The following is a 288,358-nucleotide window of genomic DNA, read 5'->3' on the forward strand; positions in this document are numbered from 1 at the left end:
CCCATGCCAAATCGAGCTTTTTGTGTCACCCAACGACCCTAGGTTTTTGTTCCTCTTTCCATTTACCTTCTTTTCTCTTGAAAACAGGTGCTTAGAAAGGTAAATACAATTCCATCTGAGGCCACACTAGGCTTTTTTACAACTGTATGGGTAATTCCTTACCTGTATTAAAACAAATTCAGAATACTTTGCCATTTGTACCTGTACTGTGTTGGCTTTGTCCTTGCTGTGAGGAACTTGCTCATGGGTCTGAACTTTCACAGGCACAGAAAGGAAGCTCCTTGGAGATGAACAAAGATGAGGTGCAGTCTGTTGGACATGTGGTAGTAGGGCCATAGTAGACCACAAAGGAAATAAGTTGACTTCGAAGACACAAATTGGTGTTTATTTCCCCTCTAGGGGACACAGTTTTGTCCTTATTAACGTATGATTTAGTATCCCTTCACATTGAGGTCATTTGATGGCGTTCTGTTTTTCCACACAGACACGTCGCAATAACATCTCTGTTGAATCCACAGAAAATAAATATATCAGAATATCAGGTGTCCGTGCCCAGGCGCTGGCAGGGGGCTGCAGGTGGCCTCTGTGGGGAGAGGACAGAGCCGGACACAGCCGGTCCCAGCCGGTCCCGGCCGGCTCCAGCGGCCCCACCGCAGGGCACAGCTGAGCCCCTCAGCCAAGCCGGGGCGCCGGGGGGAAAACAGGTTTCCGAAAGGGCCACGGGCGGCACAGGCAGAGGAGGAGGAAGCCCAGGAGGGAGCAGCAGCAGAGGGAGCCCGAGGCCGGAGGAGGAGGAGGGCAGGAGGGGCTGCAGGCCCGGGGCAGGGATCCCCGGCAGCCCTGGAGAGAGCCCGCGGGAGCAGAGACCCGCCCTGCAGCCCGGGGAGGGCCCCAGGCCGCAGCAGGGGGATATTTCCTGCGGGAGCTGCGGCCGTGGGGAGCCCCGGCGGGAGCAGGTTGTCCCTGAAGGGCTGCAGCCCGGGGAAGGGCCCGCGCTGGAGCAGGGAGACGGGGGAGGAGGGAGGAGCGGCCGAGAGGGGCCTCTCCCTCAGGGGGAGAGGAGTCGGGAATGGAGGGTGAAGGTGGGCCTGGGGGAAAGAAGGTGGAAGAATGGTGCTTTTTTAATGTTTGTCTTTGTTTCTCACTGTCAGAATCGATTTTAATTGTCAATAAATGAAATTAATTTCCCCAAGTCAAGTCTGTTTTTCCCATGACAGTAACTGGTAAGTGATCTCCCTGTCTTTATCTCGACCCATGAGCTTTTTCATTCTATTTTCTCACCCTGACCTGTTGAGGAGGGGGAGTGAGCGAGCAGCTGGGTGGGAGTTTGGCCCTTAGCCAAGGCAAACCCACCACAAAGAAAAGCAGGAATGACCATATTATCTGGTTCTTATAAGGCTTCTCAGAGTGATTTTTAAAGGATCTCAGTGTCCCTTGTGTTTTACCTGTTTTGCACCTGTTTTGGGATCAATTGATGTGCCCATTTCACCCTGCCGGAGGGTTTATCATGCTCATGTTGCATTTCTCCATTTTCAGACGGCTGAGAGAAGTGTCTTGGCTCTCCTTGATGGCCCTGAAGGGACTGGAAGCGCGAAGTTTGTGGTCTGCATTTTTGCATGCTTGTGAGAGCCCACTCTGAGCTAGAGGTCATACAACATGGATACATGTACCCAAGTTAGTAAGTCCTTCTGAGAGCCCTTGAGGTATATTAGTTCAGGCTTTGAGACACACTGTACAGCTGCATATCTCTGCCTATACACTCAGCCAGCAGAGACTGGCTATTTTTGTTTTCTCTGCCTGCCTAAATCCACAAGATACATTCTGAGTGACCCTGCACTGAGGTTTGCCAGGAAAAATCATGGCTTGAAGAATAGCAGATTTTTTTATTTATTTCAGCATTTAGAAGAAAGCAGCTTCCCAAAACATCTAGGCATGATCTGCATAGCACTAAATGTTATGTGTGTGAGATACTGCAGTCTGTATTTGCATTTATGCTGAGAGAGCAGTGCTGCACAAGGAGGTGTGTTTGTAAATAGTACTGAGAGATGCCTCTGAATTACAGCAGTCTGCTAGGTTCCTGGTGGTGCGAAGAGACATGCTAAGGATGTGCAAAAGAGTTAAGCATGATTGCTTCACCCCAGGTGTGATTCAGAGCTTTCTGTGAGGCTATGACTGACTTCTAAAAAACGCATTCGCTCAAGCTGTCCCAAGATACGAGGTGAATTGTCTCAAACGTTTATGGGGTGGCCGCTTCTGGCAGCATGAGGGAGATAAACCCTCTAATGTTCATAAATGTGCATGTCATTTCTGCTGTGCATGTGACTTCTGCCTCCATATCAGAGACCACCAGTGGCTGGGAGTGATAGAAATCTCCTCTCTTTCTCCCAAATGCAAGAACTCAGTGGATGAGGTTATAGGAAGGGGGACACATAATTTTTCATCAGTGTTTGCCGGGGTGGAGGAAATGCAGGACCAGGCCGGAGGGAGGAAATATGCAGTGAAATGGGTGCCAAGCAAGTGAATCTCATTTTTAATGTGTAAGCTTTTAGCTGTGGGTGTCGGTCACTGTAACTCAGGTATGCTTTCAGTACCAGTATACGTAGAAGGGTGTGAAGGATTTTTCTGGTTTCGTCTGCACTAGAGCTCACTCTATGTATAGTCCTAGTGCCATGAGCTACTTCCCATCAGCTGCTGGAAGCATGTAAGCAATAGACCTTCAAACTCAAAGTCTGAATGTGATTTTTCTTTTCATGAAGTTTCTTGCTTTGGTTCTCAAGGAATACTTAAGAGAAAATAAAATGCTATGCAATTATGACCGTTGGTGTAGATATTTAAAGTTAAAATAACCACAATTGCTTATGGAATGCAAAAACAAAGAGTAAGTATTACTAGAAGAAAATTTTTATTTCAGTGGCTGAATGTTGAGCGATAAACTTGATGGTTTGTTTCTAGTCTGCCCTCTAGTGTTCAGGACGCCTTATCTTCTGGTGCATTCTCATGTCCAAGGACTTGTTTGAGTGCAGGAAATGAACAAGGGAAGTGCAGAAAAAAATGAAAATGGAATAACTGTTGAAATAATAGAAGAAACTTTCTAATGTCCCTCACAGTATGAATTTAAAAGATTCAGTTTATTTCATTGATCTGTCATATTAGAGAAACAGGAGAAAAAAATATGTTGCAGAACTGATCAACAACTTCAATCTCATGTCAGATTTCTTAGTCTTTTAAAAGATTAAGCTGACAAAATCTTTGTATGTATGTGGAATTGTGGAAAGATTGATATGTTCAGAGATTATTTTCCTTGTGATTGAAACAGATTTGTTGAACTTTCCTAGAAATACCTTTTGGGTAATTCAAAATGTAAATTCATGGTAATTTAGAACTTGAGAAATATAAATATGAGAATATTTTAGTAAACAACTTTGTTTTGAAATTGAGCTGATGCTTTAGAACCAGCATTGTATTAGTCATCTTCTCAAAATATTTTTGGAATTTCAAATTCAATAGGAGAAGAGGCATAAAAAAAGTATTAACTCGTTCTAGAAACATAGAATCATAGAATCATAGAATCATAGAATCATACAGGTTGGAAAAGACCTCTAAGATCATCGTGTCCAACCGTCAACCCAACACCACCATGCCCACTACACCATGTCCCTAAGGGCCTCATCTACACGTCTTTTAAATACGTCCAGGGATGGTGACTCCACCACTTCCCTGGGCAGCCTGTTCCAAGGCCTAACCACTCTTTCAGTAAAGAAATTTTTCCTAATGTCCAATCTAAACCTCCCTTGGCGCAACTTGAAGCCATTTCCTCTTGTCCTATCGCTAGTTACTTGGGAGAAGAGACCAACACCCACCTCGCTACAACCTCCTTTCAGGTAGTTGTAGAGCGCGATGAGGTCTCCCCTCAGCCTCCTCTTCTCCAGGCTAAACAACCCCAGTTCCCTCAGCCGCTCCTCATAAGACTTGTGCTCCAGGCCCTTCACCAGCTTCGTTGCCCTCCTCTGGACGCGCTCCAGCACCTCCATGTCTTTCTTGTAGTGAGGGGCCCAAAACTGAACACAGTATTCGAGGTGCAGCCTCACCAGTGCCCAGTACAGGGGCACGATCACCTCCCTATTCCTGCTGGCCACACTATTTCTGATACAGGCCAGGATGCCGTTGGCCTTCTTGGCCACCTGGGCACACTGCCGGCTCATGTTCAGCCGGCTGTCAACCAGTACCCCCAGGTCCTTTTCCTCTGGGCAGCTTTCCAGCCACTCTTTCCCAAGCCTGTAGCGTTGCCTGGGGTTGTTGTGGCCGAAGTGCAGGACCCGGCACTTGGCCTTGTTGAATCTCATACAGTTGGCCTCAGCCCATCGATCCAGCCTGTCCAGGTCCCTCTGCAGAGCCTTCCTACCCTCGAGCAGATCAACACTCCCGCCCAACTTGGTGTCGTCTGCAAACTTACTGAGGGAGCACTCGATCCCCTCGTCCAGATCATTGATGAAGATATTGAACAGGACCGGCCCCAGTACTGAGCCCTGGGGAACACCGCTCGTGACCGGCCGCCAACTGGATTTAACTCCGTTGACCACAACTCTCTGGGCTCGGCCGTCCAGCCAGTTTTTTACCCAGCGAAGAGTGCACCTGTCTAGGCCGTGAGCCGCCAGCTTCTCTAGGAGAATGCTGTGGGAGACAGTGTCAAAGGCTTTACTGAAGTCCAAGTAGACCACATCCACTGCCTTTCCCTCATCCACTAGGCGGGTCACCTGGTCATAGAAGGAGATCAGGTTGGTCAAGCAGGACCTGCCTTCCATGAACCCGTGCTGGCTGGGCCTGATCCCCTGGTTGTCCCGGACATGACTCGTGAGCGCCCTCAAAACCAACCGCTCCATGATCTTCCCCGGCACCGAGGTCAGGCTGACCGGCCTGTAGTTCCCCGGATCCTCCTTCCGGCCCTTCTTGTAGATGGGAGTCACATTGGCGAGCCTCCAGTCGTCCGGGACCTCCCCAGTTAACCAGGACTGCTGGTAAATGATGGAGAGTGGCTCGGCAAGCTCCTCCGCCAGCTCCCTCAGAACCCTCGGGTGGATCCCATCCGGCCCCATAGACTTGTGAACGTCCAGGTGGCATAGCAGGTCATGAACTTCATCCTCTTGAATTATGGGGGGTTTATCCTGCTCGTCGTCCCTGTCTTCCAGCTCAGGGGGCTGAGTACCCTGAGGATAACCATTCTGACTACTAAAGACTGAGGCAAAGAAGGCGTTGAGTACCTCAGCCTTTTCCTCGTCCTCGGTGGCAACGTTCCCCCCCGCATCACATGGACTGATACTGTATTTGTACTAAAAGTGCTCTAAAACTATGCGTAACTAGCTTAGTTTTGTAAGACCCAAATTTGTGTTTGTGCTGTATGTACAAAAGCGCACACAAACACGTATATCTTGTCAATACATGATTACGGACTAAATCAGATTGTGTATGTATACTTACATATGTAATGTCTGTGTGCATTTGTATAAATTTATATATATCTACGGAGTGTATCTGTGGATATATGTATAAATGTGTATGTATGCATATTCAAGTGTGATTCTAGATCGTTAAAACATAAGGAACTAGAAAACTGGGACTTCTGCATTGTTTTTGTACATACTGGAGGATCTGGAACTAGGTGCTCAGCCACGTACTTCAGACCACCTGGCTGAGTTTCCCACTATGGTACTTATATAGTATTTAAGACATTTGACTCTTAGCCCCCCCTGGAAGCAGGGATGTGCAACAGTCCTCGTGCTGTCCCAGGGGAGACCCTTAGGAGGCTACAGTGCCCGATCCCTCTCGCCTGCGTGCTGGCCCACGTTCGCTGAACAGGCAGAGAAATCAGCTTTGGTAGCCACTGGGCCTGGTCTCCAGGCAAATTTCCTGGAAATTGGGAGCCGGCTCAGGCCTCTAGAGGTATTCAGTCTTCTGGCTTCCTAAGACAAAGTAGCCCAAAATGTGAAAGCTTGAGTCAGATATTTTTCTTAGCTACCGCTCAGGGTAGGCTGGAGATAAGCTCAAACGGGTGTCCATTGCCTGGCTTTCTGGAGATCCAGGTCTCTCTAGAGGAGAGAGCTCTCCCACCTAAACAGACTGAATTACCCAGCGGGATTTTCCTTCCCCAGGGCTGCAGCAAAGAGCCTGAAGCAGGATAGCCAAAGCACACAGTCCTGTTGCTCACGGCTAGGATTGGCAGTGTGTCCCATTTCAGTCTCTTTACGCCCTGTGCATAATCACTTCCAACTGCCTGTTGGGTGACACATCGTTATTCTGCACCCACCCTGACCCTGTTTGTTCCTTATGTCACAGTTGTAGCTCAGCAGAGGATTTATTAAAGTTCACCCTGAAGTGAATAATTAATGACGCTGTTTGGTGCCAGAACAGAGCAGAACAAAAATGGTCCCACTTTTTTCTCTGTTTCGAACAAAAATACAGGTGTGAGATATCTGGCCACATTAAAAAGTCTGCTTTTGCCTGGAAGGGAAAGGTATAGCTAGCTTCTGAGGACTGGGAGCCTGTGGAGCTCACAGCAAGATAACCAGGGTTGGAATAAGCTCTCTCAAGGTTTTTGCCACCTTACATCCAGTTTCATGCAACATGCAATATGTTGTCATTTCTGTTAGGAGGTAGTGCTTGTCATGGGTTTGTGCTGTGGCCATTCAAGCGTAAGGATCCTATTTTGCCCTGTTAAAACCCAAACACTATGTGCTGGTTTGGGCTGTTTGTGTAGATTGCAGAGGATGATGTTAACACCTAATTTAAGCATAGAGGGGATGTTGCCATCCTTTGTCCCATGCGGCAGGGCAAACAAGGGCATGTTCTGTGATGGGAACTGGACAGAACAATAGATAAGGGTTCGTCGCTTCTCAACAGGCAGGCTATAAGAAAAGCCTTTACTGCTTTTCACCTTGATCTATCCCTCCTTTCTCTTTCATATCTCTTTCATATCTGGGTGTTGGCAGGGAACTGGGTCATGTGGGCTTTCAGGGCAGAGGGAAATATTTACTTTTCCCTTTGTGTTGAAGAGATTGAGTCTCTCTCTTGCCCCATTTAATTTCAGAGCTGGGTAATGAAACCAATGCTATTGCTGTGTTTGTGACTAGAGAAGAAACGAAAATAAAACCAATGTGATGTAATGCTCTGATAAATTCAGTGATTATCTTTAGCATTCTTTAGTTTTCCTTTTTATTGGTTTGACATCTACCTGCTGTGCCAATCTGTTAGCCAGAATGTCGTCACTGAGAAGTACGCATGCATATAATTTCTGAGTGCAAGGCAGAGTGAGTGCAAGGCAGGCCACTAAGGGAAGATTTGGAAAACTGGGAAAGTGACTTCTGTAGTGAGCCAAGTCATACGTATCATAGCATAATTCAGGAGGTCTTTAGCTCAGCTCCCTGCTCAAAGCAGAGTTAGCTGTGGGGTCAGTTAAGATTGCTCAGGGCTTTATTCAGTTCAGTCCTGACAACTTCCAAGGATGGAGACCACACAACCTCTCTGGCCAACATGTTCCACTGTTTGACATGGTGGGGTGGCTGCTGACCCCTCAAAAGTCCCTCCAAAGCCATCCCTTATCCAGGCTGAACAAGCCCTGGTCTCTCACCCTCTCCTCGCTGGGCAAGTGGTTCAGATCCTACTATCCCAGTGGCTGTCTGCTGAACTGGCTCCAGTTTATCCATGTTCTTCTTGTACTGGGTGGATCACAACTGAAAGTGGTATTTAGGTGGTCTGAAGAGCACTGAGGAAGGGAGGGATAATCCCTTCCCTTGATCTACAGGCTGTGGCCCTGTTGTTACAGCCCAAGAGGCTGTTGGTCTCTGCTGCCAAGGCTCACGTTCAGCTCACTGTCCACCAGGAACCTCTGAGCCTTTTCTGCAGTCCATCAGCCACAGCCTCTGTTGTTTCCAGTGTTTCTTCCTTCCCAATCTCCTACACTGAATCAGCGATTCCAAGGATACAGCAGTGTTTGTAAGAGCCATGTTTTGCAGTTCTCATTGATTGCTGGATCTATATATAACAATATTCTTGGTGTTATGCCATGATGTTGCCATGGGCAGAGTAGTGCCAGGTGCCTCACGCTCCCACCTACACTGTGGTATGTGCACATAGAGTTTCCTACTTGCATTTATGTGGCAGGGAAGACCATAAAATATACTCTGATGATGGAGCTGTGCCCAGGGCTTTGGCTCTGATCAAGGCTCTGTGTTGTTAGTGCAGGTGGGGATTTTTCCTGCTGGGGTGGAATGGGACAGGGGGAACAAAAACATGTTTTTTCCCCACTCAGATCTGGGAAGCAGAGAAGGAAAGGGAAAGTGCCGTTCCTTCTGTCACATGTATGTCCAGCCTTTGCAGTTGTCCCCTGGAATCTGACCACGCTAAAATATATAAGGGGTACTGCAGCTGTTCCTCAAAAATAACCGGGGCAATCTGCAGGAAAAATCCTCAACAATTTTCTTTCTTCTTCCTTTAGAGCTGGATAATGTCTTAATCAGTATCTTCTGTAATAGCATGAAGAAGGATATTGTGCTTTGATTGAATGCTGAACAGAAGTGGGGGCTTCAGCTTACTGGGAAACCAAATCCCTCCCTGTTCATGTCAAGCCTCCAGCTGAGAAATTAGTAAACACAAAGGCCCAAGTTCTTCCATCTCTAGTCATTCAAATATCTTTAGGTATCAATATCCAGGCTGTATGGTCTCAGTGTTAAAGATGTGCCTACGTGGCTGGGACATGCAATGAGAGGGTGCTATGTTGTCATCATCGCAGATTAGCTCTATCTCCACATCTACTCAGTCTTTATCATCCCCATTGAGATAAACCATTTGGTGGCATGTATTATCACTGACTCTTGTCATATGCTCAATAGAAGCATACTGACAAATGAAGAGGAGGAAATACCTATGAATTGTGTACCTGTGGAGTTGAAGATAAATCCTATGCTATGGCAAATCCTTGAAGCCCTCCAGTTGCTCTCTGCACCTGTGGTTTACCTCTTGCTTTAGACTTGTAGTAGTTCTCATTCTCTCTTCAATAAATAATAAGCTATAAGAACAGCAGATGTCCACACAGATATTAAGACACGGTTCTGTGATTTCTTATGCAAGATGAGATCTTTCACCTTTCTTTGAACTACCACAGACCAAAGAGCATCATATAGCTTCCATAGCCCCCTTTATGAAAACGCTTAATGTTTATCTTATCTTAAAGCTACAACACGTGTGTGTCATAACCACTGTTTGGCCTTGCATGCAAAGAGAGAAGATTTTTCTTGGCATTAGCTCTACAAAGCAGGTAGTTTTAGTTTCTTCCGATTAATTTTTTCAGCCACCCAGGAGACAGGTGAGAACTAGTCCTTTGGCACTATGTAGCCATGGTCTATGGGATTTCAGAGGTTGGTAAAACTGAGATTCATACACCATGCTCTGAATGGCAAGCAATTTTGTGCCTCCAATCCTCAAATTACATAGGCAAGATCAAAAATTGTTAGGCACTTCAAGAAGTCTGGGTGCACTGAACTCCCACCTTTCTACATGAAATGTATTTTTTCTCTCCACCCAAAACATACCAGTATTTTCTTTGATTTTCCAGTTCATTCCTTCCCTGAAAATAACTAAGAAAATGAAAGCAGACATCAAAGGAAAAGCTCCCCTGAAATGAGCCAGCGGCTCATCTCTGATCAGAGAAGGTTCCTGGAATCTTGTCCCCAACATCTGATTATCCCTTAGGCTGTGTGGTACGTGCACTTGCTATAATGCACGGCAATTACACAATAGCTGTATTGCTATGGCTGTGGCAGGGTAACGATGGGATGGACACTTGTCTGAGTTCGTTCAGGGACAGTAAAAGCAGAAATGAAATTTAATTTAACACCAGAAATGCTCTGTTATTTTTATTTTTTAGAGTGAGATCTCATGATATTCTAGCCACTTACAGAAAGAAAGAAGGAAGTCATAGTCTCTCAACCATTAATGCTTGTGAATGGGTTACTTTGATCTGTGCTTCTAGCCTGCTCTACTGACTTGCCAGACCACAGGAACTCAGCTTTGTGTTATATATCATCTTTGTGGCCTTTTGGTTATAGGTTCATTGCTCCTCACTACCATCCCCTAGATTGCTTTATTGTAGCTGTTGCAAACTTGCTAACTTGGCTTGCTTTGCTGAAGGAGGATCTGAAGCTTCATGCCTACTAGTAACTCAAGAGAGAAGAATGAACACAAGGTAGTGAGAGAGGGAATCAATGGGTATGTATCTCTACTTGCAATAGATTCACTTAAGCAAGGTACTGCTGCATTTATACCCCATCCAACAGCTGTGCAAGTCTTTCCAAAGCAGTCTGCGATGTAGACATGCCTTAAAAGTTGCTACACTGAGCTCCTTCCACCTCATGATGCTATGAATGACCCATTTGCTGAAAATCATTTTGAATATGAGGTAAGGAAATGTCCATTAGCAACTTCTATCATTAACAGGGGTGGTTGGGACACTGAAAAATATCCTATTCTGTTTTTGCTGCAATGGAGTCTATAGAGCTGTGGTACAAAGGTGGGACTCATCAGTCTGGATAATGACATCTTAAATTGCTTTGCCCAGACTTGTCAGAACTGTTTAGAGTTTGACTTTTCCCTGATCTTACTCCTTCATACCATTGCACTTCCACCTTGAGCCAAGGAAAAGAAGAATGTCTCTAGCAGTTTCCGTCTTACCACTGTGTAAATGGGCTTTGGAGTGTTGTTGACCTAGAAAGCAATATGGTTGTTGGAAGTTATAGGTCTGCGCTTAAAGCATCTTAAACCAGCTCAGATCTCAAATATTAACTTCCACCACTGTTGAAAGTGCTGGTTTGCCACTTGCTTGGGTTTTGTACAACAGATTGCCATCCAGTGGCTGAATAACATGTTGCATGCAAGCATATCTTTGAGTAAGCTGTTTGCTACCCTGTCCATTTTCTACCTGTAATGGAAATTTCCTCAAGCACATTTAGATTATCTGTACCATGGTTTACCTAGACACAAATGAGGATGATGTTTCTCCTCTACTTGCAAGGCTGCAATGTGAAGCTTTTTGGAAGTAACGTTACACAAGCGTTTGGTTCTTTTTTTAAAAAAAAAAAATTTATATGCAAACTCCACTTGGTAGCAAGGTACTACTAGTACTGCCTGCCAACTGGTATTTTGCATTATAAAGATGCATATAAAAAAGAAGCTGAAAACCATTAGGGAAGAGTCTTAAACAAACAAGCCCATCTGGCTGTTTAGTGAATTAATATGTATTTTAGGCGGGAGTGATACCGATGAGTGTTGTTAAGGTTGTCCAGCATTTCTTATAGTAATACTCTAGCTTTTATTGCTTATAATTTTGCTGTATCTTAATTGCTTGGGCTGAAACTCTTTATGCAGGGGCATCTGCCTTGCACTGAATTAATTTCAGAAAACTGCAGCCAAAATAGTTTAGCTGTTTCCATAAAAGTGTTTAGGAGAAATAATCCGTTTTGCCCACATTAGAAATGGGTCGTATACTTTTCTTTGGAAGACTTGCACTGATGTGCTTGGGAGCAGATACTCCAAAGAGAAAAGAGAAGAAGATACAATTTTTCTGTTGTGTCCATCACTCAGAACTTCTATCTTAAGACAGCCCATAAACATTTGAATAAACACAGTTTTCTGGTGTTCAGCAGCAACTAGACATAAACAGTTATGTTCCCCTGACATGCTGACTGCACTGGATGTTTTCCAGTCTGCGTCAAACAAGAATTTCTCTGCAACTTGCCTTGCTATTTCTGGGATGCTGTAGGTTAGACCGGATCCAAGGTGGGACACCAGGTGGGAGGTGGGATACCCGAGGTGGCAGGAAGGCTCCCTGCACTGTGCCCAAGCTAAATAGGGGAGGAAGTTGCCCTTGTGATTTAGAGAACAAAATTGGCAGAGGGACGTCTAGGAGGTAACAAGAGACCTAGGAAGAGACCAAGTGATTTGGGTTTAGGATATTGTAGGTTGACTGGGATGGATGTGTGTGAGGTGTGACTATACATGTATGGCAATATGTGTGTGTGGAGCCATTGGTAAGATAGGAAACATACCTCCAAATCAAACTACTGCATTTCACAGAGGACTCTAGAAAGATGTGCTTAAGTAGATATCCAATATTGATCACTCTTTAAAGATGTCCAGAATGTGTTTATCCCTCATTCCTATAGTTCACTGTCAGTAGATGTGTTATTTTCCAGAACTTTGTTCTATGGTACACAAAGACACTTCAGAAATTGTTTTTGAATACCTAATACTGCTGTAGTTCCTTCAAGTCCTATCAGATGTTTGTATCATGTTAAGCATTTGAAATGTGCTTAGTTTATTTACTCTGGGTTTTCTATCTAGTATGCAATCTTCCAGAGCCGTGAATGAGAAGACTGTACCCTGAGATTTCCAACTGCCTTCTGGATAAGGGAAACACTGATGGGCAAATGTAGCTTTTTCTTATTTAAAGCAAGGCTGTTTACTTGGCAGGTTAGCTGTAACAAGTAAGATGCTGAACTACAAATTAAATGGCAGAATGAAACAAAATATTAAATGGATAGCAGCTGAATGAGGACGCTGGCTTGAGGATGGGGTAAGTGTAAGGACTTGTAAGGAGAAGTATAAGTTTATGCCCTTGAAGCTTTTCTTGGATACAACTATTAAAGCAAGCCAAGTCTTTGTGATCCTTGTATATATTATACTATGTGTTTTTTGTGTGAAATACATACTTAGTAAAATGATAAATTATACTTTATACTGCGAGGCATTATTCTTTTTCTAGTGCTGTAGTCTTTACCTTTAATTCTTCTGTATGATACATAAAAATGCTGCATGATTTTAAATGCTGCATGATTTTAAAAATGCTGCATTATTTTAAAAACACCTTTATACCATGGTACTCCCCAAGAATCTGTTATATTTATTAGAATCATAGAATGGTTTCGGTTGGAAGGGACCTTTACAGATCATCTAGTTCAACACCTCTGCCATGGTCAGGGACATCTTTCACTAGATCAAGTTCTCCAAAGCCCCATCCAACCTGACTTTGAACACTTCCAATTATGGGGCATGAATGATGGAGCTCTGACTGTCACCAGCTACATCAAAATAAATATAGATATATTTTAGTTAACCATTCTGGACATATTTTATCAAATAGCTACATGAAAGGCATCTTCTGATCCCCTCTCCTGTTTTTCTCCTTCTTCCTTTGCTTAACTGCTCCTTCGTTGCATAGCGTGAAACTGGATTATGTGAGACTGTGTTGCCTTTTGCATCAGAGGGTGTTTCAAATCCTGCTACAGCAATATGGTGCAATGCTTCCTAAATGGGTCTTGGCCATCTGAATGCTCCTAGAGAGTATAGAGGATCCAGAAGAAATCAAAGCCCCAAGACTGAAAGTGCTGCCTGTTTCTGTGGGCCAGACACTTTCTCTTTGGATCTTACCTTTTCTTGAAATTATAAAGACTGAGTAGAAAGAAACAGTCCTTGGAAACTCTGCGTTGCAACCAAGGGGTAAATTCAGCTTCTCAGCTAATCACAAAAGAAGCTTAACTTTCTCTGTCCATTAACTACAGAGCTGTCGCGTCTCCTGCTGCTAGCCTGAAGCACACATTTGGCCCTACCTTCTGCTCCCCAGCCGTGGTGTTGACTTGTTACACATCCGCAGTGTGCTGTCACAGGGTTTTCGTGCTGCAGGCTGTGTCCCAGAGCTTGAAGAAAGCTGTTGCAGCCAGGATGTGGTCTCTGCCTCGCAACCACTCATTGGGTGCTCCAGGTGGAAGCTTAGTTTTGTGGTCTTTCCCTGCCCCATGAAACAGCTTGCCTGAGACATACTCCCTTCCTTGTCCTGTATGTGTGTTTAACTCATACGCTCGTGCCTCATCATACAAGGTTTTATGTGCTGACAAGGGGAAGTTTGCAGTTCTGAGCCTATTTCAATTAATTTAAGACTTTTTTTTTTTATCCTGCTCTTAGTAGAATTGGTAGACTATTACACTACAGCTCAAGTAGTGTAGAGTAGCAGACTGGAAAGGAGACTACAGTCTGCAGAAATTATTCCCCGCCCAACATGGGCCCTGCAGGATAAACTGCTTCACTGAACATCTATTAGGTATCCTGCTACCTAATGGGAATATCTGCTCCAGGTTATTATTAAATAACCTAAAGACGCTACACAAAGAATCAAGAATATGACATCTGCTGCCTATGCGGGGCTCTGGGACACCAAATATGTCTAAGGATGTCTGTGCTATTGAGATTTCAGCCAGTCTGGGAACATTCAGCAGCTAAACAGTCACACAGGTATCTTCATTGCTGAAACCTCAGGCTCCTGTGCAGTTAAGGTGGCAGCTAAGAAGGGATTTCCAGAAGATACGTTTTGGCTTTAATCTTTGTTGACAGTCATCAGAGCTCAGATGTCTGATTTGGTGGGATAGTTCTTCCAAACAAGAGTTAGGGATGGGATTTGCCTTTATCTCAGGGTGTTGTAGATAAGTTTAGCTAAGTTAGTCAGCCTTGGTGTCTTCCTAACAACAGGCGAGAGAAAAGGAGACACAAGGGCAAATTTAACTGATTTGTTTTAGAAGTCTGGGTTAGGCTGAGTTGATTTACCTCTCTTCAGTATTTAAAGCAAGAAAATAAACTAGACATGACTAAGGTGCATAAACATGGTGTCTAGTACCATCTGAGATGTCCTAAAGGACATCCTAAGCAGGGCTGGAAGATATGACATAGGTTCTACCCTTAAAAATGAAAGCTATGACTGAAAATGCAGCCTTTCCTCTAGGCTCTGTCAAATATGGCTGTGACATGTCCTTTCTTTATAGAATCATATCTACTTATGAAATCAACATGCTTTACATATTGTAACATGACTTATTTCCCTAGTGAACTGGTGCAAGTCATTGATCCCACTACGCAGGACCTCCTTGCATGACTAAGATCAAATGAAATTTTTTTGCCTTTTTTTTTATTTGGTTGGTTTTTTTAATTTTGTTAGAGCTTTATATCCACTTTGTACTCCCTTGGCACAGTTGAAGATGTACACTCTGCGGGGTCCAGACAGTGAGGTATAAGAGCCATTGGTTTTAGTGGGCTCTGCATGTCCTTCGGGATGGATTTTTCCTCAGTGTTGCAGACTAGTGTCAACAAGAGAATTAAGGTGGGCAGATCCTCAGTGGTGTAACACAGCCATGCTGAGCCAAAGCACCTGAAGCCAAAGGGGCCAACTATCTTCTGCTATTCTTGTGTGTGTTGTTGAAATCAGAGACGCAGCTCTCAAAAAATAGTCCTAATAAGCAAAGTTGGAAAATATAAGCTTGCAAGCTGATTACACGTACCTCAGCAGATACATTTTGCAGTATGCTTCCTGATTTAGTAGAAATAAGATCTGTTTGTGGTTTCAGTGATCTATTCAGAATAACCATGGGTTTTGCTCTCAGCTAGTTAGTTATGGAGTGGGTGATTGAGATTTGCTCACAATCATCACTGCAATGAGATCTCTCCCTGCACCCAGAATTACAGCAGGGAATCCCCTGGGCCATACGTGCACCAAATATTATTTTTTAGCTCTGGAGAAAAGGTTCAGAGTACTGTCTATTTTACACGCATGACATTTTTAAAGATTAAAATAGATAACATGTTTCTTGTTTCTTTTTTGAGTGGTAGAAAGGCCCTTTGAGTCAACTGTTCTGTATAGTCTCTGAATGGACATCAGAATTGTTGCCTAAAAGGATATTGCTTAAAAAATCTATAGAGGGAGTGGTTTATGTGATGACTAGTTTTATAAAATACATGGAAGCTGGGAAATGGGAAGCTATTCCAAGGAAGTCTGACAACGTATGCTGGCTGGCACATTTTGCTCCTCAGTTGGGTGGTTCCAGGTTCTCCCATAGTAATGAGATATAGAAAATGCCTTCATATGAACCACATTATGACTCTTCAAATGAACATGGTGTGGAGATACTGTCTTCTAGAATATCTTGAGAAGAGGTGCCACCAGCCCATCTCCTACAGCTATTTCTCCAGGTCTGATACTTCAATAGGAAACACCATGCAGTGCATCTTCTTGGTGCCTCAAGCTCATAGATTCATATTGTCTGCAGTATCCAGGCTGCAAGCAGAGCTCTGGCAGTAGGAAGCAAATCTCTTTAGAAAGTTTCCACCAGTGATTTTTCTTTCTCAGTAAGTTTTACACAGGGTTTCACAATGTCCTGCAAACAGCGCCGGCTCTTGAAAGAACTGTCATGGCTTATGAGCGTTACGCAGCTTTGCACTGACATTTTTGGATGGAAGTGACATTTGATTGTTGTGACCTTGCTGTGTTTTGTGATGTTCCAGTGCAAAATGAGAGCCTCATGACATGCGTATTTGGTAGATAAATGGCAACTGAATGCCTTGATTTCACATGTCTCTCTCAGTTAGGACTCTGCCTTTTGATCATGAGGCAGTCCATCCACCTGAGGTCTTTTTCCTTTCTTATTTTCAGATCCCTAAAGAAAGGCAAAGTTCAGCTTGTTTGCTTCATGCAATTAGGCATGAAAATATTAGTGTCCTGGGCTGTGTAAGAGTGTTCCTTTCAGAAAGGTTTTTTCTCACTGTTTCATTGGTAAGAGGCAGTTCTCTTTCTCACAAGGAACTCACTTGTAAGGGGATTTTTCTATGCAAAAAACACCTTTACACAAGAAGACCGTAAAATCCCACTTTTAAGTCCTGTTTTAAAGAAAGACTTTTGACCTGCAATTTGAAAAAGTTTAAAATTGCATCAGAACAGGAACTTTGAAAATGATTCCCCTCCTCAGCTTTGCTGCTTTGTTCACTTCCTTATAAAAATGCAAGGCACCCCTGAAAAATGAAACTCTGGTCTCCTAGAAGCTGGTGTTTGACCTTTGCAGAGCAATGAGCTCTTCACCCAGAAGTGTAGAATGCAAACATTTCGGATGCATCGCTCCATCTGTTTTCCCGGAGCCCCAACGCTGCGCCAGTGACCTCCATCCTCCCACCGTCGCTGTCCCTCTGGAAGGGCTCTGGGGTGAAATACCCGTGCCTGTACATCGAGGGCCGTTTGGCCGTGTCGGGTGCCGCGGAGATCTGGGTGCTGGGGCAGCTGTTGCGCTGAGCGGTGCCGCTGCCGCCACTGAGTTGGGTAACCATAGCAACAGCATCACCGCCAGCATCCTCCTCCTCCTCACTCGGCTCTCCTCCTCCTCGGCATCATCAGGAGCAGCAGCAGCAGCAGCAGCAGCCCTGGCAGGAGCCAGAGCCCGGCAGCCGAGGCTGCAGCCAGCTGCCTGCCATCCCCTACCTGCACCAGCACCCAGCCACAGCGCCGGCACCAGCCCCGCTGCTTCCCACCGTGGGGAAAAATAGGGGAGAGGGAGCTGAGGGAGGTGCACTGCAGAGGGATCCCAGACAACCCAGGTAAGAGCTGCGGGGCTGCTCGCAAACTCCCCGTGATCGATGTGGTGTGTGCCTGGTGTGTGTTTGCGTGCAAGTGTTTGTTGCTAGTTTTCCGGCTCGCTCCTTCCAACGGCAGTGTGATGACAATTCAAGGCAAGCATGTTTTCCGGCTCATGTTTCCCATCTCTGCCATGCTGTCCCTTGCCCTTTACTCCACCCAGATACATAACGAATGATAAATAATATTTTAAAAGGTTTGTAGAAAATGGGGTGATTAGAGAACCCAATGTGATCAGAGTGTTCAACGGCTGTGCTTCCAAAATAAAAGTGGACAGCAGCAGCAGAGCAAAGGTTGACATGGTAATTAATAACCCTTAAAAAAAAAAAAGTCATGCGACAACGCACTTCTGTCTCTGCCCACTCCGCAAATAAATCCCTCTCATCATATTCAGCAGAGAGCTGTAAACCAGAGAGGTGTATGAATAGCCAAGACAAGAAACCTCACTGTAGTCCACAACTGGCACATTTACCTTAAGTGCTTTAAAGCTAGACTAAATCATTGCAATAACAATACAATCATACCTGTAAATATATGTGTATATATGTATTTGTAAAAATACTGCTCTTAAACCTTTACACCTTCTAAGAAGAAAAAAAAAAATCTTCTTAAAGATGTGTGTGTGATGGCCAGGCAGTAAGAGATGCTTACTTCATCTGTGTGTCAGAAAACATGTACTGGGTACATTTAAAAAGGTAGGAAGGATAGCTCTAATCCAAAGGCATATGGGGACAGTCCTTGTCATTTTAAAAACAAGAGATCCAAAGCCGTGGAGTGTCCTTGTGCAGGCAAATATATGTGGATGAGTATATACATGTCTGAGGAGCATGAAGGGGGAGAGAATAAGAAGTAAGTTTAAGCCAAGCGGTAAGTGTTTGCTATGTAATGACTGCAGAGAGCTCTTTCCACTTCCACGTAACTATTTTTATTTATTTATTTATTTATTTTGTCAGCGGTAAGGAGAAAGAGAGCTGCTGCTGCTGTCTCTGTCTCCTTCTCTAAACCCCTGTTCTCCCTGTCTGGTGTCCTGATCTTCCCCTGTCCTCCCCAAATCATCCTTGTCTGTGTGGCTGGAAATGCCGCTGGCTTTAATAATGATAAGCATTTTAATAGAAGGCTTTTGAGCCCATCCCATGATATGATACAGTTATAATTCTGCTTCCTAATTATACCGTGGGGACAGTCCGGGTATGACCCAATACCAAGTAATATAGTAAAGGCTAAGAGGCACCTGTCTTTCGTGTTAAACCTGATTTGAAAATCACAGGGCTTTTTGGACCCAATCCTGTGTTTTGCTACTTGTCTGCAGATCCTCCTAAAATCAGCAGGAACGGGAAAATAATTTGAGATTATAAGTATAGAACAGAAGGCAGAATTGGGCCCACCTTTTATGTCTGATTATAAACATCCTCCTCCTGCAAGCTGCAGGAGAACAAGGAATTCGGGTAGGCAGGACCTCACGCCCAGTTCTTATGCAGAGTGTTGTAAAAATTACCTGGGAATTATGTTCCATCCCAAGGGATCTTGATAGGATGAGGGATAGAAAAAGAAAACACAGGCAAGTATTTGGAATCAGTCTTTGATTTGCAAAATAATTTCCTTAGGAACCTGACCTTATCATCACAACAGGTCTTCTCTTTGGATACTTACGTTAACTAAACTGAGGCACGGTAGGGTTACAGTCCTCGGGACACTAGACTAGCCTGGCCACATTACACAGTGTATTTCTGCATAAGATTTGGTGATTACTTCAACTCTAGAGAATATTTAAATAAATTTTGCAACTTCTCCTTTGTAATAACAGAGAGGGAATAAAAGAGCCCGTAAAAAAGCCTGTAAAAAGAGCACAAACCTGATCATGCTTCTGACACTGAGATATCAGTAGCAGAATCAAAATCCTCTTTATACGTGTTGCAGAGATGTAAAGTGCATAGTCAGGGGGTACCTCAGTGAGGCATGGAGCAGTGATCCTCTCATCAGCTCAAGCAAATGACTGAAGGTCAAAGAGCTTCGGGGATTACACATTAACACCTTGCAAATATTCTTATGTGGTCTTACTTTGCTGCTAGCTGTGGGCAGATGATTACAGGGAAACCAGAGCTCATACATGGACTTTTGATTACTACGGGGCTGCAAAACTTCTCTTAGAAATGCCTCTGGGAAAGGCAGGAAGGGTTGATGTTTTCATGAGCACTGCTTTGCCATAAAAACCCTCTGTGGAGGGCTGTTTGTTTAGGGAAAGTCAGGGCACTGAGTCTGGTATCAGTGTAAACAGCAAAGATGTTCCCCACCTCAGATAACTGATTTTTAATGCTCAGTGCCCCCCCACCCCTGCACGTCTTTCCCTTGCTTAAACTGGAAAGCTTAGGAGAGATTTTTTTCATTTTGCCTTATGGCTTTTTCTATTGCATTTTAATTGTTTAGTAATGGAAGGGAACACAGTCTTTCTCTTGTTTTGTGCATGGCTGTTAAGACTTGGTCTCTTGATGCTCACTTAGTGTTGTTCACTAGCACTGTTCTAGGGAAAAAAGCTATTTTTGTATCTAATGATATTACTAAGCATCTTTTAAAATCCTGACCCTTATTTTCATTAGTCACCCACTGTGTCTCTTGGAGCTCCGAACAAAAGAAGACTTATACAATAGTTGCTGTTCAAAAGTCAGCGTTTGCCAACAGGTTGAAGCAGGGATTTCTGAAATGCTGCAGCCAAGGCTATTTTTTTTTTTTTTAAATAAGGAAGCTGCCGTTTTCCAGATCCTACTCTCTAGTAACCTGAGGCAAGAGACTATTTGGTGATGAATGTTGTACTTTGCATTTAGCTTAACAATGCTATTCATTTTATTTTGAGGCTATGTTTAAACTGCAGTTTATTACTCCATTCAATAATCACACTCTGTGATTTTCCCTGTTGCAATATTGTAATTTTTTTCCTTTACACCACATGGTGATTGGCTAGATTTGCTGATTAATGAGGCAGACAGGTAACCATGGAAAATATAAGTTTTCCCAGTGAGTAAGGGGAAGGTGAGATCGGAGCTTGGACATTCTGTATCTGTTTGGTTCCCTTAAAATTAGCAGGAGTTGTGACCCATCCATACCTGATAAGGAAACATTTTTTTGCCAATATTCATCTTCTTGAGGGGTCTTGGCAGGTTGTCCTCAAGTCTAAATCATACCCATGCTCATGTAATATGGACCTTTATGTCCACCTGGTAGATACCCTCACTAGCACTTGGAAAGGTTGTAACTGCTTTCTAGTCTTTTGGCTTAGGTAGTGGAAGCCCTTGGTCTCTTTGTTCGGCATCTCCTGGGGTCCATCAGCTTCCTTGCTCATGGGTTAAAACCTTCCCCCCCAGTTTGGTGAGACAGACTGTGAGTCTGTGCTTCCCAGCAGCGCAGCTACGAGGCATTGAAAAGAGTGTCCAAGAGCATGAATAGTGCAGGTGTCTCACCTGGTGTGTATTTCTTCTGATCTTCCCTGTACCCAGTTCCCTTCCTTGCACGCTGGCAATGCCTGACACGCTGCAAAGAAACCAGGGCCTGCGATGTAGCACGACCTTTGCTAACACTGCTCCAGGAGGTAATGGGCTGAAACTATCCGGAGCGATTGTGGCTGCTGGGCTGATCAGAGTCCTTCTTCAGAAGGTCAACACCATGACACCTGATCTCAACTTGTCGGGCGAGTGAGTCAGAAGTTGACTTCTTCCAAATCTTCCAAATCCAAGAAGATATGATTTTATTCTCTCTCTAATCCTATTATTAGTGCCTGCAACATTAAGAACTCTGTTATTCAGCAGGTTTACTTCTTTCCTGTTTCACTGCAGCAGACAGAGCAGCCCAACAAAGTGTAAAAGGGAGAATTTCTTTCTTTTCTACACATGCTGCTGACACCCATGTGTTGTCCCAGATCGAAAGAGAATCCTTTGGAGGAGTTGGGGGGGTGCTTCCTCTGGTCCTCCTACAAACCTGCCAAAAATCTGATGGCGTTTCTGCTTCTCTCTTGGGTTCAGACACGCCTTGGTGTGGTTTCTTTGTGTCTGGAACCGCACACCTCAGATGTGGCTATGTTTCAGTACTGAAATAACCCATTTTTATGGCTGGGTCAGGTAAAGAGTGATTTTGGTCCTGCTGGTGTCCACAGAGAAATCTAAGTTCATCTTCAGGGGACACAGAGGCATCCACAAAGTTTACTTCTCTTACAGCATGTAAGGCACTGTAGGTAGATGCAATATCCTGACATGTCCTTGATACCTGTTGTGTTTTCTCATCCTTAGGATCATGGGTGTAAGACAGCCTAAGCAGTAGTTTGACCTTTTGCTGATACATATATTTACCAAATTCTTGCTCATGTACTTTGTGATCTGTATCTAGTAGATATATTTATCTACATTTGTTCTTCATTGTTCTTAGCTATGTGGTGTTGTCATGGATAGGTCAGATCTTACGCATCTTACTGGATTTTAAAGGAGGAATTGCAGATATTACTCTTTATACCACAGACCTGTACTGATAATGCATAGCAGTGGTGCTACAATAAGTTGGTGTCTGTCTCTCTGGCATGGAAATTTCAAATTCTGACCTCCTGGTAACAGCGTGGCTTTTAAGGATTCACAGCATGCAGCACAATGACAAGTGGGATTTCCTTAATGTAACTTGGCTTGGTAGGGACTACTACTGTTATTAGGATCCTGATGCCACCATTTAGCAGTCTGGGGAGCAGCAGGTTCTTTCTTTGTCCAGCTAGTTGGGCAAACAAATATATTCTGTTATATTACTATCCAGATCTGCACGACTGGGAAGGAATCTGGCTCTGCCAGCATCTTCTAATGTGTAATTTTAGTTCCTAACATGCTGCTAACATTGCATTTATTTCTGAGGCTAGAAAGCATTACTTTTTTATGGCCCAAAAGAACATGAGTATTACTTGGAGGATGTGGCTTAAGTGAAATGTTGTTTGTATCTCTGTCAATTTGTCAGCCCATACTGCCAAAACCACTGTGGCAGTAGGGAAAGCAATCCTATTTTCTGAGAATGATTTCATAAAAAACAGAGCAAAAGGACCGGTATTTCCCTCCACTGAGCCCTCTACAAGTGGAGTGTTTCAGTATGAAAATTTCCATCCCTATTATATTATCTCCTTCTCCTTTCCACTCATAGCCTCTTGTTCTTCTCAGTGGCTGTGACTTGACCTTACTGTGGGCAGATGATGCTTGTAGATGGTGTAACCTCATCGTCTAGCTAAATAGGCCTGTAGATTATGAGTGTCAGTTTTGAAGATGTCTGCATGAAACAACTGCTGAAATGATTTTGTTTGCCTAAAAAAGTCTCCCATTTGTTTTAGAGCTGATGGGGAAACATGGGACAACACACAATTATCGAAGATCATGTCCCTTTGTATACCATTTTTCTGGATTTGTATGATCTAACAAAATTCAAGTTCTTACTGGTATTTTGGCTTCTGCAGGGGATTGAGACTCTGAGCTACAGGTTTTGAGCCTAAGATGCAGGTTTGCTAGCTGCTGATACCTGTAGCAACTGCTTACCCTCTGTGTGATTGAGTACCTGAGTTCAGGAGGTACAGGCTGACATCTGCACAGCTCTTCTGTGCTATCAGGACCCAACTATCCCACGTCTTAAGACATGAGGATCTCTGTGGGACGAGGCAGATGGATTTCATTAGAGCTGAACAGCGTCTGCTGCTGCAAGTGACTCTTCTTACAGGTGCTTACAGAGTACGCTACACTGCATAAGTCTCTTGTACACCATGCAGCAGCACAGCCCTATTTATTTTCTTTGACTGCCTATCTTGGTTTAAAATCTCAGCTGAAAACATCTCTTTTCTGTCCTTGTCTCCTCATTGTTTTCTCTCTGTTTCCCTCTCCTTTTGCAGCTGTGTTTAAGCTGAGCTGTGTGAGGGTACAGTTTGCCAGGGTAGATGTTACAGAAAATAAAGTTGCATTGTGTTATGTTCTAGAGTGCTTTGCTCTACAGCCACCCAGCCCTTTCACTGCTGGAGGCTATAGGATGCTTGCCACTGACCTCAGAAACAGCAGGATTCATCCCCATGCACAAAAGTCTTTTCAGAAGGAAAGATAATGCACAAGGCTGTGAAGAGATTGTTGTTAGAGAAAGGCGTGGAAGCTTGAAACCCGACGGTCGAAAAGCTTTTGTTGGCTGCCGTGGATGGATCGAAGTCATGCTGCTGTTTTAGCCTCGGACATCGCAACCACCAGAACGTTCCTTGTCTTTGTGTGAGGAGCCGAGCAGCAAAGTCGTGGGCATTGAGAGGCACAAGGTAGGGACAAAGTAGAGAGACGCCATTTCAGCAAGGCTACTTTTTTTTGCAAGAAGTCAACATCTGCAGATCGGCCCAAAATGGAGAGGAACAATAATTCCAGAAGGTTATGCTGAAAGCCCTTAGATATGTTCTGTCTTTTATGGTGGGAAAGGGAATAGATTTGGGATTGCATCAATTCTTTTGTCTGCAGAGGGAAGAAAGATTGTTGGGGAAAAAAAACCCAACAAACTAGTGAGGAATGATCAGCAGACTCTTGCTAATTTTTAGCAGCGCTGTAAATTAGGCCTTGTTTTCTTTAAGTGACTTGTGTTGGTAGTGGGTGACATCAGTGCTTTAGAATTGTGGAATCGTTTAGGTTGGAAAAGACCTTTAACATCATCAAGTCCAACCGTTAAACTTGCCGTGCTGAGAAGCTCGTTGGTTTAGCGTAGCTAATAATAACACCCTAATCGAGAAACAGAAGGTGGGATAACTCAGCATCAGAAATTGGAATGCAGAAATAGTCGCTGCCAGTTGAACTAAAAATACACAACAGCATAACCCTTTTGCCTACAGCAGCACATGCCGAGCACGCGCTGGGCTCTGGCGGCGGGGGGAATGGCTTTCCTTTGTTTTCGGCAGCTGCTAGATCAGCAGTGCTCTGTGGTGATCCGCGTGTGTGACCGCCAGACTCCACCTCAGATGTGCAAGGCCCCTCGTAGCAACTTAATTAGTATCCCTGGCAAGTTAATAATTCTCCAGAGCCATAAACAGACTATATAGAGTGAAAAAGACTACGTAGAATGCCTTGGGAAGCCAGTTTATCCTAGGGTAGGACTATGTGATCATGGTAGCACCCGACGAGGTGGGAGTGACCTGCAGCAGGGACAGGGATGTAACCATGGCTACTCTGTTCCTCTGCTCCGTGCTCCTGCTTGGGGATAAACAGCAGATGTCAAGATCCCTGCTGAATTACGGGCCTTGGGGTTATCGCTGCGCAAGGGTTGTTTGTGCTCAAAGAGATTTATCCATTTTTCTCTACAGCCTCCCAGGGCATACCCAACCTCTCAACTCGGGCTTTACAAGAGTGAAATTTGATTTAGCATGTACATGTTTTTTTCTGCTATGAACTTTGAAGTCTCCATGACAATAAGCTAAGAGTGGCCCAGCTATAGTGGTGATGGGGGACCCTGAAATAGGTTAACTAGATTAAATGAGGACACATCTAATGCCAGAATCAGCAGTGCAACATGGAGTATCTGCTGCATTGTCAGATGGTAGATCAAAGATGAGGAACACATTGTAGATGAAGAAAGGTGCTCAATGAAAAGAAGGAGTTAACTGTCTGGGTTGGGCACAAGTGATGAGACATTGTCTCTGGATAAAGGACACAAACACAACATAGTGCTGAAAGAGTGAAGACAAGAAGCACGGGCTGAATGCTCTTCTTTGAAATTCCTGCATTATGTGTAATAAAACCCTGGCTGTTGTGGAAATCCTTCATTGGTTTGAATACAGAGACAACTGTGGCCGGGATATGAGTGGGCAAGGATGTGACTGTAGCTACTTTGGTCACCACACCTGCAGGCAGGAGAAATACAGGTGGCTGCATCAGCACTCCTGCCTTGCTTTCCCCCCTCAAAGTCAGGTGTCTGCTTACTGTACAAGCACTGGAACTTCCCTCAGAGTAGAAAATGGCAGTATATGTGTAAAGAAATGTAGCTAAAAGAACCGTTTTTAAAAAATTCAACCTAGAGGTAAGCCCTTTCCTCAATGCACCTGAGCTTTTCTTCTGCCTATTTTCCTTCTGTGCTATATTACAACCAGTAAATCCGAGGACATCAGTCTCCCTTGTGTCTCATCTGAGACTCTTTGGAGTCACGGGGATCATCTGTAGGCAAGCCAGGCAAAGCACTGGCCTGAATTATTTCTCTTGCGATAGGTGCCTCTTGTGCAGACTTCTCTGCGCTGAGGTTACTTTAGATAAAGGGAGAGCTAGGAATGAGAAGCTTGCTTGCCTGTCCTTCTTAGCCAGTCTTAGCTTCTTTCTGGGACTGCTCTTCTACTTACTCTTTGATGAAGTGAATAGCAAAAAGCCATTTTTGTTCACATGATAGGTTCATCGGATAATTCAGGTTGGAAGGGACCTCTGTTCCAATCACCTTCTCAAATCAGGGTCACCTGTGGGGTCAGACCAGCTTTCTCAGGGTTTTATCCAGTCCAGCTTTTTACCCATCTATAATGAAAAGTGGTTGGCCTGTAAAAGCTTTTGAATTGTCAGGACTAGGGTCAGCAGGAGCTTTCAGAGAGAGATTGTTTTGAGAGAGAGGAGATCTGACAGCACGTGCAAAGAGCATTTCCATGAGGACTTCTGACCGTGGAGGTACCCAGAGGAACCTGGCAGAGACTCCGAGAGGAGAGCAGCATGCAGAGCATGACAGAGGTGAAGATGAACTTATCAAAAGCAAGCTTGGGCTGTCAAGGGCAGGTTTATTCCCAGGAATAAATGGCTTCCTCTAGGGACTTGTGGAATATGCGTTGCCGGGGGGAAAGTGCTGATGTTTGTAGCGAAATGGGTCTGGCTTGCCCTGCTTCTGTACGTGGCAGATGACTGTCCTGGGAGATAATGCCTCAGGTCAGTGATTTAATTATGTCTGGTTTGGAGACCTTTTACCATACCTGAGATAACTCAAGGCTTAAAGGGTGGCTTCTGAAAGAATCATCTGTTCAGCAGCAATAATCACCAATTACTAAGAAAAGATCACCTTACTTAGTCATTTCTCTCTTATCCCATCTTCCCACCAAAAGCTCAGTTTATAGAAGCTTTGTTTTCAGGACCAGTACCACTGATAATCAGCAACCTCTCATGATAAGAACATTTAAAAAAGAGTTTGAGGACCAATTATATAAATGTTTCCTCTTTTGTAAAACAGCTTGGGACTCGTAAACATACTGGGTCCACATCTCTCTGAATAATTCATCATGATGAATTATTTAGTTGTGTAACCTGTGGTCTACGTAAGGAAATGCTTTTCTTAATGTGAAGGAAATGCAGATATTTTAGATGATTTTGAAAGAAGTAGCTGCCATTTCATTATTTTGCTTCAATCTGTGTTGCAATTGATTTTTGTCAGGAGTGTGTTCTTCAGGAATGGCTGATACCAGGTTTGTAGCATGTCAAGGTGACTTCCTCAGCAGTGAAAATCACAAAACCTTTCAGCAGGATAAGGCTTATCAGAAGTCGAGGAGTCCACTTCCATTGTAGATGTGCAAGGGCAGATTTTAGAATCATTGTTGATTTTCCAGATGAAACTGGGGATGACTGCTTCAATCTATGGGAGAGGAGTAAAGGTGAATGCTGTTACTGATGGAGTCTTTTGTACAACGCTTTCATTTTTGAGCCTTTTTTGTGAGATTAGCTTGAATTTTGATCTCTTTTTTTTATATTTGGATAATTCTCTTGCATTTTCTTTTCTCTCCCCTTCCTTTTCCTCCCTCAACATAGATGATTTTGAAGACAGCATGAATGAAACAAAATGTTGGCATGGTCTAGCTGGATTTCCTGACAAGATAAACATTAAGTTAAATGTGAGACATATGCCTTAGTGTGTGACTGTAATTTTATAGGTTCTTTTATATGTTATGGTTGGCAACAGAATCCCTGTAGCCTATTCTGGCTAGGAAGAACAGTATCTCTTAGTCTCAAGACAGACACACAATCTAAAATCGGTATATACCACTAGCTATACAGTGTGAGTGGTGGAGTGAATCTTGGTCATGAGTAGTTTCCATTCCGATACATTTTATAAACGGAGATGGTCATTCAGCCATGGTGCATTTGTGATAGGGATGATGGTCTCATTATCAGCAGTCCTCTTTTCTGCCTTCATCCCACCTTTGGTGTTAAACTGTCTGGAGGCAATGCAGCTCCGTTTACTCCCACTGTGGAGTACAGACTTGCATTGGGTGAGAATATTTCCTCTGATGGTTGCACGGGTAAAAAATTGGAGGGATATTGGCTCCAGCTCATCATGTGAGACGTTAGTTTTTGCAGCCAGACCACTGGAGAGAGGGCCCCTCAATTTTGGGGACCAGTCACACAATCTGGGAGCTCTTTGAACTGCAATGAAGTCTGCTCATCACCCCTCACCTTTTTATGCAAGGATCTTCATGCAGAAATGCTGTTGCTAGTTCATGGGAAGATGCAGGTCTGTGAGCGTTTGCCTTTTGTATGAGGTCCTGGTCATGGGTGGAATTTAATTTGCTTTACGTTAGTGATCTGCAGTGGAGTCAACTTCATCCAAAGTAGCCACCAGCTTTCTTTTTGTGGACAGGGCAGAAAAACAGATATTTCTAAGGCACTACAGGGACAACTTTTTTAAAATGCCTGCTTTAGGATAGAAAGATCATGCTCAAACTTTGTCTCTACTGTCTAAAGGGGAACCTGGACAAATAGTTGAGGAAGAGCCATTTACAATGTAGATGTCTGTCATTCTACCAAGTGTATCCAATCTTATTTACTATCACAATATGGAACAGAGCACGGACATCCTGAGCCTTATCCCTCTTCTCCAGGCACCGTTGTCACTTGTTTGTAGGTTTCCCGAGATGTGTGGCATAGTGATCTTTTTTGCATGAGGGATCATATTCAGGCCTCCCGCCTTTGTCGTTCAGGTTTCCAGTCTGTTCTGGTATTTGGCATGGCAAGACCACCTTTCCTCTGATCTGCCATCATGTTCCTCTGTATAATGTCCCGCTTTGGACTCCTGGCTGGTTGCTGCACTACCACAGTGGGAGAATGGTGAAGCAGCCCCTATCATTGCTTTACGTTACATATTACATGAAGGATTTTAATCATCAGGGAATAAATGGCATATTTGGCAAAAATGTAGCATGTTTGGAAAGTGCATTTGAGCTTCAAGGATGCAAAACCCATGAGCCAGCTTGGATAACAGAGGCACTATAACAACCTTAGCCTGGTGCCCAGCTGCACCAGGACATCACTGGGATCCACACGTGTTTGGTAGGGAGCTTTACCCCAGCAGAGCCGCATCCTTCCCTTGCCCCTGAGAGAGCTTGTTCAGAGATAGCTTAAGCACACCTCTGCAGTGGTTCAGATATGCAGTACCCTTTGTTTGGAGGAGTAATTTAGTGCTTTGTGTGGGTGCATTTATGGGAACACACAGCTTCTCTTAAAGGAATATGCATGTTTCTGGTATTAGCAGATGTTATGGCTGCACATTAAGAGAGAAAAAAAAAAAAACCCAAACATTTTGGTGGAGGAAATTTCCATTATTCACCGGCAGTTCTTTGCAGACAACACTTTTAGTTGTGAATATCTTATTTGTACCTTGATAGCTTTTTCTGTGTGGGGAGAGAAGAGGAGTTGGAAGTTGATTCCCAAAGGGATGAAGTATGTCTGGTAGTAAGCAAATCAACAACCTTGTGAAAAGAATTGCACCTTAAGGCCTTGTTCCTACAACTGCTATTAGAGCGACAATAAGTCATGCTGAGGTTTGGCCCTTGTTGCCTTCGTCAAGACTCCCACCTGGACTTTGCCTTTTGTTACTCTGGAGCCGAAACTTCTAATGTGGTTGTAGATTTTTCCTGGCTCGTTCACAGCAGGTTGAAGTCAAGGAGAGCAGCAGTATGATGCCAGATGAATACCTAAAGCCTGAGGTGTGTAGAATTGAAAAAAAAAAATTGAAAAATCCAGACAGTAAACTAAGCCCCAGACCCATGCCTGTGTTCCCCCACCCCGCGCATAGACCTGTCAACCTGGATGATGTATGTAAGATACAGTCAACGTGCCTCTGTCTCCAGCTCCCCCGGTGCAGAGTGCCACGCTTTGCACAGCGGTGGCTCTCACGGCAGCCGCTCTCGGGCTGGTGGATGTGCTCTGCCGGTCCACCCTGCGGTGCCCTCACCGACTGTGGCTGGTGGTGCAGGAAGGAGGCTGAGATGCTTTGCTGCTGCAGCCGCTGACGTGAGCGGCTGTAGCTGCTGGCGAAAGTTGTGTCCCAGACATGGCTGACAATTTGTTGAGAAGACAACTTAAATGCTTGTTTTCTTCTCTCTCCACCATTGTGCAATGGAGTACATGAACTTGAACAACTGCTGTTCTCTTGACTTCTGTGGTTGCTTCGGTAGGATTTGCAGGTCAGGCGGGTGGGTTCTCACCATGAACATAAACTATTCATTTAAAAATTTTGTCTCTTCCAGTCTGGAGCAATGGAATTGCTGAGAGAGAATGGAAACTTCTTCCTTTTAATTTTAGGAACAACATTTATCTTGTTTTGTTTATGAATCTTTGTCAAGTCTCAGCAAATTTGTAAGCCCCAAATCAGTGTTGAGTACATCCTTTTTTTCCAGATCATTGATTTAATGATCAACAAAGTAATAAAGATAGTAGAAAATGCAGAATATTACGCTTAGCCGAGACTTGTGGAAACTTAACAAAGCTGTATGAAGGAAAATTAAATTCTGTGTTGATGAATACAAAGTAATGTACAATGGAAAGAAGTAACTTGAATGATTCATTGACCTTGCTGGGTTCTAAATAAATTCTCACCACTTGAGGGGAGATCCTCCAGAAAACCTTTCTACGTGTGTGGTTATCTCAGTAAATAAAATCCTCTGTGAGTAAATAGAATATTTGGTGCGTAAGAACTGAGATGAGGATTATTTCTGAATATAAGAATTAGTAATTTTTTTTTTCCCCGCAGTGAAATATTGGTGAATTAAAAAATGTTTTCACTGAAGTTAACATCAACCTGTGGGAATTATTGATCTTCTAAAATTTGTTTTGGGAAAAAGCTGGAAATTAAGTGTTCCATAATCCTATTGTTTTGTTTTGAAATGACTTTTTTAATTTCAAATTGCAATTGTTTTAGACAAAAAAAAGCTATTTAGATTGAAAAAAACCCCAAAACCTCAAAATGAAATGTGCTGATTCACTGAAACACAGTGTTGCAGAGCCATCAAAATATTCTTATTTCTGTGAAAAAATGCTATTTTGTGGGAAATACAGGGTTTTCATTTTGAGTCTGAACACAAATACTCACCTACTTACAGTCAGAGAATTGCTTGCTATAGGTCCCATGGGTGTGCTCTCCAAAATATTACAATGTCTTACCAGAAGCATGGCATATCCTAAAATAGCGAATTTTAATCTGGTCATTGTCTCCTGTGGAGTCCACATCATAAGTAGGAGGCTTCAGAAGCAGGTGACCAGAATTACTAGTGATAGGAAGACTTTTCTATGCTTTGGATTTGAGTAGGATGAATAGGTTATTTCAGCTGTGAATGTAGAAAATCCCTTAGCTGACGGGCCAGGTACTGATGTTGTCAGCTCCTATGAAGTTAATGGAAAAACTTCCCCTTGCATGAGGAAGGGTTTCCACCCCTGGTTTTGATATCAGCAGGGTAGCTTATACGGCAGGCTAGGTGCGGTAGTGCTCTGCAGAACTATCTGATGATACTGAGAATAATAAAAGGTGAAACAATTTACATTTGTCTCTTTTATTTTCCAAAATGTAAGAGAAAGATAGCATTCTGTGAAAGTGAAAGGCAATACATTGAATGTAGATTAAAAAATGTTTTTAAGCCATGAAGTTTGCAAAAAAAACAAACTAAGAAAAAAACAGAGGCCAAGGCTTTGGAGAATTTAAAGAAAGAAAATGGAGGAGAGGGCAAAAACTACTGCTCATTTTTACAGCCAATGAAAACATTTGCGGTTACAGGTTGAGTTTAAAATATCCCAGGTGTTGACACCAAGGCTGAAAAAAATGGAAAGATTCCCATCAGGTTCATTTTTGCATCAAGCAATATCTGAGGGAAATTATGCCAAAACCTGCCCACTGGGAAATACACTTTATAACTTTTCATTATCATAGAATCATAGAATAGCCCAGATTGGAAGAGACCTCAGAATATCATTCGGTCCAACCTTTCGTGGGAAAGGGAGACAAGATGAAATCATCTAGCAGCCTGTCTAATCGCATCTTGAAAACCTCCATAGATGGGGACTCAACCATGTCCCTGAGGAGGTTATTCCAGTGACTGATTGTTCTCACAGTAAAAAATTTCTTCTTATACAGAGATGAAACCTCTCCCAGTGCAAATTGTACCTATTGCCTCTTGTCTTCTCCATGTGAAGAGAAAGCCTTTTGTCTTTCTCCTTGTGAAGAGAAAGCCCCCATCCTCTTTGTAGCTGCCCTTTAAGTACTGGAATATTGTGATAAGGTCTCCCTTGAGCCTGCTCTTCTCAAGGGAGATGTGACCTTCAGTCAGAAGAGACCTCCTGCAGTCTTTCCTCATAGGGCAGGTTCTCCAGCCCTGCTTTGATCATCTTTGTAGCCCTCCTTTGGACCCTCTCCAGTCTCTCCATGTCTTTCTTGAATTGTGGGGACCAGAACTGGACACAGTACTCCAAATGTGGCCGGACAAATGCTGAGTAGTGGGATGATCACATCTCTGTCTCTGCTAGTAATACCCCTATGCATGCAGCCCAGGATCCAATTTACCTTTGTTGCTGCAGCGGCGCACTGCTGACTCACGTTGAGCCGGTTGTCCACCCGGACCCCCAGGTCCCTTTAGGAAGGCTGCTCCCCAGCCACACAGAGCCCAGCCTGTACTGGGCTCTTTGGCTATGTCATCCCAGGTGCAGGGCTTTGCACTTCTCTTTGTTAAACTTCACGCAGTTGTTGCTTGCCCGCTGTTCCAGCCTGTCCAGGTCTCTCTGTAAGATGGCTCTCCCTCCTGATGTGTCCAACTCACCACCCAGTTTGGTGTCATCAACAAACTTGGTGAGGGTGTTTTCAATCCCATCATCCAGGTCATTTATGGAGATGTTAAGCAGCGTGGGGCCCCGTATCGATCCCTGGCAGACCCCACTGTGACAGGTTGCCAGCCAGAGTAAAAACCATTGATCACCACCCTCTGAGTGCGGCCTGTTAGCCAATTTCCTACTGATCTCTCAGACCACCCATCCAGTCTGTATCTTGCCAGTTTGTCTCATAGATACATTTGTCTAGTTTGTCATTACAGAATTATTTTTACTTTTCATTGAAACCTCTGTCATTGGTCTTGCTATTGCATATCTGTGTGCCAGATTTGTCTTCAGAACTCTGAACTCCATTTCTTGGTTCATAAACCCCTATCCATACGTAGAGATGTTTGTAGTTTTTTTTTTTTCAGTGCTGAAATTATTAGGTCATAGTGCACATAACACTAGACTTTAGTACACAGAATGCTATCTGTATTTTGCTTTGCTTTTTAAATGTCACAGTGCCTTCCTTGCTAAAAGCACTCAGAAAGCTTGGTTTGGTGCTGCATACTGTGTTATGCAAGATTTTTTTTTAAAAAAAACCAAACCTGTTAATTAACTTTCTCAGCACTTTTTTTTTTTCTGTAAAAAAAGAATTCCATTTGTTCAATATGTAGAAAATAAGAATAGTGAACTCTATACTGAAAATGGAGGGGAGGAAATAAATAAAGGCACTGCAGAATGCCAAGGCTCAGTATATACACAGAGAAATAAGATGCTCATGACAACAGAAAACAAAACTGAAAACGGTTTTTTCTTTTCCACCTGCATTGTCCTATAATAAATTGATTATTAGCAATTTTTTCTTCAGGGCTCAAAGGAGACCCATCTGCTTTACCACAGTAGATTAAAACATTCAGTGTCTTTCTCAAGAAAAATCCCCATTGTACCATAGTAGGATTTAATATTTGCTATTATCGTGTAGCTGTGATTGTAAAAGGCAGTTGTTAAAAACCGCAGTGTTCATGATGGTACGTTTAAAAGAGGAAGGCTAAAGTAGCAAAGCTCCAGTAGGCATTTTCTTTCCTGTTTTTCCTCCCAGCTTAGAAACACCCCTTCACAGTTTGGCCCCTCTCTTTCCCCTCTTTGCCAGCATCTTCTATGACCTCCCCTAGGTCACACGTAGGATGGAGGCAGAGTTATGTAAAATAGCTCTCAATATAATGAAGTTCATATAATGCTTGGTCCCGCTCTTATCTCCATGTCCCCATACGGCAGATTGCCACAGAAACAAGGGAAATAGTCTCATAGCCGCTTCCCTGCAATTGTGTTGTGCCGTTACTGTTTCATGCTAATTTGCCCAGGCATAATTCCCTGAGTGGAACAGGTCCTGACTTTAGCAGTGCTTCAGCATGCAGTAGGGTTGGCCTGTTCATCTCCAGTTTCATGGACACGTCCTGACCATTGCCTCCTGCTCATTTGCCCTCGGCTCCTCTCTCCTTGTCTCTGCTGTCCCTGCACAGGAACCTGCCACATTTCTGTTTCATCTCAGTGTTAAGCCCAGCAAACCACCATGCTGACTGCTAGGGCATGGCTCCCAGGTATTTGCTTTCCCTTTTGTCCTTCTCCCCGTTAGCCAAGACAGAGAGCTGTGCTGACCTGTCTCCTCTGGTTTTGGAGGGTAGCTCCTTCCTTTCCTCCCTTCCTCACCCTCAAAATTAGATCTCTTTCTTCTCTCCTTTTGTCCAGTTTGGGAAGGATGGTCCTGAGGTGGGTCTATCCTTGTGCTTCTTTGTCTCATAAGAGATGCTCAACTCCTTCCCTCCTTTGGCTTGGTGTCTGTGTCTCTGGGAAGCAGAACATGAGTTCTGCATCCTGGAAGCTTGTTCAGCTCTGAGGATTGAGCAGGTCCCTGAAAGCAACTGAAGTGATGCAGAAATAAATATCATATTTTTATTGATATCTGTAGTCCCTTCATCTTAGGTGGGCTTGAGATTGCTGTATTTTCTGGTAAAAGAAGCTGGATCATCCATGTTCTTCCTTTCATTCCCTGGCTTCCCTCTCCATACCTTCATTCCCTTTCCTTCCAACCTATAACAAATCTCTGTTCTGAAAAATCTCATCATCTTTCCATAGGAAGGGGGCTTGCTTTCCCATCTCTCTCTCTTCTCCTATAGAGTTCTGACCATCCAGACCCGCTGTACTGGGGAGGGGACCAGTTTTCCCGGGTAGGACCATGTTCTTGTCTCCGCTGCCATCTGTCTTCCGGAAGGACCCCATCCTCTTCTAGCCCAGGGAAAGAAGAGAAAGAAAATGGCAATCTTTAAAATTGTTCCTCTCTAAATGGTCGCAACTAATTACGAAGACTACAGCTACCGTGAGATCAGCTAATAAACTCCTTGAACGGGTCTCTGAAGTCTGTATCAGAAGTGGATGAGTCACAGCGGCACCAGCTGATTGCAAATACGTGGGTGGGAGGGGAATAGGCCCTGTACTTCGTACCGGCAAGGTATGAATAAAGAGCTATCAGCAGGCCTGGGAAATGAGCAGGGGTGAATTTGGACTGACAGCTCTGCAGCAGGGAGATGGAGGCAACTGAGTGCTTGTCAAAGAAGTAAAGCCCGAGCTTTTAAGTCAAATCACACCTTGAAAGCAACCTGTCCAAACGATGGAAGTGGGAGATCAGCAGAGGATAAGTCAGGCTGTGAGGCGACACAGTTTAGTGCATGTAGGGTTTAGTCTCTGTGCCCTGGCCTGACAACTTGTGTGTTGCTCCTTGAACACCAACATTTGGAATAGGAATGCATTGTGATTTGAGTCAAATCAGAAAACACGTTCAAGTTTCAGTGTTTAAGATCAATGTGATGAAACTATCTGCATCCTTGGCCTGTAACAGTCAGAGACCCCAGATGCACAAGTCGGTTCTGAACCTGGGTCTGAGCCTAAGATTTGGTGAGATTATGTCAGAGGGTCCTCGCTTGCCCCCAAGATCTTGCAGAGGCTAGGGTGTGTTGTATTTGATTTGCAGCAAAACCCTGCAGCTTTTTTTGAGTGAGGAAAACCCAGAACGAAGGAAACGGGCAAAATGATTTTGTACACCCCCCTGCAGCAAAACACCCTGCCTTTCCACGTATCGCTGCTCCGCCTAACTGCTGTCTGTGTTACAGCGCTAGATCAGAAAAGGTTTGCCAGCCCTTGAAGCTAACCCTTGGCTTGTAGTTGCTTTCCGAGACTCAGGGGGAAGTACCATCTGTGTGGACAACATCTTCTGCAAGTGCTGCCCCACTGGTGGATGAAGCTTCTTGTGGGGCATAAAAGCATGCATCAGTTTGCCGTGTTGCACTGAAAATGGCCGTTTGTGTGATTTGTATTTTTGAAAGATAAGTGCAGCCAAAAGGATTTACAGGATTAGCCTTTACAGATGGTAATATTCAAGAGTGATGGGGAGGGTGGGGCACAGGGCTCAGAAGATACAGGTCTTAAGCTTTGTCACTGAATGTAGTTTTAAGCAAGTCAGTTCTGCTTATCTTGGAAAACTCACCCGGCCTAGACCAGGTACGGTGTTTTCTGCTCTCTCTGAGGAGATAATGCAGGAGATAACCCATTTGGGCACATCTTGCTTGGGTTTTTGAGATGTCATCTGGACTTCTGAGGTGTGCTTATTGGCTTGCTGCTTTCAGCATGTCATAGGATAGACGAAGTGGGATACAGTCTTGCAGGTGGATAGACAGTGGTGGATGGAGAGTCATGAGTTGAGTTTAGCATGGGGCCAACAATGCATATCATATTGGGAAAATAAGAAACTATGGAAAACTCATGTCTGGAGCATGAAGACACTATGAGAATGTGATCTCCTTGCAGTATGAAAAACCAACCCACACTGGCCGATCTAGTTCAAAAAACAACATTCTAGGGCAGGTTAAAAAAATTCAGCCAGACACATCATCAATAACTGATTATTTGCAGCTAAAATTAGACCTGGAATTGGCATTTTGTATCTTAATTAAAACAAAGCTATCTTTATCAATAAACTATGACAACTTTGAGCAGACATTTCCTAGTGAATGTTAATCCCTCAGTCTCTTTTGATTAGTAGATGGGATTACATTAAAATCGATCCTCCTCCCGAGGTCCATTTGTGCGCTCTCTCTCAGTATTGAATTACATAGCTGGCCTCGTGCCAGGCACAGGTTCCCCATCGGGACAATGAAATCACAGCTGCAGTGATGCTCATTTGTGTTTTACAGTATGCCATTTATTTATTACAAAAGGCTCGGGAGACTTAACGCCTTGGTGAGATGTTATCTTAGGCTTCAGATCTCTGTCAAACCTTATTACTCTCTTTTCAGTTCAGTTTGCACATAACTGGCTTTTGAAAATAGGAGGTGAAAGGGTAAGGAAGAAAAACAATGTCATATTTTAAATCTAGCCCTAGTGAAATTCTTCAGTTGTACAGGCTGATCTGAGGGAATTGTTGAGTTTCAGCCTGGGACAAAAGGTCACTGGAGGAGCTCAGAGAAACAGGTATCCGTTTGGAAGCATGTGGATCTTGTAAAAGATGGGCCCCTCTGGCTCATAATTAATCTTTGGACAGCCAGCCCCTGAAAGAAGCTGTCCCTAAATTGTGCTGACCTGTTGTAATTGTTCTCTGAGGGTCCCCGTGAAGCTGGTGGGAGTCAATGACATGGTCCTTCCTGAATTCAGGAGCAGAGAAGAACTCCAGGGCCTTTGTTTTCTGTTTCAATGTTGTTTCTTAGAAATTGAGAGTAATTAAAGCTATGAACAATTCTTCCTAGGGAAATTGAAAAAATGTCATAAAAAGTAACAGAGAAGAGCTGTTGACAGTCTGGAAAGTGTAAGAGCTGGACAGCTTTCCATTTAACTCCCTCCCACCTTTTCCATCTGTAGCTCTTGTCATCAGTCAGCAAGCCAGCCAGGAGACGGTGATAGCGGAATGGTGTGCATTCCCTTAAGGTTAGAGATTACATCTTTCTTTTCCTCTCTGATATCCTTTAATAGTCAGCTTTTATAAAGTGTGCTGTGTTCCTCGACTTGTGCAGTTGTGATCTGGACGCTATCTTCCAACACCTGACCGGTTCACTTGGAGTTATATGAGCATCTGGTGCGAGTGTGAACTCATCTCTTAACTGAGCCGCTAAGCATAATTCTGAGCCTGCCAAGGCTCAAATGTGAAGTGGAAACATGTATATAATTTAGGCAGGAAATATAAAACATTATGAGATTCCTTACACTGTTGTAAACAATGTTCTGTATCACTTTGCTTATGTGATTTGGCATTTCAAACAGAATTAATGCTCTGTGGTAGCAGTAAGAAGGACGCCAGCTTGAGTGGAATGGAAGTAACGTGGGATGCGAGTGACTGATGTTCCTTGAAATGAGGAATATAAGAGACTCAGGATAGCAGACTAATTATGTAGCTTGTTTATTTTTCAATGGAGGTCTCATTACTACGATTGGTGTCAAATGGAGAAGAGGAATCCGTTATTCACTGTCTTGGAACTGTTTATTTTTAGATCTGCAGGTTTGTCTTTGAATACCTAGAGATGTGGTGGTAAGAGTTTCAGAGGAAGAAAGATGGATGCGATCCCTTGTTACGTTTTGTAGCACTGAATCTCTGGTGAAGAGAACACCTTGAATCCGTGTTCGATTTCATGTATTTATTTATTTATCGTGGTTGCGAAACCCAGGGTTCAGGGTAGATAGTTTATGATCTTTGATTGTGCTTCAGCCAGTATGTCACCTGCAACCCCCCCCAAGTTGTCCAAATACATTAACTGCTACACACCATTGTGTGTTTCTCAAAACTATACAAAAATTTGGGAGATGGGGTGTAGGTGCTAAATGTTTATTTTTTTACTGTGATCGTTCCACTCAGGAAAAAGCAGCCTTAATTAGACTGGGTAAGACACAGAAATGCTAACAAGCTTTACCAAGTGAGGTTGATGATGATAATTCTGTCTTGGAACGACAACACGGACATGAACATATGCAGCTTTAAAACATCTACTGTCTTTGTAGTGCGCTGAGGCAAGAAACTTCCAGTGCAAAACTGAAAAAGAAACAGAGGATACCTTCAGTAGTATGAGACTGATTAAAAAAACCCCTGCTGATTAGTTTCTATACTTCAGATGTCTTCGTGAAGCTGTGGGGAACCTGCATAATCCAGTTTCTTCTGTTTTATTTGGGCATCTGCAACGTAAAAAAAGGCTTCTTCATGCTGCTGTTTTCCTGCAGAATCAGGGCCTTTGCACTCTGTGTCTCCAAAGACATTGTGGTGTAGGTTTGAGTTGTGTTTTCTTGAGATGCTGCCTCATCTGACTCTGTTCAGGGTAGTCCATTTTATCACACAATAGCTGACCAAAAACTGAGGAATGGTGAATTTTCCTTTGTATTTCAGAGTGTTACTTCAGTCTCACGTGACCGAATCTCTTTATGCAAAAGATTGTTTTGTTTCATTTCATTTTCCTAGATGGCTTTCTCCCAACACAAAGAAAGCTCGTGCCAAGCAAACCAGTTCTATTTTTTGCCTACCTAACTGCACGCAAGCTGGAAGTTGCTTCTTACTGCAGTGAGCTCCCTACTGTTCTAATGAGCCTTGGAGAGTCTTGGGTTTCCACGTACCCAAGCTCTGTGGCTGGGCTCCACATGCTTGTATTACCAGAAGTGACTGTTTACCCATAATGCTTCAAATGCTGTTTTTCAGCTCAATGATTTATTTTGGTGATCAGGGAGAGGCCGCAGGTCTTTTTGACTACCACAAAATCGGCCGGTCTCTTCTCCCAAGTAGCAAGTGATAGGATGAGAGGAAACAGCCTCAAGTTGCTCCAGGGGAGGTTTAGATTGGGTATTAGGAAAAATTTCTTCACTGAAAGGGTTGTCAAGTGTTGGAACAGGCTGCCCAGGGAAGTGGTTGAGTCACCATCCCTGGAGGTATTTAAAAGACTTGCATAAGGACATGGTTTAGTGGTGGATTTGGCAGTGCTAGGTTAGTGGTTGGACTTGATGATCTTAAAGTTCTTTTCCAAGCTAAATGATTCTATCACTCTATGATTCTGTATTTTTGAAAGCAAACTGAGCTGTTGCTTAAACTTGTTTAATTTTACTAGAAATGTGAGGAAACGTGTTTTGGGAGCGATCAATCCAATGGTGTCAACTCAGTATTTGACAGACAACATGAAGAAATATCACAAAACAAAGCAGAGTGATTTGGAGCATATTGTGGGTAGAAAAGTCTAATCTCCTGAAGATTTGCTTGCTTGGATTTAGGCACGGCTTTGCACTATTAACCTGCTCTTTCTCTACCCTGAGTGTTGTGCCTCCAAAATCAGGTTAGACTGCAAGTGGAATCGAGCTGCTATGCATCCAGGTTGACCTCAGTATCAAGTTTTGTCTGGAAAAGCAGATTTTGTTTTCTTAGATATGGCAAACAAGTTTCCTGTACAAATCCTCCATATACAAACGTGAGACCAGTTTTTGCACACTGTACTGGAAGAGCACATATAAGGCAAGTCATATTGCCCTTAACTGGGTATTTTTTCATTAGTGGAAGGATGATTTTTTTTGATTTCTTGTCTAGAGAGACAACATTTTAGCTGTCTCCCTAGTTTTAGAAAACAAATTTCTTTGGGATTTCTCAACCCAGTAGACCACAGTAGATAATTCCCTTATGCCTTTTTTACAGTGTCTGAGCTACAGTAATGCTGCTCTTCCTCCATCGGTGATGCAAATCGTTAACGACTCTGTGGTGAGCCAGGCTGATCCCTGCCCAAGTCACTCCTTGCTGCAGGTCACTGTCTTCTGGTGATCGATGCAGAACGAGGTGGCAGCGCTTTGTGGCCAATTAATTGTCAAAGTGGCTCTAATGATATTGGTTAATACGAGACAAAGTAAAGAGTTCAGAGCCTGCTTTGAAGCAAAAATTAAGTCTGATTTGCAATATGGGTATATTCACTGCCACCTATGAGCACGATGAAACTTTACAGAGTTTCCACTAGTTTGGGTATTTTAAGCTATTGAAACTGATCCCCAGGCATGGAAGCAGAGAAGCTTTTTCTTCATACCTGCCTTCCCCCTGCAATAATGCTAAAGCACCTGAGGTGGACACAGCCAATGATTCCAGTCAGTCATTGTGTGCAGATAAGGTGGCTTCTTGAGAAATAAATCTTCTTACCTAGAATGACCTTCTGGTGCCTAAACGAGAAAATTATCACCATGAAAGTTAGTTTCTCAAGATAGGGACCCTCTGAAGTCAGGGCAAGGTGTTTATTGGCTTGAATAAGACCAGCATTTCACCTGCTATTTTTTCAGAATTAAGCCTTCTCAAGCTTACTGCTGTGCAATCAATAACTGCTGCAAGAACAGTATCCACAGATGGAGGGTGAATAGCTCTGTAGCAATTTCAGATATGAAATTTTGTTTTTCAGTTTATCTGCATCTAGCAATTTCTTAATTATAGTACCCAGCACTTACAGCTATTTACCTCTTCAAAGCACTGCACAATTATTAACAAATTAATTGCTGCTTCATTGCCCTATGAAATATCCTAATAGTTATCTGATTATCTGGTCCTCCAGTAAATAAGAATAACCACACTGGTTATAAGATTAGGTCACGTATGGTAGAAAATTCAAAGAGTTTTTTGTCAAGTGGGGACACTGAGACCACCCATTATGAATACTAGTACTGTAAAGTTTATTCAGTGCTGCAGGATAATTCCAGTATTGTGGCAGATGACTTGGGGAGAACAGGAAGAGCGAAGGGAAGTTTGTCCAGTCATGGGAGCAAAGAAGATTCTTCTATTCATATGGGAATCCACTGTGGTGGGAGTGTGGCTTAACAGGCAGAGGACTATCATCTTTGCAAGGTCCTCCTGAGAAATGGGAGTGGAAATGCTCTGGATGAAAGGAATAATGTCTGAAGTGCTGCAATTAGAGAGACTACAAGCGGACAGAAAATTTGACTTTTTCAGAAAGGGGAGCTTCCATTTCATTGATATTCTTTCTTTGCCTTCTATAAATTTAAGTATTTCCTTCTAAGAAAATATGATCTAATGTGAGGATTAATTAGACTGTTAACCACATTTATCTCCTTTACACAAGAGATCATTCCCTGATGAGGGGGGAAAAGGGATGTTTTATAATGAGTAATGAAAATATGGCAATTTAGGGAATTAACATAGTGTAGTGGCTGACGCAAATGTTTTTCTATTTATAAGACTAAATATGTTCGGCTGTCAGAGCCTCGAGAGCTAAATGCTGGGAATGATGGACCCCTAGTGCCAAGGCTGTACAAACAGTCAAGGGGAAGAGTTGCTTGCTCAAGGCAAAGAAGAGATCTAAATGACATGGGAATTATTCAGTGCCTAATAAAGCTCCAATTTCTGTGTCCCCTTTGCAAAGTCTACAAGTTTTAAAATGCAGATGCGCCTATTTAATTGTATTTGTCATATTTAGGCATCTTTAGGGCTTCCCCTGATGAATTTGCTTAGAGTTTTTTGGGATTGAGGTATTTGTTTAGCCTTTGTGAGTGATAATGGCAGGATATTTAGACAATTGGCATGAAAAAGCAGCTTCTCCATCTACAGGTTCCTTATGCTTCCTTCCTGTGTTGTCTAATGGGTGCATGCTGATTTGGGTTAATAAAATGGGGGGATTAGAAATCACCACTTGCCTTGTGAAGGATGCAACCATACACTTCTTGAAAGAAATAGACTTCCTTTATGTCCGTTTGACCTCCGAGGCACTAGGAGAAAGCAATACATTCCTGTCTGAAAATTGCCCTCCCTTGTTTTTGGACTGTCGCCAATATGTTGTGTGAATCACAACTTTGAATTACAAAGGTTCCTAAGGCAAGCGGGCTTGGATGGTGCCCTGTCAATTTGATGCTGCGCACACAATTGCATTCCTCCTGGTGATACAGTCCTGCGGTGTGATACTTAAAGACTTCAGCTTCATTTGAGTTTCCTCCGTAGCTTATTTGTGCTCATCTCAGGATCACATTTCAACATTTTTGGACCCTCAAAGAAATTGAAGATCCAAAGTTGGCAAAGGAACAAGGGATGAGACCTCTTCCCTGACAGAAAAGTACATGCAAGTTATGGATGGTGGAGACTAGCAAATACCTGCTTAGTTTTCATCGCTTTTGAGAACTTTTGAGGCTTTGAGCAACCTGATCTAGTGGAAGGTATCCCTGCCCATGGCAGGAGGGGTGGAACTAGATGATCTTTAAGGTCCCTTCCAATGCAAACCGTTCTATGATTCTATGATTCTATGATGGGTTCTCTGTGTGAGACTATAAGTCCTCCTGTAAAGGACTCTTTCTCTCCTAGCCCTTTTTCTTTTGTTCATTGCCCTCATTTCTTGATGGATTTGTTCCCCTTCTTTGGAATGTTTGTGTTGTTTTTATTTTAAAAACGGGTTATGCATCTGTTTATCCAATAGCATATCTCTTCTCTAGCTTTTAGCTGGAGTTTTTTGTTAGAGAGACTAAGTCAATGATTTGGCTACTAGATGCTCTTGCCAGAATCATAGAATCATAGAATCATTAAGGTTGGAAAAGACCTCTAAGATCATCGAGTCCAACCATCAACTCAACACCACCATGCCCACTAAACCATGTCCCTAAGCGCCTCATCTACACGTCTTTTAAATACTTCCAGGGATGGTGACTCCACCACTTCTCTGGGCAGCCTGTTCCAAGGCCTGACCACTCTTTCAGTAAAGAAATTTCTCCTAATGTCCAACCTAAACCTCCCTTGGCGCAACTTGAGGCCATTTCCTCTCGTCCTATCGCTTGTTACTTGGGAGAAGAGACCAACCCCTACCTCGCTACAACCTCCTTTCAGGTAGTTGTAGAGCGCGATGAGGTCTCCCCTCAGCCTCCTCTTCTCCAGACTAAACAACCCCAGTTCCCTCAGCCGCTCCTCATAAGACTTGTGCTCCAGGCCCTTCACCAGCTTCGTTGCCCTTCTCTGGACACGCTCCAGCACCTCCATGTCCTTCTTGTCGTGAGGGGCCCAGAACTGAACACAGGATTCGAGGTGCGGCCTCACCAGTGCCGAGTACAGGGGCAGCTTTGTTCCTTGCCATTACAATACGACTGACAACATGGTGCCTGGTTTTTGTTTTGTTTTGTTTTTTTTTTTTTTTAATTTAAAGGAATGAATCTTCCTAGCTGACAAAACCCTCTAGCAAAAAGGATGGTTAACCTGTGAACAGTGTTTATGCATAAGAAATTATCTCATTCTGAAGATGTAATTAAGATTCTGCTTCATGGGGTTAGGAATAAAGTCCTCAAGTTTTTAGTTTATTCTAGCACTTTAAAATTTAGCACTTAGAACCTTCTTTTAAAAGACTAAATGTTGACTAAATGGTTCAGTACATCCTCTTTATATAACCCTTTTGCTGGGCTGGATTCCAGTTTGTCTTGATTTCATATGTTTTATATCTCCTCAAGAGATTAGTTCTATGTTAATTACCATATTAGGGTCAGCTAAGTTAACAAATATGATTTGTGATTTATGTAACTTTAAAAGCACTTTACCTGCTAACTTTTTTGATGTGATGTTTGAATACATTCAGGGAAGAAGTTAATAATAATAATAATAATAAAAAAAGCCAAATATTTTCACATACGAATATAAAGATCCAGGCTTTAATATGGCTTTGTGTTCTGTTGGACTTTGTGTGAGGGGGACTACCAATACCAATGGGAAGGAAATATTAAGTCTTTACTGCGGCTCAGTGACTAGTACTGGAATACTTTATTCTCATTTCAGATAGGTTACTGGAAAAATGAAGGGTTTTAAAAAGAGTTTCAAAACTATTAAACTTCTTGGAAATAATGAGAGACTTGGAAACAGTCTATTCAGCTGACTGGCTGCAATTCTGATTTTCCTATTTTAGAGTGCACTGGAAAAGCTCTAGGCTCCACCAATTCTGTTGACTGCAGTGGGGAGAGTACCTAGGTGCACATGTAGTCACCTACATTTGTATGTCCGAATACGGAGCCAAATCCCATACGAAGAGGTTCTTTAAATATTCTCCATCATTGCATAGTAGTATGTGCTTGATAGTCAGCTCTTGCTCTTTGTCTCAATGCTGTTATTGAGTGTGTCTTTCACGTTCACTTTCAACACGATTTTGTGGGTATTCCATGTAATCTTAATACCATGGTGTGACCAATAGTCATATCATGACTACTTTGTCCCACATCTCCGTGTGCCATTGTGTTGCTGTTTTTCAGCAGTGCTGGCAATCTATAGTACCTATGGTTTACATCATTTAACCCAAAGCCCAGTAACATTCCTGTGACTCTCTGTCTACCAAAGACTCCTTGACCTGTGACACTCAGATGTTACAAAGAAAGCAAGCTCCTGAAGTCCTCGTATGACTTGGATGTGCCCCACTGGAGAACCATAGCTTTCCTGAGACAGGGACTCTGTTTTAATATAGATCCTACTCTGTTACATGTAAAGATCACTACAAACTCAGCACTGCGTGTGCGTGTTCAGATTTTTTTTTTGAGAGGCTGATGCATTTTTATAGCTGAAAGAACTTAATGGGAATTGAGATTGTGACCCTTCTTTGAAACTACTGCTGCTCAAACTCACTGTGTATTGTTACCAGAGGCACCGACCCTGGGGGAACCTGCCTTCTTCATAAGGCACTCTCAGTTCCCTATCTTTCAAAAAATCTAGTTCTGCTCTTGGTTGCTTCCTACCAGAGTTAGTCAGGTTGTATGGATATAAACCAGTGCAGAATTAATCCATTCTTGATGAAAATTTACCACATTTAACCTTTACAATGATCTTCCACTGTTTTGTTTAGAATCTTTTTCTGTAAAATTCCTGGCTGTTTGGCTGTGCTGTCAGACAGAAGCCATTTCAAAACTACAATTGTAGGAGAGGATAGCATGAAGATCCCCATGTAGATCTGTCTCTGAAGTGATAAACTGCTCCCCAAAGCAGTCATGCTGTGTGCAATGTTTTGTATATATTTCACCAAGGCTTAAAAAAGAGATGATACTTGATTAAATCATTAAAGATTTGGAAAGTCTTCCATTGTCTGCCTGTAATCAGTGCTATGCAAAAGAGTTTCAAAAGTATTCAAGGAGAGATTTCAGGTCTAGAAAAAGAAAATCATGAGACTGCAGTAGGGATAAATGCGGGTTGATAGTCACTGTCCAAGTCCTTCAGCCAGATTTCCACTTTGACAATTCCAAAGCTGTCTTCTTAAATATGAGCTAAAGAAAACATTTATGGCATGAAGTAGGAATGGTTGGTGGGCATTTCTGGAAAGCAGTTCAATACCAGCAAGCTGCTGGAGCACAAATTGCCGGGTGTGTTGGAGGAAGAAGAAAGTGTTTGGAACAGCACGAGAAAACCACTATCTGAAGTACTTTCCTGGGATGTGTAGCTCTCATGCCTGAGCATTTCACTGTAGTCTTTGAGCCAAGAGACTGCTATTTATTCTGTGGGTTTGGGGGTTTTTGTTTGTTTGTTTTGCTTTTGTTTTTTTCCATAAAGGGAGTAGAAACATAAAGAAACTAAATGACTCATCCAAAGTCAAGCTATAAAATGTGTCACAACACAGAAACAAATGCAGGTTTCTTGTATCACAAGGTTGCACAGTGTTCGTTGAATCATTCTTCCACCTTGAGGTAAGAGCAGGGTGCCAGGTTATTTTGATTAAACAAATATCTGTGCAAGAGTGGGACTGTGAAGTGAAGTTTTGGAAAGGATACAGGGACCACAGCAAGCAAAGATTTGAAGAGCTGATCATGTTTGCTGTAGATCCAGCCAAGAAACAAACGCCGGAGAGATCCAAGAGCTAACTAGATCAGGTAATTTTATCAAATGTTTAGTGAACAAACACTCACTAATGTTCGGTGAATAAAAATGATGCTGTCGTGGTTTAACCCCAGCCAGCAAAAATAAACGCCACGCAGCCGCTCGATCACCCCCCCCCCCCGGTGGGATGGGGGAGAGAATCGGGAGGGCACAAGTAGGAAAGCTCCCGGGTTGAGATAAAAACAGTTTAATAATTGAAATAAAACTAAGTAGAACAGTAATAATAACAATGAGAACAACAACAATAACAGAATACAGATGCTTATAGTGACTGTCTCTTAACCAGTTACACTGGCTGAAGTGACTATGACGACAACACAGGCAAAAAACTAATAGACAAAGGAGAATTCTTTTAGAGTTTGTACGAGTTTTAAGCCTTTATGTAGTTTCCTTTGGTTGTAAATTTGGCTATTTAATTCCTTCTGAGTTCTTAGCAACATCCAAGAGTGCCAGCAGTTACCCCTGGTTATATATGAAAATCCACTCTATACTGGCAGGCGATGGACAGATATTAATTTCATTTCTTTTCAGCTGAGTTATGAAATGTGATATTTCTGTACATAAACCTTAGAAAGTCCAAATTATACAGAATAATGAAACATGTCTCTTCAGAGACATCAGGCAACCAACCCCATGCATATATATATTACCTTCTGTCCGAGAGTAGCTGAAACATTTTAGTCTTCAATAGCATCAGACAACTACACGACACCTTGGAGATCATCTAATGATGATTAAAAATGTAGTTTGTTAGACAGCTCTTCTGATCTGTTTGAACCCTGTGGAATAAAAGCTCTTATGTGTGTAAGAGAGGAATTTTTCAGAGGAAAACCACAAAGTGACCTTCCAGAAGCAGCAAAGAGCTGACATAAACCTCACTGTTCTGTCTGTAAGAAATATTTTCTTTTAATGTTCATTCTCTAATTCAGATAGCGACATGAATGCCTATTAACAGCAACCAAACTGAAAAATTAAAAAAAAGTCAAAAGCCAGAACATTCGTCTGTGATTCTGGAACAGTAAACAGAATTGTTGTCAGATTTCTGCTGGTTTTGAGCAATTCTTGTAAGAGAAAGGCAGTGAATTCAGTTCTGACTAGGCTTGTTGCAGAATCCCAGGCTTTAGTAGAGATGTACTTTGATTTTTGACTGGTTTTGCTTCTGTAACTTGTTTCAACATTGTTCATCTTTGTCAGGATCATTAAACTTGAGGGTGCCCTTTTTGGTTTTGGATTTGAGCCAGCAATTTAAGAGGGTGCTCCCTCAGCGGCAAGTACTAAAGCTCGGTGAAGTGAGAGATGAGACAACAGCAGAGTGACTGGCTGCAATCTGAAGCATTTTCAGCACAAATGACAAAAAAACACACTTAAAACTGCAGGGTCTGCTTCTCAGTGTTGACATGTACTTGGCATGTTTGTACAAGTCTTCATTCACCATCCCTCTATGCTTCGAATAAGCACTCGGGATATTTTCAGACACCGTAGCAGAGGATGTGCTCAGATATGGAACAAACCCTACTATTACCAGGCCTGATGTGGGGATTCCTAGCCATGCTCACAAACAAGAGGAATATGGTCTTCTAGACATTTAGATTTTCCCATTAGGTATTATCATCCAAGCAACAAGCATGGAAATGATATAAAGAATTGTCCTGCATTACATTATATCACTCAACGAGTGTGTATAATTTTGTGCATGTGTCTTTGTGTATGCATGCACATGTGTTGGTAGGCATATGTCTTCTTTCAATCTATAATAAACGTATTTTGAATAAGCATCAGTCTCAGCCATGGGGTTTTTTGTCTTCCAGTGTCTGTGGTCTGTTGACTAAGGAAATCCTTCAATAGTCATATATCCTTATATCTTGCTTGCAATCTTTAAATACCCAGCTATTGCCTCTCCCTCCTGAGGACTAAAAAAGAAAATACTGTTTCTAATTAAAATGTTTAGCCACCTTTTTGTAGTGACAAAGCATTCTGGGCTGTTGACAGGCACAGAGGAATGAAGACAGACTTCACAAAGTACAGCATGTAGATACCTCCTGTGTGCACTTCTTGCTGCACTAAAGTGTAATAATCCACTCACTCCACTCAGCTGGAATTTTATACGTTTCAAAATATAAGAACTTCATATATTTTAGTGTGAAAATCCCTGGGAAGGAGGGACAGAAGCTGTTTCCTTGCTTTCAGCTGTTGACTGGGTATAGCAAGATTAAGAATTTAATTATGAATTTACCTAAAACTGAATTACATTGGGTACTTCAAATTCAAGACAACTCCCTGGTATTTCAGGTCTCATCTTTGCTGGTTAAATGTCTAGGCATATATCACCATATTTGTATGCCAGGTTGACACAGTACCTAATGTCTGGGCTAAACCTGAGCTTTCTTTACTGAGGTCTTGATTGAAGCACCCGTAGTGGATTATTGGGTTTGAGGTTGCTAGATCAGATGCGGTCTATGGCTGAATATTGATCTCTTGCATCCAAAATAATGCACTGGAAAGGAAGAATTCACCTTTTTTTTTTTTTTTGTCCTTTCTGACTCATCAAACCAAGAGGCAGCATTTTCTCAGGGTGGAGGGAGGATTTTAGCATGGGGAAAGAGGGAAACCACAACTGTTTTCTCATCCTGTAAAGAATCCCGTTCACCCAGGTTGTGCCATATGTATGCAGACCAGCAGAATACAGCTCCTAAGGTCAGTTTTCATGTGTACTAGGGTTGAAGGAGGATGATATCTTTCCTATCTTGTTTCCTGCAGCTCAGCCTGGGCCAATATTCACATTTCCTATAGTCAAGCTGTCATGGCTTGTTGGTCTTGGGATTTTGAAGTGGATGACTAGCAATTTTTCTGTCATTTAAAAAATCACGTTCATATGTAAGGGGAAGGTTGAAAGGACTTGAATCTGTTCTGCTAAAATCTCCAGTTTTGGCATGGTATCTTTATTGTGTGATATCAGTTTGTCTAGGCTGGATGTGCAGCCTTCTACCTCTCTTGTCTTGGCACCGTCCTTGCACTCTGAAGTCGTACATCCTCCTGAGAATATTTCTACCATGGTGGTAAGAAAAGTATAAAACTGCTCTGAATTGAAAGTGAAGAAGGGAGGAAAAATAAATTTCTTAAAGTTTGATCATGTCATGTATGTTTTTTACATACCTTTTTAGTATTTTGTGTTTATATTCAGTGAAGTGGTTGCTTATTTCAATCTTTCATGCAGCAACAGGAAAAAATGAAATAGGACTTAAAAATTGGAATGCTTTTATTGCAAACCCTCCAAAATTAACAGCATTTTCCCAGGCATGGTGTTCACCATGGATATATTTTCTTTTTCTCTTTCTTTTTTTTTAAGTTCTTTTTTGTTTCCTATTGAACCAAATGTCTGGCTGTTAAATTTTCAGATGACAATTGGAAAATAAAGAAACAATAATAGCAGCAGACCCAACACCTCAGAACAAGGAAACAAAAAGATGCTCCTGTAATCCTGTTTGCAGTCATTTTCTTGTAATAGAAGATTTTGAGACTTTGTATATTCCTAGCTTCATATCCTAATTTGACTTGCATAGCTCCTATTTGAGCTCAGTGGTAATATTATTCAATAGGTGGCAGATTATAGATCTAAGTTCACGGATGGGAGAATCATCCATACTTTGTGTATTTTCAGTTTTTCCTTTATCCTTCTCCACTTTTAATAAAAGAAAGAAATTTCTCTTTGTCCTTTTTCTTTGCTGAAAAAATCCCTATTTTTAAAGAAAAGTTGCCCAACTAGGGTGCAATGTATGTAATTTACTAAGCAGAAAGTTTTTATATCATAGATCATGACTATATTAAAAGAGAAGCTTTCACATATCAGTGAGCCACATGATGTTCATGTTGTGCAAGAAAAGACAAGTTCAACACTTTGCAGTCTACAGCTCTTAGCACTTTAATATCCAGTGATTACTCTTGATAGGACAGCACCAGTACACTTAAAAATCCTGGTGGAAGGTTATTGTCCCCTGACCACGTCACAGTTGCCTTCAACTCAGGTAAATGAATAAATGCTTTATTGTACAAAACTGAAGTTTCAGAGTGTTCTCCTTAAAGCACAAAAGTATCAAAATGCATTGCTGAACAACTTTTGCAGTTGGGGATACATACGAGAAGTAAATTTACATGATGCAATTTTGAAAATTTGTCATGTGGAAAATTCCAACACAGTAGTTGGAATGGAAATTTATGCACCATACTTGTTCATCTGAACACATAGTAGTCTTGTGTATGTTAGAGTTTATGTGATCACACATTTGTTAGGCAGGTAGTTACGTACCTGTTATAATGAACATGAGTGGTTGTGTTCTGTTATGGAAATCATCTTTTATTTCCTAAATGAGGCTAATGGTTATATATTGACTGCACTAAAACAGCTCATTGGTGGATGTGTTTAGAACAAATGCCAGTTGAACTGACTAAATGAATTTGAATTACTAATGGGAGATTTTTACAATAAAAGAAAATAGATTCTATTGTTCCCTCAATTCAGACTATGAAGCTAGACAAAAATCCATTGAAACGTTAATCTCTACCATGACTGCTGCTGGCTAACAGTTGTGTTGATGTCCTCTTAGCAACAGTGAATAGCTCCTAAAACGACGATATTGGTATTTCAATCTCTTCCTTGCACAAAAATTATACAGAGCGATGGAAGTGAATTCTGAATTGGTGGGTTGTTTCAAAAAAAGGATGTGCACAATATAATTTGTTTAATGACTATTTGAAAAAGCAGATGTGCAGATAGCGTATTGAGCTAAAAGAGGTGTTGAAAGGGTTAGGCATTTGCTTGCTTGGCACATGCATACTTCAGTAATAGAAGACTTTCAGGCAGGCTCTATACAGGTGGTTTTCAGTAATTATTAGTTACTTAGATTATTAGTGACTTGCTGATGTTAAAGTACCAGTGTGCTTCATTTTAATGTACTTTGTGGTACATAGGGGCTGATTTCCAGACTAGCTGGGCTTCCACAAATTGCAGTTAATGGGAGCTGCAGGTGTTCAGAAGCTCTTTAAAAGAGAGGTGAGCAAACAGACTTCAGAAAAACTCCGATTTGCCTGCAGTGCTGTTGCAGCTGCAGCCCCCCGCGCCTCCCCTCACATTTAGAGTTAAGTAACATCAAAGCTCAAGTGCCATCCATGCGATTTTAGGAATTTTAAATCCTCTATTCGGGTGGTTTGATCACTAGAGAAGACTACCCGAAGCAGAAATTAATCTCCCATTTCTCAGGAGAGACGTTTGCCAGTGTTGCAGAGGGTTTTCAGTTTTAGAATGGGTCTTTCTTGATTTATTTAAATTGTCCTATTTTGTGTTTAAAAAAATAAACTTTAATGACAGTGCGGTTGGAGCCAATGTCTCTTGCACCCTCTCCAAATTCTTTAGCTGCCACTTGAAGACAAATTTTCTCTGACTAATCAAATTTTTGATTATTTCTACACATTGGAATACATCCACTGGGCAAAAGCTGGGATGAACCATCCTAGAATTTCCCCCTAATTACAGGACTGTGAGGACAGCGAGTACCAGGCTCCCTGTTCTGGTTTGCGAAGATGGAGGATATAAAGGCCAGCACCCTGCCTCTCATGAGTGACCTAGCCACTGGGATGAGGAGTGACACTGATCTCATTTTCTTCTCTCCTCCTTTTTATAAAATAAGGCTCTTGCTTTTAATAAAACTGTCCTGGGAAAGAGAAAAAAGTTTAACCTAGTATTCTTTTAAATACTGATTTATGTTTTATACTTATTCATATATGCATTTATTGTAGGGAAGGATAGGGTGACATTTTCATTTAGGTTGATCTTTATATTACCCAGCCAGTAAACTTATATCCTCTTCCAGTCTTCTCTTTCATCCTCCTTTAGGAGCTTTCTCCCTGTTCAGATATTTCACAACACAAGCATTGAGGGAACCCAGGAAAAAAGTGTCAATCTTTCTGTTGCAAACGCCAGCCTATGGATGTTAGCAGTGGAGAAAACTGTAAATTTACAATTCACACATTTACTCTTGTTTTAATTTCAGAACATGTGCAGTAGCTAATGCTGTCCAGATTTAAAACAAAGTTCTGCTGGGTAAGGAGATGATAGCTACTAGTCAGTATTTTCAGGTTTCACCTTCTCTCGATATTCTTTAAATTAGGCTCAGAATGTAAATACAGTGATTTAATACTATAGACAAGCTTTTCAGATAGGGCTGACCCTGTCTGACTATTTATTTCTTCACGTATTGCTGCAGTGTATGAGCACAGGTATGCATTAAAGTTTGCAACCCTGACTGTCTTTTTTTCTAGTCTGCCTCATACCGATGTCGTCAGGTCTTTCAGTCTCATTTCTTCCACTCCTACTCTTACACCTAACGTTGTAATGTGGTTGACATGGGCAATATGAAGCAAGGAATGAGAGGGGTACCACGGCTCTGGTGTCCTCCAGTCTATCACTGAGCCCTTTGTATCTTGAGCCCTGGACCTCCCAGGCTGAAGACCCCTGTGCTTGTTCTACCACCAGCCTACAGTGCTGCAGCTCATCTCCATCCTGGGCTCCTCTCCTCTTTTCCCTCTGATCTCCACACGTGCACTGCTTCAGTTACCCTTCTGCACCCAGGCCTGCAGGATTGAGAAGCACAGAGAGATTTGGGTGGGTCGGTACAAGCTGTGAGGCTCGCAGTTGTGAGGAACTCTGCGTAGGTGTTTGCCAGGGGCTTGCTATGAAAGCTCAGAGAGCTGCAAAGCTTCCACCTACTTCCCTCTTGAGATAGTACCTACAGCCCATCTTGTTCGTCTGATTGTTCTCAGGTTGTAATCTCAACGTTGCAGGGTCCTGGGGTATGAGGAAAGGACATCAAGGAGGTGGACCCGATAGCCTTTGCATAACACTTGAAAATTTTTTTCTTACAGTTATGACTCCTGAGTTATGTGTTGAATTTTTGCTCTGAAATATTCTTGCTCCTGAAGAAAGGGCCACAATAGCTCTGTTGATAACTTTCTCTACAGTTGATGAGTTTCTGTACAGTTGATGACATTTCTCTACATATGCCAGCAAATATGGCACTTCGTGGTACCCTTTCCCCTTTTATCCTTTCTGTTGTAACAACACAGATATATAGTCTTAAACGCCCTGATTTAGCTATGCCTCTTGGGAGGGGATCATCCTTATGCCGTAGATTTATAGTCAGTTTAAACAGGCATCATGATTAGATTAAACTGTCTGTCAGCATGGCACGGCTGCAAAGGACTGCAAACCTTGATCATACAATTAAAGACTAATTTGGGTTGCAAGGGACTTCTGGAGGTGATCTGGTCCAACCCCTGCCCAAAGCAGGGATGCCTTTGAAGGCACACCAGGTTGTACTGGGCCATGTCCTGTTGAGTTTTAAATATCTCCAGGGATGGAGATTCCACCATCTCTCTGGGCAAGTTCCCAGTGTGCAACCACTCGCAGAGTGAAAAATATTTCCCTTACCTTTGCTCATAATTTCCTTTGCTGCAACTTATGCCCGTTGTCATCTAAGCTAAATACTTTGGCTAATGTAATCAACTCTGTCTCGTATATAAGGTGATCCTTGGTTATTTATGCAGATTTCTCAGTGGACAGAAAATTATGTTGTAGAGAAGTTCTTTATTGCAGAAAAAGAGGACAGAACTTTGATGTCAAGGATTTAACCTGCCTTTTGTGTAAATCCTGGGTGCTCTGAGTGACACCTCTGTTAGGCTAAAATTGTACCGGACCCATAGCTTCCAGCAGCACATGCAGGTCCTTGGCTTTGCCCACATCAATCAGAATAACACAGAGGTTAGCAGCATGAAGAATGACTTCAACTGTTGAATGCTCAGTCCTACCAGACCCACTTCATTCCTCATCTGTGAACCAGAAAAGCCCAATAAACTAGCTTGAGGATGTTGATGTTAAAATAGCATATGAACAGAAATACTTAGAGAAGCAGAGAGGGAAATAAGTGAGGTATGACTCTGCAGAGCTGAGTAAGAAGATGAGAAGTCTTTCCTGCAAATGGTCAAGATGGGAGTTCTTTAATAGGTAAAAGTGAAGAAGTGACTGGTTTTGAGGTGTCGCTAGAAATCTCATACATTGCATTGCAGGTTTGGCCCTTCGTATGTGTAATTGAGCAAAGCTCTATTGACTTCCCTCCACCTCCACTGCTTCAGGCTAGATGAGCATTTTTTCCTTAGTTTATTTTCATTTTTATTTAGTGCCCATGGCACAAGTGATATCACAGTTACTGTGCAGGGAATAGAATGTGCTGAACAAATATCACAGATCAAGCTGGAGGAAGAAATTGTGATGAAATATTTTCCTATCAGAAAATGCTGCTTTTCTCAAAAAAAAGGTAGTAATTTTTCAAGAAGCTGTTGATTGTGATGAAATTTTGTTTCGAGGGGGAAAAATAAACAACAGAACTGAAACACACTGAAACACATCAGCAATGCCAAAATTATCTGTTTCAAAAAAAATGGGTATGAGGTGTTTCTTTTCACTCCAAAACAACAACAATAAAAGATATTCTGTACTTCTCAAAAAAGAAGAAAAAGAAGAAAAAGGAAAACCAAAACCTCTTCCAAGATTGTTCCAGTGAAAGTCCGCCATAGGAAACTTCAAAAATTAGCATTGATTCTGATTCAAAATCCAACCTTCATCTCTGAAGAATGACCTAATATTGCTTTGTTTGGATCTAGTCTGTGAAAAACGTGGTCAGAGGGACTGCTCAGGGTCCCCATTCAGCCATGTGCTTGCATCTGTTACTTTTTCTGCTTACATCTCTAAATATACAGAGAAATTTGGGCGGATTGACCAAATGGGTCTCCTTTCCTGGAGATTTACTCCATGCTTTGTAATTTCATTGAAGGTCCTCCAAAATAATTTATCATTTATATACATAGAATCATAGACTGATTTAAAATGACTTCTATAAGTCACCTAGACAAAACCCCTGCTTAAAGCAAAGTCACCTTCAAAGTTAGGTCAGATTGCTTAGGGCCTTGTCCAGATGAACGTTGATTATCTCCACGGCTGGAGATCCCACAGCCTCTCTGGGTACCTGTTCAAATGTTTGATCGAAGTATATACATATATGTATATAAACATTTCTGTTATTTGTCAACTTGCTTTTTAACTTCAGAATTAAATAATTTTGTGTTTTTCATTATTTTCCTTTAAAACTTTGAAAACTATTTTGTTTTCCTGTTTTGTCTTTGTGTAACAGAAGATGAACATGTCTGTATCCAGTTACATCTGAGATCTGGAATTTCAAGAAAAGAGCCAAATATTTGGAAATAAATCACATTTTCACCATTTCCTCTTTTTTGTCTTTGTCCTCTCCCTTCTCTTAATCCAGGGCGTGGAATTTATCACTGAAAGAATTAAGTCTTTTGCAGAAAATGTCTCCAAGTTAAACGTGTAAATAAAATAAATGGAAAAAACCAGATCACTAATTCTTTCAGGTTGGAGAGTTATTACAAAGTAAGACAGGTTAATATTTCCCTTTAAGTTTTGGAGTTTGGCTGAATGATAAAACAAGCAGAACTTTGCTGAAAACTGTTGAATCCTTCCTATTCATAAGAAGGGTCTTGGCATCTCATTGCAGGTTCTTAACAACTTCCGTAAATATTTAAAGCGTACTGTTTAAAAATTAATACAACAGCCATCCCTGGCGAAATGAAATAATTGAGCCTTTAGGCACCACCATCATAATACAGCTAATTAGAATAATATCAGAGAAATGCAGACCAAAGAATAAACTTCTAATACTGGCTCCATAGGACATTATAATCCATTGGTCTATTTGGGTCCTTTGATCTTTCCTCAGCTGCTAAAAGTACCCAAGCACCAAAGGAGACACTGAAAACAACAGGACTGACATTTTACACTGCAATCATCTTCCGCGTATTTTGCTTCCCCTTTCATGAGTATTATCTGCCTGTTGGAAATTTCAGGTTCTTTTTTATTGGCTTGGGAATTTCACTTTCTTATACAATTTCCCTTTCTTATACAAAAGATAAAACCTCTCCAGATGTGGAGGGTGCAACAGCTGTGGGTGCTGCCCGGATGGGTGCCACAGGTGTCACTTAGTGTCACTGGGAGATGACTCGGGACAGATTTGCCTCTCTGCGAGGAGGGCAGGTTGTGCCTCACCATGGAGATGGCACATATACCTGGTGATCACAAATACCTGGTGATTGGAGTGAGTTGCAATGAATAGGACATTAGGAGAAATTTCTTTACTGAAAGAGTGGTCAGGCCTTGGAACAGGCTGCCCAGGGAAGTGGTGGAGTCCCCATCCCTGGAAGTATTTAAAAGGCGTGTAGATGAGGCGCTTAGGGACATGGTTTAGTGGACATGGTGTGTTGGGTTGACCGTTGGACATGATGATCTTAGAGGTCTTTTCCAACCTGTATGATTCTATGATTCTATGAATGAGGTACCCAACCTCACTGAGGCTGGATCTGTCCTCTGACGGCAGTATTTTCCCCATCGTTCTCAAGTGAGCATCAGGATCTCTTTCCATCTCTTCTCCAAAATGCCCTCAGTGCTGTAGTACGTATTTTGCATTGCTGGCTGGGGAATTGCATGCCCTGGTGCCCCGCAGGGAGGAGAAGAACCTTGTCCTGCTCCACCACAGCAGTGCTCCCCGTGGCCCTGTGCCTCCAAGCAATTAATTCATCGCAGCAGAGAGAGCTCAAACTGGCGGCAGTGTCAGCCTGCATTAACTAAAGGGAAGACGCATAGCGAGTTGCTGCAAGAGTTTTGTTTATCCTTTTGGCCATAAAAATCCCACTGCTGTGGACGCTTACAATCCACTGCAATACTGGATTTTTCCCCCTTCAATTCTGATTGCAAAGCCCTGATATCTAAGATCACCTTGCCCAAGCAAGAACTCGCTTGCAGTAAATAAACAATACTTTGTTTCAGCAGTCCAAGTGACTTGACCCATGATGATTTCTTCTGGCTGCCCTATGGTGTTTTGTGGAGATGTGGGTCTCTGCTTTCCCTGTAGCTGGGAAAGGGTGAGGAGAGACCCCATCAGCAGAAAGGACCCTCTGCTTCCCTAAGCCTGTTGAAGCAGGATTTCTGCTTAAATTAAGCATCTTTTCTTGTGTAAGATGGGTGCAGTTCTCTGGAAAGCTGTCTTTGCCACCCCCTGAACTTCCAGTCTCATCTCTTGGCTTTTTTCTACCGTGGTAACATTCCTGCTGTACAGTCTGTTAAATGTAGGCTGCGTAGCTGGAAGATAACTGAACGTTTGTTATAGCAAATGAGGCAATAAACGTCTGAGGTTATGATGGGCAGAAAAGTCAAGGTATTTATCGAATTGCCATGGGAAATAGCTTTGCCAAGCGTTAAGTAATAAACTTTCAATTATCATTTTTATACTCCTGCTGCAGAATGCTTCTCAGATCAGATTTGCTTTTGTTGGTTCAAATAAGGTGAGAGGTGAAGTTGTTTTGCTCTGTGAGCAGAGAGGAGACGCATGTCCGTGTGTGTGCTTATGTACTCACGGCTGTGCCTCTACAGGTCTCTGTTACTCTCTTTTTTTCCCCTTTTTTGGTTGTTGTTCTTTTTCTTTTTTTGCCTGGGGACTTTACCCTACCCTGGATTAACTGACTACATGCTGCTATTGAGGATTTTAGGATAATCCACTAAATAGCTCTTAGGAAGGTACTTACCTTTAGATTTGAAACGATGATTATACTTTGTTATTGTTGTTATCACTGTAGTATCATCCTCTGCCTGATCTGAACTTCCCAGCTGTATATTGACTTCTCTGTCATCTTCCTTGTGGTGTAAGAGAGGAGGATTTTCCCTTCCGCTGACACCTGGTTTGACATGCTAACCACCAAAACACAAGCTGTATTTAACATTCAGCTTGTCCTTGATTTCAGTGAAAGTCAAGTCAAGCCCAGATGAACTTTTCTGTAGAAGCAGAATTTCTGTGTCAGTTGGTGAGGAAAAATACCCAAGAAAGAAAATCCTCAAAACCTCAATAGTTAAACGAAATGAAGGCTCTAAAGTAGTTGCTTAGAGCACAAAGAGATATTGGAAAGAGTGAAAAATTCTGGCAAGCAGCTCACTACTGAGCAAAGAAAAAGCAAATCACAGGTAGGAAATAGTAGGAAATTAGCAGTGAAGAAGCTCAGAAATTTGTTACGCCATTGCATTGTATGCCGTCACCAGTGAGTATGCACTTTAAATACAGTTTAAATTTCTGTCTTTGTTTCTAAAAATGTAGCGAGTGGGGCAGGAGTCATCACAAACATGGAATAGTTTCTATAATGAAAGAGGCAAATAGACTGGTGTATTCAGCTTGGGGAGGAACTGCCTGGGAGCCAGGGCGTTACTGCAGAGGGCTGGAAGGCTCTGTAAGGAGGAGGATGGCTCCTTGCTTTTTTCTGCCTCTCTTGGTCTCTAAAAATATGTTGCAGGCCTAGAGGGACCTTTAGTTAGATCGTTTATGAATGTGCTTATGGCATTCTCTGTTCAGCACTTTTCTCCTGATCTGCTCTTAGCAAATATTTCACTGCCTACACCTAGTTATAGAATAAGGATGATAATACAAGTTTACTTCCCAGGGGAATATGGAGATGAAACACTGCTGAAGTTCCCATATGATGGGTTTTGTAGAACCACTAAGTTTTGCCACTGATATATTTTCCTATTAGGAATAGTAATGGAATACAGTGTTTTATACCAGAGTCTTTATGCATAATTGTTCATAAGTTTGCTCAGAAGAGGCCACACGTGGTCAGACGCTACTGACATATCCAGAATCCTTTTAGCCAAGCTCCAAAATTTTTTGAAGCGCAGAAACAAATTTTTCTCCTCTTCAGAGTTTATACTCTTCCCATCTTATTTTTATACAGCGCTGTTGTAATTTTTAAGACTTGCTATATCTGGAATCAGCTCCAGCACCTGGCTGCTTAGCCAGCAGTTCACAAGCTAGCCTTGTAAAAGCAGACTCTTTGAAAACCTGCCTGTTAAAAAGCAGGCTTCCTCACAAGCTTTCTAGCGTACCGAATTCCCACTGAAATCCAATACATTCTTTTATACCTGCGAAATAGCTGGTGATTTCAGAGGGAGTCTGTGATGTGCTGGTTCTGTAGAATTACAACCCTAGCAGCTGTAGCATCACTAAAAGGCTTATTCGGGGTTCTGAGCAACCTGATCTAGTTGACCACATCCCTGCTCATTGCAGGGGGATTGGACTAGATGACGTTTAAAGGTCCCTTCCAACCCAAACTATTCTATGATTCTATGATTCCAGAGAAAGACCGTAAATGAGGTGTTCAAAGACCTAAAGTTCCAGCTGTAGCTTGCTAACTGTGCCTGCTGCCAAAAATGATACTCCCCAGGAAAGTCCTACTCTCTCCACATTCATGGGTTTTCTTTTAAAATACTCAAATTCTAGAAAGCGTGAAAATAAAGGGCACCAGTAAGGATTTTTGTTGGCTTCTAAAGTGCTAGAGTTTCAGATGATGAGGTCCCTGACAGATGAATGACTATAGTTAGATCTCTGAAGGTTAAGGAGACTGTCATACTCATGTCTCCTCTGTCCCTCTGTGGGAAGTTTTTGCCCACCAGCCAAGGAGAGTAAGGATGGGAGGTATCTGAGGTTCACTTCAGAGTTCAGCTTATTAGATGAAATATTGATGAAAGAGGTCTCCTGCTAAAGAAGCATGTTGGAAACTCACAGCACACATATCTTCTGCAGCCTGTGCTCCAGCAGACAAACTTCTGGTGGAAGGCTGAGAGTGACAGACAGGGACTGCTTAGAGCATCAAGACGAAAATTGTCAAAGCCAGGAATTTAAATGTAGGAGTTGCCAGGCAAGGCGTAAGGTGGGGACATACAGTAGTGAATGAGTGTTGACTATGTTTAAGCCATGTATCTCCACTCTGATCCTTAGGGTGTTTCCTTCAGTCTCCACATCCTCTCCCTTTACAGCCTTTGCAACCAGCGTTTTGGGTTTGGGGTGACAGCACTCCTAGACACTGTATTTAGGGTGCAGTTTGCTCTTTACCATATGCTTTAAGCATGTCCAGAAGATGCTTTCTAGACTGGGCCACTCAAGGGACCTCATCAAAAAGATGCATGTTTTGAAGCTGCCCTGTCCCATTCAGCTGGGAAACGGGAACAAAGCTGCTCAGCCCAGCCAAAGTTGTCAGTCGAGCCTTATACAGAATTGCAGGTACCAGGAGAGCTCTGTCGGTAAAAACTCAGATAAGGCACTGGATGGGGTGGAAGGGCAGTGAAAATACTGGTTCCTGACCTTAATTTTAGCATGGTAGGGCTATTTTGTGCTTCTGGATTTTAAATGTTTGAGAAATTTGGACATTTTGTTATGCCTAAAAAATCCATAAAAAACAAATTGGAATTTAGTTTTTGTGCAGAGGATTCTACGGGCACAGCAATTTGGATAGAAGGGAAGATGAATCAAGTTGATTTTTCTTCAAAAGGGCTTGCTTCAGATTTAAAGCAGTGTTTTGTCAAGTTCCAAGGGTTAATTACATATTGTTACTCTGTCTCTACAGAGCTTATTAAAATGGGTCTCCCGTCTCAGCCTGGTGCTCTTAGAACACTAATTACATTCGTATCAGAGAAATACAAACCAAAAGGAAGAAAATGCAAGTTTTACAAGTTCTTCTCCAAAACAGAGTCCTGCTTTTTTTTTCGTCTATATGTCTAATGATGGATGCATAAAATATTTCAAAAACAAGTGGTTAATTTTAGAACTGTTTTGATCTTTTTCTTAATGCTGCTGTAAGGATTTGACCAAGGAAAGTGCATTGTTTGTTTCGGAGCACAATTTCAAATTTGCATTGAGCTGAAAGGATCAATAATAAATTCCAGCTTAAACTGTGAATCTTATGATGCTTTTCTAAATGAAATCCAGCGTTCTGTCAGGGATATTTTTATCCCTCTGACACAGAAATCATGTTTTTCAGAAGTCTCGGTTGCAGAAATAATGGCTTATTATACCAGAACAGAAAAGGACAAGATATTTTAAATATATAGTGGGAAATATCCTCCTGTAGTATAAGTAGGCAAAAAAACCTCTTGATCTCAGTCAAACTATACTGATATTCACTGGCTGAGCACCTGACTATGATGAGAAATATTCCAGATATCTTGTTGTTCAGATTCTATGCTGTTTGATAATTAATATTCTTTGTACAGTATCAGCCCACAAACCCATTCAGCTTGACAGATTCGTGAGAACACTTTCTGTAATTTTCAGAGTCGTTTGTATCTCCTGATCTTAATAGTGACATGTAGTCATACACAAAAAAAATTGAAAATAGCCATTTTACTGCTTTGGATGGGAGTGGGACCTTTTCTGAAGAAAGTTTTATTGATGGGCAAATTTGGAATGTTTCATAAATAAGATTTTAAGTTATTTTTTACTTCTACAGACAGAGACATTTTTTTCTGGCTTAACTTGTGCATGAAATAAGATTATGTGCAATGAGTAGATCTCAGCAGAATTGCATCTTATGGCTTAGTATACCCTTACTTTGACCACGCAAGTAGAAACAGGCTTCGTTCACTACTCTGAAAAACAAACCAAAAAAAAGCAATTCCCACACAAGTTATTGCAAACTGTTCTATCTAAAGGAGAGACATCTGGAAAGAGGGATAAATGTCAAAGTCTACATTGTGCCAGAAAGGTGTACAATGTTAAATGTGTTATTTAGCCTGCAAAGATTTTACTTCTACGATATTGAAGCTGGTTTTGAATTTAACAGATATGGTATCAAAGTTAACTTGATGTTTCAGATGTTCAAATTTGTGTGAGGATCTAGATCACTATCATAATAGTCTTTTGTGCTTTCTAGTGCACACAGTGATAAAATTGATATTGATAAAATCTTAACAGTGACCTCAGATGCAACTTTGGAGTAAGAAGACGGAAATAGTGTTTTCTATTTTCTCTCTTTTCTGATATCCCCAAATAGGTGTTTCACACTCATAGACAGAGTACAAAGCTGCTCTGTTGACACCAGCGTGACCAGAATTTTACCCAATGTTGTTACTCTTATTGCAATCAGTATATTCCAGGAATCACTGGGCTATTACTCAGTGTGTGATGTTGTCTTTGCTGCCAAGATTTGATCTCAGAAGACACACAGATGGCATGTTTCTGCATATAAACACAAAGTAAAAAGTGCTGGAGCAACCTAAAACGTGCTCGTCCTGCGACAGAGTTAGGTCCTGCAAACAGGACTCAGTGACTCAGCCAACACCGACTCTTCTTTGCAGGATCAGGGTGAGATTCTAGACTGGGTGAAAATGTATACCCTGGCCCACAATTGATTTTATTACCTGGCAGCCTGTGTGTTGCTCAGCTGCTATAGAGCATGAAACACACACTCAGGAAACGCTCTGCCATCTTCTGTCTCTGCTATCAGGACGTTATGGAAACACGACTGCGTTTTCCTTATGACAGAAGTTGTAAATAGCTTGGGTCGCCTGTCTTCATCTGCTTCATAGTGATATTTATTCAAATGCAGAAGAACAGAACGTTTCACAACTTGCTATTTATGGCCTGATGAAATCTTGTGCCTGCCATAGTCATGTGTTCTGTCTGTTTTCCTCATTTTCAGCACTGTGTGAGAATTACATTTCATGGATGTCTAGCTGCTAATAGGAGGATGAAATCAGAAATCCATGATGAATGTTTGCTCAATACAAGTTCAAGATTATGACTAAAACTCCAAAGATCTTGCTGAGACTTTGCCCCTTGATATCACACCTTTTTTTTTCAGATTTTAAGTTTTTTTTTTTAAGAAAGGGATATTGTGAGGTACTGAAAACTGATGTTGATGATGATAACATGGGTTGGAGAAAATAAGCCTTTATATTTTCTTGCCCAGAATGACAGGTCATCACTCCTGGGGAAGAAGTAGCTTGCTGCTTTGTTACTTTGTTCTAACAATAATTCACATTTCTTTAACCCAGAGGAGCACCAAAGTGCTCTCCAGCATACATATATTTCATTTCCTTCTATGAGCTGAAGAAAGCAGCTATTTTATAGCATCAAAACTGGAAATTGGTTTGAAGCAGACAATATGGCAGTGGAAAATTTATTAGCCAGAAAATATAATTCCCTATATTGGGAATTAGGTGAAGGGCAATGGAATTTCTACCTGTGGGTGGACAGGACTTAGTTTCATAGTGCAACTCTTCTTGCATCAAGGGTCTTTTTTGCTGTTATTTAATCTTACATTTCCTTTCCATGGAGTCATTAGAAATTAGTAAAATATAAAGAAGATAAACAAACAAAATGTCATTTAAAATTGCTGAGAGTGATTAGTTTGATGTTCATACACAAAGTCCCTACATCAAAGTTTTGGATCCAGTTTTGAATCTTGTGATTTATTTTTCTGCTTCAATGTTGTGGTTTAACCTGGCAGGCAGCTAAATACCACGCAGCCGCTCGCTCACTCCCCTCCCCCCCCCCAGTGGGACTGGGAGAGAATCGGAAGGGTAAGAGTGAGAAAAACTCGTGGGTTGAGATAAAGACAGTTTAATAGAACAGAAAAGGGAAAATAATAATAATAATGATAGAATATACAAAATGAGTGATGCACAATGCAATTGCTCACCACCCACTGACGAATAACTAAGTAGTGATCGCCACTTCCTGGAACACACCTACCATTCATATACTGAGCGTGGTCAAAGTTGAACTTAGATGCCTTCTAATAGTTTTTTGTCTAATATGTATAAAATTGAAAATTCTGTTTCTTTTAAGGGGATTGTTTTGTGTTGTGTTTTGGAGAGCAGTGAAATCTAGCAATTTAAAATTTAGAGTTTCAAATGCATCTTAGGTGTCTAAAGATACGTGTAGATGTCTAGTGGTATTTCTGAGAGGCAGATACCTAGTTCTCGATCAATACCCACTTTTCCAAAAGTGGGATTTCTCATCTGTCTTTAAGAAGTCTACATGAGAGATAAGCACTGAAATTTCCCTGCTAATCTGTGGATAGAAAGGGTGTGACTCATTTCAGTGTAAAACGGATGTAGAAAAATGGGTCAAAGGAATCTCTTTCTAAAGGTGCCTACTATTTTTCTCTTTGCTAGACAAGCAGCCCATATGTAGAGATAGACAATGTATATACCTAAAATAGGTGAGAGGAATTTCAGTTTGAGAATGGGATGCATTCCTACATTGAGACACCTACATTTACTTGTTAATGCACACATCGTATGTAGAGATCCAAGTGTTTAAGCTTCCATTACAGCCAAAAGGGATGCAGTCACTAGAGGCTGAAAGAGTTCAGCTGGGTGACTGTTTCAGGCTAAGTTCAATCACTCTCTAGGCTTTATTTGTTTGTAGACTTTAGAGGAAAGATTCAGTTGCCTAACCATAAGTGTGCAATGCCGTTTGAGAGGCTTTAGGATGCCTCACCTGGTATTTAGCTGCTGCTTCAAAAGGAAACAGGACTCCCCTACATCGTGGGTAAACTGCCAGTTACGAATAGATGTCTTATTTTATACCTTAGGGAGTATAAAATGGCACTAGATCGCTATGTTTAGGCATTGGAATTTCTCCCTAGGTGTCTAATTGCTATTGAAAATAAAGCTTTAATAATTTCGTATCTAGTGTCATAGGTGAAAATAGTAGCGGTTTGACATTCTGGCTACGCATTTGAGTCTGCAAGATGTCCAAAATTGCCCTTTTCCCAAAGTATCTTACATAGATGTAAACATTCGCAGGGGTCAAAATGAGAGGCAAAAATGCCATTGCTTCTAACAAGGCAATAAAAAGACCTTGGAGGCGTCTGTTCATTGCATCTTGTTGATTTTCAGATCAAATCTGAAATGTTTGCTTGCACAACAAGATAGTGTCTAAAATTCAGAGTGAGGTGCAAACATGAAGCTAATTTCAGCACTGCAGGTCCATCGTCACTTCTGTTGTAAGTTCTGGAAATTAAATTATGTTACTGACAAAAGCCATACAGATTTTTTAAATCGGCTAGACCCTCTACAGCAGAGGTAAAATGAGGTCACAAGAAAACCAAGAAATTTGCTGGGTTTTGTTCACGTTTTGTTAAGCCGCCCATAGCACTGACTGCACTGTATGTTCTCCTGATGTTCTACATATTGATTGAATTTCCAATACAAAAATCAAAAACAATAGGGGTTAAGCATTTGAGTGCAGGACACCAGGAATGATTAATCTGTTACCAAGGATTAGGCTATGGAAAACCTGCAGGAACAGACAGACATTTGCGCTAAATATGCCTGCTCTGAACAGTAAGGTTTACATGACGCGAACTTTTATTTAGATGTTGATGTACCTATTTTTGCTTATAGCTTTATGGTTAACTACATTCTCTTGACTTCAATTTCACACACACCTCACTTTCTTGTTTGAAGACTGAGGAAAAGCCTTCTGCTTGTTTTAATCTAGATGCTTGATCTGTGCCTGACAGTCATGTCACATCTTGCTCTAGAAGCTGCTAGTGCCTCTTCTAAGCTGAGTCTTCATTCTTAAGAGACCTTGAATGTTCCCTGTGAGGTAGGTAAATACAAGGAGCTCACAAATTTAGCAGGGTCAGGATTTGGAGGCTAGTCCTCTATAGCGAATTCAGTTACTTAGGAAATGTTGTCAGTAATTTTCGAGATGACACTTTATTTCAAACTATTGCGAGGCAAATGATTTGATAAGTTCTATTGTGCCAGAGGAAATCTCAATAGTGTTGTCTTTCAGGTTGGCATAAAACTAAAAAATTGGTCTGCGTCTCATCCTTATTTGCTAAAGATTCCTGCTCTGAATAAGAAGTGTTTAATCCAAAATGCTGTCCCAGTTTCTGCTTGGGTAATGAAATTTCTTCTGCTTGTAGATAACCTCTCTGCTTCTGATTAGATGTTTTATTCTTACTGAATTCCTGCCCTGGAGTAGCTGAAGTTGTTTTGTTTTGGTTTTTAGCTCAGCAGCTTGGCGTGTGATTGTGCAATTGCAGTGTTTTATAGGATATTTGTGGTGATACATATTTTCATCAAGATATTCTTGTTCCTGGAATTGCATTGTATTAGTGAAATGGGGCAAAACAATCGAAATGACACCTTTGCTGGCTGCAAATTGGTCACAGGGAGTACATGGTGTTGGGTGCATCGCTTCATTTTCCTGAGATTATATTCATATACAATATGAAAAGGTCTAGCAGGAAAGATTTTAATTTTTTTCAGGCAGAGTTACACCTTTCCATGTATTTTTTTCTGAAACTTTATAAAAATATCCAGACGGACCAATGGATACCAAGTAGAAGCTTCATACAGTGTATTTTTATTGGATGCATATCTAATGTTCTAAAGACACGAGAAAGAGCGGTAGTAAACTTTCTGTCCTTACCAAAATGACAAAGCAGGACTTCACAGTGGGAAAGCCATGTTGCTGGGAGAATTCCTCCATAATTTCCAAATTTGCAATATTTTGCCTTGTTTTCACAAAGTCTCCAGTTTTCTCTACGTGATGGGGTTTCTCATATAAATGACCATATGAAACTTCTTCTACCAACTACATTCTTTCCCTAACTTTCTTCTGTGACTTGCTAAAGATGGGATACTGAGTGGGGAGGAACCAAGTATAGTTTTGCTATGTATGTTTCTGTATTGCCTTCATTCTCCAATGACTGCTATTGAAACTGCTGCCCATAATTTTTATATTTTGCAATAGCGTTGATGTTGAAATGAAAAGATTATAAATCCTTTGTAATTCCTCTCTGCCTCAGCTTTTGGAGTGATCATGAGGTTAAAACCTTTCTTCTTCCAGCTTCCAGCTTTGCTATTGGCATTTTCTGACAGGATTGTCCTGTGCATAGTCTTGTCTGTGAAAGAGACGAGTTAGGAGAGAGCTTAGACACTTACCTAGAACAAGAAAATATTGAAGAAGCCTTCAACACTTTGCTCATAAGGCACTCAGTTGTGACAGAAGGAAGAAGTTTGTACATAACAGGCCTTTCCATTGTACAGATGATCCGTTCCCACAAAAGCCCAAATGACCATTTGAATCCAAAATCAAATTCCTTCCATTATTTCATTATTAACCCCACTGGAAACCATGACGGAGGACAGTGCTCATAAGATTTCAGGACCTGGCCTGTGCTTACAATGGCAGAATAACAGCTCTGGTATCTGGGAGGAGACAGCCAGGAGAGCAGTCGTACTCCATTAGAAAGCAGCGTGGCCTCAGAAGCCCCATTTGGAAGGAGAAAGTTTCTCCGCTGCCCACGCCTCAGCAGGCGATTCTCTCCTGCGTGTAGAGCTGTTAGCAACACAGTTCTGTCTGGTTTTGGCAAGAAGCATCTCCTGCTGCCATCTGCTTAGACCTTACGAACTGAGGGCTATGTTTAAATAGTGGTCTCTATAACTTCAGGGTATGGGTAGCCTGCTTGCCTTAAACCAGCCTGTTTGGGCCCGGGTGCCCGTGTAAGTTGTGGCAGTCTGTAGGTCATTACAGTGTGGTTTAACTTGGCAGGCAGCCAAATACCGCGCAGCCGCTTGCTCACTCCGTCCCCCTCTCCCCGCAGCGGGACGGGGAGAGAATCGGAAGGGTAAGAGTGAGAAAAACTCGTGGGTTGAGATAAAGACAGTTTAATAGAACAGAAAAGGGAAAATAATAATGATAATGATAGGATATACAAAATGAGTGATGCACAATGCAATTGCTCACCACCCGCGCTGACCGATAACCAAGTAGCGATCGGTACTTCCTGGATCACGCCTACCATTCATATACTGAGCATGACGTCACATGGTATGGAATACCCCGTTGGCCAGCTGGGCCAGCTGTCCTGGCTGTGCTCCCTCCTCCCAGTCTAGCTTGGTAGCAGAGGGTAGTTGTCCTTGACAAGGTACTTAGCAACAACTGAAAACATCCGTGTGTTATCAACATTCTTCTCATACTGAATCCAAAACACAGCACTAGGAAGAAATTTAACTCTATTCCAGCCGAAACCAGGACATACAGGCTGCAAAGTGACTGCAGAAAGAGGGTGTTTTCCTGCTGTGCATACCATGCTGCTATCACCAGACTGTTATCTGCATCAGAAATGTGCAGTTTATTGCTGGTTTATGTACATCTGCAGCATGCTACGGACATCGAGTCTGCTCACACTTGATCAGTGCTAGGAAAGCAGAACTTCAAGGGACATGGAGGTGGCGTGGCAGGATGGTGGTACTGGTGCCTCAGCAGCTGCCTTTCTAGAAAGCTCCCTGTCTGTGTTGCCCGAGTTTGCTTGGCTGGAAGTATTTGGGCACAAGCAAAGAGGATTTCAGGGAAACAGCCTCGAGTTGGATATCTTTATCTTGTTAGCGTATCTCCTTCCTCTTCAGGCACTGTTTGCTTTGCAACTGAAGTAAGCGTGTTAAGGACAACACCAAAGCCAACACTTAGATGCTTTGGAGAATCAGTAATTCACACCATCTGATGGGTTACCAGTGCCCCCAGCTCTCCAAAGGAAACTCCAGCTCCCTGTCCAACTGAACCTCAAGAGCTCAACATCCATCCTGCAAACCCTTACTCATTTGAGAAGGGTCATTAGCTCCATGAGAAGACCAAGCAGCATGCTTGCAGCATGACGGGTTTGTCAGGCAAAGCTTGAGGGAGAGCTGTTCTGAGGCTGGAATAAGAGCCAAGGCCTCCAGGAAAAATCACAGCCCTTCTGTGAGGCAAACTTTGTAGCTGTGCAAAGCCGTCCTTCTGGTGACGTTTACCAAGATGCTGGCCTGAATTTGAGAGAGAAATGTTTTTCCTGTTGTTTTGACAGACTTTGCTAGCCACGTTTTATTCAGCTGCTGTACCTCAGGCCCTGTTGTGTTGGCTCCATGTCTAGCAGTGGCTCACTTGGCCCTTTCTTTTTTTGTCACAGATCAAGCAATGCCATGACAAATAAGTCAGCCTTTTCCTCTGTTTGTAAACCACTTAATTTAGCTCTTGCTCTACAGCAAAACCTGGTGCAGTTATTTATATCAACACGGCCCCAAAGACTTACAACAAGTCAACATTCTGATTATGGCTCTGCATATTTTATTGCTTATATTTAAATCATGCTGCTCTAAACCGGCACCTGTTCCTCCGTTACTGCATTCCAGTTTAATAGTTACTGCCTGTCTGAAGAGCCATCATGATGGATAATGGTCTACAGATTTTTCACTTTCTATAGTAGCCAATGCCCCTTGGAATAAACATTTATTTCAAAGTTTGTGTGCAACTTGTTAAATATTTTGCAGCTGGAGATGGCTATAAAAAATTATTTTTTAATTTTTTTTTTTTGTGACCCTGAAAGTAAAACATCATGCTGTATTAACTTCTGTATTGCAAATATTCCCTCTTCCAGTAGTACCAAGATCGTAGTTCTGCTGATGCTGTTCTAACGGTCCCTCTCTGTCAAGTTCTCTCCCCAACATCCTTGTCTTCTTCCTGCACTGTCCCATGTGAGTATTTTTGGTGATAATAATCCAACCCACAACTGCTTGTCAAGCTTCCGATGCTTTAAGCTCTTGCCTTGCTCAGTGAGAGTAGGACTGTTTGCTGTGCTGTTCTCTTTTGGCCCAGCACTGCAAACACTCAACAATAGCTCCTTACCAGGGTCAGAAGCTCCACTGATTCCACATGAAACCTTAACGCAGCTGCTGACAATGTTTACTTTGTTAGCAATTTCAGAGAATTTTATTAAATAAAAAGGGTGTGTTAAGAGCCTTTAACTTGCTCAAAACTTGGATCAAGCGATGAAGACATCAGAGAACCTGACTTGCTAAGTATGCACATATTTTCTTGAACCAGCAGAGTTCTCTCTTTTTTCCTGGGATCCCTTATCTCCCTTATAACACATCTTCTGAAATCTGAAAAAGTGAAGAGACTCTTCTAAAAAGTCCAGATTCATTCCGAGAACTTGTCTGTCCTGAGCACTGCAAGAGGCAGAAGTGGTTTTGTAGATCAGTGTCTGATCGTAACATGATGCATGTGCATTAAGTAAGGAGAGAATGGAGACTCTGTGGCCAACCTTATCTTTGGCATTTCCTGTCTTCTGAGTGCTGAACACCTTTCAACGCAGTGATACTCTGAATGTTGATTCCAGCTGGATGTCTACATCTGTATCATAAAAGGCAAAATGTTGTAGGGCAAAAAAAGGCAAAATGTGGTATCATTACATTTTGAGGATTTGCTTGTTTTTTTTTCCTTTATCCTTTTTAAACGTATAAGGCAATAATATCTATACAGACACACACATTCTGCCTCTCTCACCCTTTTCATGTGTGATTCTGCAGACACATTCAAAATCCTGTTTATATGTGCAATTTTGCTATAAATTACATTCATAACTAGATGTGGACTTGGCTCATCTGGCTACACCCGAGCAAGTTACCTTCAGCTCCCTTGGTAGTCAGCATAGAATTAGGTGTCAATGGCCACATGAATCTTGATGAGTGTATTTGCTATATCTCAATTGACTATAGTGTGACTCTAAAAACCTTATACATACGAAGGCATTTCTAGTTAGTGAGATGAATCTCATGGGCAAGTGTCTGTGCTTTAAATTTTTTACAAACAAGGATAATCAGTGCAATTAATGTAAACCATGTGCTTACTAAGAATGTCCTCACAACGTCTGAAGGAGACTATAACTTGTCCAAGTGAAACTCTGTAATGAATTTGATCAGGCAAAATGCAAAATAAGCATTTAAAATCTGACAAGGACAGCTGAGTTTACAGCGGGGTTAGACAGTGCCACGAAATTTTTCATGACCAGAAATGGAAATGCAGTCAGAACAAAGCCAAAAAAACCATATAATCCATTAGCCTTTCACTGTCTTAGCTGTCATTAGTTAGTAGCATCATGGTGACGTTCAAGTCCCTCTGTTATGTACTTGGATTCTTTGGCGATGTCTCTATTGACATGATAGTTTGTGCTCAGAAGAAGTTAGCTCCCTTACTCATGCATCAGGCAGCCACACGGCTCTTACAAGAGGATGCATCTCATCCACCTTCTTACATTCCCCTTCCAGCCCTACAGCACCTGATTCTGGAATCTTTCCAAGGAGGATATTGGTCAACTGGCTGTCATGTCCAGATGTGGCCTATTCAGAAGAGAGACAGAATTGACCTTTAGATGTTGCTAAAGATTTGAATGAGGTCAAACATCCTGAAATTCCCAAGGACTTAGTATAGACCTATGTCCATGCGGATTGGAGATCAGTCATGTATGAACTTGAGTAGAACTTTAAAAAAAAAAAAACATTGCGAGGCTCTTTTATGAGTACAGGAAAATAATATATGGTCCGTGTCCTAAAGAGCTCTAATTTCCTGTATGAAACCAACAAAAGAGCCCAGACTGAGAAGAATATAGCTCTTTTATTGGTGAGGGGAGCACAGTCAAATGTGACAACAATGGATAATTCTGTCTGAGTGTCTTAAATAGGCTTCAAATAACTTGCTGCTTTTTGATCCATTTTGTGTTTCTAGGACTGACAATAGGAATATCAGAAAAAAAGATTCAGGTGAACAGTGGGAATAAGACACAAAAACTGCTGAAGATTGAAGATGGTAATGTTCTTAGGAGTCTGGAGTTTTAGCTCTCAGTTGTGGATAAAGCTTTAAAACCTCTTTTTCTTTTGAAAGTCATAAAGAAGAAATACAAGTTGGGGAAGGAAGAGGTAGGGAAGGTGTGAAGAAGAGAGGATTATGGAGCAGTGGGAAGCTAGTCCAGGTGAAAGTTTCTATTACCTCCTTTTTCCTTCTGTTTTGCTCTCCCTTCTTTTCTGTCTGAATTTTCCCTGCTGTTTCGTTCTGTGCACAATACCAACAGCAGGTTATTATTAACTGGTGTAAGCAGATAGTGATTTGTGCTGAGCTGAACTCAGAACTGGTGTCCTGACAGGCACGTGCTAACAGAGGACAAATCGAGGTTGTTCTTCATTCTGTTTTTCGAGTGATCTGACCTAAATTTGCACAGCTGTGTTCACATTTAATCCTGCCTAATAGCTCAAAGGCTTTATATCTCGTAAGAGCAGCCTGCTGGCACCTGACATTTATTCTGGCCCTCGTTCAGTTTCTGCCGTACAAATCCTGTGGCACGACCTGGTATTTTTGGTTTTTTCCCTAGTAGATTTATTCCTCCATCTAAATACCCTTGAAATGACCGGTCTATGAAAGGTATAATCTAGACATTGGTTTTCAGCCTTCTTGGATTTGGTGACCTATTCAAATTCTCCAATGTGGATTGGTCCCACAAACCGAGTATAAGAGGAATTGAAGTTGTTGACTTGTTTTCCTAAGTGACTTTCTTTGGATCCGTTAGGTACACTCTGTTTCCACCCATGACTACCTGGACCATATATTTGAAGCTATTGATCTAGAGTGAAGGTTCTCAACTGTGAGGTGCAAGTGGTTTTACTCGTAACACTAATTTTGTTGATGGACTTTGAATGGATATCTACCACTATCAACTAGATACCGCTGGTATACTTTGTGAATTCCAGCTGTGCTGGCAAAAGACAAAGTACAGTGGAGTTTGTCAGAGCAAAAAAAAATTACATAAAATAAACCAGCTCCTTTCTTATTTGCTCCACTCTGAATACTCTTTGGGTTATGAGTAATTCTTTAAAGAATCATTTATTATTTGTCTTCTGTGTCTCTAACTCATAACATTTTGGTGGTAGCAATCAACGAACCTTGGGAAAAGTGATTCATGGTGTTGCGCTCTTTATGAACATACGTCTAATGCATCTGACAAAATTGTGGATATTGATTTTCCCAAGAATATTAAACAGCTAACTTTTTTTTTTTTTTAATATTGGAAGATTATTTTCAGGGCTTGCATCCAAACTGAGTTAGCTCTTTAGAGTATAAAAAACAAATCAGTCTTTAACATTTTGAACTAGGCTAAATGCTTGTGCAGTGGAAAAAACCCATGTTTAATAGGTATGATTGAATAAGACTATGTGCCTTGCATTTGTTTTTACCTGTATCACAAGTCTTTATTTTGGCTTACATATTGAAGAAAAAAATCAAAGGATTACAACAGACTGGAAACCTAAAAATCTTAGCAAAATAGTTGCAAGGGATTATTGCTATCTTGTGCTGTGATACTATGGCATTCTGTAAACTAAGAATGATTAAGAAGAATAACATGATTTCTGAAGAAGACTTGAGACTGAAATCTTAAATGGTAATATATATTAAAACAAACACAAGAATCACAAACAAGCAGCGACCCAAAAGTTGTGGATTTTGTACGTGCATTTAGGAAACAAACTAACAAGCCTTCTGGCAGAGTTCTAAATTGTGTATGTGCATTATCTATGCAAATTTTATTGCATATATTCTGTGCTTTCAACATCATTACATACTGTTGACTGAGGCCAAATATTGAGTGAGATGGTATCTGTTTTCCACGGAGTGTAGATATTTTGATTTATCAATCTGTTCAAGTTCTTGTACTTGAATAGGGGAAACTGGATACTAGGCAGAGCTTTTTTGTTACTGTTAAAGCTGTGGCAAAAGGCGAGTCTTGAGGGATCACATACTTCACTGGCTTTCCATGACTCAGGGTAAATGCTCTAGCTTGTTGACTGTGCTATAATAAGATGAAAGTCTAATTCAACAAATCAAAGGGACATAAACCCATGCTTGAATCACTTTGCTGAAATAAAACCATAATCTTTGGTGGTTTCCCCAGAGTTGACACACATGTCTCAGGAAAAAAGGAAGTTTTATAATAATTCAAGTAAAAAGTTTACATTCCACAGTTCTTTAGCCTCAGTAGTTCTGGGGAAACAAACAAAACTGTTTTAGGAAAAGAAGAGGTATTCTAAATAAAATTAAATGCCACCTCTACCCTAGAATATTCTAAAAATATATTACTTATGGGAGATCCAGGTTCTAGGCCCTGTTATGTCAGTGATTGCTACCAAGAAGGGATAAAATATAAAATATTGTAAGTTCTTATTTAATAGTTTTGCTAATCAAGCCTTGTCATTTCTTTGTATCTTTAGTATTGTATTTAGATTGGCTCCTTTTAAAAGTGTAAAGGAGATATCTCGCCATCACCCAAAATCTTAGAAGAGAATTACTGTCTTGATTTATTTTAACAAAATGAGGTGTTAACTTTTGAAATCATTGTTTTGTTGAGGACCTCACCTCTCCCATTTTACTGATGTGCTGGCAGAAAAAAAAAAGACAGGTTCTGTAAACTGGAGGACAGTTAATGACAATGTTGTAGTGAAAGGACTTAGGGACATTTGTGACTGCTTTGACTCAAGCAATTGATGTACGGTCAGAAAAGGCTATTGAGGTGCAGTCACTGGGATCCAGTTCAGCTGCAGGAAAGCGAACGTTGGAGTAATTTAATTAATAAAGAAAAGCAACAACAAAAAAAAGAGACTTTGTCTAATGAGTGTGCAGCTTCTCCTAATGCTTTAGTCTCAGAGCATATTTGTGTGTTTATCGTCCTCCTTCTACTGCGTTCCTCTGTTCCTTACTTAGAATTTTACAGTAGGTGAAGGTATTTGTGGAGTGCAGAATAAAGTTATCTCACTGTGACTTTATTCTACATGCTTAACCAAGGAATTATTAATAAATAAATAAATAAACAAATAAAAATGCCCAGCTAGGAACAAACACCAGATTCTGAAGAAATTCACAATAAAATAAAAGATGCTTTAAAAGCAGTAAGGACAGTGGTGCTATCCTGTAGATACTATATGCTGTGTTTCCTGAGAGGCAGCTTTATTCTCTTAAATGAATGTTTCTAGGTTTATGAGTCATTGCCCTTCATCACATGGTGTTTTGTTCTTTTGTCCTTGTTTTTTTTTCGTTTTTTTTTTCTTTTTCTTTTTTTTTTTTTTTCTGGCTTCTGTGATGGAGATGGACATAAATAATTGTCTGGTTGATTTTTCACTCAGATGTAATTACACAAATGCTAGAAAGTTCAGGGACTGTCAGAGTATGCAGGGTCCTGTCCTTATTTCCACCCTGCTCTGTCCCCATCTCACCTTCCCCTAATCCCTTTGGCTGAGTTGATGCTGATTGCTATCTCAGCAGGCAATTGTTCTTAGCTTCAAGGTGTTTAACAGTTGTGTGTGTGTGGTAAGTAACCAACTAATCACCTGCTGTCAGAGGGCTTGGTCAGTTGACTGTATCTCTAAAACGCCATTAGCACAAATACTGTGAGTCAAAAAGATGGCAGAGAGCAATGGAGAATAAAGATGCAGTTTGGCCTGTATCATATGTTGAACAATCTCCAATCCAGAAGGTACCTCCACTGAGAAAAATGGAGATGTGGGGAGTAAAATCAATACTTCCTTTAAAAATGCAAGTGAGACAGTCTTCAATCTTGAAACATAGATTTTCATAGGGCTTTATTTGTATAAAGCATTCTGATTTTCAGCTAGTGTCTCCTTGGTACAAGTAAAATGACAATTGAAATTGACTGTCTCTTGCTAGGACACCAACTCTGGTTGGAAGGACAAACTGTCAAAGTGGTGACCTGACTTGTAATGTCGGTGCCTGTAGGACAGCACAGCACAACCAGTGATGATGGCAGCACCTTCCGAAGCAATCCAGTGCTTTGGAAGTAATGAGAATGATCATGGGCACTGCTTTTGCGGCAGCATATGACCAAAACACATCCCATGTTGCTTTAGTAGCTTCCCATGGATATTTACTAGTGTTGTCTTCTGGAAAATGCAAAGGGTTTGACTTAAAACCAGCCATTTTAGATAAAACAATGTACTAAAGCCTTCCCAATAATTGCCTTTATATTTTTCTTTAAACTGCTTATTAGATAAATTGATGATACTTCAGTACTGGCAACATTCCCTACTGTGTTTACAGTGCTGATGTAATGGCATTCTTCACTTCAGTATTATTTTTACTGACTATTCCTCTATTTATAACCCAAGGTTGTCCCACATAGTGGTCAGTGAGTAAGGGGTGGTCAGAGGTCCTTCACAAGCCCTGGATTTTGAAGGGCTGTGATCAGGTTCCTTTAAGGAGGCACCTGGTTTTCACAGCAGTGAAAACTTAGTACATCATTTTAAGCAGTTGTGTTTTCTTGATCCAGGGGTGCCTGCAGCTGTTTTGTCAAATTTCATAGCTTCTTTCATAGAAGCATGATGCCCATGTCTCTGAGCAATTTTTCTTTGAACCTTGCTAAGTGCCATGATGGTAAGGTGCACCAGATGCCCCTTTTAGTACTTGTCAGGTGTTCCCTGAAGTGCCAGGCCCTGCTGCTGGGGGCTCGGTCCCTCTAGCACAGACGTAGATTTATGTGCTCTGAACATACTCTGGTATGCCGGTGGGATGGATGGAAGTCCAGCCTGGTGTAGTAGCTATTTACTCTTTCATTCTGGCGATCAGTGAGGGAAATAAAGTTACAGAAACAGTTTGGTTTTTTTTTTTTTTAGCAGGACAATTCTTCTATATTTGTTTTGAAAAGGTACAAAGCACGCAAAATAAAATGTAAATACTGTAAACAGCTGTGTGTGTATTTCCATGTATTTAATTTTTCATTCACCCTAGCTAACCTTAGCTTCACATCGTTCTTTCTGTCTTTGACAATTTTGGTGCTGGTCTGAACTGGCTGGCCATCCATTCACACCTTCCTCTTTAAACTGGTGTCTTCAAAAGCATGGAGTTTCCTTTGATCCTGAGCTTTTGGTCTAGGGAAATATGCCTCAGCACAGCAGGCAGATTTATCCAGAGGCAATTCTTCAAATTAGCACTCTCCTCAAGGCTAAATACATTGTCAGAGTATCGCTTTGTGGTACTGTGTGGTTTTCTCTTGGTTTTCCACACACAGTCTGCTTTGCTTTGATGCTGTACACTCAGAAAAGACTATCACACACATAACCAGCTAGGTATGTGATATACGTGCCTTATAAACAGGATAGAACTCCTTAGGCTGTGTAGAAAGGCAAAAGGAGAAAGGGTTAGTCTCATTCCTGTTGAAATAGGGAGGAAAGGAAAAAAAAAAGAATAGTACTTTGTCAAGTAATAGCATTTGAGTTTTACCTTTACTGCTCCTAAATCATGGCCTGACACAAGCTAATGTAGAGTTCCTTACCTTGGAGGTATAGCAGATGGGTAGCTTAGCAATTCTTTTCTTTCTCACAGTTATAGACATATATTACATATATTGCTTACGTCTTATGTCCCATTCTTGTAATTCGAAAGTCAACATCTGCAATGTTTGTTTTTGAGGAGGGTGAATGAAAAATCAACAACCTTTTAACTCTGGAATGAGCTCTATTTGAAAAATGGTAGTGCTTGGAGGTAGCCAGAAAGAAAACATAGTTTAAAATAATTGGTGTAATAAGCCAGTCAGTTGGAAAATTACTAATCGGGAATGAGCATTAAGACTTATCAGAAAGCTACAGCCTAATGCTTATCTGAGGACTTCATGTATCAAACTCCTCTTCATTCTTGCTTCATGGGAGGAAATGGTCAAATCTTTGGGTGCCATGGAATTTACTGGTAAACGCATACGGAGAAATTCTCCACTTCGCAGTTTGAGCTGGATGTCCCCTTAAAGCCCTGTATGTCTCAGATAGGGGAATTATTAACAGCCCTAACATGGGTCTTCCTCAGAAATTGTACTTGGCTGCTGTGAAACCAAAATGATCGTTATGAACGTGTTAATTAAACAAACCTGATCTCTATCTTCTCAGTGATGCTATAGACAATTTCCAAAGAGCTTGCAGATTGCCAGAAGTAGACTTGCAGGGAGAAAAGGAGTAAAGGCAACAGCAAATAGCAAATAAATAGCAAATTCAAAATCTGTCCAAAAGCTGTAAAAGCCCTTGGCTTGCCTCTGCTGCAATTAATGTTAAGGGTTTACACTGGTGTATTAAATAGCGCTGCTTCGGAAACTTACTTTCGCAAAGCTTCCTTGAGTAAGGTATGACCTCCTGAGGTCCCTTCCAACTTGAATTATTCAATAAACGTATGAGACATTATATGTAAATGGCTGTAATGCTTCAAAATCTTGATCTAGCTGTTGTGGCCTATTAGTGCTTTGTTTGTCAGCATTTTCCTGAGAAGAATCTCTTTCATTCATTAATCTTTAAATTATTCATATTCCCTCAGCAGCTTCCCTTCCGGGACTTTAGTTAAGTCATAGGAGGGGTCAAAAGCAAAAGAATTCTGAATTCTGCTCTCATCTGTCTAGGGTTTGTGTCTTTTTGGCCTGTGCTTTTAAGGAAATGAGCTGTGTTGATCCTGGATATCTGCCATTTGGTAAAACAGGAAGAAAAAAATCAATTTCCCATACAAGGGTAGCAAGAGAGTTAATTAAAATTTGCTTTGAGATTCTTGCACATAATATGTTATTTACATTTTGCTCCTTATCTTTTCCATAATATTATCATTCTGTCCTCAGGCTTAATTAGACTTTTTACCTCTCTTAATTACTGCTTTGATCTGACTTTTAGCGAGTCTTCCTGAAGATGGAGCCCAAAGATATTATTGGAAAGATTCCAGTTGATTTCAGTCGATTTCAAGCTTTGCATGAACCCCAAGATGCTGAATAAAACGTAGTAATCCATTCATGGATTTGTTAAGCAAAATACTTTCAATGTTTATAATGCCTGTATATATGTGTTGTTTAGGTGATGACCTGAAAAAATCATGTCTGAGGTCCAGGGAACGGTCGAGTTTTCTGTGGAGCTACACAAATTCCATAATGTGGACCTCTTCCAGAGAGGGTGAGTTCATGTTTCCGTTAATACGCAGCTGATTACAGAGCAGTAATTTACAGAAAAGAGTTAAGCTCCAAAACAGGTTCTTTTCTTCCAACTGCAGTTATCTCTCATGCAATCTCTGGGGCAGGGAAGGATGTCATTGGGCTTTCATTGCTGTCAAGGAAGATCAATGTACGTTACTTTCACTGTAAAGTCAGACTGACTGACTTGTTTTTGTAATACAATACTTGTTTTTGTAATGCTCCAAATTATTTTAAGCATCTGTTCAGATATAAGCACAATAGCTGCTTTAAATGCTTCTGGACTGGTGTTCAGCCTCTGTGCTAAATGATAGCTGCATTGAACTATAATAAAAACATGTTCATTTTAGGGTCATAAATCTAATGACTATATTCTTTTAATGAAATTTAGCTTAATCCCACCATTTCAGAAGGGAACATGAATACTCATGTTTGTCTAAAGTTCTGGTTCTGGTGGCCACATTGTTTCTTCACATCCCTGTAAGATACAACAACATGCACAACTACTGGTTTGCTGAAACTTTTGCCCCGATTCTTTTGCACCTCTCTTCCTAACAGCTTTTATAACAACGCTGTGAAATGGAGAACCCTAACCAAGTGTGAGTTGTTACTCTGTTTGCATATTGGACCCCACAGGTGTTTTTCAGTGAGAAGATAAGATACTGAAACACTTTTTGAGGAGACCAGAAGACCCGGATGGGTCAAAAGAATGTCCTTCATGGACAACAGTGGGTCTAGTTGAATATTATTTTCTTTCATCTATGAAGATTGACGTGTACAGCACACTAGATTTTCTCTTTTGCGCCTTAGTGTGACAGAGGGGTGGTTCACAGCTGATTTGTCCATCCTGAGCACCATTTTGGGCAAGAAAACTACGGAATTGTTTCAGGTATTGGGATGGATTAGGTAGAGCTGTTTCCATCTATATACAGGCTTTTTGTTATTTGTTTTTACTGTGATGAACTATGTGGAAAAGATGCTGTGAACTTGAATGAAGGAAACACGGCTCTATTTTGTTTTAACGGCTGACATCTGTCATTTTGTTCATGTCTCCAAGCGAATATCCACCAACTTTATGTTAGAAAACATTCTGACTATACAAAGTACTTGTGTTAAACAGAAAAAATAAATCCTCTGTGCTTGAGGTATTTGGTTTATCTGAGTTATAAAAGAAGTCTCCTGTGTATTCCAGTCCTTATGACCTTAGAAGACAGTCCTAGCTATAGATTTTTTCTTGGCTTCTGGTGATCAGTGTAACGTCTTTGATCTTCCTCACTTTTGAAAATCCACACCCATCTGTGGGTTCAGTGGTTTTTTTGGACTTAGACAGTAGGTTGTTCAGAGGTTAGCCAGGAACCTTCCCACTTCTCACGTTACTGTGTGACGAGCTGCCTGTTTTTTGGCATATTCGTCTGCTTTTGCATTCAACAATTTCTGTAAAATGTTTTCTTTGGCTTTGTCAGTCAGATGAAATCTCTGGTGTGGGGGTAAACCAGCACTACCACAGATAATATATTCTGCTGTCACACTAATGAGTTCCTAATTATGCTTGCTTTTTTCCCCACTGGTGCTTACCTTGCTTTACTGATTAATATTCCAAACACATGGAATACTGCATTAATTTGTTTACAGTAATTTTTATTTTTATGTATCCTGCATAGTATTACATTTGCTTTCCTTCCATAGTTTTAACCTTTGCATTTCCAACAAAATCCTTTATTGTGTCTCATATTTGCTGCTTGGTATCCTCTGCCTGGCTTTATCTACTCAGCAGCCCCTATCACCGTACCATGAAAGTATGAAGAAAAGGAGTAGATGAGCTTGCCAAATTTCATTTTAATGCGGGTACACTTTTTATTTTTTCCCCTATTGCCATTGTTGATATTCACTATAGACATCTGGGATATCTTGGATTGACATACGGTCTGCCCAGAGGAGAGGATGGTAGAAGTAATAATGACGGGAATTTTCTATTTAACTAGTGTTTTCGTCTTTGAGTACCTTGTAAACTAAGTCAATATCATTCTGTCCTGATGAAGGCCAGAAAGGTGATTTAGGAAAGGTTGTCCAACAGGATAGCAGTGGAGCTGAAATGAATCTTAATTTCTGTGGGAACCCAACGTGCTATGTTTTTTAACAACAAAAGCAAGAACAAAAATGAAGAGTATTAATAATAATTTATGTTGCCTACTTTTCCTTTTAATAGTTTGATACAAAACCAAAATAAAAAAAAGGTAATAAAAAAACTGATTATGTATCTCCACAAATGCATAGCAGTCCTGCTACTATATGCCTAATTGACATAAGGTTGAAATTCCTGGGTTGGAACAGTGTAACTGTGCAGAAGTAAGGACAGTATTTTCCAAAAACACTTAGTCTTGGCTAACTGTCCTTCTAAAGACAGTACCTTTAGGGAGAGTGTGGCTGGGCCAACAGTGAGCCCCTTGGAAAAGAGCACTCCATGCAAATAAACGAATCAGTAAATCAACAAGGTTTGGCAAGAGAATCCTGGGAGAATCAGCCCTCCTGGAGCCGTTAGGTCATGGTTAATAATCAAACCTGATTAAGGACATGATCTGCTGGCCGTAAGCCACAGAGTCAAAGTGCTTTAAAATGCCAGGCCTTCAGTAATGGTCGTCTTCTATTTTTTATTGCACTGGAAGCTATTTTGAATTCTGTATGCACACACAGCCGCTTGCCACCTCTCCTTCCCCACAATCCTTAATCTATCTGAATTACACCCTGTGATATTTGAATCATGTTTCTTAATCTGTATGAATGGTTAACATTGAAAAGAGACTCTGATATAAAATTAATCAGGGTTTTTTTGGTAAATATTTGTTATGGTTATATGTTTCTGGCACATGTAATAGGAACAGTTATCAGTAAATTATGTGTTGCAGGTAGTTTACTTTGGTCAGTTAGTGTTAAATTTATCTTCTTCTGAAGCACAAACATAACAGTGTCAGTATTTATAGACATTAAAGGTTAAATGCTGTAGGTGCTGCTGTAGGGGAAGAAAGAACCTTTTCTTTGGTCAAGCCAAAGGATTTTCAATGCTGTTTGACACCAAAGTTCTAAATGTAATGCAATTTCTGGAAGAAAAAACATTTTTAAGTTTTCCATCCTTAATTCTCTCCATCATGTCCTGCTTAATAACTGGTGACAGATATTTTCGGTAGTGAAATTAGCTAACTGATTCTGATTTTCCTTAATAGAGTAGGAAATAAAATTATCCCTGACTGCCAGAGATCAATTAATTGATTTGGTTCTGTCAGAAGCAATCCTTCTGCACCTTTTTTTCTTAAAGCTTTTCAAAATCTATTTGACAGAGAAAAAAAAATAAGCCCACAACTACTGTGTTCACAGGGTAAGTAACTTTTGGAGTCTGTGAGGGAATAGAGGGCACAAAGAAGGTGAAACACTGACTTAATAATGCTGGGATTCTGGCAATGATGTATTATAACACAAGAATCAAGGTAAGTCATTAGTTACCAATCACAGGACTGAATCAACTGCTTATCAGTCTTTTCACTCCTCAAATTCCAGGCTGCAATTTGTAAGTGTCTAACACTTACACTGGTGGTTTGTGTGTGTAAAGGGTAGTGGTGATTAAAAATGAGTGGAAAAATGAAGTCCAGCTGCTTCTAAAATGAATACAACCTTGCCCTGGGGAAAAGATCTGTGGTCCCAGAGCTTCCAAAACCCTACAAGTATCAGATCAAGTATCAGTAGCATTCAGAGCTGTTGAAAACATGATATTCTGCCTTAACAGACAAAGCCTTTATGTGGCAAAACATCCTTGCTGCCTACCAGATGGACAACAGCGTTTCAGTGTACTTAGTCATGAAATCACCCACTTCAGAAACACAGTGCAGCAGCTCCTTTCCTCAGCAAACTGGGGTTCGGCAATCAATCAATGCCTTTCTTGTCAGGATGGATACCTGGAAAATACACATCGTATTCAGAGGTTCAGACCTTATTTCCCAGAGTCTTTGAGGTACAGTGTCAGGATATGCAAAAAAAAAAAAATCATTTAAAAGTCTAGGACAAAGGCAAATATTGTTACTTTGTTCATAACAATATGCATTTCTTCAAACTTCTCACCTCTAATGAAATACAAATCACTTTTGTCATTTTGAAAATACTTACCTAGTTCATTTATGATGCAAGGATTCTCTTTAATATAAATGAAGTAAAAAAGAAAAAAAAAAAAAAAAAGAAAAAGAAGAGAGCTAATGTTGAAGTGATGCATTTCTGGAATAATGAGTGCCGTCCCTTGAAACAGATGTATTGACAGAACTGACTTTTTTCTTGACATGAAGACATATTATTTCTGTGACTCTTGAACAGACCTTCACTTTAAGGCAGCAACAGGTACCTTCAAAAAAAAAAAGAAAAAGAAGCTCAGGAGTAATAAGGCAATGATTGTCTACATGGTCATGCTGTGATAGTTGAGAACCTGCTGCGCTGAACCGACAGGATTGAAACTAGTGTAGCTCAAACCCGTACTCATGAAAGTAGCTGACGTGCTGGGGCTCAGTAATCATAGAATCATAGAATCTTAGAACCATTAAGGTTGGAAAAGACCTCTAAGATCATCGAGTCCAACCGTCAATCCAACACCACCATGCCCACTACACCATGTCCCTAAGTGCCTCATCTACACGTCTTTTAAATACTTCCAGGGATGGTGACTCAACCACTTCCCTGGGCAGCCTGTTCCAAGGCCTGACCACTCTTTCAGTAAAGAAATTTCTCCTAATGTCCAACCTAAACCTCCCTTGGCACAACTTGAGGCCATTTCGTCTAGTCCTATCGCTAGTTACTTGGGAGAAGAGACCAACACCCACCTCGCTACAACCTCCTTTCAGGTAGTTGTAGAGCGCGATGAAGTCTCCCCTCAGCCTCCTCTTCTCCAGACTAAACAACCCCAGTTCCCTCAGCCGCTCCTCATAAGGCTTGTGCTCCAGACCCTTCACCAGCTTCGTTGCCCTTCTCTGGACACGCTCCAGCACCTCAATGTCCTTCTTGTAGTGAGGGGCCCAAAACTGAACACATCAATGTCCCAAAGTGTAGCAAATGTCCAACTTCAGGCGAATCAGGAACGATGAGTTATTTTGATGACAGTTGGTGAAGACAATTCTCTCATTTGGTTAGTTAGTATGGCCATCCTTAATATTCAGGCACCCTGTGTCTAATGAAGAGAGGTGGGATCTCCAGTGCCAGTGGTAGGGGGAAAAGATTGAAACTAGATAGCATCAAGCCTAAGATACGAGACTGTTCTGCAGGTTAAGAGCAGCATCTCAACAAACTCTGTTGACTGATGATCAAAATAGTCAGTGGAAAGTAGGATACTCTTGTTCTGGAAATTATCTCCCCCCTTCAAATAAGTGATACTCTGACTTATCTTACCATAAATACATCGGGTAACTGTTCTGTGTCACTTCTTTACTTACAGAGAACTGAGCTAAAGGCCAACTTCAACTCATTGTATTGGGTTTGTGTGGCAAGGTTTTGGTAGCAGGGGGGCTACAGGGGTGGCTTCTGTGAGAAGCTGTTAGAAGCTTCCTCCATGTCCGATACAGCCAATGCCAGCCGGCTCCAAGATGGACCCACTGCTGGCCAAGCTGAGCCTATCAGCGACGGTGGTAGCGTCTCTGGGATAACATATTTAAGAAGAGGGAAGAAAACTGCTGCGCAACAGCAGCCGGAGAGAGGAGTGAGAACATGTGAGAGAAACAGCCCTGCAGGCACCAAGGTCAGTGAAGAAGGAGGGGAGGAGGTGCTCCAGGCACTGGAGCAGAGATTCCCCTGCAGCCCGTGGTGAAGACCATGGTGAGGCAGGCTGTCCCCCTGCAGCCCGTGGAGGTTAATGGTGGAGCAGATACCCACCTGCAGCCCATGCAGGTCCTCATGCTGGAGCAGATGGATGCCCTCAAAGGAAGCTGTGACCCTGTGGAAAGCCTGTGCTGGAGCAGGCTCCTGGGAGGACCTGTGGACCTGTGGAGAGAAGAGTCCAGGCTGGAGCAGGTTTGCTGGCAGGACTTGTGACCCCATGGGGGACCCACGCTGGAGCAGTCTGTTCCTGAAGGACTGCACCCCATGGAAGGGACCCACGCTGGAGCAGTTTGTGAAGAACTGTAGCCTGTGGAAAGGACTCACATTGGAGAAGTTCACGGAGGACTGTCTCCCATGGGAGGGACCCACGCTGGAGCAGGGGAAGAGTGTGAGGAGTCCTCCCCCTGAGGAGGAAGGAGCAGCAGAGATAACGTGTGGTGAACAAACCACAACCCCCATTCCGCGTCCCCCTGCACTGCTCAAGGGGAGGAGGTAGAGAAAATCAGGAGTAAAGTTAAGCCCGGGAAGAAGGGAGGGGTGGGGGGAAGGTGTTTTAAGATTTGGTTTGTATTTTCTCATTATCTTACTCTGATTTTGATTGGTAATAAATTAAACTAATTTCCCCAAGTCAAGTCTGTTTTGCCCGTGACAGTATCTGGTGAATGATCTCTCCCTGTCCTTATCTCGACCTACGAGACTTTAATTATATTTTGTCTCCCCTGTCCAGCGGAGGAGGGGGAGTGATAGAGCAGCTTTGGTGGGCACCTGGCATCCACCCATGGCCAGCCCACCACACTCATTTAATAGGTTGGCTAACGAAGGCAAAATCACAGAATTAGTACAATCTAGATTCAGAAATAAGGGGCATGGACAGATAGTACTCAGGACCCTGAGATGATGTTTCACATGCTAGATGTGGCAGAGAACCTTAGTGTGACCTCTCCGAAATGCAGCCAGTGTACAGTGACGAAAACTGTGCCTTGCCCGCTAGAGCTCCTTCTGTGACCTACTGTGGTCAGTTCCCTTTGTGTCTTTTCAGCCATTTTTGTGTAATAATTGCTGATTGTACAATTAACCAGATGGTGTAAAATGAAGTGACAACATTATGCAGAGAATATGCATATCCATCTGTTGCATATGTGTGTGTCACACTACAACGGTTCAGTGAGTAGCAGAGAAAGGAGAGGTGAACCTAAGCAAGACACAGCTTGCAGTTAGACGACAGCTTCGTGTAGAGTATGGCTCACTATCCTTTGATGGAAGGTATATATATATCTCCATAACTGGTCTGTCTGGCCCGCAGCTTGGGACTGTCCCTAGGCAGCTTGCTGATAATAACCATAACAGGTATGACTGATATTCCTGCTATTTCTGTTTGCATAGGAGATACACTCTCCTAATGTGTCTCCTAATGGCTCTCCTAATGCCAATTATTCTGAGCTGCAGAAATGTCATCGTGAGGGACATGAGGGAATTGCTACAAAACACTGCACGTTATCTCCTCAGCCCCACGGGATGTGAGCATATTGGACACCAGATCATATAGGAAGTTGGTGTAGAAAGCAGAGGATAACTTACTTTCTGTTTTCAGAGTGCTTTGCAGCTTGTGACCAGAATCTAGACAAGGGTTCTTAAGCTCAGGATTGAACATGGTGATCAGCAATTGTTTTTTTTTTTTTTTAGCAAATTAGAACTTTGTTTCAGAAATGGAAAATGCATCTGCATGAAGGATCACCCCTTCTCTAGGACCTGGCTGGAGCAGTGCGGTGAACTCCTACGGGACAGGGGATCATCTCCAAGGGTCAGGCATCTTAGAACTGATCTGGCATTTTGGACAAGAGCACGCAATAGTGTGTTTGTGTGTGCAAAGAGTATAGAGTTAAAATAGAAAACACTCTACTGCTCAAGTTTCTACCCAAGGGGAGAGAATAAAAGGAAAATTCTATGACAGACATTGGTCTTTGTGGAAGCACTTCTGAGGGTTGCTCAGATATTAGTCATGAGTATCATCTAAGAATCTCATACTGAATGGGATTAAAAAAAAAAAGAAAAAAGCTTGTCAGCTAGTGTGTTATGTACATGATTGTAACTAAAGAAGGCTATAAAATTTTGGATGTTTAAGCAAAGGCAGTACCATAGCAGAATGGACACTTTGTAGTGATCTTGTCAGCAATGGGTTGTAAGAGCCAAATAAAATAATACAAATGTCTACATCTCAGAAAATACAGGGGTTTCGCTGTTCTTCCGGCCTCAGTTTTCAAAACTGCTAAATACTCAGGAAATCAATTAAAACCATGTCACAACTTATGTTAATCAGGCTTCTATAGCCTTCTTCAAAACCACTGAAATTAATGGGCTTGTTGGATTGTGTCATCTCTGATTTAGAGGCTGGCAAGCAATGCACCTCTGTAACTCATGCCTCCAAAGAAGCTTCTTTGTGATACTCAATATTAAGCAAGGACATTTCTAGTAAGTTTTCTGTGCCAGAGTTTGTAGCTGAGCCTTTGGCAATGTCTACGCTTTTGATGCAGATCCTACCCCTTACTTTTAAAGCTGTGTTTCCTGGAGTCAGGCAGTTAGACAAGAAATTCTTGTACTATTTAAAATTAACCTTTTAATGCTCACGATTGCTATGAAAACCATCGAAAGTTGTATCCCAGAGCTTCAAAAAATAATTTCATGTTTATTAGTCTTAAAAAATATTTTTAAAATATTAACTCCAGGTTCCATTCACTTGTTAAACAATCCCCTGTTGGTAATCAGTGCTGGAAGAATGGAAAAGTAGTGTGTTCCTTGCAAGCCTTTTTAAAAAAAAAAATCAAAAGGAAAAAAACCAAACTTGGCTAACTGTTGTATTTAGTTGACCAAAAAATAAACCTTCGTTCCCTTAACATCTGGATACTCTCTCCTCTAAGGAAAGCAAATATCACCCCAATCCAAGTGACATTTACATTGCTGCTTTGATGACTTTCTGAGTGAATTATGTCAGAAAGCAGTTTCAATTTCACCTAACATGATTTACATTTATACAGAGCTACACTTCAAAGGTTGACTGTAGCTCCTAATTCATAGAGTTACAGATGGACCCGTGTCTAATGCTGGGAATCACTCAGTTCTCTGTGTATGTATATGTGTAGGGGAAGGGAGTCTAAGCCCTCAGGCTTGTGAAAGGATATATGTGTATGTGCTGCAACATTTTATTACTTAAGAACATGTCAAGTGACACATTTTTAAAGCACTGAACTTACCTAGAACAAGCCAGAAACATGACACCAGCATAGACTGTGTCAGTGCAATTATTCTAAACAAGAGAGGGTGCCAGAAATTACTGAATGAGCAGCTCTGGTAATAAAATAACTACGAGATCCTTCAAAAAACCACTGTATTCCTTGTGTGTAATTTTTAGGGAATGGGAAATTACTCTACAAGTTTTCATGTGAGGGCGATTGTGGTGCTTTGCAGCTCTTTTGGCTCTTTTCCCCTCTAAAGCACTTTGCAAACAGCAACTAATTGAGGCAGATGAAGTTATCTGTGTTCAGAATGTGTTATCACGTTGTTACACACTGTGCATATCCCTAGAGGAAGCATGGCATAATTGCCAGCAGCAAATTCTGTCTTTAAATATAGGACAAGCTGTTGAGAGAACAGCTAGACATGGTCCCTTCTTTCAGTTCTTGGTTGCAAGGGAAAAAAAAAATCCTATGAGGATAGTCAAGCTCTGGAATTTGCTGTCCAGAGAGGCTGGGGAATCTCCATCCTTAAAAGTTTTCAAGACCTGACTGGACATGGCCCTGAGCGATTCGGTCCAAATTCAATAATTGGTCCTGCTTTGAGCAGGCATTGAGCTGGAGACCGCGCAAGTTCCCTTCCAGCCTGAACAATTCCCTGACTCTAGGATGAGTGTGACCATAGCCTTCCCCGGCATTGAAACAACCCTGTGCAGATTCCTTCTGCGTCGCTCGGTTTCAACCTGTGCAATAGACACTATGTTTTAGTGATTTATCGTCAGCACCATGGTCTCCAGTAATTTGTCCAGCTGTTTAGCTTACAGCACAAAATAGGTTTATTTGATTAACATTAAAAAGTTATTTTAGCTGAGAGATGCAGTTTACAAATAAAATTAAATTCTACTTCTCATCTATATGCAATGCTCCACACCTTAAGTCTTGATGTTATTGTGTCGTTTCTCAACAAATGCATCACATCCTGAAGGAGCCCAATTTTTGATGCTGCACTTAATGCCACCTGATTCTAAGAATGTATGGGGTTTGTGTCATCAATTCTCCATGATATCATTAAACACAAATACTCAAAGGGTAAACCAGTTAGACCCAAGTGCATCAATGAAGATCACAGCTGTCTCTAGAAGACCCACGCATGAAAAGCAACAACTTATTGTATACAGTCTATTGGTTCAAGTAGAAATTCACCTCAAAGACATGGTTTTAGCCCATTAAATGAAAAACTTTGCATTGCTGAACTTAAAACTTAATTAACTTTCTCAACGGTGATCAAAGCCACTCTCTGATACTCCAGAGGATAATTCTTTAAATTTAAGATCTCTGCTTGTAGAAATATTTTATGAATTGGATTCATAAAAATGGGCAAAGCACTGCCCAATTACACACCAAGAGCTTTGAAGAAAATCTTATGATGGTCAATTTTTAATGTTATAGATGGTAGAATGAGCTGTCTTCCAGGTTAATGACTGATGAGCATTAAAAGCTGGCTAAATCCCAAAAGTTTCATTTTAGTTTCTTCTTCTCTTTTTAACTGTATTTTTTACCCAAGATTTTAATCTAACATCATACCTTGCGTTTTATTTCCTAAGAAAGTGGATCCCATCTGTTTGCATGACATTCCTCTTGGCTAGCACTGTCTGTATAATATATTTTAATGTTTGTCTTCCAGGAGCAAGCAGAATGCCTTCTCTGTCTGTATCCTTACCTCTTGACTTCTGAATTTTCCTGGTGTGTACAAAGCTTTCCACCTGTGTAGCCAGACTATCTATACTAAACTGTGTTCTGCTTAAGTATCACCACCTTTTATCTGTGGATCAGAAGTCACTTTACAACCTTTACTTATCCTTCAAAATGTCTTTCTTAAGTCCTAGTTGTTTATGTTCTACAGATGGGAAAAAGCTGAGACAACTGTAACAAGACTAGGATCAGAAAGAAAGCTAGGAAGTGAATGTATTGATTCACTAGATTATACTTAAACTTTTTTTTCCCTGATACCTATGACTAAACAGAGGCCAATTTCCTGAATGTTGTGCAATGTGTACTTTTAAATAATTTAATGACTAGTTATCATTCTAGTGTTCATGACCAAGAAAAATCAGCTGCCATCCCATGTGTGAAAGGTGACTGAAGTAAAGTGAGCACACTCTTTCCCGACATATGACTCAGACGGTTCTTGTTGTGCTACATGGGCACCAAATGGGAGGAGAACAAGTGGTGAATCTGGCCCATATGGGTTGAGAAGTGATAAGATGACATTTGGAGTTCTCATAAGCTCTCAAATTAATATCACATTTCTGGGCTCTCCAACATGTGTTTGTTTTAAACAACCATGTTATCCAGAATTGTCCCTCTGATATTGCACATGCCTAGTTTCAATTCTGTATTAATGATTGCTGGGAACTGTTTGTGAAAAATTTCACATTGCCATGCAAACTAGGGTTGAAAAAAAAACCCCACAGCAGTAATTTATCTCACTGTTATGTCTCTAACTTAGTGCCCCATGCCCATCGTTTTAAGAGAGGAAGCACTGCCTAGTGGCTAGGAGATGTGGTTCAGCTCTGTTTCCCTGCTTCCCTATTTGAAGAAATTCTGTCTCTTGGCAATACTGTCCACACACTTCTGCACAGTTTTGTAAGATGCATTTTAATGTAACTGTTCCAAACCCAAATGATCTATGACTGTTATTATTTGTTGGAGTGAGTAATGGGTTCGGGAAATTTCTTGAGGTGGGCTTGAACAGCCTTTTAGCTCATCAGCTATTATCTATAAACATGGGAGTAGTAATAATATCTCAGAAGATTGCTCTTAACAAGGTACAATCACAAATGCTCAGATACTGTGATAATAGAAAACATCATTGTACATGGGAAAAGTTTGTTCCAGAGTGTCTCTGACTTTTATTTTCCAGATATTTTTGTATTCAGCTTAAAACATTCCAAACTCTAATTTTCAGAATGGAAAACTATACACCGTCTCAGGATCAGATCCTTTTAAGATGGCTTACGTTGGCAACTCAAAATCATTACTCTTTTTTGACACTTCATCCTTCAGAGTTGCCTTGAGATAATAACTGTTTGAGTAACTGGATAGTTTAATTCTATGGATGCAATCAAACTATACCGTGTGTACGCTGCAGACAAGGTGCACTTGAGATGCAATGGAAAAAACAACTGGCCTTTGTCCTTGCTTTAATGGAGTTCAGTATATTGTGTTTCTGGATGGGAAGATCTTTTTTAGCACTTTAATTACTTAATGTGCTTGATGCAGCAAAAGTACATTAACAAATGCAGATCAATTTCTCCCATCAATCCATGTCTACTTTGTTACTTCAGAACATTCATTCATTTGTGGGGATAACATCTGCCAAGAAAAGGTATTACAAATAAAATGCAACTGAAAAATGAACTGTTCTTCAGTAATCTGTTGTTCCCATTTGGTTATGCATGATAAATCTTTATAATGATGTCCTACAATAAATGAGAAGTCAGTTTATAATGTGACTGTTTGGAGTGATGTCTGCAACCAGCCAACACCAAAAATGCTGAGGAAGCTGTGGATTTTTAATTTATTTTGTGATTTTCTCGCTGACCAGTTTAACATATTCTCTTTGGTTCTCACACGTCCTACTCACAAGATAAACTTTGTGAAGCAGTGGAGAGAAATAAATTGATGTAATAGACGTACTAGAGCTTAAGGAAAGTGACTGGGTGTGAAGATTCTCAGATAAGAGCAGCCCTGGCTTGTTCAACCAACTGGAAAAAGAAAGAAGGATAAATCCCGTAACAGAAAACATACTGGACTCAAGTTCTTACTTTTGGCAGGATTCTCTGCTAGCCAAACTAGCAAGGTACAAAATACACTGAATTCAGGCACTGAAAGTCCTAGTAAAGCTTAGTAAGAGTAGGGAAATGGTTAAAGGGAGGCAGTGAGCCTTTTATTCTCTAAGGTAGGTGGCCTATTTAGTTGTTTGGAGTGGGGAAGAATAAACAAATTAGGATTACTTCATCAATGTCTATCCATTGTCTTGTGGTGTTCCTGATATGAAGAGAATATTCATAAGATTAGGTTGTTGCCAGAATCATTATCTAGATGAAACTAGCATTTATTCCACTATAATGAAATACCAAGTCTACAGATTGAGCCATCATCTGAGATTCTTTTTAGACTTGCCTGTGATAGAAGGTTTGAGGAGTCCTGGCTCCCTTTGGAGGATCTCATATGTTTGATCATACGGTTGATTCGGTCTGTCATTAGTATCTTAAATGCTGGCATGAAGATCCAGATCCACAGAAAGGCTTGAGTCTGATGGTGTTTAGTGTTATCAGACCAAATGTTTAGGTGTTTTCCTTTCCAGACTGGAATTCACAAGTCCAGTTTGGATATGTTTATAGTGAATGGACGGAACAAGTTAGGTGAGTTGTTGTATTCTGAAATAGGATGAAGGGCTAGAGAAATAATAACGTGTAGCTCCATCACATGAATTCACTTATGTCAGTGGAGTCCTCAGTTTTCATTCTTGCTTCTGCTAATGCCTAATATACAATGCTGATTTGAGATCCAATTAAAATTTTTATTCGATGAAAACAGGAACAGCCTCAGCAGGAATGAAAACAATACCATATGGATAAGCACAGAAAAGATAAAAGTTGCAGATGATCTCAGACATGGAAGGGAACTGAACCTAGATATTGTTTGACTTAGGTTACAGAAAAACTGCGGAAAAGTGTAGCAGCACTCTCTCTGAAAGGAGTCTGCACAGACCTTGACTCAGCAGATGTGATACTGAACTTCAGCAAAGTGTTCAATAATCTCCCACAGCCTCCGCCTAGACAAACTGGCAAGATACAGACTGGATGGGTGGTCTGAGAGATCAGTAGGAAATTGGCTTAACAGGTCTACTCAGAGGGTGGTGATCAATGGTTTTTACTCTGGCTGGCAGCCTGTCACAAGTGGGGTCTGCCAGGGAACAATACGGGGCCCCACGCTGTTCAACATCTCAATGACCTCAGTGATGGGACTGAAAACACGCTCACCAAGTTTGCTAATGACACCAAACTGGGTGGTGAGTTGGACACATCAGGAGGGATGTGCCGCTGCAGCAACAAAGGTAAATTGGATCCTGGGCTGCATGCATAGGGGTATTACTAGCAGAGACAGAGATGTGATCATCCCACTACTCAGCATTTGTCCGGCCACATTTGGAGTACTGTGTCCAGTTCTGGTCCCCACAATTCAAGAAAGACATGGACAGACTGGAGAGGGTCCAAAGGAGGGCCATGAAGGCGATCAAAGCAGGGCTGGAGAACCTGCCCTATGAGGAAAGACTGAAGGAGTTAGGTCTTTTCTCCCTTGAGAAGAGTAGGCTCAGGGGAGACCTCATCACAATATTCTAGTACTTAAAGGGTGGCTACAAAGAGGACAGAGGCTCTCTCTTCATGAGGAGTCACATGGAGAAGGCAAAGAGCAATGGGTACAATTTACACCAGAAGAGGTTTCATCCCTGTCTAAGAAAGAAAGTTTTTACAGTGAGAACAATCATTCCCTGGAGTGAGAGTCCTCATCGCTGGAGGTGTTCAAGATGCGATTGGACGGGCTGTTAGATAATTTCGTCTAGGTTCCCTTTCCCATGAAAGACTGAAGCGCCTGATGTTTTGAGGTCCCTTCCATTCTAGGCTATTCTATGATTCTATGACTCTATGAAGAGTATTTGATTTGTGGATCCTGACGGAAGATAAGTGTGGGTTTCACTTCTAGCTGTTTCAGAAATAAGTCATCCTCATACAAAGAGTAGATTTGCAACCAACTTGGAGACTGGTGTAAGGGTAAGTGGCTACAAACTCTTAGTATTTCCAGGATTTGGTGGCAGCTCAGGTGGACACATCGTTTGTCTCTAATGCTGTGTTGTTCAGTACTGCTCTGGTTCTATTTTGTCTTCTGTGAAAAATTTCTCCTGGGAGAAAATTTCTGAAACACAAGGTTTTGTGAATTCTTACATGATTAATATTAATATTTTTACGATTAGCTCAAAAATGAGCTTTAGCAGAGGGGACAGATTCATGACGCAGTTGGGATTGAAAAATCTTTTCACGTCTCTGTACAGATTTTCTGTAAAGGAGAGAGGACTCATATTGACAAAAACATTGTGAAGAGGTTGCGATGCCGTTGTTAGTGCTGAATCCATTCCGCAGAAAATGGAATTTCCATCTCCAGAGCTGTCAGACTTGTGCCAGCACCGAGTGTACTTTTAGAAGAGACTATTCATCCTTCTTGGAAGCGGGGAAAAGCCCCTTCAGTGATGCCAACAGTTCAGTGAGAAAAATAGGTAAATTTGGGTAAGATCCCACATTTAGCAATTAGTTTTATTCATGTGGAGTGAGTGGGTGGAAATAGAGATGACCCGTTTCCTGAGAAAGAGTAGGAAAGAAAATCTCATGCAAAAAGTAAAAATGCGAACATAAGGAGAACAGGAGGAGGAGGAGGAGGAGGAGGAGGATTTCCTTGGGGTGTGCTGATCTGGTCACCCCCAGTCCTGGTGTGGGAGAAATGCACCTGTGTGTGAAAGTCTGGTGTTTATTCATCTGCTCATTGAAATGGTCAGTTTCTCGATTTATCTCTTGAAACAGTGTTTGTGGGAAAAGGAAAGCTGAAGAGTTGCTGTTATCCAGTACATCAGGTGTCCGTGCCCAGGCGCTGGCGGGGGCTGCAGGGGCCTCTGCGGGGAGAGGCCGGGCTGCCCCGTGCCGGACACAGCCGGTCCCAGCCGGTCCCGGCCGGCTCCAGCGGCCCCACCGCAGGGCACAGCTGAGCCCCTCAGCCAAGCCGGGGCGCCGGGGGGAAAACAGGTTTCCGAAAGGGCCACGGGCGGCACAGGCAGAGGAGGAGGAAGCCCAGGAGGGAGCGGCAGCAGAGGGAGCCCGAGGCCGGAGGAGGAGGAGGGCAGGAGGGGCTGCAGGCCCGGGGCAGGGATCCCCGGCAGCCCTGGAGAGAGCCCGCGGGAGCAGAGACCCGCCCTGCAGCCCGGGGAGGGCCCCAGGCCGCAGCAGGGGGATATTTCCTGCGGGAGCTGCGGCCGTGGGGAGCCCCGGCGGGAGCAGGTTGTCCCTGAAGGGCTGCAGCCCGGGAAGGGCCCGCGCTGGAGCAGGGAGACGGGGGAGGAGGGAGGAGCGGCCGAGAGGGGCTGGGGGGGACCGACCGCAACCCCCATCCCCACCGCCTGCGCCCCTCGGGGGGAGAGGGGTCGGGAGTGGAGGGGTGAAGGTGGGACTGGGGGAGAGTTGGGGGGAAGGGAGACAACGTTCTTCTTTCCTGCTCCTCCTTTCACTCGGGCCCAAGTCAAAGGCCCAGGAAAAGGTTGAGGAGGAGGTGGTGTTTTAATGTTTGTCTTTGTTTCTTACTACTCAAATCTATTTTAATTGGCAAAAAATTAACTTCATTTTCCCCAATTTGAGTATGTTTTGCCCATGATGATAATTGGTAAGTGATCCCTCTGTCTTTATCTCGACCCATGAGCTTTTTCATCCTACTTTCTTCCCCTGTCCTGTTGATGAGGTGGAGCCAGTGAGCAGCTGAGTGGGAGTTTGGTCCTTAGCCATGGTTAACCCACTACTGATACACAACGTTTCCAATTACAAAAATATTTTTCTTTACATACAAGGGCATAATATTTCATTTTACAACCAAAGAGTTTGCCACTATGCCACAAGAATCAGATACAAACAGGGACATTTTGATCTCAACAGCAGCTGGAAGTAAACTGACTCAGAAAAGAATACAAGGTGGATTAGCATAAAGCTCTTCTTAATTATTTTAAATGTACTATTAAATTAAAAAATGGAAAATCATTCCTATTCTGTTGCATTCTGAAGTGATCAAAAAAAAAGGCATAAAACTCAAATGTAAACTTTGAAACTAAATTGCAAGCTTATTTCAAAACATTTCATTTGTGTGATGTTTCCTGAGAACTTACACACATCTACAAACGCCAATCCAGACACTTTCTCAATTAAATGCTATTTCAAGAAGCCTTTCTGACCTAGTTCTACCACAGGCTCCTGGCAGGGTATAGAAGAACCCCAGAAAAAAGGAGTGAGTGTGTGTGGCACAGGAGCTACCAGTAGGCAGAAGGTGCTTGTTCACAGCAGCTATCACCATTCCCACCATCACCATTTCCTTCCCACCTTTTTGGCAGTAGAAGGAACACCTCGGACAGCCCAAGGAACCTTCCTCTCACTTTGGAAGCCATTGGAGGTGGCGTGAGGAAGGCTCTCCTCAGCTTTCAATGCTGTGTCTTACACAAACATTGAACAAGGTAACAAGTCTGTCTGGCGGCTTCCTCTGCGATGCCCATGGCATCCACAGCCATTTATCACATCAAGTTTCTGTGATTCTCGCCCCAGATTTATCCTCAGGTTCTTTAACTTTTGATGAAGGTAGGTCTAAAATCAATAGGGAAAGAGGAGGGCAATCCATACCCTCCTTGCAGTACAGTAAATAATGTAGCCCTTGTCTCTAGCTAGAAGGCATAGTGAGTCTACTGAAAGCAAACTTCTCGCCTCCGAGGAGGCTGTAGCATGCAGACACAAGGAAGCGTGACAAAGGGCGTTGTGCATTCAATAAGAGGAAATTGTTGAATTCTAAATATAGGGCAGCCCTCTTTTTTGATTTTACATTCTGACAGAAAATTCTGTTTTAACAACAAATGCTGTCCAGTTCTGAAGATCTGAGAGGTATTTGGTGTGATTCATTCTCACCCAAACAAACAGTGTGCAAGGGTTCTCAGCATCTTCTGGAGGTGCTCAGCATGTCCTGGGATCAAACACAGGCAGATATGTTTTGAGTCCAAGGTTTAGAGCTGGAAGCTTTCAATAGCCGAGTGCTCTGGGTACAATGTGGAGAAGATATAAACAACTTTTGGCAAATGAGCATTAGTATTAACAAGAGAGCTCCCATATTTCAGTGCATTACTGAATGAGAGCCTACACTTGGCACTTGATGCCTTTGAGTCAAGGCTTTCATTTGGATCCAGGTAAGCCACAACCTTGATCATTTTTATACTTCTAGCTTCTTGTAGCTTTTCATCAGATCACCTCTTCTCTGCAGAAACTTGCAACCCTACAGGCCATAAAAGCTCCAACCCTTGCATCCCTGCAGCTCTCTGACAATTACACCAACCAGCACTCTTTACATCTCTTTTTATGCTCGCCTCAGGGGCTCTTGCCCTTTTATGCTCACCAAGGTAGCAATGCTGCCTTTTATTTGGTCCCATATCCATACTCTTAAAGCAATTTGCCCTTTACTTCCCTTTCAGACAGCACAGTAAAGTAGGGGTGAAGAGGAGTAGGCAGTAGAATAGTGAAGAGCAGAGTGAAATAAAAGAAACATGCTTTATTGTTGGAAAAGAGAAACAGGGAAGGGAAAGGGCAGAAAAATTAGGACCCTAATAAGGAAACGAGCACTTATATCCTTGTCTCAAAGGCAACAAGAAACCTTGAAAACATGGCTTAATTTAGTCTCACAGTCAAGTAGTAACCTTTTTCAATCTGCTCTCACGTTATACAGCTAGAGATCGAGAGAATTGGTGCTGTTCTAACTAAAGCATCTGAAAAATCTTACGCTGTGATAATCTCAGAGAGTTAAGTTACACTTAACTGTTCTGGGTGCAAACAAGAGACACTCTATAGCAATCATTTAATAGATATAAAAGGAGCTGAATATTCCTGAAGGCCATTCTTTTCCTTTCTTAATTCAAACCTTTATATTACATCTTTTTTACTAGACTAAGACAAATATGGTGTCTCATGAGAGTTCTAAAGTGTTCCTGTAATGTTTATAGACTGAAATGGATAAACAGGTTTGGACAAGTGGTTATTTACACTAAATTTTATTAAGTTTTGGATCCCACTCCTGGAAACAGGAGACAACAGGATATGATAGCCAGGAAATGGCTTCTCAGAGGCCGCTGCTTTAAAAAGTATACAAATCTTTTCATGTTCTGATTCTTAAAACTCCTCAGAAGATTGAAAGCCAAAGTGACCATGAAACAGAGATACAAACTGATTGGGGACAAAATGGGTATGTCTAACCCAGCAGACCAAGGAGAGATTTTTACTTCATTCACAGCCTGGCAATAGTCTAATCCCAAATGAATACAAAACCCGAGTATCTTCCAGCCAGTGCCCCTGAACTAGTTTCCAAAAGAAGGAAGTTTGGGGACATGAGCAAAGTGGAGATGCAGTGCAATCTGACACACAGTGAATCATGATCCCAGGACAAGTTAGGCCACTTAGCCCATCTAGCTGATCCCTAAATTCCGCTGTCACTAAATTGGTCAGTTCAAATACCTGGAAGTCCCATGCAAGATGAACACTTCTTATGATGGAAGAAAGTCATGCAGATAGGTCAAGTTGCATGGTCTCAGCATAAGACTTGTTTTGTTCCATGCCTATGCCTGTATCTCTGGCACTTTCAGGATGGTCTCCCGGTCCATAATCCCACCCAGCCATTGCACTGGTACTGATCTGCCGTCATTGAGCTCAATTTCAGCCATTGCGGGCTGGCTGGCAGAACAAGGAAAGGAGATTACCATACTGCAGTTGGAAAGTGCCTCCCACCAAGGCCTGACATTTACAGGAGCCCAAAGGGAATTTTCACTCACTTCTCTCCATGGCAATTTGGTGTTACAGTCCCTGCTTCGCATCACTGACCCAACATATCAAGTCTCCACTCTGCTCAGGTGCATCAGCAGGTGGATTCTCATGAATCAGCGTTCAAGAAGGTTGAAGCATCTGGCACTAGCCCACAGCGGACTTCCCAAGGGCAATGCAGAGCTGCATAAAACTGAGCTCAGTGATGGCAGATTGGTACCAGAGCAAAGAGAAATTCAAAACATCCACCCATCCTAAATTCTGAGAACTCAGCATTTCTATCTGGGTCCAGATAGACCATCTTAAGATAGAAATTCTTAGGATACCTGTCAGAAAACAAAAAATTATCTCAGAAGTGCAAAGACACTGTTTCAGTGGTTTCTGCTGAAATTAAGCATTATTTGTTCTTGTTGCATTTTTGGGGGGGAAGTATATTCTTCTCATTCAAATATTTAATTTCTCTGAAATATTTTCTTTTGCACCAGCTTAACATAGGCTACATTTCTCTCATGCATTACCTTGGGAGTTGTAGGTTATAAATGCATTACTTTTTGTGGCCTAGACTGCCCGGACAAGTTCTTTTTTTGAAAAACAGTCTAAACTAGCAGAACCCACATACACTATTTGATTTAGAAAAACTTAGACTCACATAGTGTCTCTACTATGCCTCCATAAGAGGAAAATTATTACTTTTGTAATTTATTCAAAATGAATTTTAAATTTCCAGTTTCTTTGAAAACAGTCCCTAAGGGAATAGAGGGAGGAAAATAAAGGTTTTCAAAAAAAAAAAAAAAAAAAAGTTCTTCAGAAGCTACATTTTCCTTGAGAAGAAACAATGGAAAACTTTGAGCCATTTCCTAAGATGTGTCAGGTGGGTTTGAGAGAGGAATTTCATCCTGTTCTTTTTTGGAGCCTGGTTCCTAGAACTCATTACAACTCGATTTTCTCCTGTTAAAGAGAATGGGGTTGCAATGGTTCAGTTCTCAAAATGAGGTTCTTAATTCAGAGAGACAGCCTTATTTATGAGGGTAACTCCTATGAGATGTAAACACAGATTAAGACATGACTCTGTCATACATGGTACAAATAAAGAAATAAACCACAAAAAAAGGCAGCCTTCCCTATTCTGAAAGACTGAAGATCTCAGTACAGAATCAGAAACAAACAATAGCTAGGAAATGTGGACACTTTTCAGTGTTTCACGAGTTGAACATGGAGCAAAAACTGCACAGTTTTTGTACAAACAGATCATTAGTTTGACAAGTTTCACATATCCTGTACAACACCATAAGACAATAAAAAGAAAGTGATAGGCCACAAAACAATAAAAGAAATAATGCAATCCCTGGGCTCCTCTTAAAAACACTTTCTAGGACTGGAAGTGGAATTTTTAGCAATGGAGAAATTAGAGTTTCAGTGTCAGGCAGGAAAGGACCATTTGAGCTTGCCCTCTCAAATGAAAAAATAGGATGCAGAACATGAAGAACAACTGCATAGTAATCAGGACTTGGCTAAGCAATTATTGGAGGCTGTGTATCTAAACAAGCAAATTCCAGTCCTTGAAAACCAGCTTGAAAACCAGTGGCAATTGATGGATAAGTAAGCTATAGAAAGGAAAAATTAATGGGATGCAAAAAATTAAGGAACTGGAAGAACAGTTAAAACTTACAGAAACATCAAAGACTTCTGGAATGCTCAGAGAATATGAGGTAGAATTTTTGCAAGCAGAAATAAAATAGAAGATGGATGATTACAATAAGTTTTTATTAGAAAAAGAGCAAAACCATCAAGAACTTACATCTTGTGACATAGAAATAGAGAAACTGGTGGCACAGATACAAGAACTGGAAAACAGAGGTACTGAAGCCATAAAGACTGTAAACTAGTTGTAACAACAACTACAAAAAATGAAGAAAGTGGAAACAGAATTAAAACAAAATGAAGAAGAATTACAACAGCAACAGTACAATAACCTGATTCAGATGTCTGCTCTACAGTTTAAATTAGATGATACAAGGCATGGCATACCTACGGAAGGCAGTTCTGATCAAGTGCTAAAGAAACAGTTAGAGGCAGAACAGGAAGCACTTGTGACAAAAGAGAGAGAGATTGCAGCCTTATTAGACCAACTAGAGGAATATAAAGATAATTTGATTAGTAAAAAATACAAGATAGCACAGCTGACCTTGCAGTTAGAGATGCACGAAACTTCCAGAGATCCATGGGACTTCCAGCATCACTCACCTTCAGTCAGAGAACGCCCACCTAAAGGTGGGTTTGGGAATTGTGGGTTGAGCTGGGCCAGCTGCCAGATCCCACCCAGCTGCTCTCTCACTCCCCCGCAACGGGATAGGGGGAGAAAATAGAATGAAAAAGCTCTTGGGTCAAGATAAAGACAGGGAGATCACTTACCATCACAGGCAAACCAGACTTGATTTGGAGAAAATTAATTTATTGATATTTAAAAGTTGAGTAGGATGCTGAGAAACAAACCTAAAACACTTTCCCGCATCAACTCCTTTTTCTGAGGCTCAGCCACCCACACTCCTTCACTCCTGACTCCTCTCCCCGCCTTTTCCCCAATCTCAACCTCACTCCTTCATTCCCAGCTCCTCTACCTCCTTGCCCCTGCCGAGGGGCGCAGGGGATGGGGGTTGCGGTCGGTCCCCCCCAGCCCCTCTCGGCCGCTCCTCCCCCGTCTCCCTGCTCCAGCGCGGGCCCTTCCCCGGGCTGCAGCCCTTCAGGGACAACCTGCTCCCGCCGGGGCTCCCCACGGCCGCAGCTCCCGCAGGAAATATCCCCCTGCTGCGGCCTGGGGCCCTCCCCGGGCTGCAGGGCGGGTCTCTGCTCCCGCGGGCTCTCTCCAGGGCTGCCGGGGATCCCTGCCCCGGGCCTGCAGCCCCTCCTGCCCTCCTCCTCCTCCGGCCTCGGGCTCCCTCTGCCGCTGCTCCCTCCTGGGCTTCCTCCTCCTCTGCCTGTGCCGCCCGTGGCCCTTTCGGAAACCTGTTTTCCCCCCGGCGCCCCGGCTTGGCTGAGGGGCTCAGCTGTGCCCTGCGGCGGGGCCGCTGGAGCCGGCCGGGACCGGCTGGGACCGGCTGTGTCCGGCACGGGGCAGCCCGGCCTCTCCTCACAGAGGCCCCTGCAGCCCCCTGCCAGCGCCTGGGCATGGACACGCAGTACATTATGAAAGGTTCTAAATGGATTGTATAAGTGATCAATGTATGTTTTATAGGCATTGTTCTGTACTGACACTTGTTTTCCCAGACATCATCCACAGCTGCTATGAGCACTGTACTGTCACAGTTTGGAGGGTGATCACGAAGGGAAACCTTGCCGATAAACTGCTGCTGTGGAGGTGTTTGAACCACTGACACTGGCTGTTCGTTAGCATAAAGGGATCAAACGGTTTGTCTGAAAGATTTTGTTGTCATGTTGTAGGGCTTCCTCATGTGCATGGGCATTGCACGCTGTACTTCCTTATATAGCAATGTAATAATTTTTCTGATATGCAGCATCGTCTAATTTATCTGTCTGTCTTCAGTAGGTGTAAAATCATCACCTTTTCCCATGCACTCCTGTCTTTGAATACCCAAAGAGCCCACCAAAATATTTATATTCAAAACAGGCAGTAAAGGAACAGGGAATGGACCCATACAGCACACTGCTGTTTGACTCGTGCACTTTATAGATCTGTGAAATACTATTGACTCTGTCAGATATGTAACCGAAAGCGTTATCGCCACAAACAAGGAAACTCCTCCGTTATTTGATGCAAAGTTACAGAATCTTTCATGGCTACACCTCTGATTTGTCTCATTGAAGGGAAAAGAAAGAAACAGAGTGCTCTGCGTTGCCTCCTTTACCCATGCTTTCTCCCTATACCTTCAAGACAGGTATTGCTTTTCACATTTTCCTTTCTCAGCATAAAGCTAACTGGATGGGAGGCTTTTTTTTTACGTTTCAGCTCCCAATGTCTGTATAGGAAAAAGTAGTTTGTTTGGCTGATTATGGTTACTGTGTTTTCCTGGGAATCCGCCCAGATGATCAGAGATGTTTCCTCTGTCCTGCATAAACTTCTGGAATATGTAGGAAGTAGTTCTAGATGGTAACACACTTGCGAATCCTCTTCTGGGGATCATCAGCGCAGGACAAAAAGGTCTGTTCACGTTTCCAGAGAGGGAATGCGCTTTTTCCAGCTGAAACCCCTGAGTTCAAACTTTCCATATGGCCAATGAAGTTCCGTCTTGCAGAGATTTGAGGTCTCTTCTCATGCTGTTTTCATGAAGAAATCTGTCTTTTTCCTTGCCTGTAAGGCTTTTCCTCATTGACTTCCAAAATAGTGTGCTGTCTTGGCTTCCCAGCAGGACTAATTCGACAGAGAAGTTTTGTTGACAGGGGCTGCTGGAGGGCAACTCCAACACTGGTCTGAGGAGCAAGAGAAACTCCAGGCTGACTGATCAGGCTCAAGCATACAGCTGGTTTCTTTATAGTATGTATTAGCTTATGGGTTGTTTATTAAAATGTACCATAACTTGGGATGAAATTTTAAGCCTTGGAGCTGGTCAGGTATAATTCAAATCAGGTGGAAGCTATGCAGTTTTGAACTTGTCTGGCTCCTACGGCAGCATTACAGAGCCAATCTTTTTGATTTCCATGCTGCAGGAATGATCAGGGAGGAGCAGTCTGGTCTGTCATGGCTCCTAGTGGGAGTGGTCTGGTTTGGTAGTGTGATGCATCGATATTACCCAACAAATTGCCTCTCTCAAGCTAGTCATCTCTTCTTAACCTAGGCTCTACAATGCCATTACCAGTCAATGGCAGGGGAAGACAAGTAGGCAGCGGCTTGTAGGGCTCGATGAGAGCTGAGAAGCTCTGGCATTGATTTGAGAGGAGGAAGCAAGGGGAGGATGGAGTCCAAAGTGTCATAACAGGGCTGGTACCAGCCTGCTCCATTGACATGTCTCTCTGTTTTTAATGTAAATCCTTTGAGGTTAGGTGGTATGGTTAGATCACTAGAGATGGCACAAGGAGTTATCTGAAGCAGAAACCTTTTATTCTCCTAAAAGTAAATATTTTCTCTGTGTATTTAGGTGCAATGTAATAATTAAAAAAGACAGGAAAAAAACCCAACCCTCTGCACTCTGCTTGATCATTAAGTGAGCACTTAACATCTGAGAGTGATCTTGGTGCTCCTGAGAGGAGGTCTGACTACTGCAGTGCCGAGAGGCTGAAAGGTGAGAGTAGGAGGCAAGGGGAGGTAGTGTCACCCAACACATCTGTTAGTGGAGTCAGGCTCCCAAGGGAGGCTTTAATGTCAGTGCCCTAAGTGAGTCAGTACGAGTAATCAGGGACTATTGTGCCTGGACACAGGAAAACAAAGTTAATATTAAAATTATCTATTTAATTTTAAAGATGACTAATTCACAAATGGCCAGTGAAGCTGGTGATGGCAAATTCATTGCTACTAGGGTGACCCACGCAGGCTGTCTTGCAGGAGAGAAGGGACTTGGACTGGTATGCACTCCTTGTGTAAATGACATTGGTCCCTGGTTTCGGCTGGGATAGGGTTAAATTTCTTCCTAGTGCTGTGTTTTGGATTTAGTATGAGAAGAATGTTGATAACACACTGATGTTTTCAGTTGTTGCTAAGTACCCTGTCAAGGACAGCTTCCATGCTACCAAGCAGAGGCCGGGAGGGAGCACAGCCAGGACAGCTGGCCCAGCTGGCCAACAGGGTATTCCATACTATGTGACGTCATGCTCAGTATATGCATGGTAGGTGTGTTCCAGGAAGTAGCGATCACTATTTGGTTATCGGTCAGCGCGGGTGGTGAGCAATTGCATTGTGCATCACTTATTTTGTATATTCTATCATTATCATCATCATCATCATTATTATTATTATCATTATTTTCCCTTCTCTGTTCTATTAAACTGTCTTTATCTCAACCCACGAGTTTTTCTCACTCTTACCCTTCCAATTCTCTCCCTGTCCCACCGGGTGTGGGGGGAGTCAGTGAGCAGTTGCATTGTGCTTGGCTGCCTGTCAGGTTAAACCACGACAGCCCTTTTTGGCGTCCAACGTGGGGCTCGAAGGGTTGAGATAACGATAGATCTGACCAAAGCGTGTTAAGGCAAAATTGTTATAAGCGTTCATTATATTGATTGGTCACAATGTTGATTTATTGGCTCTCAAAGTTGTGGGGCTGGCTTTCAATGTTGGGTTATGTAATAAGAAGGATCCATGTCCTATAAATCTTTAGGAAATTTACCGAACTTCCCCTAAAAGTAAATTGGCTTTTTCATTCCTCCTTGTGTTGGGAGGTTGTTTCACAGTCTTGCTCCTTTGCCAGCTACAACCTCTTATTTCTAAATTGCATTTATTCATGGGCAGTTTATATGTGGTTTTTCTTGTGGCAATGTTGTACTTTCTTGTACCTCACTCTTTTTCTTCCTTCCTGATGTTTTTCCTCCCAGTGTATTTATAGAATGAGAGGGGATCTGATTGCTCCATGTTTTGCTGAGTTAAGTGTGCCAAGTTCCTTTAGATCTTTTCGTAAAATCAGCTTGCTGTTTCCTGATCTTCCCTTCACAGTGCCTGTTCTCCATTAACTGGTGATTTTCCATGGTCTCCCTGCTTTTCTGAAGTCTGAATAAGCTTTTATGCGCTGCTCTTGTTTTAAAAAAAAGAAAAAAACACAAACCAGCTGTTTATTTAAAGAGAGGTACTACCTAGCGTAGTTCTAATGAGATATACTTAGTCTAATTGTAATAAAACAGGAATTGTATTGCAATTTCTCATTTATTTCCTAATTACTCTTTCCTTCAAAATCTACTCTAAAGTCTTATGTATTTCTGGGGCCACACTCAGGGCCTGTAGTGCTGTCCATGTCAGCCCCTTTGCAAAATGACTGTTTAGCTTCTGCTCATCATCAGCCGTTATGTACCTTTATCGATTTCTTGGATTTGTTGTAAACCTGTATTACTGAGTGTCCAGTTCACATGTCACTTCTGCCAAGGTTCTCCAGCATGCTGACATCTTTGATTTTGGCATCTTGGCTGTGATCTTTTTCAAGGCTTTATACTCCTTCCCTTTAGCCTTCCTATCTGTGCTCTTCATAAAAAAGGTAAGCAGGAGGGCAAAATAGCTTGTTATTTTTGGAGGCAATTTCTCATTTATCATTACTGTCAGCTCCATATCACTATCAGGCAGTCCTTTCCTGCACATATGTGGTGGAGGACTTCCTGTAACTATTTTGGTGGCTTTTGCAATGTCTACCTCCACCTGATTTTCCAGTTTTAGGTGTAGATTTTGACCTCCAGGTCCTATTTTTTGTAGTTTTTCTGTTCATGCCTCTTATCATTTTGGAGAGGTTCACTCAGCTGGGCAGAGATAAAGCCCTTGTCTGTAGGATTTCTTCCCAAGCCTGACATGCAGATAGTAGTTACTTACACAAAGAAGGAGAAGTCATGTCTGTGCAATTGCCTCCACCCAGATAGCAGCCCACCCTCAAGGCTTTGCTGCCGCAGTGTCCACACAGCAAATGTTCCACTGTCCTGGTTTCGTCTGGGATAGAGTTAAATTTCTTCCTAGTGCTGTGTTTTGGATTTAGTATGAGAAGAATGTTGATAACACGCTGATGTTTTCAGTTGTTGCTAAGTACCCTGCTAGTCAAGGACATTCAGCTTAAGAAAAAAAAAACCAAAACAAAACAAGCATTGGGAGGGAGCACAGCCAGGACAGCTAGCCCAGCTAGCCAACCGGGGTATTCCATACCATGTGATGTCATGCTCAGTATATGAATGGTAGGCATGTTCCAGTAGCAGTCGCTACTTCGTTCTCGGTCAGTGCGGGTAGTGAGCAATTGCATTGTGCATCACTCATTTTGTATATTCTATCATTATTATTATTATTTTCCCTTCCTTTTCTGTTCTCTTAAACTTGTCTTTATCTCAACCCACGAGTTTTTCTCACTCTTACCTTTCCGATTCTCTCCCCGTCCCACTGTGGGGGTGGGGGGAGTGAGCGAGCGGCTGTGTGGTATTTGGCTGCCTGCCAGGTTAAACCATGACATCCACTCAGGTGAGAACAGGTCATGCAGACTCTAGAAGAACTCAGGCCACTAAACTGATCCCTCTTTTGCTTGGGTGGGTTGGAAGAGGCTGGTGAGGATGACCAGCCTATGAGGCCACTTCCTGATGAGAGTATTTACAGCCAGCTGGAGATGGTTTGCTTCATTCTGAGGAAAACCAGAAATACTGTATGGTCAGCTGTACCTGTTGCTTCTCAGCATGATTTATGCCATTTCTAGTTCAGACAGTACATCACTGTAACAGAATGAGTGGTGTTAGCATCTCAAAACCATTCTCCATCTACCGTCCTGTTAGCAGGGACTGAGCACAGTATTCGGTCATACAACAGTGTGGAATTTTGTAAAGGTACTGTCAAAAAGAGTGTTTTATTTGTTATTTGTGCTCACATTAACACGGTTCTGTTTTACATCTTGGTCTCACTATTACTTGTACTGGCACAACCAAGAGGTGTGTAGGGCAGTGAGGTTGGGAAATGGAGATATTTATCTATGTTTGCTGTTGAAGAAAATGTATGGGACTCTGCGTCTTGCGGTAGCCTGTATTTTGATCAGGAAAACCCTCCTCACAATGTACAGACTATTGTGAAGTAACATCCAACTTCACAGTGTGGGAGCAAGAACCTTCATTTTTATGTTTTTGCTTAGGCATAAAATCACTGTTTCACAATTCCTCTCTGCCTGCAGAGCCTCAGAGGAAGCTCTGAGGAGGAATGGATAATATTTGCCTGTCTTATGATTTAAGTACTGATATGTGGCTTAAAAATAGAAAAAAATAAGTAATGGGTTTTATTCAGTTTCCTGTAGGTAGGTTATTTATTTTAACTCAACAACAAAAGGTCTGGTGAAACTCAAATGAGGATGTCTTTAGCTTTTTCTGGCCACCCAAGGTGAAGTTGTTCTTTGCTCATATTCTGCTTGTGATATTTATAACCTCCTTTGGAGCTGTTATTAACATTTTGCCTGAAACTTTCATTGAAAAATGACTTGTTCTCAAAGATTTTCAGGAAACTATTCAATTTTAAAAGGAATAAACAGATAAATCATGAGCATTTGTATTTCTATCTAGTTTTTAATATAATTTTTGTGTTCGAGCCTTTAACACTTTCACTGCCCTGTGTGTTAATTTCCATGAATGTCACTGGGGTGTTGGGGGACTTTGATCTGAGGTCTTCTACATCACTGTCTGTTGTGGTTTAACCTGGCAGGCAGCCAAATACCACGCAGCCGCTCACTCGCTCTCCCCCCTCCCCAGTGGGACGGGGAAAGAATCAGAAGGGTAAGAGTGAGAAACACTCGTGGGTTGAGATAAAGACAGTTTAATAGAACAGAAAAGGAGGGGAAAATAATAATAATAGTGGTAGAATATACAAAATGAGTGATGCACAATGCAATTGCTCACCACCCGCGCTGACTGATAACCAAGTAGCGATCGGTACTTCCTGGAACACGCCTACCATTCATATACTGAGCATGACGTCACATGGTATGGAATACCCCATTAGCCAGCTGGGCCAGCTGTCCTGGCTGTGCTCCCTCCCATCTTGTGCACCTGGCAGAGTATGGGAGCTGTCCCTGACTAGGGGGCTACTTAGCAACAACTGAAAACATCAGTGTGTTATCAACATTCTTCTTGTACTAAATCCAAAACACAGCGCTAGGAAGAAATCTAACTCTATCCCAGCCGAAACCAGGACACTGTCCTTCTCTGCCATTAATCTAATTGACCAACAGTGTCACTACCTTGATGTGCAAGGCATTGCAATCTTGAAAAAACAAGATATTCAGAAGCCTCTTGTATCTTCTGGGCATAAGACCATTCTTTAAAGTCTTTCTTTAGGAAGAATGTATCTAACTCCATGATGGTTTATACCGGAATTGCCTTATGCCATTGCATTATCAAGGCCAGACCTTTTGGCATCAGGTGCCAAACAATCTGCAATAAATCTTTTATTAGTAACTAATTAGTGTCATTCTTTTTATTAAGAATGAAAACATGTTTGGTTGCCTGTAAAATATGAGTGGCATTTTAGGCTGCATTCCTTAGTATTGCAGACCTTACTAGTCTCCAGATTCTCTTTACGTCTGGACCTTTAACCTTAGAGTTTAACCTTAATCTGAGAGTCCCTTAGGTTTCTATGACTTTTCTATGCAGTTTTTGCTTTGAGCAGTTAAACTTGGGTACGCAGGAAGATGTCTATTTATGACTTCTAGAATATCTCTGACATTCAAATGAATTTGCCAAAATTAAGGGGATGAACAGGGAAAGGTTAAAATAAGACAAAGACCTAGCTTCTTTATGTCATTACACCTAGTCCATTCTGCAAAGGAAATAATAAAGGGTGGGAATAACCTTGTTATGAAGTCACCAGTATTGAGGTATCTTCGTGTGTTTTTAATATCCAATGCTGTATTGTAATCAGCAGTTCTAGTCTGGATGATAAGTGAAGCCAAGTTGTGCCCAGCATCCCTTTTAGGAGCCAAATGTCTCTAAGTCTATTGAGACTTTTGACTACATGGTCATTGAAACTGGCACGTTAGGCACCTACGTATAGTCTCCCCAGCTTTAGGTGACTTAATCTGGAGCACCAGCCAAGCCACTGGAAATCAGTTTCCTGATGAAAATATTTATAGCTGCTTGAGATGCTTCTGAACATGAGACACCTGATGAGGGAAGGCAGACATTATCATAGTGAAGCAGTAGGTAGCCAGTTGGATATTTCCTGAGGGAACTGCAGCCTGTGGAAGGGCCCACATTGGAACAGAGAACGTGTGAGGAGGATGGAGCGGCAGAGAGAGGCTGTTATGGTCTGACTGTAACTCCCGTCCCCATCCCCCTGAGCTGCCTGGGAGGAAAGGAGTCAGAAAGAGTGAAGCTGAGCCTGGGAAGAAGGCAGTGGGGTGGGGGAAGGTGTTGTTTTTATGTTTGGTTTTGTTTCTTACTACCCAATAATAAATAATAAATGAAGTTAATTTTCCCCAAGTTGAGTCTGTTTTGCCTGTGACAGTAACTGGTAAGTGATCTCCCTGTCTTTATCTCATCCTACTTTTCGTCCTATTTTCTCCTGATGTCCTGTTGATGAGGGGGAGTGAGAGAGCACCTGGGTGGGAATTTGGCCCTTAGCCAAGGATAACCCACGGCAATCTTAAGCAGCAAAAATCTAAAAGAGGTAGCCAGACAGTTATAGGATGTTATTCTTAGGAATAAGTCTGGTGGAATGGACATGTAGTAAGACATTAATATCTGCATACTGAGGAGTGTCCCATTAAACTACTGTGGCAATCCTCCTTTAATACCATGTTGCTGTTATTTGGAAATTATTAGATTGTATAGGTAGTCCAAATAGGGTATTTTTGTCAGTTAAAAAATTGTATTGCGTGTAATTGTAATGAAAATACAAAGGGTCTGTTGTGGTTTAACGTGGCAGGCAGCTAAACACCACATAGCCATTCGCTCACTCCCCCCAAAGTGGGATGGGGGAGAGAATCGGATAAAATTGAGATAAAAACAATTTAATAGGACAGAAAAGGAAGAGAAAATAATAATAACGATAAAAGAATATACAAAAAAAGTGATGCACAATGCAATTGCTCACCACCCGCTGACCGATGCCAAGCCAGTTTCCGAGCAGTGGCTGTGACTCCCTGGCCAGCCCCCCCCCCCATTTTTTTGTTCAGCATGACATCATATGGTATGGAATATCCCTTTGGACAGTTTGGGTCAGCTGTCCTGGCTGTGTCCCCTCCCAGCTTCTTGTGCACCCCCAGCCTCCTCGCTGGCAGGGCAGTATGAGAAGCTGAAAAGTCCGTGACTTAGTGTAAGCACTGCTCAGCAACAACTAAAACATCAGTGTGTTATCAATGTTATTCTCATCCTAAATCCAAAACACAGCACTATACCAGCTACTAGGAAGAAAATTAACTCTATCCAAAACTAACTCTAGCCAAAACCAGGATAGGGTCTTAAGGTATAATTCTTGCACATGCTCTGGAAGAAGTCAGGAGCAATAGCATTAATTAAAAACTCCTACCACAGTGCAAGCACAGCATAAGGGAGAGAAAGATCAGGCAGTTTATATTTGGTTGCTGTTATTTTTAACTAGGTACTGTGTGTATTTAGAATCTGAGCTTCTTTTATTTTCTTTTCTGGAAACAAAAATGTAAATGGGGAGTTTTCATGCCCAAGTTCTTGTCTAAAACAGATACCTAAAAATGTCAAAGGTGCAGGAATTATATCCAGGTTGGCAAGGATCTGCCAGTTGGATTAGGTGGGGTAATGTGAGCTTTCAGCTCTGAAGGACCATGACACAATTGCCTCTGAAGTGTTTTTTTTTTCCTCCCCATCAAACCCCTTTCTTCAGCTTTTAACCTAGCAGAGACAGATCTGGTTTATCCACTATTACACCCCTAGCAAAGATTTTATTGGTAAGTGTAACCTGAATGAGCTGTTGTTTGTGCAATTCACACAAAACTAGGTGTTTTAACAGTTCATTTCCACATATGGTTATACTCTTCTGAGGAAATAATTCTGCTAAGTGTCATAACATCTTTAGGTGCTGGGTAGACCTTTACAGTTATAATTTAACCTTTATTTTTGTATTTAGAGGCTTAGACATAAATCAGGCCGAAAATATCTGCAAGCACTTGTGAGATATGAGGATTTATATACAAATAGACTGAACAAAAGGTGGGAGGGAAAATGCAGAGAAAGGGGGTTTGGCAGCAATATGATGTTACAGCAGGTCAGTGGGAGGTATCCTGAGCTACAATGCCGTGGTTAGGTACTGTACTGTACACTGCCGCTTATTCCTCATTCATGAAAGTGGTGATGAGGGAAGACTGGGATAAATTTTTTTCTCTGTTTAGATTGATCTCATATTGCAAACTTTCTGAAGTAACCTGCACCATGTGTAACTTAAGCCGGTGAAATTGCCTGTGTTTTCTTTTTCTGTCTTCATTTAACATAGTGATCACCTATGGGATTGCTAATAACTAGAATACAGCTGGTTTAGATATGATTAATGCTGACATCTTCATGATATGGTGGCCTCAATAGGGAACAGCAGAATGATAATCACTATGTATAAACTGAATTTTCCTAGATGTGAGATTAGTTCATTTGTTGTCTTTCCACAGAAGTTTCCTCTTTCTTTGTTTTGTATGAATTTTTTGTCACTCCTTGTCTGATCTCACTGCCTTTTATCATAGATATTTCTCTACATCTCTCTTCCCTACAAGAAGCCAAGAGCTTTTCACAATCTTTCCTCATTAGTCACACATCAGGCCATTATGTCCACTCTGCCTGCTGCAAAATAGGAGGGGCCTGATTAAAATCAGTATAAACCCACTTTAGTTAAAACTAAAAAGCAGAAGAAAAGACTCGGTGTTTCTGTGCATGCCTGTCCTCTTGAGCACTTCAGTTTGAAAGCGGATGCCCAGGATGTGTTCTCTCAGAATTTTAGGTTGGATCAAGTGGTCACCTATCTAACAGCATGCCATTTTTAATTCTTCCTCCCCAGGTATTACCAGATAAGAGCTGGACTGAAGATCCCATCCAGGATTCCCCACAGGCTGTTTGCTACGATTGCAGGACAGACAGGTAAGCAGGTCCCAGAAAGATGTGACATGACTGGAGGTGGGGCAGCACGGAGGGGGAGAGTGTGTGTGGGGAACGGGTGAGCCTGGATTTGGATCCAAACCTGGATTTCCCTAATGATCAGTGGCTCTTCAGCTCTCTCTTCTGGTATGGGTTTGGGCTGAGCTGGGCTTGAGTTTTGGTGCTTCTGGCTGCCAGAAAAGCAGAGGAGATTCTCACCATCTTATCTGCAAGCAGTCTCTCTTATATGTGGCTTTCCTTGCTGACAATGGAAAGAGTTTGTTTACTATTCTAAGTGATTTCTGGATGAAAATTGTTTCAGTGTGTAGTGGGTTGACCCTGCCTGGACACCAGGTGCCCACCAAAGCTGCTCTATCACTCCCTCTCCTCCGCTGGACAGGCGAGAGAAAATATAACGAAAGTCTTGTGGGTCGAGATAAGGACAGGGAGAGATCATTCACCAATTACTGTCATGGGCAAAACAGACTTGACTTGGGGAAATTGATTTAATTTATTACCAATCAAATCACAGTAGAGTACTGTGAAATAAAATCAAATCTTAAAACGCCTTCCCCCCACCCTTCCCTTCTTACCAGGCTTAACTTCACTCCCAATTTCTCTAAGTCCTTCCCCTGAGTGGCACAGGGGGACGGGGAATGGGAGTTGTGGTCAGTTCATCACACATTGTCTCTGCCGCTCCTTCCTCCTCACACTCTTCCCCTGCTCCAGCGTGGAGTCCCTCCCATGGGAGACAGTCCTCCACAAACTTCTCCAGCATGGGTCCTTTCCATGGGGTGTAGACCCTCAGGAACAGACTGCTCCAGTGTGGGTCTGCCACAGAGTGACAGGTCCTGCCAGGAACCTGCTCCAGCACGGGCTTCCCACGGGGCCACAGCCTCTTTCAGGGCACATCCACCTGCTCTGGCGTGGGGTCCTCCACGAGCTGCAGGTGGATATCTGCTCCACCATGCACCTCCATGGGCTGCAGGGGCACAACCTCCATCACCATGGTCTTCACCATGGGCTGCAGGGGAATCTCTGCTCTGGTGCCTGGAGCACCTCCTCCCCTCCTTCTTCACTGACGTTGGTGTCTACAGAGTTGTTTTTCTCACATATTCTCACTCCTCTCCCTGGCTGCTGTTCTACATCAGTTTTTCCCCCGTCTTAAATACGTTATCACAGAGGTGCTACCACCATATCCAGAATCCCTTGGAGTTCCTTTGACCTCTGGAAATGTTCTCAAATTACAGTACTTTCTGTCATAAGCAGTCTTGAACTAATGAAATACTCTCAGTATGAAGATAGCTAGGATTTTACTTTCTAGGGGCAAAAACCCCTCAACAACAAACAACAAAAAACCCAAACTACTCCTATTCTGCATTGAACCAGGGATGGCTATATAATTTAAGGAAGAAACTCAACTATTTTCTATATTTACTTTCTATTCAGGTTAGTTTTTTCTTGTGCCTGATACATTTTCAGTATCCCATCTTCTTTCACCTCTGCTGGAAACAATTCATGTAGAAGCATGGGCAGGAGAGAGGCGAGGCAGGCAGTGTGGTTACAGGATTAGCAGCTGACTTTCATAGTGCTAATGCAATCGAGACTGGAGTCTAATAGCTTTATAGTGCTAACATCAAGACAGGGGGTATTTAAGCTGTTAAGGCTTTAAACAGTTTTTCCTTGGCTATCTTCACAAGTACTTCCTAATTGATTTCATAGGCCTGCAAGAGAGCATCGTTTAATGGGACTGAACTTAAAGGCAAACAGGCCATAATGGTCTTTTTGTTCTCATGTCACTGATCTCTCTCAGTATGAGGATAGCTGGGTTAAGACTAATTAAATTGCTGTGCATGTTCCAATAAGACACCCCTATTAAAGTAGTATTACAATAAAAGAAGGGTGTTATAAAATAGTGAATAAACTCCTACCTCGCCAACAAGAATGAATATCAAAATAGGTGGGATTCATGAGTCTGGTTTGAAGGAAATATTTTGAATCTTTTCCTTATCAGGTTCATAGGATCTATGAGAACTGAGAATATGTTTTGAAAACAATTATGTAAATTTATAAAGTAAAATCTGTGAATATATGCAGTAATAAAATATATAAAATATATAAATATATAGAATAAATAAGAGGTAGTACTTATCTTCCAGTACATGTGGCCTTTTATTTTTATTAAATTTTGCAGGATTTACAGTAAAACCATGAGAACTAACAGCATTAGTGATGTTTGCTTCCCACTAGATGTTTTCAACAACAGAGGCCAAAAAAAAAGTAGTTTTCAACAATTCAGCAGAGGGGAAGCTGAAGCTTGTATCAGGCATTCCCTTGGTGGTTGCCAGCCAAATCTGAACAACAGGGACTCCATCCGTGGCGCAGGACCAACAAGTTGTACAGGAAGCCTTGATGACCTACTACATAGTCCACGTTGGCCGCATCCTGTCTACATTGTGGGAATAGAATGGGCTGTGTGCCCCAGTCGAAGCAAAGGGGAGCTGTGCTGGAGTTCAGTAGCCCCTGTGGTTTGGTCACTTAGGTCATCAAGGCTGCTCATTAGCTTGTATTGAGTCAGGCTGTATGAACATAAATATGCCATGTAGCATATATACGTATGCACATATATATATTTTTATAAAATTATATACATTTCATTCATACTCCTAAGCATTTTTAGCAAGGTGGGTTTCCTTAAAGACAAGAGAAGACTGGTGGCTGGTGACTTTTTCAGCAATGAAAAGGAGAGAGGGAACAAGGCTTGTTGTGCGCAGTCTTTAGTTGCTCTCATGCAGGTTTTCAACCCCCATGAAATTTAGCTTCCTGTCTTTGAATAGATCTCATGACTGATGCAGCCTGCTTTTGGCTTATAAAGAACAAATTATGCTCTCTGCTTGTTTTTGTGCAGCTCATAACAGCACATACTTCATTGGCCTCAGCATCAGTTCTGCAGGGCTGAGCTAATGCAGACATATCTTAAAGCTAAACTCCTTTCTAAGTGGATTTATGGGGCTTTTGCCTCTGGTGCTCTTCAGCATCACGGCTTGTTAAAGTTACCGTGTGATGGTGTCCACCTGCAGCATGCAGTGGGCTGAATCTGCCTGACTCAAGCACGAACAGCTAAAGGAATGGGGAAAGTGAATATGCCATCTCACAGTAGCACATTTGTGTAATTAGCTCCTTGGCTGAGTTGTTTTATGATGCACTATGTGTCTTCCGTAAGTTTTTAGGCTACTGTATAAATTTAAGGACAAGGATTCATAGAAGTTATGAATACACAGTCATTCAGTGATTTCCAGGCTATAGATACAAAATGAAAGACTGCAGGAACTTATCTTAAAAATGTATCTTTAAAACATTTTTATTTTAAAGTTTACCCATAAGCACACAAGATCATTGGTAAAACACTGGGAGATAAAACACTGGTCAGAAACAGTTAGGATTAGCTGTTTTATCTTGATTTTCTGCATCACCTGAAAGAGCGGATAATGGTAGAGACCAGGAGAACAGTATAGGTGAGGATTACTTAAGGAAGATGGTATGCATGGGGTAAATCTTAGCAGCATTATTACCTACGAAGAATACGAGAGTGAATTACATTGTTGAAGATGCCAGCTAAGCCAAATCTCAGGAAAAGTACAAATTTTAATTTCCTCTGCAGTGTTTTGCAGTAGTCTGCACACCACCTGGATGCATTACTCTTTTGAGAGAGAATTATTCTTTATTAGCGAAAGTTGCAGTCAGGTTTTTTTTATAAGTTCTGTTTTAGACTCACTATGCCTCATTCTCATGTACTGCAATCATGTATAGCTGCTTCCCAATCAGCTTGCCTAGCTGTTTACCTTACAGACCAAGGAAATGCTTTTGGTGGGTGAACATTAAGAAAAAAATTATTTTGCATGGCATATAACTAAAGAAATTACTTAGAACTTTGATTTGTGTCCAGATTTCCTTTGTTTCTCCCATCTAGAAGTACTACATTACCAATTTTCAAAACTTTTCAAACAGACAAATATTTTTGAAAACTTGGCCTGAAAATCTAATTGCAAGGAATATGAAGTATTTAAGAAAAATTATTACCTGCCAGGCTAATCTTTGTTAAATTTTTAGCAGTGTTCCACCTAATTTTAGTCAGTTAAATCGGGTTATTGTCTAAGAGTGCAGAAAGCCAAAGACAGCCAAGGAATATGGTTCTTTCTTCATCTCTCTCATGTAAGACAGGGGAGATAAGATGCAATATTTGTTCCAGACAAGTCAAGAAAAAGTAGCTGTGACTGCCATTACACATTAACTCTCTTGACTGGTGATGTAGAGGTGTTTCATGTACACACAGTTTGATGCTTTCCCATAAAACGGAATATCTGACATTAGGTGACAAGAAAAAATTAGCATGATTTAAATTGTGATGTGCAAAAAGGAGAGTAGGAGAGAGTATCAGAAAATGAAGAACATTGCTGAAACCTGTGTCTGCATTGTGCTATACAAGATCATGATCGCCCACACTGAATGCCTTTTCCTATAAATTAAATGTTGATCTGTGACTACCTCGCACCTAAGACCTAATTTGAAGGGATATTTATGTTTCTGATATGCTCCTTAATGAACTGTTTGTGCCTGTCTTTAATAAACAATTAGTGATCCTAATCTCTTTATTAGTATTAGGATATCTCGAAGAAGCTCCTGGTGAAGGAATTCTACTTTGATTATTAAAGAAAAACCTTTTCTTGTAAATGGCTTCTTAATGCAGTCAAAACAAGAATTTGCAGTTAGTTGCTCATTAGAGCAAGAAGAAACAGCACCATGACTTGTGGAACAGTATGAAATTGCAGTCATTAGTTTAAATAACTTTTTGAAAGGTAATTTCTGCCTCCATTAAGTGAAGATAAGCTTACTGCTTTTGAAGCATGAGAAGAGGGGGGAGAGACTCATGCTTTAGCAAACACATGGTTTTGTCTTCAAAGCTTATTAAAGTAATCTGAAAATAAATATGTATTTTATATATAAACTAAAGCATACCTGACAAATACAAATTATATCTAGAGGGGATCTTATTGTGAGAGAAGTTATTTTGGGGATGAGTTGTCTTAGAAAACCTCATTAGCTCTGAAATCTTAAGAGATGGTCAGACATTTTAAGAATTGTTAATCCACATTCTAGACAGAACTAATTCCGTGATATTCCAAGAGAAAAGAAAGAAGCAGAGAAAAAAGATGAAAAAGAGTAAACCGAAGATATCTCTGACTGACGTGCTACTTCTGTGTTCATGTCTTGATCCTCTTCCAGTCAAGGCCTTTCATAAATGGCTCAAAGGATGGAAGCTGAAAAGATGTATTTGTGGCTGGGAGATTTTCCATTGCAGACCCTGAACTATGCAGGACACCTCCTTTCCCCTCTCCAGAAGCTGGGGCAGATCACACAGATGGTAGTGGAGTTGGCCACAGTCTTGGAGATGCTGAATGGCATCCCAACCCAAAATTGAGACCTGGTCAGTGGAGAAGGCCAGAACTAGGAAGGGCCTGTAAGCACCAACACATACCACAAGTTTCTTTCCCTTGGTAGTAAGTCTGAGACACAAAACTTCATCGTCAGTGGCCACGTGAAGGTCTGGCAGAAGCAGAATCCACTTGTTCAGATGCAGAGAGCCAATACAGTATTTCTGCTGCTAGAGGCCAAGAATGAACTTCAGTTCTGTGGTTAAATAGGCCGTACAGCTTTTTCCTTCCTACCACTCCAGGGTGAATTGGACCTTCACAGAGCTCTCCTCTCTTCCAGGTTTACTTACATGTCTCCGATTTCCCCACGCAGTGATCCTTGCTGCCTTCAGTCTAATGTAAGGTTCAATCTTGTAAGTCCTTTAAAATCCATCACTGCCCTAAACATTGAATAGTCATTTACACTAATTCAGTAGGTAAATTGCATATAGACACCTGTTTCCTCCTGTTCTACACTGATGAAAAACTATGAGGTGTCCTATTGTGATGTCCTGTACTTTACTCAGGGAATTTTCTCATCTGAATTAATATTTGGAATAAATACATGGAGTGTCAGCTACACAGTTAGGTGACACAACAAATGAATATTTGCTCACCTAAGTTTCCGAAGCACAGAATTATTTTCAGATGTGAATTCTCTATCTTACAGAACAGGCAATGAGTTTAGAAACAGAAACAAACATTACGAAAAGCATAGATTCTGTTTGTTTTAACAAAACATTAAGTGTTTAAGAAAGCAAAGACAAAACTTCCTGCTGATCCTAAGTGGGTCAGCTATTCTATCTTCTCACATTTCAGCATGTCTGAGAAACGAACCTTGGTTTATAGAGCAATACAGCGATAAGAGGCTGCATTTATGTAAGGATCTTTCATACAAAGAAATTAATAGGACATCTTGCTTTTTATCGTCACTGAATCTATGTATGGGTAGAGAGGTAGTTTTATGCAATTCTTTCCATGAGGCTAATTCAAAATGTCAGAAGGCAAGGTTAAGATAAAGGATTCATCTCAGAAATGTGCAGCTTTAATTAAAAGTCATGCTGAGGGAGAAAACATTCTGAACTTTTTGGTCAAGCAATTTAAAAAAAATAGAATCACAGAATCATAAAATGGTTTGGGTTGGAAGAGACCTTAAGGATCATCTAGTTCCAACCCCCCTGCCATGGGCAGGGACACCTTCCACTGGATCAGGTTGCTCAAAGCCCCATCCAACCTGGCCTTGAAGACTTCCAGGGATGGGGCATCCACAACTTCTCTCGGAAACCTGTTTCAGTGCCTCACCACCCTCATAGTGAAGAATTTCTTCCTTATATCTAATCTTAATCTACCTTCTCTCAGTTTAAAGCCATTACCCCTTGTCCTATTACTACATGCCCTTGTAAGAAGTCCCTCCTCCAGCTTTCTTGTAGGCCCCCTTCAGGTACTGGAAGGCTGCTACAAGGTCTCCCTCGAGCCTTCTCTTCTCCAGGCTGAACAACCCCAACTCTCCCAACCTGTCTTCATAGGGTTGAAGATCCATCCCTCTGATAGTCTTCATGGCCCTCCTCTGGACTCGCTCCCGCAGGTTCATGTCCTTCTTATGTTGGCGGCCCCAGAGCTGAACGCAGCACTCCAGGGGTCTCACCAGAGAGGAGTAGAGGGGGAGAATCACCTCCTGCTAGTCATGCTTCTTTTGATGCAGCCCAGGATACGGTTGGCTTTCTGGACTGCAAGCACACATTGTTGACTCATGTTCAGCTTCTCATCAGCCAACACCCAGAAGTCCTTCTCCTCAGGGCTGCTCTCAATCCATTGTCTGTCCTTGGGATTGCCCTGACCCAGGTACAGGACCTTGCACTTGGCCTTGTTGAACTTCTTGAGGTTCACACAGGCCCACCTCTCAAGCCTGTCGAGGTCCCTCTGGATGGCATCCCTTCCTTCCAGTGTGTCAATCACACCACACAGCTTGGCAAACTTGCTGAGGGTGCACTCAATTCCACTGTCCATGTTGCCGACAAAGATGTTAAACAGCGCCAGTCCCAATACTGACCCCTGAGGAACGCCACTCATCACTGGTCCACTTGGACATTGAGCTATTGACCGCAACTCTTTGAGTGTGACCGTCCAGCCAATTCCTTATCCACCGAGTGGTCCATCCTTCAAATCCATGTCTCTCCAATTTAGAGACAAGGATGTCATGCGGGACAGTGTCAAATACTTTGCACAAGTCCAGGTAGATGAAGTCAGTTGCTCTTCCTTTACCCACCAACACTGTAACCCCATCATAGAAGGCCACCAAATTTGTCAGGCACGATTTGCCCTTAGTGAAGCCATGCTGGCTGTCACCAATCACCTCATTATTTTCCGTGTGCCTTAGCATAGTTTCCAGGAGGAACTGCTCTATGATCTTGGCGGGCACAGAGGTGAGACTGACTGGCCTGTAGTTCCCCGGGTCTTCCTTTTTTCGCTTTTTAAAAATGGGGCTTATGTTTCCCCTTCTCCAGTCAGTGGGAACTTCACCAGACTGCCACGACTTCTCAAATATGGTGGATAGTGGCTTAACAACTTCATCCGCCAGTTCCCTCAGGACCTGCGGATGGAACACCTCAGGTCCCACGGACGGAACTCCTCAGGTCTCACGGACTTGTGCACCTTCAGGTTCCTTAGATGGTCTCGAACCTGATCTTCTCCTACAGTGGGCAGCTCTTCATTCTCCCAGTCCATGCCTTTGTCTTCTGCGGCTTGGGCGGTGAGGCTTCAGCACTTGCCGGTGAAGACAGAGGCAAAAAAGTCATTGAGTACCTCCGCCTTCTCCATATCCCAGGTAAACAGGTCTCCCGTTTCCTTCCAGAGAGGGCCCTGGTCTTCCTTTTAGCCCCAATGTACCTATAGAAGCTTTTCTTGTTGCCCTTGACGTCCCTGGCCAGATTTAATTCTCTCAGGCCTTTAGCTTTCCTAACCTGATCCCTGGCTGCTTGGACAATTTCTCTGTATTCCTCCCGGGCTACCTGTCCTTGCTTCCACCCTCTGTAGGCTTCCTTTTTGGGTTTGAGCGTGTCCAGGGGCTCCTTGTTCATCCATGCAGACCTCCTGGAATTTTTGCCTGACTTCCTCTTTGTTGGGATGCATCACTCCTGAGCTTGGAGGAGGTGATCCTTGAATATTAACCAGCCTTCTTGGGCCCTTCTTCCTCCCAGGGCTTTGTCCCATGGCACTCTACCAAGGAGATCCCTGAAGAGGCCAAAGTCTGCTGTCCTGAAGTCCAGGGTAGTGGTCCTTTAGAAATTATTTATCCTAAATATAACATCTACATTTATTCCAAATATAAATATGCTAAACATAATATTTCAAAACTAAAACAAGTCCCTTCAAACATTTAAATAGGAAAATGATGATGCATTGAAAGAGTTTGTGCCTGAAAAATGTCTTTGCACTTTCAAAGTAGGCTTATTTTAGCTCAATTGTAAAAATGGAGGGTCTGCACGAGTATTCCTCTGCTAAAGAATGTGTATTTTCAAGCTTCATCAATTAAGTTTTCAAGTCTTCTAAAAAGCAGATATGCAACTCAGTGCATGCAGATAAATGTGGCAGGTTCAACGCTGGTTTGTTGCCTTTAGAGCCTAAAGTTTCAGAAGTCTGGTTATTTGTATTGCTTCAGTCTTTTTTTTTTCTTTTTTTATTTTTTCTTCAGCCTGAAACACTACAGTTTCAGCAGAAAGGTACTTTTGAAACTGGGATGTCAAAATGGGCTAACTAAATAACCTATCACTGCTTAAAATCTGCAATAAAATCTAGTATTTCTTGTTCACTGAGTGCCAAAAAGGCAAAGTTGCATTAAAAAATGGATAGCTTGCGACAAATTATGAAAATCTTGACAATCAACTGTTACAAATTAGTGTATAACAATTTATATAGATCACAGGAGAAAACCCCACAAGATGTAACCAGAATTCTATGCAGAAGACAACCCTGTTTTACGAACAAAGCTCCTTCAAGTCTGTCATCAGAGCCAAAACCAGAATGAGTTTGCCTTAGCAGTTCGTGGAAGCTGTAAATCCCTGTAAGCTCCAAATTCCTGAAAGGATGGTACAACAGAGTTAGTGCTAAGAGTGAATAACAGTTATATTGTCTTTCTACAGATATAACAGATAAAACCGAAAGTTTGTTCCGCATCTCTTGAATTCAGTGTGAACTTGGGGCAGTATCATGTGTAACTGACAGCTGTAATAACCTTGTATTCCCTCTAGGAAAGATATATCAGAGACAATACAACATACTGAATAGAGGTATATAAAAATACTAAAAAATTCTGCAGAAGATGCAACTATGCTGGATTTATGTTATCTAAGAGATAGGCAGACATCACAACTGAATGTTTTCATAGAATCATAGAATCAGTTAGGTTGGAAAAGACCCTTAATATCATCAGTCCAACCGTAAACTTAACACTACCACCACTAAACCATGTCCCTAAGCACCACATCTACACGTCTTTTAAATACTTCCAGGGATGGTGACTCAACCACTTCCCTGGGCAGCCTGTTCCAGTGCTTGAGAACCCTTTCGGTGAAGAAATTTTTCCTACTACCCAATCTAAACCTCCCTTGGCGCAACTTGAGGCCATTTCCTCTTGTCCTATCGCTTGTTACTTGGAAGAAGGGACCAACACCCACCTCGCTACAACCTCCTTCCAGGTAGTTGTAGAGCTCAGTGAGGTCTCCCCTCAGCCTCCTCTTCTCCAGACTAAACAACCCCAGTTCCCTCAGCTGCTCCTCATAAGACTTGTGCTCCAGGCCCTTCACCAGCTTCGTTGCCCTTCTCTGGACACGCTCCAGCACCTCCATGTCCTTCTTGTAGTGAGGGGCCCAAAACTGAACACAGGATTCGAGGTGCGGCCTCACCAGTGCCGAGTACAGGGGCACGATCACCTCCCTGCTCCTGCTGGCCACACTATTTCTGATACAGGCCAGGATGCCGTTGGCCTTCTTGGCCACCTGAGCACACTGCCGGCTCATGTTCAGCCGGCTGTCAGTCAGCACCCCCAGGTCCTTTTCCTCTGGGCAGCTTTCCAGCCACTCTTCCCCAAGCCTGTAGCGTTGCCTGGGGTTGTTGTGGCCGAAGTGCAGGACCTGGCACTTGGCCTTGTTGAACCTCATACAGTTGGCCTCAGCCCATCGATCCAGACTGTCCAAATCCCTCTGTAGGGCCTTCCTACCCTCGAGCAGATCAACATTCCCGCCCAACTTGGTGTCATCTGCTGTTTTCAAACTGTTTTCTACAGTTTTTAGATAGTTCAACTCCTAAAAGAAAGGGTATAGGCACCTTTGTTGAAGGCTATGAATCACCAATTAAGGGAAAATCTTCTGTGCATCCAAAATGCAGAACTGAGTGAGGGATTGTATGAAGGAGCATGCAGTATGGCTGCATGCCTGTAGCCATGTGTTAGAGGGGTTCCCCGGTAAGGAGCTCGTTTAGCATGATTACATTCTTGGTCACCTCAGCCTCTTCATAAGTTTTTCCTTCAGATTTAGCAGGTAATTCTGGGTTGAACATTTTGCTACCGAACCAAGGTGATAAATATGAAGTCTCACCAGTCATCTGAGCTGAAAGACTTTGGGGTCTAAATTAGTAGGAACTAAATTACTACAATTTCAGGAAGGTGCAACTGTATTTTTGTGTGGGGACCACAAGTATTTCTTAGCCTTTCTTTAAGTAAAAATACTTACGGATGGTGGAATATGTCCCAGTGTTCTGCTTGGCAAATCATTACAGATGTGCCACAGAGAGTATGGCTTCTTGAGAGTATAGGTTGTCAGGATGTCCTAGTGACTATGGGACATACAAGATCATAAAAAATAAGGATTTAAATATCCTAAGAGCTACAAATCACAGTTGCTATGTAAGAAGTAGATATTTGTTAGTTAAATCATATGTATATACTCTTAACAATTACAGGTAATAGTGGTCCTTCCCTGGGGAGGCTATTTTACCTGATTTATATATAAGCTTTCAAACAAACCTTATTTTGCCAAGTTTTCTGTCCTAGCAGGAAATAGTTGTCTTGTAATGATGCGTTAGGCTGTATTCTAAGGGCAGGCAATAAATCATGTGTAACCTGAGTGTCGTGGTTTAAAGGAGTGTTGTGGTTTAACCCCAGCCAGCAACTCAGCCCCACCCAGCTGCTCGCTCACTCCTCCCCCTCAGTGGGATGGGGGAGAGAATCAGAAGGGTAAAAGTGAGAAAACTCGTGGGTTGAGATAAAGTCAGTTTAACAGGTAAAGCAAAAGCCACACACACAAGCAAAGCAAAACAAGGAATTCATTCACCACTTCCCATCGGCAGGCAGGTGTTCAGCCATCTCCAGGAAAGCAGGGCTTCATCACGTCTAACAGTTACTTGGGAAGACAAGCGCCATCACCCTGAATGTCCCCCTCCTTCCTTCTTCTTCCCCCAGCTTTATATGCTGAGCATGACGTCATATGGTATGGAATATCCCTTTGGTCAGTTGGGGTCAGCTGTCCCAGCTGTGTCCCCTCCCAACTCCTTGTGCACCCCCAGCCTCCTCGCTGTGGGGTGGGGTGAGGAGTGGAAAAGGCCTTGACTGTGTGTAAGCACTGCTCAGCAATAATGAAAACATCCCTGTGTTATCAACACTGTTTTTATCACAAATCCAAAACATATCCCCATACTTAACCCAGCCAAAACAACCAGCACACTGAGTTACGGCTGTGAGGTGGAAGAAGCCCTGGGAACCTGTGACTAAAGGTAAAAATCATCCTATCTAACTGCTGATATCTATGCTGCAAGTGTCTCCACCTAAGCTAATCAGCCAGTCTCCCTTTATAGTCAGAGGAGAGAAACAGGTAATTTGAGGGAGTAATTTAACATATCTATTTTAAGATGGGTTAAATCACACCTATTTATGTCCATTTACTGTAAAAGAAGTTGCAGGAACTTCTGCAGAGAGAGACATTTCCATCGTGTTTGTAAAAGACCTGGCACAAAAAGGCTGTGATTGCAGTTTATGCCTTCACGTATGTATGGATATTAGGCAAGTAATAATGAAAAGTAGGAAAGGTGACACAGTCAACAGAGAGAGCAAATGGTACCCTTGTCTTTCCCAGCAAATAATCAAAGATGATAGCTTGATTCAGAATTTTGCATAATGTTTCTGAATGGTTTCTCAGGGTAAAAAATAAGAGCAAGGAGAAAACTCCAGTGTGAGAACAACTTTCTTATTCTTTTATTTGGACTTCATTCTGCCACTAACAGAAAAATGAGCTATATGATGTAAAAAATTAATTCACATTTTCTTTCCAGAATGGCACGGTGATTCATTAATTGAAAATGAAATTGTGGAAGTGGTGTAGTTTGTTTATTTATATTTTGTAAGAGCAAAACTATGATTATACTTTCACCATAAATTTCAGAGCTGAACAAAGAATATACTGGGAAATAGAAGGCAGGCTTGAATTTTGATGAACCAGGAATTGAATTTGAGGTTCAGCAAAGAATTCTGTGCTATTAACAGTTCTCTAGGACATTACTCTGTGGTCAGTAGCTCTGAAGCTTAACATCACGTGTTAGATGTGACCATAAATTAGAAAAATGAGAGAATTTTCTGTGCATTCAAGTGTACATGTGGGCCTTTCGGAAGTATTTGCTTAATTTACTATTCCAGCCAAGGAATGCTGGTTGGTTTAATTTCCCGTCGATAACACTGGCAGGGACTGCTCTGAAAAATCTTGTAGCCTACAGATTAAAACGGGGAACATAGACAGCAGGACAAACTGTGTGTCCTTGTGTCTGTCTTATCTGTAAAATTATGGTACTGCTTCAAAGATGCAAAAATATATATAACTTAACAACTTTCCAAATACGTAAGATAAACAACAGGAATCTAAATAGCTAGAGAGATATACTCTCTAGCAGGTGTTTCAAAATCTTCCATCAGCAGAAAAGCTATGTCCCAGGTTGGATAGTGATGTCACAATGAGAGGGAAAAGTTCTGGGGGATTTGTTCATGGATTCTTTTATGTCCAGAAAGTACCATTTTTGTAGCTAGTCTGATACCCTCTGAACCTAAGCCATAGCACTTTAGCCAGTGTTTTGTGCACAAAGCACAGCTCTGTTGTTTGAATTGTGACATATCTTTGTAGAAGGATATTCAATGTTAATTTTTAAGAGAGGGGTGTTTTTGGGGGCATTGTTTTGGGGTTTGGTTTTTTGTTGTTTTTTTCCCCATTTCCACTTGAGAGAAAGGATTGGCCTGCTTTCTATGAATAACTTTTTATAGTAGAAAGAAGTGGAACACCCATTGCCTTTCTAGCAGCTGTAATCAGAGAGATTTGACGTCTTCCTGTAGTTTTAGTTAGTCTTCATCTTCTTTGTGTTTTTCTTATTGCTGAAAGAAGCTAAAAAAATCAGATACAATCTGTTGGATAGGGCTTTGAGCAACATAATCTAGTGAAAGACGTCCTTGCCCATGGCAGGGTGGCTGGACCTAGGCAAACTTCAGAGGTCCCTTCCAACCCAAACCATCCTATGATTCTCTGATTTTAAGTGTGAATTGTCACGACCAGCATGAACAAAGAGTATGGGTTTGAATCAGCAATTTCAATTTTCTTTTTACAGTTGCCTTATATACCCATTAATTGTGAGAAGAAACGAGTAAATAAATTGGTCCATTTAGGCATAAGCACTTTTGCTGGACTGAGATTGCCCTTTAAGTGCTTACATTTCATTTTGCTGTTTAAATTGCACAGACGGAATGTGTGTAATGGTATAAAACCGTGCCTAGAGTCAAGTTGCTTTCTCACTGATGATGTGTGTGCTGCCCTTAAAGAAAGGTCTCATTGTGTAGGTGCTCTCATGTCTTTCAGTCTCTCATCCGTAGCAGGACCTTTGAGACGTGCTGTAGGCACCCCGGCTGTGCCTAGCAACCTACTACAGCAATGCTGATGGTGCACTGATCAGTCCCGGCATTGGACTATATGCCCCAGTGGGAAACCCCAGTTTTGCTTTAGAATTTGCTTGCCAGCATCCGTTTGCATGGAGAGTGAATCTGGTTTGAATGGCAGCCTTGAACCATTTGCTGCCTCCAAGGCCTGATCTTGCTCTCTCTCTGACAAAAAAACACTGGAGGGGGAGTCACTGGGAAGTCAAGAGAACTACAGCAAACTGGACAAGAAGGCAGAGGTCTGAGGAGAATGAAACCTCAGGTTTGTATAACATACTGAAGAATAGGAGAACCATTCAAACCACCTTCTTCCTTGTTTAGACTTGCATTCCCTGCTGGTGTGACACCACAGAGACTGCAGGTAGTGCTGGAACTCAACACTTCCTTTCCTACAGATTTCTGCATGCAGAAGTAAAGTTGTGTGTAAGTTTATACATTTACTTAAATACCCTTTTTGTCTTGCATTTCATGCAAAACTGTCACACCTTTGCCGAAGATTAAAAGCAATGTGTATCCTGAACAGGGAACAATTTGCATTGTCTTTGCACCTGCATGAATGATTAGAAAGCACTTGAAGCAGGATAACAAACCAAATGGCTCAAACAGGTGCAAGCTATGTGGGAAAAAAAAACACACTTTGTTTTGTGTTTTCTTCTTTTCTATATCTAGGGCCATGTAAATTTAAGTCCTCTTTCATGTTCCACGAACAAACAACTTCCTCCACACTACATGGGGCCTCTGAGTATGGCCTGATCTGTCAGAAGCAGACACTTTCTCCGGTGGCTGCTGTAAAATTCTGTGTAGTGAAATGCTGGGTTTTGACTTGATGCTTAAAACCAATCCTGTTGGCTTAAATAGATCCTGCTCATTTATTAGATGAGCACTTAGATAAAGGTTTGGTACATTGGGGATGAATGTTAGGAAACCTCCTGATTTCACCTTGATTTTAAATTATATAACTGGTGGCATAAAAATATATGGTGTAATAGCATGCATTCTATAGAAACTAAGAAAGTTCAAAATGACAGACTTGGCTTTTACAGACAGGTGATAAAAGCTCACCTTCTACAGCAGATACTGTGTAACTTAGTCTTCCCCTTGCATATGTGTGTGGGAAGTCATAATGCATATTAAAAATTTGCTACCACAACACCCTCCACTAGTAAGATCATAAACTCCCTGAAATTGCAGCGTCCATTTAAATGTGCCTCTGAGGACTGCGTGTAAAGTGGGTAGATCAGGAGAGTAGTCGACTTACTACATCTTTCTGTGTCAGAGCGGAAAGTGATAAAGTCAGTCTCCAGCCACTATGGGCCATAATTTTTCACTCTAGCATTGCAGACTATAACTTTGAGAGACCTGTTTCAGAAGAGTATTTTATAAATGTTGTGAATGATGTTTGAGGAACGAAAGAAAATGTATTATGAAAAAAAAGCATATAACTGAGGGATGGTACTCTACCTTCTGTTTTTTCTTCTTAAATAAATGATGTTGCACATTACCTAATAAGCATCAGACTTTAGTATCAAAAGCTGATCTTTAAACAAAGACAAAAAACCACAACAGAAGTAAATTAGAAAAAAGTCGAGGAAATAAACAAGTATCCCTTAAGAGTAAGAATAAAGCTTTCTTACTATGTTAGAAGAAACAGTCAAGAAATTGTGTTACTCATATTTAGTTCAGAGAAACTTATTTCAGCATTTGTTGCTTTTACAAAAGAAACTCAATTGAAAGTATAGTGTAGAGAAGATCCTTGTGTGACTGACATTTCACCTGGTTAAACAGATCAAGAACACAAAAATGAAACTATGGCACATACGGATATGTTCCAGACTCGCTAGAGATAAGCCTGGGGGCGGCACGCCAATGTTTGAGGGACAGCATGCTAGCGAGGTCTCCTCCGGTCTGCTGTCTCAGTGGAAGTAGGGGATGGAGATCCATGCGGCAGCAAAGATGCAAAGGTTATGGATGTGTTAGAAACCACAGAAGTGCCTGAGAATCATGTAGGAATTAGGGTTTCTCCCCAAAAAAAGGTGGTGGGATCAATAGCCCAACTGAAGTGCATCTACCCAATGCACACAGCATGGGCAACAAACAGGAGGAGCTGGAGGCCACTGTGCAGCAGGAAAACTATGATAGAGATGCCATCACAGAAACATGGAGGGATGACTGGCACAACTGGGGTGCTGCAATGGATGGCTATAAACTCTTCAGAAGGGATAGGCAAGGAAGGAGAGGTGGTGGGGTAGCCCTGTATGTTAGGGAGTGTTTTGATTGTCTAGAGCTTAATGATGGTGACGATAGGGTTGAGTGTTTGTGGGTAAGAACCAGGGGGAAGGCCAACAAGGCAGATATCATGGTGGGAGTCTGTTATAGACCACCCAACCAGGATGAAGAGGTAGACGAAATATTCTATACGCAGCTGGGAGAAGTCTCACAGTTGCTAGCCCTTGTTCTCCTGGAGGACTTCAACTTTCCAGATGTCTGCTGGAAATACAATACAGCAGAGAGGAAACAGTCTGGGAGGTTCCTGGAGTGTGTGGAAAATAACTTCCTGACACAGTTGGTGAGTGAGCCAACTAGGGAAGGCGCCCCGCTGGACCTGTTGTTTGTGAACAGAGACTTGTGGGTGATTGTCCTGATTTTGGTTGGGATAGAGTTAACTTTCTTCCTAGTAGCTGGTATAGTGCTGTGTTTTGGATTTAGGATGAGAATAATGTTGATAACACAGTGATGTTTTAGTTGTTCCTAAGCAGTGTTTATGCTAGTCAAGGACTTTTCAGCTTCCCATGCTCTGCCAGGTGTGCAAGAAGCTGGGAGGGAGCATAGCCAGGACAGCTGACCCAAACTGGCCAAAGGGGTATTCCATACCATGTGACATCATGCTCAGTAAATAAACTGGGGGGAGGTGGCCCAGGGGCAGAGATCGCTACTTGGGGACTGGCTGGGCGTCGGTTGACGGGCGGTGAGCGGTTGCATCACTTTTTTTTTCCTCTGAGTTTTGTTTCTCTCTCTCTCTCTTGTTGTTTTCCTCTTCATTACAATTTCTTCTTCTTCTTCTTCTTCTTCTTCCTCCTCCTCCTCCTCCTACTACTACTACTATTATACAGCTGTGTGGTGCTTAGTTGCTGGCTGGGGTTAAACCACGACAGTGATGTGATGGTTGGAGGCTGTCTTGGACACAGCAATCACAAAATGATAGTGTTTTTGATTTTCAAGAAGTAAGGAGGGGGGTCAGCAGAACTGCGACCTTGGACTTCTGGAGGGCAGACTTTGGCCTGCTCAGGACACTGGTTGACAGAGTCCCTTGGGAAACAGTCCTAAAGGGCAAAGGAGTCCGGGAAGGCTGGATGTTCTTCAAGAAGGAAAAATCTGAAAGGCGCAGGAGCAGGCTGTCCCCATATGCTGGAAGCCGAGCCGGCGGGGAAGAAGGCTGGCCTGGCTGAACAGAAAGGTTTGGCTGGAGCTCAGGGAAAAAAGTAGAGTTTAGGACCTTTGGAAGAAGGGGCAGGCAACTCAGGAGGACTACAAGGATGTCGTGAGATTATGCGGGAGAAAATTAGAAGGGCCAAAGCCCTTAGCAAATGTGACGCCCATCTACAAGAAGGGCCGGAAGGAGGATCCAGGGAACTACAGGCCGGTCAGCCTGACCTCGGTGCCGGGGAAGGTTATGGAGCAGATCATCTTGAGTGCCATCACACGGCATGTGCAGCACAACCACGGGATCAGGCCCAGTCAGCATGGGTTTATGAAAGGCAGGTCCTGCTTGACCAACCTGATCTCCTTCTATGACCAGGTGACCCGCCTCCTGGATGAGGGAAAGGCTGTGGATGTGGTCTACCTGGACTTCAGTAAAGCCTTTGACACTGTCTCCCACAGCATTCTCCTAGAGAAGCTGGCGGCTCACAGCCTAGACAGGTGCACTCTTCGCTGGGTAACAAACTGGCTGGACGGCCGAGCCCAGAGACTTGTGGTCAACGGAGTTAAATGCAGTTGGCGGCCGGTCACGAGCGGTGTTCCCCAGGGCTCAGTTTTGGGGCCAGTCTTGTTTAAGATCTTTATCAATGATCTGGATGAGGGGATCGAGTGCTCCCTCAGTAAGTTTGCAGACGACACCAAGCTGAGCGGGAGTGTTGATCTGCTCGAGGGTAGGAAGGCTCTGCAGAGGGACCTGGACAGGCTGGATCGATGGGCCAAGGCCAACTGCATGAGGTTCAACAAGGCCAAGTACCGGGTCCTGCACTTCGGCCACAACAACCCCAGGCAACGCTACAGGCTTGGGGAAGAGTGGCTGGAAAGCTGCCCAGAGGAAAAGGACCTGGGGGTGCTGATTGACAGCCGGCTGAACACAAGCCGGCAGTGTGCTCAGGTGGCCAAGAAGGCCAACGACATCCTGGCCTGTATCAGAAATAGTGTGGCCAGCAGGACCAGGGAGGTGATCGTGCCCCTGTACTCGGCACTGGTGAGGCTGCACCTCGAATCCTGTGTTCAGTTTTGGGCCCCTCACTACAAGAAGGACATGGAGGTGCTGGAGCATGTCCAGAGGAGGGCAACGAAGCTGGTGAAGGGCCTGGAGCACAAGTCTTATGAGGAGCGGCTGAGGGAACTGGGACTGTTTAGTCTGGAGAAGAGGAGGCTGAGGGGAGACCTCATCGCGCTCTACAACTACCTGAAAGGAGGTTGTAGCGAGGTGGGTGTTGGTCTCTTCTCCCAAGTAACAAGCGATAGGACGAGAGGAAGTGGCCTCAAGTTGCTTCAGGGAGGTTTAGATTGGACATTAGGAAAAATATTTTCACCGAAAGGGTTGTCAAGCCTTGGAACAGGCTGCCCAGGGAAGTGGTTGAGTCACCATCCTTGGAGGTATTTAAAAGACGTGTAGATGTGGTGCTTAGGGACATGGTTTAGTGGACTTGGCAGTGCTAGGTTAACAGTTGGACTTGATGATCTTAGAGGTCTTTTCCAATTTAAGTAATTCTATGATTCTATGGTAGTAACCAATATATATGTCCAATATGCCATGTACAATGCACTCACTCAAGCCAGTGAAAACTGGAAGAAAAACCTCAGGACAGAGCTTAATAGAAATAAAAAACCCTGAGTTTTTGTAGCACTGAGCTATGTTGAAGTTATAAATGTGCCTGTGTGGCATATGATAGCTAGAGGATTTGAGGACTCAGGAGGATTTACTAGTCCTTAATTCCTGTGATTGCTGGTCTCTTTTTCCCAGCTCTGATCTTGAGCAATCACTCTTCCTCTGTTTTAGTTTCCCCATATGTGTAATGGGGTTAATTGTATCTGTATCATAAGGGTATTGTGAAACTTAATTACTTAATATGAAGAGCTTTGATATTCTTGGATATGTGACAGTGTAGGAGAGCAGAGAATTATTTACAGTCTTGAAACTTTTTATGGTTGGTTCATATTTTATAGAGTAATACAGTGAATCCAAAGAGGGAAATGTTTGACCTGCTATTTCTACCACGCACTGCGTAATGAGTTGCAATAATAACAGTAATCTGGGAGTCTATTAATGTAATTAAAACCACTGACTTTTCTTCTAGGTGGGAGGTTTTTGAGTATGGCTTATGTCCTAAATGGACGTATGCTGCAACATCATCATAGCTGCTGTACCACATCCAAAATTAGGACAATAATTCTGCTCATGAAAAAATTTCTCCCCCACCTCTACACGTTAACTTGCCAGAAATAACATGCATTTGGAAAATCTGCAGCAGTGGACCAGCTTCTACTTTTCACAATCTGAATACAGCCAGTGGCTCTATAGTGTCTTTGGTCCCATAGTTCTTCACCACGAGAAACAAGGGTTAGTCTGGTGGAAGGTGTTGGCCCTAAGCACTCCAGCGTAGGTGGCATTGTAAGGGAGTGGAGGGGCATCTAGGACCTGTTCTTTTATTGTGTGCAAAGAAAAATAGAAAACTAATTCTTTTATATGAATTCACCTGAACTCCAACATGGGAGACTCCTCTCAGAGTCTCTGGTGCCGTGTTGTGCATGATGGACACCTCTGGATCCAGGTCCAAGAGGTGAGTCACATGCTGAGCACACAGCTGAAAGCAGAGGTTCCTTGGAGCTCAGGCTGCCACCCCATCGCAGGAGACTGCACTACTTTAATTGGTCCATGACCGTCTGTGCCCATCAAAGCTGAAGGGACACTGTGGATGCACAATTTGTTGGGAATATGAAACAGAGACCAGCTGAGATGAGTGTGCAGTTAAGGGCTATCCAGAGGGAAGGAGACTGAAGCTCAAACAGCAAAAATCACTTCCCCCACCAGCTTAGCTACATCCCTTCTGCACAGTGCCTGGGTAGCATAATATATGCAGCCAAATACTACCTCAGTGGAAATTTTCTCTTTAACACCTTCTTCACCTTAGGGCTGCTCTTAGGCAGATGACATCCTCCTGTTTGCTGGGCAATGTTCTTTCACTTTCTGGGAAACTTAACTTGATGCCTGTCATGTATATGGAGGAAGATGCGTATTTATGTCTTCAGAAGCAACTGAGCAAACCAATTAAAAATGTGGGGAAAAAGAACTGTTTCATTTTAAACAGCTCAAATACATTGATTAACGATTTTTGGTATTTGCTCATTAACAGCTACTAGGTCTTGCCACGTCTGTGTAGCGCTTTCCGTCTGCACATCACAGCATGCCTATTACTGTGAGTTAACTCAGCTTTAAGGCCAAGTTCTTGTGAGGTAAACAAGAGCTTATGTCTGTACTGTGAAGCACAAAACCATATTGAAGATCTTCAGCCTAGCTTTGACCTGGTCCATTCTGTGGCCTAATACACCACCTTCTCTAAACCGACTTACCTCCTGAGAGCAGTGTACTTGGACTGAATGCTTCTTCATCAGCGCATTGTTCATGATTCATCCTGCCTCTTGCTCTGATAGAAGTTTGCTGGCTGGTATCTCAGGTGTATTTGCACCATGCTCTGTTGTGCAGTTCTTGGTAGCATGCCAAGTTTTTTCCTGCAATTTTCACCCCAAAAAAAACACCCAAAGCCCTGCACAGATGTAGGCCAAAAATTTTGTGTTTTGTCTCCAGGAACTGGAAAACAGTATAACTGCAGGTTCAAGTTTTATCCATGGAGATAACAGAAAATACTGAGTGAGGTTTTTTAATGCAACTCTCCCTGAACCTCCACTCTTTCCACTGAATAGTATGAGGTTTTCCAACAGTAATGGTGCTTTGGTGAAGGTGAAGGCCTCATGCAAGTCCAGCCTACTGTTGTGCTGAGAGTACTTCCAGTCATGGTGACTAATATCATCTAATAATTTCCTGGATTTGTTTGTTTATGTCTATCCATCTGTTATCTCTCATCTTACACTTCACCTAGAAACTGTTTACAAAAGTGAATATCACTTTGCTTTGGATTTGAGTTTTGCATATACGTCTACAGTTTCTACCATACCCCTGATTGATAGGGTTGAATTGTCTCTTGCATCTCAGTCTGCTGGTCTTGGCATTGGACTTCAACTCACAATCTCAGAAGGAGGAAAGGGAGTTTCTCACATGATCTTAGCAATAATTGCAGACTTGGATAGTCTTAGAGTCAAATTGAGTAGCCTGAGATTACAGTGCAAGTTTCCTTCATAAGTAACGCTGGAAGGACTTCATTCCGCGTGTCTGAAGGATGAATTTTAGGTTACAGTGATTTTCTTCTATTTCTAATCAGGTCTTGATTTCTCTCCACTGATCATAAAAAAAAATCAACTTAAATTAGTTGCCTGCCTTTTCTGTGACTAAAATGAGACATGACAGATCCCACACTAAAAATTTTATTCAAGGCTATTGGGTGCAACTGAGTGGTAGCACTGGTATGACATGGATCTGGGGAGCCTCATCAGCAGGCTCTGTTCTAAGAAGTATGTGGAAGTTAGGATTTCATTTTTACCATGTGACCTACTCAGAAATAAAGTTTAATTCCCTCCCTTTTAAATAGTGGGAAGTAGTGTAATAACTCCATTCGACCACTAATAAAGTAGGTATTATATTTGCGGGAGACGAAAAATCTCTTGTACAAATAACACAGTAAGAATCTCTGTATTACTAGACATAATAATATTTGATTGAAAATACACTCACCAGAGCTCAGAGTCTCAAGATTTAGATTAGAAGAGACTACAAAGGACCTCTGACAGGATCCAAGGAATTACCATGTGCTTTCATACTAGTGTTGCACACAGGAAGCAAAAGCAGAGTTTTAGACTTTGATAATGAATTTCTCTTGTTTGTGGATTACAATAGGAAGGCTGGGGTTTTTTTGGTTGAATTGGGTTTTTGGTTTTAATAAACCAAATTAAACTTCAAATCATTGCCTCTTTTGATTTCCAGTAATAGAAGTTTGTACAATATCAGGAAGAGAGGAAGAGAACAGGGAGTCTAGGCTGTCGCTGAACTGTGAGATCTGACTTCAATTTCCTACCCTCCAACAGGCTTTCTCTCCAGTGTTAGGCAAGACACTTAGATTCAGATCTTCAAAGTCCCTCAAAGGCCTAATTTACATTGGCTTATATTGAATACTCCTGAGGAGACAGGCCCAGGTCATGCTCTGCCTCAGGTTCCCACCTGCAAAAGGGGCGTGAACAAAATCTACAATCAGCATTGTGAGGGATAAAGAAGAAGGTGAAGAACTCACACTGTGAGGATGTGGTGAAGGCCATAAAAATGTTCACGTGATGGATTGCCTCTAAGCCATTCAAACAATGTTGAAGGCTTTCATGTCATATCAAATAGATTTAATCTAGAATGTTGCTCACTGTTTACATTGCACAGTGCCTGGTTTTGGCACCAGTTAGCCACAACAGGAAATTGAGTGACTACACACAATGAAGTAAACTATTTGAACAATATTATCTGGAGGTGTCCTTTTGGGATAAAGAGGAAAGCCCATTTTAAAAAGTCCTTTTTTAAAAATTATTTTTATTTTTTAGTTTGGGTAGCCAGCTCTTTCCCCAGACTGAAATGAAAGTTATTTAATGTTTTTCATCTTTTTAATTGTGAGCCGAGAGGAACCAATGGAAGTTATCGGGAACTTCACTTTCATTTACATAATTGCTATGTGGAATGGGAAATTAGCTTATGCAAGGAAGGAATCTGAGGCTCATTAGAGACGAGCATCTTCAGAGGAGAGAGTGCTTCCTGACATAGTGTTCAGTTGCAAGATGGGGGTGGTCTTAGGGGATACATTTCACATTAGCCAGCCAATTAATGAAAACACAAGTGAATTGAACTGAATTTAGTGCTTGCCTGTGTCTGTAAGGTTGCTTGCCTGGTGATTGTGAACAAAAGCCCGATGACTACACTCATACAGCAAAACAAGATGGTAAATACAAACTCAGGGAAGTATGGGAAGAGGAACTTTTATTTCATACAGTGCACTACTACGTGCTTCATAGTCTGAGTTGTGATGTAGGATATAAAAATGGATAAAAAGGATAAAAACCCCTCCTTGTTCTTTAAGCCTTTAGGTCTATCAGCAGCCTGGGGAAAAGGGGGAATGCAGACATCTGAGGTAGCCAGCCTATTCCTGCACAGAAGTTTGTTTGCATTCACTTATACTTCTTGATTCAAGTGGCTGATCCATTACTAGGGGAAGAGGAATCAGTGTGTTGGTGGTGCTTTTGTACAAACAAGAAATTATCAAATTCCATCCTATTTCCCTAAAAGAATTCAAGAAGGAGCAATGTCTCCATGGGGATTAGTCATAGGGCTCACATACTTTATAGTCCACTGAAAAGCCTATTCTCCTCTGACCCAAACCTCACATTGAAGGGACCTGATCTTGATATCACTCCCATCTCTGCAAATATAGTTCAACATAGGCCAAGGGGACCTCAGCAGTATCCTTGATTTAAAAGATCAGAAGGTGGAGTTAAACAAATAAAAAGCTAAAGGATATGTAATAGATGTGACTGGATGAGTTGATCAGTGTCTCCTCTTTTTCACCAGATGATCAGGACCTCCTCGTTGTTGCAAGTTCTGTGACAATCTGAGTACAAGGTAGATCTTAGTATACAACCGTTGCTGAAAGGGAACAGCATGAAGGGAAAAGCCACCCTCAGCTTGGACAAAATGAACCTTACGAAACATCTTAGTAGATTGTAGCAGAAAAGAAAAAAAAAACAAACACTCCAGTAGGGATTACTCTTTAAAGCCTGCAGGCTTGAGTTGAAAACCATCTCTTTTTCATATATTTTGAGACAGTTCCCAGAAATGACCCAATCATAAATGATTTGACAATGTTCTCAAGCAGGAAAAGCACAGCTGCACTGAAGAAAGAGCTGCTGTTCCAACACGAGCTCTCTTCAGAGGTGCTGACCCAGCTTTAGATTAAATTTTGCTTGAAACTGGTGCACTTATATTTCTTTTCCTGACAGCATATTTTCTCAAAAAGACATCGAAGTCCATATTAAAAGTATGAAGGAAAACTGGTTGAATTTGAGTAATTTCAGCTAGAGAAATGTAGAAATCAAGAAAATGGCAACAAGATATTAAAGAAACATCTACCAGGTGTGGATGTTAGTGTGCTTTAAATTATTCATTTGGTTGTAGAAATTAAGATTCAGTCAGCTGCTCAGCCCTAGTTCTGGCTGATTTAGACACAGTTTCTGCAGGATTCAATCCTGCAAAAAACCTTCTTGCCTTTATCCTCTGTAGAACTTCAGTTGCAACTAAGAAAAAGCAGAGAAAATGTTATTCTTTTTCAAATTAAAACAGAGCCTGATTGGTTTATTTTGGTGCTAGTTTACTGAACTGACCACTTTTCCAAAAGTCCTGAGCTTCTAACAACCGTCCTGGCTCCAGAAAGGTCTGCTGGCTGCATGATGCTTCAGAGAACCGAAATACTTTGCCTTTGCCCAGATTTGAGTATAGAAGAGTATTGGGTGAGGATGTGTGTATGAATGATCCAGCTTTAGGAATATGGAGCCAGGATTTTAATCCAGTCACATGTAATTTATTTAGTACCACAGACCAAGTGTCTGATAAAGCTGGAACAGGAGTTTCTAGTTTCAAGTTCAGTGCTGAGGTCATTGGAATAGGATTAGCATTTGCGCCATGGTTTTATTTTTTTCTTCTCAACTCTGTATTTTTTATAATAAATAAGGGAGGAGCACAAACTCTTCACAAAACACTGGTTAAACACATATCTGGCTGTGCATGTCTTCTATTTCAAGCTTATTTTGTTAAGAGGTTTCACAATAACTCCCACTGTCCCCTTCCAAAGATAAGATTATTCCAGCTCTGACCATTGTTAAAAGGTTGGCTCACAAATTGGTAGAGAGGCAATGTGATGGAAATTCTTGAAGAGCTATCTGCAAACAGTTGCATCTGCTGTTTTTGATTGACATGTTAAGCCTCTGCTGCTGTTTACTTACTCAAGGCTAGCTGTCCAGATAGAAGTGTGATTTAAAATATAAAGTAGACATGTGGTAGGCAGTGCAAGGGGAAAGCATCTGGCTTCGGTGCACAGAAGAAAATAAGAGTAGTAACACAGGAAGAGCAATGTGATAGAAAACTACTGAATATCAATTGTAGTTTCTAAAATGTCTGTCCAGAAAGTTTATAATAGCTAAATATTAACTACTGCATGGAAATGATTGTCATGCTGTACAGATAAACTCTGCAGTTCTGAATGTCTCTAGTTGCGAAGGTCCTTCAACTCATGACTTCTTGTCTGCACCTCTCCTATAAGTAACGTAAATTCTAAGTCTGACCTCTGAATTCAACCTTTCAGACAGAAAGGAAACAAAAGAGTATCCAAGATGCTGAAATACCACAAACTTAAGCATCATCAAGGGAAATTTTTTTCAAGACAATGAGCCTCTGAAACTTGCTGACACCAAATACTGTTGAATTCTGTAACAGTGAACAAAGATGCCTAAGAATATCCAGATACCTCAATAAGGATGTAAAAAGTAAAGTGAACTGATGGGCTGCATATGGATCCCTCAAGAAATTCATCTGCTTGTGGAACACTAAGGAAGCAACTAGATGTCCAGTACAATATTTCACATCTTTCCCCAGAAACCAGGGAAGGTTGAACAGCTCATGCAGTAAGGTGTTTGTTATACAATAGCGATGATTTAGTCCTGAGAAAACCTATAATCTTCCTTCCTTCCTTTCCTCTTTTTTTTTTCTTTTTTGTTCTTTTTATAATTTATGAAGATTTTCTACCATTTCTACTAAAGGTTCTTGCTAAGCCTATTTTGGATGCTTTCCAATTTCCCCACAGTTTTTCATTCTTTTTGCCTGTGTGAAAAGTTCCCATCAAGTCTTTAAATTCCCTCTATTAATTTTAAATAAGAACAAGCTAACTCTTAGCCTTTTCCCCATGATTCATATCCACGGACTCTTATATGATTTCCCATAGCTCTCATTTTCAAAGACAGCCATCCTTACAAGGACATGGGCATGTGGAAAAGCGTTATGCAAAATGCACTGTAATTTTTTTCTCCTTAATATCTGTAGAACAATCTTAACCTAAATTACTATTCCCTAGGTAATGGAAAACAACATCTCTTTGGTTTCCAGCATTTGTAAAAGTATTGAAAAGAGAAGGGACTTTGTTTCTACTAGTTTTGAGTCTTCTTACCCTACTTTTCTGAGTACCCTAGTGCAATATTTGCTAGTTGGGATCTCCAGTATTTGTTGTTCTCTCAAACTTTCCTACCACTGAAATCCAGAGGAACAATGCTTTTACGTGTTCTTTCTCTTCATTCAAATGTAGCAGCAGAAATGATGGGTTGTTTCCAGTTATGTCACTTGAATATATACTATTCATTTTATTATTCTTTGGGAAAGAGTTTAAAAGCTAGGAAGGGAGCTGTAAACAGCTGCAACACAGGCCTGATCTGTCATCTTCTGCGAACTTTATAAGAAGTTATAATGCATCCAGGAAATGACCCCATAGACTCCAATTCAAATCTTGCAAATCACGTGTCCTGAATATTGTCAGCTTACGTCAGGGAGGTGTATTTCTCTCCATGGACTGCACTTGGGACCGTTACTTCCAAAATTATTAGGAATGTTGATGGATAAGTTTAGAGGACGAAGAAAAAGAGTCAAGATTTTATTAAATCTTTAGAAAAACTGTATGATTGTCATTAGGTAAAAAATATCTAGGGAAATATCTGCACAATTTATCTATTGTGGAATCCATTAAAGTCTTGCATCCCAAGATCAGCAGTATTTCTCAGCCAAGTTAGATATAACAGCTGAGAGCAGTATGGTAAGTATTGTAATAACACTCAGAGCTCAAAATGGCAGCCACAGACTGGTTAAATAAGAGACAAAGCAAAGCGAGAAGTTAATATGTGGGAAACTGAGGCACAGAGATGCCTCATGATTTGCCTAATATCTCTCAAGAAGACAGAGATAGCACGGGAATCCAGATCTCTCGAGTGCTGTCTAAATAGCATTAGTGTAGCCACATACCCCAACAACGTGATGTCCAATACAACGGCAGTGCGTATGTCTGTCTGGTCGTGAATACAGGATGTTCTTCACACTAGATGTGAGTTCATTCCCAGCTTTGCCATTGATTATCTTGACAATCCACCATAACTTTGTGCAAGTTTACTCTTTATAGTGTGGTGGTAAGACTTTTTTGACACTTTTATTTGTCCTGGAGAGGTAAAGGCATTTAAAATTTTGAGTATAGGGGAGTTTATAAGAGATTTTTTGGCCCATTTCAATTTCAAAGTCTTAGATGGGTTTTGTTGAAGTTAGGTAGGATTAGATTCAGGACCCTTTGTCTTATATTGCTTAGTCCATTTAAGAGCTTACTGTAGGACCATGATATGTATGCAAAGTTTATGCCAAATACAAAGACAGATCCTTTTCTTGAATGACCCTTAACTCAGACTGAAGGCGATGAATAGCCTTACCAGAAAACAGCCCAAAGAAAGAGAACAGCTAATGATACTCTTGGCACATCACAGACAGAGAGAACATTAATGCAGTTTAATGAAATCCCAGACAGAAAGCCAAATGGCTTGTGCCTGACATGCATTGACCAAGTATGATTGGTCTCTTGCTGATTTATGTGCATGTGTGATCCAGATGAAGCTACAGGATTTCAACGGAGATAATATGCATAATTAAAAAGCAAAAAAAAAATTACCGATGCAATGGCAGAGGTTGATGGAATCTAATTGAAGAAGCAAATTAATATTAAAAAATAATTCTATTACATTTTTGTGCTGAGCTGTATAGACAGTCACTAATCAGACAAGAGCTGGCTGACCTAGGAAAGGAGCAATCTCTCGTCTCAGCTGGACGGGAAGTTTTAAAATATCTGCTCAAAGGAATGTTTAAAAGATGCAAAACATACAGAAGAACATTTTGGGTTTCAATTAAGCTTATGGCTTATATGGAAACAGTTCCTATTACAGATTAGCAATATAGTTTGCTTATTTGGAAGCTACTTTGTAATTATATTGGTCTAATTTTTAACAGAAACTGTTTTTCAGCAAATGGAACTGCAATTTATTTTTGTGTGCACGTGTGTTAGTATTTAGGTGGAATTTTTATTCCTTTAGCCTCTTAATAAGCAGACAAAATTGTCTTTGTACAGTTTTGCTTGAGTATCTAAGTGCCACCTGTCTGCTTCAAGGGTTGTGATGACACTTGTGTTGAAAATATGAGGCCTTGACACAACTTACTTGTGGTCTGATTCTGCCAATCTCCATCACATTGACTGCCTTTCTGGAGGCTGGTTTGTATTTTTTTTTGCCTTGAGAAACCAGTGCTGTACATGTGAAATCCCTCTAGAACAAAGATTGTATAGTAATTTGTGGAAAGAATTGGGGTCAGAAGAGGAACATCTGATTTATAGCTCATTATCTTGCCCTGGGAACTCAGTGAATTCTTCCATCCCTTTTATGGGCAGGTAAGGAGGTATACGTGTTTCTACCCTTTCTCCCACTGTATACAAATACCAAATCTAGTGGTCAGAATCAGACCACCTGGGCACTAGGATCAGGTCTCGCCTGAATGAACAAGGGCTCTGATCGGATCCATTTGAACGTAGAGGAAGAACATGATGTGGAGGGATCACCTTGCGAATGTGGATATGACAAACCCACCTTGAACATCACGCTAGAAATTGAACCTGCAGCCTGTAGAATGAAGGACCCTCAGTTGCAGCAGCTGCAGCTGAGGAATCAGGTCTCTTGTGTCTAACTTAACTCTGAAGATTGATCATAGAAGGGATATGAAGGACCTCCTTCTAGTGACTAGTGTTGTACACAAAGAGGAAAAAAACTGTAGGACCTTGAAGCTTTTTTTGTGTGTTTATTTTTGTGATCCAGACTGGGGTTTAGAAACCTGTATTTAAATGCCTAGATAACCTGCCTGGCTTTTCAGAAACACTAGCCAGCAGTGGTGGCTTCTTCCAGTGGGAGTCTGAGGTCCTTCACTCTGAATCCTCAGGCTTTTTATTTTACAGTGGGATCTTAGAGACTCTCTCTTACATCTGACAAATTAGATTTATTGTCAGATTTTTTTGTTAGACTGTCACAAAATGTTTTACATATTTAATTCACAGTAATTTACCCTCTCAGTAAAGTGCAACTGGCAATAATGCTGAAGATAAAAGTTTGGTAAATGTATGACCTCCATCCATCACCTTCTTGAACACAGCAGGCATTGTGATAGTACATTAGGAGAACATCTAGTTCCCAATCCATACGATTGAACAGAGGAATTGAAAGTGTTACAGCCCCGTCTGGGAAATCTTTAATTTCTAGCTTGACTTGCAGTCTGATTTTAGCTCCAGACTTTTCTGATTCACTGAGGGAATAACAGGTGGGTCCTAATGTTATATCCATGCTTGAAGTGTTTGTAAAGTACATATATTCACATTTTTTATATGTATTTCAGCTCTTACATATCTGGATCTTTAAACATTTGTAGTGTTCCAGCTGTCAAAACATCATGTGAGCAGTGGTGAAAAAAGTGGAAGGAAATCTTCCCGTTAGTAGGCAGAGGAAAAGACGAGCTGAAATGAAATCCTGGAAATGTCCTTTTTCTTCTATGTGCAACACTCATTTACACAAAGACATTGTGTAATAATGGGAAACAACTACCTATTTGATGGCTGGAATGAATAAACTTAAAACATACTATTTCCATTTTCTTTTTTTTTTTTTTTTTTTTAAATCATAATTTCTGCCAGAACAGTTCTAAACTTCCTGGAAGGTCAGCATGACAGTCTGAAATTGCCACAGTCTTGTGATGCTGAAAGAGCTATTTCGCATTTGGGGTTTTTAAAAGGCACTTCAACTCTTCATTTGACATATTTAGGACTGGATTAATTTTTATCCTTCAGTCCTTTCACATTACACAGCAATGCAGAGTGACATTGACACTGGAGGCAGTTATAAAACATTTGCCTGAATGGTGTAAATTGACATTTATATAAATGGACATTTATACAAATGCCCATTGGACATGAAAGTGAAATCTTGTCTTTTTTGAGCTCATTAGGAGATTTATTGTTCTCTAAATGGACTGGAATCTCTCTTCCAAAATTTAATTTTAGTATCGGATCCTTCTTTGCTCCAGTTCTTCAGTGCTAAAAGCCAGATAATATTGTGACAGGGTTGTTTCTTTTCTCTCTTTCACTCAGTACAACAGCACAGGGACAGTAAAGGAAAACCCAAAACACTAAGAGCTCTGCTACAGTACATGTCAGTGGATATTTATCAGACACAGTCACTTTCTGTCCCAAAGTCACCCCTTCTAATGTACTTGGCGGGAGCTGTACTTTGGCTCTTATTATTTCTCCAGCTTGTTATTAATTTCTCCCATATGTTAACACAGACACTTGTGCATCAACTGTAACTACTGTGTACCCAAGTCCAGAAAACCAGAGAAAGGCAACCATTTCAGTGTCTGGTTTGGGGGGAATTTTTATAAAAAAGAACTGAAATTTCCAGCTGAAGTTTGCAACAGTTACCACTATTTGATTAGTTGCGGTGGAGACCTATAATTAGCTCTTCTTTAAGACGGCATACGGCTCCAACAGATGGTAAAGGAAAAAAAGCAAGTTAGATAAACAGGGCTATTTGCACAAGATTTTCCGGTCTCCTTTGGTCATATTTTGCAGTACGGTGCTTAGGTTCTAGCAAGATGGCATACTGTTCCTTCGAGGAATGCCCACATATCTTAATTTTCTCTAAAATATAGCAAAATTAGTATAGCCTGCAAGTGTTTAAGAATTTTGTGAATAATAGAAGAAACTAGATGACAAGGAAACTTAGAAATTAGGAAATACATACCTATTTTATAGGGACTCTGAACAAGAACTAACTGTCCTTGTGAGGCTAGCGGGAATTTCAGATGCTGAAGACCAAGAGACAGGACAGCCCAAAGTGTGTGTCTGGGTGGGTGAGGGAGGTAGCCATCCACTAGATAGCTTTGGGTTATGTTTATGACGGTTCCAACCAGGACGATGTGTGCTGTAGAGATCACTCAGATTACAGGTAGGTGGGCTACAGCTAGTCCAGACTGAGATTTTAAAGGCAATGCTATCTATACTCCTTTATTATCGCCCTCCCTGTTCAACTGTGTTAATAGACTATGTGATTGCTTCCAATTCACTTCAGGGCAAGGACATCTAGCTCAGTTTAAACTGCCTTCTGCTGTGATTTACCAACAGTTGACTTTCCACTGAAGCAGATTAGGAAAGATCACATGAACCGCTGACACAGCATGTCTGCGTGGGTAGTAACATAAGGTTTGTGGGTAGGAAGGTTTCAAAATGCTCACAGCTCTTTCTCAAGTAAGTCCGTTCCAATGTCCTTCATCTGTCTGTGCACGAGTGACCTGGGAGAATGAACCCATCTGCGTTTAAAGGTATCATATGTCTCTGAGATTTTCTTATGTGGGAACCCAAGTATAGAGACTATGATATGTTTCTTGTGTCTCTGAATTAATCTGAAATACAAATTTTTAAGTGTGCACTGTTATTCATAAAGAAATATTTACAGTAAATCTCTGTTTACAACTGCAGCATCTTGATTTCCCCACGTTATGGAAGAGCGTCTCTTTCATTAAAGCAAAACTTAGCAGAACCCTGCTTTCCCATTTGTCTGAACAGCAGCATAATAATACTGCTTTTCTCAGACAGCAAGAGAGATTCAAGTAGTTGCCAGCAATTGAGTAATTATCTTGTTTCCAGTGCTACAGTTGTAAAGGCATCAAAGAGGCTAGATCTGAAGTTAGATCTGTTTCCCATATGGATTTTTTCCTGACCGTATAATCACTCCCTCTTCATTTTAGACCTCTCGCACAATGCTCAATAAACCGTAGAGAGATAATTCTGGAGAAAGCAGGATGTAAACCTGAAGTCATATTTCTAAAAGACCTTCCCTGGAGTTGTAATTTTATATTTAGAATAAAAAAAAGATATGACTGACTTTGTTCTCTGCCTTGCGTGGGGTGTAGGAAGTGATGTAATCTCTCCAGCAGCAGAGTGTCAGGACTGAGTCGTCATATTTCCTCCTTCCTTATTTTGAAAAAGCAGTAATTAATCTTACTTCTCTGGGCTGCAGAATAGAGGACAGAGTCAGGGTAAATCCCATCTCTGCTCTTTCTTTGTCAAACCCAGAAGTTGAAGTATACTAAAAGCAGAGGTAACGGGGGTATAAGTATGATGTTTTCCCCTGTAATTCTCAGCAAAGCTGTAGTCAAGTCCTACAAGTTTAACAGAAAAGTTGTATAGGAGAAAATTTGCCGTGAAGGAGGTTTTAATGTGTTTCCTCTGGAGAAAGGTCTTATGCTCCTTGTGGTGTAGGGAAATCTAACATTATTTAAAGTTATTCTTAGCAAAGTAGTCAATTTTAAGATAAACCAAGGACCTAATTCCAAGGCTTTCTTCATGCTTCCGGTACCTCTTGGAAGCAGAGTTAAAAAATAATGCAAAGTGGTGTAATGATGATCACGCTCACTGTGCGTGGTCTCTGTAGTACTACAACTGAGAACCTCTTCCTTTCTAACTGTTGTTTTTTCTTTAGAAAATCTCTAAAACATACTGCCTTTCACTCAAGGCTTTGAAGGTACCCTCCTGTCATAGGAACGTTACCTCATGCGAGAGTTCTGAGTTAGGGGCTGTGCAATTAGGCATTAACATGTTTTAAACCCCTGAAAAAATAAATACGAACAAAACTCCAGCATTTCTCAAAGGTCAGATTATACCAATACTCTTGGGCAAATCTGGGTCTCAGACCAAGATGCCTACCATCCTTGGAAAGGTTTGTTGGTTAACATTTATTCCAGTATTCTTTGGCAGTTATAGACATCAGGAGGAAGCACAATCGAAAATGTAATTATGGGAAGAACCTAGCTGTCGAGATTGGAGCATGCTAATCACTTACACGCCAAACAGATCGCAGAGGGCATAAAAACCGGCCAATCCTATTGCTTTGCAAACAGCAAGAGTTCATATGACTTAGGTGGCTCTGGGGAAATCATTCATCATCAAGTCTCAGCTACACCAAGGCATAGCCATTTCAAAGTCTCTCCTTGGCAGAAATCAGAGGTTGAGATATGCACGTGTCATTGTCAGTTGATTCTGCCAAGGTGAGTTCGTTATTTGTTTGCTCCGTGGAAATGTTATTGACATAGAACAACTATGAAACTTCTCAAACCATTTTTATAGAGGTTAAAAAAAGAAGTGAGTAAAGGATGTTTCAAAGAAAGGAGATGTAAAGGGAAGAAGGGAGATAATTTAGGCATGGTGAAAACAGAGGAAGGATGCTATAAAAGCTCAGAGCTGAAAAATGAAGAAAGTGGGATATCTGGGGAGAACAATTAGGATAATTTGCCAGTGGAGTTTGGGAGAAGGAATGCTAATCTATCAGGTGTGTGTATTAGGATCTTAGAAAGGTCGGGGGAACAGTTCTGACCTGCAAAATATTATCAACATCTTTGATTACTTTTCCCTAGAAATGTCTTCCTCTCCTCACATGAACAGAAGTGGTGTGAGGGTGCTGCCGAGGGAAATAACACAAATGAAAACATTTGAAAATCAGGAAAACTGAGGTCCCTGTCACAGCTTTGCACCAGCCGAGGGATGCTGCCAGTCTGGCCAGGCAATACTTTCGGTTGATGTACCTGTGAGTCCTTCAAGAAGGGCAAGATATTCTGGCATATCACACCCCTTCAAAACACAATAGAGTAGCACATTAGTCAACTAACGTTGATTTCATTATCAACTTTATCAAATTATACCTACTACTAAGAGCAAACCGATGGTTAAGTGAGTTTGACCAGATGTCACATGTCTCTGTAGGGGACTATGGTTTCTGGTGGTGTCCTTCAGGTTCCAGTGTTTTTTCTTGAAGATGTTAAACCAGATTTTCTTATCTGTTGCTTACTTTTTTCTAGTTTCCTACCCCAACTCTCATTATATGCTCTGAGGTATTATGCAAAACTATTCTATTCTATTCTATTCTATTCTATTCTATTCTATTCTATTCTATTCTATTCTATTCTATATTTTCCTATTCTATTCTATTCCATTCTTCAGAGGCTTTTGCACATCTGCCACAGACACCCCCCACCCCCCAACCTAGCTCCTTCCTACTGGCAGTGGTCGTCAGAAAGATATAGTTTCTATTCTCACTAAATTAGGCTGAAAGTAAGTAACAAATTTGTTTACAGGTCACCTATCCATCAGTTCCTTCCTTGTAAGATTATCTGGACAGACGTTTTCAGGGGCCTCCAGGATAGCAAAGCCTTGTTCTGATTCTTTAAAGAGATGAATAATTTCCGTATGATGTGCTGCAATAACATGTAGAAATCTCCATCTATAGAAACTTACAGATGGGAAGATTAGGTAGACTAGAATGTACCTGGGGGAGCTTGGTAAATTGGATATGGAGACAGTGGGAAAGCAGGACATGATATACTGACTGGTCTATACAGGTAACCTATGCTATGTGTATGAAAGCGTGCACAACTGCAAAGAGCCTTTTTCCCTCCCTTTTTATAAAATGCCATTACTCAATAGTCTGTAAAAGGATTGTTAGGGGTGGTGGTGAGATGGCAGTATATTTTCTCTGGAAAGAATAGAAAGAGAGAGATGCATCAACAGGCTTTTCTCATTCTTTTAAATGAATGGTTGTGGAGCACAACTGTCCTGTTCATGCTTGCGATGGTTCTTACAGCCCTGAGAGCTCTGTCACTTTCCAGATAATTTGAAGACCTATTCAACCCAAAGAAGATAAGCAGTAAATGGAATAGCCACTTAGGAAAAGGGCACAGGAAAATAGGATTCCTTCTAGCTTAAGGGACACTGCAAGTGTCACAAATAAATCTCCTAACACAGAAATTTACTTAGCAAAAGCTCATTACCACAAAATTAGACTTTCCTTGATGAGTTCACCAAAGCTCAAGCCTTTGAAACTGTAGAATAAAGAGCTAAATGCAGGTCAATACAGTCTTAGCTCCAGCTCTCACCAGGGAGTGAGAGCTCCCAGCAGTTTCCACACGCTCTGTCTGTCTTCCTTGGGCCGCATGTGCCTGCGGAGCAGTGCAGGCATAGCTCAGAGCTGTTTGCGTAACCGAGGTTATGCTAGAAAGAGATTTGGGAAAGCCTATCGTTTCAGGCTTCTCTCTCACACCATCCAGTGCTTTGTGCCAAAGGACAGAGGTGCTTGTGTGAACAGGGGTACATCTGCCACGTCTCCTGCCAGCAACCCTCTCTGAACTATGTCAGCCGTGGCAAAAGCCAACCTTATCGCCACTGCCTGCTAGCAGAAAAGTCTGCGGGTTTAGAGAGACATGAGTGTCAGCAGGTATCCCAGGAACAAGGGGAAGTTTGTAAAAGTTACCGGGATGATGATGTTTTCATGGAGCAGACTAAGGAAGAGTATGTTTGGTGCAGGTACCATTTCTTGTTAGTGAAAGAAGCTCAAGTACAGTCATACAGCCTGGTCTGTGGCTGTACCGTGAAGCACAGAACATATCAGTGAGTGCTACTGCCTGAAGGGCAATATCTATGGAGATGTTGTCGTTCCCCTTTGCTTTGAGAGGCAGGATGCCTGCATTGCTGCTAGCATTACTAAGACATCTTCATGCTGCCAAGCGCTCCTCTGAGAAAACTCCTGCCGCAGCCGTATGCCATACTTTAGGAGAGAAAGAAGCAGGCTGTGGCCATTGAAATAGGCAGGGAGATGATGTGGCACTCATCTGCTGTAGTTCTCTGCCAGACCTCTGCAAAGGTAGATCTCTCTGCTTAAAACTGAGCAATTTTTGGCCCTGTAGTATCGTATTCCCTCACACTGATTTGAGACAACTCTAAGCATTGTTGTATGTCTTTGACTTCGACCTTTCCAGCAAGAGAAATGACTCTTTATGCCACCTTGCAAATCTAGCCTCTAAAGCAATTACACACTAGGAGTGGTCTGCGCAGGAGTGTGTTTGAAAAGAAAATGACATTAAACTTTCCGTCCTAGAAGAGTACCGGTATATCAATATCCAAATCAAATAACACAAAGCTTCCTTTGTCTGCCAGCTAGGAATAAGAATGCATTATACCTCTAATATAATTTTTGCAGTGTCTCTAATATGATGAGGTTTAAATTAAAATAAATATGACCGCATGCTTTTGAAGAGCTAATCAGGCTGAAACATTCTAACCTAACTGGTGTAGCACAAGGAAATGAATGTGTATTTACCTAGGCTGCCTGGACTTATGCATAACTATTGTGCAGGATATGTGATGGGAAGACAATAGCAGGGTGAAACACTTAAGCTGTTCCTGGGTGTGCTTGGTAAAAGTCAGTAATAGGAAAATGATTTGAATGTACTCTGGATGACAGCACTATGCTCCTGCTAATTAATTAGCTCAAGTCTTGTTGGTGTTATTGGTATTTAATCAACTCTTCCCCATGCCCCATATGATTTTTTTTTTTTTTCTTTTGAGAAGGTACTTCTTTGTCTGCACTATTCCAGTTCCAGCAGACCGGAACCACAAAAACTAATCATTATAATGACAAAACTCCATTCACTTGTCTACCGGGGCCTTTAGTACTTTTTTTTTTTAAAGTTCTTTCTCTTCTTTTATTTTTTGCCCCCACCTGACCAAACTTTACCACAGGAAATCTTTAGTCCTCCGTCAGTCTTGAATCACTCTCTTCTGATTGCAAATTATGTATGATTCTTGCACTGAAAAGCAAAGCAGTAGCTTTAGCACAGCAGAATAGACCTGTTCTGATCTGAAACTCTTGACAAACCAGCAGTCCCTAAGACTTTCTGAGCTGGACTTTTATCTTACCACAGCTCATGGACTCAAAACAATTCTGCAAAGGCCCAAATTCCTAGAAGTACCTTCTGAAAAACTATTCTTTGTAAAAAGCATGTGCCTGCTGGCTTCCTGATGATGATCACAGATCTTTGAAGGACTGATACTGGTACACCTTTTTTAAGCACGCCTTGTCAGGAGAGTTCCAAAATACCACTTGCTAAAGGACTATATTTCAAAAGCTCAGATTCTTACAGCACTGAATGCTGGAAAGGGACAAAACTAGCTCTGAATAAATTTTGCAAGAAGTTGTTTCTCAGGGGCTATGAGAACAGAATTAGCAGGGGATTCTGATTAACAGCCAAGATACAACTTGAAAGTACCTAACTCTGGTGCCCAGTTGTTCATTAAATAGTCACACAGTCGTGGCAGGCTCCTCTGGAAGGAATTCACTGTAGTAAATGTTGTTGCCTCCAATGTGGGTTTGTACAGCTAAGCAAGTCACACTGTTTTCCTGTTAGTGGAAGAAGAATTACTCAGTAAGCAGTGGATTTCAAGCAAAACTTTGCCGCAATCTAAAGCATGCACTTTTTATTTTTGTCAGATGAATGATGTCTTAAATTCCATAGGCTCCATTGTAACTAAAAAAAAATACATACACTGGAGGCACCTAAAAGTTAGGAAGGACAAATCCCACCTGAGTTTATATGAAGTTCATTTGTGATGATTGATACATCAGCACACAGATGAAGCTATTGACTGTCTGAATTCAATGTGCAGAAGCTTAGAGTTTTGGTTCTTGAGTTCCTCAGATTAATCCCAATTGTATGGGCCAAATTGGCAGCTCTCACATGGATCAAGGGCCTGAAGGATTACACAGAACTTTTGGCATCTTGCAAAAATGGTTACTTTTTTCTTTTTCTGTATTTTAACTTAAGATGCCTCTGCACTTCCAGGCTCTACGTTTGAGATCTGCTATTGGCTATTGTCCCCCCTCCTAGGTAGTAACTTCTGGGAGCACCAGAGATGACAAGAAAACTCCCTGTTCTCAAAGATGCCCATTGCAGGTAAAAGGTGAAATTTCACAGGTGAACACCCACAGTCCTTATGGTGCTGGGTAGCAAACCTCCCCAGAAGACATTTGATGCTTTACCTTTCATTAGAAATAAAGTTAATAGGGTAAGTGCTGTCACGGGGTCAACTGTTGTCATTTTGAAATCCGCCCTGCCTACAGTTTAATATTTATTTTCTTTAAATACCATGTTTGGGAACCTGCAACCCACAATAACAATCTGCTTCATTACCATTAATTCTTGAGAATGCAAGTGTTTAATTACAAGTACTAATACAACTGGCCTAGATAACATAAGAGAAAAAATAATCTTCCTGCAGAAATCACACCAGGAGTCTGTCTGTGTTTTGTGCAGGTGATTCCAGCCTTTGCTCAGCCTGCGTTCATGAAAACAACGTTTACAGCAGAATATTTCAGATTTTGTACAGAAACGAAGAGATCATTCTTAATGAATCAATGAACTTCAGAGTGCACCTGCTTCTGGATGGCGAAAGGGTGAGTTGTCTTGGGTTGCACATAAAAACCAGGAGAACTGGGATTCCTCTTACCTAACTTTAGGTGTCCACTGCACAGATCTCTCCATTTGAGAAGTTGTCATGGAGTCCCTGTGCTGTCACAGGTCTCATCAATCTAGCTGGTGGAGGTAAAGGCATGATTTATCTGACTAAGTACCAGCATGTGCATTAGAAGGAGATCAGTTGTCCTGTACCCATCATTACATATGCTGACAAGGGTGCCTGGGGTGATTTCTTTATTTGTAAATGCCAACACTATAAACATCTGCATTAAGTCAGATAGACGCTCTGCACTGTGCCTGTTGTGAAGAGTAGTCTACACCTTGACTTTCCAGTGGAATAAGATGTTGACATATACTGGTAAATCAGTGTATCAGTAACTCAAGTATATCAACCATAATTTGTCATTTTTGCACTAGATCACTTATTCTACGTATCTGTGTAGATCAGTCTCAACTGAGAAGACTGGGAATCTTCTGCATCTTGCTAGGACCAGCTTCTACTCCTACCATCCATTACTGCCATCTTCTCCTCCTCCTCTCTCCTTGTGACTGGTTTTTGCTACAGCAATGACAATACTGTGACCAAGATATACCCAGTGCCTTTCCACCACTCAGAGGTCTCCTCACCCTCCTCCTTAGTGCTCCTGATTGCAGGAGTGCATGGCAGAGTTGCTGGAGGTTACCCTCCCTACAGTCCATGTACAACCTCTTTGCATTCCGTCATGTGCAGCTAGAATGGGTTCATACTGAGATCCTTCTCCCCATTTGGCATCCACTCCCCACCCACACAAGGGAAGTATATGATCTGAACCACCCACCTTGTAGGGCACCTTTGGCTTCCTCTTACTGACGTGAAACTAATGTCTTCCAGTGATAACTCCCATTCCCAGGAGCTACAAGAAAGGAGCAATCCTACAGTACAGGGAGTACTGTTTTACTGGACTCTTAAACAGAAAGGGGAGAAAGTGTCATAGTAGAATGGCACTCAGGCCTGGCCCAATGTGTCATCGCTGTGCTTTGCCAGCACAAGGACTGATAAAAAATATATGGCATTGGTACTTGCTCTCATTGATAATGAGAGACACATGACATCAGCTGTTCTTGCAGAATCAGCGTGCAATCAAAATTAGTTATGCGGCCAGCCTGAATCAAATGCTGTATGTCGAACTTCGGCCAGAGATTCTCACCTCTCCTTCTTTTATAACTTCGTATTTGAGCATGAAGAGATTTAAAATTTCTGTTTTGTCTGATTTCAACACATATATACATGGGTCATATATAGATCTAAAATTAAAAGAAATTAAAAGAAATTAAAAGAGCTGGAAAACCTAATTTAAGCTCATTTCATATGCTTCCCTTTCCCTCACACTTTTTCCTTGGTGTTTTGGTTTGGTTTGTTGTTTGGGTTTTGTTTTTTTTTTTTAACATAGTCTCATCAATTTATTCCTCCCTAGAATTGTTGTTTTGTGCTTATATGAAAAATTACTAAATGCAAGTTTATCAATATTCGTTAGGAAAATGTTCCAACATGCTTAATTGAATATTAATTTTATCCTTCCTCAGCGGAACATCTCTGATTAAAAGTCCCTCCCCTCAAATCATAGCAGTTTCCGCTGTGTTGAGCAGGGATGTTTTCTGATTATTTTTGCATTAATATTCAGGAAAGTTGTGCACCTCACAAAATGAAAAAAAAAAAATCCCACAAGATTCCTCACAGCTAAACCTCATTCTGACTCTTGATGTGCTGTGTGCATCACACTTGTCTTTTCATAGGAGGTCCCTTGGGAAAAGGACGGCTGCCGAATTCTGTATTTACAGAATGGGTTTGCACAGAGAAAACTTCATTATCTCTGTGTGATGAAGTTGCTCTGGGTTTTCAGGAGTGTAGAATAAGAGGATAAACAGGTCTGTTGGTCCCAGATGAGTTGCTGAAGAGACCCTAAAGAGTCAAATGCAAAAAATAAAGATCTGTAAAACTTTTTGCGTGTTGAGCAAATTAGCACAATTCACTTCTGCTTAATGCTTCCAGGCCTCTTTTTTCTGCTTTGATGTCTTGCCCTCCACAACCTTACAAATTCAAATAAATATGAGAGAAACCAAAGTGTGCCACCTCACTAGGCACCATGCTCAGAAGAAACCTACTATATACATAGCTATTGTTCAGGGAAGGTTTTGCATCCCTGTCATGTAATCTCATATGTTGGATGCGATCCTTGCAATGTGGCGATGTCAAAACACCTAGAGATTTGTAAAGTGTTTTAAATACTATCTCTGTTCATAACTTCTTAACTTATTTAACACACAACAGATGCAAATCCTTTTTTGTGCCAATTGTGTGCCATGGTGAGGTTTTTTGGTTGAGGGTGAAGGATCTGTTCACTGCTTTTTCTGCAAATGGAAGTTATGATAAATAGACAAGGAAGTTAGACTGGGTAATGGAAGTGCTGAGTTCGTATGCTCCATGTAGTTTCTGCTGTCAGAGCTGGAATTATCAAATATTATATCAAGCGAGCAGTATGCTTTCTCCTCATGGTGCTAGGGTAGTTTTGTTGATGAGATAGGTTGCTGAGATAGGCTCAGTACAAAAAAACCCCAAACAACAAAACCCAATGTGCATGTCCAGATTAGATTATTTGCTACTGTTTCGGGTTTTTTTCTTTTTTTCCCCTCCTCTTGCATAACCCTAGATAAGCTTAAATATGGAAATACATCTTTTTTGTCTGGCATTAAATGGAAGAAACCTCAATTATCCACCTAAAAGTGGCACTGAGCATACCTTTCACCATATAAATGGTGCTTTAAAACTCTCTGGTTTATTAGATGCCTTTTTCTATATTATCCCAGAATGCAGCATTCTTTGAATTCATAGGAAACAATATTGCAGGGCTGAGGCAGTCTTTAGTGTTACAAAGAAGTCTAATTTATTTTCATAAGCGTTTGCTTTCATTCTAATTAAAGAAGGAGCTTTGCCTCTTTCATCAAGCAGTAAAACAGGTAACTTGTCTGTCTCTTTGCTTGCTGGCTCCATTCAGGGACAATTTAGTAGCAGAGAGAGGACAAAGTGAGGCACACTGGGATATCACAATATATTAGATTTTGTACTTTCTGGAGAAATTTAAATGAGATTGCACATCCAGATCATTCAGTCTGACATTCTGGCTAAATGGTTAAATATTATGGAAGTACCTCACAAGAATGCTGGAAACTTCACTTGTAACTATTATTGCAGCTCTTAAAAGCTAAACCAAAGATGTAAATGTAAACTTGAAAAATTAGAATTCAGAACTGAAATGATGCACTTGATTCCAGGGCAGTTCAACAGAAATTGGAGTACTTTGCTTTGTATATACTTTTCATTGGATAAATACTTTCAGTTTTTAAATACAAATGCTTTCTATTGTACAGATTCCAAATAGTGTTCAATAAAATGAGTTTCCCTATCAGTGCGGTCCTTTGGCAAGAGACGCAAAGGTTAGAAAACAGCCTGAACTCTGGACAGCACCTTCTGGAAAATTTTGTGTGCCCACAGACGAATGTGGGGTCTTTTCGCACAAGCTACGAGGCCCAAGGTGGGAGCACTAGGGGAAATGTAGGCACACTCCAGCAACGGAGAACAGGATACTGAATTTGCAGACTTTATTTTCCACAAGACACAAGATGATGTTACAAGAAAATGCAGAGTAATATTAAACCGATGCAAACAATGAAGAATTAATCAAATCAGAAATGAAAAAATTAATTTTAGTCTTGCTTGATTTTAGGAGAGAAAAAAGAATGAAATGCATGTACTATTTCAAAGAAAGTTTTCAAAATTTCTGTTCAGAACTCTTTCTACTTATTTGATTTTTGACTAGAGACAAGATCAGCATGTAAAATGCAATAATATTTCCCAGAGGTCAGACGTTCTGAATTTCCTTTACTTTTATTTGGGTGTAAGGAATATTACAGAACAGAATAATATTCCTTGTTCAGTACGAATGTATTTCCACAAACACAGATCTTTATTTTTTCTTTCATGAGCTGTGATTTTAATCATTAATACAGCTGAAAGGTCAAAGAACTTTGTAAAAACCACTGGAAGACACTTCACAGAGTATCTGGGAGAACACTGCTTGGCTTAGCTAGTCAAACACTAATTATATTCCAGAGAAATTTTTCAGGCTAATTTCTTAAGTATGTTGGTGTGAAATTTTAAAGCTTTTCTTCAGGGGAAAAAAAAAATAATAAAAAAATCTGATAGTCTGTCAAACTTTTGGAAAATTATACAGTCTGTAAATGATAACTGTGGAAAACACCATAATAGTCCCAGTAGTGCTAAAAGAAGCAGACAGTATTTCTTTTAAGGACAATATTATTTCATACAGGAGATTGAGGAATGATAGAAATTTCAGTGCCTCTTCTGTATGAGCTATGGAAAGGCCATTTCATTTTTTCCCATGTAAAGGATCTTATGTACCTGTGGTTCTAATAAGTGAAAAAAAGTAAAACACAGGAAAGTCCAGCAGGTATCAAAGCTGTACAGTAACTTGTGTCATGTAATCAGTGTATGTAATTCTGTTGTGTCTCAACCTATGCATAAGCCTTCTAATGAAATTTTCTCATGAAGAGTCAGGTGATTTTTGAACAACTGTCCAATTTTCACTTGTCTGAATATTTACACCTCCAATACACAAAGGAAAACACGTAAACTCCGTACTGAGAACTGTGAGTTGATTTTCTGTGAGTTTTTGCACTACTCTGAACAGTCTGATTTCAATACAGTTTTGGGATTAAAAATATCCTATACTTGCACCTTAATGCATGACCCCATGCAGTGATGAATATCTCTACGTCTCTCAGACATCTGCTCATTGCCTCAAGGTGTTTTGAGCTAGTGTCACTACCTATTGAACTTGTTTTAAACACAGACTCAGATTTCAGTGACAGTTGCAGGTGCTCAGCAGTATTAGGCACAGATCCAAAATTTCATCCCTTCTGTTGGAGGATGAGGGTTTTTTGTCTGAAGCACTATACTTGAGTTGAATTCCTACTTTAAATTCAGACTGTAGCTTCAATAATGATTATTTCCTTTGCAACTGCCAGCAACTGTGATTTTTAGTGACAACAACTCATTAAAAAAGAAAAAGTCTTTTTCTGAAAGACATACTTCCAGGTGTTTTGAGACAAAAACAAAAGAGAAAGCACATTTTCAGTAAACAGAAGCTGGAATTTTCTTCTCACATCTCTGTGCCTGTGGTCATGTTAGAAGAAATACCATATTGCTTCAGAAAGGTTTAAATTTTACATCTTTGATCATTTTGTCAAAGTACAATTGATCCTTGACTCTCAATTTTCTTGCTTCAACAAAAAAAGGCACACTGCAGATGGAGTTTCACCTTTGGAAAACCTAGCTAAACATGTTTCATGTTACATATTTTATGAATCCTACCTGTCAGAGCAGGCTGGATACCCCCGACATTGCCTTCAGTGCCTTGGTATAGTCTGTTGTTAAGAAGGTGCTAATCAGCTGGAGAAAGTAGAATTCATCTTGTCTAACTTAAGCCATCTAAAATTCAAGTGTATCTAGACCAATATATTTCTCTCGGCTCTATCTATTGTCAATGGAAAGAGACAGGCACAAACAGAAATCAATTGTCCTTTTCAGATGTTTACCTCAGGATGGGTCAGCTCACTGTATGCATCTGCTTGTTGCTTTCCACTCACAAAAGACAGAACCTAGATGTCTCATCTCACCTTTTTGTGGCAAAAATTGGGTAAAAAGAAGTTGTATTTATAATACCCTATCCCCAGCGAACAAGTCTACTTTTCCAGCTGCATTCCTGTGCATCTCCTATTGTACTCTGGTAAACAATAAAGGATGCTTACACTCACAGAAAAAGACTATTTTGGTGATAAAATGAGGGATTTTTTGTTCATATTTCCATTTAGAAATAAAAACTTTTTTTATTCTACTAAACCTACGTTGCTGGGGAAGAAAAGACATTCCAAAAGAGTGAAGGAAAAAGTGCTGGGCAGCTTAGTCCTTCTTCCATTCTAATTTATTTATTTCCATTGATTATAGTTGCTTTAAATGTGCCAAGCTGGGATGTGTTATCCAATGTAGTCCTTTGCAGGTGAAGGTAACGAACTGACAGCTTCCTTCATGTACTGTTTCAGAAAATCCAATTAAAGTATTTTATTGACAATAAAAGAAGGGTAATCTTGCTGGTGGGACCTGTTAGATGAAGGTACCAGTGAGCCGGCTTATGATCACACATGATATCTTCAGTGTACTTGGCAAGCTGAATCCTACCATGTATAAATATGCTCAGTACCCTGCAACAAAATGAACAGTTAAACTTCCATTATTTGAAGCTTTAAAAACAACAAAAGCCTTTGAATTTTGCAGAGAAAATGGTCTAGGTGAGAATCGATGACAAATTTCCTCCATGAATCCGTCAAGGGCCAGAAAGAGTGACTGGGAGACAGGAAAGCCTCAGTTTGTTGAGAAACAAACTAAAAGGCTAATGATGAGAGATCAGAAATTGTCAGAATTATTTGAGCCATTTCTGATTGTTTTAAGCTGTAAATTTTGAACCTTGCATTAGTTACAGGCAGGTAATCAGAAGGATTCATGGGTATTTCTCAACCAAGAAAACCTGGTCCTTGTTCTCATTCAGCTGACAAGATAACCCAAACGAATACTTGCTCAATGAGGGAGCTCGGCTTCAGAAATACTCCGCTGACTCTCGGTGTGCAAAGAACAAGCATCCAGCAAATGCAGTGCTCTACGCACTCTGGTTACTCTTGTCTGGAGTGGTTTTTTTGACATGACAGGACATCTGGGAGAAAGTAACAGCTCTGACTGCTCTGGTTCTGTCTGACTTCTTCAGCAATTGCCTCGACTTGCTGTCGCATTTGCTCCTTTTGGCCATTGTGGCAGGGTGCTGCTATCGCTGCGTGTTTTTGCCTTTGCTTTTATCAGACAAACCCATCCACCTTTGGCTCCGATGTTGTAGGTGCCAATTTATAAAGATAACCTTGCCTTTCTCTTTTTGTAGGTGGAAGATGCATTGAGTGAGGCAGATTTTCAGCTCAAGTTGGACCTGCACTTTACAGATAGCGAACAACAGTAAGTGCTGTTTTAAAGCTCAATTGGTAATGCAGGCGTTTGTTCAATTGGGAAATTACTTTCATGAAGTGAGAGTCCTTTGGAAAAAGGGATAGCTTTGATAAGTCTTTCCTTTGCCTCAGTGTTGAAGTCTTTCTGTTTCTCCTTTCTGTATTTGAAGAGTGTATCTCATACTCCTCTTTAAAGGAACAACATTTTTTCTCCTTTAAGTGTGAGGTTTTCAAAGGTGTTAAGTGTTGCTCTGTCTCTGCGGCTGTTAAATTCAAAGAGAATATCATCACTGACCTCCATGTGAACAGGGGCTGTGGTTCAGGAATGCATTTATCTCAGGAGACAACAAAGTATTTTCTGGCTGAAGATGAGTGTATGAACATGCAAAGCGCTTTTCTTGTATAAGAACCAAAGCTGTCTCTATATTTTAGGAGAAAAGTCTTCCCATTGACTTTGATCTCTTCCCACTGCAATTGATTCCATAATCTTAGGTGAAGTGGGAGTAGCATCCCTTCCTGAGCCATAGCAGAAAGTGTGATCCCAGACGTTATTCAGCCTCTCTGAATCACAGAAAAGGCTTCCAATGACTTCAGCAGCATTTATGGGGGGGGGTGGGAGGGGGTGCAGAGAAATCATCTGAGCTGTGTTTCAAGCTAAGACTGTCCCCATGTGATTTTATTCATATCCGTAGGGCACCTAAACAAATTTCAAGAACAAGTTTCCTTTGTCTTCAAGATACAAAAAGTGAAAACTTGTTCTCTCAGGCAGGTGGGACGGGACCATCAGTCATCAGCTGTGATGCTGATGGGTCTAGAAAAGAGAAAAAACAAACATTAAGTGGCAGCCAAGAATAAAAAGAACTGAAGCTTTCAAGTTATGAAATTGTGCTCTAACACATGCATTTAATTCCTGTTATCATCTGAATGATTAATCCTATTTACTATAAACAAAAGCGGTGATTTTCATAAAAGGATATTCTGCAAATCTCATTGAAACACTTCTTGGGTCTAACTATGCACCACACTCAACCATCTCATCATAGGTTTTCTTACCTCTGGGAAACAATTGACTTCAGAAGGGTCTTTAATGCTGTAAAACAATTCTTCTTTAGAAGTGAGTTTCACTTGCCTTGGGAGGATGTGGTTAGGCATGCTCCAGGTTTACATCTCAATCTCCTGCCCTATAGGTGACTCAGATGTCATGTGGTTGACTGCACACAAGAAAAGTTATTCTGGAATAGTTATAATCAAACTTTAATTTAAACTCTTGGGGTTTTTTTACTGAAAAAAGGAAAAACCAGTCCAACTTGTATTGTTTCTCTGCAGTTACTTCACCTACTCTTTTTCTTTTGGCCTCTTGCAAAGAGTGTTTTCGGAAGATCAGCTATCTGGAAAGGTACTCTGAATATTTTCAGCTCTCTCTGACACAAGACTGCTTCTAACTCTCACAGATTGCCCGAATCGATTGTTCTTACACTGAAAATCACAAGTAGTGAGCTGTCCTGGCTATGAACACTCAAATAAGCTGAGCAGTTTGCTAAACGCCTTTCCTTCTGCTACTTAGTTCTTGATGTCCCCAGAACTAGTGCATAGGTGGACATCAAGGACAATCACCAGGGGAAACCAGAATTGCATCACATCTATTTTTCTTTTATACAGTATATTTATATATCTCTCTACATCTGTTATTTATTATTTATTTTTATATGTATATGTATATTTATATTATATTTATATTTATACTAGGCACAAGTACAACACAAGATACTCATCAGTTATGTAAACCCTTATGAAGCTGGGAAGTGATAAAAATTCACCTCAAGCCGTCTCCCAGTCTGCTACCTGTAGCATGTTACAGGCTGTGACAACTCAAGTTTTCACTAATCCTTGTAAACCTCTTTCTCTTCCAGGCTGAGAGATGTTCCAGCGATCCCCATGATCAGCAGCCGTACACTGTGTCTTCACTTCCACCCCCGGAGAGGTCTGCACCATCATGTTCCTGTCATGTTTGACTATTTCCACCTGTCAGTGATATCCGTCACGGTGCATGCGTCACTGGTAGCATTACACCAGCCTCTGATCAGGTAAAGGACACAGAAATGTCTGTGGAAAGGCAGAGGAGATTCCTCTTCTGAGTTCATTTGCTTATTGCATAGGAGAAGCAGAGAGGAAAATTTCATTTCAAGTTTTTTGGTCCTGGGCTAGGATTCTGGAGATTGGGATTTAGAGCCAGCCTCTGACACAGGCTCCTTCCCTTGATAAGACACTAGGGGTTTGATCAAAAACTAGCAAAACCTTTGGGAAAGGGTTCAGAAATTTTGATTCGTCTTGATCTCTCTATTCCCCGTCTATAACACAAGGAAAGTGAAAATTCTCTTCTCCTTGGCTGTTTTTCCTTTTTAGTCTAAAAGCAACTAAGAGCATTTATATTCCTCCCCCGCCCCGTCTTTTTGTAGAGCATTCAGGACAGTTGAACTCATCTGTGGCCTCTGTGCATTAGCATAATCCATAACACAGCTAGAAGGAGGTATGCATGAGGCAGTACTGGATAAGGCTCTGTGGAATTTTTCCTTTGCAGCATCATCTGCTGATTTAACCATGCAGCAGTATAATACAAGCTGCCATGGGGTCTAGGTGTGATTTATGTTATCTGATTCGTAATGACAAGAAAATAATTCAGAACAACTTCAAATAAAATGGGGCTGGAGGTCAATATCCTCTAATATTTAGAGCAGGCGAGGGGAAGCAAAGGTCTTTCTGGCAATTTACTTTGTGTCCAATCTTGACATCACGGGAGATAAAGAGTGCTGAGAGGGAGAGAACTCCTTTCGTCCTGAAGCAAAATGCAGTGTTCAGCATTGTTCAGCTTCCCTTACTCCAGCAAGGCCTTGCCATTTACCAAATGACCAGGAGACTCCTAAGTTTGTCAAATATTGTGCAAAGAGCACAGTGTCAGAAAGAAAAAATGAACCTGTAGACTCTTTTTTTTCTCAGGTTTCGTGTTTTGACTTAATACATCTTTGATTCAGTTCTCCATTTGTATAATGGCATCAGTTGTACATGCTTCCATAGAATGAATTAAGATTGTAAGAGGTTGAGTTGTGACAGTGATGCGGGTCGTATTAGTAGATCAGACTGACATATCTGTCTTTTCTTCTGCTGCTGAGATACAGGTAACTGCTGTATCTCTCATCTGCTATGTGTTGACTTTTTAAATAGCGAATTAGATTGTAACAGACTCTTCTAACCAGATAATTTTGCTTAGATAATTTGCCCATTGTTCTACTATATAAAAGGATGAAAGAACAATAGTTATCAGACTTAATGACTGTTTTCAGTGCTTTGTTATCCTCTAATGAATGGGGCTGCAGAGACTTGTTACTGTTATTAGGCATAAATCGCATGATGAGCAACTGTTCCATAGTCATATTATTATAGCTTTTAAAATATGATTTCGTGGACATTTATGAGGTATACTGCATTTTTACTTAATGCAGTGGAATGAAGATTTTTGACAACACAATATAGAGTCTCATTTGCTTAAGCCAGTAAAATAATTTTAAAATGTGATACTGAAGATTTATCTTCTTCTTGATAAATATTCCAAACCTGAAGAGTTTTTATATCACGCGTTCTCTAAATATAAATCAGGGTGAAGACACTAGTGTAAAAGAAATGCCAGTTCCAAGAATTCTGAAACAAAACCAGCCAACTAAAACTTATTTGCTTTTCTCCCAGCTCAGAGCTTTCCTCCTCTAAGGAAAGAGAAGAAAGAGCTTTTCCTGCTCTTTCCTCCCACTTATCATTGGAGTTTACTTGGAACATATCAAAAAAGGTTTAATTGCAAAATCAGATCTTTATTCTTGTAACACAATAGAACCCGAATGACTGGAAAGTCTTTTTCGTCACATTATAGAAAAAATAAACACAAGATAGTTACATTGTCTGGGAAAAATATCTATGCAGTATTTCACTGTGGTTTAGTTTGCTGCCTTAAACTGTCCCATCATACTACGTACTTTACATGTATATACACATTACTTCTACACATACATATACACTTAAATTTAAAACAATAACAGTTCTAGACCTGCCTTGAAAATAAAGATCTGTATGTAAAATTGAAATTCACTGCTGTCCTGAAGTTGTCCTGGAAAACAACTTTGCCTGAAGCACAGCTATCTGCTCACATATGCCCTGTGGACTCAGCTTTTCATTATTTTGTTAGCTCTGTTGGCAAAATAGATACTCTTCCCCAAAGTCCTTCCCTGTTGCCTGTATTTAAACAGTAAAAACAATAGAGAAACCAGCAAGACCGATTCAGGCCTTTCCCTGCAGGGTAATGTACACCCACAAATAGCTCCTGTTGGGTAAACATTGCCAGGGTGCCCCCGTTACCTCCTGTTTTTTGACAAGTGAACATTTTGATACTGATGTTTGTCCTGGTTAATAATTCTTATACAATAAATATTACATTAGGTTTGATACTTTGAAGCCCTTGCCTCTTACCAAACTGAGAATGAGTGAAGTTTCTGGGATGCTTGCAGGATTCTGGATGGAAATTTTGTGACCTGAAACACTGCTCCCCTCACCTACACCTTCCCCTACAACCAAACCTTTCTGCCAGGCACAGCAGGACATTGTCACACCGCTGCTTGCAAAGCAGAGGGCTGGAGCCGTGCCGCCGCGGACCCCAAGACCCTCACCCTCCTGCCGTGACAGCAGGTCGGCGGTGCCTGCACCGAACGCTTTGGGCAGCTGCAGGTCACAGAGCAGTGTTTTCAGACTTTTGGGATGTGGGAGAAACAGAGGAGAATCTAGAGCAGGAGCTGGCTGGCACGTCTCTCCTAACATCACCGAAATGACAGTTCTCTTTGGAAAGTAAAGGGCTTGCCTCTGGCAACCTCATTTTGCCCAGGATGACTGAACAGAAAAAGTGAACAATGTCCAGGCTTGAGAGTGCTCCCCTGCTGAATGCACCGGCCTCCACAAACTGCTTAAATACCTTTTTTATTCTCTTGCCTAAGCTCCAGAGGCTAAATGTGAGTAGAGAGTTGCAGGAGGAAGGCGAGGAGGAGTTAGGGCTTTTGCACTCCAGTTTTCTGTTTTGTCTTTTATGTAAATTAGTTTGGTTTCTGGCCTGAGGCATTGACTTCTCCTTTAGCTCCCTGTCACTGGCTTTGCTACTGGTCCAGTCTGTAAGTGGAAGCAGCAGTTATTAGCCCAGTATCAGCTGTTAGAAAAGGCGCTTTGCTCCAGCACAGTTCAGACTTCAAGAAATATTTCTACTTTTCCCAAAAGGACACATCCGTCTCTCTGGCGTACAGGTCTACTTAGTCTCAGGCATGCTGCAAGCTCAGTGCCTTTCTTATATCGGACTCATTTAGGAAACAAACAGCAAGAAACATGGTTACGCGCTTCATTAATTCCATAGACCTCTGCACCACTGCTTCCCAAGAGGAGTTAGCATATGCTACTGTTTATAAATAAAAATACAACTCGTAAATAATCTCTGAAAGAAGTACCCGCATACATAGTTTCACACACACACACAGTTTCCCACACCGAATACATCTCCCTGTATGTTGTATTTCCTGTTAAGTAACGTGGACAATAGGATCTGGTTGGCACGTCTTCTACTGAAGGCTTATCCAGTGACTTCAGATGATTTATGCTTTCTTCCCCTGAAAGCTTTCTGGAAATGTAAGAGCTGTGTTTCAGCACCAGACTGCTACTATCTGTACAGACTGGTCTCCCCAAAGCCATGCTTTGTCTGAGGGCTGTGTGGAATCCAGCTCGCTCGATGGCCACAGCATCTGTGGTCTTTCTTACTCTGGCTCTTGGGCTTCAGCTGAAAACATTTTCAATCTGAATGAAAAAAAAAAAAAAAAATCCAAGGAAAAAAAAAAGCAACACTTGAAATTGCTGCAAATAAGCAAGATCCTTCATCACAGGCAGCTGGCAAACCTGTTTTCTCTTGTTTGCACAAGAAAGGGGTTTAATTTCCTCAGGTTTCTGGATTCTCTTCAACTTTCTATTCTATTCCCCACTTTCATACATACTTTCAGGATTTTACTTGTTAATATTGAATTCTTAATTGCCCACATCCAAATCAATGTATGAGAAACAAGAAATCTCGGTGGCATCTGAGATGGGGAGATAATATAATACACGTTTTGCAGGTGGAGAAACCAAGACACAGATACTGCATTTTTCAGTGCCTTGAGCTTGCTCTGCTTTGGGAAGAGGAAACAGAATCAAAGGGACACAGGGTATTTAAAGGTTTCAGCCCTGACGTAGTTCTGCTCTGCTCCACTGCACTGAGGAATCAGGCCAACCCTGACCGTCCTTGAGCAATTTTATCTTGCCTAAATCCTTTTATTCCCAGGCACCCTCCTGTTCCTCAAAAGCACGATTGGTATATCTATATGTGATATGCCCACTGTACTACCCTGTACACCTTGAATCTGGGTGTGGACTATGCAGGTCAATTTTTCTACAATTGTAAGTGTAGCTGGCACCTACTTATGGGCAGCTTACATCTGAAACTGCTACAGATGTAATCCTGGGTAGCAAAGTTCATGACTTATTTTTCCCGCTCCATCTCATTTGCAAATACATTAATCTGTAGAAAGAAAATGGGATATTTATGAAGTAAATGTCTAGGGGAGCACAACTGTAAATACCCACGTATTATTCTCAAAAACAAATAACAGATCATCCATGTATCCTATGGCCACATGCCAGCAGTAATTTGCCAAAAGCTATATTAATGTTTTGAGTTAAAACAGTGAGGGAAATCAGTGTTGTGCATTGCATCTTTCCTGATCTGTGGGAGTTAGAAGGAAGTTCCTGGTGAAATGCAAATGGTGCTTCAGTGGAGGATGTGGGGGTTTGATTCTGAAATGTGTTATTTCTATGGGACTTACTTGTATTTTTCATTTTTGAAGTCAGTAATATTTTATGCATAAGGGACCAAGGGAAAAAGAAGTGATTTCTCCACAGGATCTGGTCTAAATGGAATGCAAGTTCATTTCCTGAATTTCCACTCCTTCAGTCACAAGATTATAATTTCTTGTCATTAGAAATGTGAAGACTGGGGGGGGGGGTTATGTGTTTGTTTTTTTACAGTTTGACCATTTCATATAATGCAAGATAGTTTTTTCCCAAGCAAGATTCAGAAGATTGCAATCTGTTAGGTTTTTTACCCCATTCTACTAAAATCTACAATTTCTGAAGAAATTAAATTTTGCTTACCAAAAAAAAAAGGGTCTTCATTTTGAAAAAAGTGAATGAAAAAATAAAAAAAGGTTATTTCATTTTGGGGAAGTTTAATCTCAAAGGGAATATTATATTTTATTAAACTGACCTAAAACATTTATTCTGAATTACTTCAATAACATATCCAAATTAACATTTATCAAGCCCAATCCATTTTGTATGCTAAGGAATTGCCATCTGGTTTATATGTTAAAGAATTGTCCACAGAAGAAAAAAAACAGGGAATGATTATTTAATATTTTGTGCCGTACAAAAACTAAAAGGTGCCACATTCAATTCTCCAGCAGCAGGTTCAAAACAAACAGAAAGCACAGCATATATTACAACATGCAATTCGTTCCAAAACATGTTACAGAGGCCAAAAGTATAAATCAAAAAAGCATGGACACAAATTCATGGAAGATAACCGTGACTGCTGGAAATAATTGCCTGAATATAACCTCTGAGTCAGAAAGTTCTTAAAATTTGATAGCTGGTATGTTGCAGGCTATACCATAGGGAAAAACTGGGCTTTTCAAGGCAGCTTACTATAGTATGTGTCCATAGATGGTTGCCATAAGAACTCCTCTGAAGGATAAAGACATCTCGTAGATAATGTCGTCAAAAGAACAGCTCAAAAAAAAAAAAGTCAAAAATAAATTGTTTCTTTCACTGAAAGTATTAATGATTCTGCACACATGTTCATTCTCTCTCACACGCACGCATTACCTCTTTTGACCTCTTTTATCCTGACTCCAAATAAAAGCTAACATTAACATACAGGGTGAGGATCTAAATGTTGATACTAAATCAATGCTATTAAAACGTAGTCCGAATGGACACATAAATAACCAAGGTTCAAGATTCATACAAACGATCATGGTTGCAGGAATAATAGGAAAAAATAAATACAGAAAATGAAATTTCATGTAGCAAATTAACCTGTTATTGATAATAAAAATTGTCTTCAAGTATTATGTGCTTCCAAAAGCATTAAAGGAACCTCAACAGTTTGTAAGACTTCCAGTTAAATTTCCCTCAACAGACAGATGACATTTTGGCAGGTTTCCCAAAAAAGGTTTTTGTTTTACAGTGCTATGTTAAATCAATTTCCATAAAACCAACAGATTAAAATCCCTTCTCGGCTGTAAAATCAAAAGATAAATAAATAAAAAAGGCATTAAAAAGTGCTTTTCTCTCCCTTAAAACCTTTGAAAGCTTTGCTAATATTCAAATGAGGAGTTTTTCTTGTGCAGAGGACATTTGTTTAAGCTTCTCTGATACCACAGCAATCATTTTTTATTTCTGCTTCTTGAGCCTTTCCAGCAGACCAGGGCAGACAACATCATCCAATAACAGCTGAAATTATTCAGAGCAGTGTTTATCTCTTGGCTGTTTGTAATTGCTTTAGTTTATTTATTTATTTTTATCTTAAATGCTGCATGTAGGGAACGCATGGAAAGACTTCATGCTGCTTAGAAGCAGCCAGCTGGAAATTTCTTGGGTCACGTAAATTAATACATACATACGCAAGGCCAGGTACCTGCTAAGGTCTTCCACACCATCCTCCCCGTCACGGGATGTCCTTTTTGTATATGAATGCTAGGGGATATATAACAAACAGCAGTTTTGACTTAGAGGTGAGGCAGGGATTTGTGATTAACCTTCTGAAACTGGCCTAATTCCTGATTTTGCTCGAGATTCTTTTTCTGATATTGCTCACATCACTGAGTTTCCCCACACATCAGAACCTCACCTGTTATTTGGGTAATAACAAGTGTGGCTGCACCTCTCTTTTGTCTTGTATCCTTAGCATAAGCATCCTTTCTTTTGTTGTGTGTTTCTCTACAAGTCAGGACTCTTGTCTGTCCTTAAAAACTGAATCAGATGTAGATATCCATGAATTATAGCTGAGCCGAGCTGATGTGGCCACATGATAGACATCTTCATAGAGGAATAACCTCAGATTGGAAAGTTTTGGCAGAACGAATGGCACTGCCCTGTGGCTTTTAGTTCTGCATAATGACACATTATGGTTTTAAAATGTTTTTTGTGCTCCCCATCTTAGAAGCTTTTGTTCTTCCAAGGAGACCAGGTCTCCTGGGTATGATGTAATTTGGGATGCCTGGATGGGCATCAGGTGCTTGCGGATGGTGATCCCAGTCTGAAAGCTGTAGCACAAACTCGGTGGCATTACTTCTGCCCTGAGTATGAACAGCAAATGTGTTTTTCTTTTTTCTCTGCAGTTCATTATTTCAATTCCACCTTTACCTACATGCTTTTTGAGAACACTTATGGTTGCTTGCATCACCATTTAGCTTCAGTAATTTGGCTCATGGTATTTGCCACAAGTATCCTGATTTCTCTCTTGAAATCTTGATGTAGTTTATGTACGGCACATGTTATGACAGGGACCTAACAGTGGGGTTTATCTCACCTGACTTCCGTTGTTTATGAGGCAGTCATCCTAGCCTTTTTTTATAGTCCACAATAAGAAAAAAGCACTTTGAGGGTGAAATTCATCTGACCTATTTGATATCACTGCTTCAGAAAGAGATGACTCATACCCTGGAAATGCCAATTCCTCTCCAGCGACTATAAAGGCAGCTTACGTCATTAACTGGGATGTAGACATTTGCTCAGATTAATCCAGAATAAGAGCCCTAGCTATGCATCAGGACTCTGGTGGGCTCGATGCTGAGTAAACTCCAAACAAGATGTTCCACTCTTAATGGGTTCATGCTATAAGATAGGAGACATACAGATACAGTCAGAAGGGAACACTGTAACCATAATAGCAGAGAGCTAATGACCTCAGAACTAAACCAACTTCAATTCTATCAGGCTTTTGAGGAAGGATTTGGATAACAGCAAATTCCTGTTGCACATGGATATGGGAGAACTCGTCCCAAACGAATGGACTGCCCCCAGCAAAAGGAAATGCACGTTTTGGGCTGAAGTCTTGTCATTTTGATGCTGGAAGCTTATGTCATGGGACAGTGAGAAGTGGGAACTAAACTTACAATCTGTAATAAAAGGTTGAGATGAGCTATAAAGGATATTGATAGTAAAGAGAGATCATGCACAGTTCAAAGAGGAAGGGAGATATGGTTAAAGCTAGAGAGAAAGATGTTGAATTAATCAAGATGCAAGCTGATGAGAAGCTGGGTAAGAGTATTATCTATGTGGAGAGATGTAAAGGTTGTATTGTTGAGATGTTATGCTGGAAAAAGATCTGTAAGAGAGCAGAGAAGGGACTGAGTGAAAGATAACACTCAAGCCACTGGACTGAACGCCAAGAAAGCAAGCTCCAGTCACATCATTTGAGCTAGTGCGTACTGGACAATGTTCATTTTGAAAGGAAAACGTGGACTTACAGTGTCAGCTTGAAATAAATAAAAGCAAAAACCAACAAGAACAACAAAACCAAAACTGCAAACATATTCTAAGGAGGGAAATAGCACTGGGACAACAATGGCTCTTCTCTAACAATACTGCTCTGATTATTTTTCTTTTCAATTTTTCTTTTAGTTTTGCTCGTCCAGGGAAAGGTTCGTGGCTTGGTAAAGGCAACCTGGAGGCGGGACCCGACCAGTCCAGTATGTCATTAGAAAATCTAGTGTTTGGAGCTGGCTACTGCAAACCCACTTCTTCAGAGGTAAGGAGGATGAACAATGATGACTGACTTCTGTTTGGTCACACAGAGTGTCCACATTAGCTGTGAAGAACATGCCCTGGTTTATATCGCTAGCAGAGGGATTTTGTTGGAAGAGGAATCCTTCAAACATTTTTGCAGGAATCACCTGGCACTTGGATACACAGTTCCTGGATGTTCAGCCCCCACCTATATGAACCATTTCACAGAAGTTCAAGATGTATGGATATACCCCTGATTGCCAATGACACCTTTAAGGCAAGATTCACCTGACCAGGTGTCTGCTGTAAGGTGAAATTAATTATTCAGTGAAAGATCCTTGCTTTCATGTCTTCTGTTCAACAGCCAGAGGACTTGAGTCATTATTAAGGATGTTGTGAAGGAAGGGTTTGTGTCCGGAGTACTGAGTATTGTGTATGTTGGTGACGGGGTGTTACGCACATTGCCTTACTCAAGGCAGGTCCACAGTTAGTGTATGCCTTTGATCTTATTACTTACCACAGATGAAGAGGAGATCTTGTTGTGCAATTTTTAGTACAAAGCTTTTTGTTTGGAAAATAATGATTAATTGGGTTTTTTTTGTTTTTTGGTTTTTTTTTAAGTGCTAGCTTTGAAGTGTTTTTTATCAGAAATATTTCCTCAGATCTAGAAACTCAACCCAGAATATTGGAATCATTAACTTGTTAGGAAACCCTGATTCAAGTGTTCTGATTAACATGCTGCCCTCAGCTTCCCTCAACCTTTCCTGTCGAAGCTGTTCTGTTCTGTATAAATATTAAAAATATGCTAGCCTAGAGCGGGTGGTGCAGAAGAACTACCAGGGAATTAACTCAGACTGAGAGAATGTTTGGCCTGAGGCTACTATCCGAATCATTGGGTCATTGTATGCTTTTGGCAAACAAACTGACCTCAACCTCTGCCTCTCTGGTAGACAGTCACATCATATAAATTTAAATAACTGATTCAAATGTTTGTCTTTGTTTGCACATCACACAAGAGAGAGGATTCTTTGGAGAGTCATTCCTACTTTTCATTATTCTCTGGACAAAACTGTATTGTAAGAAGATAGGAAAGGCTATGGAAAGGCTAACTCTCCACTCCCATTTTTCCTTTTACTCTCCATGGAAAAATCTTAGTTTGCTGTTGTCCTGGTTTTGGCTGGGATAGAATTAATTTTCTTCCTAGTAGCTGGTACAGTGCTGTGTTTTGGATTTAGTACCAGAGGAATGTTGATAACACACTGATGTTTTAGTTGTTGCTAAGTAGTGTTTAGGCTAGTCAAGGACTTTTCAGCTTCCCATGCTCAGCCAGGTGCACAAGAAGGTGGGAGGGAGCATAGCCAGGACAGCTGACCCAACTGGCCAATGGGGTATTCCATACCATATGACGTCATGCTCAGTATATAAACTGAGAGAGGGGGCTGGGGAGCCGCGATCGCTGTTTGGGGACTGACTGGGCATTGGTCAGCTGGTGGTGAGCAATTGCATCATGCATCACTTGCTTTGTATTGTTGTTACTATTATTATTATTATTGTGCATCACTTGCTTTGTACATCATCATCATGATTATGATTATGATTATGATGATGATGATTATTATTATTGTTACTACTACTACCACTACTACCACTACTACCACTACTGCCACTACTACTACTATTTTACTTTATTTTATTTCAATTATTAAACTGTCTTTATTTCAGCCCATAAGTTTTCTCACTTTAACCCTCCCGATTCTCTTCCTCATCCCACCGGAGGGGGAGAGTGAGTGAGCGGCTGTGTGGTGTTTAGTTGCTGGCTAGGGTTAAACCATGACAACTGTGATTAGGAAACCTTATTTCCTTCCCAAATATTTTCCTTAGCTGCAAACTCTGTTTTCTCCCTATCTCTGTTGACTAATCTTCTTTGAATATAGGCTTTCTTTTTTGCTTTTTTTTTTTTTTTTTAAATGACAGCATAATTATTATCCTAGCAGGTGACCTATTAAACACCAAAATGAAAGCACTCTATCATGAACTGGCTTTAACGCTCCGCTACACTGCAGATCATCTGAACGTCACAAACCAAATAATAATAAATATAATGCTGCACACTGCACCTCCACATGGTCAGATGTGCATTTGCTTAGCTTCAGAAACCTCCATAAGTCATGACATCTGTTCTTGATCTGAGCATTTTAATTTAATAGACTGTGATGGCCTTTTGCGTATGCTATCCATGATGTATGATAATGACCAAAAACTATTTTTCTTGGTTTAACGTAAAAAATAAAAAGTCAGAGCTAGAAAAAAACCTGCCGTGGGGGTAAACCTAACTCCAAGTGAGGGACTTGTGACTGACTGCTGGCTTATGTGGGAGTTTATATCAAGACATAAAGGATTGAAGGAAGAGGAGTAATATTATTTCTTACAGTGCTGCAATGCTTTGCACTGGGTCAAGTCTACTTCCCTTTACAAATTTGTAAATTCCATTGCAGGTTGTTTGAATGTGTTTGTTAAATGTAATTTCAACTGGACTACAGACATGTGCAGGTTTGGGGAATTTTGCAATCAGTGTCAGTGGGCATGAGAATGGATCCTACCCTTTTCATTAGATGAAAACTGCAGATCTCTTTACTCAATTTATATATATATTTTTGGTTGGACCTTGCCTGCTGCATGTCCAAAGTAGTAACTGTTGGATACCTTAACTCAATATATACCACACTTTATTTTTTTATTTGTAAGCTACTCTGATTTGATGCAACTGGTTAAACCTAGGCTAGAACAATTAACATATCTCGTCTTCTATGGCAGACAAAGCTTCACTGGGCAGCAGGACATGGGAAAATGAATTTTAAAGAGACTTTGCTTAGTTCCTTTTTATGTCTTAAAATGCTGTGAAACAGTTAATGTTGGTCTATGCTGGTTTTTGTTTTGTTTTGTGTTGTTTTCATCTCTGCAAATCTGAGTTTGGATCCTTCTACTTTTTATGTACATTTCTGTGATTTCCTTGATCTGAGAAGTCTCCAGGCTTAAGCTCTTAAGATGCATCTCCTGGGCAAGTGTCTTCTGTCTGATGTCTTTTCCAGGGAACTGAATCTGATTATTCAGTTCTCTGTAAGACTGCAAACAATTGAGACTTTCCTTATTTGAGGTTTACCTATTGTGAGTAAAGCAAAAAGAGCTTTTTCCCTGTCCCGGGTTGCAGCCAGGTTATTTTTCCAGAATGCCTCCATTTCAGTGGAAGCTTGTAATGGGTAGGAACTCTAAATCATTCCTACTGCATCCCCTTCCTCAAGTCTAGGAGCTGCATGGCTTAAAACGCCAGGAAATCAGTGGTTCACTGTGTCTGAGGCACTTACTAACTCCACAGTTTATTCATTTTCATAGGTTTGACATAAGTTCTACAAAGTCATGAAGCAGACTTGCTCACAAAAGTAAACTTTGCCCTCACTAGTGTCATTGTACTCAGTAGATGGATTAATGGCATGGTGTATTTGGTTTATGTGGCAAGGTTTTGGTAGTGGAGGAGGATGGGAGCAGGGGTGGTTTCTGTGAGAAGACACCAGAAGCTGCCCCCATGTTAGACAGAGCCAGTTCCAGACAGCTCCAAGATGGACCCACTGCTGGCCAAAGCTGAGCCCATCAGCGACGCTGGTAGCACCTCTGTGATAACATATTTAAGAAAGGGTAAAAACCGCTGTGCAGCAGCTGTGAGAAAGAAGAGTGAGAAAATGTGAGAGAAACAACTATGCAGGCATCGAGGTCGGTGAAGAAGGAAGAGAAGAGGTGCTCCACATGCCAGAGCAGAGATTTCCCTTCAGCCCATGGTGAAGACCATGGTGACGCAGGTTGTCCCACTGCAGCCCGTGGAGGACCCCACACTGGAGCAGGTGGCTGTGCCCTGAAGGAAGGTGTTTTTAGATTTGTTCTTATTTCTTATTCTACTCTGTTTAATTCATAATAAATTAAATTAATTTCCTCAAGTAACATCTGTTTTGGCCGTGACGGTAATTGGTAAGTGATCTCCTTGTCCTTATCTTGACCCATGAGATTTTTGTTGTATTTTTCTCCCTCTATCCTATTGAGGAAGGGGAGTGATAGAGCAGCTTTGTGGGCACCTGGCAGCCAGCCAAGGTCAACCCACCACACATGGTTCAGACAAGATTTGAACACATAGCTTCAGTAGAGCAGTGACTGGATTTACAATAGTGCTAAGTCCTTAGGAAAGCCAGAACTGTGCTGAAATCTGATATTAATACTACTAAGTCATGTTTTCCAGATACCTCTTGAAAACAAAGTAGAGGATTCTTATCTTGACATATCATCTCTAGATCATACATCCCATTTTACCTCTTTCTTCCTCATAAAACATGGGTGCATCAAAGAGCTAATTTTCTTTTTAGGCCCATAGATTGACTGTGGAAGTTCTCATCTAGTTTATGTAGTTGATTTGCTTTTTCCTTACTGAAAATGCAGGTGACTGCCTTCATTTCTAAAGAAAGTCCGTATCAATCATCAGCTCCTCTTGCCACTTCCTGAGCTAATCTTCTGTGTTTGGGCTGCTGAGGTGCCACTGCTTAATGATAGATCCTGAAGGCTCCTCGTATGCACTTCTGACTTCTCAGTGAGGAGACTAATTAATGTCAGTGGCTTTGGACTGTACATGTGCATTTTCTCTAGCTCTCCCCAAGCGACTTCTGAACACCACTGGCAATTTCCTCATCTCCTGGCTTAGCAGAGTAGTTATAATAATTAATCCTATTTAAGCCTTGGTGGGTTTTTTTAAAGTCTTCCACTCTCTTCCCAGTCATCTACCCAGCAAACAGGGATCTTCCCTTTCTCCATTCCTCCTTCCCTCCCTCTCTAATATTTTCTCTCTATCTATCTATACTACACTTTTCCTTTCAAGCAAAATTAAGACAACAAAGATATTTCTTATTGAAATAAGAAATTTTTGTTGTCAGATAAATATGAAGAAAGATGCTTTTGTGGTCAAAAAACTGGTAAAGAACAATCTACTGAATAAGAAAATGTGCTAGTATTTAACTACTATTAATCATTCAACTACTAAAATTCCTCAATCCCTTCTTCAGTACCTTCTCAAGCTCTCTTCAGCCCATAACCTATACTCACAGGGAATATATATCACAGTAGATTAACAATACGTTCAAAATAGGATCATATCTCCTGCAGGCTTGGGAGATCTAGTGGGATGAAATAGACTCATGAGCTCTGTGTGACTGGCTTCCCTCAGGGGCATCTGAATTCCCCTCTGGGTCTGCTAAATTGCTTTTCTCTGTGAGGAAGTTCAAGGAGTTGTTTTGGATGTTACAAGGTCTGTATCTGAACATCACACTGACTCATGCTTTCAGGTGATCTCAGCAGCCATAAGAGGTGGACACTGAAAAATATCTACGAATCCTACATCTACAATAAAATAAAAAGAAAATGCTCCTTGCAGAACTGAAAATTGCATGGTCACTTACACTTCAGGTGCTCTATATCTTACGCTGTACCATACACCTCTTCTGTATCCACTGTTGTCAGGTTGTTTTAATGTCTTTGTAATATTGTGCATCACATGCCTGCTGTGTTATAATCAAGTTGAGTCAATGACATACTGGGGGTTATTAATAAACTGTACTCACAGTAATCTTATTTTCATTTGGATAGCAGTTGCACTGCAGATAAATTGACTTCTAAGTAATCAAATTGATTAATCATGTGACTTCCCATTAATAAGGCACTGGTGTTTCGTAAGAAGTGTTCTTCCATCTAGCATTGATGTAGCTGTTCCAAAAGACATGAAGTTTATGCCTGGCATAATACAAGAGCTAGGACTGTCATTCAAATAAAATTACGTTGATGATAAGAATTCTTTTTCCGCAGACAGTTTGCTGATATTTTCTTCTTTTCAGCAACATATGAAAAACCTAGGTTGTTTCAGCCTAACACCAAAACATTACTCAAACCCACATTTTTATGTCACATAGGAGTCATCTGTGTTTTATTGTTCTTTTCTTCTGTATAGTTATGGCTCTTTGGCCATGATACTTCACTTTTTCAGCTCTTGAAAAAGGAAGGTTGTGCATCAGAGAATAGCCCGTGTAGGATCCACTGTGGGAATTGTAGCATGCCCTGAAATCCCAGTTTAGCTGGAAGAAGAGGAATGAAGCTGTGAGCTTCATTCCTCTTCGGACATAGGAACCTTAATGTTGAGATTCCTGTTATCCTTTTTTGTATTTGTTGGCACAGCAGCCATCTTTCTAACTTAATTCCATTGTTCCTTTCTTTTTTCAGGGCATCTGCTGTGTCCTGACCCGAAAACAAAATTGTATGAGAAAGACAGAGAGAGGGAGGGAGGGAGGGAACGAACAGGGAAGGCTGAGGGAGAGGGGTATGGGTGAGGGAAGGGAAGGCAAGGCAAGCCAAAAAAAAAGGTCTTAGCTTTGCAAAAGCTCCACTGTTTCCTTTTAAAGGAAGGACAATGTGTATTCTTCTCTTTTTTTTCCCTTTGAAACTAGCAGAGGTCTTCTATCTCCTGCTAGGAAAAAAGGGACCTGATGTGTCTAGAGGGCTGTGAAGTTGCCAAGCCTTTTTCTAACTTTTTTTTTTTTTCCTTTTTCTTAACTGTGTACCAAGGAAGATGTTTTACAAACAATGCCTGATTATTTATAAACTTAAGGCATAGTAAAGATTCTGATTTTATCAATTTAGAAGTTGAGTATCTAAGATAGCTGGTATATATTATTTAACATTTTAAAAATATCAATTTTTTAAAACCCCCAGTATTTAAAATAGGTTTTACTTATAATTACTCCATATAATTAATACAGACTGCAGAAGTGTAGTTTACATCAGAATTTCATCCTGAATTGTTAATTTTACATGGAAACGGCTTTACTTTTGGTCTCAGACTTCTCTGCTTTGGTGTGAGTGTGGTATGGAAAGCACATCTTTCATGTGTTAACATGTGTTTGTAATGGGTTTTAAAGGAACAGGATTCTTTCAGTGTCTTGCTTATGCAAATGGTGATTAGTTGTGATTGGGACTCCAGCAGATGTCCAACGTATAATTATTCTGAAATAATAAGAGAGCTGATATACTGTTCTTTATAAGGTATAATGACAAGTATCTTTAATCAGTGTGTTCAGGGCACCATTTGTGATAATTACTGATGAAGTCTTTAATCTTCAGTTGCCTGAAGATAAATGGCTGATCTTTGGAAAGAATTAAATGATTTCCAGCTGTAGCAGTGTCGTGGTTTAACCCAGCAGGCAGCTAAACACCACACAGCCGTTTGCTCACTCCCCCCCTGGTGGGATGGGGAGAGAATCGAAAAAAGGTAAAACTCATGGGTTGAGATAAAGACAATTTAATAGGACAGAAATGGAAGAGAAAATAATAATAATGATAAAAGAATATACAAAACAAATGATGCACAATGCAATTGTTCACCACATGCTGACCGATGCCCAACCAGTTCCAGAGCAGCAGCCATACCCCCCCCATTTTTTTGTTCAGCATGATGTCATATGGTATGGAATATCCCTTTGGCCAGTTTGGGTCAGCTGTCCTGGCTGTGTCCCCTCGCAGCTTCTTGTGCACCCGCAGCCTCCTTGCTGGCAGGGCAGTATGAGAAGCTAAAAAGTCCGTGACTTAGTGTAAGCACTGCTCAGCAACACCTAAAACATCAGTGTGATATCAACCTTATTCTCATCCTAAATCCAAAACAGTGCTATACCAGCTACTAGGAAGAAAATTAACTTCATCCCAGCTGAAACCAGGACAAGCAGAAAACATGGTAACTAATAATGTGACAATAACTGGTTTCTTTAATCATTGGCATATTTCTTTTCTGTGGCTCTTACTTTTTGACCTGGCATATGCACGATACAGCAATGCAATGATCTGCATTATGATAGAGTTCAAATGTAGGCCTTGGGATTAGGCCTAAAATGTGATGTTGAAAAAACTTTGCAATGTTTTCACTATGGGTATTCAGTGAAAATGTCATTAAATCATCTGGAGATTCTTGTGAGATTCCAGACAGGACAGTGATGGAATCTCCTTCTGGAGAAAATCCTCAGGAATTGCTCATATTGGACTGATAATTGGTTCCTTTTGAAAATCAATAGAACTTGCATAGGAAGTTCTACTTTTCATATTTTTTTTTTGCTATTTTTCTGCAGTGCTTATGTGTTGAAAAGAATCAGACTGTTGCATTCTCTTTACAAATCTCCCTGCTGCATTTTCTTTACAAATCTCCCTGTTTCTCTGCATATCACTGTGAAAAAGTCAATCACACCTAGACTTATGTAACTGAAAAGAAGATTTTTATGGCTAATTTAGAGTAGTTGTGAGTAGAGTGGTAAAAGACAGACTGAGCACGAAGAATTTATTTCTCTTTCACAGCTACTATTACAGTTATATACTGAAGAACTCCCATCACCATAATTTCTCACTTTGGGGCTGAAATCCACTCATGTGGTTTGTATAGTCATTCACTTGACCGACATTCTTTCAATTGAAGTTTTCTGTTTCTACCGATTTCAGCACTGATTTTTGAGGAATTTTATAGGAGAGGGCTTGGGACAGATGTTTCTTTCTTTCTTCCCTGAAAATGGAGTGCACGAGCAGTAGGAACAGCCTTTCTACTCTTCGTTTTAGGAAGTGGACTTGGCTGCTCTCTACCTTTTGATAGAGTGCTCTATGATTCAGTTTTTCTTTCTCCTCCGTATTTTTTCCCCGGTGATACTTTGCTGAAAAATTATCTTCATATGCCCTAAAGAACACTCCAATAATTCCCACTGACTGATGATGAGAGAGTTCTTGAAAGGAGACCTAATCAACCCTCATAGCTTCTGGGCTGACGGCCTTTCCAACAGGAGCACAGATGCCAACAACAGCACAGTCAAGATCCATCATCTGGAAGCGAACCCTTTGCTATTGGCAAATGTCCCAGACAGCAGCTCGGGGACTGGGGAATGAGAAAAGAGATTCCCTATTTTTTGAACCACTTTGTCTTGTTTTGGGGAAACAAATCTTCAATGACAGCAAGAGCCTGTACTTCTGTTCAGAGCCACCACGTCAGTCACAATGACCCAAGAATCAGTTTCACAGCTAATATGAATTATCGGTTTTGGTGCAGTGCTTGGGAGCAACACTTAGAAGCGCAGTCCCCGCGACATCAGCTTGTGCACAAACGACTGCTCCTGCTCCAATGATGCCACGAGTCCTCTGAGGCTCAGACAAGTTTCAGCAGTCTGACAAACAGAAAAAAATGGGCTAGGAGCATAAAGATGGGTCAGTGTGTTATGATTCTCAAAAGTATTACCAGACAGAGTTGAATAACATTAGATGAAAGTTTAGCCAATATAGATAAAGCGTTTTTTGAAGCCTCATGGCAAGATAAGAATGATTTTAGAAGTTCTTCAGTACAAGAATAACTTCTCCTGAAGTTGATTTGACTTAATCACATGTTCAGAGTCTGTACTTGAGTGATTTGAGAGTGGCAAAAAAAAAACCAACATTGGCTAGAATTGCATAATGCTTCAAGAAAGCTCTCTGCATAACCAAGAAAGGTGTGTGAGTATTCAGGCAGTTAGACATACGAGTGTTCAGGTGAGAATCTGGTCTAAAGATTTACTTAGGGTAAGCTAGACACCGTCAGATGCATATGAGCTTACACTACTTTTTTGAGTGGCATAAACCTTGAGAAATCAAGCTTCCTGTCAGTCACGTTTTACAATAGTATTTACCTCTGCTGTTCCCAGCTTCCTAGTATGGTATTTGAATAAGGTCTGGTGCATTGATGTTGTCTGTGCACTCAGTCACTATGTTATCCCAGGATAGCTGAGTGTGTCATGAAGTGTGAAGGAACTGCAGTATCATTCATCTGTAGCCTCTGGTTTCTAGTAAGCCAGATAAGGCCAACAGCCTATTCCCACCACTTTTCCTCCTTGTCATGTTCATAGAATCATAGAATGATTTGCGTTGGAAGGGACCTTTAAAGGTCATCTAGTCCAACCCCCCTGCCATGAGCAGGGACATCTTAAACTAGATCAGAGCCCCGTCCAACCTGACCTTGAATGTTACAGGGATGGGGCATCTACCACCTCTATTGGCAACTTGTGCCAGTGCTTCACCACCCTCATCATAAAAAATTTCTTCCTTATCTGGTCTGAATCTACCCTCTTAGTTTAAAACCTTTACGCCTTGTCCTGTTGCTACAGGCCCTATTAAAAAGTCTGTTCCCATCTTTCTTATAAGCCCCCTTTAAGTATTGAAGGGCTGCAATAAGGTCTCCCAAGATGTTCTCAAGCTCTTTCCATGTGCAAGAGAAAGCCATAAAGTCAGTTGAAGGCACTATATGTCTGCTCTGACGACCCAAACCAAAAGTCATTGTCATCTCATAGGTTTTTGTTAGGTATTGAAGCAATCTGTAATGTCTCTGTTGGAATTAGGTCTACCTGGCATCGGTAGACAGAGTTGGCTAATGAGAAGCAAGGGTGAAAGCCTGAACAGGACAGAGGGCTACCTCCAAAGCAGTATTAAGTCATGTTCCTGGTGGTAGTAAAGCACTGTTTCTGCTCTACGTATTGTGTTTCTTTTGTAAACAAATGCAGTTTGACTCTCCAGAGCTGTCAGTCAAACCCTCTTTCTCTTCTACTGAACTCACTAGAAGTATTTTATTTAAAACCATAAAATGATGGCCTGCAGAATAAACGGTAAGCTACTGATGGCTCATGAAATTTGATTGTCTTTGAGTGTAAATTACTTGAGGGCTGGTATATGTACTATGCATAATACAGGAGGTATCTACTGGGCTAGGAAAATGAACCTGTGAAAATGTAATATTTATGCAAATTTATACAGCTCCAGCTATTCAAAATTTCCCCATTTTGTTGCAGTAAATTATAGCAAATTAATATAATTGCCTTAAAGTAACATACCCAGGAAAGTTTCTGATTAGCCATTACTTCTCTTTCAATGTTAAAATAGAAATTGTGTATTTCTGAAGTGATAAGAAGGTTTGTATATTGTTTTATAATTGGGTTTGCAATTTGATGTATGTTTGCATGCATGTCAAAGAGCTATAAATGATTCATTGCCTGAGAGTGTCATAAGTGAAGACTTCAGGAATGTAGCATAATGACAGCATTAGACATTGAGCTGTTTTTTGGCAGCAAAAGGCATAGAATCCGCATCCCCCCACATCAAAGAAAACAGACCAGCATTATAGCACCTAGTGGAGCATTTCTTCTGCAGACTGTTTGCAAGAAGGAAGGTGCCTGTAACCAGGGCTGTAAATTATTATTTTTGGGTGTGATTGGTTGAAATAAAGTAATACTCCAGAAAAAACAGGTTTTGAACATTGCTAAGAGAAAAATCCAAGGGATCTCACTTTGACAACTTGAATTATCTGAGTGATGGAACTCTCTGAGCCACAGAATTATCTTCAGTAAAATAACTGGAAAAGGAATAGAAATTGATTTGTTTTACTTGGTTTTACAACAAACCTTGGAGTAGGATCTTGCAAGACTTCTTCCGTTGATTATTTTTCACAATACAATAATGGACAAAATGCAGGAAATCTGAAAAATAGCATATTTAGAACCAATAAAAGGATTCTTTTTTCCTCTATTTTTTTAGACCATAAGATAGCTGGTATAACACATTGCCGGAAGGTGCTCTGTGAACTTTGTAGGATTTGCCACAGTTGTGCAAAATGAGAGCACTGACAATTCCTGCAGTCCTTGTTAAGGATGGGAACTGTAAGGGCTGTGGCATAAATCAATATTTGGGTAATTTGAGGAAGACTTTGCCTGAAGGCATACAATTTCTGAAGTTGTCAGGACTTTGGTTTGGATTCTCTTTTCTTTGTTTACCTCTGTCTCCTCAGTGAGTATTTTATAGAATCATAGAATCATAGAGTAGTTTGGGTTGGAAGGGACCTTTAAAGGTCATCTAGTCCAACCCCCCTGCCATGGGCAGGACATCTTCAACTAGATCAGGTTGCTCAGAGCCCCATCCAACCTGACCTTGAATGTTTCCAAGGATGGGGCATCTACCACCTCTCTGGGCAACCTGTTCCAGTATTTCACCACCCTCATCATCAAAAATTTCTTGCTTATATCTAAACCTACCCTCTTTTAGTTTAAAACCATTACCCCTTGTCGTGTCACAACAGGCCCTGCTAAAAAGTCTGTCCCCATCTTTCTTATAAGCCCCCTTTAAGTACTGAAAGGCTGCAATAAGGTCTCCCCGAAGCCTTCTCTTCTCCAGGCTGAGCAACCCCAACTCTCTCAGCCTTTCTTCATAGGAGAGGCGTTCCACCCCCCTGATCATTTTTGTGGCCCTCCTCTGGACCCACTCCAACAGGTCCATGTCTTTCTTGTGCTGAGGGCCCCAGAGCTGGACACAGCACTGCAGGTGGGGTCTCACCAGAGCAGAGTAGAGGGGCAGAGTCACTTCCCTCGATCTGCTGGCCACGCTTCTTTTGATGCAGTCCAGGATACAGTTGGCCTTCTGGGCTGCGAGCGCATATTGTCGGCTCGTGTCCAGCTTTTCATCACCAGTACCCCCAAGTCCTTCTGGCAGGGCCAAAGTCTTTTCTCCTGAAGTCCTGAGTAGTGAGCTTGCTGTGCAGCCTCCTCGGTGCCCTAAGGATCTTGAACTCCACCATTTCATGGTCACTGCAGCCAAGGCTGCCCTTGACCTTCACATTCTCCAGCAGCCCTTCCTTGTTGGTGAGAACAAGGTCCAGCATAGCACCTCTCCTCGCTGTCCTGTACCACTTGAAGAAGGAAGTTAGCATTGACACATTCCAGGAACCTCCCGGATTGCTTATGACCTGCCGTGTTGTCCCTCCAACAGATAAAGAGGTGGTTGAAGTCCCCCATGAGCACCAGGGTTTGTGAACATGAGGCTGCTCCTGTCTGTCTGTAGAGGGCCTCATCCGCTTGGTCTTCCTGGTCAGGTGGCCTGTAGCAGAGCCCCACCGTAATGTCATCTGTCCCTGCCCTCCCTTTAATCCTGACCCATGAGCTCTCGGTCAGCTCCTCATCCATCCCCAGGCAGAGCTCCAGGCACTCCAGCTGGTCATTGACGTGGAGGGCGACATCCCCTCCTCCCCTCCTGCCTGTCCTTCCTAAAGAGCCTGTATCCCTCACTGAAGTCATAGGAGCCATCCCACCACGTCTCCGTGATGCCAATAAGATCACAGCCCTGCAGGCGTGCGCACGTCTCTAACTCCTCGTTTATTCCCCATGCTACGTGTGTTTGCATAGAGGCATTTAAGTTGGGCCCCCGATGAAGCTGTCTTACTGGCTGGGGTTCCTTTGTGCGGCTCTTCAGGTGCTCTCCTGCTGACCTGTGATCCTTCTCCAGGCTCTGGGCATCTGTTGCTGGCCCTGGCATCAAACTGGTAGGAGTGGGATGGATTGAGGTTCCCCTCCCCTGGCAATTTTAGTTTAAAGCCCTCTTCGCCAGCTTGGCAAGCCTATGACCGAAGATGCTCTTCCTCTTGTCTGACAGATGGACCCCATCAGCCCCCATCAGCCCAAGTTTCTCAAAGCGAGTCCCATGGTCTAAGTAGCCGAACTCCGGGCTGTGGCACCAGTCCCGTAACGATTCATTGACTGGCCAGATTCGACTGGCCCTTTCAAACCCCTTCCCTTTGACCGGCAGGACTGATGAAAAAGCTACCTCCACTCCAGAGTCCCTTACCACCGCGCCCAGGGCTCTGTAATCCTTCTTGGTACTTCTCAGGCTGCTCCTGGCTGCATCACTGGTGCCCACGTGAAACAACAGCAGCGGATAATAGTCAGTGGACGACTCTACGAGGCTTGGTAGCCTCTTGGTGACATCCCTGATACGAGCCCCCGGTAAGCAGGACACCCCTCTAGAGAGTGCGTCAGGTCGGCAGATGGGTGCCTCCGCACCTCTCAGAAGAGAGTCGCCTACCACGATCGCCTGTCGCCTTTTCTGAGTTGCGCTGGTTGTTATACGGGGGGCAGGTCGGGCTGCCTTACCCAGCTCCAGCGTCTCCAGGTGTGACGGGTCTTTCCTCTTCAGCCTGCAGAGCGGTGAAGTGGTTCTGCAAGGGCACCTCAGGCTTCGGGGGATGTCTCTTCCTCCCGCTGGTCCTTGCCATTGCAACTGTCCACTTTTCTGCATTATGACACTGAACTATGGTCGGTGGCAGAACACAAGACTTCTTGGACATCTGTTCTGATCCAGTTTGACAGACTCTATGCAAATCAGCATATTTTGCTCACATCTTTGGGGAAAAATGAGAAGTCAATCATGAACCAAGTAGAAAGATGGGGATATGCAAGAACATTTGCAAATAATAATAAAAAATAATAGTGCTATCAATAGAGACATGATTTCTTCCCACCTGCATATGACTCATAGGAACCTACTTGGTAACACTGTGGCTGTGTAACAGACTGAAAGAAACAATAAAATAAAAAATCTGCCTTAGTAACGAAATGACAAACTGCTTAAAAAATGAATCCATAAAGGTTGAAGTAATTTGTCACTGCCAAAAGACAACTAAATGTTTCCTCTTTAGCCATTGTTTGACAATGTTACTAATGTTTAAATTTACCAAGCTGAGGAAGAGATCAGAAATAGTGTTATGATTGTTCTGATTTTTATCTCCATTTGTGAAGACAAAGCTAATTAACCAGTACGCAGCAACTGCTCTGATTATAGATCTCTCCACACTGAATTCTCAATAAATACATTTGGGTGGGCATAGTTGGCACCATACCCCTTCTCTCCTATGAGACTCTGTGATCAAGAACTAAAATGACCCACTGGGAAGTTATTTTCAGATAATACCTATTGTAAAAGTCATTTCAGAAGCCAAGCCAGTGGGAGTAGAATGACAGGATTCAAAGTGATCTTGGCCACCTGCAGAAGTAGTCTGAAAAGCAAATGGTGCAATTCATAAACATCCTGTTCATAGGCAGGAATGACAACGTACCACAAATCCCAAGAGGCTCATGTCCCTATACCCTTTCTATTAAAATAATTCACAAGCCTTCTTGGTTTCTTGATGTTGCCATGCCATGGTGCAAGGCAGACAGTAGGTATGTGTTCCCCACAGCTAATGCCAGTGGGTCTTGATTAGAGCAAAGGCTCAGGCCGTTAGTAGATCGGGAGTATAGATAAATGCTGTTATGCACAGAGAACCTGTTTCCTGTTTTCTCTTCCTTTTTTTTTTTTTTGTCTGGCCTCTTTGAATTCTAGGTTCCCCAAGAAAAGGAAATATCTCTTATTTTATATTGCATGATGCTTGAATAATGGTCCTCAGATTTCACTTGTGGCAGCATCAACTCACAGAGGTCTTTTCTGTAAAATGTGAACTGGAAATGAGGAAATTCATCACCTCATTTAAGTGGGACTTGTTTTTTTACAATATTTTTAGTATCCTTTCTGCATTTTTGTCCTGCCTAGTTCTTTATATATTCCTTTCTCTGGACGAGAGGATCCCTGTCTTTGCCTTTGAATCTTTTCTTCTGCACAAATATCAAACACATTCATCTCAATGATATCTGAGAAGCAAATTCTATTTCTATTTGTAAGTCTTATACCAGTCATGAAAGAAGAGATACAGAAACAGAACACTACTTCTTGGAGCAACCAGCTAATCCACTTCCTCCCGTTTCTTATTACACATCTTCCAAAGTAAGACTCCAGTCTTACGTCTCCATCTAATATCTCCTGCTCCTTCCCCATAGATCAGGATCCATGTCCACTTTGTCACCAAATTCCCCACTTGCTAGCTGTGGGCTTTTTTTGCCTCTGCTCAGCTTATAGGTAATGCTGATACAGAGCCAATAGGCTGCACCAATGAGCTCACCTTTCAATTCAAACACGTTTCTCTAACTCAGGTTACTGCTGTGTATAACTTGGGCATGGTTTGTGTACCTCCAGGGACATGAGTACCAAAACTTCCTGGCTGGTATCTTTTACTCAACCTCCAAATTTGGAACATAGTCTTCAAAATAAAAAATTTTTTCAGGCTGCAGTAATACTAAAAATCCATCCTTTATCTGGAGCACAAGTTGGTGCTCCAGTGTCTGAAGTAATTAACTCTTCCTCCATGTATAGACATATTTGTAGCTGAGTATAGTTTTATTTTAAGAGAGTGGCAGGATGCAAAGTGGTTGGGCTTTTTAGGCTTAAAATGGCGGCTTCGTGTGCTGCTGTCTCAAAGTCTTCACACAACTCAAGCAGAGTTTGTTGGGAAATTTCGCTAGGCCCAAGCTGTTTTCATTGTCATGGTCTGCTGCATAAGCAAAGCGAGCTTGGTTGCTGTAGATAGATTTCTTTAATGAGGCTGCTGAGTTGATCCTGTGCTTAATGGCAGGATATCAGTCAGGACCCTCTTCCTCTGATTCCAGTGATCCACCTTAAAAATAGGACTCATCAAATGTTTATCACTGTGATACTGAATTTTGAGGCAATTTCTGTGAACATTTTGGAAGGGCAAAAAAGGAACCAAATTTCAGAAAGCCCAAATGGAGTAGCAGTGGGACCAGTGCAGTGCCGCTTGGGTTATTTCTCAAAACCGAATGACGTGCGGAGGATGCAGTGTCAGCCTAGTTCTCCTCTCGTATGTTGTAGCCCATTGGTATGCCATTTTCCTAACAAGCAGGAGAGCCCAAATACTGTGGTCAGAGGTAGGAAGGGGTGATGCGATCGCTGACTTCAGCCCACCTTTGTGGGAAACTGTGAAATAGGCATGTATTATAGTAGGTTGGAATATATTTTTGATACGAACATCCTCTCTGCATCCTACTGTTTACTATCCCCCAGTAAAAAAATTACTATGGCACCCTGTTACATGATTCAGCACATTATCTAGCTTCACAATGTACGGATGAGTTTAAGGTATGTTTTAGTTTGTATCTGTGGCACTTAAGAGGGTGTGCAAGGTCTGTCATGGTGCTTAAGTGACAAGTCTTGAAATGTGAAGCCACAATAATTAGATAACTTGCAATCACTATTAAAAATGTCTTTAAAAAAAAAAAGAAAACAAAGAAGGGTGTTTCATTTCACTCTGAACAAGGAAATTCTTTCTAAGTTGACCTAACACATTCTTTTTTTCCCAGTTTGGGCATCGAGCTGTAAAATCAATTATTCCTGTAGCTCTAGTCATAGGTAACAGAGATCCAAGCCTGAAGTCACTTTCTCTCCGGCAGTGACTGGCAGTATTTAATAGAGCCTGGCATTTCTAAATAGGAAGCTGTGGTCCTCGCTGTTGCTTTTATTAAATAAAGAGCATTTCAGAGTGACCATTTGCTCTGGGTCTGTGCATCAGAAAGCAACGCTGAGCCAAATAGTTTGGTGCATGCAGTATGATTGAAGTTCACTGTGTTTAATAGCGTATTGTGCCAAAAACTATGAGAAAAGTGGCGTCTGCAAGAGAACTGGTTTTAACTAATTTGTTTGTCAGGTCCAAACTAGCCCACATGCTCTGGCAAAGCATCTTCAGTTAGCTCTTGTATCAGCCATGGCCATACCCTCCTGCAGGGAACGCTGAGGACAACACAAGATGGGACCTTCACTTCCCTACACACCTCTTCACTTCCATCTCAGGTCCCTCCAGTTCCTGCTTTTTCTCTAAGTTAGAGGGTTTCCAATCTCACACTAGACCCAGACAAATACATGCTCTGGCACTGGTTGTCAGCTCCTTGGAGCTAGCAGTTACTGCTGGGTGAAGAATCCAAATCATTATGTCTGAAACATTTGTACTGTTTGAGGGAAGAAAATATCTATTCAAATTCAGGATGCCCCACAATTCTCTTCCTCTGCCCACACCTGAAAAGAGTTGCTGAGATGATCTTTCTGAGCATTAATTTTCTCAGATGTAAAACACAGGAAATGGTACTGACTTATTTATGATGAACTTCAGATTTTATAAATGACAACTGCTATATAAAACCAGAGCCTGTTAATCTTTGTGTGTTGTTTTTATTGCCATTGACATTTCAGTATTTACAGGCTGACGTAAATATAACCCCCCATTAAATCCTGATTCTTGCTCCAAAAGCTGAAGAATTAAAAAAGTAAATTAAATTAGAAGCTCTGTTACCTCTAAGCCCTAAAACATCACAGTTCACTAGGAAAGGACAGTTCAAAACTGTATGAATTACTTTCCTTTTTTTTTCAGTAAGCGCTGGGGTGGAACTTCTCTGCCCATCTCTGAATTGTCTGCATCCGAGCTTCTAGTTTAATTTTCCTTCATACATAGTCTGTGGAAAGCAAGGAGCATTTATAGGGAATAATGCATTATAACATCAACATTTGAAGTAAAGGGGATAAACTGTGCTCCAGAAATGCCTATTTCTCTCTATATGTTATGAAGGAAGTCCAGGGTGTTAAGCTGAACTGGACATGTTTACAGTCCAAATATAAAAGTTTTGCTAGATACTAATCTCACCATTCCTATGTGAGCAAACTGGGATGTTAGAGCTTTGATCATTGCTGACTATGTAATTAATTACAGACTTTTAATAACACAACTATTAGGATGATATAAAATCCTGGGAAGCACGTGTTTATTTATTTATTTGTTTTTTCATGTATTTAGTATCAGACAGTACATAGCATTGATGCAAAGAGCAAAATTCCTCTGCCAGCTGCTAACCTGCGTGATTACAGAGCATAAAGCCATCTACACCCCACCCAGAGCAGCAGCTGAACGTATCCTTTCCCCTTGCTACGTATAAAAGTTGAATCAAAACATTTTCGGTATTTTCTGTTGTCCTGAATGCCAATTCTAATGGCACAATTGCATTACGCCACTGAACAGGATCTCCTTCTATATGTGTGAGTGTGTACATACAGGTGGGAGAGACAAAAAAATGTTAACAAGTGTCCTTTTAAAACTTGACTGATTTTATGCCTGCTGCCTGCAGCGATGTGTAATAACAAGGCAGTTCTTCAGCTCAGGGGTCCTTGTTTGATCACAGCTACAGGGGTGGATTTGCTTTCCTTATCTGTGAGTGAGCAGCATGGACTCTCTTTAATCAGAAAGGACAATGTGCAAAGGGCCTTTCTGATGTCTCCACAGTGTTTTTTTGTTGTGTGTGTATGTATTTATAAATATTAAATTTAAAATTACATATAAAGACCAGTTTTTATATATATATATCTGTCTCTCTATCTATCTATGCATCTAAGCTGGCCCCTTTTTTGTGTAAGCAATTATTTTCAAACAATTTGAAAATCAAACACTGTTTTTTCCCATAAAATAATTATTCGGTATTGCTGTATCATCTCTTAGCTAAAGGACACTTCAGTGTGCTTTGTGAATGTTCCCGACAGAGACTCTTAATAATAACAAGATGAAGATATGGACTTATATGTGTCATTTTCATACATATATCCAACAGAGGGAAAGGAAAGCATATGACTTTTCTTGTGCCAGATGATTCAGTGATCATCTTGGAAGAAGTATGCCTCCTGTCAGACACCTGCTCTAACTTTCATGAGACATCTTTCCCAGTGCTTAATTTACTGCTAAAGAAATGTTTTTATGGCTTTAATTTTCTCTGTGATGATGTATAACCCTAGAGATCTGGTAGAGGAAATGGAATTTTTTCCCTTCTTATTCATCATCATCAGAATTGTTTAAAGACTTCTATAGAATACCCTATGTGTGCTTTTACATGAAAAGCCATCATGACTGTGGACGCTTGTGATGATATATAGGGTGTAACTTGACCTCCAGACACTAGGTTCAGTTTTCAAAGTGATGTGGGAAATAGACTTCAGAGAAGCTGAGGAGATTTCAGAATTTGGCTTCATTTCTATTGAATGGAAGTTAAAAAATTGTGAAATGTCTTCTAAAAGAAAAATCTGGGAAAAACCCACAACAAACCAAAATACCTGTGCATGGAAGAAAGCTTTTTGTTTTGTTTTGGACCTTTAAACTGTACGATATACGGCTATCTGAACATGATCTTGACGAAAAAGAAAATGAAAAAAAAACCCAGAAGTTTTATTTGAAATGAAAAATCAAAATGTTTTGTTCTAAGAGTGTCAATACGAGACATTTGGAACTTTGTCAGGGTTTTACCAGATTTTTCTCCTAGAAGAACTTTAAGGGAAATCAATGTGACCTGTGAAGCATTTTTGTTTTACTAGAATGGTATTTTTAGATGGAAATTTTCCTATCAAATACTTTCTTGGCCACTACTTCTTCTTCAGTCACTTGTAATTAAGAAACCTACAGCTTGTGTTTTGAACAGTACCTTATAGTATTGAAACCCTGAGACACAACCATTAGAGCTGACCAGGTTAATTCTCTTCTACCCGTTCAGAGGATGGCTCTTTTTCAAGCGTGATGGTTCCTGTTTTACAAGGGTCTCAAGTCAAATACTTTCTTCCTGCTAATTTTGTACGAAGTGTAAATTATCACTAAATCTGATTCCAATCTCAAATATTTTTTCTACAGCATTATCATCCCAGTGGTTTTGACAAAGTAACTCTAACTTTAAAAGTTAATATAAATGTCAAATTTTACCTTGTATTTATGAAATATCAACCTACATTTTCTTACATTACAGATTTAGTGAGAGGCAAAGCATAAATAGTTCCATATATTGTCAATGTCTTTCTAACTGTTGTCCTTTATTGACACTTTTGATTAGTGTTACTAGTGTCATATAAATCAAAGGTAAATATAATATAGTGATTTTATTTTTCTTTTATTTTAGAGCTTTGGGTAATGCACGATCATATCATATAGCAGACTAGTAAATCAATACGAGCAAGGCAATTTATTAAGTTGATAGAATATGCACATTCAAGTGCATCCTAGTCCAATATTTCTGTTTATCTTACATATTTGGTTCTAGGTTTCACTTTTTTTGATGGAAGGTACTTAATTTTCCCAATTTTCCATAACTGTTTCTCCCATAAGCATGTTGTCTTCCTGTTAGTGGATATTAGAGGAATGAGGTTTATAGGATATGGCATATGTGGTTGTCACCCATCCCTCAAGAAAGTTCTGTGTTCACAGATCTGCTGCTGACAGATGGAGAACACAGAGATGTATTGTTTTTCTGCCAGGTAGGATCAAGGTTTGTCCCCCGTGCCTGTTATATGTAGTCTACAGTCTTTCTGTTAGACAAGTATTTAAAGTCCCTTTTCTTTCTTGGCTGCCCATTTTCACCACACCTTTAGGCATTTAATGGCTTGGGGACTTTTTCCCATCTCTCAAAGAAGGCTAAATTCAGCCACCATTTAGAAAAATCGCTGGGAGCACTGGCAGAGTGACACATACACAGACGGCATGATTGAATATGCAGTGTTTGCTGAGGAAACCGGGCTAAGAAGAACCAGTATGTCACCACAGAATGGCATCCACAAATTGGCCACTGTGAACTTTCATGTCTTTGAGCTACGGTGTGGTTTCAGATTTGCCAATAATTTTTCACTGTCTGGCACAGGGATCTAGAAGTTATTTTCTATGGATGAGTGAATTAATGAGGGGGAGTTGTTTTCGTTTGGGTTTTTTTCCATAGCTGAATGGAAATGTAAATATACATATATACACACGTGTGTACACATATAGAGTTTTTTATATATATACCATATACAGTTATAAAAATGTTCTTAGTCAACCCAAATGCAGGATTTTTCTGTTTTTTTCCTCATGAAACATTTTCATTTAAAATATTTCATTTTAAATCATCAAGGTTCTTTTTTTTCCCTTTGGATTTCATGTCATTTCTGCCATAGGAACTGGGGCTCAGAAGACATTCTTTGCCTCTTTGGTCTTCTCTCAGAGTTCAATTTAGCATATTTACATGATAAACTCTTTAATACAAAAGTAATTTCTGACATGCAACCAGTTTCAGGGGTAAGAACTTGCCCTTCTCCCACCACTGGTGCCCGCTACTCAATCTGTAGATTTTACATTTTACATTCACAACACTGATTTGATTAACAGGAATATATCACATCTCCCTCAACATGTATAGTCATGTGTGTCCCTTCACGTGAAAAGGGAACATCTGTGGGTCTACTGTTGGTTTCTCCGCAAGAAATAAAAAACAGGGTTAAAGGAGAGAAAGAAATGAAGCTCAGAAGAAATAAAAAACTCCAATAATTTTAGCCATTTAGTAAATCTATGTTTGCTTTCTGACTCTGTGGAGGGCTAGATATAGCAGACCTTCTGTTTTTCTTGGGGTGTCTATCTTAACTGCAACATAAGTACTATGAATCTTTTGGAAATTATGCTTCTGAAAGCATTTGTCAGCTTCTGTTAAATACAGCATTTTATCATCAGTGGCAAGAGCTATGAATTTAAGTGATAAGTGTATTATAAATCAGAAGTTCAAGTTCATCCTATGGTTAAGGAATAGTAGGGTGCCAGGGTTCTGACTGTATGGACACTCAGTGCACTTAGGCATTAATTCACTGGTCGTCCAGGAACCCCTCCGTTTGTTGCCTATATGGATGAGATAATGGATCAACCTGAGAGAAGGTGACAACAATTAGAAGCAACATTAAGTCATTACTGTAGAATCTGTCTGGGAGGGAATTTTGATTACACCCAGAGATTCCTCCAAGCAGCTCCTAGAAAAGCTGACCAGTACAACTTGTATGCTTTGGTATAGGGATGAACATCCTGGGTGGTCAATCCGGCTGTCCCAGAGATTCTGATGGGAGGTTCCTGACGCAGAAGTGACCAAACTGAACACAGATAAGACTCTTGTGGATGGTCAATAGGAAGTATTCCTGCAGAGGTCTTTCTAGAACAGTCTTTCATAAACAGTTGAGATATTAATGAGATGTTTCATATGTAGTTTAACATACTGAATAACAATGGATGATGCATGTGCTGGAGTGGTCACACAGGACCACTGGTACAGGAATTCAGCAGAACAACAGTTGGGGGAGTCTCACCTGATCCAGCTGGAGATCACTGTAAGGACCCTTGCAATGGAGACTTTCATCATCCTCTGACAATCAACTGTCTTGTTTAGGAGATTGGACTCCCATACAAGTGTTACCTGATGCAAACATCCCAATAAATCTGGTTGGTTGGTTGGGTGGGTTTTTTTAACAAACACTTTACAGATATAAATGTGTTGTGGTTTAACCCAGCAGGCAACTAAACACCACACAGCCATTCGCTCACTCCACCCTGGTGGGATGGGGGAGAGAATCAGAAGAAAAGGTAAAACTCGTGGGTTGAGATAAAGACAGTTTAATAGGGAAAGCAAAAGCCGCACACACAAGCAAAGCAAAACAAGGAATTCATTCACCACTTCCCATCGGCAGGCAGGTGTTCAGCCATCTCCAGGAAAGCAGGGCTCCATCACGCGTAGCGGTCACTTGGGAAGACAAACGCCACCACTCTGAACCTCCCCTCCTTCCTTTTTCTTCCCCCAGCTTTATATGCTGAGCATGACGTCATATGGTATGGAATATCCCTTTGGTCAGTTGGGGTCAGCTGTCCCAACTGTGTCCCCTCCCAACTCCTTGTGCACCCCCAGCCTACTCGCTGGTGGGGTGAGGAGCAGAAAAGGCCGTGACTCTGTGTAAGCACTGCTCAGCAGTAACGAAAACATCCCTGTGTTAGCAACACTGTTTCCAGCACAAATCCAAAATGCTAGTTACTGTGAAGAAAATTAACTCTGTCCCAGCCAAAACCAGCACAAAATGTTTGTGAAATAATTAACAAGCTATAACTGGCATAATATAAGCTGCATGATGTAACTCCTGCTACCCTTCCTGTTTTGCTTTTTTTTCCCTTTAATTATAAAATACAAATATCTCTTTGTCATTTGTATTCCTACACATGTGAAAGAGTATTCTTCTGCTCGTATGCTTCAGTCATATCCCTAATTACCAGAAATTGTTATCTTTTAATCCTCTTTCTTTTTTCAGAAAATTATAATGAGGTGTAAACACTAATGTATTAGCTCAAACCATAACTGTAATTTCATTTCCAACCAGCATATAACAGGAAATCTCCCATCTTAGAAAACAGTCTCCAAAATAGAGATGATGTATTTCCTTGGTCAGAGAGTTTGAAGCTAGAAAAAAATTTATATATTAGGTGACCAATATGGGCTTGCAGACAAATGGGCAGACAGACGCTGTGCTCTCAGAAACTGCATTCATCTTGGGATGCTGAGATTATTCCTCTGTTTCAAGCAGTTCTCTAGATCTTTGCCAGAAGTAGGCAAGGCAGGTTAGTTCTGTCTGCTAATGGAATACTGCTGAAGACTGCAAAACTTGTCTATTTAGTCTGGAATGGCTTTTTAGTATCTTAAAATTCTTGACAAGCAATTTGAATTTGAATCTGAATTGTGAAATGCTGTTTCGAATTAGATTGAACGTAAAGGGTCTAATTTACCAACTGTTAGTGCTATTGTTGAACATTGCACATAGTTAACATAGCTTGTGAAATTACTTTAATACAAAACAAATAGAAGAAACTTGCTGTTTATTACAAAGCGTAAAATCCAATTGGTGCCTTTTGATATTAGATGGATTTAGTACACTGGAAGTGGATATTCACAAATTGTTCTCTGCATTTGAATAATGAATTGGCATGAACCTTATTTAATTACAGTGTTTGCTTTTCTCAAGTAATTTTCCTTTCTCTTGTTATAAAGGAAAAGTACATTGATAAAGTAATACACTCTAATTATAGGAGAAATCTGTTGACTGAAAAGAGCATTACACAGGAAACCTATCATTTAAAAGGATGATTTATTTAAATGTATTCAGCAGGGATGAAGTCAAGAATGTTTAGTTTGTTTAGGGTTGTTGATTTTGTAGGCTATTTTACTTGGCTGGGTAAATCTAGAAGAAGAACATCTTAGAGGACAGACGGACAAGGGACAGTGACGGTCCAGCGTTGGGATCTAGCTTTGCAGAACATGATCAAATTAAACTGAAGATTTTTACACTAGGCAGTTGTTTTTATCTGGCATTTCACTAGGTTTTTCTTTATGTCATCATTCCTCAATAAACTGAGGAATGGAGAAATTAAGGCTATATGTGCAAGATTCTTCATGACACCCTGCGAGCATACCTTAAATGATATATCCTTTTTGATATAATATGTACACTGAGGTGCTCACCTGACACTTAGGAAAATGAGTTTTTTTATTTCGCCACTGAGAAGCAAGGAACTATGAAGTATTTTACGTTTACTCAGATGCTGAGGCGAGCAGCTCCGGTGCCGGCACGATGGGCAGCAGAGCTCTCTAGCGCGGTGCACAGGGGGGTTCCTGAACCGGGGGAACCTCAGGGGAGCAGAGAGACCCCCAGGAGCCGCAGCTCACACCACAGCGGCTGAGGAGACCTGTGGCCAAGGCGAGCAGCTCCAGTTTGTGCTGAAGGGCGTGCAGGAAGGGCGCTGAAGCTCTGCCGGCTCGACCAGGGAGCAACGGCATCCACCCGGCAGAAGGCCGAGTCCTCCCTAAGCTCCGCACCCACCACGACTGACGCAGCTTCCCAGGCAGGGCTCCGGCGGGAGCACGCAGCCGCCCAGGTGCCGGGCTGCCGGCTGTGCCTGCTCTTAGGCCAGGACCGGCCGGCGGCAGTGAGCACACCTGAGGGAGGTGGCCCAGGCAGAGGAGCTCCTCCGCTGGGTGACAGAGCTCCAAGAGGAGGCGAGTAGGTTGGGGAGCATCAGGGAGTCTGAGAGGGGGAGAGACCACGGGAACCGCACCCTGCCTGCCCTGGGACAGGCCCACAGGCAGGCAGGACGCCCGGTACGGAGAACTCCCATCCTCTCTCCACCCAGCAGAATGCGGTGACTTGAGGGATGGGGGGCAATTGCTTGTCAATTTATTGCTCAACATAAAAAGGAATCTCATTGCTGAGTTCATCGGATAGGTGCTGGAAAATAATCATCTCCTTTGGTAGCCGATGGGACAACTTTTTTTTTTTTTTTTTTTTTTAATCTGGGATCAATACAGCTGATATTCTTTCAAATATCAGGAAAAAAAAAATTCTTAAAGCAAATCATTGCAGAGTCTGCAATGATCAGCATTATTTGCAGTTGTTTGCATTGTTTTCCTGACGGCCTCTTTTTCCGTCATGTCTTGGCTTTCTTGATCTATTTTGCCTCTGATGATGCTGGCACAATGGAAGTCATACTTTTCTCTGGTGTCAGTACTATTATCTTCTCTGTTATCCATCTTTGCTATCAGAGTACCTTTAGGTGGTAAGTCCTGAAGTGAAGGTATGTCAGGCATTCATTTGCTCCCAAAATTTTCAGAAGCAGAAAAGGGCAAAACTCAGAGATACAGTCTACTAGTACAGACAGGGAGGGTCTTGGAAAAGGAAATCAGTGCAGATGCATTTTACCGCTAGCATAGAAAAATCTGTCTACCTACAAACTAATGAGATTAAAATAACAGTAGACCAAAGGAATTAACTCAAAAGGTCATGAGAATCTTTACAAAGGAAACTAACTTTTACAATGGATATTACAAGCCCGGGGCAGCCATCAGGTTTTGTGCAAGCTGGGACTGTCAGCTTCAGTATGCACTTTTGTCTTAACAGGAGTTCTGCCGTAACCAGAAGTAAACCGGTATCTGTCCTCCTGATTCAAGACCCCCAGAGAGCTGAGCACTTTATAGCTGTTTAATGGGTCATAGCCACTGGTTTTCCTGACTGCTAGTTTTACAGCAGTGTTTTTCCTTAGAATAGCGTGTACCATGTTTGATACTGAACTTGATTTGTTAGTATTGTAGCCTGAATCCCTGTTTCAGGCTATAACCTAGGAAATAGGGTACCACCTAACTAAATGCAGAGAAGAAGATCCAATTAAAATAGCGAATGTGGAAGGTTTGCAATCTTCAGGCCATCCCCAAGGAGGATATTTCTTGACATTTCTCAGCTTACTGAAAAGTGACGGATAAGCTGATTTAGCTGCAGCAGTTTATAATGGCATCATCTGACAGATGCCTGCCCTGCTGGGGTCCCTGCAGACGAGGATGCGCAGACCTTCGTTCACATTAGCTTAAACTGTCCCTGAGGTGGGTTTAATAATCACTGTTATGTCCTGCTCTGCATCCTGTATGTGACAACTTTCAGAAGAAACAGTCCTGTGAAAGCAGTAATGTCTTTAAGTCACTAAAGGACCAGAGATTTGGAGCTTGGCGTCTTTTTTCTATCATCACACTCACTTTCCACCTTGACAAGATGATTTTTTCAAATTAGGATGAATGTTTCCATTAAACAACAGGGTTTCAAAGTCAGTTGCCATTTAATAGCGTTTCATCAAAATGCTTCAGCTTAATGATATGGCCTTTTACTCATGCGTGGCACGGCCTGGACTGTGCCTGTTTGGCATTGCCTTGAGTTGTGACTGTGCAGTGCTGTTCCTCCCATGCAATGGTATTCTCAAAGCACAGCACCTTTCTTTGGCACAGATGTTCCTTCCAGAGAGCTGGGACAGGAAGAGAAAGGAGACCTGGGAGCAATCTTTTCAGCCCTCTATGCACACATGTATATCATCCATATCTTACAGTAATTTGAAGAAAGTTTGCATTTCGATGGGCAGCAATGCTAGAGGAAATTTGATTTGTCTGTTGTGGTTGTACTCAGTGCTCCTGATTCTATGTGTCTACAGTATAGAACAGGTGGTTAGTTGTCCTATGCTTCCTTCATAATTAATGGGAAGAAGTGGCCACAGTTCAGTTCCTTGATTTAAGATGTCAGCTTTATGATGAAAACAATCATTCCCCAGCAATGCGCTTTTCTTTATCAGTTCTCCACCTCTCAACAGAGGTGGTAGCTCAGAAATAGGTATCTAAGTTTGCGTGTGTGAGTCCTCTCAGAGCCCAGAATTTTCTTATTGTCTGTTTTTAATGAAGATATTTGACAATTGTTCTCCTTACATGTTTTCTCTTAAAGCAGAAGGTATAAAACGGGAACCTTTTTCTATGAGAAACACGCTGACTTGTTCTTTATTCACTTAGTGCTTAATATTAGAAGATGGCACTCCTTTAAGGAGGGAGCAGAAGGAACAGCTTCTGTGGACTCAGTATGAACCACTTATGCAGAAAACCAACATTACTTTAGAGGACTGCACCATTTGCTGGCCGTACTTCTTCCATCCTAAAGCATCTCCTTTTCCAAAATGAGGATCCAGACTGAATTGTATAGAGTATGGCTACAATGGTGGCAAAGGCTCTGCTCTTTCTCTTGATTCCAGAGGACCCTAGATCTCTGAAACGACTAATCAGGAGGCAACTTGTCTCTGTTGGTAAAGAAACAACCTAGTCCCCAATACATACACTCTTGCTATTCATGCATAAAAAAACCCCAAAGTGACAATCACAGTGGCAATCCTAGAGTTGTCTTTAGAGTAAATAAACAATTTTAGGTTGGCATTTAAAATCTTCAGGTGACAGATTAGTAGGGCGATGACTCCAGGTGCCTGTTGCTTTTGCATGGCAGTGTCTCTGAAACTAATTGGTTTGGGACTTAATGTTAAAGGATCTCCAGAAATATCTGACCTTTTTTGGATTTTTGGATTCATACTAATCTAATATATTTCCTGAAATCCTGAGTAAATCTGTAGGGCTAATTGACAAGAACCTTTTGAAAGAGGACACAAAGCAGGTAAATTCTTCTCATTCCTGTGGCTATGGAGCACAAGTCTTATGAGGAGCGGCTGAGGGAACTGGGGTTGTTTAGCCTGGAGAAGAGGAGGCTGAGGGGAGACCTCATCGTGCTCTACAACTACCTGAAAGGAGGTTGTAGTGAGGTGGGTGTTGGTCTCTTCTGCCAAGTAACAAGAGATAGGACAAGAGGAAATGGCCTCAAGTTGCGCCAAGGGAGGTTTAGACTGGACATTAGGAGAAATTTCTTTACTGAAAGAGTGGTCAGGCCTTGGAACAGGCTGCCCAGGGAAGTGGTGGAGTCACCATCCCTGGAAGTATTTAAAAGACGTGTAGATGAGGCCCTTAGGGACATGGTTTAGTGGACATGGTGTGTTGGGTTGACGGTTGGACACGATGATCTTAGAGGTCTTTTCCAATCTGTATGATTCTATGATTCTATGATTCTACAAAGGAGGAAGTAAAATTGAGGTCCTTCTCAACAAAAGCAGATACATTTCAAGTTCTCTGGTGTAGCTAACAGTGCTGCCAAAAAAGAGGAGTCTTGGCAGTGTACCTGAGGGCATTACCAGGAGTTTGAGGGAGGCGATCCTTCCCCTCTCCTCAGCACTGGTGAGACACATCTGGAGTACTGTGTCCAGTTCTGTACTCCCCAGTACAGGAGATGTATGGACATACTGGATCCAGTCCAGCAAAAGGCACCAACATATTCAGGGGCTAGAGCACATGATGCACAAGGAGAGGTCAAGAAAACTTGTTCAGTCCGGAGAAGAGAAGATTCCGTGGGAATATTACTGCCATTTACAACTACCTGATTAAAGAAAAAAGAGAAGATGAAGCCATATTTTTCTTGACGGTGCATGGCAATAGGATGAGAGGCACACACGAGTTGAAACCTGGCAAATTCTGACTTGATACAAGAAAATAAAAATTACTATGAAGGTGGTAAACCACTGGAACCCACTCAGAGAGGTGGTAGAATCTACCTCTTTAGAGATGTTCAAGACTCAGCAGGACACAACACTGAGCAACTCGGTCTGATTAGATCTGTTTGAAGCAGGCAGTTGGACTAGATGATCTCCAGAAGTCCCTTCCAGCTGAATTTTTTCTAAATTTCTACAATAATGACCAAGTTATGCTGCTAAGATACAATGCTCAATGAACTGTGTTTTGGTTTTTTTTGGGTTTTTTTGGTTTTTTTAATGGTTCTTTCCCCATTCTATGTTTTGCCACTGTGTAAATCTTTGCCAAGTATACTCTCCTAAACCCTGTGTTTCAGGAAGTTGAACTATCTGGTCTCTAAGAATTTTTATTAATTCAGCTGAGGTCAAATTCGAAAAAGCACCTTAAGAGAAGTGGGCAAACCCTAAAGAATTTAAACCAGAGCTAATTGATAAAGATTTTCAACATCTTTAATTCACACATTTTTTGAGCCCACCTGCAGTTGCATTTTCCTATTACTTTTTATTTTTAGTTTTAAACAATAATCTATGCCAAGAAAGATTGAAAATAGAGCTATTAAAGTGTAGTCTTGCACAACAATACCATGTTATAGTATTGATATGAACTATGAAATTATCTCACATTTTTCCATCTACTCATCAATGTAGCATTTAAATGCCAGAGTAATTTTTGCCTAAAAAAATCAGCAATGGATTCTAAAAGAGGACATTTTCTCATGACATTGGATATCAATCCACTTCCAATTTTCCATTGCTTCCAGCAGCATTTCTTTATGCTCCCTTTTTCTATATTCCATGGGGAGAGTAAAAGAGATTCATGCTGAGGCTGGAGGTTTTGAAACCTTCCAAGAGCAACCAACTCGGTCAATTATCATCAGCTGTTTCTCTGTGGGTCAAGATGAGCAGTCCCCTTTGTGTCTACCACGGAAAGCTAGTTAACATCTTGAAGATTTGCATGAGAAAGCTGAGGGAAACATCCCAGCTCAAGCTAAGGGGCATGAAATACAGGCTTTAGGGAAGTCAAAGGGAGAAGAACACAGGAGATGCACTGGTGTGTGGTTGGTGCTCCTGGAGATGGGACTATCAGTGTCCAAAAAGGCAATCAGTACCTAGTTGGCATGTAGGAATTGTATTCTTACCGCATCAATGATAAGCAGTGGACTAAGTTGCAAATTGTTCATGTTTCTCCATAGCCATGCAACAGTGAGAGTCCTATCCTGGTGCCTTTGTGCAGCCCACATGCCGTATAAAGCAGATCTAGATGTATTCCCAATTTACCTGATGTTTCACAGAGTTCAAGGAAAGAGCACCTAGGTGGCTTTCCCACTTCTCTGTTTTCATAACCCTTTTGTCTCCTGCAATACAGGTAACTTACTCCTGTTTGGGGGAACGACAACCAGATATAATCATTGATTGCAAGTGCTCACACACCGTGGGGTAAAAATTGTAAAATGCATGCAGAGACCTCAGAAATATGAGCTGTTACTAATAGGTGTCATACTACTCCTTGCAACTCTCCATGAAATCCTGGGCAGAAAACCACAGTTTAATAAATAGTTTTATTTTAAATCTGAGCACTGCAAATTTCAAATACGAGGAATTTATATAAGCAGTGGTTTTTGACAGAAGTGAAAACTTTTGATTTATGATGCCCTAATGCAAACTCAGCTTATGTTCTAAGTGTAAATGTGTTGTTTGGGAATTTTTTTTATTAAACATGCTGTGATCTGTCCAATTACATCTCCTCCCACAAGAGAGCTACTAATCCAGACATTGATCCTGGAGTACAGCATGGCTCATATTTGTTGATAGGATAGCAATGCCATCTGCATTTTTTTCACTAATACGCATAACAAAGCATCCTATGATACCATCAAGCTACAACCTTTGCAGAAGGGGATAAGAGGATATGAGGAAAAAGGAAGGTGAATGTAGCCATCTTCATGGTCCTTTCCACCCCTCCTCCTACAGCGGAGTGGGTGTGTTTTGCACAGCACTATCTACGTTGTGGGGAGACATTGGCTCCACAGTGGGATGTGTGTGAAGGACAGAGACAGACTTCTCTGTTGGACTGTTTGGACTGAGGGTCTTTGTACATGTGACAGCATTGCTGGGACCTAATAGTTTTGGTATGGTTTGGGCAAAATGTATAAGTAGAATGAGACACTATTATGATTACACATCTAGCTGTTTAGGTGGCTAGGAGGAAGGGATGGTTAAAATCTCTCTTTGGTGCCAACTGCTTGATTAGAAATGAAAGGCTGCCCACAACCGGATTTTTGTGAAAACCTCTAGGACAAATGGACACCATGAATTTTAATCTCTGTATTGGGTTTTTTTGATACTTTTGTTACACAGGGCAGCTTTTATGTCCCATCTGAAAACTGCATGCAACATGCATACAAATGGCATAAGGACCTCTGTCTTCTGCTCTTAAATGCTCAAAGAGGACTTCACATGTACTACACCCTCATCATGAAGGAGATTCCTGATTTACCACAGCTGAAGTTGGGTAAGTGAACAGATACTTAAAATCACTGAATATTTTACAGTGCTGCATTCTCAATACACATTTTAGTACCAAAATTCCTGGGTTGTTCAGAGATTTTTGAGGATTTTTGCCCCCGTTTTCTGCTTAGTGTTTATTTTGGCACACTGTTAAATATGACTGCTTTCTCAGCTCATGCAAATCCATTTATAGGATGTGGCCTGATTGTGGAGGGGTAAAATGATAAATTTTTGATAAATTTCTCAAAATACTTGCCTTTCAGTGATTTTTGGACTCAGTTGCTTTTTGAAGACTTGAACTTCCAGGTCAATTGCCATGAAATCTGGGGAAGGCTCTAGCATATTTTTTCCTCTTGAGCAGACTTTTTTTTAAAACTGAAAAGAAAAATCTGAAATGTGATACGAGTTTTTTTGAAACATACTCCTTCATTTAAAATTTGCATTGTATTTATTCCGTGCCAATTACATAATTACAACTTGCTCTTTAAAACGATTCTGCTTTTCTTCCGAATTCAATTGTTTAATAGATTTTCTGGTTTTGGCAGAAGCTTTTTTTGGCTGGTCAGGCCTGTTAGGTCCAATGTGCAAGTGCTGGCTGGCTGGATTTGCAGGATGGAGCTCGGTAATTTGTGTTTAGTCATGTTTATAATGACAGCATGAGCTCCTGTGAAAATGAAGTGCATCCCTGACTAATTCCTGTTCTCCCACCTGTTTCTTTGAATTCAAGGAGTGTGGCTCATGATTTCACTTCTGTGTTTTTGTGTCTTTGTATTTCGGTATACAGGTTTTGAAGTTATCAGTTTGTTATGTTGCAGAAGTAATTATATTAGGACAGTCGATTGCATTGGCCAGCAGATTTAAAAGGGGAGAAAAAAACATTTTCTAGTTTCACTGTACAGTGCTTGTATACAAGAACAATCAAACATAAAACACATTGTGCTTTACAGACTTATGGACTTGATAGCTCCTGTTTTCCACTTCATGTCTTGTTCCCCACCATATATTTCCCGTCAAGATAGCCTAAAACTCATAGGGTGGGAAGAACACATACTGTGTTATTCAATCCAGCTACAAGAAAAAAAAAATTACAGCATTTTTATTTGCAACCTGTGAGCTCTCAGACAGAACCCAACATGCAACAAAACTCATGCTTCAGGCATCTGGGTTATCAGGCACATACAATAGATGATTTGTGTCTCACCTGGACAGGCTTATAGGTTGGGAGATGACAGAGTTATGTATGGTTGGTTGACCACAACTCAAGAACTACCCCCAAGCACATATTGGCTGTCTAAATACAATTAGCTTGGTTTTGAAATGACTACTGGTACTGAAGCAGGCACTTAATTTGCAAATGTACTTGTTGTAATGTATGCAAATTTGCTAAATGCAAATACCCTTTTTAGCCTCTTCAGCAGAGCGCTATTTGCATCATTTTATTCACAGTCTGAAAATCTACTGAAGATTTCATTTTAAGGCTAAATTTCTGATGCTTGTTGCAAAACTCAGAAAAATCATGGGGTGTAAGATTCACCCAGTAGGATGAATACAAAGCAAATGTTTATATCTGTCTCCTTACAATCACTGGGGAGAAACAGACCCATTTAGTACAATAAAATATGTTATCTGACAAGCAGTGCTTTCTACCTTGGGATGGCATGAACTGCACCTTGTGCTTGCTCATTTTTCTCCACTGACCAGTGGGAGAATGTAAATGACTCATTCAGTTGTAAACATCTATATTGGTCAGATTAATCTCATCATACGTTTCTAAAGATAGTTACCATAAATCCAAGACTATAAATCTCTGCAAACTTTCTTAATTCTTTTTTCTTGCTCCCTGAGTAGTATATTCGAAAAAATAATGGCCTAGTTTAGACATTAAAAGTGGGAATGATTGTTTCCCAAATTTTACCAGCTGAGGATGGGTCTTTTCAAGGTGCTACCCATCTCAGTCTGTCCTTTCCCATTCCTTAGTACTATTTAAGAAGAGTCATCTGGGGATTGGGGAGGAGATTGGCCTGTTGGTTGTTCTGCTTTGTTTCTTTACAGATACTATTAGAAAGTTCTGCATTGCAAAATCAAGCTGCCAAAGTTGGAGAGTTGATTTATGTCCTCCTTTGCCTTATAGTATGTGGTGCATTTAAAGTGGAGTGTCCCTGTGCTGGATTCTCTCAGGACTACATCAAAGCGCTGCTGCTTGCTGTAGAAGTGGAGAGGTACTTCACACTCCACAAGGCAGTGCAGAGATGCCCAATCTTTTACTAGTCAGACATCTGGTATCGCTTACACAGTCCTGTGTAGCACAATAGGGAGAACCATTTCTTGCACATCATTTGCTCAGACTTTGCAATGGTGAGACTTTGCATTCAGTTCTGGAGTTGGCCATAAAGACCAAAGGCTAAAAAGCAAACTTCTAGTAAAGAGAAGGTAGACGATGAAAAACCAAACTCTGTTGTCTTTGTCCTGACAACAACATTCCAGAACTTCTACAGGTTTAGTGGTCCAGGTTACATGAGCAGAAGTTGTACCTGCACCTGCATCTGTACAAGGTGGGTTGTGGAATGCCCACAGCCAAACAGAAACCTGTCTGTCGGGGAAGAATATCAAATGACCTATTTCTCACCTATTCTCATGAATAAACAGCAGAGTATTAACATTCCACATCTACTGTTCTCAAACTTGATCTCTTTCTTTGTGTTTTTTCTCTAGAGGAGCTATCTGTGGAAGAGACGTTATCTCAGCTTTGTACGGAGCTGCAGGTATTTTCTTCAACAGAATCTGCCCATACATTTTTCAAGTCCATTTTTCAAGTGCACTGAGACAGCCCAGTCACCTATCAGAGCGGGGAGAAAGGGAATTTGGTGCCATCAGAAAGTTTGTTGAATGTTTCTTTTCCACCAGCAATTTCACATAATTTTGATTAGTCACTTACAAGATGTTTCTGTCACTTTTAACAAGTCACCAGCTGGATTGCTTTAACATCCTTCAGTGAGCCTAGCCCTGAGTATCAGAGTATGCGGAAAAAAATTACAGCTTTTATGCTGACAGGAGAAAAGATACTTTGGCAGGTTGTACAACCATATCTTTTCAAATAAAAATGCCTAAATATGTAGCGAGGCTCATAGGAGGAAAAAAGTGATTTTGGCACAGAAGTGACTGAAATACTCTCTTGAACATGCTTCTGCCATGTTTATTTCAAGTGAAACACAGACAAGTCATCAAGCGTGCCAGGAAGAAATGCAAGCGTCAGTTGATCACTGGGGAAAATGCTTTATAATCAGAGATTTAATAGATTTGCTCAGTTTATTAGCAGGAGGGACAGCATAGGGAAGAATGACAAAATAACAAGTAACGGAGGGAAGCTGAAGCCAAACTAAACTGGAAGTACATTCACACTCCAGTTACGAATGGTGGGCTAATGTTTGTCAGCCATGGGTGAAAAATGTTTGAAATGGCAAATTTCTTAATTTTAACTCATGACTTGGATACTTTGCAAGAAATCTGATTTCATATAAATTTGATTTAGAGAAACATAAGTTATTGGGCTCAACTCTACTAGATTTAGAAGCTGAAAGGGTATAGGAGGTCAGACAACACAATCTAGAGTCTCCTTTGGACTTATTTTCTATGAGTCTGGGAAAGTCCAAATTGGCTTGGCATACATCAGAAAATGCCAGCATTAATTTCTCTGTAATTTCTAATTCCTGTCCAATCCTTGTTTTCCCAAAAAGCTTATTGACTTGTTTTGCATGGCAATATTAATAAAGCCAGACTGCTTTGACTGTTGTTTGAAAGCTGCTGGGAACAGCGTAGCAACAGGTACGTAAATATAACAGCTAGAATAGCTGGTTCTCTGGGGTGTTATAAAATCTTTGGTTTTCCTATACGCCGTGAAAACATTTTGCCTTAGCATCCTGGGAGGATAGCTTTCTATCCATCTCTGCATAATTTGGTGCTAAAGACAGTGAATTTGCAGAGACTCTCACGACATACATGTTGAGATCTTGTACAATATTGGTGGGACATAGGCGCAGCATTGACCATCACCGCGGTGTAAGTGCTGAAGTCATAGGTACCTCTGTGTGGTGTACAGATTAGTATTGGCAAACGCTCTCCCAGTATTTTGCCTCTAGGAGTACGTGAACTGAAACCATTTCTTTTCAGCAGAATATAGGAAAACCAGTCCTTTATAAAGGAAGGAAATGCTATTAAAAACCATACAGAGAAGCCTGTAGGGTTAGTCTCCCTTTACCACTGTGTTACCAGAGCCAGGTTCATTTTTAAAATTAAACACAAACGAAGAAAAAAAAAGTGAGTTTAACCTGCCATAGCTTTGTATTCAACCCAAGAACACAGCAGATACTCAAGGCAGAAGAAAGTGGAAGGGAAATTTTTTTTTAACTGTGTGATTGATTTGTAAACAAACAAGCAAAAATAACTCCTCAAAAAAACCCTCTCGATTTGTTTTGCGTGACAGTATTGTTAAAGCCAGACTACCCCGAGTGGGGCTTGAAAGGTGCAGTCATAGGGAACAGCCCAGCAGCAGGTATGTGTATGGAGTAGCCAGAATCACATTTGGTGATCATTTTAATTGCTGGGTTTTGCTCTGAAGAACTGAGTCCCTGGGATTTGACCTGCGTCGCTATGTTGCTAAGCTCTTGTCCTGCGCATGGCAGTGGAGTAAGACTCTCACAGTTAGAAGTAGGCATTGTCTTTTCCTTCCCTCCTTCCTTCCTTCCTTCCTTCCTTCCTTCCTTCCTTCCTTCCTTCCTTCCTTCTTTCCTTCCTCTCTAATATGTTCAAAAGGTTAAGAACCAATGAACTAGAAAAATAGCCATCACACACCTATTCTTAGTATGGCTTGCATTAATAACACATCTTTGAAGACTGTGCTTTCAGTTTATGATGTAAGAGGCAGCTTACTGACTAAATAAAAAAAAAAAATATTGACATACAGCATATAAAATTGAGTGAAGTGAATAAAGTAGTGCCCTGACTCTGCAAAGAGAAATGTTTGGATAGGATCTTTTCTCTACCAGTATCCACCTGATTTTTCCGGTACCAGAATGGGTACTGGAGCTTGTGCCATTTTGGTCAAGTTGTTAAAACATAATAACGCCCAAACAATGTAAATTCAGTGACAACATCTGTGTTATCCACACAAGCATTTTCTCTGTTTCTCTCTCTCTCACACAGACAATTTGCTTTTATTCATGGTTAGTTTGCAGTGTCAATCTGGAAACTACCTGCATAATAAAATGTCAAAAATAAGCAGGCTTTCAGCTAGACTGCAGCCCTAACCAAAAAAAGACCTGGCCAAGACTGATAAACAATTCCTCTCGTATTATTTCTGGAGTATTTCTGGTTAGCTTTACCGGTTTCATGGAAGCAGGTAGGGACCCTAGGAATAGATGAAGGTTCAGTTCTGTACTCTTGTGCCAAAACATGGAAGTAAAATACAATGTCTGTCTCTTGTTAAAGAAACTGTAAAACCAGGGAGATCGATACGCAGAGACCTTGCTGCTGACATGCACTTCCTGGGCTGCAGAGCTTTAGCGCAGAATTGCAGCCTAGAGCTGGAGGGCACGGAGGGCCCCAGTGTGTCCTAATGTGGGAGAGAAGCAACAGCACACTCTGGGATGTCTGTTTTCATCATGTGTTGACAACTCAGTGTTTTGGTTTTGGGTTTGTTGTTTGTTCCACCCCAGACCCCCCCTGCAAATCACCCATCTGGTATCCTACTGTGATATGGCTGAGAAGGTTGCTTTTGCTATCAGAAAGGAGGTGACGGGCCATGGTTTATTATTTCAGAGCATCCAGCACCATCTGGTGGATAATTTGGAACCCACTTTCTTTGATTTTTTTTCCCCAATTACTACTTCTGCAGTAAAGTGTCTGCAAAAATTGAGGATGTTCCCACTTCTTGCTCTCCAATTGTGTAGCTGAGACCCTTTGCGCTAAAATATGTGGCTTTTAAAGAGTAAAAGCAAAAGTCTCACCAGCTTTATTTGGGGTAAAATAAGTGAAAATAGTAGCTTTAATAATAATTCTAAATCAAGAGGAATTTTTGTTGTTGTTGTTCTTAAAAGGACTTAACCTAACAAACAAACTGATTTTCCTTCATGACATTGTCTTGATCTCAAAATGTCCTTTCTCTCCTCCAGCTGCTGAGCAATCCAGAGAAGATAGCAGAACAGATAAGCAAGGACCTCGCCTGGCTTTGCTCCCACCTCTTGGCCCTGTGGACCCAGTTCCTGGAGGTGGCAACGCTCCATCCAGAGGTCACAGCTTATCTGACTCAGGAACATCACATGCTAAGGGTAATGTTAAGAAGTTAAAAGCAAGTTCAGTGATGGTAACCTCCTGATAGACATTAATGATTTATCTGGACATATATTTCCAATACTATTCTGCCCATGTGAGTATTTACTTGAAAGGGGGTGAGCAGGACAAGAGGTGAAGAAAAGGTGAAGCCCAGGATTTTAAATTGCAGATTTCAGTTTCTGGAATGAAGGCTGTTGCTTTTATGGGACCCAGGATCCTGTGTAAAATGAGTGTACTTTGAACACCAGAATCAGACATGGAACAGGAGGTGGGTGGGAAGCGGTAGATATCGCCTGTACTTGCTATATAACCATAAATCATAAACATTTGTTTTAAAAAGCACAAGCATCACAATGACAAATAACCAAAAAGATGATTGTATCTCAACTTCTTTCAGAAAACTACCATGAGGAATATAGATTTGTTCTCTTCGCTATGTCACATATATATATATATCTGTATACATGTATATATATACAGAGAGATATATATATATAGACCTAGTTCTTGCTTTTCTTTTAGTGGGGTGCACACAACAAAATATTAATATTGTTTATGCGGAAATTGCTTCTTGTACTTGATAATAAAGAAGGCCAAAAAGCACTTGTCTTTTGAGCTAACTTTGTCAGATCTGCTTATCTGATTAGTTCAGCAAGTGCTGTGTCTTCCGTTAGGACGTTTTTGGTTATTGACCAGACATCAGTTCAGCACATCACTTCAGCTGAATTCATCGTCTGATCTAATCATTAGAGTAGGGACATAGAGAAAAGGATAGGATTCACCTTGCTTAGCTTTAGGAGTCTACAGTGTAGGTATTGACATCTCAGCTCATGTTCTGCTTCCTGTCAAAGTCAGTGGAGGTCCGGTTATGCTCCAGAGGGACCAGAACAACTCTCCGGTTCCTCTCCCCAAGAGCATGCTTGAGCTTGCAAAAAGGAGGCATAAAATTCAGGAATAGGTGACTGAGTGACTCCCCTGGTTAGTCTGACTAGGTCTCTCTTGACTCTGAGAGGACCTGGGTGGCTTTCAGCCAAAGGACCCAACTCTCTATGCTCCAAGCTCCAGCAAGGTGAATCCCAGCCTGTGGTTTGTTCCAGCCTCGACTGATGCCGATACCTGCTTGACCTTTGGCAAATTACATACCTTTGTGTTCCTCCCATATAAACTGTGTGTAATGATCCTTTCCCAGCTCTGGAAAACAATTTGAGAGCCCCAGATGAAAAGTCATACTATTAAGATACAGTCTTTTTGAAACAATGCTAGTCCTTTTTTTAGAAAGGCCGTTTGTTAAAGCATGCTGGGATTTTGGGAGATGCTGAGATGCTATGTCGTATACTTTTCACTAACATTTTCTGACACTGTAACAGAGGTCACTTTTACAAATATTATTAGTAATGTATGGGCTGCAGTTTAACAGCTTAGTACATTTGATTGCATATTATGCTTGATTCATTTAAACTCAAAGTTTATTCCAGGGCAGATAACAGCACTGAATTTTTTATAGCTTATTTCACACTCTGTGCTCTGCCAGCCACTTCAGATCTGTGGCTGTTTTGTAATTGATTATCCAACACTGAACAGATCTAACGTCCATGAAGAGATTTGAAGAGCTCTCATTTGTAAGTATCATGCCATAGGCAGATGGGTTTCTACCCTGATAGGGCTTATTGTCCTCTGGGCTGATATATAGGACTTTCTTTACTCTCTTGGGAGTCACTGTTCCCATAGAAGAGATGATCAATTATGAATTGTTCTAATTTAATAACTCACTCCACTGCTGCTATATGGTTTGCACGGTGGGAAAGGAAGAAATCTTCCCCACTTTAAGAAACCAGGGGTAAATGGTAAATTTGACAGCTCTTAGAAAAGTAGTCAGAAGATGCACGTAAGCAAATCTTGATTTTCTGTCAAGGGACACTTCCTACCTCCCAGCAAAACACACAACAACACCAGCTGCTTTGTGCCGGACTGGGAAAGTGAAACAGAATTGAGCTCTTTTGTTTTCTCTGTCACCAGAATGGTGCAACGCAGATGGAGCATACTAAGGAATCCGGTCCTGGCAGTACTGTCTGTTATTAGCCTGATTCTACCTGGCACCTTTCAGCAGATCTCAGGTTTAACTTGTATGTTTCTCCCTCAGGTGAGAAGATTCTCAGAAGCTTTCTTCTACACTGAGCACCAGAAACTCGCTGTGCTCACGTTCCAGGAAGGCCTGTAAGTAACCCATTAACTCTCCCCTCTCACTGGAACGACAGAAAATGTAGTTTAAAAGGTTTTGCAATCAAGACTGAGGTCTTTTTCTGCTGGATATGGAGGAGTTTGATTTAAGAGAAGTCACTGGGTCTGTTCTAGCACCATATTGTAAAACCATTGAAATCAGTGTCAAAAGTAAGTGACTGATCAGGCTCCAGAAATTATTAATTTCAAGATTCTTATATTCTAGGGATACGATGCAGGAGATCCTCTTTCCCCACCTCTCTTCTCAGTCGCAGTTGGGTGCATTTCTCTTCAGAGCGTATCTCCACCAACACCACCAGCCTCGAGGCAGGCAGAAATATTTTTTTATATCTTCAATTAACTTCCTAAACCCACTACACCAGATCCAGTGCTGGTACTTTTAATGGGAAATAACTGCTGACAAGCAACAAAAGCTTAGCATTTAAAAATTTGCTTTTTACCATCCCTAATATACACTTTTGGGGGTAGGCAGTCATGGATTTCTTTTGGCGTTTAGTCCAGCCCTACTTTCTATAGCGGAAAGTATCTTTAAATGCAGACAGGAACATTAAACAGCCAATGCAAAGCTGTGGATGTTCACTAGATGCAGCAGTGGAGGATGGGAATGGGGAATACCATCACACTAGCTGGAGGAGCTGTGGGAGTGATGTAAGCTCAGGGTTGATAATTAATTGACCGAAAATCCACAGTGCAAAACAGTCCGGGAAAACAAACGTTGCACTGGGCTGCATTCATAAAAATATGCTATAAAACATTGGCAAGGTAAATATTTCCTTCTGTTTGACACTTCCTGCTTGGAACCAAGCTGGGCAGTATGAGGAGCCAGTTTTAAAGCTACACCAGGGCAAATCCTGCCTTCAGTTTTAGCCAATGACCCCAAGTGGAGCACATGGATGATACTCAGGACCTGATCCCTGAAGGCAGAGTTCAAAGAAAGATGCTCAGATTTGAATTCCTGAGAAATGAGGGATGTCCGGACTATTTGTCCACTGAAACAGCCTGTCACCACGGGGGGCCCGCAGCATTACCAGTGTGGAAACCCATCTTTCAGAAGGGGCTTAAAGGCCATGACATCAGGCCCTGTCAGGATGATGAGGCTTAAGTGAGACATCTGCTTCTGACCTTGTGCAAAGAAGAAAATTACTTTCTCAAAGCTGTCACTAGGGACATTAGGGCTGATTCAGTGTTGATGGAAAGGGCCATGACTTCATTAGTGGATGGGTTGTACAAGGCTACCTTGTTCTGCCAAATTAGAGCAGCACCATGGCTGCAGGGGCCCAGCTGTGCTCACTTAGTCCTCCCATGTCAGGGCTGAAGTGAGCTATGTACAAGGAAAGCCCGATGTCAAGATCCTGGGGTGAGGGCACAGACGCTCATGGCCCCATTCAAGCAAACATAACCCTGCACAGGGGGAAGCCTAATTGCATGAAGTGCTTTTATTTCTCCAGGCAGCCACATAACTAGCCCATTTCCTACAGATAAACATAATTTTTCCTCAGTGATTATCAAGGAGACTGAGTAAAAAAAAGTAAAATAGTTTACAAACTGTAAAAGTTGGACTATGTAGTAAATTTGGTCTATACAGGCCTCATGGCAGAGTCATGTTCTCTTTTTGATTTTGCAAGATGATGTAGTTGGAAAAACAGTCTTGGCTGCCAGAGTTTTATTAATGTTGGGGATGGCAGTAGGGAGTATTGATTGGGTTCACAGAGTCTCCAGGTGAGATCAGCTCTCAGCATGCCAGGTGCTGTACAACCACCTCAAACAGTAACAGTTTTTCCCCCCAGTTCTTTCTTCCTTCTTACCAGACAAGAGCTTTTTTGTGCCTCCCGTACTGTTGTTGCGAGTCCTGTGTGAGGCCATGCACCTACATGCCTGGCAGCATTTGACCTCTTAGACAGAAGAGGACACACCGTTTTCAACAGGTTGAGTGTCACACAGGGTGGGACCCTCTAGCAGGTGACATATCCTCCCAATATTTTACAGAAAATATATTTTTTCTCACACCTTTCAATATCAATGATTCATCTTTTGTGACAGAGATTGATCGCGAAGCAAGTTTAGTTTATTATTTTTACATGTGGTCTTTAGTAAAAGGCTGATGCTATTAATTAATGTCAGTGAGAACTTTATTACGGTGCCAAGAGTTAACTCTAAACACCCAGGTGTTGCTGCAGGCAAGAATGAGCAGTTAGCTGTTTGTGACTCCTGTCTGAGTCATGTTTTAGCAAACAATGACTTGTTTATCTTTGAGGAAAAAATAACTGGCCTACAGGTACGAGCAAATGATAGACAGCAACAATTATGTTCTGAAGTTGAAGCTGATATGCTGGTCTGAACAAGTTATTTGTGTCTGGACATAGGAACCTTCCATGCTGGCCTGAATTACAGACCTGCTGTTAGAGTTTTGCTTCATAATGTGTAAAGTGTGTTTTTTCCAGTTAATTGCCACATGATGATTACCTGCCTTTTGCAATGATAATCTGAAATATTGCCATTGTGCTGTCCTGTGGGATCTGTGCAGAATTGCTTTCAGCTGACCATCTATGAAAAGCTTGTTGCCTTCCTCTTTATTCCTTAAAGATAAACAGACTAATTTATCGAAGAGTCAACAAAAATAAACAAACTTTGTATTTGATGTTTTCACCTTTTTTTGAGGAAGGTGCTTACATAGGAAATCTCATCAGAACTAAAAATTACTGTATTTATTATCGCTGAACCCACATTCGTGTGCCAGTTTAATGTCACGTTCACTGATGAAAGCCAGGTAGCATTTCACATGGCCCAAAAGATGGAAACAGGCAGTTATTCTAGTTCTGCCAACAGGCAGTGGCTGAACTGATGTGCCTTAGCTCTTCCAGATGCACACGTATGTGAGATATCGCAGTGCTCTGAGGACTGGGATAAGTGAGATAGAGGGCCCGCCATGCCTCCTTCTTGGCCTTGTTCCTCCCTGTATCGCTTAACCAAATTTTTGATTATTGCTTCCTGCATCTGCGTTTTGAAACCCTTGCCACAGCCAGAGTGACAGATCTCTTTTCCTGACCGGAACGCCAGCTGAGGGATCCGGTCTCAGCAGCTGCGGTGACCGCTGGGAAGGCAGCGATGAGTTATGGTAGCTAACAGGAGCCTGTGGCAGCGGCAGCTGGAATGATTTCAAAGGTTTTGCAACGAGGGAGTGTGCAAGTTGTAGGTATCTCTAACTGAGAGATATAGAAATCAACTCACGGGAAACCTCCTAGGAGCGCTGGGTACCCCCTCGTCACGCAGTACTGCCTCCTCTCCTTCTGAGCACATTGCCTCTGTCCTCTGCCTACACATCCAGCTTTGCTGCCGGGCTTGCAGGAGTGATGGAGAAACAGCACGGTAACTACTCAAACATTCAGTTTCTTTTGTACTTTGCTGCCAGGATCCAAAGTCACGGACAGATTTCTACAGAAATTCGTAATTCGGAGTACTTCACCAGCATGCCCCCGCTTCCGGCAGAATGCCTCGACATAGATGGGGACTGGAACACGCTCCCAGTTATCTTTGAAGATAGGTACATGGATATGCCTTGCAAAGGTGAGTGAAACACCACAAGGTACAGCTTCATGAGACAGCTTGAGCTGAGGGAGGTTCACTTTCCCAGCCCAAGGTAAGCGAACTCACATCCTTTGGGCTGACACTGGCTTGGATCAGAGTGTGATCCACTATGCGATACAGCTGAATTCTTCTGTTTTCCCTAGTAGCAAACTAGAGTATTTTCTGTAGCTTCATATTTTTCATCTTCAAAGTAAGCTGTTTAGTTACAAGAGCTGGAGGCAAAATCTAGAAAGAAAACAAAATCTTTCAGATTTTTCTTACAGTACAAATTCAAAAGAAAAACAGCGCTATGAATTTCATCCCCAGTGTGACATCTAGTGGTAAGAAAACTCAGAACAAAAAACTCAATTTCAGCATAAGGCCCAGCACTGTCGCTAAAAGGCAGCATTGCTTTCCAAAAAAATATTTTCCCCTTGAGTACCCAAATCAAATTTTTAATTAAGAAATTATTTAGATTTATAGTAAAACCTCATCACCCTTGGTTCCCTTTTCTTTTTACTCAACTATTAAGATTAGCAAGGAAGCAATATGTATTAATAATATAGGTGACCATAATCTAGTAAATATGGTCTGTGGTCCAAAATTTCCATTCTTCCAGAGTGCCTAAATTTTGACAATGCTCATTACAGATATTTAAACTGACTCACAAGCAGGAGCTATACTATGAACAATGTCGTATGACAGCAGGAATGCAAAGAAGTGTCAGCTTTGTTTCACTTACCTATGCTGTAAAAACAAGCAGTTTAGATACAGTTATACCGAGGAAAGTATATTTTACTGCTATTGTCTTCTTTGGCCTAACTATAAGTGTTTAGTGAGCATAATTCTAGTTAAATGCATTCTGACATTTGCATTTGTAATATGCCTCTAATGTATGTATAATTTATATAATATAAATATACGTACTTTTTTAGGCCTTACAATCACTTTTCAAAGCCCCACATCACCTTGGGATAATTTGTGGTCTTCTTGCAGTTACTACTTCTTTTTTCCTTTCTTTCTTTCAGATCAGAATTTGGAAGTTTTCCCAGATTTTGAGATTCCTACGAATAGTCAAATGGATGTAATAGTTGACAATGAAGATTTTCCATCAAATGATGCCACTGCAGTAATGAAAGGAGACTTTGGGAAAGGCCGTCTGCTAATACACACAGATAGGATAAATGGGAATCCCTCCTGCATATACAGTGGTACTGAAGGTGCTGCTTATACAACTAAGGGTTTAAACCAGCACTCCACATCTCAGGTATGTACAGCGAACAAAGAAGGCCAAAGGAAACCTGAAAATATTTTTGTTCCAAGAAAGGAAACTGCTTCTGACTCAGAGCCAGGCAATACAGAATGCACATCAGAAGACTTTAAAACACCCGAGGAAGTTTTATTAAAAGAGAATAGATTTGCGGCGGATGTTAGCCATGGAGATACGAAACCTAGCAATAAGGATTCCCACAAAAGTGAGCCCGTGTTAATTGTCAGTGCTCAGTATGAGTGTGGAGCATGTGGAACTGATGGCTTGGAAGACAGGACTGAAATACATAAAATAGATGAATCTAGTCATCCTGAGAATAATTTCACTTCATCTGAGCTTGCACTAAATGAATTAACTAGTCTTGAAAAAACAGGAGATCCAGACACCAAGGCTCTGCTCCCTGTTTTGAAAGCTTTGCCCACACATGGCTTTGAAGTGAAATTGTTCACAAAGGAGCAACGAGGTGAGGAGTGTGAAGAATTTACCCTGATGTCAGGGGTTATAAAAAGATCCTCCTCTATAATATCTGATTCAGGCATTGAAAGTGAACCAAGTTCGGTGGCATGGTCTGATGCTCGTAGCCGGGCACGGGAGCCGCCCAGCGATCGAGAGATCCTGCACCACTTGGTACGAAGGCACGCCATCCACCGAAATTCCCTGGAGGGTGGCCACACAGAAAGCAATACCAGCTTGCCCAGTGGGATCCAAGCGTCACTCACATCCATCAGCTCTTTGCCCTTTGAGGAAGAGGAGAGGGAAGTGGAGCTTACCAAACTGACGAAATCTGTCTCAGCTCCTCAGATCAGTAGCCCAGAAGAGCCTACGGAGGAGATGGATATAACCAAACACAGCGAAGCAACCTCAAGAGATTCAGGAGGAAACTTAAAAAGTTGCATGGAAACAGAGGGTAGAGATGGAAAATTAATTGTGGACTTTTCTGAGTGTCAAATCACCACTGAAAGTGGAGAACTAGAACCAAGAGGACATCCCAAACCCTCCGTCAAACGCAGTAGCAGTAACACTGAGTTACAAGGGGAGGAGGAGAAGGAAGGTTTTCCAGAGACTTACTGTAGTTTGGAAAATGCAAGACCACCCATTTGTCCAAAGCAGCTCCGAGATAATGTCTCTGAGTGCCAGTCACTGGAGAGCAATGATGAGCAAAGCTTAAAAACACCAAGGGCTTGTAATTACTTGGACAAAAATATAGATAAGTTTGATACATGCATTGAGGATCCAAAGGATAAACTCAAGCCGGACAGTTTAAAAATACAACAAGGCTTTTACTCCAATAGCAGGATTTCAGGAGAGGAGAGTTTCTCACAAAGCATAAAGCTGGTACCAGATTTTTGCTATCCTGTTCCAGCTCCTTCAGAGACCTCAACTGAATTTGGCTCAATGCAAGGAGAGTGTGGTAGCTCTCTTGCTGATGAGAGCCCAGCAGTGTATGCAGAAATGCAGGGGTTACAAGAAATTGAGCTCAATGACTCACCTGCCTCAGTAGACCCTGCTGCAGGATCCTACCAGGCTGAATATCCTCAGGAACCCAACAGCCAAGAGCATAAACTTGTAGCTAATGGCACTGGGTTTCATTTGGCGACGACGGAGGGAGTAGCCCTGGAAAGCAGAAAGGCTGTTGATGTAGTTAACCTGTCCGTCTCTTGCACAGCCACGTGTCTTCCCTTTTCTTCTGTGCTCAAAGAGACCCCTGCTATGGTTGGCTTCTCTGCAAAGCAGGCTGCGTTCCCCATCACACGCCAGCCTCTGGGCTCTTTCGGAGTTGTCTGTTCTAATTCGAATGAGATGGATGAAGAGACCAATGAAAGGATGTTGAAGTAAGAATGTCTAATTACTTTCTTCATTAATGTTACTGTAATGCGAAGAGACCCTGACAAAGTTCAGGGCCCTAACACAGTAAGCATACTGTAAGCTTGAATTCAGAGACAGTTGCTGCCTGAGGAATTACAGCATAAATAATCCAAATAGACAAATGGTTTATATAGAATAAATAATCTAAATAGACAGGAAGGATGAAAACACAGAGAGACCGAGATTGTTAAAGACATTAGGTCCTTAATCCTCATGAAAAACGGTGGGATTTAGGTGTCTAAATAATCTTTAAGATCTGGCCCTTCATGAAGTCAAGGTTATCCAGACTTGAGTATTGAACCCAGTCAGTTCACTATGGCAGTGCCATAGCTTGTTTTTCTCTTCTGCTTAAATAATTGCACTCATTAGCTAAACTATGAAACAGGAGCACAGATTGGCTGGTAGGGTCTCAGCTTCAGCTTCTCAAACTGGAAAAATGGGAGAATTGGCATCCTGGGTAGCTGGAGAATAGGCTTTTTTTTTTTTTTTTTTGGCTTCATTACCCATGGCAAAAGTGCCACATCATGGCCTTGATGTCACGGTGGCCCATTTCACAGACTGACACACTAGCACATGTATACTTCTGTTATATTTTGGTGTCTCTGCTCTACTGAGGGAAAACTGTAGCATGGGAATTTCTTAACCCATTCAATGCTGCCCAAAATGTTGGTTTTCTGCATGTGCATTCATTTGCAACCCAAGGCTTTATTTTTATTTTTTTGAAAGCATCTTGAGGTTCCTTTTACAGACTCTATTGTAAGTCCTGCTTAATCTAAGCACAAAATTTGTTCCTTCTTTGTGAAGCAAAATATTTAAGCATGTATTCATGCACATGAATCTAGGGCCTCCAGGTCCATGGCCCAAACACTTGATTTTTCATTCTTGTGTCCTTTTAAAGTCAGGAGGGCTCATGTAAGTAATTGCTCATCATTATATCAAGTGGCCTTAAGCTATCCCCAAGCTTTAAAGGTTTGTATCTCCTAACCTGGTCCATCCCAGTTTTCTACCTAATTCTACACTTATGTTGTGGTTATTAATTCCTAAAAGCTCTGGATAAGTTTTGCTAAGTCAAAAAGCCACTGAAGAGTTTTGTATCTTCAGCCAGTAGAATGTTTCAGGGTGAATTCGTGTGTCAAATTTTAGGCCTTGAGTAGGAAAGGGGCTAGCTTAATTCTTTCAGCACTGAGCTGCTCTTCCTCTTAGCTACTAAATGTTTTCAAAAGAACCTGAAATCAAACCAAAACAAAAATATCTACCGTATGAGGTGTATCCTTTAACTCCATGGTCTGAGGAATGAGGAGGACACCTTCTACCTGCTTATAAATGCATCTGATGCTAGCAAAATGATACATTTTGCATTTCAGTATCTGTAAGGCTGATGACATCGTTAAGATGCAAAATTGCTAATTCTGTGTCTTAGTCTCATTGTTATGGGCCACCAGAAAATTATTATTTGTAAATCCTTCATTCCTCTGGCAGGTGTGAGGTGCTAATGGGCTTTAGTTATTCCGTGTATGTAGCCAAACCACTCTGAAACAGATTTTCTTCCCTGCCTCCTGATTTCTCTCAATCAGAATAGATAAAGAATAGTATCCAGGTCTCTACTGGAAAGTTGCAAACGTAACTTCTTGCAAATACCAACCTCCTTGTTTCTAGTTTGAAGGTTTGTTGTGAACACCCAGTTCTATTGTGATTAATTAATATATTCTCCAGTTTTTATCAGGCCAAAGAAAAATTTAAAAAAGAAATGAAGATTGAAGGATTTCTGTACAGTGACTTATCTGTACTAGCTTCTGATATCCCATATTTTCCACCAGAGGAAGAGGAAGAAAATCTGGAAGATGGAATTCACCTGGTTGTCTGTGTCCATGGATTGGATGGTAAGGCCAGGAGGAATTGCTGTTTGCAAGGCATTTTGGTGTAAACAAACAGAAGGGCAGGTGTTCAGCAGGTATTAAAGAATGGAGAGTCTAAGGAAAGTATTTATTTTAGCTAAGTATTTAGTCCTTATTATGTTATTCAGTCCATTGTAATAAAGGAGCTGGGAGAATGTTAAATGTTTGCTCTAAGAAATGGGTGCTGCAACTTTTTTTGTTGTTTAATATAATTTTTTAATTGTTTTGTTGTTTAAACAGAATTCTACACCAAAGTACATCAGTCCTTCTGTGTGCAGGAGGATTGCGTTACAGTAACTCTTCTCGTCTTTCCGCAGATGCTTTGTTGTTTTGCAGTATGTCACCAGGATGAAAACATTATTTAACCCCCTCCCCCCAACACTGTTACAGGGTAGATGGTGGCCGGCTTTACAAAGTGAGAGAATAAAAATCATTGTCCACTGCAGAAGAAGCATGGCCTGGAATTTTTTACATATACGCTTTCTAAGCAGAAAACAGATGTGTTACACTTGAAACTTCTCTTGACAAATTATTGGTATCAATGGGAAAGGTGTAGATGTTAACCTTGAAACTGCAGAGAAGGAGGGGTAGAGACTGAAATCTCAGGCATTCTCAGAAAGGTGGAAAACAAACACTTTCTGGCTTGAGCAAGGACCGCTTGCCATTCAATATCTCAGTGGCAGTAACGTCCTTCTCACGAGGTGGAGGTACCTCCTTTTCCAACAAAACATTTCAGAAGACTTTGGAATTTCCTACTATGGAATGGAGCGTCTCCCAAAATATTAGGAGCCTGACAGTATTTCAGCACCGTCTCTAATTGTGAATACGCAGAGGCAGGCTACTCTACATCTGAAGGTACAGCCCTATATCCCAGCACATGTGCTGAGGTCCCTGGCAGGGCTGCAGGGTCCCCTGGGAGCCTCCCCAGCTGTGAAGGTGGAAGGACAGACCTCAGCATTTTGTCTTACCTCTGCTGTTCAGCAAATAAGGGACGGAGTTATTCTGGGCCTGATCTTTGCCCTTTCTGCCCCACCATTTATGCAGTCCCCAGCAGCAGGAGGTGAGGTCCAGCCCCACCTTGTGCAGGCTGTGGGTATTCTTGTTCTCCCGCTGTTTCAATGGATGATCCCGTGGTGTGGTGAGCTGTCTTAGCAGCACTTAGCAAGAGCACCCTGATGTCAAGGTTTATAGGACGATGAATGTATTAAATTGACTCTATATTAGTTATTTTTCTGCTGAATTATATCTTATAAAGTACCATTTATTTCTAGGTAACAGTGCAGATCTGCGGCTGGTAAAGACTTTTATAGAACTGGGACTCCCTGGTGGAAAACTGGACTTCCTAATGTCTGAAAGAAATCAGGTAGTACAGAGCTCATTTCTGTCTTCCTTTAGATCTGCTACAAGCTGTTGACATTGCTGAAACAGGGGCTTCAGCAAAGCCTTTTCACCAGCTGAATGAAGCAAAAACACTGGGGAATTCAGGAAATTTTCCGTAGTATTTAGTGCAAAGGCCTGTTCCTGTTCCTGTCTAATTTGATAGGGTGTTCGAATCCACCCAAAAATACTCCCAGCATTAAAGTCAAAGGCAATGACATTAGCACTTATAGGACTAGACCTTAGAAGAAAGAAAATTGATTTATCCTGTCAGTTTGCAACCTTAGCAGCCTGGTGCCTCTGCCTGCTGGATGCCAGGCAGCACAGCACCGACAGAAAGCAGCAAGTTTAGTGATGCTAAATTCTCCGGAGGATGTGGAACACCCAGCAGGTGTTGCCAGCTTCCTTTGCTGCATCAGCCATTGTTCCTCTTGTTGCAATGTTTGCAAGATTTATTTCCTTGAATGATCAAGAAACGTCTTCCTGAAAAATTCATTGCTAGTCTAGGCAGAGAAACTGCTTTGCTCTGCAATGAACCCATATTTATGACACAGAGGCCTAACTTTATGCACAAGATAAGGATTTCCAGTGTCCAATCAGAAACATTATTCTGATTTATGAGCAGCTGAGAAACTTGAGTGAAAACTTTCCAACCTTCTTTGTTCAACAGCTTTTATATTTTGAAGTGGCCAGTTGGTGTTAGTCTGTGAACTTGCCACCTTCCAGTGCACATCTCTGTCAGCAGCAGACCTGCACAGTGAACGTAAGCAAGATGAAAATAATGAGGAAACCACTTCAGACTTGCATCAAAGCCTCTTCTCATGTTTTCAGAGAATGAAAGATCTTACAAAGAAAGCATCTCTATTTAACATTATCCAGAGCCTGTAATGGGAATTTTCAGTGCTCTTATAGTCTGGGAAGGTGAGGAAGTTCGCATGGCACTGGAAATAGAACCCGTGTGGTTTGATGACTATTTGGATGCTGTAAAGCATCCTGTCACCCTTTTTTCCCTGCTCTGAGCACCACACTGAAAATGACCCAAGAAATCAGCCGTTTAGCTGAAGTTTGCCTTATAGAGGAAAATGCAAATCACTTTTTTTAGGCATTCATTTGCGATACATTTGACAAGCTCAATCAGGCTGAGATGATGGAGATATAACCAGGTGAAATATGATGCTTGATGTGTTTTGTTTATGATTAATGTTCAGGCTGATATGCTTCCACTTTTAAACAACCTGAAAGATTTGAGATTATGAGCCGAGGAGGAAATCATTAATTATCAATGCAGATAAAACAAACAAGAGGAAGGTTAGTGGACTGTTTGTAGTTTATGAGAACATTTATTTTAAGGCCGTATTGCGAAGTGAATATGCTCATGTTTTCCTTTGCAAGAGCTGCAATTAGCAAGATGAGTTGTGTCACAAAAGCATTAATTACTGATATGTTTGCTCTGAATAGCTGTTCCAACATTTGATGATTGTTTTTGTGGCATCTCATTAGTTACAAATTTGATTTAGAGTCCTGTTGGATTGCCAAATGACACAGTTCTGAATAAGATCTGCCTGCAATAGTATAGACTGGACAATGTATTATTTATTTTATTGTACTACAACTGGCAGTACTGTTGCAAACAACAAATTGTTTGTCTCTCTCTAGCACTCATTCTTTTACTGATAACTCTTGAATAAGAAACACACAGTATTTCATTAAGATGGCCAAATAATTTTGTTATTACATCTTTAGCATCAGCATAACCTTCATGTGAGTGTATAATGCTGTAAACTCTTTTATCGTAGTAATCTCTTAAATCGTAAATGCCAAAAGCTTTTCTTCCTGTGCAGAGTATGGTATCTAGAGCAGCTGAGCATTAGCAGTTCTCACCAGTGTCAAGTTGGGCTGCTTTAAGATCATACTTATGGCTCTGGAATCACTCAGCCTAATATTGTTAATCTTACTATTAATAAATTGTAGGTCCGGGTTTACCCTATCATGACACATGCCAAAGTTAGAGGCATAGTCGGTAGAGAAAAAGAAGCAACAACAGGAGGTAATTTAATCCCTTATTTAATTTAATAAGAGTTGTCTTCTAGAGGACCCTATTTCCATGCCCTACAATGTGTAGGGTTACTCTAGTCCTAACTTGAATTCTCAAGTTATGTTCTTGAAGCTAGAAGGCATAATATAGAGTCAAAGAGACTTTATGACAGAAAATTTTTCCTTACCTTACCTACGAACTCACTGAGGACAGTGAATTTCCACATGGGCTTTAACGATAGCTATGTGACCCATGCTGACCCATGGTATTGTTGTTAATTGATACTATGTGAGAAAGAAAATACTTGTCTTGAGTAAGTTTGCAATATTATTTGGAAGCTATTTGCTAATAAACTGAAAGTGAAACTTCATGACTCTGTTTTCAAAAGAGAACTTCAATTTTTAGAGGACCTAGAGACTGAGAAAAATCCCCCCTCCCTCCTTGAGCATGTATAAAGAAAATTTGGACTGGTTATTACATTTCTCCTTGCATTTTACTTTGAAAATAACATCAGTCTGCAATAAGTGCAATATATTATAATTTAATGACTTATTCAATTTTTCACCAGACTGATACTTTTGCTGATTTTGATACAATGACTGACCGATTATTGGATGAAATTATTCAGCATATCCAGTTGTACAACCTCTCCATATCCCGAATAAGGTAAGCGTTCTGATAGTTAATAGTCTGTAACTGAGTTACATGAGCAACATTCAGTGAAATTAGCTTTTCAAAAATTGCCCTGTGTCAAAAGCCATTGAATCAGTGAGATGAATTTTTACAGTTATAGATGTAAGAGTTTCTACTAGGCTGAAAAAGAAGTGAAATTGTAACTAAAGGATGTTACTGAAAGCCCTGACAGAGTCCCCTCAAGAGCAATTTCTGCCACAAATTATGTTTCATTTAAATAAAATACAGATGTTTTTTGTGTTAATGTAATTCTTTCTTTCCCAACAGTTTTATTGGACATTCCCTTGGTAACGTCATCATTCGATCTGTACTAACTCGCCCCAGGTTTCGCTATTACCTCAACAAGTTACATACCTTCCTGTCCCTTTCTGGGCCTCACCTGGGAACCCTATACAACAACAGTACTTTGGTTAGTACAGGTAAGAGTTGATGGGAAATCTATGACTGGCTGCAGTCGGTGGCAGAGTGCATGAGAGAGCAACACATGGAGGTAGCAACAAATCGTGACAACGTGACTTGTACACTGAGGTTGTGGAAAATATTTGCTGAAGACTTCAAACCCACACAGAAAAAATTGCGATGAGGGGGCCTTTCAGTATGTACTACAAGGTCCAGGACAGTGCTCCCTGGAAAACCCAAGGGTGTGCAGCAGTGAGAGATGACCTTGCTTCCACTGTATTCTTCCACTTCTCTGTATATCGCCAGTAAAGAGAGGCATCTCCAAGGCTGAAGAAGATGCTTACAGTGCTATGGGAATGGAATGTCCCACAGTTCAGCCTTCCTGAGTGTTTATGCTACCATGACACGGATAATCATAGAATCATAGAATCATAGAACAGTTTGGGTTGGAAGGGACCTTTAAAGGTCATCTACTCCAACCCCCCTGCCGTGGGCAGGGACATCTTCAACTAGATCAGGTTGCTCAGAGCTCCATCCAACCTGACCTTGAATGTTTCCAAGGATGGGGTATCTACCACCACTCTGGGCAACTTGTGCCAGAGTTTCACCATCCTCATAATAAAGAATTTCTTCCTTATATCTAGTCTAACTCTACCCTCTTTTAGTTTAAAAACATTACCGTTATCCAGTGAGACCCTTAGATTTTATCCCTGTTGATTAGCAATACAAGAGGAAACAAAGACTTATATTGAGTTACAGTGCTACCCTTACTGTAGAAATATGTCTTTAATTCCCTTGGTTGATAATTAGCAAACAGGATAAAAACATGCACCGATTTTCATTCCAGGTCTATGGCTCATGCAGAAGTTGAAAAAGTCAGGATCGCTTCTGCAACTGACCTTCAGGGACAATGCGGATCTGCGCAAATGTTTCCTCTATCAGCTCAGCCAAAAAACGGGTGAGTAGGGCTTGATGTGGCTGTGTAAATATTAAGGGCTATTCCAAAGGATTGTGCTGGATTGCCATGTCCTCCAGGGAGCAAAGGAAATCTGCATTTTGTTAATGATCTGTCTTTAAACACTCTTGCTTTCGAGAAGGACTGCTCTGTCTGAAATCTAATATCTATTTTATCTGTGCATTTTTTCTGTGCCAGGTATCAGTGAATATATTTGCCAAACTGTTAGCACCAAATAAGACCTCCATGCTGTAGTAAACACGCACCTAAGTTTATATTCTGCAAGCAAGAAATATCATTCTTGACAGGCCACCGTTGCTTAATTTATACTACTAGATGAAAACCATTTTTCCTTTTTTATTATTTTTTTTAAGTTTAACATCTCTTGTCTCTAGAAAATATGACTCTGTGAGATGAAGAGCAAATTTTATTCATGTCTATTTTGACACCTTTGTACTACAGAGAGAGATGTATGGCCTCACACTGGAAAAATGATGTCTAAATAGAGATCTTTTTACCACTTCCTTGGTCTGTCATGAATAAATAAAATAAATCAGGCTTTTCTTAAGAAAAGAAAGCAAACATGATTCTTCTGTTCAAGCAAATGTTTTCTTTTAAGAGTTATTTTTAATATTGTGTGTGAGCAAACTGATGTTAAGTATGTAGCCACAAGATTGCTACTTGATATTTAATTTTTTTCTCATACTTTGGTACATTGCTAATAGGAAATAAAGACTATGTTAAGATGAATGTAACTTCCTAATTCTTAGTCTGACAGACATACGGCTGTTTCGTAATTTTATGAACACACTACATGATGTAATCAATGACAGGAAGCTGCTGTATCTTGGCAATATTTGAATTTCCTTATTTGAATTTTCCCTTTGATTCCCTGCCTCTCATTTCTGTGGTGTACAGTTGATGTCTGCTTTACTACTGTCACGTTCAAATAAAATTGTGTCTACACAGAAAGCTCACATTGTAACTTCCCAAGCCAAGTATCCCAAGCATGTGTTGTGAGTCAAAACGATTCATTGTTTGTTAGCTTGGTAGTCTGGAAATCTAACAGGCTATAAATGAAGGTGTTGTCCCTGCAAAAGCAGAAAGCAGAAATTTAAATGTGAAGATGGTTGTCTGTAACATCGGAATCATCCAGACAGGTGCTTAGGCAAAAAATCTGATGAAGAAGGTAGGTCCAGATGTGAACATGTGAGCTGGCATACTGAGTCAAAATAGAGGTGCTCCTATTGCAGCACCCTGCTCCCAAAAGTGGTTGAGAGAACCTACAGAGGGAGAAATATCGGAAGCAGTGTTGTGCTTACTTTCCCAGACAACTCTTTAAGCCTCTAGCAATTTCTGACTTTCTTCTTAAAGTAGAAGTCCCTGCTACTTTTCAGTCTCTTTAAATGTTCCTTGTGCTTGTCTTGAAAGCAAAAATAAACATTATTCCCTATTGAACCTCTTCACATAAGATTTTAGATATGGTCACAGTCATTATTGCTTCTCCTACCTTTTACCTCAGACTGAAGTCACAAACTCAGTTGGTTTGATTGCACAAAAAGAAAACGATAGGCAGCTGCAGCCAGGCTTAGTAAAGGCAGCCAGCAGGACTCTTCTTTCTGGTGGTGACGGTCAACTTTTCTACGAAAATCTAGAAATCAAAGGATTTGGTTCTGGGCCCCTTTCCCATAACGGGGAGGGAAATATGAAGGTCAAACCCACAGCTCTTCTGTGTTCAGGATACTCTCTGGACTAGTAGACTAGATCACCCGTGTCCATTTTCCTACTTTTCTGCTGAATGTGGGTGATGGAGGGCTCAGGAGAGCACAGACAGGGCAAAGAGCGGGAGCCTGTTTCCATAGTCCATCAGTGGCCCCATTGCCTCCAGGGAAGAGGGAGGATTCCTGGTTTCCAGTCCGTGTACCAGCAGTGTGCATTTATCAAGGGACTGCTGAATGCAGGGACTGGATCCCAAAGCTCCCTCAACACTGATGTAATAGTATGACATCATAGCAGTGAAGTTGGTTCCTCTTCTCCTCCCTCTCTCTATTTTGTTTGAAAATTGTACTAATTTGTTGTGCTATTTTTGAATGTGCTCCCCATTCCTGTGAACACTTATTTATCCAAAACCACTCATTGACCACAGTGGGGCTGTACATGTGTTTCCAATATTTAGAGGCATAAATATTTGCAAGATTAAGTTTTTAATGAAACACTTTTTTCAAACAGAGACAGTTCTTACCTTTTTTGTTGACATACAATTAACCTGTGTGAGCGTTGATAAGTAACAAATAGTTCGCAGAAGCAGCAGAAATGGGTTTAAGATATTATGAATCTTTCTAAGCCTGTGTTGCATGTTTTAATTATTGTCTATTTTGCACTGTAGATTTTCAAATGTGTTTAAACATGAAGTAGTCATGCTGACACTGTATGTATTTTCATTGCCGTGCATCATTGTGATAAATGTATTTAATGTATTTGCCACAGGTCTTCAGTACTTTAAAAATGTTGTGTTAGTGGCCTCACCCCAAGACAGATATGTACCCTTTCATTCAGCAAGAATAGAAATGTGCAAAAATGCACTTAAGGACAGACACACAGGTATGTTTAAGATCCTTTCTATATTTACAAAGCTGCTAAGAATTGTGTTTTTGTGTAACTGAGGTCATTGCATTAGAAGGGTTTTTCATCAGCATGATGAAAACTCAAATGTTTATTTGATAAGGAAGAAAGTGTTCTCTTCCCACAGGAAATTACTGAAATCAATAAAAGAAGCTTTTTAAGAAGCTCTTTGTCTGATGAAAACAAATTTCAATCAGGTCATAATCAAAGGTTTCTTACTGCTTCTTTCCCTTCCTTCTAATTTCTTTTTGCAAAAGTGATGATAATAGAACTAGCTGTTGACAATGTTTTTCTGTAGTCTACTGATTTACTAGTATTGTCTCACCTTTGTTTCACATAATGAAATCTCTCTCAGCATATCCAAAGTCTGGGGATTTTCCCTTTGTTTTCATAGTGTTTGGGTAATTGCCAGGTAATTTAAGGGACAGACCTAAAATCATATTGGTTTGTACTAAAACCTGTAAAGCACATCAGGATTGATGCCATCAGAGGCCTAGCCCTCCTGTGAGCTCAGGCTGTGTATTGTCCCAAGTATTGCCTTTGTTATTAGCAGTCTCCCTCATTTATAAAATGTTTCATGGCTTCAGTTTGATACCACTTCCAGAATATAGTGTAATTTCATACCCGTTTCACATGTGTGATTACCTAGAAATGGAAGTACCTACTCATTGGAAGTAGAAAGAGATACCCGGGCTCAATAATCAACATGGTTGCCTTCACACATCTTACCTAAATTACAGCTCTTTCTATCCTACCTCAGATATGAATTAAAAGGCAATTTTCTAACTCTCTCTTCCAGTGGTTGTTTCTCAGGGAGGTGTTTGACCTAGCAGGAGCTGGATCTACATTCAGTGTGGATCATTTATGAGTACAAGTTTCCTGAGCCATTGTTTTCGTTAAACTCCTCAACTATCTGCATGATGTCCTTCCTGTATTAGATTCCCCAGAGAAACCCGAATGGACCTCTATGTCTTGCCAGACCCTTTTGCATTTGAATTCACAGGCAGCGTGAGTCCAACTCTCTCCCCTTGAAGGAAACAAAAGCATTTCCTTCCACCACAGAGGAAATGAGACTAAATGCTGAGGAGCGTCCCACTCTTCATGCTACCAGCTTCAGCAGAGCTCTTCAGACAGCCGGTGCCTCCATTAGATTGACAGCATCCTGGCACTTGGCAAATCTTTGAAATGGACTGCTATGTCTTGCATTTTGGCCTTGCTTCCATTTTCTTTCTCATTGCGACTGTAGTTAAACGATACTGGAAGGAAAGAGGGAATCTGGCAGTTTTGGCATGTAAGTGTGACATCTAAACTCTTTTGCAGGTCCTGTTTATGCAGAAATGATTAACAACCTGCTCCAGCCTTTGATTGGGGCGAAGGACTGCACTTTGATCAGACACAACGTGTTCCATGCTCTGCCAAACACCGCCAACACGTTGATAGGCCGGGCTGCCCACATTGCCGTGCTGGACTCTGAACTTTTCCTGGAAAAGTTTTTCCTCGTGGCAGGACTCAACTACTTCAAATAGTGCCTGAAGTACGGGGTAACAGAGGCGAACCTTTTCATTGAGTGGAGGAGAATCCCTTAGCCAAAAGAGTGCAGTGTTAGAAATGAGATCAGGTGGGACTTTCAAACTCTCCATTTCCATTTCTGTTTCAGAGAATAAAGTGCTATGGCTTTAAGGCATTCAGGCTTCCAAATATTGGTGCTTTTGGAAGAAATAAATATTACTCTTCAGTTTCTATGTTCTTTGTCCACATAAAGACATGAGCCACTTCTGAAGTACAGAATCAGAATAAGAAGACTAATTTTCTGAATGTGATTGGACCAATATGATTCCTATTTCTTCTGAATATTAACCCAGATACTTGGCTGTCTTTGATTTAATACTTATTTATGTATTAACAGAGCTATACATTTGTAGCACTTTCGGGGGTAGTTAACACAAGAGGAAACAAGCATATATGAACCCAGGTTAAAACCTCCTTTGTGATGAACTGAGAAAGTTTCAAGGTTTCCATTTGTTGAAAGAAAATATTTGGATGGTTCCATTACTGGTAATAATTTGTAACATACATACATTGAAATAACGGAAAGGAGTGAAATATTTGACATAGAATGAAGAAATCTTTATTTGTCTTTTAAAAAAAACCCAAACTTTAAGTTGGGAAAAATTTTGTTCAAGTTAGAAGCTGCCAAACCAAGAGGAATCTGTTGGATTACCTGTAAAATATCAGTGGCATCTGTTAACATTTCTTCTGTTTACATGTATAGAGGATCATTATTGTGCTTGTTATAACCTTAGAGGTACAATTTTTACTTTTACAGTTGTATCTAAGTACATTTACCCCAAATTTTTATTTTTTTAAATTTATTACTCTGATATGAAATTCAAAATCTAGCTAGTAATACCCCTAAAAAAATCAGGTGAAAATAGGCTGGAGGCATAGAGTGGTAAGGATTGTGGAAAGCTTAAAAAATATAACGATGTCTTCTTAGGCCCCTCTGCAATGCTCTATTAATGCTTTACTAATGCCCATTTGCAGTGCTATATACAGTCCTAATTATTATATGGTTACAGCTGGTTGAAACATTTAAAACTTTATTCATACAGGATATCCAAGTTGTTTTTAAGGATTTGGAAAAGAACCCATTTTTCACTTTTTTAGGTTTTTTTTCAATTTTTCATTAAAATTTTTATCAAAAAGTTATCACATTTAAAGTGACAAATTGCAATAATTTTCTATACATTTTCATAACATTTTGATAAATTTTCAATGTCACAGCAGTTTTTTCAAAAAAGAGAAATTGAATAATTCTTCACAATTATTTTTGTTTGGAAGGCAGGCAATATTTTTAATGCGAACATAATTTGTTTAAAAACATAAATGACCAGCCCTCTATATCTTGTGACAAAAAAATATAAGAAAATGACAAAAGTGGTTTCAGGTGTCAAGGCTCTCATCAGTAAGTTAAGATCAAGATAGTGGAGATTTTTGAAATAAGAGAGTTAAAAAATGAAAACAAAAAAGCCTCGCAACGACAGGGAAATATTTGTACATGCAAAAAGTAAAGCTAGTTTTTTGCAAAAGAAGAAAAGTGGAAAACTTACACAGAATTAGTTCAAGAAAAGAGTTGTTAACAGACTGGTAAAGAACAAGGCTGGCTTGATAATGTAGACATGTTTTTAAAATAGGAAGGAGAAAGAAGGAATATACAAAAAGGTGAGGTTAAGATCACCTGAAAATACAAAGGTATATCGCATCTGGAAATCATCTGCCCCTCAAAGGGGCAGAAATTATATAGAAACAGTTACATGGTGTCTTTCAATATTGAGAAGTTTTTTAAACATTAAATATTACCTCAGAACTTGAATTAGATAAGTAGATACTATTTTCTCTTTTTTTTCCCCTTTTATAAATTGACAGTTTAAAACTAAAAGCCAGATTTACCCAGTTAACAAATAAATTCTGTCAGGAATAAAGAACTTCTAGTTCCCGCTTCTTGTTTGGGAAGTCTTTATCACTTTTCGGCCTCAACATTTTAGTGCTAGCTAAACTTATGTGTCACAGCTTACTTCTTCCTCGGTAAATTGTTTACAGAATTTTAAATATAATGGGAAATGTAGGTTAAGCTGTTATACAGTGCAGTGGTTTTGAGCCACAACATGGACTCCTAAGGAGTATATGAAAAACAAGAGAGAAAAGCAATCTCCAACCATCAGCAAGCTTCAGTGTGCTGTATGAGGGTCTGCTCCTCTTGTAGAAAATGTTCAGGAGTCTGCCAACAGAAAATTTTGAAAAACATTAAGAAAGAGGTTAGTTTACACATATATACATGCCTAATGTATGTGTGTGTATATACGTATACAGTCTGTACAAAGAAGTGTGCTTATTTCAAGGTCTCACACACCAACTTTTTCAGTCCTAAGTATACTCGGTCTGACAACATACCAGGGTAGCTGTTCTTACATTCAGGTTGGTGGTTTCTTGCCTTGCCTTGTACGTTAGACAGCATTCGCAGCCTTCTGTTTGCAGGATTGTGAGAGAAGGGAAGTGTGAAAAGGTCTCTTTTGTATTGCTGCAGAAGTTGGTGGGTCTTTCAATATGTTCACTTTCACATTCTATACTGCTACCAGTGCTCTGACTAATGGATAAATATACCTAAAGGTTTCCATGTTCCTATACATCTAATACTCTTCCATGGCTCAGAGTCTGATTTCAGAATTGGAGTTGGATTGCACATGGAGTTGGATTAGGTCCATACAACTTGCCTCTTGTGGGGTATGGCAGAGAGCTTCTATGAAGCCTCCCGAAAATCTGGAAGATGTCATTCCTGTCAAATGATGAGACACAGTTTTTATCTTCCTTATGCTGCAGAACATTGTAGGAAATATTTGCAGTAACGGTCTAGCTGAGCATTAATTTTCAGGTTCTCAGAAAAGCCTCCCCCTCTTTTTCTTCTTTTATTCTTTTTAATGGGATGTTGCCTTGATAATGACTCTCAATATTGTAAATCCACTCTAATTGTGTAGATTCTATTGCAAAGAAATCTTCATTGTCATTATAATATAAATAACATCTAAGTGGTTGGACTTCATCAAACTATAGCAATCAACATGGACTTATTTTCAGATTTTTTTGATTTATATATAGAGAAATATATATTAAGAATTACCTCCACAATAAATAGCAAAATAACTGCCCAGTTAGCGTCTTTGTTTCTGTCTCGACCTTTGAAATTTTAATGTATTGTCCTTTCACATAAAGCCTTTTTAAATACATTTAAGTACATTAGCAGTATTGCTACTAGGATTTCCCTTCAAACTGCACAAGCTCCTCTTGGCTTGCTATGTCTATGGGGGCAGTGCTTAAATTCTTAAGTGAAGCTCTCACATTCACAGAGGATAAGACAATGTTTCAAGAATTGGACAGAGGAGGGAAAACCATGAAATTTTTGTAGCTTGTCAATGCCCAGAGCCAGCTCTGGGCTTCATGTTAGCTCTATTTGAAGTGAAATTCCCTTCACTTCTATGGGATTCTTTAGTTAAGAAAGAAACAAAGCCAGCAACGCAGGGTTGTTTCTTTAGCATCTAGAAGTCTTACAACCAGCATGGAGAATCTCCTGGCTCCAATAGGTAAAGTGCATTTGGCTATTGAGGTTTTCCAGTGTTAAAGATGAAGTATGGACTATAGCCCAGATGAGTAAGTTCTCTGAAGGAAAGGTGATAGCCCACATGCAGGAAAAGAGCAGCAAAGACAGAGGATCTCAGGGCTTTGAAAGACAGGGGCAAAGAGTGGGGGAAGGAAGGAAGACAGGAAGGTACACCAGCAAGGGTGAATTTCATAGAATCATAGAATGGTTTGGGTTGGAAAGGACCTTTGAAGATCATCTAGTCCAAACCCCCTGCCATGATCAACCGTCAGGTTGATCAAAGCCCCATCCAACCTGACCTTGAGCACTTCCAATGATGGGGCATCCACAACTTCTCTGGGCAACCTGTTCCAGTGTCTCACCACCCTCATCATAAAAAAAATTCCTTATAAAAATTGAAAAACTCAACACAGAGTAGTATCATCTCATTTAACTTTAGGCAATTGTGGTGTAGATACCTGTTTGTGGCCTAATAGGGGGAGTTTAACTCCTTTTATGGTCAGTGGAAGGAAAGATGCACTTTTAGGCTGTGATTTATCAGACATATTTTACTTTTCTGGTCTAATTTTCTCTAGGCCTGTTCTTTTCCACCAACTATGCAGGATATCATATTTAGCTATCTACTTACTTGACACCTACACTTGATCAGATGAATCCCACAGAGTGCTGGAACTCTTATAGGACTCTATCCCTACCCCAAGGGCCCTAAGAAGGCGTATCGTGCTTTGAAATAGCACCTGTCCCTTGAAGCCATTTCCTTTTCTGTGACAGTTATCTAGCTTGGAATGGCACAGTAATTTGGGAAGAAAGAAGAACAAAAACTTATCTAGTTCTATTGACAAGTTCGTAGAAGGACATGGTGAAAAGACATAAAGATGCCTTGACTTGTTTTCAATCTCTATTTCATCTTTAAAAAAAAATTATATATAAGCAATCTATAGCATTTAAAACATAAAGCATTATTATAAAAAAAAATTGAAGCACTTGAAAACAGTGTGATTATAACAATTCAGTATATATCATGGCTTTATTAATTGCTGGATGAAATTTTTCCACTATTTTGGGGCTCCTACAGCCCTTTGAGCTCCACTTTTCAAAGAATTTAATCTCTTCTGAAATGGAAGTTTTGTTTCTTGAATATGGATGGAAAGAAATTGCAGTAGTGACTAAGTGTGAGTAGATGAGGGACAGAAGAGCTAGTTCTTTCTGCAGCTGGGCTGAGGACTTTCAAGAGGGTGGTTTTCAATCTCCTGATAATAGTTGCATGCTGGCCTGCATAAAACCTGGAGAAACCTCTGGAGATGTTTCTACTTCAAGGATAGAATTTAGCCTGCCTAATTTCATCACCTAATTTGTGCTTAAAAATTAATTGTAAAATGAATCTGTTCTATTAAAATAAAAGTTTTAATTTCTCTATATAGTCAATGAAAAGAAGTAGGTACTAGTGGAAGTCTGCAGGAGTGATCCTGTTTTCTGCTTTGGTGGCGTTCAGGGTTACTTACCTCTCTTCCCTACCCAGGGAACTTATTATAAGACTCACTTTTTGGGTGTCTAAGATGTAGACAAAAAGTAGAGGCCCAGCATTCATGGACTGGACAACATCCCTAACTATTAGCTCTTCAGTTTTTCATACTTAGGTGCAAGTTTTGACTGTATAGCTTGATCAAAAGCAAACGCTGAGGAGATGAATCAGGCTCCTTTAAAATTTGGCAAGAAATGTGGCTTTTCCCAGCCTCCAATGGATGCCCATTTTCTCTTTAATGAAATTGTTTATTTGTTTTCAAAATCGGGTCTATCCACTGACAATAGAGGAAGTTGAAATTGCTTAGCTTTCAAGGATTGTATTCAAGAGGCTTGAAACCCTAGCACAGAGCTTTGGAAATTGCTAACAGGGATACTGAGCACTATTTTACTTCAAAGCACTTCATAAATATCCACTGACCTATCCTCTTCACTGTTCCCTTGCCAGAGAAGAGCCATGCTTGAGAGAGAATGCTATCACAAGATTATGTGAAAACTGGGAATTCAAGCCAAAGCTTTCATTAAAATTTGTAGGTTCCTCTGGTGCTTTCTGCATGTTAAAAAAAGATCTCTTCCTTTCTACCTCTGCATTTGAAATAGCTAAGTGGTGATGCAGGAGAAAGGTGAGACCTTCTAATAACAGGGTTAGACCCTTGTGAAGGTTTATGCAAATACCCCATGAAACTTTATATATAATGAATAGTCATGGGGCACTTCTGCAGCAGTCTCAGCATGCCAATATGTGTCAGCCTCGCTGAATGATTATCTTCTTTGTGGACTTAAATTTCTATTGAAAAATTTGTGTGCAATAATCAGAACAGCCTAACATATTTCACTCCAGCTGGTCATTTAGGTGCTAAAGGTCATGTCCATGAAGAACTCTTATGGAGTGTTTTGTTTTATTTCAATACATATGCTCAGCAATTTTGATGTTGAATGTTGTTAAGTAATTGACAATTTCTAGCTCAATATTTAATATTTATTTATCCCCTCTCCCAAATTTCCAGTGTGTATTTAATCATTGAATTGTTTTCAGGTATAAATCAGTATAAATCCAGGTGTGTGGGAGTCAGAGTTCAGCCTACCCATTCTCACTCTTTAATGCAGTTGCTTTATGGCAAGCTATAGTACCAGAGTCTCAGGAACTTCATGAAATATATCACAACTGTGTGCACAGATAGTCATTGAAGTAAAAATTAGTCCATTAATGTTTGGAGTCATAAAAGACATAGTCTGGGGCTTGTTTAGCTACAGCTCATTCTTTTCTGGTTTGGTTTTGCCTTTTGGATCAAATGGGACCACAGCAAGATTGTGCCTCTTGCTCTGTTTGTTCATGGTTCCCCTAATTTGCTATTCTTTGAGTAGCCTAAATTGCCCTAAGCTATTGTTCTGCTTTGCCCAGACATTCCCAAGTTTGCATGGTCACCTTTCCATGATCTGACTACATCTCCTGCTTTTCTTTTGTCTGTGTCTTCCATGAGTTCTTCTTCTCTTTATCCCTCTGTCCTTGCCATCATGCAAAGCTACAGAATTGTCTAACTATCCAAACAAGGCAGTTACTTTCTACCATCCTCTGAAGTACTGTCAATGGTTTTAGATTTTGTATTTATTTTGATTGTGATACAATTAATTTTCTTCACAGTAGCTAGTATGGGGCTATGTTTTGGATTTGTGCTGAAAACAGTGTTGCTAACACAGGGATGGTTTCGTTATTGCTGAGCAGTGCTTACACACAGTCAAGGCCTTTTCTGCTCCTCACCCCACCCCACCAGCGAGTAGGCTGGGGGTGCACAAGAAGTTGGAGGGGACACGGCTGGGACAGCTGACCCCAACTGACCAAAGGGATTTTCCATACCATATGACGTCATGCTCAGCAGTAAAACTAGGGGGCGGGGTGTGGAGGTTGGCCAGGGCTGCCATTGCTCAGGGACTGGCTGGGCATCAGTTGGTTGGTGATGATGAATCAGGGTTTTTTTGCATCACTTGTTTTTTTTTGTTGTGGGTTTTTTCCTTTTTCTCTCTTTTTTATGTTTTGCCTCTCCTTTTTTTAATTATTAAACTGTCTTTATCTTAACACACGAGTTTTCGCACTTTTACCTTTCCTATTCTCTCCCCTATCCCACTGAGAGGGGGTGTGAGCGAGCAGCTGTGTGGTGCTTAGCTGCCTACTGGGGTTAAACCATGACAGATTTGTACAAATCCAGTCCTTCCAGCTGCATTTTATATGTGTGATGTGATCAAGTGACCCCACAGAACTTTTCCCAGAATTCAAGCTTATCCTTCATGAATCCTTAGTGGAAAGCTGAAATACAGATCCCCTGGTTAATTTGGGCTTTGTGATGGACAGAAGATATTTTGCTGATTCTGGATGGGTGTTGTACTTAATTCACCCTGGTTTACTCCAGTCTGCTTTGCAGAGTCTTTCAGCATGCTTTCTCTGCAACATCGTCATATGCTGCCAGTTGTGACTTCCTTCCTTCCTTCCTTCCTTTCTTCCTTCCTTCTTTCCTTCTTTCCTTCTTTCCTTCTTTCCTTCTTTCCTTCCTTCCTTATTTCCATCCATCCATCTGTGTCATTCATGGTTGCTCAGAATAGCAATTAAAGAAATTAAAGAAAAAAGTGTCATGCAGGTGATTAGCATCTCTTTAAAATGACAGAACTAAGTGAGGGATATGCCCTTTTAAAGAAAAAAGAAAAAGATAATTATTTGTACTTAAAATGTTCTATAGGCCTGGTCCAGCTCATTCTGAAATAAATTAAAAGCTCTCAATACCTTTAAGAGTGCCACAGTGAATATTCAGTTGATAGTGTTTGCTCCAGAGACTGTGAAGTCAGCGGGACGACCATTCACAAATATATTCAGCACTGCCATTCCATTTATCCAGGAGTGGTACATCGTGTTCACACAATCGTTCCAGTCAGTTTTCTCAGCCCTTTATATGAGAACTGTTATCCACCTATCCAAACATATTACAGATGACAGAATATTTTGTTTCAGAAGGAACAGCTGGAAGTCTCCCAGTCTAATTCCTGTTCAAAGCAGGATTATCATGAGCATCATGGTAAGGTCAGCCATGTCTTTGTCTTGACAAGTCTTGAAAATGTCTGGCAATGGCTATACTACAGCTCCTCTGGATTACCTTTTCAACTGCTGTACATCACTCCTAAGGAACAAAATAAAATAAAATAAAGAAAAAATCCAATTTGAACTTTTCAAGCTGCAACTTCTTGCTGTTATCTTTTATTATACCATCTTTTTATTCCATGGGGAAGATCTTGTCTCTGATGTACTTGTAACACCCTTTTCAATACCTGCAGACAGCTCTTAGATTGTCTTGGTCTCCTTTTTGACAGATTAAACAAGCCTAACGCTCAACCTCTCTTCAGAAGCCATGTGCTTAGACCTTCACCATCTTGGTAGCCCTTTGCTGGGCCCTTTCCAGTTTCTCAACCTTGAACTGGGTTTAGGAGGCTCCAGGTCCTGGCAACCTTCCTTGGATGATAGCTCTGGTGCAGACGGGTGCCTTTTTCCCACTCAGGAGGGGCTCACTGGCTGTTGGCTCTCATCACATCCTCTTCCTAACTCAAGTTATAATCTGAAGAGCTTGACCTCTTCTCTGGTTGCCACAATTTGCAAGCTTCCAGCTCGCATCCTCCTGTGAGTTCATCTTTACTTCTTGCTCCTCTGTTGTCTTTGTTAAGGTAATAGCACTAGCAAGGGCAAAGAGTTGTGACCCATGGTATATCACCACCATTTATGGGCCTCCTTTTCAGCACACAATACATCTGCCCCCCATTTCACCCTTGGCAAGCTCAACTGCCACGCTAATTGTTTCCCTCCTGTTTTTACACATCTTATTTGAGGTGATCTTAGTCATTGGTAAGCTTTAGGCACAGATAGCGAGGAAGCCTGATGTGAGTCTGCTCCACCTTTGCATGACAGACAGGGATGATCACTTACTTTGTGATCACCAGGTCCATGGCATGCTGCTTCCTGACAGTCTCTCGTCTGAAAGAGCTGCTGCTGCCATTTCTTCTCTATTTTAATAAGACTACATAATACATATGCACTTCCCTAAGAGAAATCCACGCACCGAATAGAAATGCTGGTGAAAACAGTTTAATCAGTGTAGAGCTGCTTTAAATGCAGATGAATCAGGCCTTCCCTGCATAAGATAAAAGCATAAAGAATAAATACGTATAAACTCTTCTTATGCAAAAGGTCAGACTAAATTAACTTCTATTACGACCTTGATTTCTCTGCTTTTGAAAATTCAACTCTCTACTTTCACCCAAAGTGCTGCAAGATCCTATTATCTGTGTACTGCATCTGTCTGAAACCGATTTGCACACATACATATATGTGCCAGAAGTCCATTGGCTATATGCATGGAGCTGCGCATCTTCAAGTAGCTTCTGCCTTGGTGACACAGTAGATAGGATTACTCTCATTGCGATCCAGCATGCCTTTCAGTCTTTGAAAGCTATCAGCTACAAACACAAACAGCTTATCCAAAGGAACACAAAAACCTCCTCCACATAAAAGTCCAGTCTCAAACAACTCTTCTTTTCTGGAGTGGGTGGTTTGAGTACTGCAACGGCCTCGCTTATTCTATACTTCCCATAAATGGGGTTACGCTAATAAGTAGAACAGCTTCTGGTGCTGAAAGCCCCAGTATTTCAATTTTCATGGCAGTTTCTAGCAACTAATTTAAGAAGTTTTCCATTCCTTCCTGAAAGCATATGTGCTAGTAGAAATCTACCCATCCCAATTAGGAGAAATGCTCACTTACTCTTTGCTATTTTTATATGGATAAGACTACCTGCACCATTCCTAACTGTGGAAAGTTGTCGAGGCATTTCTGACACTGTCATATATGCAGCTACATGCACGGGAAAGGTTGAAGAAGAGACTATGGGAACCTTTTTGATCCAAGGTACGTCATCACCCTCAGTAAAAATGATAATACGAAATGTAGTATGCCATATATACCATATGTGTGGGATACCCTACATACGTATGTATAAAGAAAATGACTTTTCCCTTATGTAATGTATGTTATGTTCCTATATGTAATTAATGTATGTTCCCATACATACATGTGCCATACCATACTTAGAAGCTGGTGGTGATTGTTGAGTCTAACAGGGTTTCTGTTACTTTTGGGGGGAGATTACTTTGGTTATCCTCCAGGGCTCCTGTGAAGGAGCAGTTTGCTGGCTTCACCCACCTCATTGGAGGAGAGAGGTTGTTTTGTACAGTGATTTGTCAACCTCTTGGCACACCATTAGTCGACTAATCTTATCTAAGCAGTCTTGAATTTGATGTGTGTTATCTGCCACCTCCATGGTTTCCATGGTCAATACAACATGTCAAACCGAGCTGCCCTATCTCCTGAGACAGCAAGCTTGTCACCATTTTTTAATTTTCCTTGACATCCATCCTCTTCAATCAAGCATTCATTTTTAAGCTGGTAGACCAATGATTTGTCAGCTTTGCCACTCTTCTTACTAATTTTAGTCTTGTATATATTTGACTTTGCATCCAGTTTGGGAAATTAGCTGTTTCCTTTTTCTGTCGTTAAATCTCCGTATGAAGTATGAGGGAGATCAGTCTATACAAGCCATGGTACTCCTTTGTGACTGCATGTCTGGGAATAAAAACCCACAAAAACCCCAGTAGTAATCTGTAGTGTTTTGTAGGTTTATTTTCCACTGTGTTTGTTTTGCCAAGAAAGGAGATATACTGGTGTTTTGTTCCACGCCTTTTAGGGACTCCAGGTGAGTAAGAGTCCAGATATAGCTCTGATTGGTAGGCTAAGGATGGGAGAAGGCAAAGATGCAGGATAAACCCTCCTTCTGTCTATGACGTGACAGGAATATACCCCCACTAAGATGGCAGTAATGACGGAGAAAGCAAAAAGAACAGTTTCCCAAACCCTATCCACTTCACCGAAATAAATAATTCCAGAATATTATTGCATGTTTGGGAAAAGTATTGGGTCAAAATCAAAACACAGATCAATATATTCCAAAACACAAAGTTCAGAAATAAATTGGAATTTATGTCTGTGTTTTGTTACTTGGATTTGTCTCTAATAGTAAGCCTTCTTAAATGCTGAATAGTTTAACCCAGGACTGGATTTCTTGGACTTAACAATGAACCCCTTTATTATTGAGGGTTTTTTTAACCACAGTCTTAGACTACGGCCTCAATCATCTTCATAAATCCCTTAATATATACTCAAGTTCTTTTTATAAAAAAATAAATATCTGACCTTAAATCTTCATCTTCCCACTTATACTTAGACAATTAGCCACAGCATCTCAGATATCAGAAAATCAAACTTTCTCTATATACAGAATTACCTTCAACAAATAGTACAAACCTTAAATGGGAAGACTTGCCTGCTGGGGGACCTTCTTTCTTGTTTAGAGGGAGCTTATGGTAATGAGTCTCTAATTTAGGCAAATCAAGAAAATAGGTGAATCTTGTCCTCCCTCTAAGCCTTCTGTTCCACGCTGCAAATTCACACTCAGGCACTTAAAATCAGAAAATTCTGGTTTATATTCCAAACAAAACACATCTGTGAAGCAGGTCTTGATTGATGTCATATCTTTCCCTGTATGCAATATACAAACACAATCACTCTTTTTTTCACGCTGGAACCATTATCTTGGTTTGAGAGTCTTGGAAACCTTGACGAAACTCTATTTAAATTGTATTAAAATTGTAACCCTCAAAATCAGGCTCTAACTTTTTAATAGTTAAAGTTAGCAATGTCATCAGAAATAACTTCTCAGTTGTACAGTATCTGTTGAAATGGAACAGCTAACACTGCCGGATTAATTCTCAGCTCAATGGTAACAGCTAAAATTGGACCTTCACTGGTCCTCAGCTGACATGTGGAGTAAAATTCAGTGGGCAGGAGCATAGTTCTGTGAAGATCCTTATCCTATGTTTCGAAGAGTTATGTTTTACTTATTTTATTAAATGATAAGAAAATACCTCTTGGAATTAAAACCTACTATTTCCTGTAAGTAATTAGCTCCGAAATTGGTTTTCTTTAAGCACACTTTTACAGTTTTTACTTAACAAGGGCAAGGCTAGGAAATTTTTAAAAATAAATAATACGTTTTTTCAGATAAGCAACTGATAAATACTATTGGGCTGAGTTTCAAGTGATTAATTTCAACTTTAAGCAGTTCCTTTTTTTTTCATAGAAAACTACAAAAAATCAAGCGGCTGACCCCTGGACTTACTAACCATTTGTACCCATGCATAGTGGATGTAAAATACTAGCATCGGTATACATGCCCGTGTTTCTGCACACAGGCTGCAAAGCAATGCATCAGAGATATATGGTTCTCCAAGTACTTCCTTTAAGGCTGATTGTTCAGGGCAAGCAATATGCATGATATAACTGGTGCACGTAACAGTAAGTACAACCTTCTGCAAATTTGGTTTTAAAGACAGTAACTTGATACTGAGGCTGAACTTTGCAGATGAGTAGTCTGTGATATTTTTAATTATAACCATTTCTGTGATCTGAATATGAGTACAACTGATTGTCATGTGACACTTGTACTTTTAAATGAGACATTAGTACATTTGATTGAGGCAGTTACGTTTCTCGCAAATTATATTTCAAATCAGACAGAAGAGGCAATAATTAGAGGCTGTGAGCTTGGAAAATCTGTACTATTTATTTATTTATTTATTTTTAAGACACCAAGATTTACAACACATGCTCCGTCTGCCCCTCTCTACTTCCCTTTCCCTAATGAACATTTGTCAACTGTCATACAATTCCATTTTCTTTAACTATGTCTGTCAAGATTTAAGTGAGACTTATAAAAAAAATAAACCTGATCTCACAAAGTGGAAACAAATGAAGTTGAGTCAATTCCGTGACATTTGAGGGAAAATGGAGGTGTAAATCAATTTTCCTGAAATATAGGTTCTGACTCAACAGCATTCACAAGGTCTTGACTAAAGGTTTGATCCTGAGAAATGCTGCTCAAATGCACTCTGGATGTAACGGGCCAGATCCCCAAGTGGATTAACCTGATACAGCCGTTTATACAGCCTAAGGATCTTGCCGAACGGCAGCCAGTAGCATTCACGGCATCTCACAGTAGGACCACCAGAAGATAGCAAATGTCCTGGGTTCTTTTCAAGGCCAATTTTCCAGTTGGTCAATTGTGTTTTAAAAGTAATGTCTTTTTAGACAAATGCAGACCTCTCCAAGGGATCAAGTCAATGGATTAATGTGGACAGATCCTCATAGGTTAAGGGAAAGGGCTTTTAATTTTTAAATCTACTACTTTGAATCATGATCATACAAAAAAAGCTGAAGAAATCTGACATGGTCCCTTGTATAAACAAGATCATGAATGTAAAGCTTATAATGCCACTGTGAAATTTTAATGCTTATTTATTATGGTTATGATGAAACCTGTATCATAAGATGATGATGATAATAATAATAATAATAATGAATAGTCATCAGTGCCAATATGATTCTACTATTTTTCTACATATGCTTTATCGTGGCATTTTGTGTAGCTTGTGTTCTGTGTAAAGAAATGTCAATAAAATCTTTGCTTCCTTTTGTCTGTACTTTGTGTGGTTCTTGACACTTAGACAGGAGGTTCCCCAACTCCTTTTGTCCATGTAGCATGGGGCAAACATGATGACAGTGATAAAGAGAAGTAGAATAAAATATTCTCAAGTATGAAGCAACAGAATAGATGAGCTATATGAAGGACTGTGGCTGATTCAGACTGTCCTTTTTGAAGAGTGCAAAACAGCTCTGACTTACTCTATCAGTAATTATTAAATAAACTAATCGTGGACTAAAAGCCCTTTAACATGGAGCTCTTTTCGACTGATTAAATGAATGAGATCTTGAAGCAGCAAAACCTTGAAGGCAGCAAATTAGTAAATGCTTGAACACTTTTTTTGTAGGTCTTTCTGTGTTTAATGGTTAAGAACCCATTTCAGGAATGTAATTCATAAGTAGACTTTAGTTCCTTTGGCCCCATCCATGTATTGAGACTGTGAACTTCCTTCCACTCAGCTGCACACTGTCATCAGGAGGTTACAGAAGTCGGTGGGGTGGGGTTGGGAGGGGTTTGCTGTTTCTTCATGCCTCTATGGCAATGTCTATACCACTTAACAGAACAAGGAAAGGACATTTCTGCTGTTTGTCCAGTCAAATGAACAGAGACTACAGCCATAAGTTCTGGTCTGACCCCCCAAATTTCCATAAGAATACGTCTGCACTTAAAATTAGTCACAGCTGTACATCAGCAACACAAGCATCTCTTTATCCTTACCTACTAGCAAGGATATATCCCTCTCTGTCTATTTGTTTAATTTTACCCCAGAGATATTTACAGACTGCTGATGGCATCAGTGGTATAGCGTGGTATGATGGGATCCATCACCGGGTATCTATCTTGGGAAATGGAAAGGATGAAAGTGAAGCAGAGCAACATACAGTCCCAGAAGAAATTTCCTGGCCCTTACTAGTGTATCTTTATGGTATTTTAGACAATTCTTGTGGAAAAAGAGGTGTTCAAAGGTGTCTTCCACAGAGACTCCAAAAGACAGCAAATACATAGAGAAACTGATAGAAGCCCGGACACAAGCAGGGAGGGAGTGCAAAATTTAGGGGATTGCTGCCTTCGTGTTGCAAACTGGTTAGTAGCCAACAAAGGGCTGTGTTGTTGTGCCTGTGACTGTAAAGATAGGTTTTTTCCTGACTCACTTCTCAATCATATCAAATGGCAAAGGGAGCAGCAGCAGGGAGGGGATAATTAGTGCATTGGTTAAATGCATTTCCTTTTTACTTTTGATTATAATTATATTCCACTCTCACAGGCAGAAAATGAATTGGCCTCACCCTAATCCCAATAAGTCATTTGTCCATTCTCAAAATGTTACAGGAGTTGGCATATTTTCTGGGGTTTGGCAGAATGCACCTCAAAGCAATCAGGATAAGCAGATACTCTGGTCAATGTCAGGAGAGACTCATTGGCACAACTATGATGGAAAGGCAAACCAATGTCAGATTTATGACGTCTGGTCCAAATTGGTATTTTCAGTCCATTATTTTAAAAAAATGCTAAATACACCTTATTATTCTTGTAAGTCAAATTTCAGTACCATATGGTAAACTATACCCTCATGAGATTCTAGTGTTGAGCTGGGGACTCCTAGTGAAGAAACACCACGATTTGTTGTCATGACTGTCCAAGATGAAGTAGGTATTTTCCAAAACTATCTATGGTACAGTCCACACCCTGCTTAGATTTTAGTCTACATTTCAGAAATACATGGGTTTCCTAGACCAATAAAGTAAGATAAGAGCCATACTTTGAAAGACAGGTCACCGTTTTCTAAAAGGCAATAGGCAGATGCCTATACAGGGGCAAAGGCTCTATTCGGCCCTTTAGATACTTTCTTAGGGGAGTATAACAGCAAGGGGCATGTACGCCCTTGAGACATAGGGTGAATCATAAATAACTCCATGGCAGGCATGATGGATGTGAAGCAGAGAAGAGGTCACATGAGGTTTTCTTGTCTTTTCAAGACTAGGGCCAGTCAGTGCTTTTTTTCCATTACGGTTGGAGAGCTAAAAGCAGGTAGGCAGGCTAGTAAAATGTTACTGTATATAGTCCAAAGTGAATCTATTCTAAAGCCTCTTAAAGACCTGGAAGCACAGTGCATTCTGCTTGGCACTAACTTGCGTGTGGCTGGGCTTTGGTCCTGTTCTCCCAGATGTTACTTATACCTGTAGCCACAACCTGTGTCCCTTCCCATAATCTTTATATCCCAATTTCTCTCTTCTTTTCCTCTAACCTGTGGCCCCAACACAAACACATCCTTCTTCCCTGCCCATTACCAACGATAGCACATAGCGTGATCGACAATTGACTGTAAAAGTCAGGAGGCAAATTTAAAACTAAAGAGACTGAATTAGTGCAGATCCAAACACCTATTGACACAGACTGTAATTAGCAAACAAATAAGCCAGAACTGGTCTTCTGGACTTTGAGTTCATTACTGTGCTGGAATTGAGGCTTAATTACTCAAGAAAAGAATAAGAGTGTGGGCTTTCTGCATTCCATCCTTCCAGGTGTCATTGATCAGACACTGATGTGTACAGAGTGGTGGTATTAGCAACCTGTTCTTCAGCTTGGATGGTTCCTGAGAGCTCACACTGGCCTGATTAGGTTTTCATTATCATGCCCCAAAGAGGTTTCCTCTCCAATTTGAGTCAGAAAAGGAGTGAGACACACACACGCACGCGCGCGCACAGAGATAACATTAGCATCTACTTTATTTACAGTTAATTCTGCTGTAGGCCTTTGTCCAAATAGGCAACTAATAGCTTCATATTCATACAAAATTGCACACGTTTGGAGAGACAGATGAAACTTGGGCCGTGCTTTTCTTCCTTGAGCCATGGAATTGCAAGTAAGAATCAACACCCAAATTGGAAACGCTATCTTTCATCATCGCTTGCCTTTTCTCCCTCTCTCTGCATTTTGTATTCAAACTCAGGCATTAATCATTAATAGCAATTGTTACTCCTGCATCTAGAACAGGTTCATCCCATAAGCAGCATGAGGTGGGGTTTCAAAACGATGTTCTTGCAGGGACTGCAGAGAGCGATGGCGTTACTCTGCAGAAATACAGGAAGCCTGCCTTGCGCTGTGCAGTGGCCATAGATTAGCTCAGGAAACACTGACTATGCTCCGTCAATTTGTTAGACAGATCTGGTGTTTTCTCTACCAAATTTCAAATTATTTTGGCGGACTTGGACATCAAAATCATACAATCGTCTCACTTTAAACTGTACAACCTCTTGCCACAAATATGCATCTTGCCTGCTTGTGTAATCCAAAGCTGCCACAAGCTTTTTAGCTGCAGAGTTATTTATGGATTACCCTGTCTGATCTTTAATGTGGAACATATACAGCAATATCTCTCTAGTGCTGCACACTACTGTGCTAACTGTAAAGAAGCAGCAGGCAGCTCAGAAAGAACATCCTTAAGAAGCTTTGATAAATCATAAAAGCAATCTCTACACGGCAGGGAGACACAGCTAGTCAAAATGAAAGCTATTTTAAATCACCAGTAATAGTAACTGGAGACTCTCCGTGCCTGGTTCAGTCTGGGTTAGATGTGAACATTCCAAGAGCATTTTGTGCTACATGGAGTTGTGATTGTGAAACCGGCATGCTGCCTTGTCTCCTTGTGAATGTCTTTGACAAACCATGTCTTGGCAGGGCTAAACAGGCAGCAAATCTCTGCTTCTAATCTCAACAGTAAACTTCGAATCCAACCTAGCACCCGCATGGCCACGTCATTTCCTCCATAGCTGAAATGCCACTGACTACACAGGTGAACCAGGGGGGGTCATTACCAGCCCCGAATAACCTGCACAATCATTTTGTACCTAACACGAAAGATGGTCCTTGCCACTGGAAATTTTCAGAAGGAAAACAGGAGGGAAGGCTCAGATTTTGTTACTTTTATGTTGGCTTCCCAAGCTGCAAGTTCACTAACAGATGCTTTTTAAAATCGCAGGGGTTGTTAGTCCTACAGTCAGTGGACAGTCACAAGAGAAGCCTGAGGAAGAGGTCTCCTCCCCTTGCCAGGCAGCCACACGGTGTCAGTATTGGTTCATACAAATGATGGTTGAACTCGATGATCTTAGAGGTCTTTTCCAACCTTAATGATTCTATGATTCTAATGATTCTATGAAATACAATGAGTTGTGCATTTCCTTGACTGTCATTGCACACCCGGCAGGACTATGACAGGCCAAGACTATGGTGTTAGAAGCAACCCCAGGTAGGTGGCACACCATGCCCAAGCACAGAACCAGACGCACAATGGGAAGGTCATAATGGCAAAGCTGTGTGTTCTTCTAACGTGCAATTTTGCCTCTGGTAAATCATTTCTCTTTCCTAGATACCGACATGTATCCCGAGGGTATATGAATCACTGTTTCCTTATGTTTTTCCAATTGAGATGACATAAACTGGAGATTCAGACCCAGCACACGGCTTATAGTCCATAGGCTTGCTTTGTGTTTTACCTCACGACTTTCTTAGAAGTTGTCCACTGAGTTCTTACAAATCTGATTTCTTTTACAGGCTGTTCAGGACTCGCTGATTCTTATTAACAAAACTGTGAGCTCAGATCAGGCTGTGGTACTATCAAAAAGCATGAGAGCACAGCGCCTGCTGGAATTTAATAGGAAGATTTCAATGGATCAAGCTCTTAACCCAGGAATTGCCGTGAGGCATTAGTCAAATACCACCTTTGTGCTTCTTATAGGCTTTCATTAAAATGACCAGTGAATCTTTATATGGACATGTCCTCCAGCAGAAGAGAATACTTGTCTGACGTGAAGTTTATATGAAATATTGGATGTATTTTTCCATTGGAGAACATGCAAAAACTGAACTGGGAATGGAACAGATCTGTTGGCTACTCCATTCCTGGATTTATCCTTCAAGGTTGAACATCCTAACCTTTTTTAAGGAATGATGCTGCAGAGCTTTTATGGAAAAGCTTAATCCATTCTACCAGTAACCTGTCAAAGCTCAGCTGAAAGCATAGGCTAGATACATTCTGTAAACCTTCTTAGGTTTCTGGTGTTCTACACTTCCTTTTCTACAAGATGATTCATACACAGAGAAACATTAACACTACATTAGAACAACTCTGTTGATAATGTTATATACATTCATGTTTTTTCTGTTGCCATATTTTTGATGATATAAACAGGAATAACAGCAACAAAAAGCCAAATCATAGTTAAATACTGAAATCCTCTTAAACCCCTTTAGTAGGCAGCCAGCTGTTGGAGTTGTTATAGTTAAGCAACAAGTTTCTATTTTAGATTAATATTAGATTTTTTTGCATGATATTTGTTTGAAAGTTTTCCAGTGTGGTCCTCTCTGGAAAAACAGATGCAGCAATTGGGACAACCTTTCACTGTTCCCCTGCTGCCATCATCCACCACCTTGGCTGTTCTCTAAGGGGATCACAACAACTATCTATGTATCTCCTTCTCTTTTCCTTAAAATGGATGGAAATTACCGTCTGTTAGAAACACTGAGGCCTTTCCAAGCTAGAATTCTCTTGAAGCATTCTGGAAAAGCCTTGAGACTGACTCTTCAGCTTGAGACAGAACAAGTCCATTTGCCTAATTACCTTAGCTCAGGTCAGATTCAAGCGTCACAGTAAACAGCTCAGCTCCAGCAATGAAATCCGAGGTGAAAATGTGTCAGAGCAAAAGTGGAAGTACTTCAGTCCTTCTGGCTTCCTCAGCAAATGACAGGATCACGCTATACCACCGTTCTTCCTCTTCCACTCCTCTTACTGCAAAGGGAGGGAGGGAGGATTCAGGGCACAGGCACTGCTTTCTGCATTACCCTGGGATCTAACAGCTAGAGTGGAATTACTTCTATGAGGGACAAGTGAAAGGACTCCTTTCAACTGATCTAGCTTTCAGCCAACCTAAAATAGTGAATGCCACAGCCTGCCTATGAAAGGCTTTCACATGGGCTTTTTTTCACAAACAAATCAAAGAAAAAGGGAAGTTCAAGACATGAAAAATACTCCCAAGCACACAATTCTTCTACCTCCCTTTGAGCCATACTGCAATGCCCTTCAGTTTGTCTTGGAAGAAAGTTTCCACCACATAATAAAGGTCCCATTATGCAGACCCAAACACCAAAACACACCTCTAACTCTCTCTCCCTCTTTAGGACTGCACTCACCAGCAGCATGTGCTGAATGCCCTCCTGTCCAGTGCACTTCCCATAGGAGTGTAGATTACTCATTAATATCAATTCTCCAGAGGGGAACTGAGTATGTTGAGTGGAACATTTTTTACTATCAAAGGGTTTAGCAATTTTATTCCCATCCTCTACCGTAGGTTTATTGGAAGAAGCAGATCCCAGGAGTACAATATCTACCACAATGGTGGTCCTTGGCTCTTAGAAGAGTTTGTGGTACAACTTTAGATCTGCACTGAAAAAGCTCTGCTTCCCTTAACTTTTATTTGATAGGACATTCTTGTAGGTCCAGCCAAGTGCAATGTCCTCAAGGGTCGGGTGCACCATTCTCCTTCTTCCAACTCAGATGGCAAATGGCTGAAATAAGATATCAGAGGCCGGACCAAATACAGTCCTAATGTAGAATGAAATACATGGAGTAAGGGAAATTGATAAGGAATACTATGTAAAAAAAAAAAAAGAAAAAAAGTCTTTGTTTAGAGAGCACTCAGTCGAGACTCTGTCAGAGGTTTTTAAAGCTTCAGACACATTAATCAAAACTATTTCAGATATCTCTGCAGTATTCACCCTTCACAGAGGAAAGAAACACATTGTTAGGCTGAAGTGCTAAAAGAAACAAGTAGAAACAAAAAAAACAATTGAGAGACCCTGAAAACACTCATATCAGTCACAATGTTTTAACCATCTGATTAATCTTCACTGGGGCAATTTTGAAGCAATATTCCTATGAGACAAGAGTGCTTAAAGGTCTTGTAGTTTAAAGGCTTTTAACAGAATTTCTTCAATGGTTCCCCAATCAGTGCAAATATTGACCCCTCCTTTGAACAAGACAAAATGGAAAACTGGAATCAATTAAACACATCCTCTGATTGCCAACGTTCGTAGGAGAGGTTTGCAATCAATCCTAAAGGAGTAGAGTGGTGGTGAAGATGTATCAATGCTCCACTTGTTCTCTCAGGGTAAAAGTGTTTCAATATTCCCTCAGCTATTTTGCAGACTATGCTCTTGAGGAAATGAGGCTCATGCAGTCCTGCTAAGCATTTCAGCTGGAGTCCAATTTAATCTAAATTTGATGAGGGGATAGAATTCACTAAGGTATTAAGTTCTCACTCCTTCTGTAAGCAGGAGAACCCATCAGAAAAAAAAATACTAAAGTGCAAGCTTGCTCTTTATTAGATATGTTAATCTGCTCATTTTCTTTTTAGCAGCAGAGTAACTCAGCATTAGTATAGACTTAAGTTTATAATGATTATTTATTGCTTTTGAAATTAATGCTTAACATTAAGATATCTAAACTTATTGAGTAGTTCCTGGGGTTCTTAAGTGATGAAATGAACTGTGATCTCTCCTGTTTCTCTCATTTTCCCCCTTAAATTTTAAAAACACTTCTACCCTGTTTTGCTAGTAACCAGGCAATATTTTTTTTCCTCTGAAAGAAGTTAACATTAATAACTGAGTTGCCATGGTGCTCCTCTGAACACTAAACCAACCTTAACCTACACTACGTATATTGAGGGGATTAAAATCTCGTGATGCTACAAAGTTAAAATTTATATGTCATGAGGAAAGATAAAAGAGGTAAAAGGTATAGGCAAAAGATTAGCTCCAAAATTTCTCTCAGACTGATGTCCTGTCAGTTTGGACTCACAGGTAGCTGGTTCTCACTCTGCGGTAAAGAAAAATTCACCAAAGATCTTGTTCATCCACTCCATCTTCACCAGTGACAGAGGTGGATAATGTCCTCGCTGATCAGTGTGTCACATGCACTTTTTAGGGATATAAACAACTACACCAAATGCAAATAGGAGAAAAATGATTCCCAAGGTACCTGTCCCTTCAGGGTACCCACCCTCTTCACTACAGTAGCTGTGTGTTTTCGAATAAAAATGCTTACTTTCTGTTGGAAAGGCTGATGGAAACCAAAACCTCATCTCACATCTCCTGCTGTCACCACAGGCAGGTCAGCACTGTCAGCCATATATTTGTGTTTCTTAGCCTAACCTACTGTCCTTTCCCACCAGGTTGAGAAGGTTTTGTCCTGGAGCCAAACCAGAGCTAAGTGACAAAACCCACTCTAGCTTTGTTATTTGTTTGCCATCAAACTGTAACTGATGGCTTTTGACAAAGTGCCTGTATCTGTTAAAGCTCTCAGATGCAGAAGGCTCCCGATAAGCTCGTAGCATGGGCACTGTGGTGTTTGTATAATGGGCAGTTAGTTCAGCTTTCCTGGCCATTACTTTCTACAATACTGTGGCGTGATGAATAGCAAATTGTCCGTGTTATCTTTTCTCTTCTGAGGCTTTTTTATGCTTAGCAATAACTATGCTTTCTGACAGAGCCAGCTGAGACTCCTCTCAAATGAAATGTTATTTGGGGGAGGACTGTAAGTTGTTCAGTGCTAGATATAAATTATAGAGCATGCTTGCTTCAGCAGAGCAGAATATGACTTTACCTGGTCTGCGCCTGTTCCTCTGGCAGGAAGCAGAGTTATTTTGTCCCACCCCTGCTGCTACAAGGGCCATGTAATAATTACAGCATCTAGTCTGTTCAACAGCCCCAGCTGGCCCTGGTCCTCATGCTGTCAGGCTTCCTGCAGGCTTACCTTTGAATACAATGGGAAGTTCAGAAGTCAGCCAGCGTCTGAGGACACATCAGCTGTGACTGGGAAGCCAACCAGACCCCAAACACCTGGCTGATTCTGCAGGTCCTCTCATTGTGAGGCTTTCTATGTTACAGGCAGTTGATTAAAACCTCATGGTTTCTCATGGTTCATGCATGTTTAGAAGAACTATTGCAATGATTCTGGATCACAGAGGGAAGGAAGGAAGAAAGGGAGGGACAGGAAGAGTGGAAGGCAAGGAGGAAAAGTGAGCAGATAAATGATCATAGAAGATAAACAAGGAAGATAACTTCTGCTCTGTGGAGGTTACCATATAAAAAAGTCCAAGAGGATGGATGTATAAAATATTCTTTTTTGAATACTCAGGCTAGAGGAAGAAGAGCAGGTTTTGTAGCAGCATTATGTTCTCCTTTTCCTGTGGGAACAGAAAGGCAGTGGGTGGGAAGCACCTGGCCCCTCTCCCCTGTAGCATTTTCTGGCATGCTCCAGAGGAGCAGATATGAGCTGCTCACAGAGCGCTATACTGTACGTCCTCGATGCATGTCTTCACAGGACAGAAGTGAGTCTGGAGGCAAAGAAGTAACTCTGAATAGATACAGATCCATTTGTTGCATCTGATTAGCATGCAAGGTTTGAAGGATTAAGAATAAAGATAGGGGAGCTTGCAAATCTGAGATAAAATTCAATAGAAGTCAACAAAAAGCCAAGACAAAATGAAACAACAATTAATTTAAAAGATAGAGAAAAGGTGATAGATCTTATCGGTCATACCAGGTACTAGTGAAATCTCGTCTGAAACTGAGTGTACAGCAATGGCCACTTCTGTCCGATCAATGCAAAAATGATTAATTGAAATAAGGAGATGAAGGAGTGTATATGTAGACTAATATGAAAACAGAGGAGAAGGAAAACCTTTCAAGACCCAAGAGCTTGTCTTTAGTCTAAAAAAAAAATCATGGTAAAAGGGTAAGGAATGCTGCCTGTAAACATTAAGGAGGTCAGAAGAGCTATTTTTGTTGAAGGAAAAATGATAGAACACAAAAAAGGCTTCCAGCTACCAAGCACTGTGGTCTGAAACAGTCTTCGGTGAGAGTAAAGGGAAGAGGAAGCTGAGCTTGCCTCAAGGTGTTGGCCAGCGATTTTATAACTGAGGTTGCAGGAAACTATTTTGTGCAATAATAGTGAGCTGAGCTCTGCAAGCTAAGAAATCCCTTTCAATCAAATATCATACTCCTAAACAGACCTATGTCTCCAAATCATGATTTGATTCCCATCGTGTCTCAGATCCCTGAACTTTTCTCCATTCAGCAAATCTTCTTCAGATGTTAAAAGAAAGGTCAAGAATAGGGAAAAAAAGTGAAAGTGGAAGCTAATATTGACTATTTACAAAAATGGTCATCGTCAGCTATGAGTGAAGAAGAAAGAATAGAAACATTCACAGTTGGCAAACAATAAATTTTACAAGTAAGTTGAAATGTAAGATTTGCTTCACGAAAAAAGTAAGTTTTTTTCTGGAAAGGTATTCATGGCTTAGGTTTGCAAAATATATGAATGATTTAGTTCAAGTCCTGTCTTCAAGTAATTATTTGAAAATCAATGTTCCATTTGCCTTCAAAAAGATCCAGAAACCTACGTCATTCAAATACATTGAAAAGAAATAATTTCTCATTTATGCTGCTGTCTTTCAGAGCACCTTGTATCAGGGCAGAAAAGAGAATGTGAGGTGCTGACTTGAAATATTCTTAATCCTTTTCCACTAAGAAAAATTTCTGTTTACAGTCATTTCAACCCATATGAGTGCAGTACAGTATACAAAGAAGAAAATTAATATGCTTGCTAAAAACATGTACATGCCTGCATGGTACCGTGGTTATTGATCTGTCACTTAACGCGGACACCCTGGACTTTCAAGTTTCAATCTTCATCTCATGATCTAAAAGTCTAATTTCCCTTTTGAATCAATCATCGATGAGGATATGTAATTTACTGCCCAGCCATGTATGCATTACCATTAAAACCAGTCTCAAAGAGCTGAGTTTTGGACTCATTGACAAATATTATGCCCAGAAGGAACCACTGAGACTTTGCAGTGAATATTCTACCAACAGTAGAATTTCATCTGCTGCTGAAATGCATTATGTCCTAATTTCATCCACCCGTGGACCACATTGTGTTAAACACTGCAACTTAGCAAAGTTACAAAGAATAACTGACAGTTTCTGCCCTTGAGTCCCTGCAATTTCAAAGTATGACCAAAAGGTAACTGGGAACTTTCAGAAATAGAACAATCTACGCAGGAGAAAACTGTCAGCTTTCATGTGCTAGACATGCAATTGAATTACCTTCTTGAGTTTGATTTCACTTCACTGGGACCAAAACAGGATGCAATCTGTGGTCGTTGAGAGAAAAGCCTCATCAGCACAATGAAATGGGAAAATAACCCTGAAAATAGTGCTGCGGTAAAAGCCCTTCCACTCCTGCTTATCCTTCCAAATGGCTGGGGGTGAGAAAGAACATGTTGCTAACTGTGTAATGAGGCACAGATTGAAAATTGCTTAAAAGCCTGTGCACAGTAACGGGGAGGATTTTACCCAGTGGCACTCTGACAAAATTATTGTAATTGCACTTTTTAGTTATTATCAACTTGGTCTCCAGGACCTCAGTAAGTGCCATTAGACATCTGCTGTGGGACTATTCTCAGCAAGCAAAGAAGCCGCCAAGTCCTTTAAAAAATATAAATAAGTGGGGAGCACACATCGTGTTTTTTTCCTGTAGATGTGCCTCACATACAACATTATGGAGGTCTTTTTTTTTTTGTAAACTTAGATATTATTATTGGGGTAGGTTGGCATATGCTTTTTGCTGTAGTTAGTGCTTTCCAGGTGAGTTGGATAGTATTTATTCTACTCATTTTAGTACTTATACTAGCTGAACATCTGATTAAGGTGAATTTTCTAAACAGTCCAAGAAAAGTATGTTGCAAGTTGATAGAAGTTGAATATCTACACTCCTCGCTTTCAGAATTTCATAACTCATCTTTTCTTTACTTCTGCCACAGTTCTGCAGAGTTACTCTTGTAAAAAGAAGGGGAAATAGAAAAGGGATTGAATCCAGAAAAGAATGGATGTATTTAAAGAAAAAGTCATTCTCTGTTCCAACAGTTAGGAATTAAGTGCCCAGCTCCAGGTGTGGCGTTCACAGTACTGAGCCTGCGGTAGGGTTTCAGGTGCTGATTTCACCCGTGTTTTGTAAAATTTTTGTGGGTTATCCCTGGTGGGCAGCTAAGCACCATACAGCCGCTCATTCACTTCCCCCCTCCAACCTACAATGGGACAAGGGAAGAGGAAAGGAAGAGTAAAAGCAAGAAAACTTGTGGGTCAAGATAAAAAGTGTTTAATAAGCAAAGGAGAAGTGGAGGAAGAGAAAAAAAAAAACAAAATGAAACAAGTGATGCAAAAGCAATCTCTCACCACCATGGGTAGACTGACGCCCAACTGGTTCCTGAGCAAGAGATGGCTAACCTCCCTGAACTTCCCTTTGAATTACTCAACATGATGTCATATGGCATGGAATATCTCCTTGGTTAATTCGGGTCATCTGCCTGGTTGTGTCCCTCCCAACCTTTTGTGCACCCCCGATATATTCAGTGTGAGGCCAGAAGGAGAAACAGGGAAGACCTTGATGCTGTGCAAACACCGTTCAGCAACAGATAAAACATGAGTGTGTTATCTGCATTGTTTTGGTCACAAATGTAAAACACAGTGCCATACGAGCTGCTATGAAGAAAATAAACTCCATCCCAACCAGATCTTGTACAAAAATGTTCAGAAGGGAGAGCTCAGAGGAGCAAGACCTGAGTCCTAGGCCGTCTTTCACTGGAGATCTCCCATATCCCAAGGGACAATCCCAAAGCTATCCCAGAGTCTGGGCAGAGCCTGGGTAGAGATGCTACCATCCTTCCTGTGGAGGAATCTGGGCTACTGCAGACATGGGAATGCAAAGTGTATGGCTGCAGGAGGAAAACAGTCATGAAAGGGCATAAACTCATAGTGAGGATAATCAGCTGGGATGGGAGCATCCAGTTTTCATTCCTGCTTGTGGATTATTGCAGGTTGGTAGACAATGTTTCTTTAGTAGAAATACGTGAAGGCTACATGTACACTATTAAATTAAATGCCCTGGGACTTTCCTCTGGCACTGATAGTACTGGCATGGAGTGGTCAATATCTATACTATTAAACTCTCTTGCCTTCCAAAATAGGATAGCTGCATCTAATATGCTTCTTGGAAATGGTCTGTGGCCCGCATTGACTGGTTAAGTGCCTGGGAATTGTCTGGAGAGTGCTAGTTGGTCCTGACCAAAACTGCGCCAGATGCTATTTTAACTAGGCAACAGTATAATACAGCAAGTTGCTGTCACTGCCTAAGTAGAATATAGACATGGTCAAACGGCCCAACAAGCAGATGTATATTTGCCCACTGGTGGCCCGACCATCTGCTGTAGCTCTTTAGGATTGCCAAGTATCTGGAGCAACCAGAAGTTATCCTGCCTTAAACGGATCCACCTCAGTGCAGGTGGCTCTTAAATGGACCCAACTTCAATGGTCCTTAGACTTCAAATGGTTTATCTGAAGACTGTTGAGCAAAAGACAGGAATCCTTCTTCGCAGATGGAGTCGTCCCCTTGCAATAACTACACTGTAGAAAATGCAGAGCTGGAATGACCGGAGGACAGGGAGGGGTTCATCCTTCAAAAGAGTCTTGTTCCCTCCCCATGTTTGCCCAGGTAAGGCAATAAATTAGGGCAACAACAAATAATTGCACAATGATGCTTGCAGGAGACCTTGCTTTGTTCCCCTCTGCTCTCTATTGTGCCTGTTTTCACGTGTTGTTAAAACTAGGACACTACATATAAACAAAGCAGCTATCTCAAACCCTCTCACAGAAGTAGGCCCTCAGCCTCCTGCTTATTCCACGTTTGGTTTATTTTTTTTTTTTTTCCAGGAGGCCTTACCTGGGAATCAAACACAAAGCTGCTCTTCTCCATCCTTTGAAACTTGGTAAGACAAAAGGGAGAGCCTTGAAAGCAAAGGTAACTGCAGAAGAGCAGGCAGCTATTCACTTGCAAAGCAACCCTCTTGGGCTGTTTCCTGCGCTTTTTTCTTCTCAGTTTCCCCCTGATCAAAGAGCAGTCCTCACGGTCTGCATAATACATGAAGGCGAGACAGCTAACATCGCGCTCTGCCTCGGAGAGCTGGGGAGTGTGCAGGGAGACTTTGATGTCTGCATGCTCTGAATGGCCCTAATGGCTGCTCTTCCCCTGTTTGCCCTGCATCCCTCAAACCCCTGCTCAGGAGCAGAACTGAAGAATTACAGTTTCCTTACTTCTTTCACTAGGATGGTCTCTTTTTTTCCCCTGAAAGAAACCACCCCGACTGGGGCTATCTGATACCTAACGAAGCAAGCAGAGGAGAAGATTCCTATCAACGCGGTGAAGGATGAGAGGAGGAAGAAAACTTGTTTAGTGACACCGGCGGAGAGGGGTAAATACAGGGCAGTATCTCAGAGTAGAGCAAATAAACATCCCCTACCACTGCAGGAAGGAAAGGGATTAGCTCTCAGCGCCAAAGCCGTGCTTTATGGTAGGCTTCTACATGCTTTGAAGCACAAGCCTGAGAAATCGAAAAGGAAACAATCCTTAATCCTGCTTTTTTACGATTTAGTGATAAAGTCAAATCCACTTTGCTGTAAGTAGCTCAGCTGATTTTTCGAAGCCAGGCTATTTCCTGAGATACAAGGCTTTGCTTATGTAAAGAGATTGACATTGTTTATTGGGGAGAGGGGAGGGGAGGAGTAGGCAGTGGTGTGTGGGAGAAGTTTGGATGATCTTTGTAGAGGGCTGCATTTTTTTGTTTTGTTATTGGTATTCTTACTATTTATTTGCTGTATAATTCAGGGAGTGGGGGATAGAAAAGGAAGAAGAAATGTGCGGAAGGAAAAGTGTTTTGTCCATTTTTATCAAGACATCCTGAAAGTCCATTCAACGGGTGCATATTTTTACTTCCCATTACATGAACATTTCTTTCAGAAAAAGGAAAAAAACTGCTGTTCTTATCCTGTCCAATATGAATGATGTAATCTTAATTACATATGTCCCATTCTGCTTAAAAGGCCCATCTACTTATTCTCTGCGTGGCTGCTGAGCGCACAGAAGATCTTAAAAGCATCATGCCAGTGCATTTCAAGGTCTAGCCCAATGAAAAAAGCTAACTGCAAAAGAATAGATAGCTATAAAACAATTAAAATTGTGTATAAACACTGTTAACGATAATTGATTTTTTAAATCAGGAAGCTTTTACTGATCCACCTTAACATTGGAGGTTTAGATACAGAAAAAAATAGCTTGCAACAAATGTGAAAGGAAAAGGCACTAGATTAGATGCATCCCATGGTCAGTCCACTCATAAATCTGCAGTCCTCCTGATGGCACTAGGCTTATGTTATTCATTCTAGAGAGAGGGATATTCAAGATGAATAATTAAAAAATAAGTTTGTAATATCTATCAAAATTTTTAAATACAAATTGAAAAGGGAGGAATTAAATACCTGGCATTTCACCTACCAGAAAGCAGTCTACATTCAGAAATAAAATGAATGGTTGAGACATAAGCCATAAATATGAACACCCTGCATTTTTACATTTTGACAAATGTTCTTTATTTAAAAAAAAAAATAAAAAAAACAAAACCAAAACACAATTAGCTGCTTGTTTTCATTTTATAATTTTCAAGGACCTTGGATCAAGATTTCTTTCATAAGCAGGAAGCAAAGCATTTCAAATTTTCTAAAGTACTGAGTATCCGATAACCCATCTCAATGTAATAAGCAACTTCTGGAGTCACCAAACAGCCCAAAATGAAGTGAAGCAATAACTTTTTAACACAGCTTCACGAGTGCATGTTTATTGCTATCAGGAACTGTAGTCCAGTCTCTTTACAGGTTTATGATACTGCAAATATCAATTTAATAGCCTTCTCCAAAGCCCCTATCTGTTTCCATCCTTGATGTCTCCCTATCAACACACTCCTAATTTCTCCCTTCCCCCTGCTCCTTGTACCTTGTCTCTAGTGATATGTGAATCTCAGGGAACCCAAAAGATCAAGTGGAACATCTCATACTCCAGAGAGCTATAGATCAGAGTAAACCCTTTCACTGCTCTTTGCATCCCTTATGCCCAAGACAACCATTTTGCTTTGCAAAGTAGAGGCAACAGGTCACTGCTTATCTGTGTCCCCTATGGCAGGCAGCTGGACAATGAACTTTTCTCTCTTTCATTACTTCCTTGGTCCTGTATGCCCTTCTCCCAACATTGTTCCTGTCCTGGAAGTCTCTCTAAGATGATGTCTTAGTTTTCTACATACTGCTTTGGGGCAACCTGTTTATCTTGTGTAGAAACTGTTCCTTACCATTTGCTAAGTCACATCTAAAGAGAAATAATCAATTGCAACTCTGTAAGAAGCATGTATGCCATCATAAGTAACTTCAGAAAATCAACAGCAGGTCTCTCAGAGAGAGTGTAAATACAGTAATGGATATTCATTATTATTTTCCTGAAAATTCCCCTTAGAGGGATGGTGAAACCAATAGTGATGCATCACCACTAAATTTGATTTGCCATTTGTCAAGACCAGTAAGAGGCATCCTGGACTTCTGTTTTGTCTTAGGAATGGGAGTCACCCTGAGAATGATCTGTCATTACTATTTTTATTACTTTGACGGATTTACTAAATAGCCTACTTCAGGATGAGAGCTCAGTTCTACTGAAGGTAGTGTGCACTATGTCTGAAAGTCTGTCATCTAGGCACATGAGAAATAGGTATGTGAGACGTACCTGAAAGCTGAGATACGCATACCAGAACATATCTTAAGAAAAACACAAAACAAAAAAGCAAAACAGAAGACTACTAGTTGGTAATTGATTCCTTTTGACAGAGAATAATAGTAAATGAATACAGAACAAAAGGGGGAGTGGGGGAGAGGGTACTTCTGTTGGAGACTCAGCTTGCTGATAAACTACATTTTTAGTGAGTCAGCCAAAGACCTGAAATGAAGAATTGAAATATGCCGATACAGTAGGTGGGCTGATGCTCTGGATGTTGTATTTCCTGAGGGACTGGGGGAAATCTGTTAAAAAACAAATAGTTGCAAGAAAGATGTTGACCAGGTTATTGTTTTTTTTTTTTCTTGCTTTTTTGTTTGTTGTGGTGAGCTACAGAATTCTCACTAATTGAAATAAATGAGTGAATATTGCAGAGAGAAACTTGCTAAAGAAAGACTTAAAGGAAGCAGCTCTGGAAATCAGATTTCATAGAATCACAGAATCATAGAATGGTTCGTTTGGAAGGGACCTTCAGAGATCATCTAGTCCAACTCCCTTGCTATGAGCGGGGACATCTTTCTCTAGATCAGGGTGCTCAAAGCCCTGTCCAACCTGACCTTGTACACTTCCAATGATGTGGCATCCACAACTTCTCTGGGCAACATATTCCAGTGTCTCACCACCCTCATTGTAAAAAATTTCTTCCTTATGTCTAATCTAAATCTACCTTCTTTCAGTTTAAAACCATTTCACCTTGTCCTGTCACAACAGGCTCTGGTAAAAAGTCTGTCTCCATCTTCCTTATGAGCCCCTTTTAAGTACTGAAAGGCTGCAATAAGGTCTCTGTGGAGCCTTCTCTCCTCCAGGCTGAACAACCCCAACTCTCTCAGCCTTTCTTCATAGGAGAGGTGTTCCATTCCTCTGACCATTTTTATGGCTCTCCTCTGGACCCGCTCTAACAGGTCCATGTCTTTCTTGTGCTGGGGACCCCAGAACTGGATGCAGTACTCCAGGTGGGATCTCATAATAGTGGAGTAATGGGGGAGAATCACCTCCCTTGACCCACTGGACATGCTTCTTTTTATGCAGCCCAGGAAGCTCTCTTTGTCCTTAATTCCTACCTTCAAGTGAAGATCTGTCAGGAGAAATCTTGATGGGTGAAGAAGAAATTAAATTAATTAAATTAATTAGGGAAACTCAAGCTGGACCTTCCAAGATAGGTCAGAGCAATCCTGTTAAGATGCACATATTCAAAGAAAAGTAGGAGCTATCTTCTTTCACTTCCTTTTCTCCACTTTTGCTGTCTTTCATCCTTCTTTGCCCCTATGTGCCTTACCGTTCAAAGCGTGTTGCCAGTCTAAATGAGGAGATAAGACTTTAACTGCAGATTAGGCCACACTAAATATCCCCACCCACCAAACCAGTTTGTTCAGGGGCTGTACTAGTCTTTATGTTAAACCATTAGTGTCATTATTTTCTCACTATGACTGCCTTTCACCTATTCAAATCCTCCCATTATACCTTTCCAACTTAATCAGGGCACACAATACAGAGTGGCCAACAGAGGACAGAACTCCACCTCAGTAGATGTTCTGCCTCCCTATAATGACTTAGAGGCTGCTCCACGGCAATATTGGTCTCACAACCAGAAACAGTCTCCTACATTAATTCAGAGTTAACTACATATTCATTTCTTCAGTCATTAATCGGGTCTTTTCTCATCCTGTGTTTAGCAGGGTCAAACAAAACCACCTTCAACCTTCTTTGATAAAACAGAAGCGACCAAATCTTGGTGTCTGCTTCAGGATGGTCTGAACTGAAACCTCGGTGACATTGAGTAGCACTCCACTAACAAGAAAGAAAACAAATGCAGAACGATTATTCTGAAATATCACTACAACCAGATAGTTGTAATAAATATATATGTAGAAAAGTTTCATAACTGGAATGTGTTAATTTCTGAGCCAAAGCTAACTTCAGGGAAAAACTTCAGTTGCTGCCTATAGGAAAAACATAGAATCATAGAATATCTCAAGTTGGAAGGGACCTTTAAGGCTCATTGAGTCCAACTCCTTGCTCCTCGCAGGACTACCTAAAACTGAACCATATGACTAAAAGCATTGTCCAGATGCTCCTTGAACTCTGACAGGCTTGGTGCTGTGACCACTTCCTTGGGGAGCCGGTTCCATGACCGACCACCCTTTCTGTGAAGAAACTTTTCCTAACATCCAGTCTGAACTTCCTCTGACACAGATTCATTCCATTTCCTTGTGTCCTATCGCTGGTCACCAGAGAGAGGAGATCAGCACCTCCCCCTCCGCTGCCCCCCTTGAGGAAATTTTAGACTGTGATGAGGTCACCCTCAGCCTTCTCTTCTCCAAGCTGAACAAGCCAAGTGACCTCAGCAGCTCATAGTAAGTCTTGCCCTTGAGACCTTTCACCATCTTGGTCGCCCTCCTCTGGTCACACTCTAATAGTTTGATGTCCTTCTCATATTGAGGCGCCCAAAACTGCACAGAGTACTTGAGGTGGGGCCGCACCAGTGCAGCGTAGAGTGGGACAATCACCTTCCTCGACCGGCTAGCTGTGCTGTGCTTGATGCACCCCAGGACACGGTTGGCCCTTTTGGCTGCCAGGACACAGTGTTGTTGACTCATATTCAACTTGCCATCAACCCAAACCCCCAGATGTCTTTCTGTGGGGCTGCTCTCCAGCCTCTTGTCCAAAAACTATTTATCTTTTCTGCAGTATGTATCACTAGATTACATCATCAGGTCAATGTCTTCTCCATTTTATACATGGAAAGTTTGCGGAAAAAGGCAATAAAGAAGTTTTCTCATAGTTATACCAGAAAATAGAATGATGCATTTGTCAAATAGCATGTGCTAAGCCTATGACCTAATCCCTGGTCTGTTCAACTAGGTCCTGGCATCTTCTTTTTAAAGGACAAAAAAATCTGCAATTCAGCTGAGAACTGTATAGTGCATAAAAATGCATTTTCACTGCATATTTCACTAAAATATAAAATATTATATTTTCAGATAGGTGTCAGTGCTTTGAAATGTCAAAGACTTTTTTTCTTTTACAAGGCTTTTAAATATCGTCACAGCAAAACTGCTGTTTAATTGACATTCCCTTTACTGTCACTCAGGCAAACAGAAGGATTAAAACATCAATTAAATGGTGATTATGACACTGTGCTACTTCGTAGAATCTGAAATTAAATGCTTAAGAATAAACTTTTGTGGAAGAAGCTGTTGAGAAACTATTTGAGGAAGCAGTCCTGAATTTAATATCTGAAAATCTTATTTTTGAAATAATGTTTTATGTATATTCTATGAAGAAAACCAATGCTTTTGCTTCTATTTTTGAAAGCACATGTGTGCCAACAAAATATGGTGTGTTAATAAAACAAGGACAAGACTCAGGAACCTAGGTTTTCCTCTAAACCATCTATGCAAATTCAGGCTCTAGCCCATCAACATCTGCCTCCGGAACAGAGATGAAAATAGATGCTCATCTTTGCAGCTCAGGCAGTCCCCTGAGAGCTAAGTGTAGCTGCTGGGGACAGTGAAGATGCTGAATGTCCATTACAGTTTGAAGTACAATTCTTTCGCTTAGTATGCGTAAATGTATGCTTTCATAGTCAATGTCAATCCAAAATAGATGTGGTCACTGCAGTGCTGGGATGCAGAAGTCCCAGCTGATATAAAATGAACTTAGTCTCTGCCTGAGTTGTGTGTGGGTACATTTGTGACTATGTAGGCACAACTTCAAAATAAAATATTTTCCTAAGAGGTGGCTAACTAAATGCTTGAAACGTAGGTGCTCTGTTTGCTGGGCTGAAGAGGGTCTACTGACGCAAGGCAGGCTCTTCGGAAAACCAGGAAACTCAGAATCACCAGCCATTTTCCAAAATTTGTCATGGATAATCTTAAGAGCTAAAAATAGGGAAGGTGGGGGGAAGGTTTCATATTTGAGTGAGCTCCAAGCCACATATCAAAAATTTTCAGTATTGACTGCCTACTGTGGAAAACGATCTAATATACATTAAACTTTCTGTCATTACAGTCACCTGGTATCATTTGATGAAAGCAGTTAGAAATTTTGGAAATAACAGGTTTTGAGGACCTTTATCAGGAAACCTCGGATAAAGCAGCATTTCCCTGAGGTGATAACACCTTGAGGCACTAACCCCTTTAGGCAAAACCCCCTTTATTCTGCACTGCTTTTGGGGAGGGCCTGTCTTTGGCCGACTCCCCATGGTAGGTTCCACACTAGGGCAATGGTCTAGTCCTCCTTTGATGATCTGAGGAGCAGCTGGTTCAGTGCTCTGGTTTTCACTGATTAGGTTTTCACTGATTAAGTTACTAGTGTTCCTTCACCTATCATTGTTCCTTTGATCCTTGCCAGGTCCTTATGTTTAATTTGCTTAGCCTTTAGTCAGATAACAATATCAGTGCAAACTCTTTGAAGAAAGCACGTCTTATGTTTCTACAGAGCTGCTAGCCCAGGCTTGGGTCTCTGGGAGCATAATATTGTTACCAAATTGCACTCCTGGCTATGCCACTGGCTTGCTGCATATTCTTAAACAACTTAAACAAGTTATTTCGGTGTCTGCTCTCAACTGATAAAACATGATGAATACAAACGCATGCAATTGTCATAATGAAGAATGAAGTAGTTCAGTTTCTAATCCATTACTAATGTGTAAACATAAATATTAAGGTAAATTTCTAATGTTTTGAAGACTTCAGCACAGTCCTTTCATTGTCATTGCCTCTACATTAATGTCTCAGCAGCGTTCTGGATTCCAGGCTTGCATTGTGCTGCCTGTATTATTTCTGTGCTACGTTAAAAGAAGTCAGTTGCTGTTTCTCCAGAATTTTACATCAACTTCTGTTCAGATTTGATAAGTGCTCTCTCATAATGCATATTTTGTGTGCTTCATGGGTGACTGGAGGTATGGTAATTTTTTTTTTGCTAGAACAAAACAGGGGTGTGTTCTGAGAAGCGGATATGATAATGAAGGGGTGGTGTCTGCAAGTTCTTCCGTGTTTTCAATCCATCCGCTGTGTCTGATAACTGTAAGAAAACAAATCATTTGGAAGTCGCTGCCTCAATTTTCTTTGAAAAGAAACATTGCCGTGGACTTGTTAAGTTTATAAAAAGAAATATGCCTTAGGGTACAGTGGCTGTAGTCAACGACTTTAACATCCTAAAAGTTTAGAAGAAGATCCAATTCTCAGAACCAACTGTGAGTCTAAAACAGGGGAAAAATAAACAGTCAGTGGGGGGGAAGATGGGCTCACGAGGAGAGCATCCAGTCCTGTGATTCCTGTAGGGATTTTAATAACATAAATAAGTCAGAGATGTTGCTACAGCTGATCTTCCCTAAGGGAATGGTCAACCCTGAGGAACCTTAAAGGAATGCATGTTTTTTTTTTTCCTCTTGCCAACACAATTCATGTGCTAGGTATTGTGTTTCCATAGCAACACAAATTTACTTAATGAGACAGTTTGCACAAAAGGAGGCTAAGGGCTCCAACTCTCTGAGTATGCTGATGTGAGCCATCCAACATCTACTACACAAGGATCAACACAGTGGGTAAACATGGATGAAAAAGCTGTAGTTTCTTCTTGTGTTGCTGCAGGTAAATTAAGCTATGATTTCCCCAGGTATTTAGTGTTTAGGATTTAGACCGTACCAGGACCCAAAGATGCCAATACTGCTGGCATGAGGTTACGCACTGTGCGAAGTAGTGAAGGGGGAATAAACCCTCCTGAAGGGCTTTGAGGAGCTGTAAGTGGAAGTATTACCACCACTCTGTGGTCTATTGTTGGAGCCCAAATTTAGCCAAACCGTTCTTACAGGCATACAAACACACACTCATATGCCCACAAACATACACACTCGTGAGCAACACGGACCACAAAGCACATGCAAGAAAGGAAGAGGTTAAGAGAAAAGTGGTCTGCTTAGTGTTGAAACCTGTCATGCTGCATGGAGCCTCTGGTCATTTTCAGAAGGGGCCATGACCAGAGTCATAGACAACTAGGCTCCCACATAGTTTGGGTTCATTCTCTTTTTCTGGAATATTTTTAGTTATTTTTCACATGACAACAATTGCTCTCTAGCAAAACAGGATCCCACAGCACACAAAAGGATGAAAATAAACAACTTTGGTTGCTATCTAAAAAAAAAAAAGGCCGGAGAATTTAAGAAAAATAATTTATTCACCTAAATTAGCATTTACCTGTGAAAAGAGAAATAATTACCATGCTCAGCTGAGCACAGATGATTGAAATATGTTAACTTCCAATAATTTCTGCTGATTGTATCACAAATCATATTCCATAATGCTGTACAAAGAATTCATGTCAACAAGAGTTCTGCTTGCCTTCTGCTCATGGAAGTCAAGCCTTTTGATCAATGCAGAACAGAAATGTCCGTGTCTGAAATCATCCCTAAATCCATCTACATGGGTTCCCTACTTCTCTTGCCTGCTTTTCTCTTTTTTTCCTGAAAAAAAAAAAGAGAAATAAATCACTATTTTTCATGTTTTCAAAGGAATCACAAACATCATCAAGAAAGTGGAATTTCAGTTTACCTGTGTCCTGGTATCAGCTGGGATAGAGTTAATTTTCTTCCTAGTAGCTGGTATAGTGCTGTGTTTTGGATTTAGGATGAGAAGAATGTTGAAAACAAACTGATGTTTTAATTGTTCCTAAGCAGTGCCTAGGCTAGTCAAGGACTTTTCAGCTTCCCATGCTCTGCCAGGTGCACAAGAAACTGGGAGGGAGCATAGCCAGGACAGCTGACCCAAACTGGCCAACGGGATATTCCATACCATATGACGTCATGCTCGGTAAATGAACTGGTAGGAGTTGGCCAGGGGACAGCAATCGCTGCTCAGGGACTGGCTGGGCGTTGGTTGGCGGGTGGTGAGCAATTACATTGTGCATCACTTGCTGTGTATATTCTTATTCTTATTCTTTCTTATTCTTATTCTTATTCTTATTCTTATTCTTATTCTTATTCTTATTTTTATTCTTATTCTTATTCTTATTCCTATTCTTGTTCTTGTTCTTGTTCTTGTTCTTGTTCTTGTTCTTGTTCTTATTACTACTACTACTACTATTACTACTACTACTACTACTACTACTATTTTACTTTATTTTATTTCAATTATTGAACTGTTCTTACCTCAACCCATGAGTTTTCTCAATTTTACTCTCCCAATTCTCTCGCCCATCCCACCGGCGGCGGGGAGTGAGTGAGCGGCTGTGTGGTGTTTAGTTGCTGGCTAGAGTAAAACCACAGCTGTCCTTTTTGGTGCTCAATGTGGGTCCCTAAGGGTTTGAGATAATAACAGATTAACCAGAGCATATTAAGGAATTTAAGGACAGAAAAGTGAATCTGGCTGTATAATGGCCTGACCTCTCATCTTATTTATTTTAAAAATAAAATATCCACCCTAAGAGACTGATATTTGTTGTCTTTGCTGCCACTAACAGCTGGCAAAAAGAGTTATAATTATATGCAGAGAAATTCCTATTCGATCTGATTTCAGTGTGGTAGCATGAATGAGTAGTAAATATGTGGATAATGCAAACTATTAAAAAGAAAGTAATGATTTAGACAAACAAAAGCAAAAATTGACAAGTTTTGCCCTAAAGGATCTGGCCAACCTTTCCTTTTCATGTCTCATTCGCTGTTCTTCCCATTTATTCGTACCAAGCACAGACCAAAGAACAGTAGTAGGGACCTGTTATTCCATACACTAAGTGACACATGACCAGTTTTAGCCAGTTCCCACTGAACCAATACTCTTGACTTTAAAACCATCGTTATGCTTATCATGAAGAGGAGCGTTTGAGTGTGTCCTTGTGTGACTCTGGTGAAATGGGAGGAAGCGGTCTTTTTAATGCTGATAAAATATTTGCTTATCATGGATATCTTCAGTTCTTTTCTTTTGAAATGACAGAGATTATGCCTGCTTTCTCTTCTCTCTCCCACTGGCAACCCATTTTTTACCTAAGGGTATTTTCCAGGGTACAAGATGGGAGCATAAGTACTAATCAGAGAAGGTGTCTCTTCCTAGGGATCTGGGTGTGAAGACATGGAAGGAAAGAAGAGAGACATGGAGCTCTGGCTGGGGCTCTGATTATCTTTCCTTTCCTATTTTGCATTGGGTCCTAATTCCTTTCCACTGGCTTGCTCAGTTTTCAGCAGCTTGATTTTCCTTTCTAAATGAATTATAATGAATGCTGGGTCTTCTGGTAACAACTGGCCCAATTCTGTCTACAACATGAGTCTAAATCTGTAATTGCATTAATGGTGTCCTTTTCTTTGTTCGCAATATGCTCTTTCCTTAGTTTTAAATAAAAAATGCTCTCTGGAATTCCTTTCTTCTTAAACTTTATGTATTCATTAGTCTCCCTCTCTTTCACACTTGGCTAAATAATTATAATTTCTCCCTTCTCTGTCATTGGTTTGCTAATTCTTTGAAGCTTCCAGTCCACCTGCAGAATTTTAGCTCAGCAATGGATCTGTTGAAGGGTATTACCATAATCTCAGTACTGCTCATACCTCTTTCTAGATGCAAGTCTCTACCCTTGCTGCCTCTGTTTTAGCTGTCCATCATGGTCACCTTACTACCTCTTAGTTCTAAAAGGAGCTTGCAAGCCCATCCTTGTAGAGTCCTCTAATATGGTCCTAGTTAACCCATGATGCCTTCCCTTGTTTAATTATATTCCCATTTGCTATGAAATTTCTTGGTGATTTCAGCGGTAGCAGACTATGCTCTGAAATGCCAATTCCACTCAAATAAATGGAAAATAATTTCTGCCTGGGACTTAATACAGGCAGCATGCCATGCTTGGGATTTTTTTTTTTTCCCTCTTACTTGCGCTTTGGTTTCAATTTCCCTGTATCAACAGCTTTCTTTAGGGAAGTCATTTGCTCTTGGTAATCTCTTTTTTTCACATTTTCCTTCTCTTCCTCTCTGTCTGTCATTTTGTACTATCTTAGGACTCAAGGAATAGAGAGTGTGCTTTACCATCCCATCCCAGCGTTCTAGGAGAGATGTGTAGGTTTGAATTATATGGTGTCACTGTAAATGCATGTATGTATATACATTGTCCTGTTCTTGAAGGAAGAATATAGGAAAATGACAAACATAAATGGCTGATTTGGGTTTACATGGATATTTTGAAGATATTTTGGTCTAAAAACATCACTAGTCTGTAACAGGGTAAAAAACCACTGAGACTAAAGACTGAGGTCTTTTGCTGCATTCTTGATCCATATCAGTTCATGCCGCTGCCTTCCATTAAGCTCTATCTAACTGTTTCCAAGCTTCTGGGAAACAGTCTGAATTAGGGAGATTTGTACCCCGGCACAGCTGCAATTCAGTCTGGTGTCATAGCTGAAAATGAGGATAAGAGTCTTATGAAAAGCAAGATTTATGCTAGTAAATGCTCTCTTTCATGAGCTATCAAAGTGTAAAGAAATTGTAATATTCGTAGTATTTGTTAGTTCTGGACTGAAGGGTTTTCCTATAAATGTAGGTAGGAGTAGAACAAATGAGACAAGGTATTGATGGCATGAATATATAAAAGAGCTTATTTACGCAGTCTGAATGTGTCAGAGATTATTTTATTATCTTTTTTTTTTTCCCCCAAAGAATAAGCAAAAGTTAAGTTTCGTAACTGTAATGGCACATACAATCTTAATGAGCTCAAACAAAGGCAGCAACCTTTTAGAATGTATTCTAAAGCTGGGAACATGACAAACCCATTGCTAATTAGACTAACAACATTCATCTGAAATGGCTCCAAAGAGGGTTTCTTTTAAAAAAATGGATTTGATGATCCAAAGATACTGCATTATTGAAAGGACCATTATTGTTCCAGTCATAGAAACAGATTCTGTGTTTAGTCGGGTTTTTACTTATTTACAGTTTCACTTTCTTCTTTTTTCTTTTTTTTTTTCTTTTTATTTTTTTGTAATTCATGCTCCCATTGAAGTCAATGGGAAAGGATATGAGTCATAGCACTCTGACATCTTTTTACATCTGGTATAGATACCTCACCCTCTCCATAAAGCATATGAGGCAGCTGCACAGACTAGTAGAAAGGTGAACTAAAGACCATTGTCCTGCCTAGAGCCTTCTGCTTTAAATATTTGGGCTTTTAGATATGGTTGCTGGATGACCACGAAGAGTGGGATTCTTCTCAGCTAACATTATCCATTTAAAGATGCAGGGTTTAGTATAAACTAGTGCAGGGTTCATCTTATCCGGTGCTGCATGTTTGCAGTGCAGGCATCTCCATCTGAACAAGGAATCTGCATTGCTGTTATAGTTACCAAAGATAATTTAATACAATCAGTGAAGTTTAGAAGGTCCCTAAACTCTACTGGCTCTTTTGACGGTACAGGGATCATAGTGTGACTTAATCATATGGAGATACCAGCACGGCAGACACACGTTAATTCAGCAGATGCCAGCTAGGTGTCTAGGATTCCTCAGCAGTCTGTGAGAGATGGAGAGATGCTGCTCCAGAGGGTGAATCATCTCATCCTAAGACTGATATTGAAAACAGGTCAGGTGAATCACCCTCTTAAACTACTATCTTAAATGGATATCTAACTCTTTAAGCCATGCTGGTGGAGGCAGTAGGCAAAATGCCACCCCTCCGAACCCAACAGACCTTCTGTGAAAAAGACATTTTTCTTTCTCATCAGCGCATGATAGAATGACTTGCAAGTTACAATGGCCACTAGTCAACTGTGAGGATGAGAAAGAGTCCTTGCCCAGACCTCTGAATGCTAATTACTGTGGCTCTCCCAAAAGAGAATAAGGTAACCTGTGACATGGCACTGCCTGCCTTACACTCAGAGAGACTTACAGGGTGCAGAGCAGTGGTGGCAAACCCCAGGCTAAGACAGGAGTGGAAATCTCTGGGTCCAAGTTTTGGCCTTCAAGCTGCTCCACCGCTGGCTTTAGTCCCCCCTCGCCTAGAGCCTATGGGGGATTGCTCTGTGTACAGGAATGTGCAGAGACCACATTCAGTCCCTTATCCTTTGATTAATATAGAAAGCAGCAAGCCAAAGCCCAGGCATAGAGGAATCAAGTGCTCTGTATTTCAGAGAAGTGACTTCATCTCTGTAGACACGTTTCACACCCACTGCTCCAAACAGAAGTGTTATCTTGCTCAGTTCCATGACAGCACATTCCTCTTTTGAAACCTGACATGAGTACTTTGAGAAAGGCAGGGAACAACAGTTACTGAGCACACACGATACACTCGGGGATAAGAACAATATGTGGCACAGTCACAGAGCTGACATGCTTACAGGCATTTGCCTACCAGCCTATTAGTCTGACGTTCTTTCTGAAGAGCACACAGAAGGTGGCATCCCATCAAAAACCCCTAAATAACCCCAAGTCCCAAGACCTTATAATCTGGATAACTCCCCCCCTCAAATCCTGACATAATGGATTTGCCACTGATCTTGAAAAAATAGATGGGAATATGGGAATGGAGGTTGCGTGGGGCAGGGGGCAGGGTCTGGTTCTTAATTTAGACTTCAGATAGAAAACTTCAACTGTAAAAATCTGCAGGAAATGCAGCCAGACATTTATCTTTTTATGTCTGTTCACTGGGGACAGATGCAATGCTGATCCACGTTGGGAAGGGAAAGAGAAGGCAATGGTGTGTTGCTGCACGGCCTTAGCCACAACACAAAGCACTACAACACCTCATGCAGATATGATCCCCTCCAAGATCCCACACGGTTACATTTTCACCTGGCTGGAATAAGGACCCTGTAAAGACAAAGTCAGGCAATCTATACCCAAAGGCTGTAGAAAATCCAGATATGCAAATCCCGGATACCTGAACACCAGTATGGGTTCTACCTTCTCTGTTCTGCACAGGCAAACTAAATCCTGCCTGATGTCTCCATGTCATGGCAGGTCAGTCAGTTTATAATTGGCTCTAATTGGTACGGTGACGTACTTTACCTGCAGGCAAATGGCACTCAGAATCGTGTGAATTTCTCTGCCGCTTTTGAAAAAACATTAGAGCTTTCAAACTGATCTTTACATCCAACAGACCCACTGATCAGGATAATTGAGAGGCACTTTTTTTTTGATACACATAGCCCACTGTGTAATAAATTATACACATCGGGGTGCATGAAGGTTCTTCTGCAGGATCTTTAGAGGCTGCAGGACTGTGGGTAGCCTTTGTGTGTTCACATATAGATATAATTTCCCTGCCTGAATCATGCAAAAAACAGTTAGACCCTGCAGATCCTCACTGTAGCCATGTGCTATCGCTTAGACGAGCCTTTCAGACAGAGTCTTCCAGGAGTGCATTTACTTTCTGCAGTCTTGGGCAACAAATGGTGAGGGGAGAGACAGAAAGCAAGTCCCTGGATACATATCTCCAGGCTTTCTTTGATCGTATCCTGGTTTTTCAACTTGATTTCAAGCTAGATGCTGTAGCTATTTTAAGATTTAAAGAAAACAATGCTGCAAAAGATAATAGGAAAGGAAAACGATATTAGGAGTACAATGTGACTTTTGGGGTCATAAAGTCCAGTCCTCAAACTCACAGGAAACAATGCAATTAATGTTTGGTCCACAGAACATATACTTCAAACCCTGGGGCAGAAAATACTTTCAAAGAGTCTACGTGAAACTTAAATTTTATAGTGAGGGACTAAAATCTCCAAATATGATGTGTCAAAGGAAGAAAATGTGAGAGATGCTGGGCATTGCCAGTATACTCACCTCCTGCAAAAGCCAGTGATGATTTAGGAAAAAAACATGGGGGATTCTAGAAGCAAACCACACTTTGCAGGTCTGCAGAGCTTTGTCCCACAAATTCCCTTTCTACCTGCAGCCTGAAAATCATTTCAACCCTGAGTGTGTGTCGAAGAAATGCCATCCAGATTCTGGAGGGATTTCCGTATCGCTCCTGTCATCAGCATGTCCCACCCTGCACCCCTGGGTAAACTCTGAAGTGTCAGAGGGAAACAAACCAACAAACCCCCCCAGTAATTAAAAACAGAAAGAAATGATGAGCAGGGAAAAGAAAAGAGGCAGAGTTTTTTGCCCCAACTCTTGGAAGTCATTAGGGGAAACTGCAAAACATGAGGTACAGAATAAATACAAGCCAAGCGAAGAGCAGCCCCGTCTCCTTTCAGACCTTTGACACAAGCTTACTGGTACAAATCCCTGCAGACCTTCTTTCAAGACCCACTTTTCCTGTCTTTTATTCAGGAAAATGAGAACAGCTTTGTACCCCATTTCATTCCCTCAGCTATAAGAAGGCACAGAAATGTGTCACCCAGCATACTCCTTCAACAGCTGGAATGAACGATTTTCTTGGAGTCTGACTTCATAATAGTGCTTTGCCTTCTCATTAAAATAAATCACAGAAAGTGTTGTCACTGCATGCTCCAGGCTTAAAAAGAAGTCCTCAGGTAGTTATTCATATCTTAAGGGAGAGGCATGAAGGCAAACTCTGAACGGCACACGGAGAGAGTATAGAGAAAAAGCTTCACAATGGGAGTAAGAATAAACTTTCATTGTGCCTACTCTTGAAAATTCAAAATCTGGGGTGTATTAAAGAGTCCCTGAGATTTTACATACATTTAGTTATGTTGCCATAGTGAAATACTTCAAATGATCATGCATATATACATGGCTGTCGTTTGGGATGGGTTACTCTGTGTGTGTGTGTCCATGTGCTTTTTTGCCCTATTTGCAAATAGATTAATGAAATACAGCCCCTGGGAATCAGGCTGCTAAATTTTGAGGATTCAACAGATATTTATAAATGCTGCTGGGGAGATATAGATGCATATATTCACAAATATCCATATATATATGTGGAATATAGGTGTATATATGTACCAGGAATATTCAAGGGCATCACAGGACTAGATTCGTTACTTTCTCCCACTCCTGTAGGTGCTAAGCAGAGTATCCTAAAACCTCACACACAGATCGCAATGGGTTTCCTTTTTTCCCAAGCTCTGGATACTGTCCCCTCACCTTTGCTCCCACCTCCAGGGCAGCTCTCAGCAGTGCGTGCGGACTCTGCCTGCCGCTGGGACAGGTCACCCTGATGCCGCAGAGATATTATTAAATATTATACAGGAGGGTTAATTCCCGGGGAAGACCCTGAGCATTGCAGCTCTGCCTGGTGACTCAGAGGCACATGTGTCCCTTACATCACTAGATGGCACTATTAACTTAAAATCATGGCACACTTTCTCAAGACCCTTCCTCCAAGCCTCAGACATCGAAAAGAAATAGCAGGCGGTCTCTCTGGGGAGAAGAAAGGGGGGCAGAGTGGAGGCCATTGGCAAAATAATCTACATTTTAAATTTTGCCAGGTTCTTAAACAGTTACACGTCTGAAAAAGGTCCAGGACTGTTAAAACCACAACAGAAAAAAGCCCCAGGCTAATTTGGCTCTGATTTGGACCCTGCTGACACAAAAGGTCTGAGTTGCATCTTGAGTCCTAGGTGGGCTGGCTCCATTCTCCGCTCGTGCCCGCGAGCCCGTGGAGCGTTTGTGCCTACGGCAGGAGGATAAACACAACATAAGTTGCTTCATTAAATTGTTATTGTCCTTAAAGCCTGGAAGCCTGTGGGATCAGCCCTGGGTTCCTTTTCTTTGTAGTCATGAAAAAGAAAAAAAAGTGCTTGTTAGGAAAATCACAGTTAATTAAATTATGATCTGAAAGAAGCAGCAGTTTCCTGTCTTTAGTGAGCTGATATTATCTGCCTCTTATGGTCGGTTAGTGGGAGAAATTATGTGCTGGTTGCTGCAGGATCCTTGCCAGTTTGGGTCAAAAAGCAAATGGATGCATCAATTTGTTCATGTAATTACGTGTGCTGCTGCTTTCCCTCTGGTTGACTGTGCTCTCCCTCTGCCTTCTTTAGCCAAATCAACGTGCACATTCAGTCTCTCCATGCCCTCTCTATAGTGTTGGACTGGTGCTGGGGTCAGTGCAGCTGTGAAATGGGTGTGGGAGTCCTCTCCTCGCCCCTGGGGTGGCAGTTTCTCAGCACCGAGGAGAGCAGGGCAAAGACGACCTCCTCCAGGCCCATGTAAAGTCAGTAGCAGACTGCTGGGAGCAGCAGAAAGCATTGCTTTCCTGAGGGAGCCCAGAAAAGGCAGGCTGGATGCTGGTACCTCCTTATAATGGTGGTGGTGGTGGTGGTAATACAGGTTTGACCTATATTTCTGAGAAGCTGCCTTCTAGACAGACACCAGTATCAGGCATGTCTTCTCTTTTCCTGTCACTGCCACAAACCACTAAAATTCTGTCAGAAATTATGGATGAGCTAATATATTGTACTGCTCTAAATGCTTCTGGTACCCTCTGAACTCTTAGAGATTATTGAATTGGTGAGTACTCCTGGTGAGGACAGAGTGAAGGTGAAATCACTCTTCCAGGATTCAAGACGAGGAAATGAATATTGGGCACCTAAGAGATTCAGGTTCCCCAGCTCCTAAATTAATTCACGACCCTGAATGAGATGCTGGGATTCCCTGCACAGTGAAGATGAAGAGGTAGGAACATAGAAATGAGCCCTGAAAAGACATTATCCTGAACAGAGCAGCAAAAGCCAAGTGCTGAGAAGGCAGCTGAAAATACAATTCTTTCAAAGACTTGGGAGTTTAGCTCCGGGCTTCCCAGACACTTCCATCTCTTCTCAGGATTCACTTATTTTGACAATTCAATGTCCAAAACCCACTAACAAACTGCAAGGAAGGCTCAATTCCCGCCCTTTCCATGACTAGCAGATAGAGGTTGCCAGTAATGCCAGCGTCCTGCTATGCCTTCTCACAGAGAGAAGGACCTTTACGATGTGGTTAAGACTCACCTTGTGAAAGAGGGAATGGAAATTCAATTACTATGTAAATATTTTAATACAAAATGCAAGAGTTTCAATGAAACAAATGAGTTGCCCGTGTCCTCCTCCCCTCTCTCCCTCCCTTCCCTTCAGGGTACGTCGTTGCCTGATGATTAAGGCTTAATCTTCGGAGATTAAAGATGGGATATTGAAGTATACTTGGTCCTTCTCTGTCCAAACTACAATAATGTCTGAGTGAAGAACACTGTGTGACAGTGAATTTCTTATGGGGGAATATAAAAGCTATTATATGAGGGCTTTATTTGCTGTTTGTTTTATTTTTTTTCTCAAAGAAAGCTCTTTGATTCTGACATGCTGGAGGTTTTGTGCTCTTTCTGTTGAACGCTGGAGACCAAACCAGAGCAAATTGTGAGGAAGTGAGTGTGTGAAGGAATGAATAATAAAAAATCAAAAGCGTTTAATATAATGTGAAAATATTGGCATAGTAAAGGCACTAGCTCAATAAAGGATGGACAATACACGATTGATGACGAGTGCTGTGTTGGTAAGAGCTAATTCTGAGATCTCACTGTGAGGGAAAAACACTTTTCTTACAAGATACCAGGTGTGGGAGAGAGTGGGTTTTCAAGAGGCACGTTTAAGAAAAGCTTTAAGCAGAAGAAAACGTCTTTTTTTTTTTTTCTTTTTTCTTTTTTTTTTGGTTTCTCTCTGTCCCTTGTACACACACAGAGACACATACACAAAGCTGTGGTGAAAACAAAAAAGATCTGTTATCTTCCCATTTCTAATTCCTTGACAGATTTTCCCCACTTGTTTTTCTGCTGTTGTTGCAGCCAAAGTCTTCTGTGACACCTGCCAGGAGAGGGGAGACAGGGAACAAATCCTGCCTCTCCCTACCACACACCTAACGTCAGTTGTTGCTTTAGGAGTGTGCAGCTCCTGCTCATGCGGCAGGACAAATCAGCCTGTTTTACCTTCCTCCCTGAGAAGTCACCACCCTCATCAGAGCTGCGATGCCTGCTTTCAAGATTAGGCTGACTTTTGGGTACGTTTTCCTTCAAATTGGGTCAGGTCAGGGGTGGCGACTTTCAAGAAGAAAGAGCGCGCTGCAGAAGGTGGAATGTATTAACGCCCTGGGTCGGTCGTCAGCCCTGAACGTTTTCTTGAACTGTCAATTCTATCTTAGGAGGGTGAATTACATTTCACTTTTGTGGTTGATTGAAGATTGATTTAATAAAGCAGCTACATCTGTGAATGGAGCCGTTTGTTTTCTCACAGTCTTCACAGAAAGTCTTTGGGGGGAAAATAGAAAAAGAGGAAAAATAACAGTTGCATGTCCAGATTCCCATCCCACTCCTGCAGCACCTTTTAGCAGAACTCTATTTAGGAATCTCTCTGTTAGGGTGGTGTGTAATTACTTTGCCACAGATATCACTAAGCATACAGTAACTACGTGGCTGTTTCTCTCTATAGAACCTCAGCTGATAGCTTACAGCAGGTTTTGCAGGTAGAACAGACAATGCAGTTCATACCTGTACATCTAGGATGGAGGGAGGGAAGGGAGGGAGGGAAGGAGGGGGGAGAAAGAGAGAGGAAGAAAGAAAGTCTGATTTATTTAGCAGAGTATAATTTTCTGTACACTAATTTAAATACAAGAGCAGTGATCTCGTTTCTGGAAAATGATGATTTAAGTCAGATGTGGTACTTGTGCAGCCTGGTTTTCCTCAGGCACGAGAAGAAGACAGAAAGCAGCCGTGTGACAGCTGTTAATCCTCTACTGGAAGGCATCCAGATGCTATGGTGACGGGGTTGGCATAGACCCTCTGGGAAAGAGAAGGGAATAGCCGTAGAGAAAGTGTGCCCAGAGGATTCAGTGCACCAACAGTGGAGGTTTCTCACCATGTTTAAGCTAGTAGCAAAGCTTTTATTTCCACCCACAACACTAAAATCCACTGGAGCAACAAGTAAGAGTTTAAAGTGCCCTGGTTTTTATGTTAAAAGAAGGCATCAGAGCCACCTTTTCAGAGTCAGTAAGCTTAATGTTCTAGGAGTGAGGTTCACTGAGCCATGTAAATGCTTAACTTTTATGTTTCTTGCCATGTAGGGGAATGCATGAACTAGGCATAAGAGGCCTAAAATTGCTCTACAGTGAGGGAAGAACTAAGTCAGCTAATAGGAAGTACTGACAAGAACACGCATGAAAGCCATCCCTTGTGTATAAAAAGTATCTTTGACTTAAAATTAACTGGAAATTCCTTGTGAGGGAATCTGGCCAGGGATGCCTGGTTTGCTAATCTGAGTTCCAGAGCTGGGAACAGCCCAGAGACGCTCAACTCAGCCAAGATGGTGACAGTTCTGGGACAAGTGTGACAAAGCAGGGCCAGGCACAAAGCAGTTGGGATGGGATCAGTCTTGAACTGTGGCCTGGACTTCCACTCCAGGTGGACATCTGGTATCTAATGCTCCTTTGGAGCAGGCATACTGCAGGGATGACGTGAAGTCTTCTGGGGATGTTATGGCTGTTTGCTAGACCAGTCTATTAGTGCAAAGTATTGACGTGTGATGTTCAAGTCATAGACACATAAAGCTCTGCCACCGCAAAGCACCATCGCTCCCACATTGCCTCAGAGGGAACCATGGTACAGACTGTGCTTGCATGAAAGAGAGAAGACCCAAAGCCAAGATAACCTGCCTTTAGTCATATTTTCGTATTATCTCATGTTATTATTGATTAACAGGAAAAGAAGACCCAGCATTGTGCTCCCATTCCAGTGGCTCTTCTGACAAGATAAATCAGAGCCCACTTCTATAACATGGTGGAGAAAGGATGAGGAGAGGGAACGAGAAGGATGGGGAGAGAGGAGGAAGGTGAAATGAAGCCACATTGCAAAGTGTAGTTTTTACCTTCAGGATAGGCAACATCCAGAATTACCTTGAAAAACCTTTGCATAAATGATTTAAATTGTATCAGATGGGTTTTGTTCAGTTGGCTGGGGGGTGTTTAAGAACAGAAATGACTGAATAGATTTCTTTCTATTTCTAAATGAAATGATTGTTTATACTTTGAGAGTTTTGTGGGGGTTTTGTTTTTTGTTTTGGGTTTTTTTTTTTTTTTAATAGCATAAAACATCTAATGCAAGATTAGGGGATTATTATTGCAGGGAACAGATGTACTGGTTTTATTCACCAACCAGGAGTGTCCCAGATTGTTTTGTCAATGACCTCAATCCTGGATTGCCGTGATTCATCTGGGAAAAGAGTGCCATTCCATCTCCGCGCTTGCCAGAAATGTCCTGAATTTCACCAGCCCACTGGGACCAATCCAAAATCCTACTTGCAGCACTTGGTCTATTGGACAACCCATACATCCCAGATTTTCCTAACTGAAATTTCAAATTTCAGTATGTTGTCCCCACTTCTCTAACATACTTGTTGATTCTTAACTTTTCTTTTCTAATCTCCTACTTCAACATTTTATTAAGACTATAACGGTGTTGGAAAAGGGAGCAGGTTTCCACATACTTTGCCTTTGATGCATACTGGGAAAAACAGTTTATGAACACCATATTGATTAGCTTAAGACAAGCAGAGAGAGTCACAAAACAGTGTAGCCGTGACTCAGGTATCCTGTAATGACTCACAGATGATACTGTTTATGGTTCACCACCAAAACCAGTCATTGGTGATTATTTTTCACCTACCCACCAGAATAATGGATACAACACGCAGGAGTTTGGGAATGGAGCTGCAGCACATTAGTGAATACGTACAGATTTCCCTTGATTTGGAGGCACCTCTGAGGCACCATCTAGATCAGGACTGATAGATGTTGATGTGTATTCTATGAGCTAACTCCATGTCAGGGGAATCTAATACTTGGCCAAAGCTGAAAGAAAATGAACACCTGAAAGCAGCAGAATGAAAGTGATGGCAGATTTAATAAGAGAGAGCATGGTAGGATCACTGAGGGCAGGTGCCAGCAGCCCTTCGAGCAATGTGTCCAAATCGTGCATTCAAATAAGCAATACCAATAGCACCGTGAAAGGCAAAGAGATCTCAAAGGCCAGAAGATTGATCAAATAAGTGATCAATCCAATTAGGTTAAAGACAGGGTTAAATACCAAAGAATAGCTTTATTAAAGGCACCATTTTAAAGGATGGTGCCCATGTCAGAGGCATAGAAGACATTCCCATGGCCAGCAGGTGACTTGAAATCCAGCATGTTTGATAGCTGAATTAAGGCAACGGAATTAAGAAAGAACCTGACTTACAGAGTCATGTAAGAACCAAAAGAGGCTGTGAGCTTCTTAGTGGAGCATTGCTCTAACTTAATGTTCACAGAGGATTTTAAGGCCAGGCTTGAATCCTTGGGGCCCCAGTTAAGTTGCCTACTCTTCTAACCCAGCATTGCTGAGAGGTTTTTGGAGGCAGAGACAAGACCCTGGTTTGGCTTCAGTCTTTTTCCTTGTCCTTCTCCCCATTTTCTTGTTCCAGGATCATCTTTGAATAAGGATTGATGCTGGAGCTGGGAAAGGGAAGATGGGTACAGAGAATCCCTCTCTTCCTATTTTTCATTTCCAGCCTCAGGCATGGGCTGTGCTGCTGGCAGACCTGGACGAGGACAGTTTTCTCAAACTTTACAATACACTCACTCCCCCTTCTATCGCTGTAACAGAGGTGTTATCTATGTCTAAACTTGAGGGTCTCATTGAGACTTCAAGGTCACAGGGACAATCAGCTGTAGCTGAGCGTTAGGACTCATCCACCATAACGACAGATCTGTTTCAGAGACCAATTCCTCCCCCTCAAAATCCAGGAGTTAAGGATATAACTTAGGCACTTTTATAACACGATAATGTTCCTGTTGAACGGTTTCTTGATGAGTGCTCTGCTCAGTACGTCATTTGGGCTTTCCAGGGCCACGCATTTTGGCCATTAGAGTTGTTTCATCCTTTCCAATGAATAGAAGTAGTTTTAGGTGGGATCAAGACCATCACCAAAGATCTGAAATGTCACTCTGGCTTTATAATTCTGGCCCAAACATTCCCTGTTGGGTTCATGAATGGATTGATAGCAAGCAGCTCCTTGGTAAATACAAAATCAACAGGTATTGCAGGAGGACTGGGAAAAGTGCAGGGTCGTTCTTCAGGAGGTAGAAACCAGCATATGTGTCAGTAACCTCCACAACTCCCTCATGTTGCCCTTATAGTCTCCCCAGGATGGGAAGCTCTTCACTTAGAGCTTTGTGAATGAGAACATTTGTCAAAAGGATTTTTAAAGTTTTTCCAAAGTAGAAGCTTGATTTTATCTTGTCACTGAGTTTTTCGTGTTTGTTAAGGGAAGCTCCATGCTTGTGTGTAGTGACAGATTCTGCTGTAGACACCTAGTCCAACCGATATTCAGAAACGTGAATTCCTTTTAACACTGGTTAGCTATGTCAGGGCAAGATGCCACACAGGTATGGATGGAAAAGAGGCGATCCAACAAAATACATGTTCCTCTCACGTTACAAAAAGCTCTCCCACCATACCAGGAGTGTTAATGGAAGGAGCTACATTCGTTATGGCCACCTGGGAAATCCTTTTAACCAGGCATCAGTTTATATAAAATCCTGAAATAAGCTATTGTTTACACAGAACAGATTTGTTCTTGTAGAGGGTAAATTGCTGCTTGTGATTTTTTTTATCCAGCAAAACCCATCTGATACTATTTAAATCACTAAAATCTCACTTCAGTATCCATTTCCCCTGTGAAGGAAGCTGAATCTGGAAGAAAGACTGCGGATTACAGAGTGAAAATCACATCACCCTCTCCAAGGGGTGTTAGTATAACTTCCTACCTCGAAATCCAGGAAAGATGAAAGTTAAATTGATTACAGCAAATGATAGTGACTTCCATGTAAACAGCAAAACAAAAACAAAACAGAAAAAACCATGCCTGATGCTACATGAATGATCACCTCCTCTATGACTCTGGTACTCCACCCTGCTCTCAAGTTGGAAGTCAGTGCTGTCTTAGGATATGATCGACTGAGCCCAGTGCCCCATTTCAAGAGTCCTATAGCCAGCGTCCAGTGTCCTCTATGCTTGCCCCAGGCTCTGGCCCAGTGCAGATGGGAGACTCTTCAGAAGGGCCATCAAATAGCCCTGAAGGGAAACAGTTTCTAATGATGCAACCATCCATACCGTGGAGGGCTGCGTGCCCCAAGCAGGTGTGCAATGGCAAGGTGTAACCTCGCTAAATTACAATACTCTTTGTTGTAATTGAGACAGCTATCTGGTTTTGAATTAGGAAAGAGGAAGGCAACCTGATTGTTCTGGGGCAGAACCAAGGAAGCCAGGGTGAGAGACGTTTTGGCACTAATGTAAGGAGTTAACAGTTGATTGTTTTCATTTTAGATGTAAGAAGAGCTAAATAAGCCAGTATAAAACATATTTTTCCAGAAGCCTGAACAAGAACAAACTGATCTGCGTCCTCGTTCACTTTGTCAGAAAAGTGGTTCTTTTCTATCTGTTCAGAAGATGCCCCATCTCCTCCAGAGGAAGTTCTTGTCTGTCAGTGGAGCATCATAGCTTCCTCAGATCTCACTTTTCTGCTCTAGTGTTTTGCCTCTAGCCAAAGGCAGATGTGAGTTTAATTTGGATTGTGCAATTTCATGTTATGCACACTACAGTTTTTTGCTGTTTTCTGCAGCTACACTACTATATCTCCAGTATCATAATACCGTTAACATTTAGAAATGGCTTATAAAATAAATTTGGTTTTGTCACATTGTTGTAGGGATGCAATTGTAGCAAATTGCTGGCACAGTGAGCTTAGTGGGTGTGATGGGAAGAATCATGCCTTTCAGTGAAATGGTTTGAGATGGCAGAAGTCAGTCTGCATTTCCAGGTCTGCATCTCAGATGGCACCAATAGGGAATAAATACTCAGTGACTTATTTTGATGGTTACAGGCTTTTACCACACAAATAGACTGCTGCAAAAAAAGCCTAGTGGAGCAACAACTTTTACATGTATGAATCTGAACTGAGAAAAATATTCTGATATCTGCAAAGCTCCTTGTAAGGAGGTTCACAAAACTGCATTTTTGAGACAGTCAACTGACTGGTAATGAGTATTTAAAAACCATCAACACTCTTTCTCCACTGCTTCAATTTATGCCTACCCATGGCCTTCCAGCTAAGAGATGCTTATCATCTAAAACTAAAAAATGCAGATTAAAAGTCCCTCTTGAAAATAGATGTCTGTGCTTCCCCTTCAAGAAGCCTCCCAAGCTCATGTTGCAAACCCAGGTAAGAGGAGCAAGGAGTCCAGTGCTTCCAAGATTTTTTTCATTGTAAATAGCTTTGATCTTTTCTCAACTTCCTCATCTTTCTAATGGAACTAGATCAAAACCATATGACAGATTCAACTTCTGATTGGTTTTGCTTGGCTTTAGTTTGTTCGTTTGCTTCATTTTTGAAGCAATCTGAATTTGAAAGCAACACTTTGAATGAACCTGACCCAGCTGTTCATTCCCCGTTTTCAAAAGTCATCTTCATCTGTATTACTAGCCCCAACAAGAATAATTGTCCAAAATGCAGCAATGCTGAACAGTTCAGGCTGTTCTCAGAGAAATAACAGGGATAAATGAGTTTCCTTTCGTATTTCAGATTCCCTCGAAAAAAATCCCAGCCTATGGGAAAGAGATTTTGAACGTCCTATACCCCTCAGGATCTGTTGCTCTTGTTTGTTTTCTCTATTCATTAATGCTCAAAATTAGCTCTATTAGGTAATAATGTCATATACCCAGTAGATGGTGCTGTTAGTTTCAGCTTTTCCCTCCATCACACCTGCTGAGTTTTTAGAAAGAAGTGGGTCAAAAAAAAAGGGAGAGCTAAATTGCAACAGATTTGGGCTGTGTGCAAGTCTTTTGGAGTCAGGGACAAAGGGACGAGTCTGTACAGAGCCGATTTGCATGGATGCTTTGGGTTCCCCTGGCTGGAGCTGGGACCACTCTATGCATCTAATATTAACCCCCTGTAATCGTCACTTCTGCCTCTGAGCTGTTTAGCTGGACAAACACATAATTTTGATGGTAATTTCTGCATTTCTGAATGTATAGACATCTGGCATTCCCAGGTACAGAACCTACTATACAGCCAGTTCTTGGCTGGACTCCAGCGGGATTAATTCTGCACTTTCTATCACTTCCCCCATGTGGGGCTGCCTTTTATGAAAAGGACAATCATTACAGAGAGTGTGCTTAAGAAGAAATAAGCAACTCCCTGCTTTATCCCTGAAAAAAACCCCAAACAAATAAACAACGAAAATCCAGTCTCAAATGACCCTCTTTTCCTCAGGAGTTTTTGCAGAATACTGCCAATGCATAGCTCTGTGAAGAAAAAATGGTGGGTTAGAGCAAACATCCAAAATATGCAGAAGCAGATCAAACAGGAATATTTTTGGCAGCTGCGTGGAGGTAGAGTGGGCTCCATGACAGCTGATTTAAAAAGCGCTATATTTAACAACAAACAACAAAATGATCAGAAATAAATGGCCATCAGTTCTAAGCTTTTCTCACAGAAGAGAAATTCCTTTCCTTTATACTTTTTAGATTATTTTTTCTTTCCTTTTCCTTTTTTTGTTTTTAACCGTATTCACCAGAAAAAAGACAAGAACAAAATGAAGAAACATCATGCTCTAGTAATGTTGCTTTAGAAAAAATCAAGCAAACTGAACTCCAGAAGTTTGTGAAATGCAGAGTTAATGAAGCCTAGTTTCCATAGACTTGTGTTTCTCAGCTGATCAACCGTTTAACTATAAAGAGTTTCTTCTCATATATCTCAGTCTCTTAATGTAGACTTTGATGGTGAAATGCAGGCTGCCATGTTTGATTACGGAAGTTAGCACATTAAAGTTTTTAGAAACAAAGTTCTGAACATTTGAACTGCCTTCTCTACTCAGATTGCTGTTTTTGTGAAACTTGTAGGAAGGTAATTCTTTGTGATCTCTGCTTCTCTGTTAGATTTGCCTGACTGCAGACGAGAGAAGTTTTGCTCTTGATCTACAGAACACAGTGAGGTGAGGATGCCTGAGAATGAGCCAACCTACCTCCAGAGAAGAGACTTCCCAAATCTGCTGAGAGAGCGAAGAGATATTCTTATGATATTGAGGAGGAAAAAAGCTCTGAAGACCAGAGCAGGGACATGGGCTACTCAAATAACTGAGCTCTGGCAGCATTTCCTAATCTAAGCAAATCCTTTTCAGTGCTATTCCTGGGGTAAAATTGCTTTTTGACATTTCTAGACCTCTCATAGAGTTTAGAAAACCCCTTTCTAGTATGTTTTGTAAATGTGGATGAGGTAAATGATGGGAGAGGTCACATCCTTCCCCTGTTTTTTTCTGCAGACTTTCCACTCAACAGCCTTGCTCATGCAAAAGTAATGCTGTCTCATACAGCATAATCTAAAATACTGCTTCTCCTACACACTTTACTTGCATTTTCTGGTGACCAAGGAGGTATGAACTCTGACCAAACCTTTTCTTTCCATAGGGGCATGTAGAAATTTTTGTATTTTATACCCAGTTGCCTATAAGATCTGTTGGACTACAGTCATATATGAACTCTCTATGCCTTCAGTCAATTTAGATGCCTTCAGCCATTACTTTTAATATTATTGGTGAGATGAGATTGAAGCTACATATACCCTTTACATTGGGGCCATATGAGCCTGGCTGCTTTTGTAGTACACCTAAAAATCTCCGTTTAAACCACACATAGAATTGAAGTTAAATATTCAAGAAAGTTGGGGAAATTTTCACTACCTTCCTGCTTATTTAGCACTTGTAAGTGAAATCTTTCCTTTCCTACTGCCACATCTTACTCTGTGGTCCTCCTGATGAGAGTCAGAATTTAAGCACTTATGCATAATTCTCCCTCCATGCAGTTTCAATCAAGCTGCTTTCGGTAAATCCTTAGAGGATTCTTAAATTTATCTCAATCTGCATTCACTGTATAAAATCTCTTCCTTCAGCAGCTGCTGCAGTAATGGACCCTCTTCAGGGACACCTTGAGACAACAGCATTCTCAGAACTTTGAGGCTGGTTTAAATGATATGTTTTGAGCTCCTGAGTAGCTCTGTGATGGCCAGGATGGAAATGTCAGTATTCCCAATCTAATTCCATGAAGAGCAGTCATTGCAGCCCCAGAGATGGGATTAGATGTCTTTGCAACTGCTTTCCCAATTGCTGTCAGTGGCAATCATCCTGGTAGTCAAATCTGGCCCTCTCTGGGGAATTTTCACACACAAACACACATACTCACAGGCACGCAAATATGTATACAAGAAAATACATGAGAAAAAACTATACATTAACTAATATAACTTCACCAAATTAATATAGGCACAGTTAGAGGCACTGGGAATAGGGAAATATTCAGTATAATTGCTTTTCACTACAGATTCATTTCAGGAAGATGAGGAGATTGAAATAAACTACCCTTGTAAAGAAGCTATTCACTGGGAGTGAAAGAGCTAATTTTGTAGCACAAGTAGCTGTCTCATCACTACACTTTCTGTCTTTTGTGTATTTATTTATTTATTTTGTGGATATGGTAAATACAGTGAAAATTCCCAGAACAATCCCATGATTCATTTTTAATTTTCTGTGGAATAAGCATGTAGTCTCTATGTTTATTAGATATATGACCTGCTCCAGGAGGAAAAAAACATTTTTACTGGAAGCTGTACAGTTCCCTTTCACTGCAACAGCATTTTACTGACATGAAATGTGTGTTTTAATTGTTTGCTTGACTGAGGCAGATCCAGCCCTGAATAAATCATCATCCTTTGGGTGCTTACTAGTATTTCAAGGAAGTCCAGCTTTTGGAATTGTACCTATACCTATCAGTCATGTGAAAAATTGTTGGATGACCATGATCAGAATAGGTGGATATCCATGCTTTGGAAGAGGTCAAGTAAATCTTTATGTACAAGAGTAACTTTCTGAGATTGCTTGGCTGATGTAAGGAGGTTTTGAACTTTGGAGGAAGATGAGGGTTGGGATATTCACTCTGCTTAGCTTCAGGGACTTGACAAAGTTATCTTAGCCTTAAAGTTGTCTGAGCCTTAGGATGTATGTGTGGCTTTTCCTAAATTGGGTGCTCTGTGTCATACAGTGGAGGTGTCCAACTCTTTCCATCAATTATATAAGGAGTTTAAGCCCCAACATTTCTAAGGCATTAATTTAATCTACAACAGATTGAATATTTATTTCTGCATTTCTTTGAAATCCTGTATTTCCTTGAAAAGTTAGGCAGCCATTTCAGACAGAGAAATGACACCATCCTTGTGCTTTCAAACTAATAACGACCATACACTCCTCCCAAATGAGCAGAGATATAGTACCTCCAAAGCTCTACCTTCATTTTCCCTCTCTAGACATGAAAAACAGATTCCTTACTATTAGCCACTGTGAATTTTGTAGTATTCAGGCATGCAATTCTCAGGGAGGAGGAATGGAGAGCTGAAACATCTAGAGACAGAATATGACCTTAAAGGACTGGGGACAACTTGGTGCCAATGTTCATTTACTGTCGAGACTGACGAGCTGATAAAATTACAGAAAATTGTGTGCTCACTTTTCACAGTGAGACTACAATTTGCTGATGCTTTCTGGAGAGAGTTCTTACTGTTTGGAGATATTTAAACAATTACTCGGTGTGAGGCACAGCACAGCTCTGTTACCATACTGCATCAGTAATTATTTATTCTGATTGTGCTTGAGTGGAGATAGAGGGACTGATACACTATACACTAGCGGGCAATGTTTACTCCCCTATTGGTGCTGAAAAATTGCATGAAAGGAAGCTGAGAAAGCAAATTACCACCTCTTGTGCTTGCCATTTGAGGATGTGGTTACAGTTAGAGACGGATCAGCAGATAGACTTCTTCAAGAAAAACTCTTTTGCTTATTTGGTTAGGAAATATAATTTTGTTCTGGTTTATTTTTGGACAAATCTAAAAAACATAAAGCAAAACTTAACAAAAGCCAGCACATGTTGCTTCTTACTGTTTTTTTTAATTGTATCCCTTACCAATGTTTCTAGAAATAACATGGTATTGGAGTGAGTTGCTACAGGTTGTAAGTTGAAGCATGGAAGTGGTACATGTCTTTAGATTTTTGCTCAAATCTGCATCCTCTTGAGTTGAATGATAATACAAGGTTATCCTGCTCAAGAAATCGGTAGATTTTTGGACTGCTAGATTCAGACCTCATGTATGCTGGAATTTGATTATATCTTGAGAATCTCACAGAATCATATCATAGAATCATAGAATAGTTTGGGTTGGAAGGGACCTTTAAAGGTCATCTAGTCCAACCCCCCTGCAATGAGCAGGGACATCTTCAACCAGATCAGGTTGCTCAGAGCCCCGTCCAACCTCACCTTGAACGTTTCCAGGGATGGGGCATCTACCACGTCTCTGGGCAACCTGTGCCAGGATTTCACCACTCTCATCCTAAATAATTTCTTCCTTATATCTAGTCTAAATCTACCCTCTTTTAGTTTAAAACCATTTCACCTTGTTCTGTTGCAACAGGCCCTGCTAAAAAGTTTGTCACCATCTTTCTTATAAGCCCCCTTTAAGTACTGAAAGACTGCAATAAGGTCTCCCTAGGGTCTTCTCTCCTCCAGGCTGAATAACCCCAACTCTCTCAGCCTTTCTTCATAGCAGAGGCGTTCCATCCCCTATCATTTTCGTGGCCCTCCTCTGGACTCGCTCCAACAGGTCCATGTCTTTCTGTCCTGAGGGCTCCAGAGCTGGACGCAGCACTGCAGGGGGGGTCTCACCAGAGCAGAGTAGAGGGACAGAATCACCTCCCTCGACCTGCTGGCCACACTTCTTTGGATGCAGCCCAGGACACAGTTGGCCTTCTGGGCTGTGAGCACACATTGCTGGCTCATGTCCAGCTTTTTGTCCACCAGTACCCCCAAGTCCTTCTCGGCAGGGCTGCTCTCAATCCCTTCATCCCCCAGCCTGTATTGATACCGGGGGTTGCCCCGACCCACGTGCAGGACCTTGCACTTGGCCTTGTTGAACCTCATGAGGTTCACACAGGCCCACTTCTCAAGTTTGTCCAGGTCCCTCTGGATGGCATCCTGTCCCTCAGGCGTGTTGACTGCACCACTCAGCTTGGTGTCATCTGCAAACTTGCTGAGGGTGCACTCGATCCCGCTATGTCATCGATGAAGAT

The 288,358-nt window shown here is 41.1% G+C and overlaps 1 protein-coding gene across 1 annotated transcript; it reads left to right on the forward strand.

The window, feature by feature from the left end:
- Positions 1-79,043: 79,043 nt before the first annotated feature.
- FAM135B (family with sequence similarity 135 member B) lies at positions 79,044-228,734 on the forward strand. Its single transcript, XM_075141118.1, has 19 exons — positions 79,044-79,139; positions 112,492-112,571; positions 151,705-151,844; positions 158,907-158,977; positions 160,878-161,051; positions 169,759-169,885; positions 201,818-201,971; positions 204,680-204,729; positions 208,135-208,290; positions 210,435-210,508; positions 213,942-214,096; positions 215,125-217,198; positions 218,946-219,112; positions 220,399-220,490; positions 223,108-223,205; positions 223,500-223,651; positions 224,479-224,589; positions 227,074-227,187; positions 228,529-228,734. Exons 1-19 carry the CDS (start codon positions 79,063-79,065, stop codon positions 228,732-228,734), a joined length of 4,272 nt encoding a protein of 1,423 aa, XP_074997219.1. The 5' UTR covers positions 79,044-79,062.
- The last annotated feature ends 59,624 nt before the right edge of the window (positions 228,735-288,358 follow it).

The sequence above is a fragment of the Calonectris borealis genome, chromosome 2, assembly GCF_964195595.1.
Source record: "Calonectris borealis chromosome 2, bCalBor7.hap1.2, whole genome shotgun sequence".
Lineage (NCBI taxonomy): Eukaryota > Metazoa > Chordata > Aves > Procellariiformes > Procellariidae > Calonectris > Calonectris borealis.

What these genes read in the sequence shown, in the direction of transcription:
- FAM135B (XM_075141118.1), top strand. Translation starts at nt 79,063, where the DNA reads ATGTCTGAGGTCCAGGGAACGGTCGAGTTTTCTGTGGAGCTACACAAA. An exon ending in TAATGTCTGAAAGAAATCAG is followed by an intron (nt 220,491 to 223,107) that starts GTAGTACAGAGC and finishes ATTTTTCACCAG; the next exon opens with ACTGATACTTTTGCTGATTT. An exon ending in CAGTACTTTGGTTAGTACAG is followed by an intron (nt 223,652 to 224,478) that starts GTAAGAGTTGAT and finishes TTTTCATTCCAG; the next exon opens with GTCTATGGCTCATGCAGAAG.